The 288,358-nt window shown below is 40.6% G+C and overlaps 1 protein-coding gene across 3 annotated transcripts; it reads right to left on the minus strand.

Moving 5' to 3' along the window:
• Positions 1-15,978: 15,978 nt before the first annotated feature.
• PHF21B (PHD finger protein 21B) lies at positions 15,979-187,695 on the minus strand (the record flags this gene model as incomplete). 3 transcript variants are annotated; one of them, XM_084306018.1, is made up of 15 exons in its annotated part: positions 15,979-16,203; positions 18,576-18,679; positions 19,632-19,707; positions 21,123-21,281; positions 22,693-22,715; positions 26,300-26,354; positions 29,247-29,323; positions 34,074-34,125; positions 39,367-39,489; positions 41,712-42,062; positions 55,403-55,495; positions 78,646-78,966; positions 186,591-186,656; positions 186,940-186,972; positions 187,642-187,695. In XM_084306018.1, the coding sequence occupies 15 exons, from the start codon at positions 187,693-187,695 to the stop codon at positions 15,979-15,981; spliced, it is 1,812 nt and encodes a 603-aa protein (XP_084162144.1). The 3 variants fall into 3 exon arrangements, with proteins under 3 accessions (XP_084162144.1, XP_084162145.1, XP_084162146.1); XM_084306019.1 differs by lacking the exon at positions 78,646-78,966; XM_084306020.1 differs by lacking the exons at positions 78,646-78,966; positions 186,940-186,972.
• Positions 187,696-288,358: the final 100,663 nt, after the last annotated feature.

Below are 288,358 nucleotides of genomic sequence, written 5' to 3' on the forward strand. Positions count from 1 at the left end.
TTAAGTGTTTTGTTTTATACAGAAAGGTGTGTGCAGTTGTGGCATGTCAGGCTTGCTGCTGCTGTGAAGTATTTCCTGGATAATATGAGCTGTGCAGACAGCTAGCTAGTTATGCTTGCAGATTTCTAACTTATGCAGTTAATCACTGTACCTACACATGCAAAATGTGTGGAAGGTCCTTTTTATTGTAAGTTTAAATGAAGAACAATAATCTTACATTTTTACTCTTGGTACTTGTAACCTTTATCAGTGGAACATTAGTGAGTGCATAATAGATAATATAGAATAACTTTGAGAAAAGTACTCCTTATGTTTGGGCTGCATGCCTTTGCAGTTTAAGTTGATGGAAATTTGTTCTTCAGATTGATTTCTCTAAAAAGCAGTAACAGCAATAAGTTGGATAATATACCTAATGTCATTATTATACATCAAAAGTCTGTTATTAGACTCAATGTGAATAATTAGCCAACATAAAGGGAGATTTTTCAGTGTTTCCCTTCTAACTATGCCATTGATATTGCTCGTATTTGATGAACTCTAAACCACTACTCTTTCATTGTTTAACACTGATTAGTGTGGGTTGGTGTAATGAAATTATTGGTGTAACGAATTTTTGCTTGCAAAGCAAAAGAAAATGGTTAAAAATAAAAGGTAAGCAGTATTTGCCCTAATGTTCACATCTTCCTGCTTCTACAGAACTACGGAAACAGACTTCAATAGAACTACTTGCCTCTAGAGGACAATTTAGACATCCCCTCCTCTGCAAACAAAAGCTGCTTTTTATCCTGAAGGTTCTAACTAGTTGATGACTTGTACTTCTCACCTTTCTCTCAGCAGTTATGAATTGCCTCCCTATGTAATGGGTGCAATAAAATCTTATTGCAGTGGGTAAAGATGATTTGTTTTTTTCAGCAATTTAGGGAAATAACCAAACATTCTGAGGGCTGTCATGCTGGATGTGCCAGGCCTTCATTTGCCCAGTAGGTGTCATCTATAGCATTAGGCAATGATTTGAAATTTGAAAAATACAGAGGCTTTAGAGCAAGATCCGTTAGGACCAACTTTCCACATCATAGTCATGTGTTTTTGGTAGTTCGTCCAGTGTCTTAAGGACAATTTTTTGGCTTTTGAATATTTATGAGTAAGAACCACATATGACTCCTATTTAAATATAAAATTATGCATAGTACAAAGAGAATAATTAATATTTATTCATGATTGTTGCATTTCAGCAAAAGGAGGTTGCAAAGGACACAACTGTCTAGGTTTTGTATTGCAGTTAATATTGGTTTTGTCTGAGTTATCAGTAACAGCACCATAGCTTGTGTTATGGAAAATACACGGTTCTGCTCAGTGCTGTTCAGTGATTTGGCATAGCATGGTTCTGTGAATCAGCAGCGTGTTCTTAACATAGGAGGAATGTGGCTTCAAGCCCGTGGCTGAGGCTGGGAATCAACAAAACCTGAATATTTTTCCACTTTCTGACCTTGGTAAAAATACATATGTATAACTTTTAGTCTTGCCGTCTGTAAAATGAGGTAGCACTTGGCATTAGAAAAGTGCTTTGAGATTAAATGCTGATAAGCAGTATAAAATGATTGTTTTCCATTTCCTTTGTGCTCTTCCAAAAATCTAGCGGTATTAAATGGCATTTTAAATGTAGTAGTCTTAAGGCTACACTGCATAATGGGAATGTGATTACTGGATGGTTTTAAGGTACCAGATCCCAATGGGGTGAAATCCCTAGTTCGTGGAAGCCAGCTTTGCTTGCTGGGGGGAGATGGGTCTACCTCACTTTGAGAAACACTCCGTAGCCAGTAACTTAGGCTCAGGCGAGGATCTCAGTGAAGTAGTAATTTATTCGCGATTACAAGGGCGGGCATCCCACAAGCAGGAGCGTACCTACTAGTCACACAGTACTGTTTATATACTTTATTTCTCAATGACCAGGAGCAGGAGAGCACGCCTACTAGTTCCAAAACACAGTTTATATACTTCTTTGATGACAGGACCCTCCCCTGTTTTCCCAGTGAGTGGGTAATCCAGGTTCACAATCTATCTGATGCTTCACAGACAATGCATGGCCTTCAGTTGCTGGCCTGTTAAACTTCAAATTTCTTTTGACTGTTTTACTGCTTGAAGTGGTAATGTTTCTTCACTTACCTGACTTGACACCGTGATTTTCACCTAATTGTTCTAAGGAGTCTGGTTGCATTTTACAAGGTTGCCTGCTAAGTTTTCTTATCACTGCAAGCATATCTCATTACCACATTTCTTACCCTTAAACGATGTAACTCTGCAAAAACATTTATATTCCCACACTCACAGACATAGTTCTCCAACTCATCCTAGGTTGGGAAAGAGCAGGGATTGCAAAAAATGAACATCCCCTCAGCTAGTTTGCCTGGCTGTAGACACACCACGTGCTAATTAGAAGCAGTCACTCCTTGGTATTGGTCACATGCCAAACTGTAGGTCTTTCTTTGAGTGCTTTGTAAGCTACCATTTCCCAGCAATTTATAACACTCATTTACTGAATGAAGAGCAAAGTGGCGTTTTCTTCTTTCGAGGTGGCTTCTTTCTTTAAAGAACAGGTAACATCTGTTATCCCTTGGTGTGGATAATTTGTTGCCATGTAAGAAAAATAGAGGCTGTGGTTCTGGTTGCCACTAGCGCTGGTGGGGGCAGAATGGGGCACGGGGATGGTGCGCTCCTGCTCCCCATCACCTTCCTGCCTCTCCAATTGGCAGCAACAAGAAGCACCAAGTGTGGCTGTGACTTCTACCCCAGTCTTTCCTTGCCAATTTGTTCATCACAGGTAAGGAACTTCCCCAAATCAATTCACACCTCAGTAGCCAAACCCTCCTGATGAGATCCCAGCTGTAACCTCTCTAACCACCCCCCCCAACCCTAAAGGAGCTGGCAAAATCCTACATCTGCCACAGAAGCCCCCGATCTCTGTCCTGAGTGCCAGATTTAACTATGACACTAAATCTGCTCTCATGAATTATTCAGAAGGGTTTGGAGTGAAATTCATGTTAGAGAAATATATGTTTCAAATTTCCTGACTTTAAGAGGAGTCCTGGAGGTGTCCCCTGCAGTTACTTTGATAACAGTTTCTCTTTACAAATGATAATTGCACAATTCGAGCTTTTGTACAGTGTGGCCTTGTGAACTCTTCTCTCATATCAAAGAACAATTTTCAGATCATTTCCATAGCAAAAAGAAAGTGCTTATGGAGATAATCTGTTGGAAACACACATGCTAGATTTCAGTTTAAAACAATAAAATGCAGTCATGGAATGAGAAATCAAGTGTTGCCTAGCTGACAATATACAGAGAATAAATTGCCTAAGTATTCTAGTTTACTGAGCTGTTAGGAGTTGAAAATTGGTCCCAAGATTAGTCTGATTATCAGGATGCTTCTAGCAACAAGCACTGAAGGGGGAAAGGAGTACTTTTCTACCCTGAATCTATGAAAAAATGTAGGAGGGTTGAATAATATGTCATTAACCAAGGGGGGTCTTTACAGTTCTTACAAAAAACTTCCATGTATTAATATCACTTACCTGTGAGCAGACGACCTGCATGTGCATGCTGTACTCCTTAAGCATCACAGAATCTCTCAGAGCCTTGCAAACTTTAATATTGTTATAAATGAGGTCTCAACTCAATCTGAATTTTGTAATATTTATAAAACAAATATTTCTATTAGGTACAAAAGGCAAGAAAACAGTGCTGGATGTGGGGGGAGTCTGCGCTCCACCAACACGCACACATGAACATCAAACATTCTAAATATACAGAACATTGCTTTACATACTAAATGCAAGCATGCCTATATATAAATACAATCAGAAAAGGTAACAAACAATCCTTTAAGTTCCATGACTTAACAGTTTCCATTTTCCACTCCTTTTCTAGATTACATACAAGTCTCCATTTTCCATTCCCTTTGAACAATATGTCTCGCTTTAAGTTGTCAAGCAACTCGGTCTTCAGGCCTTATGTATCCCGTTCTTCCTAGATTGAAGAAAAGCATATCCATCTCCTTTTCAAGGCCAATAGGCCTGGATCAAAAGGCATGTCCAGGTCAACGGGGCATAACAGCAAAAGCCTGCTGACAACAGTCTGTGCTTCATGCTTGTCACATTTTGGGTTGGGGAGGTTTTGGACTGAACATGCTCTGTACAGTTAGTTCAACCATAATGCATTAAATCCTTTGTTCGTTTCGTGTTTAAACGCAATCCGTAGACTGAGTGTGCAGATCAGTGTATGTGTATGTCCATCACAGCAGACAGACAAAGCTGCTCTGCTACAGTCTGCTGTTGCCAAATATTAGGACTTACTGCATGCCAAGTATGAGTGGGCTGACATATTCAGTGCGTCAAGGTCTTCATAAACCCATCTTGAATCACTTCTCCTTTAATCTGGCCAGCAGGGTGTCCCAAAGCTGAAGAGCAGGAGGGGGGGAGCCACCTAGAATATGTCCCAAAACATGTCCGACACATTGTTAGACACCAGCACTTGCATACTGGGTGCTTTTCACTTGCTTCTGTGCACTTGGGCATCGCTCAGTGCAAATCAACTGCTGATTTGGTTTCTGTGAGTAAATGGTCATCACTTTCAGAGGCAATTCTCCTGGACCTTCCCAGCAGTGAACTTATCCATCAGCCTGTTATAAATGAGGTCTCAACTCAATCTGAATTTTGTAATATTTATAAAACAAATATTTCTATTAGGTATAAAATGCAAGTAAACAGCGCTGGGTGTGCGGGGAGTCTACGCTCCACCAACACGCACACACGAACATCAAACATTCTAAATATACAGAACATTGCTTTACATACTAAATGCAAGCATGCCTATATATGCTTACAATCAGGAAAGGTAACAAACAATCCTTTAAGTTCCATGACTTAACAGTCTCCATTTTCCATTCCCTTTGAACAATATGTCTCGCTTTAAGTTGTCAAGCCAACTCGGTGTTCAGGCCTTACGTATCCCGTTCTTCCCAGATCAAAGAAAAGCATATCCATCTCCTCTTCAAGGCCAATAGGCCTGGGTCAAAAGGCATGTTCAGGTCAACAGGGGGCGTAACAGCAAAAACCTTCGATGGCTGTGGCAGCAGAGGGGCCCTTGGCGATGGCATAGCAGTTGGATCAGTAAAGGAGCCCACGGCTCCCTCACTATCTGGCAAGCCACACATTTGTGATTGTGGCTCCATAGGGCTCTTAAAGGCCTCAGAGATTGCTCGCCAGGTGCCAAGCAATCCCACTGCAACCTTGTCGTTTTTAGTTGCAGAGTCCCACACCTTGACCTCAGTTTGGTCCCATATTTCAGGATCATAACCTGTCTGATTGTTAATAAGGAGAATAAGCTGTAAGGTTACCAGGACAGTCTTTGTTCCTAAGGACGTATGATTCCCCATAACGCAGAACTGCTTACCAGCAAGAGGCAGTTGTGTGCACAGGTCTGCTTCTTTCAGCTTGAGCTTCTCTCCAGCTCCAGTGTGCCTATTTCCAGTGACTTTCTGTACAAGCTTCTCTGAGCAGTTTGCTGAGTTTGGCCGAACCTATCTTCATGAGGCAATCAAAATGCCTGTTCCCGTCCTGGTCTCCATTCTGCCAGCCTGTTCCCCTTCACTTCTTTTTCCTGCTTGTTTATTGATGTAACTTCATCGTGTTGCCTTTTTTATCTTGAGGGGAGGCTCCCCTCTTATACCCTTCTCTCCACAGCAGTTCTTTTCAAAACAACTTTTCATTGGTCAAACAACTTTGAATGTAACAACAGCAAACACCCAGAAACATCCATGCCTTAACGGCTGGAGAATAAGAGAACCATCTGGAGAACAAGAAACCGGAGACTGCATGGAGTCTCCTGAATCACCCTTCTTTGTTCCCTCTAAACTCTTTTATATTCCTGATGGCCTCGTCGTTAAGAGTCTAATGTTATCTCAACCACGGGGCTTTCCAACCCCCATGGCCACATTCCCAAATCTCCCCCTTCTTTATTAATATCAACCATTTTCTCGACACAAATTACCACTCCATATATAACAAGCCTGTTGGAAGTGTTATATATGGAGTGGTAATTTGTGTCGAGAAAATGGTTGATATTAATAAAGAAGGGGGAGATTTGGGAATGTGGCAGTGGGGGTCGGAAAGCCTCATGGTTGGTGATAACGTCACACTCTTTAACGATGAGGTCATCAGGAATGTAAAGAGTTTAGAGGAAATAAAGAAGGGTGATTGAGGCGACGCCCTGCCATCTGGGATTGCTTGCTTTCCCCTCTGTTAAGGCGCGGAAGTTGCGGGTGGGGGGCTGCTGGTTAGAACTGTTAACATTTATTGTTTAGTGTGGTTTCAAGTGTTAATGAAACGTGGGAAAAGCAATCACGTTTTGTTGCTTTCAGGTTTTGTTGCTTTCAGGAACCTTGTGGTGGGCAGAGCATGTGCAGAAGAAGAGGAAGACAGTCAAAGCAGCTCCTGCAGTCTGGAACATGGTGATGGGGAAGCCTTTCACCCACAAAGACCACCACAAAGAGAATTATAATATGAAGCGGGGATAGGATATCCATATGTATAGGAGTACTCAGGTTTCTTGTAAATATGTAACAGCAATGTCCTATATATATTTGGAAAGTTCGACGGTTGCGTGTGCGTGTTGGTAGAGCATAGACTCCCCGTGCGCGCCCAGCGCTGTTTACTTGCCTTTTATAAATATTCTTTTATGTTACTAAATTCAGAGTTGAGACTTCATTTATAACAGAAGGGAAGCAGGCCCCACTGAAAACACAGGGTAACAGCACAGGAAGCTGCTTTGGACAGGCACCATCTGGTGAATACCCACCAAATGATGAGGGAAATGTTGCCTTGCCACTGCGGCTGGCTGGCGGTCTCCGCCTGAGCTGTGCCAGATGCGCTCCCCTGAACACCCTACTGATGGCCTTTACCACAGTCATCACCAACATCCTCCTCATGAGGCAAGCCTCAGTCTTTAAACCAGGTATTTTGTCTGTACCTAATCCCATTTAATCCTTTCCTTGTATGTTGCGAGCAAGGCTGACTGATAAGCTGATATCAGCACATTAGTACATTTCATTCCCATGTCCTCCCTCGACCAGGACTTTGACAAGCATTTTTATTTGCTGAAGATTTTCTCCTTCATGTTGTACAGAGAGAAGCTAAAAAGATGACTGGAATACCAAGAAATCATATAGTAAAGAGAGTCACTTATTAAAAAATTAGTTATTAAAAAAATTGAATTCCCTTTGTGTCTGTTTTTTTCTCTAGCTGTACTATTAGGAGCAATCAAAGCTGACTATCATTAGTTTAATTCAGAGTGACTTCAGAATGCTGCTCTAATGCTGATCAGTGCCTGATGGTTGGGCCTTTCTCCACAGCACGATGTCTGTGAGTGCTGCAGCTGGCCAGACCTCACCAGGCTGCTGCAAAGCCCTGAGATGTTCTCTACAGGGAGGTTAGGGGAGGGATGGAGGAAAAGCAGTCTTTGAGCATGCCTATTTGTGGTGTAATTACCTGGAGTAACTAGGAAAATAAAATTAACATTCACATTTTAAAGAAAATGTACAGCATTGAAGAGGCTTTCAGGGTAGGGCATAGCTACATTACCTGAGCATTCCCTAGGCTTCCAACCTTAGATGCTATCGCGCTGGGGAAACCTGGTGTGCTAGCTCTAAGGAATAGTATGGAGCATAGAGTGGAGTGGAGACACCATGGCGAGGCTCTGTAACCAGGTGGGGACTCAATTGTTCTTGTGCACACTGAGACCGATAAGCTGCACTTCTTGCTACCCTGAGCCAAGGACTTGTCATGTTTTGACAAATGCTGTACCCTAGTGTACTTTTGCTCATTATAATATCATTATAATACCAAAACACACCTCCATCCCAAAAGCTACCCGCCTCCAAGGTACCTCTCACTGAGCATGCACTCTGAATTTCTCAGAGCCTATTACTTTAAACGGAGACAGGAGAACTTTTCACCAATCATAACTAAGATATGCTTGACTAGAGTCACTCAAGCTCCACCTAAAAGATAGAAAATAATATAAATTGGCCTAAGAGAGAGGGGATGTTAGGGAAGATACCACCATCAGGGGAGATACCATCCCGAGGAAATACAACATCCTTAGGACCTCCTGACTCCTGGGACCAGTCGATGGGCTGAGCCTCTCTTCCCCCCCCATTGGGACGCCTTTGGGTGAGATTTGAACACTTGGTTATAAATCTTTCTAGAGTCTTTGATCCTTTTAACGCGTTAATTTCTAGGCTGCGCACCTGTCACACCTGTAACACCTGTGTATTTCATGCATGCTAGCTTGCTTTTGCAGACAGCCACTATCGCCGGCAATCCAAAGAACCTATGTACCTGTTGCTGTAATAAATCACACTTGATTGCATTGCTATAGCTCTCATTAAGTGCAACTAGGGTAAGGGTGGTTATTGGTGAATCCGTGACTGTGATAGGTCAGTGTTCTGAATCCAACCAGACCCCTAACGGTTGATGCATTAATGGTGAATCTGACTGGACCCCTAACGGTTAATGCATTATTGGTGAAATCTGTGATTGTGATAGTTCAGTACCCAGAATGCGACTGGGCCCATAACGGTTAATCAGCTACACCCCTTAACGCAACACTATTTCTTTGTCTTTTCTTTCTCCAAGCATACTCAGTTGAAAGGAATTTCATTTCATTTCATTTCATTTCATTTCATTTCATTTCATGCTTCATTTATTTTAATTTTAAAGATAGGCACAAGACCTGAGAGTCTGAGCCCTTGGAGGCTCAGCCATTACCAGTGCCACAGGCTCTGCCATCATCCCTGCCACCAGCCTCTCACTTTGTGCTTTCACACAGCAGCAAAGAAACCCAAGAGGAAAGGGCTGCAAAACTGCTACACATCAAGTGGTTCAAATAGGCAGAGCACTGTGGGGACAGAGTTGGAGCTACTATTAAACAGAAAGATTTCAATCCAATGTAGTCTTCATGTGCTGGTCATTGCCCATCAAAAACTTTCTCTGCAGCCTTATTTTGGAAGTATAGAGCCTGGGGCTCAAGGAATTAAGCCAGCTGAATTATATTTTATTTCCTCAGTACTTGACTTATGTCCTCAGGCTTGGCTCAGTCCTTGTTCCTGCTGACCACACTACTCTGTGGATGCCACCTCAAACCCTAAGGAACGTGCTTAAGCAAGTGAATTTATCTTGAAGGGCGGTGTAATGGTGATGGTTTGTGGACAGCAAATCCTCCATTTCGGCAGGTCTGCAGGTGGACACTTGGATCTCCAGTGTTGGTAGCTTTCCCTGGTTTAATGATACGACCCCCAAAGTCAGATCCCTACAGACCGAAGTCCTGCACAGGGCAGACTGCAGAGGTGATGATAATCACCAATACTAATCCCATCCTACAGCCTTCCCCAGCAGTCCAAGTGGAGAGCAGTGGAGGAGCTCAGTTACAGAACCTGAAAAGTTGCCCCTGCCCAAAACATAGCCTGGAAGGGAGGGCTTGTGCTCCAACAGAGAAATAAACATTTATGTTACTTGGAATAGTTCATCTCAAGGGTACGCAGAGACCCAGTGGCATTTGTACAGGGATTTATTTGTATTTACAGTTCTACAGCACTGTAACAGGGACAGAAATGTTTACCCGGATCTGCTGTGCTGTTAAATTCCAGCGTGAGGGGGTTCACCACAGAGAACTGCTATTTCTGCACTGGGAGGTCTCTGTTTTTTTTCAGGCAGATTTGTGGAATAAATACAAATCAGAGATCACTGAGTCAATGCCCCTGGCAACAGTGGCATCTGCCTGTCTTTGATAAGGATTTTTTAGTGGGAGCAAAGTATGTAGAGTGAAATTAAAAGCTCCGCTTTGTCTTTTTGTCTCACCATTATTTCATGTCTGCGTGCACGGCGGGGGGCGGAGGAAGGGGGGGAGGGGGGTCCAAAACATGGATGGATGCTCAGCACCATGGGTACTCAGCACCCTTGCCCCGCTGGGTGCTGTCTTGGCCAGGCATGAGGCAGGCAGCTTGGCGGAGGGGGGTCAAGTTTAGGCTTCACTGCTTGGACATGTACTAATGCCTCCACTTTGAATGCTGGTGGGCGTCGAACAGGCCTTTGTGCTCTGGGTCTGCAGATGGTGCTTGCCTTGTGGATAATTAAATACTTTTTATTTTTAGTTACCCCCACCCCCCACCCCCCAAAGGAAGAAAAAAAAAAAGGAAAAGATTTGTCTTAACATTTGTCAGCTATTAAAAAAGTGAGGGGTAGGGAGGGACCCTCAGCTATCAAGTCTGTGTTTCTAAGGGCCTGGCAGCCTGACACCTTTGAGAGCAATGCCTCTGCCTTGCACTGACTGTGGAGAGTGGAGGCACTGCCCCGAGGCTGCCTGTAACAAAACCAGAGCCTGTTCAGCAGCCACAGACCTTCACAGTGGCTCCCTTTCCCCTGCTCTCACTGCCCTGCTCCCCAGCTCACTGTGCTGGCACATCAGCCTGAGCTCAGCACGGCCATCCAAATGAGCTTCCTCACCCAGGGGGTGGTCAGGCACTGGGACAGGCTCCCCAGGGCAGTGGTCACAGCACTGAGCCTGATGGAGTTCCAGAAGCATTTGGACAATGCTCTCAGACATAGGGTCTTTTGGGTGGTCCTGTGTGGAGCCAGGAGTTGGACTCCATGATCTTCATGGGTTCCTTCTAACTCAGGATATTCTGTGATTCCATGACTGGAACAACATTATTTTGACCATGCTGCAGGGGTTCTGACCTGTCAGATGTTTACTCCCATTGCAAGATACCTCCCAAGCCACAATGAAGTTTGATATTTAGGGTTTTCTGGCAAGTTTGCAGCTAAAAATGAGGTGCCACAAACCTCCTCCATGTTCTAGGAGTGGTGATATTGTATAAACTCACTTTAGGGTAGAATAAATCTTGTGGTTAAAAATGAATGAGAACAAAATAGACATCTTGTTATCTGTCGACTTTCTGTTATGTTGAAGCATCTTGTTAATTGAAACATCTCGTTATCTGTCGATCCTCAGTTAGGCTGAAACTTGAGATAACTTGAGCCAACTCGGCATTCCTGCAGCTTGGAAAACAACTGATTCAGCCAACTTGGCATTCTTTAGCAAAAGGTGAAAAGCACATCATGCGGAAGACCAACAGTCTTCCTCCCAAAGACCACTGCCCATGTCCCAAAGACCCCGGCCCACAATTCTTGGGAGGCTTTGCGCAAGCACAAGGACTGATAAGCTAATTAGCATAAGAAGCAAGAGTAGGTGGGTTTAGGTAATGAATATGTATAGGCATTAATAGAACATTCATTGTTTTGCTGTATAAATATGAGATAGTTTGTTACTTTGAACATGCACATTAGGTGGAAGGATCCCCCGTGCATCCAGCACTGACAATGAAGGATACTTCGTCACTTAGAAATTTTGGCTTCAGTCTTTGAATCAGTGGGACCCAGGAGTGATGCCGTGACGGCCTAGGTGGCACCCATAAATGAAGCCTGCTATGTGTGGGGGACATGTTCAGTTTATTTTTTGCAGTTGTGAAGCAATCAAGGAAGAGGAGAAGAAAGTAATGTGTAGTCAGTGGCTCATCACAGTTTTTTATGTGGCAATTTCAAACCATGAGACAATTATTAAGAGTTGTGCAAATGCACTTTAAACGACATATTATCCAAACCAGAACTCCATTTTTCTCAATTTGCTGCTTCGTGCACTTATTTCTGTTATAAATGAGGTCTCAACTCAATCTGAATTTTGTAATATTTATAAAACAAATATTTTTAAAAGGTATAAAAGGCAAGTAAACAGCGCTGGGTGTGCGGGGAGTCTATGCTCCACCAACATGCACACACGAACATCAAACATTCTAAATATAAAGAACATAGCTTTACATACTAAACACAAGTACATGTATGCCTATATATACGTACAATACAGAAAGGTAACAAACAATCCTTTAAGTTCAATGACTTAACAGTCTCCATTTTCCACTCCTTTTCTTGATTACATACAAGTCTCCATTTTCCATTCCCTTTGAACAATATGTCTCGCTTTAAGTTGTCAAGCCAACTCGGTGTTCAGGCCTTACGTATCCCGTTCTTCCCAGATCGAAGAAAAGCATATCCATCTCCTTTTCAAGTCCAATAGGCCTGGGTCAAAAGGCAAGTCCAGGTCAGCAGGGGGTGTAACAGCAAAAACCTTCGATGGCTGTAGCAGCAGAGGGGCCATGGCGCAGCAGTCGGATCAATAAAGGAGCCCACAGCTCCCTCACTGTCTGGCAAGCCACACATTTGTGATTGTGGCTCCATAGGGCTCTTAAAGGCCTCAGAGATTGCTCGCCAGGTGCCAAGCAATCCCACTGCAACCTTGTCGTTTTTAGTTGCAGAGTCCCACACCTTTCTCGACACAAATTACCATTCCATATATAACATCCTCAAGTAGCAGAGGATTGGAGGGAGTGGGAAGCCTAGCTGCAGCGCAGGCAAGGAGGCAGTTCTCAATCCCTCTTGCTAACTACAGCCTGAAATTAAATTGTGACACAGTGCCAGCAAGTGAAAACAAGGTGTGTGTGGGGGGGGGGGGGGGGGGAGGAGTGGAGGAGAACACACCTAGAAGCAACAGCCAAGCAAAAAATCCTCTCTTCTCTGGAAAACAAAAAAAAAGCAAATAAAATAAAATAAACAACAAAAACCTGCCCAATAGGTGCAAGCGTTATTGCTGTGTCTCCTGCTCTGCATAAGTATTTGTGGTAGGTTTCATAGGGCTTTAACATTGGCATGCTCTATTTTGTTTGTTTGTTTTGATTCGAAGATCGAAGCTGAAATTCGTTTAAGTGGTATATTCTTTATTGCAGCGCTGGATGCACGGGGGATCTCTCCACCTATCGTGCATACCCAAAGCGGAAAGCAGTCTTGAATTTATACAATCAAACTATCAATATACTACAAGCGCCTATACATATTCATTACCTATCCCCGCCTTCCCTCGCTTCTCATGCTAATTAGCCTTTTGGCACCTTGCGCCTGCGTAGAGCCTCCCAAGAATCATGGGCAGGGGTCTTTGGGACGTGGGCAGGGGTCTCTGGGAGGAAGACCCCGAGTCTTCCTCACAGTGTACTTTTCACCTTTCGTCAGGAATCTGCTGAGTTGGCATGTTTCTTAATTGCAAGAGCTGGTTGTTGCTAATTCTTCCGTTTGTTGTATCTTTATAATGAATTCCAGTGTCCAGTTTTGAGATTTATAGTCCTTACATTTGTTTCTCTGTCCATCTGCCGCTTCCTTATCATGAGTTCCAGTGTCTTGTTTCGAGATACACAGTCCTTGTCTGGGGATTGTCCTTGCCTCCCCAATGCCTCCCTAGTACCTCCTTAATATTGTCCTTGTCTCCCCAATGTCTCCTTAATCAGTTTGTTTGTTTGTTTGTTTGTTTGTTTTTATTGAAGTTGTGCCCTTCCACCTGCCAGAAACCAGATAGCTTCTGCAAAGGACCTAACCTCTCATTCTTTAATTGCTACATTTATACAGTGATTTATAAACAGTTTGGCAGACTGGGCCTACTGCTCTCGTCCCAGCATTGGACCAATGCCTGAATGCACAGGTCTAAATGCAAAGCCTGCAAGGCTGCCAGCACATCTGCAGCAGCAGCAACTGCATCTCTCAGCCCGCGGCAAGTCTCCTTCCAGTAACCTGCCATGAGCAAGAACCCAAAAATTTTAAGATGGTGTTGGAGAAATAGGTGCTGGTTGCTTGCCCTCGCCTCTGCAGAAACTGGCCAGGAAAGGCTCACAGTAGTCCTGACCAAGGCAAACTGCACCCCTTCAGCAATGAATGGCATGACAACTGTTAAATTGTCAATCGAGTTTAATGCATCATAAAGAAGTAAAACTACATTGGCATATATAAGACAAACACTTTTTTTTTTTTCTATGCACACTATCCACTGGACAGTCCCCTTTTCAAAATAACTACTTTTAACAGTCCAAGACACTTCTTCAGAAATTCTTCACATATTCAACTTTCCACGCTTTTCTTTTTTTTTCTTTTAATTTGTCTGAGAAGGAAAAAAGAAAGTTAAACCTGAAAACATTTACATTGCAAGCCACATTAGAATGCATAATTGGCATACAATAACCAATGTATAACAATTGTGTTTTATTTAGTTCACTTTGTTCATCAATAAAAGAATATAAAAATCTTGTTCAACCGAGTGTTGTGTATTAAAATAGATTTGTATAGTACTGCACAGTTTCTCCCGGAGTTGTGAAAATGGTTGAAGGGACCATGTGCTGCCTAGTGATGGGCAACAGAACAAACCAGTCCCCCACTTGTTTTTTTTTTTTTTTTTTTTTTTTTTTTTTTTTTTTTAAATAAAAAAGAGAGAGAGAGTGAGATTCGGCACCATGTGATAATGCTAACGTGAGAGACTAGCTTCATGCTCTGGTGGCTTCTCACTTCCCTTAAGTATCTGTTGTGCTAATTGATGAAGAACTCAAATGACAGAGACAATCATATCTGGTGGGGGTGACACTGAGAAAAAACGGGGTGCCCGTCACTCACTTCCCAGGCTGGCAGTGGGGCTGTGGGAATGGTGGGTGGCCTGCAGGGGGCCGGTGGACCCTGACAGGATCAGGAAGACTAGCTAGTGAAACAAGCAGGCGTGCAAGGGTTTTCTCAGGCTAATGCCAAATGCTTCCCAAATGTGCTAAAAGCCAACAGAATCTTAAAAAGAAATTGTTTCCAAAAAAAACCTGAAAAAAGTAACCCCCCAAAACAGCCTACAAACCCTTACGATCTGCCGCTGCCTGTCACTCCCCAAGAACTCTTGATATTATCCAGTAACAACCCCTTGAGGCATTTTTTTTTCCTCTACCATTTCAGCAGATATTTCTGCAAGCAAAAAGGAAAAAACAACAATAATAATAAAAAAAATACATACGATACCAAAAGTTACATACTTTTAACAATAAAAATGCAGTACAAAAATGTAAAGTTAACTTTTTGGCATATTATCTGTACTGTCAGTAAACAAAAAACAGATTTTTTTTTTCTTAAAAAAAATAAACTAACAAAAAAGAAAACCCCCAAAATAACCTCTTTAAAAAACCAAACCCAACCTGCCAAGGATATCCACTATTAAGGTTTATGCTAAATCTTGCACAAAAACTCCATGAGAAAAATACACCAATAGCAAAATAAGTAAAAAGGACCTGCAAAAAAGTAAGGAGTTTTACAGTCACACTTTTTTAAATACTTAGGAACGCATATACAGAAGCATCAGCATGAAAATACTTCAATATTTTACTAGAAACGCTAACTTCATACAGTTTCTTTATTTAAATATCTGCAATTCTCAACTCTAATAATACTGGAAAAAAATGACCTTTTGTTTTGAAGGCTCTGTGAGTGTCCATTCTGGTCAAAACAGCCCCAGCTCCTGCTCGCCCGAGTCAATGGAGCCAACTTTGTTCCTTTGATAAGAATCCATGTCAAGTCCTAAGTAGCTTGGTTTCTTTTGATATCACCAGTCTCCCTCCCGCAGCTTTCAGCCCAACTACGTCCCCACTAGCTCACTAACTCTTTGCGTTTTAAATTTTCCCCTTCAAGCAGAACTGCAAAACTGCCTGTCTCCCCACAAAAAGGATATTCCACTTTCTATCGGCTGTACTCTTCCTGTTCATCCTCAGTCATAAATACATTAAGGCCAACATAACAAAAAAATCTCATCAGCACTGAAGGTCTCGGCAAACACATAACCACATCCTGCTCCCTGTGAAGCAGCCGCCACAGTGGCCTACAAACTGGACCTTGCTTGTTCCTTGAGAGTTCTTACGTGTACAAAACCCCAGATTGTTCCTTCTCTCCTTTGTCTCAGTTTAATCTCTCCTTTGCGCATGGGTGTAAAGTTTCTCTTCCCCCTTCCTTGTCTCTGGTGCAGCCGGCTCTGTCAGTTGTTGCCCTGTGACTGCTGCAAGGCTTTGTGCATGGCAGCAGAGGCAGAGGAGGGTTTGATCCAGGGGACGGTGAGCAGGGAGGAGGTGGTGGTGGTTGTCATGGTAACCTGAATCATCTGCTCATTTTGGATCAGTCTAATGAGGGTTTTGAGACGTTCCAGTGATGACTGAGTCCCTTTCTGCTGGGCCAACAGGCTGGTTTTTAGCTCTAAGCATTTCTGTCAAAGAGAAGGGGAGAGAGAAGGGAAGACTGAGAATACATTCAAATCGGTGTCAAACATCTCTCCAAACATCCTTTTGTGTCTCGAGTGCACATCCTTCTTGAAGTATATTCTCCTCTGGGGATAGCAAAAGCATGGCTTAACGAATGGAGCAAAAACGGTGTCACATCCACTGCAGCAGCTAAGGTAACAACACTCTTCCACGTCCAAATGCATGCAGAGGGTGTTTCTGACCTTGTCCTGTATGCAGAAATGCCTTCTGCACTCCAGACAGGTTGTCAGCCTGGGACTGTAATAGCTGTATTACTGGAAAGCCACAAAGCCACCAGTGAGGTCTCTCAATCTCGCCCAATGGCACTGACAAAGATTTGAGGGATAAACCTCACCATGGTGCATTTTGTGCCTGCGACAGATTTTATGGAATTGGTACTGTGAAAGTAAGCTGTTCTCTCTAAACATGGTATCAATAAATTTCTGGTGGAAAACTTAGAATCTAAGAATCTTATCTATCTTATCTATTATATTATCTTATATGTTATCTATCTTATCTATTAGATTAGAATCTTAGAATCTAATCTATTATACCACAACAGTCACAAGAAAACCTTTTTATTGTGGGGTGGCCAAACTGCACCCCACCATCACTTGAAATGTTTCACACAAACTTACATGAAAATGAGCATGAGAGCAGGAGCCAAACAAAAGCATCCCAAATCTCCCTCTTCTCCAAGAGGAGATGAGGAAGAATCACTAAATCTCCCTCCTCTCCCCAACTGCTGCAGCTACCATCCCATCCACTGAACACCGGCTGGCCCATGAGGGACTATGTCATGTACCAAAAACCAGAGCCTGCCTGCTAGATGGAAGGGGATGGTGGCCTCTCTATCACCTGACACCTCCCAGTTTCTTTCTCCTGTTGGTCTCAGAGTTCTGGCAAAACTGGTGACTTGTCCACAGATTGGTCCCCTTTGGCTACAGTGGGGTGGGGGAGTCTCCAGCTCTGGAGAAGTGGCAAGAGCTCAGCTGAAAGTCAAGTTGTTCAAAAAGACACTGTGTGGAGCTGCTCAGAGATTGGTGTACACAGGTGAAATGTCAGGTGAAAGATAAATCACATTCTGTCTGTACCAAATAATACCATTTTACCTGGGGGGTATATGCAAGTTCTCTCTTTAATTTAAATCTCTTTTAAGGAAAATATCAGAAATGAAACTGCTGTGTGCTGGAACACCTTCAATTGCTTTTCTCCTTTCAAGTGGACATATCTCCAATAAATGTAACCATTGTCTGATATTACCATTTAAAAAAGACTGTCTCCCTCTAAAAGATCCTGATTCTGCTTAGGTAGAAAACTTATGCTTTTGACAATAGTGACATATAAATGATAGCTGAATGCATCCCCACATGCCTTTAATTTCATGAACACCTCATGCTACTGTACCCTCTGAAGCATTGGAGATATTCCATACATCAGAGTCACTTCTTCATACATGTTTATTTCCATTTGTGGTGGTGGTGACTATACACAGTTACAGGGAATATTCCCCACTGTGATGCCTTTTAATAAATCAATACTTTTCCTTCTTTATTTTAAATGCAATAAATATTTTAGTATGCCTCCTCTGGATAATTGCAGTGGTAAAGCAAGTAGTGACCAGTTACTCCTGCAGCTGCCACTTTGATTTTACCAGGGTAAGAAAGTTTCAAATATTTATTGAGCCTGCCATGCAAACTAACAGCTACCGCTTAAGAGTGGGCCTGAGGTGAGCTAGCCCCAGATAAGCTCCTTCCTCCATGGAGGACAGGGATTGATTATAGCTTTGATTTCAGCCCACTCATTATTGCCAGAGACTGGTCCTCATAGCACAGTATGCATGGAGACATCTCCAGCAAACAGAGTTGTGAATCCGTTTTCACTCATGGAGAGGTTGTAACACCATTTATCCTCTAAGACAAATAAGGATGGCTATTTCTACCCCATCTCAGGAATTCTGGAGCTGATGGACAAGCAGCTACCAATGGAACACATGCTTGTGACTGATCTTTCACCTGGAGAATGGAAATGCCTTAATGTCACTGGATAGATCAGAGCTGTGTAAGGCACTACGAGGAAGGCAGGCACAGTTACTTTGTGTTTTTATGTGTGCAACAGGACTTCAGTCACCAGTGATTTCTCCTCCTCAGGCTGCCCAAGCAGTTTGCTTTTGTGTATAAAGCAAGTCCACATGTTTTTCCTCACACAGAAGTGTATGCATGCTTCAACATCTAGCTTTGGAGCATAAACATTTTTCTAGCCATGAAATACCAGTTTTTCAAGCATAAATTCTTTATAAACATCTCTGTGGGAGACTGTCCCCAGTAAGCAGTCCTACCTTTACTGCATTGTTGAGAAGTCGATCTTTTTCTTCTAACTGTCTATGCTCACTCTTCAGCTCACTGCTTCTCTTTAATAACTTCTGTTTCTCTTGTTCTTTGACTATGGAACAATAACAGTAAGGATGCAAAAGTTAAGAAAAGGCCATATACCAAAACTGTGTGCTTGACACCACAAAGCAGAAGCATGTGTTTTGAAAGGTGAGCTTAAGGTCTCAGAAGCCTTTTGTCAGCAAGTACAGATGGCTAAATCTGGAGTTTCTGTTTGCATGTCAACAACTAGCATGCAGGACAACCCAAAAGCTATCATGCACCTTTAAGATGAACTAGAAACAGCCCTTGGACCACATGTGACCCTGGAAGTCTTCAAGAAAGAGGTGTAGGGTATTTAAGAACTGGTCAGCTACCTGGTTCAGGTTCAGTGACCCTGGGTGAAAAGCACAGATCAAAACAATGCCATACTTCTGAAAAGCTCCTTACAAATACACTCTAATGCCAAACAGCCAAACAGCCCATTGTAAAAGTGCAACAGGGAGCAAAACAAGAGTAATGGCCAATGTATAATAATACACCATCTGATGCTAATGACTGTGATACCAAATAATAACAAAACAATTATAGACTGGTATTACTGTAGTACATGAGATACTAATCTGGCATCATGCTACAGACCCAACTGTACAGCTCTGCTTAGCCTGACCGTGTCTCTCTGCCTCCTAGCCTGACATGATTCTGCCTCAAAATCAAAATCCCATTTTTAGCCCTGTTCCCAGGAAGGCACCACTTCCATTATAGCCTCCTCCACTGAGTGAAATTCCTCTGAGATCAATCTCAGATTCCTCAAAGAGCAAAGATGGAGAAGGAGCAGAGAGAGAGAAGGGAAGAGAAAGTCACCTACTGTTCTCAGACATAGCCTCTTATGGCCCTTTGATTAATACTGCCACGATAACTGGTAGCATTACAACACTACTTTAGTATCAGTGCCACGAAGGATTCAAATGGTATCGCCCATCACGAGCAGAGAATCGCTTCTCAAAAGCTGCGTCAATCCCTACCTGTTTTATGAGTAACATAGGAGTGAACAATAGCCAGAGTTCCAGTCCATGGCACATTGTCATCTTTCTTTAACACCTATAAGCCCAGGAAACAACAGAAAGTTAGGACCTCACAAAGGCACACATTAATGTTTTTCTTCCTCCAGCCTCACAGCTCTGCAAGACCTGTCTCTAGGGTCCCTGTCTCAGAATTCACAAGCTGAGAAGTAATGAGATAATAATTCGAGTAGCACCCTCCACTGGGGATCACTCCTTTTCACATCCTTGTACCTACCAAACAGTGCTAAAGGGGGTTGCAAAGCCTCTGCTTTGTGTTGTCACGACGAGAAGACACTCTTCAGCCCTTGACAAGCAGACCTCCACACTGGTGGAGTATACAGGAGCATTGTGGATGGTCCACAGGAAAACATGACTTTGCAGACCTAATCCTAGGCTGCTCTCCTCTCTATAACTATGTGCTAGAATTTCCCTTTGACATTTTCAAAGGAACGTAACAGTGATTTCAGTGCTAAACACAAAGAACTCTAAGGCACAAAATCTAACCCTCCACTCTACAGTTAAGTGACACTGCGCTGTTTTAGTAATTGTTTTACTGTTCCTGCAATCAGCATTATTCACAGCAACTAAACAAATTAGCATTTCTGACATAGCTATGATCAATAACTATCATGTAATAAATATGATTTAAAGAAGATGAAGCACACTCCTTACAGTTTTCAGATCTACTGGTGAAGTGTCTGCTTCTGACACTGTGTACTCATACATAATGTTTACATTACTTGTTTTGCAATCTACATGCTGGTGACTTTCTTGTAAAGAAGAGAAACAAAGGAAATGGAGAGACACTTTCAATCTTTTTCCAGGACAAACCTCAGCAGATATGATTACGGTGAAGAGATAATAAAAATACCAGAAATAAATGCTGCAAACTTTATTAAAACCTCCTCAGTAGTAGCTAATATGGTCCCCTAAGCTGTGACCATAGTTTAGTTTAATTTAGTGGTACACAGATTAAAGGTTTTTCCTATTTTCTCTTCTCAGTGTGCTATGCTACGAAGCTGGTGAAGGGCCTGGAACACAAGTCCTGTAAGAAGCAGCTGAGAGAACTGGGATTGTTTAGTATGGAGAAGAGGAGGCTCAGGGCAGACTTTATTGCTACCTACAACTACCTGAAAGGAAGGTGTGGGGAGCTGGGAGTCGGCCTCTTCTCACAGGTAATTAGTGATAGGACCAGAGGGAATGGCCTCAGGTTGTGCCTGGGGATATTTAGGTTGGAAATTAGGAGACATTTCTTCTCAGAAAGAGTAGTCAGGCATTGGAACAGGTTGCCCAGGGAGGTGGTAGAGTCACTGTCCCTGGGTATGTTCAAGGAAAGGTTGGACCTGGTGCGTAGGGACATGGTTTAGTAGGTGACATTGTTGGTAGCATGATGATATTGGAGGTCTCTTCCAACCTTAATGATTCTATGATTCTATGTCCCATGTAGCTTACCTTCTGTTGGCACTTTGGACAGACCCAAACCCCCTTGGGGGCAGTTTTGAGGGGTGGGTCCAAGCAGTTGAGGTGATATGCCCTGGGACATGTGCCACAGGGCTGCAAGTTAACGCCACGCTTGCAAGCAGTGCAGTGTTCATCGTGGTGGATCTCATTCTGCAAGAGAGGAGAAAGAATGGCTTGGGTCAATTCAACTCATTGAGCACTTCTCCCTAGGCAGCACTCACAGCCACTGTTCCAGCAGCTAGGCTCATTCAAACACAAAATCTACGTGTCAGAAGCACCCTGGCAGCTGTAGAAGGCAACAGATATAACGGTGTATGACAGCAACAAATACAAATAAACAAGACAGAAGTGAGTTCCCTAAATTGATATAGATAGAAAAATAAAAATCAACTAATCAAACACAGGAAGGAGTCAACTAAATAGCCAGTTTGTGATGTTAGAATTATTTCATTTGTTCTTGATAAAATGTCACTCTGACACATGTATCAACATGGGCAGCTCTACTTTAAAGCGTGGGTAAAAGCCAATATGTGGATTACTTGTTCTCCAAGTCCAAGGCTGAAGGAAGCAAGCAAGCAAAAGTTTCTGGGGAAAAAGCAGTTCCATGTTTTATGCCTCAAAGAGCAGTTAAGAATACAGTGTGCTCGAGTATAGCTTTTCCCTACGTACCCTCCTTTTGTGAACTCCTCTAGAGGGCTCGGCTCCTCTGTCCCTCTGTTCTCCCTTTTGCTAATTGTTTTCTGTTCAGACTCTAACAAACTATCTCCAACAAGACTGATTAATACTTTGTCTGAAGCAATCTATAACATGAACTAAGACTCATCAACAAAGTTACAATGTAATGTAGTAAATAGCTATGCTAATCTGATGGCAATGCTAATTACTCTTTGTATAATTAAGTGCATTTTAACAGAGACCGATTTTGAAACTTTTATGGTTTGTGAAACATTACAAAGAAAATCTAAATTTTCCTAATATTTTTCCAGCAAGGAGAATAATAATGTTGTATCTTTGTTAATTCCAAACATATATTTTCACTTTTAGGGTTATTAATTATAATGTTTCATGATAATTTTAGTCAGGTTTACATCTTGAATTTGAAATCAGTCCTGTCAAAACCAAATCAAACCAACAAACAAAAAACCCAACTCTCCAAATATTACTGTTTAAAAATTATCTACTCTAAATTTTTAAATGCAAACTAAAGAGATTTAATACATATAACCTATAATGGTCATTCATTTTTCTTAAAATATTCATTAAAAAAAAAAACACAACAAAACAAAACAAAATATCTGGAATAGCACTTTCTCATTTAGGGGATTCTACAAAGGGATTAAACTCAAGCTGTGTATATGCAAGCCCTTAAGATTCTGCCTCTGAAATTGTAACTCTGAGGTGCAAAGATTTACATAAATGAGAAATATTTCCCGAAAGTAGTATGAAAGGCAAAGAGAATACTGCAATTCTGTAGTAGAGACTACAATAATCAGAAGAAAGATCTGAACTACACAGTGATGAAAAAAGACACTGGTAAATACACAAATTTTGCTACACATACCTTCCAGAATGGATCCTCATTTGCTAGCATGTGAAAGAAGGGTAGAGAACAGATTAGTGGGAAATATATCGCTGCAATGAATGCTAGTTCTCAGCTATGGGAGAGATTTTAGTCAAGCTGTGAGGTGGGACATTGTCAAAATTAATGCGATAAATTCTTTTCTTTGGGCAGAAAAGAATGCAATTACAAACAGGAGAATGAGCAGCAGCAAGTATTTCTCAAATTGAGATTTTAAAATTTACATTGCAGGAATCCAGCACCCAAAGATCTGATAATATGAGAAGCACAGATACTATTTTCAGTTTTCAAAATGTTTACTGTGGAGCTCTTCTCTGTGTGTCACTGGTCTGAAAGTCTTTCTTAAGGACTTCAGCTTGCTGAGTGTTTAACAATCTGGCCCTGAACCAGCAAGGCACTTAAGCAAGTGCTTAACTTGGAGTACAAAAGTGGTACCACTGACTTACTGTTAAATACGCTTAAATGTTCAGCTGATTCATGGCCAAAGTGTTCAGCTACTTGTGGGAGAGTTCTGTGTTATCATCAGCTCTTTATCATCAAGCTTCTCCCACCCAAAATGCTACTGTTTTCCGACCTTCTGATGAACTGAGCTCTGGTGATTGCATTCACAGCTTGATAGGAACAAGAAGCACCAGAGCTCTCTGGAAAACAGGCCAAGCCTTTCATAAAAATATTTGTGACATTGATCACACTTTGATCCAAAAATAAAAATGGAGAAAATGTTAACAGCTTTATGGAAACTGCACAGTAGCTTGTGATTTTTGCTGCTGACTCATAAGAGACAGGTACATGCTGTTCCAGTGACAAACAGCTGATGGAGAGGCCTTTCTTTGGATTGGATTGGTGACAAATAAACTCATATTTCTGTCCTTAGCTCCTTTGGTTCCCTCCCTGACCACAACTGGGAATACAGCTGTCCCAGTGTGAGCCCAGCAACCTGTGAGTTGCACACATAGAATATGCAGACACAGAGACACCATGCTCACACACATGTGAAAAGAGGAACATAGCAAAGGAACAGCTTCACCTAAGTTGGACCAAAGGCCCAAGGTCCTTTGCTAAGAGCATCTAACTCTGCTGCTCAGGCAGAGTACAAGAACTGGACAAGCACAGCATAATTTTTTAAATAAATTATTTTTTTTTTTCAAAAATTAATTTTCATAAATCACTATTATTATTTTTTAAATACTCCAGAAGTATCTTCCCAAATGCTAGCAGTCTGTAGTTTATGGGTTTCCCTAACCTGGAGTTTGCATCTTCATCTTTACATTTAACAGACTTAGATAGATTTTTCTTCCATAGATTTACCTGCCTTTCCCAACAATTGTAGCTTCCTTTGGCATTCAGTTCCATAAATAACCACAGACTTATAAAATCTGCAGATGTCACTACATACACAAATACACACAGAGAGATCCATGGGTATATGACACCACGATTACTCAGGGGGCATAAATGTTATTCAGATAAACAGAGGCTTGATAATTTAAGAGTCTTTTCTACAAATGATGTATGTCAGGGGATGTGCCCTCATTTCAGGTAAGACATTTTCAGATAAATGAATCCTGTTTAATTGACATTTTGCTGAAAATTTACAAGAAATGTTCTCTTCTGTATTTCTGGAAATTACAGTTGTTTCTTGTACTTCATAGAGGTATTTTTAGTTTGTTTATTTCTCTTTTCAGCTCAGTTTTATTGTAAAGTTCTAGACATTTTAAAGTATGTCAAACTATGCTTTCTAGTTAAAATTAAACCAAAGATGGATTTTTTAAAGGAGTGTTTTATAGCAGAAGGGGCAGACAGCTATGCACTAAAGGCAGACAGCTACACCTCTGTTATTTCAAGCTGTCTGGGACTGCATCTGCCTTTGGTCAGAGCTTACATCACATTGTGCATAACGGTGCCCAGTGCATGTAAGTAATTACAACCTCCAGAGGTGGGGGGTCTGCTCTAAGGAAGTTCAGCGTAAGATTGACAGAATCTGCAGAACCCCAGCACAGATTCTGGAAACTGGACGAACCAAAGATACAGGAACCAAATAGGAATTAACAATTAAGGAGAGAGTGCAGTGGCTTCCAAGCAGCTCAGTGACAGGCACATTGCTGGAACTATGTACCCTGCCTCCTTCCTTGCAAATCAAATGGTAAACGTGGATGAAAGAAGGTCAGAGATGTCAAATCCTAACTTAAAAGAAATCTATGAAGGGGCTAGAAGCATGGCTTGCAAACATTGCCATTCCCTCCAGATATGTGTTTACCAGGGAAAAACAAGTGGTATGATAAGACAAATAAAAATTATAATTTTAATTTTCAGGCTAAAACTGAGCTGAGAGTAACATTCTTTGAACTAGAGCTTACACGAGGATGGGCTCCTGCTAAGAGGCATGTCGTCATAGCTGTTTACCGTGTAATAACCTCTCCTGTCCTCTGACACCACATGCACTTGAGGCATATGGTAAGTAGGCCAATTGTCTGCATCTAGCACATGAAGTTTTGAAAGTAGAGAAGCACCGTCACATTTAAGATGGCGATCCTGTGGTGCAGGAATGCAAGGCAAGGCCAGAAAGGTGACTAACACTAAACATGACATTTGACAGGCATACCAAACAACCACTGAAAAACTGTCAAAACTTCAAGACTTAATTGAAATTATTCCTATAAATACTCCTAAAATGGAAATAATATTTGAATCTGAAAAACGCCTGCCTTCCCTTACTTTTAATGCACAACAACAGAGCCCAAGTTAAGAAGGCAGCACAAGGGCAAGGATATAATCACACTTCTCTATTTTTCTTCTCTTCTGAAATGCAACTAAAGTTTCTTGCATTGTCTCTTAAATTCCTACATGGGCCTCATCTAAAGAATTAAATTGCACTTAGTGTTGTCCTTGTTTCATCTCCCACTTCTCAACCCTTTGCCTTCTCTAAATGTTGCACATTTTTCCATGAATGCGCTCTTCTCATGAGCTATTCATCATCTTCACCAAATGGATCCTCTGAGCTGTTCTTTCTCAATGCTTTTACCATGAAATTTTCATTTTCTGAAGTTCTTATAAATACAAGGTTGGAAGGCGTCTTCAAGGCCATCAAATCTAGTTTTATGTCTCCAGCTCTTGGACTGAGAAAAACTGTGGTTTTCAGCAGTTGTTTTTAAAGCAAAAGATGTGGTATATTTCTAGCCCTTGAGGATGGACAACAGCTTCTTAAAGTTGACAAGAAGAGGCAAACGAAAAGTCCAGAATATAATTTTTTTAGAGCCCAATTTTTCAACACGTTTTTAAGTAGTTGGAGTTGGCAATACTCTCTTCTTGAATCAGTCCTCTAACTTCATTCTGCTTACAATACTAGAGATCAGATTTGCCATTGATTGCAAAGTCTTTGGATCAGTTTCTATACAGTCCTGACCTTTAGCTTTATCCTTTACCCATTTTTGCAAGTAAACCATCTATTTTCACTCCACACTAAAAAGCGCAGGAATCTTACACAGAGCAATGCCCTATGGCATGCTAGTAGTAATTCCTATGAAATCCTGCTATTAAATATTTAATGTGTCATCAGAGCAATAGTATATTCACTTAAAAATATGCTTACCTCTTGTTGAAAGGAACAAGGGATTATTCAAATAATTTGAGGCAAGGCGTTTCCGCTGCAAGGAAAAAGAAACCATAGCATCATTGAAAGGTGTTCTAGTTGTCTCTTACTGTTCCATATGGCTATACTTTCTATGAGCTTCCTTCATACATAACCAAGTATCCAGAAGCTCGTTCAGTGACTTAGATTATTCATTACTTACCCTTAAGATAGCTATATAAACAGTTGCATTATTTACCTTTCTAACAAGTTCTTCACAAAGCAGTTTTACATGCATTAGATTTTATTAACAAGAGAGAAATACAAATTGCATTTTATTGACTGAATTTCAGTATACGTTCCAGGCAACTGCAACAGTAACTCCAAACCTAGCAGATAACATCCATAAATGAAAAATTGCATAATAAATTGTTTCTGTGAAATGACATCTTTATTTGCATATACAGAAATAGAGATGGATTTCCCACCTGCAGAAAAACATCACTATCCACCGTGACACTTGCCCACAGTTAGTAGAACCATATTTCCTTTGTAAGCTACGCATTAGGACCCAAGTCAAGTATTTCTCTTTCAGAAGTTAATGTATATGACCTCTAGAAGCTTGCAGTCATGTCAATCTGCTGTGGTTATTAAAGACCTTCAAACTTGCAAACACAGTCCACTGGAAACCTGACTGAGATGTTTAACTAACTGTAATGCAGTCCATCAGCAGCTTAGAAGATGGTAAAAGCTGTTGGTCAATAGCTACCTGGGCTTCATTAACAGTCAACATAACCCTTAAAGGCTCCTCTAAGCCATCATCGTACAGCAGGACTGGAAACAGTACCATTTTCCTCCATTAGATGTTAAGTCTATGCTTGGAGGAAAAGTAGATTTTTTTGTGGCTAATAAATAATTTTTTCTGTGATGAGTAAACCGTTCTTTTCTAAACAGGTGCATGGCAGTTTGTTAAGGAATTTTGAATTGATGTTTCTTTGTTCAAAATATATCCAGTTAGAAACTTAACCCTTTCCTACGCTGAAGGACAACAACAAAGAAGCTACCAAGAGTGGGAAAATAGAATGGTATCTCAGAAACATTTTTAGAAAAAAAAAGCTGTGAAAATGAAAAGCACACCATTCGATTGAAGACATAAGACTGTGATCACATTTTTGTAATCAAGGAAGGTAACATCACCACTACAGATGCTGAGCTCCTGCAGTTTTGAGGGGCATTGGCAAATAAAAAGTCTAATTTATATGCAGTTTCAACTTAAACAATCATGAATTAAAGAGCATTCTGTAGACTAACCGTAAACTAAACTGCACCAGAATGCCTAAAATGCCTCAAAATACCTCAATTCACTGATTAGCAAATCGATCTGAGCAGCTAATTGATCAGTGAAAAAACATCTGCCTCCATTTTACTTGAACAGCATTCCCCATGGTCAGTACTTAATGACAGTTCCTAATGAGGACACAGCTGATCAGCCATAGGACTCTTTTACAGACATTTCTTTCTCTGTGCCGTCCTTCACTTCATGATATGCTTTTGAGAACAGATATAATAAGGAGTATGAACTAGGGGTGCAGCAGACCTCCTTCATCACCCCCTCCATCTCTGCTCCAAGATAACTGAGTTTCTCATGAACATTGATTAGACTACAGTCACAAAACTTGATTGTAAGTTATTTTAATAAACTCATCAGGACAAAAAGGCCTAAGAGAAGACACTGCAAATGTAACGGTAGCAAGCCTAAGGTTCCTACTGTGTTAAACACTGGGTATATGAACATAAGTATTTGCTCTGAAGAGGTTGCTGGAGAAAAACCGAGTCCTGAAGAATTCAAGTGCCCAGAGAGGGAGCATAAAAATCATATTTCAAAAAAAAAAAAAAAAAAGAACAACCAAGTTATCACTGATAGCTTTCTTCTTAGCCTCATCTGTCTGCTGTCTGCTAACACAGACATTTGCAAAAATTTTGGTATTCCAAAATTTCATCACTGATACCTACGTAAAGAAAACTTACTTTATCTAGGCTTAAGGAACCCAGAACATGGAGTAATCTTGCTTAAATGGAAAGCTGGCTGCAAATCAGTTTAATTTCTGCAGAAAGTTCAAATAGTAACCCCAAATTGTGGTAAAATGTTAAAGATGGAATTTTAACATGCTAAATAAATAGAAACTTAATAAAAACACATTTTTAGAACAAGTTAAGTCTATTTACATGCTGACTTTATACCAGGTTTGCAATGCAATATTTTGTAGGGCCTAATTTTGCTATTGCCATAGATGTAACAGCATACACATAACAGATGATAGAGATCATGCAGATCCATTTTATTTTTAATTACGCATTATTTTACTTATTATGCAGGCTTTCTTACCCTCTGCACAGTACACTGATTCTTAAACCAGTATGTTCCTTTTATGAATGTCTATAATAAAAAAAAAAAACACTAAGTGAAGTTCTCTGAAGATAGGAATAGGAAAAGAGGAATGGCCATGCAAGTCTGAAGATAATGCAGCACTTCTATTCTTCAGGTCTAACCTAATGGGATCATGTGTATAGGTAAAAGAGTAATTAGATCCCACATTAATTTAGTCCTCTCAGCCGTTACTAAAACTATCATGAGTGCTAGTTTGAAGTAAGTGATGTTGTGGGGTGAAAACCTGTCGCTTAGCTACTGAAAGACGTTTAGATGTAGAGCTTAGGGAAATGGTTTAGTGGGGACTGTTAGCGTTAGGTCAGAGGTTGGACTCGATGATCTTGAGGTCTCTTCCAACCTAGAAAATTCTGTGATTCTGTGATTAAATATTTTTTTTTCTTTTCCACATCAATATATCTTTACAACTGAATACATGGCTCTGCATTCATATATACTTTTGTAATAAGAAGTACTTAAACCTTTTATTGGCATGAAATAGCACTGTGGTAAAAAAAAAAAAAAAAGTGAATTATCAAGTACCTCGGTTTCCAAGAGTCCACTGTAGGCTGGATTCGCTGTGCTTCTTCTCTTCCTTTCCTGACGCTTGCTCTGGATTTCTGTAACCATGGAAAAAAGCATGAATTGTATGTTTCTCATTCATCAGGGAAAAATGTAGCTCTAACTTCTTAATCAAGATGCTCTTACCCTCAACCTCTTAAGCTCTGTGTTCAGGTTCAGTTTCTAAAGTGTTAATTGGGTTGCATCAGCATTAATATCAATGCTGACATTAATAAGATTTTCCTTGTAAGACTCACAACACAGGCATGTTTTTATTTTTCCCTTCCTCCATGGTGGACTTCTGCTGTCCTACAAGATTTTTATGATGATCCCTTCAGACACACATATAACAAGCATCAAGAAAGAGCTTTCAAAATGCTATCAATGACTGCTATTAACAAAAATTAAGCATACAAAGCAGTTAAGCCTTGAAACCCATATCAGATGAAAGTATAGAGATCCTTTTAAGTTTCACTTATATTACTTTTTCTCTGCAGAGGGTAGATTCAGCTCTAACTAGGGCACTATGACTTATTCATCCAAAATAACACGGCTTCATGATCATAAACTTGCAAAGTATTTTTGTGAGCTGTACATATAACTGTGCCACTTGAAAGAGCAGTGCAAAAATAAGCTCATTGAATTGCTGGCCTGTTTGGGAAAGGGGGAAGAACAGGAGAACTCCCTTCAACTAAATGGTAACACCTATCGAAGATGGCACTTACTCGGGACTGCATTTAGCAAAAAATAAGTCATGTGAAATCTTCTGGATACACACACAGAAAAAATGAGCAAATTCCTGGCCCACTGAAATCTGCAGATTTAATGCCACTTTTATCTGAACTAGGATTTCATTTCCATCACACGGAATTTTTCCAGCTCTTTATGTCTGTTCAGAATGGTGAGATTATTATAAGCGTGTATTTTACAGTCTACTTTTTATTCCAATAATAAGGTAAGAGCAGACATGCTTTAGCAAGGAGAGCCCCCCAGCATCCATCCCATGACGTGAAGTGTGTGCAGCTGGGCTGATGCTTGTTCCCCAAGTGAATATTTTATGGCAACGTTCACACTCTGCAGTGATAAACTACAGAACTCTTTTTAGTCTAAATGCCCCTCCCATGGTTGTGATACCTCCACTCTTTTTGTTCTGAGTAAATTTCTCAGAAGGAGCAGAACTGGCAGGAACACTAGCCTGTCAGCCCATCAGAGGACCAGGAGCACACCCAACAGAAACTCATGACACCATCTGGTTCTTCAGAAAGTCTAGCATCTTTTGCCAATGTGTGAGACCCATCCCAGAAGGTCCTCCGGGCCAGAAAATGGTCTCAAGGATATTGAGCACTATCTCCCATTTGCAATCCAACAGTAAGATACAGTCCAGCTTTCAGGATGTCTACAATACACGGGAATTGGATTCCTGGCACACAGTTCTGGCTTCCAGACACCCTTTCCAAATTGAAGTTGATCACTTCTCCACAGAGTAAAAAGGGCAGTGTGCCACAGTATGTGGTTTGAGTATTGCTGGTCACGTCCTGAACACGGTGTCCGTAGGGACAAGGCCAACACTCTGCATGGATTTTGTACAGCCCTGAGTTCCCAGATACTGATTTGAAACTTCTCATTCACAAAGCACTGTTGGCTAAGCCGCCACTCTTGCAATGGTGGATGTAGCAGACAGAAACTGGATAGACAAGAAAAACAGAGGAGCAACTACTTGTGTATTCTGGCTGGGTTTTCCCACTGGCATGGGAACATGTCACCTCTCACACTCAGGTGTCTCTCCTAAGGCAGTTCAAAGAGTACAGGCAGGTCTGATTCACAGCCTGACATGAGACAGACATATGCTGCCATGCAACTCCTGGAGCTGTGCAGCATCTCAGTATGAAGAAACGTGCTATCTGGGACTGCACTGAGATGTGCAATAAACCCCATTTCTGAAACCACTGCCAGCATGTCGTTAACATCCTTGGTGCCATGAAACCTCCAAACAGGAAGCCATTGTATGGGTAACACTTCTGCTCCACCACTGAAGTATTCCCTACAGTGTGCTCTTCTAGCTATGAAGAAATTGCCATCCTGGAGCTTCCAAACCCTTTGGCAGCCTATGAAGGTAATCTGGCAACTGCAGCAGGATGAGCACTACATGTGGATCCAACAGCCTGCCACAGAGCCACGGGAAGGACGATTGTTCTCCATATCAGTTCTTACAAAAGGAATGTGCTCCTGGCCAGAAGTGCCAGAGACATCACAAAAGAAGAACCTATGTGCCTTGATGCTGGCAAAGAAATGGAGGAAGTGGAGCTGTGCTGACTTTTGACTTTGGTCTCAACAGCATGAGCAGGAGCCATGGTTTCTGCAGCCAGCAGTGGTAACCCAAGCTACAGGGTCAGTGCATCCAGGGGCTGCAGCATCTCAGCACTCACAGCAGCACAGGGAAGAAGCTGGAGACAGACTGACTGCCCAGACAGACTTACTCCTTTTCAGAGGTTGTCACAAGGATGCAAGATTGGGACTTTCCACTGGTCTGGGAAAAGAAACAAAGGATTTGACACAGCAGAGCTTTCTGTATGTTGGGGAGCATAACTGCGCTGACTATCTTCACAAGAAGCCTGTGATGGATCTATAGTTCTCTGCCCTTTTGGGTCCCAGGTTTAAGAGAGAATTTCTTTAAGACATGCTCTCACCAAGGCAACAGAAATATTTGATGGAGCCTGACTCACACATGTGGTAGAGACCTGGAATACAGCTTTGGAAGAGGCATCACTGTGGTGCAGAAATAAAATCTGGCTGGGGGGAAAAGCAATTGCAGTGAAAATAGATGGAAAAAGAGATGGAGAAATGAACTAAAATAGCACTAGATGTACTCCACCTTATGCAGCCATCAGGGAGGGAAGGCACAATGTCAGCACTTCACTTATGGAAACTGTGAAAAAAAATATCCATGCTTCTGATAAAAGGAGTATGTACATCCAAGAGTGCATCAGTAAATAATCACAACCAGCTAGACCAGAGGCATAGACTGGTACACTATCTTTGTTACTTGTCACTTCTGCTAAAAAGTATTGAGAGTGTTTTCTCTTTCTTTTTCCAAACAGGGCTTAAAAAAGTAAAAATAAGTAATTTGGTTTAACTTATTAAAGCATTCCAATAAGATAAATGGAAATACTTGATTTTATTTTCTTTAGCTAAGAAGTTTGTGTCTAGAAAGACATGAACTAAAGACTTCTTTTAAATATTCTGTTTTCAATCTAGATTTTTTTTACACAATGGCAATGATAAAAAACATTCTTATAGCCTAGAGAAAAAGATTATGTCACAACCACAAGCTACATCACAGAATTATTTAGTTTACTAATTTAAAAAATAGAACCAAAACAGAAAAGAAAAAAAACACAACTAAATGGTAATACATTTGATAGAGACTAATAATCTTGAAGATCGCTTTATGTTGGAGGTAAAGCTTCAATAAACTAATGTATGTATAATGTAACACTCTGTATGGTCATTCTATGAGGCCTGTAATGACAGTTTATCTTTAGCGCACTCTGTATCCTGCAGAATGTCAGTGGAAGGGGCCCTGAAGAACAGAGCTCTTTTCCCAGTAAGGTGAAAGATCCTCCTCTAGAAGTTAGCTGGAAAGGCTGCTGGTCTGATAGAGAAATCCATGCAGAAGCGGATCACAGTCCCTCACCACAGAATAAGCAAATAAAATGAAGAAATGCAATAATGCTGTGGATTAATGATACTGAGTGAATAAGCTTTTAATGCCTGAATCCTGATACAGTTTAATTCTAAAAAATGTAAAACTGAGGAATACATTAGAAGTACTAAAATAAACTGAACTGCATAATGACCACTCCTTCCTGATAAACAGCAATGGCTGATAACTGTAAATATGACACAGCACTAAAATAATAACCATTAGCATGTGAAAGCTATAAGGGTATTTTTGGCAGTTGCAATCACCAACACTCATGAAGAAATACCCTTTCCATAGTAAATACCTCTTGGTGGGAGCTGTTTATTTCAAGGTAGTAGGAATATAAAAAGTGAATTTGTCTGAAAGAATTGATTCTACAGGATTAGTATTATAGCAGTTAGGTTCAAAATGTGCATCTCTGCACTCACTGTATAACAGAATAGAGTAGTACTTGGTGTTCATGAACATAAGCATTAAATCCACACAAACAATTTATTAGTTCCAATAAAATCCAAGGGCAAAGAATTATTCAAAATGAAGTTCTCTCTGCTGTAAGCATAATTTGCACTTCAGCCTAATTTCAAATGTTGTCTTATTTTCTTTAGAAAAAAGAAAACAAGAACCAGTCATCATTTGCACTTTTGGGATTATAAATCTTCTCCTGAAATTGCTATAGCTTTTTAATTTCCATTTCAATCCATTACCTTTAAGGGACTAAAAAGTCCGATGGCTTAAAGTTTCTCTAAACTGCTTTCAAATTCTCAGTCACTGGGACATTAAATGTTTTTCTAAAATGCAGATTTAAAGAAGAGAGAGGGAAAAAAAAAAAAAAAGCAACAAAACACCAGAAAAACTGCTGCATATATTGCAGAGACTTTATAATTAAGATGCTATTTTCTTCAGAATTCACAGCCTCTCTTAAAAACAAGGAACAGAAGCACAAGAAAACTTATTAAAAAGAAATCAAGCTGTAAATAACTTGGACTCTTGAGTCAGCAAGATATCTAAGAATGTGGCGAACTCTAAAGCAGTTCCATTTGGCTGTGGAGCAGCAGAGAGAAAAGATTTCACTCAAAACCTGAGCTGTAGAACATATGCCATCTTACCTTCCAAATGTTCTGTTGTAACCAGTCCTAATGCTACCATGAAGGCAATTTTCTATGGAAAGAAATAAACACACATTAGATTTTCTACTACAACAATTCTGGTAGAAGTAAATAATCTGGCATTGACAGAATAAACCCAATAAGGTCTTTCAGAAATGTCTATTGCTTGAATGCATAGAAATATGAAGAACTAATTGAAGATTTGCTTCAGATATGCCTGGTCAGTCATGCCCTACTTGTAGGACTACATAAACTTTAACAGTTCAGAGTCTTATAAAGCCAATGATGTATGATTATTAATTGTATATAATGCATGACCAAAATTTCATATTGCTAGTTGCTTTGTTACTCCATTCTTTAGAAAAGCAATTGTGTATTATTATTACTGTCTGGCACTGTTTTTATTGGATACAAGCAAGCTATATGGAGAAGATACAACACACTTGCACTGAACTTTTCAACTTTTGAAATCTCCCCCCCTCCCCCCCCAAAAAAAAGAATAATTCAGAAATTGTTTGTCCCAAGTTACAGAAAGAATATCACATGCATGAACTGTGAAGGGGTCCACTGATCCCTTATCTTGCCTCAATGGGAAAGCTAACAAACATCTCCCACTGATAGTGGTGAACTCATTTTACAGCGAGGAATGTGATCTAAAAAAATTACTCAGAATTCTTGGTACACTGTGCACACGCAAACCACATTTGCATACTAACAAAACTTTGAAATATGCCTATGCAGTTATAGGGCAATTACTAGCGCAGATTCTACATTTTCTGTCAGAGATTTTTCATTCGGAATTTTTTTCCAATGAAATTTCTTGCAAGAAAAATTTTTTGCTGAAGATTCCTTTTTTTTTTTTTTTCCCTTAAATGGAAAACTGAAATTGTGTTGTGTAGTTCGAAGCCCAAACTGAACCAAACTACTTGGTTTTGCATCACATCTATGGTACTGTGGGGTCTCCTCTCTCTGCTGTGCTGAACAACCTCATTGGATCGTGCTAATTTCAGAATTGGATTATGCTTCACAAGGTGCAATTCCACAGAAGAGATAATCTGGCTAGAAAAAACAAGCTATTAGGAATCTAGCAAGCAAAACTCACAATCCAACTGTGATAATGCACACAAAGACCATTGGAACATGTAATTGTCATGCTCACCCAAAATAAAATGTGTAGATTTAGGTTGTACTAAAATTGAGTGTGTAAGTGGTAGATGGTCAAAATATTCTGTTTCAGAGAAGTGTCAGGACAACATATTTCAACACTTCCAAGTCAAAATTAGTTTGACCTTCTTGTTTGTGAAAAACCTGATGATTCAACTTTTCATTTCAGCCCATTGTAAAATCAGCTACTAAGTTATTGAAAGTACCATTTCCTTTGCAATTCTGACTTCCACATAGTGAAACTCTGAAAGTAAACACATCCTCATTTTATAGATGAAAAGATCTAGCTAAGGGGTAGGTACTTCACAAATCAGAGAGTCAGGATTGGATATCCTTATTCTTCTTACATTTGTGAAAATATCTACGTCAAAGAGGTGAACTAACAAAGTCGTAAGATAGGAATATTGTCATTCCATGATCTCCTAGGGTGTAATTCTTCCTGTAGATTAAAAAATGGTCACGTAGAATCTCATCACTGGCAATTTAGATAACATTCATGCTATATTTCTGCCTTCCATAACTGTGGTAATGACATGCACATGTACATACGCACATCAGACCTTGATTTCATTAATGCTCACTCCTTACATGTCTAAAACACCAGCTGGGCATGGTGGGGGTTCCACACGTGAAGGGAAAGATGAATATTTGATCAGAGACCCACTGTGTAGATCTGAGAAGAAAATTTGTCAATTGAGTAGAATTACAAGCTTCACTTCACCCCAACTAGAAGTAACTTTATGGCAGGATGTCTCTGCTCTGAGCAGAAGTCATAGCAACATTTAGATAAAGTGCAAATGGTTAATGTGTGATTGTGCGATTTTCCAGTTGGAACACAGATTGCCTATATTACTCAAAATATTGCCTATATTACCTAAAGATTAGACTGTAAAGGGAGCATACATTTTCTGACATCTAAACTAAAATTATTTCAGTACTGGCATGGTTGATAAATTTCCTCTCTTTATACTAAATTTATTTGAATACATATCTAATTAAATGTAATGACAGCATACGTGCTTATGAAGAGCTTTCATAAATTGACTTGATAATTATCTCACTATTAAAGACAGGAAGGTTTTATAGGTATTTGAAATATGGTTTCTCTTTAAAAATCCCAATAGAAGCTGTATTCTTTTTAACAAGCACGTTATATTAACAGCATATTTGTTTTCATGGGTTTTGCTGTTTCACACTCTTGCAGCTCATTGGATTCCACTCAAAATACTAATTCCACTGCAAAGCTTTACTGTCAAGCATCCCAGAGAAATGGCAATGCAATGTTGTTTCTGCTCTGTGCAGGAATCCGCAAAATTGATTCTTTGATTTCTCCATCTTTGCAATGCAGGCTCAACTCTAGCATTTAGTCCACAATAGCAACGTGTCTCTCTTCTCAGTTCTTAAGTAGGATTAAAATCACTGTTAGCTAAATAACCAGCATTTCTGGCAGTTATTTTTTATTTTAAGTAAAAGAATGTTAGAATATGCATGAAAATGCTGCCAGCAATGTAAAATTTTAGTAATACACAAGCTGAAGTGCAAAAAGTTTTGTGCAATTCTAACTGCTTCTTCTATGCTGAACTCAGATACTTTTAAGTAAAACAAAACAAACCAACCAACCAACCAAAAACAACTAAAAAGCATACTGATGACAAAAATAAAAAACAAAACAAACAAAAAACAACAAAAACAGACATTTGCTCCACAGAGGGATCACTCCCTTGTGTAATTTCTTAATTTCTTTGCAGAAATCATTCTGGTGGGAGAGGCGGCAATTACTAGACGGGCGGCAATTTAGTTTGGCAGTTAATGGCCTCCATCCTCACCAGCACCTGGCTTAGTGAAGGGTACAGGAGACCATTCTGCCAGTCACTCCTCAGCCTCCGGGTGACAACACTCACACAGCTCACGTCCCAGGAGAAGGCTCTGACCACTGGACCTGGACATCCTGGCTGACTGGCTCCCTCCATCCCTTCTGGGAAAGCCACTCCATAGCCACTCATCCAGGACTAACAGCTGCAAAATGCAGGCACAGCGAGATTTTCTATAGTCTAAGGATACTTGGGAAAGAAGAAATCTTAGGTTTATGCAAAAGGAATACATATTTCAGGGCTGTTGTGTCCAGAGCTAGCTTTCCAGCTTCCCAAAAGAACAACCAAGCCAGAAACTAAAGACAACCAGCAGGTTCTCAGTCTTTTGTGTTTGTTCAGATATGCTTAGAAACTGCAGGCAGAACTCCTGGCTACTGCTAGGTCTGGTTATTTCTGGTTTATTTATTTTTAATTTTACATTTAATATGTTAAATCCCAGTCTGTCATGACTGACATTTATGTAGAGATACACTCAAGTTCATGCCTCAGTTTTGTGCTTTGAAGATAAATAAAGGTGTGGAAAGAAGTGCCTAGATTGCTTATTTTCTTTAAAAAATTAAATCATCTGTTAAACAGCTATGAATGCTTTTAGAAATGTGTGGTATGTCTTTTCACGAAGCAAAACAAAGATTTTTACAAAACCATTTCTTTTTGTAATTACATGTTCTACTTATGTCAATACATGTGTTTACACTAATTATGTTGTTAGTTCTAATTACACTAATTGCATAAATACATGATAATCAACTAAAGTTTACTTTCAAAGAACAAAAGAAATTAACTTTAGACTTACATATTTATGGCTGTGAAACAAATATATGAAAAGTCACACTTAAGGGCATAGCTTCAGCATCCTACACAGAAAATTGTGTTTGCCAAGACATCCTGTATACATGGTAGGAACAATGTTCTTGGTTACAAAAAAAGACAGTCAGAGGAGCCAAAGGCACCAGGATATACTAGTTAGCTAGTTATACTAGTATACTAGTTATTTAATGGAAAGCTCATTAAATTTAAGAATGCTGTACCACAATTTGTCCCCAGTTGCACAGTCTCTTTCTTTGCATTCCTCTGGAAGATTTTTGCTCAGTATTCTTTTGTGGGGAATAAATTATGGTCAAAGAAAAATTGATTTTTTTTTTTCTAGCATTTTCTTTTTAAGCAGGATCTACTAGCCTTTCTACCCCCTAAGTGTTGGACAATAAATAATCTTTTGGAAATAGTTTCTTAATGAAAACAGATGCAGTCCCATCATTCAGTGGCAACGAAGATTCACACAAGGGTCAGATTTTAAACTCAGGGGTTTCATATGCACATTTCTGCAGGGCTTTTGCATAAACCTGTGATATTCTATGTTAAAAGCCACAATATTTATCCCCTAACACTGTTCCAACTTTTGTCTTCAAATGTCACAAGGAGTGACATTGCCCACATAACATTAAAAATTTATATTGTGATAGTTCTCTTAAACTTACAGCACCAAGGATGCTTTCTTGCTCTAAACTTATTAGAATAATAAGGTTAAGATTTCACATTATATGAACATTTCCGCACTATAAGTAAGTGCAGTTTGTATAATTTTTCAAATTGCCTCAAAAGTATGTACAAGCTAATTTGAATACAACTAGTCAAAACCCAAACACCTGTTAAACATAGATTCTATTTCTACAAAGTCGTCTGATTTGTATTTTCAGTTTACATAGTAAATATTGTTCATGAAAGAGATCTAATCTTATTACTTGCTTTCTACTCTCTTCCTCAATTTGAATGATTTTAATGTGTTTCAGGCTAGAAAGAATCTGTGTACATGTGGGAATGTGGGATAACGCACACAGCAAATGCAAGGAACTATATTGTTACACACAATCTAGAGATTGCAAGATTCATTACCAAGAAGATGAAAATGTAAAAGCCCATCTTACAAAAGAATTGTTAATTCAACCTCAAATAAAGCCTGTAAATCCGGTGTTACATATTCGATAGCATAAAAGAAAATATTTTCAGCTTTTATATACCTTTCACAAGGCCTGGATTTTTACGATGCCTACAATTCTTACATTTTGCAACACTGGGAGGTTTGAAAGATGCAAACCAAATTTGTCAGAACAACTCACAGGGGCAGAACATACCTTTTGCAGTGAACCATAAGCACAAATTCAGTAATTATGTATGCACACTGAAAAAAAATTAGTAATGGCCCCTAAAGCTTAATCATACTGTAGTTCAATTATTAAACTCATAATTGTTTAAAAAATCACCTCTGGATTTTCTTCCTTTTTTTTTTTGGTAGCAGGGCATCCCTGAGCTGGCTCTTCAGGAAGTTTCTTTGTCTCCACTTTACTTTCTGTCTGAGTTTGGACTTGAGGCTGAATAATGATAACCTAAAAGACAACATACAAATAAAAGAACAGAATTCACTATATAAAACTGGAATTTTCTGCCTGAAAATGTGATTCTTCATTGTAGTGTAAGTTGATACCTATACAGGCAACAAATACAAGTCACAAGCCACAGAGTCACAAGCCACAAGTCACAAGCCACAATTCACAAAAATATTAAAAACTGGATACCTAGCTTAGGCCTCTAAACATTCTGAAAACAAATTTTTATAGATGCATCATAAACCAGCAGCATCCTAAGGGAGCCATTTGATCAGCATCTCTGAAAATTAGGACACTTTCTATTTAGAGGGCTCCTGAAGCTGATTCAGCGGCCTAACTTTGGTGTTCATGATGTCAGTGACTTTAAGATGTTTCCCTTGATTTTATTTCACAGAGACATAGAATAGAACTACTACACGTTCAAAACAAGAGTCTTATCTCAGTTATTCCAGTGTTATTACAGAGTAAGTACATGTGGATTGGAAAGAAGATGCTCCTTAGGAATATTAATGGGACAGATCAGAGTTCAGTCCTCAGCATTTATGGTTATAAGCAGTGGATATCCATTTTTGCATAAACAAAATAAAATATATGTTTTAAATTAAATTTTAATTCTGGTTAGAACCTTAGCTATAGGAATTACTACACAGATCTCTTAGGCGTGCACGTGTTTGTATGTACATCTGCTACTATTTGAATTACCACATAAAGATTTACAAGTTTCAGATAACATTACCTCAAAAGCTATTAAATTAGAAGGAATGAGAGACAATTTCTAACCACGGAACTATACATGACTTTACACCCATAATCAAAGCTTCATAAAAGATACAGAAGAGCTTCCCAAGGTCACCTTCTTGATGAAGGTTATTGGGTTTGAACACTGAGCCTCTTCCATCTATTTCACTGCTAACCTTCAAAAAATTTATTTAATTGTTATAATTTATCTCCACGCAGTCACTCTAGAAGACTCAAGAGCATAAAAAGGTATATTTATTTTTTTTTAACCAGTAGCCAGTTAAAGTAAGAAAAATAAATTCTGTTAGAAGAGTGTAGAAGGGATGCTTACTTTTATTTACCTCACAAACCATCCTATATCCTGTATTCTTTCTTAGCACTGTATGGGAACCTGTGCTGCCAACAAAATCCGGGGTAGGAGTACCTAGCAATAAATTACAATGAATGTCCGCTGAGTACATTGGCAGACTTTATTGAATCTGTTTCTAGTACATGAGTGGAAAAGTTCTTATATTTCAAAGCTAAAAAGACACACAAAGTGGAAACAAGAAATTTGTAACTTGATTTTTTCCTACTGATCTGCTGATCAGTTTTGAAACCCGGAGCTCTCATTTCATTTGCCCATGGAAAAGGGAATTCCTGATTATTTGATACACTCCCCTGGGATCAGTTGATATAACTGGTATCTCTGTATAATTGAAGAGGGAGTCCATGGGGAATTTGAGCCTGTACAGAATTCAGGGATATTGTTAGTAAGAAATGGTTTAAGTAAAGAGAAGATTGTATTGTTCTATTAACATCAGGCTACACAATGATACATCTAAAATCAAGGCATGTACACAGACAAATGTCTACTGGTGTCCATGTGTCCCCTTAAGGATTTTTCCACTGCTTTCTGATTATTTCCTTCAAAAGGAACCACAAGCACCACTCTGTCAGCGCTTTGCACTCCCAGAGGAACCACCAGTACACGAGAGATAAGGACATACTGGAAAGTGTCCAACAAAGGGCTTCCAAGATGCTGAAGAGACTGGAGCATTTCTCCTATGAAAAGAGGCTGAGAGAGCTGAGACTGTTCAGCCTGGAGAAGAGGAAGCTCAGGGGGGATCTTATCAATGTCTGTAAATACCTTTTTACAGAGTGCAAAGAGGACAGAGCCAGGCTCTTTTCACTAGTGCCCAAACTGGAAGACATGAGGCTCCCTCTTAACATCAGGAAGCCCTTCCATGCTGTTTGGGTGACGGAGCACTGGCACAGGTTGCCCAGAGAGGTTGTGGAGTCTCCTCCTTGGAGAACTTCAGAAGCTACCAGGATGTGGTCCCGGGCAGCCTGCTTTGGGTGGCCCTGCTGGATGGAATTTTCCAGATGGCCTCTAGAGGGTCCTTCCAGCCTCAGTTCTTCTGTGATTGCATGACCATTCTGCTCACATCTGTGCCATAATTCCTGAGTTTGGCAGATGAAACACAGCAGGAAGCAGAACTTACCTTGCTGTCGGCACTGATGAGGAGTGGTTGCACTTTGACACTGTCGTTGACCATAGAGACGGTAGTGCTGGTGCTGATAGGAGTTGCATTGTTGGGGGAGGTGGAGATGATGGCGTACGCCACACCGGCACTGCTCAGCGGTGACGAGAGAGGGGTAGGCTCGGTGATGCTTTGCGACTGGCTGTTAGGTGTCTGTACATGGCTGACGGTGTTGTTGGCAGTGGGGAGGGCAGGGCTGGGGTTTTTGATGCTGACGACAGTACCCTTTTGGAAGGTAGGAGGCTGCTTGGATGGTTGGTCTCTGCACGGGGAAATAGGGAGGCTGTCTGGAATCAGGGTCTTTGGCCTAACCTGCAAAAAGGGTTAGATGTTATGAGGCATAATCCAACACTCTAGTGCAAAAACACTGCATATATGCAGTCTAGCCATAGAGCCTCCAGTTGTATTAACTACACAACAGGAGCGCCTAGAAAAATGCAGTGTAGCAACTTGAAGTAGACAGCCATTCATTCACTTGTAGATGTATTCCCAGCACTCCTCACCTGAGTCATTTTGTAGTCCCTAACTCATTGCAATGCTAAACAAGAAGGGAGAAAAAAGTCAATTCCTCACTTTTATTAGCACACTTCCATACACATGCTATTCAAGCCACATTCAGTTCTCAGTAGGCATGTTTAAGTCAAAGCCTTTTCCAAAGAATGGAAAACCCAGATGCAATAATTTCCTGTTCTGAAGGACACAACACTCTTGCTATGGATTAAGGAGTGGGAACTGAATCATTAAGGGAGTCGTGGGAAAGCATTTACAGGAACATTAAGTGTATGCACATTGTTTGTACTGGTGGATCAGTGAATGAAGCTCCTTATATTCTTAAGACAAGCCATGTTCAATGGACACAACCACTCCGCTCAACAACAACAGAGAGAAAGAGAGGGAAAAAAAGACACACAGAAACATACAGCTTAGTATTTTGTGCTGTAAGGAAAAAGCTGCTGTGCGGCTGTGGGTGAGTAAAGAAGGCACTTCTCCATGGATGGATGGGGAAATCGTTTGCCAACATCTGTGAAGACTGAGGCTTTACATAGAGCCATGAATGATAGCTGAAAACAATTGTCTCCAGCTAATGTGATGTGTTTCCAGTGGGGTAATTAATGTCACCCTGTCAACATGGCTCTGACTTAACAATGTGTTAAGTACAGTTCCAGAATTGAAAATAAATAATTTAAACTGCTTCACAAGAAGTTAACTTCACTCCTAGCTTATTCGTTAACATGGCCACATAAAACAGCCGGCTCCCTCTGTGCTTATTTCATCCTGTCACTTCTCGCACCTTCCATACTGTGAAACAAAATGACAAGCTGCAGCAGACAGGCGGTGGAAACAGCTGCCTGTGCTGCTGTGCGTCAGCCAGCAAGAGCCCTTCCAGTGATGCTGCCTCCAATCTCCAGCCTAAGTAAGCCATTTAATGAAAAGGCAGGGATTCACTGATGTAGGGAAAATCATCTCTCAAGGCTGGCTGTCGTCCTCTGTCATATCAAGGGGGAGCTGTACCCATTTCTCCTTGTAGAGAATATGAAGCATGGCAGCACATGTATCTCAACTCTTTCTATTCCAGTAGCACAGTGCTCAGTTGCCACTTGGCTCCTAAAACTGATGAATAGTATAAACATGCATTAGAAGCACAGTCCTGGCTAGGAGCACATAAACTACAAGTAATCAAGGTAGATGTAAAGTGAAAGAGCAAACAGAGGCAGACAGGAGGCTTTGCCTAAAGTACAGCGGCAGATGAGTGACAAAGCTGGGAAGCTGTTGTGTTTGGCTCACAACTTCAAATTAACACCAAAAAGTCTTGTGGACTCAGTGCAAAATGACTCAAAGCTACACTAACCAAGAACTAACCATGTTCAAGATATTCTGACAGTAAATGATTTTTTTTTGCTCTTTTTCCTCCATCTCATGAGTTCCACCCCACATATTTTATGTAAGGGTTATTTGGTTTTATTATTGAAGATATTAGACTAATACTCTGGCCAAGATATTTAAGAAGGTAGTCTATGTTTAGCTTCATATTCAAAATTAATTAATGGTCTTATTTTATTTTCAAAAGCAGTGCAAAGATGTTTGGTTTAGAACCATCCTAGCCCAGGCATTTTGCAAAACTAAGGCTTCTAACATGAACAACAGCCAGTGAAATAGCAGTCGTGAAGCAGAGACAGACTCTTAAAGCATTCATGTCTACATCAGAGTCAGTTATACAAGCAGATATTGTAATATCTATTTTTATATTTTCATAATAGTATTCTTTTTCCTCCTGTGTTATACCTTATATAATTCTTTCATATGTAAGCCTTTAACAAGTTGCTCATGCCACGTGCTCAGAGATACATGTACATTCACAGAAATAGTGTTGTTACTCAGAAAAAGTCTGAGACGCTTGGCAAAATACAGTTAAAATGCACTCTCATGGCCAAAAATAAAAATAAAAACAAAAAATTATAAGCTGTTTGGTAAACATCTAAATGATGGATCTCTCCTTAAAACAATTTTCTTGTAAATTGGTATAACATCAGTTACCAACAGAAATACTGTAAACATGGAAAGAGATAAGTCCATATATATATACAGGGAGAAAGATAAATAAATAGTAGCTCAGATCAAAGATTCAATATAACAGTCACTGAGCTCTTTAAAAAAAAATCAAGTCTGACAAAAAGTCATCTCTGTAGTTTTTCTAGCCAAAAGCTGTCATGCAGTCTACCCAGATCTGCTGTATCTGTCACTCTCACTTGCATGTTTGTGTTTAATCAAAAGCCTAATTAAAACTAAATGCAAATATATATTCTAGCTACATAGTTATCTTTTCTACACCATTATCTATATATGTATTGATTGTCAGGTGTAATACTTCAATGAATTCTATACACGCTCTTTACACAATTATATCAATTCTGCAAGTTGTGGATGAATGCATATGACTGTGCTATATAATAAGCTATTCCTGCACAATTAAACAGATGTAATTTTCCAAAGTAACATATTCCCTATAAAGCACTACCTATTGAAGTATTTGATCTGATTTAGCACACATGAACATAAGCTGGAGATTTTCTGCCACCTTGTGATATGAAGGAGGTATAGCGGTCTTCATTGTCCTGCAAATTCCCTAAGTTCATTTAACGTTGTGAAAGTAGATTTATTACAGAATAATAAAAAGGGTTGACTACAGAAAAGTTTCAGGTGCTCCTAGCATGAGTTAAAGCTAAAATAAGTGAAAATAATATTTATATCCTCAGCCCATAGGCATGCATACAAAAAAGAAAAGCACAGAAAGCCCTTCCCCTCTGCAGTGCTCTAACACCTGTGAATTGAAACACTAGGCATAAGTATTTAAAAAGTAGCTAGGCTAACATTTAGTAGAGTTTCACATTTAAAAACTAACCTGCTATAGTACTCTGTGAGAATAAATGGTGCTATCTGGGAAGAAAAAAAAATGAAGGAAAGAGCTAACAAATTCCTTTCCCACACTGCAAAGCTGTAGCTTAAATTTGGGAGACAGAAGGGAGACAGAAGCACCAGTAGAAATCTGACACCTGACAATCAGCAATGAACTGTATTTTACATGCAAGCTAAGAAAGAAGCCTTTTCTACTGAAAGTAGCATAGGTTGGATAGCACCAGTCCTTATTACAAGAGGCACAAATACAAGGTGCATAAGTTTGTAAAAGGAGAAAAAAAAGAGGAAGTAACACACAGCATGTGTGTCACAAAGAGAAAACCACAACTGTTTCTCCTGTAGCTCAACCCTCCTTTCCCCAGATATCTTTAATTTAACTTCTGACAGCTGTCAAAACAGAATGTGATACTACCAGGGCTATAAATGTATGGGAAGAGAGGGCTGTTGCTTGAATGTAATGATTTCACAAAAGCCACGTTGTTCTCAAATGTGCTCAATAACCACAATAACAGAAACATTTGATTTTAGGCTGCAATATTCAGACACCCATGGTACTTCCCAAATAGCCTGCAGGTGAGTACAGTGTTTGAGAAGATATTCCCAGACTTGAGAATTCACAAGGTGGCTGTCTACTTTTCAGGTAGGGAAATAACATGGAGCCTGATCCTGTGACATGTACAGGGTGCACTTTTGTTCAGCAACCTCTAATTTCATATATTTTAAAGAGTTTAAGATCAGAAGGGCATCAGCTCCTGTGACTAACGTGACTTCTTGTACACACTATATCATTAAACTCCATCCAGATGTCCCTGTGTGAAGCCCAAAGGCTTCCATTATACCAAAACATCATTCCAGCTCTCAAGAGCACAAATTGTTGAATACCTCAGAGGTGCATGAATGGTTGAGTGGCAGAGGTTGGAGAGCCTGATATGTCACCATTGACAAAAGCAACTGATCACAGGCAATCTATTTCCTGAGCTATGTTCCATCAGGTAAGCCACTCATGTGCTGTAGTGAAGAAAAAGATAAGATAAAGAAGACAAACCCTTACAAAATAAGCCCTCAAGATCCAACCCAAACAAGTATGGGGGAGAAGGAGAAGAGAACAAAGACACATGATTCCTCCCATCTCTGTGGGCAATGATATACAGTCCTAAAGGACAGGATTTAATTAGAATAGCTAACTCAGTGCAGATCTGCAGGTGCTATGAGAATTCTGGCAAATGTGTTCTCCTTACGGCCCAGTGAGAAAGGGAAGATGACAAAAAAAAGTACTTCAACTACAAAACCGAACGGGATTATTGTGATCCTTCAGCTCACAAACCAGCCGTAGTACTTCCCCTAGAAACCAAAGGCTGATTTTAACAGAAAATACAAAGAACTTCTTAATGATGAATTCATCATCAGCCCAATAAACTGTTTTAATATTTCATTACACTCGTAACTGGCACTTTATTGCAAGGTTGAAATTGCTTAAGTTCAGCTTCCAGTCCTGGATCTTGTTATAGCTTTGTCAGCAGCACTGAAAAGTCCTCCCCCTCCCCATAACAGATATCAGCTGGATCGTGCTCAGCATCAATCAGCCCTTCATACTGGCAGGGCCGATCTGTATGAGAGTAAATTTTTCATTTCAACGCAATATCACATTGCCTTTGAGAGAAAGACCATTATTCACACTTTATTTTCACTTCACCCTTATACTTGGACCTTAAAAACAAAAACTCAAAATGGATTTGGCACAATTCATATGTCACAGTGGCAAAGTGCTGGGAGCAGCAGACAGAGCTTTCATTCTTGAAAAGCTTTAGAGGATCACACAGAAAACATTAGCAATGGCTGATAAAATGAGTGCAATGTGGTGTAATTATATCCTTCACCAGAATGAACAGATGCACACTGACTTCAGTAAGGCTGTGTCTATTTATGCCAGCTGAAGGCTAACTCTGTCTTTTTTTTAGATCACTAAAAATCAGGGAAAAGAAAAAATTCTTCATAACTTCACAACAGTGAAACACCCTAAAATACAGTATGCCCAGTAGACATGAATATGAGCATTTCCACCTTGCTTGATTTTGGGTTCCCTTCCTTATAAGCTCCTGTTGTCTTTGGCTTACTCTGAGAGCACAGACAAATTAAACACAGTTTATTTTCTTGCCACAGCACGTAGATTAAAAAACACAAGTGACTACGGATCCATATATGTTTTTTTCCTTCCCTTTGATGGAGCTACACAAAAGAGAAGTTTCTCTTCAGTGTGTACCACAAGGAAATGCCATGTAAGATGACCCAGTTCAGCGAGTCTTGTCTCCACATAACATCAGCCTCCCCTTATCATCTGCCGCTGTCCCTGAAATATGAGCTTGGAAAGCCACAGAAGAATTATATGAAATTCAGAACAAAAGCCAAGAAAGTTTACTATCCCACATTTCCAATCCTTGCTGCTCTGGACTGGGTGAGCTAGGAAGAAATCTTAATCTTCACTGAAATCAACAGCAAATTTTAACAGGCTTCAGTATGACCAGAACCACAGCTAGCACCTCAGAATGAACACCGGTCTCTCATTTTACATGCTGTGCAAAGTAAATACCACAAAATCACTCTGTGATATTTTGACATATATTCAAATCACATGCACTAGATTGGATGTTTTCCTCTGGACTGTATACCTACCATATTTTAGTACCTCAATTTGTTAGTCATGGTCAGCCAACTTTAGTGACAAGGTGATACCCAGATATAATAACCCCTTTACATTTTTTAAGACAACAAAGGTATTTCATAGAGTTTTATTTCTCCTTCAGCCTTGCTTGATACCAGAAACAGAAGTTTTGCTCAGATAAATGTTCATGCTGGAATCTGCCAACTCTGCTTTCTGCGGATGTTGGCAGAAGGCAGTCAGGAGGGAGTTCTTTATTAAAAACATTATCAGTATTTTGAACACAAAACTGTATTTTCAGAGGAACTTTACTGACTTTTGGTAATGAAACATACATCTCTCCTCAGTTATACTTCCTGTATTTTCTGGTTTGGCATCGCTGCTATCGAGTTGGTGATTCATTAAGTAGCTTTTTTCCATTTACAAAGGCGAAAACTACCATTAAATCAGCAAATTAAAATCAATATTATTTAAAACAAAAAACAAACAAACTAACAAAAAAACACAACAACAACAAAAACCAAACCACACAGGGGTTGAAGTTGACAAGGATTTCTGTTTTTTTTGTTCTGCACAATGATTCTGTCCTTGAATATGCAGTTATGTGTCTCTGAGGAAAGAATTTAATCCTCATTGTTTAGGATTACAATACAAATATAAAAGTTAGACTGTGATTTAACACAACAGTCAATAACTTCTATTTCTACTCTCCTCAGTATTTCAAGCCAGCTTGCTTCTCTCTCAGATACTCATCTATGATTAACTTGCTTCAATTTAAATACAAAGTGTCTATGAAGCCTTTAGGCACAACGAACATCTGTCTGCTCTCTTTCTATCCTTACACATCTATAGGTGGGCTCTGGACCAACCCACACAACCAGGCTTTCCTTGGGCCTGTGAGATATGTTGATCTGATTCGTGTCAGTATGGAACAGTGCTAGGGCCGCATGGTATGATGAATGTGACCTTCTGTCTTACATACTCTTGTATAACCACAAGTCTAAGAAAAACAGAATGGTTAATGTATATAGTTCTTGTACCTTGCAAAGGAATGTTTTAACAATTCGTGTCAATAGAGAGCAGTTCTGTCTGTCTCTGGGTCCTGCACTGGCAATTTAATTCTTCCACAGATGTGGTTTCTTCCCTTTCCTCCCAGTGTCCCAGTCTCCCCCTCATTATAGTCAATTTATCAAATCTTCAGAAATATTCCTCAAATCCATGAGCCTACTTGCTTTTGTTATACCGAACTCTTATTCCTAACAGTTACAGCCTTTTTGCCTTCTTTGTGGTTGATTTAGCACTGCTATAGATGTGACTGGAGTGTCCCTGTGAATGGCCTGTGAGGAATGTTTTAACAACATCATGAAGTGTCAATAGAGAGCTATTTGTATTTGTATGTTCTTTCTTTGAAGTCTCTGATGTCTGGGGGTTTCAGAACAACTGCTAACAACTAGTAACTGTTATGACTTCTGAATGGGACACTATGCAAACCCCTGATATCTGGCCAGGTGGCCAGGAGATTAAGGAGAAGAAAGAAGCTGAAGGATGGCTAGAAGACAAATCTTGCAGGGAACTCTGTGTAAGCTTTTGACATGCTGCCAGGGAGTACAAAGGGGAAGGACAAGAAAAAAAACCTGAGAGGAAGACTACAAGCCTTCAGCATGAAAGACCCCCAGAGACCCCCAGGGGGACCACCGGAGACTGATGTGCATGCTCCAGTAGGAGGGTTTGGATCCCGGAAGCTAATTATAATAACCCGTGTTTTTATTAGAAGTAGTAATGAATATGTATCAGCCTACGAGCATAAAAATCATCTGCTTGATGTAACTGGCGTGCATCTAGGTGGAGTGGAGACTCCCGACGCACCCAGCGCTGTTTGCTTACCTCTATTCTTTTAATAAATTTTAAACTTTGATTATAATCCTATTTTGGGACTGAGCGATTTATAACAGGCCCAAATTCTGCTGTCACTTTAAAGACCAGGATGTCACTGTTTCATGCTGTCCATCATGCTAAGAGCTTTTTGTGATTCTGGACAACAATAATGGCACATTATAATAATTTGACCAGCCATGACTAGTGAAAACCAAAAAGTTTAAATGATGACATAACTCTGCTCAGGGTTTAAGGAGCTGAGACTGGATGAAGCATCACTAGTCCTTATGTATCGTGTCACCATTATCCACAATGACAAAAACAGGTTCTGTTTGCTGGCAGCCTGAACCAGATGAAAGCACACAAAAAGTTCAGATATCAAGAGGTGAAAGTGAAGGTTTTAGGGACATGAAGTGGTGCAGTGACTTCTTCCAAGCTTCTGCTGAGGTACGGCAGATTGGGAAAACCTTTCTTTCAGGCTGTTGTGTGACCAGAGTCCTACTGTAGGTTTATACAACTGACAATGAGGTTCAGAGAGGCAGCACAGTCCAGACCCAAACCATCCATCTGATCATGGATGCAAATGGTGTCAGTGGAGAAAGGGGACACTTCTCACCCTCCTGATACTCTGCAAAACAGCATTTGATTTGGAGAAACACAAGACTTTACCTGGGGAAAAAGGTAGAGTGTCAAGTGTTAAAACAACTTGAATTTTTCCTGTATGTTGTATAGTTTAGGCTCCTACTTGCAGACTATCATGGAGATGAGTCTTTCCAGATCTTTTACAAAATGTTCATGACACTGACTAGATCTGAAAGACTCAAGAATCAGCAGTCCCGGTTCTTCTTCACCACCACCATGGATAAGTTCTCTAATTAAGAACAGAAACTCAAAAAGGCAGAGAAGATGGAGGCATTGTGAAGAGTTTGCATCTGGGTGCAGACCTCTTTCCTACACACATACATTCAGCTTCTTCCATACTGCTGAAGTCTAGATTTCTTGTCAGTGCCAACTGCCAGCATATCACCATCCTCAAGGAACACTTCTTATCACACTGCCTTATTCATACCTTCATCTGTCTTGGTGCACATGTAAAATACGTAGCATGGAGCACTCTGGATGCTCCAGCAAACCATGCCTCTATCAGCAACACAGGCTACCCATCAAACCTATCCACTAGTGAGTAACCAAGATTCCCACAGATTTTCCAACAAAAGTGACATGTTTTCATCGTGAGGGTGGTCAAGCACTGGAACAGGCTTCCTAGAGAGGTGGTTGATGCCTCAGGCCTGTCCGTGTTCAAGAGGCATTTGGGTAATGCCCTCAATAATATGCTTTAACTTTTGGTTAGCCCTGAAGCAGTCAGGCACTTGCAGTTGCTGATCTTTGAAGGTCCCTTGCAACTGAACTGAACTGTTCTGTTTTGTTCTATCCAATAGTCAAAGCTTCCCTTCAAAGGGAGTCTCTACAGCCAGACTAATGCTCATATAAGGAGGCATCTCAACCTTCTTCTCTAAGAGTTGAGGACACAAACCTCATCACTTTCAACAAAAAACATTTTCTTTGTTATCGTCCTCTGACAGAAATACACAGTGGCATGTAATTAATAGTAACATGCTTATTTAAAATAAACAAACTGATAAAAAGAAGTCCTAACCAGAACCCTCAGCTGCACATGCTTCTTCCCAAAGGGAAAGGATGAGAGAAGAAATAGCTTACAACAGATGTTAATCTTTCTGCTTGATACATTACTGAAAGGCATTCCAAATACAGTGATGAGCACAGTATAAAAGCTTATATAGAATAAAACAGATTAACAACTATATTTATTAAGGGCTACATTTTCAACCAGGCCCCTGCAAACCTTTCCTTTGAAAAAGCAATTTTGTTTCTATGTTTTCTGCATGCATACAGTCAATGAATATTAAATACTGCTGGAAAACCCTTTGCTTAGTTATATGCCATGCTGATTAAGTTACCTTGAATTGGATTATGCCTCCTCCTCCACTAGCATTCCAATACATCCCCCTGGAAGTGCAGAGGGTTGTATGCCAGAAAGGTGAATGACATCCCTTAGGGGATTATAGTCCTTTTCTCCTGTGACATCGTAATAACAACTTCACCCAATTCGATTATTCCATACCCAAAAAAAAATAAAATACTAATCTCTCTCTTGCACAATCCAGTTTAACTTTTTATACAGACATGCATATCTGCTAGCTTCTTTTCTAGTTTCACAGAAGGCTGACTCACATTTAGTGATATGATTTTTTTTTTTTTCATTTTTTAATACCTATGCACAGTCTTAACACATTACACTTAAAAATGTTTTAGACTTAGGACACACACAGAGGTTCTGACACAGACCAGTCTGATACGACACTTCTCCTGCAGTACACAGTGTCATTGCAGAGCTTGGGTTCTGGCTATAGGAGTTACTTTCCTTTTAAGAAATCTTCCAGAAGTCCTGTCACTGAGGAGGCCAGGAGCTGGTTTTGGTACACATGTGAGGAGAAGCAGCAGCTGTCAGTGGGACTGTGCTGATGGTAACTATGACAAGAAATGTTATAAATCCGAATATGCACTTAGGTTTGGGGAACATCTAAAGACCACAGCCTCTGACAGGTTTCACACTGTACCTGTGATGAATAAACGTGGCAACAAAGCAGTCCTTGCCCCAAAGCAGCCTGAAGTGATCAAATTCAGACCCTACTGAACAACGCATATTAAATTCACTTCAGAAGATAAAAAAATAAGCAGCTCTTGGCAGTAGAACTGGCTAGGGGCTACTGAAAAACACGCATGTTTTATGTAAAGCAGCTGTGTATACCTGTTTCTGTTCACTGCTAATCTATGTGATAATTCCACCATGGCCTTCTGCTGTGCAGCTCTGTGCTATTCCAGTCAGGAATGCCATCAACAAAGCAATCTCAAGCCCTGCCTTCAACCAAGACTGGAAAAATAGGTCAGAGAAATAGCATAATAATCTGATCTAACTACTAGTCAAATCTTCAGTATCTCTTCATCAATTTGAATGAAAATTGGATTGGGCCCAAATTACTTACAACAAAATGGGAGGCTTATTTTAATGTCTTTGCTGCTTTATTTAAAGTGTCCCACTGGAAGAACTTAAATTAAGATTTCTCACGTGCCTTCAGGTAGCCTACAGTGTGAGTGACATTTTTATGTAAAATGGTTCAAAATAAACAGATTGTCTGTACCACAGCTGGAAACTGGAGCCCTAGCCTGACATGGGGCCACCCCTCCTTACAGCTGACAGGTGCAAAATAGAGGAATAGCTCAAGAGTAAGAATGCATCATCCATATGTTTGAGTAAAGGACCTCCACAATTTGGTTCTGAGAGTGCAGCAGAGTCTACAGTTTCATAATGTCTCAGCCAACTGGAAACTTCAAAGGCCAATATAAGATGAAAAAGATGATCTGGAATTAAAATCCCGAATGTCACGGGTCACAGCAGAAATGCTATTTATTTGAGGAAAACAAAAATAAATTAAAATTCTGGAGAAAAGTTTTTTAAAAAAAGGAAAAATGTCCACCAAAGAGTCTTGTTCCAGTAAATAATGAATGCCTAAAGAAATATTATTTGTACTGCACAATGAACTTGTAATTGATGTTTATTTGTTCTCCATTTAGTAGCAGTTCTGCACTAAGTGACAGGATTTTTCTGCCATTTGAGAATGTGCAGATTTTGAATCTTCATCCCCTATATGGAGGAGCTCCTGAGGGTCATACGATAAACCCATTCAAATGAACAAAACAAATGACAAGTATCCGTACAAATGTGGAAAATGAGAAAGCTGTATGTATTGTTTTACGTAAGTACAGTTAAGTGCCTCAGTTTATTTATGTGATGATTTTCTGCTTGACTGTAAAATCATATCAAAATGTAAACTTGACCTCTTTTAAGCATCAAGCAGAAAGTTTTGATGGGGAAACAATATGGAAATGTTAAATTTCTCTGCAAGCTTCAGGAGGGAGAGGAACATATAGACCGTGACAAACTGCAGAGAAAGACACAGCCTGTAAATGGGGCAAGGCAGTTGCCAAAGAAGGTGGTCTGGTGCTGTAAAAAGTCAGAAAATGCTCAGAACGTAAGAAGTTCTCCTGGTACTGTGGTCTTCTTTGTAGCTGCATACTTCTGTTTTAGTTTTGACAGCAGTAAGATTGCTTCGTAGTTATTTCCAATGCTATCTGTATGAAGTAGAAAACTATGGCCCAGGGCTGCTGTAAAAGCACTGGTATTTCATCAATATTAAGTATGATTGCATAAACTGACCTGAAATTAAAGACTGTGCTAGGATACAAGTGAAAAGTGACATACAAACACAAATACTGCCATGAGCTCAACAGCAAGGTAGAAGGAATCTGTGTTATTTTCAAAAAGTTCAGGAAATCAGCTTCTTCCACTTTTTTTCAATTCTTCAAAATGTAATTAACACCAAAGGAAAATTTTTCTTCTTACTAACAAAAGCATAGAACACTGATGCTTCTCTAAGTGCAACATTTGCAATGTCATCATCATTGCTAAAACATAACCTTAATGATAATTTAAGCCCCTGTTACAGGTCTTTCCACTGCTCTTGAACCTCATCTATTTTCAGAAGCAATCTGCTAATCTTTGACACCCCAAAACGGCAAAAAATCAATGTGTCATTATGCTGAAAGAACAACTGAAAAGCAAAGTCTCAAACTTGATAAGGAAACTATGACCTTCCTTTACGTTCAGAACTTTGTTTTCCACAAATGTAATTTCAAGAGAGAATTTAAGAACTTTATCTTGGAAATACTCCTTCCTCCAGGCAGATTTAGCTCATAGATCTGCTACTAGATTCTGCACTAAGAAAACATTAGGAAAAAAAAAAATACAGGAGCAATAGGAAGACCCAACATTGACTTCAGAGATAGATCAATGTTCATATAAGAAAAATAGACCTCTCAGGGCCACACAGGGAAAATAGATTTATACTTAATAATCACAAGCCTGAAAAGAAAATCATAGAACTGCAATAAAACACATGTTGAAAATGACATTTAAATTTTTTGAGAAAGAAGGTTGAAATGGGGAACAAAGTATATAGTAGTGGAAACTGTGCTGGATATTCAGAAAAGAAAACTCAGGTCTCAATCTGTGGGCATAACTTGCCTTTCATTCCTACCCAGCCAATCCTGCCTCAGTCTGGCATCTGGGTTGGTTGGGCCAAACACTATACTGGGATAGGCACAGAGAAAGCAAGTAAGTTAGTAAAAGAATAAAAGAATGCATGTGTCTAAATCTTGAACACAAAGGTTAATACCTCTACCTCTTTTTTAACTATACATTTGCAGATTTTTGCAGTAGTGATTTCTGATTCATTTTATAAAGCATAAATTTAGAACCTGAGGTTTGCTTTTTTTTTTTTTTAATGGCTAAAACAGTATGTTTCCAAAAGAAAACTGATTTTTCTTTTCTTCATAAATTGGAGAAAATCACAGTTCTGCTGTTCAACTCACCGGTGAGCTGCCCAGTAATATACGGGATCAAATAAGTTAGTCTTTGTTCAGCCAAATGAGTGTGCTGACCTACACAGGCCTGGGGATCAGAGAGGAACAGAGCAGAATACATACAAAATGACATTAAAAAACAAAACAAAACAAACAAACAAAAAAAAAAAAAAAAAAAAAAAAAACTTGGAACTGTATTTTGTACCTGAGGTAGCACTGCTGGTCCTTGTCCTGCCAACCTCTGCAAGGAGCTGACCTGAGGAACCTTAATGGGCACTGCAGTGATAGTTCCCAAAGTCTGTTGGAAGAAAAACAGTTGAAAATGGTTTAAAACAATGGCACAACTTTCCCAGGTAAACTTTGCCCTACCCAGCAATTCCTTTTCCAGCTCTTTGTGTCTTCCTTTGACTTGTGGCAGAAGGATATACCATGGCAGTCCACTTGGAGCTCTCTTACCCCTTGTAAGAGACACTCTTCCTTCTCTTTAACTATCTCCTCAAAGCACTGTTCATTAAAGCCTGCTTTCTCCTCACCACAGGTCCTAATTGTGAGTGCAAAGGATATGCCTCATTATTGTGAAGTTTTCTTGGAACACGTGGCAAACACAACTGTGCAGCCATGGCTGAAGGCTGTCTAGGCACCTGCATATTTTCAAAAGAGAAAGGTGAAATGCACCACAGTGAGACTTCAAAAAGTGCACTGGTAAGATGATGCATTTCATGGTAGCCAGGGTCATAAGTGAAGTTCACTGTGTCTTAGTAAATAGTAAATACTGAATTATTGAAGCTGAAAGATACTTACAAATCTACTGTAGCACACTATAACAAAACATTCAGCAAAGATAGCACCCATTTGGGCCAACACAACAGCTATTATCATCCACCTTCATTTTCTCTACTCTCTTTTCTCTCTGTTGCATAACAATTTTACTCAAAGCTTATTTAAGAGATCTGAGGTAGCTCCTTCTATGAGCAAATACATTGCTGTCTTCTACATACAGCTTACTTTGTAGGCAGAGAAGCGATATCTATTAACCGAGTATTGTCTTTATCCCTTATGAATTCAGAAAGACGCCAAAAGAGTAAACAAAATATGCTTTTGCAATACATTCAAGAACATATTACTTCCCCACCCCTAAAAATTGGTGTCTGCTCAGCCCCTATTCTTTGCTGACTTCTCATCCATCTATAGTGGTACAGATATCTATAGATGTACATTTATGAATTCTATTATAGGTGGTCTGAATGGCACATCTTTTTCAAGCCTCACCCACAGATGTTCCTAAAATACTGAATCTGAGATGTTGTAAATAACTTGTACTTCATTTTCTCCAACAAAAAGGACAGATAGTTTACAATTTTAAGATGGGGACCTAGGTATAAAGAATATTACAAACTTTTCCTTTTTACCCTCTTTCATTCACTCAACCCCAAGTAAAGTTCCTATTTTGGTTAACTGGCCAGTATTCTTAAGACAAAATTTAACAACTTCTATCTAATGTTTGTTAATTGCTATTGGGACGACACAGCAATATAAGCAAGCAGATGACTGTCATTACAAGAGCAAGAGACACTTAGTCACTGATCAAAAACTTATTAGGCTGCTAGAAATGGCTAATAAGGAAAGAAAAACAGGTTCAAGTGAATTTTTCTGAATTTAGCTTTCCTCAGAACAAAGGTATTGGATCACAGACAGTAAACATAAAGTATGCTAATGTTATCGCAATCTGATCATGGAATTTATCAATAAAAGTGAAACTATAGCATAGCCAGTTCAAGCAAAATGAGACTGTACCAGGTTTGTGCTGATATGTTATTCTCAGACTTCAGCATCAGAGTTGTAAAATAGCCTGTTTCATTTTAACTATAGTGTTTGTTAAGAATACCGCGTATTTTCATGCTGAATGTTTTTGATGTACCTGTCCTACTGATTTACTTTCCTACTGATTTCACATTTTCAACACTGCCACTCCTCTCATCTGGTTATGTGATGTGATATATTCAGGAAAGTTTAAAATTTGCCAGAGTTAACCACCAAGGAGAGTTGCACAGCTATACAGTTGTACAGTTATAAACATGCAAGTCATTTTTTTTTCTGAGTGGATTTTTTTTCTGAGTGGATTTCTGAGTGGATTTTCTTGTGGATTATCAGTACCCTGGATTATCTATGGAAAAACATACTCCATTAATACTGTATTGAGCCAGAGAGGGGAAAACAAACAAACAAACACAGCATTTCTATCTGAGGACACAAAAACACACAAGATTTACCTTCCTGCATAAGTGAGGATACTGGCAGCAGAGTGAGGTAGAGGGAGTGTTTCCACTGCAGTTATCACTATAGGGTGACACAAGGGATAACAAATATGGGGAGGATACTAAAACTGTCTGAATTAACGACTTCTTTGTCCTCTCTACCATATCATGGTCTCATACATTGGGAAGGACAACATGATGAATTCCTGCAGTCCGGATGGAAGGAGAACCTGAGCTGCCACCTGCTGCTATCACCACTTACTAGATGTATCACCACCCCCTGCTTTATACTAGCATGAGCTAATTAATTCAGCCCAGTTATTTTGCTTTTTAAGGTCAATATCAAAAGGAATTTCCCAACCCATGCTAGAGGATCTAGAAGTTTATTGCACAGTATGATCTACATTTTCCCTCAATTCCAGCAGTGTTTATGAATAGAACAAGTTTTCTTTGGTAATGCAATGAGTCCAAGCCAAGTTTTCTCTGCAAACTCCAAAACTTCTCTTGGGCAGCACATATATCTCTACTGCAAGCTAAAACACAAAGTTCTTCCATCTGGAAGGTTGTGCTTAAAGTGTGGCTGCAACTCTCATTGTTTTTATACATGCTACCACGGGCCTTGGAAAAGCACATTCAGATATTCATATTCCTACAGATATGACTGGATTTGCAAGGATTTTCAGACTGGCAGACAGAATACCATGCATCCAAATCAGAAGTGCTGACACTGAGTGAAATTGGGAATTGACTATAAAGATATGAATCCATTTGCTTGGAAGACAAGATGTGGTTATCAGTTGGTAGGATGCAAAAAAATTCCATGTCTGAGTAACAAATCTGTACTACTTCAGATATCAATCACGAGAAAACTAAACTAAACTAAACTAAACTAAGCTAAACTAAACTAAAATAATAAATCTGTCTGGAATACAATGCCTCTATCCTGTGAGAAAGGAGCACATCTCAGCTGCTGGATGCATTGCTGTGCCAATTCTGCTATGTTTAAAAACACACAGCAACGGAATCAAAAGGAATGTGAATGGGAAGAAACAAGAAATGCCATAAAACTACTCTGCACTCTTCTCTTGGCTTCACTTGAAAACAAAGGCAGGATGTATTGTCTGTGGGTATCGGAGGAATGAACTATCATTAACTCTGTCACCTGCATTTTCAAAAAAAATTTCCCTATTTATTTTCCTGAAGTAGGAGTTCTGCAGCCATCTCAAGACAGAAAAAACAAATTACAGCATTCTCGGGTTATGAAATTTTCAGTGACAAAGATACAGCCTATTGCTTGCAAATGCTGTTACAGTAAGGACCTGTTATTTAATATTCAAACAATGTCAGTACAAAAATCATATGGCCAAGAGAAAATTCAAAATTTTAACCTCACATTAATAATAGCACTATAGTATGGTCAGACAGAAAGCTATCTAAGAATCTACTTTAATTTTCACCCTTCGCATTGGTTAGTTATTTTTTCTCAGCATGGGCAATAAATAGATCAAGATGTATTAGAAAAATTCAACAACAGAAATCTCTCAACTTTTCCTGCAACACATTTCATCTTTATCTCAAGGTACTTCACCTAGGCCAATCTCCATTTTAGTGATGAAAAAACTAACATTTGGGGCAAAATAACATTGTCAGGGCTAACCTGTTGTACAGGTGGAAAAGCCAGACTTCCTTTTTCCAGTTTCTCATCCCTATGGTTGATTAATATCATCTCATCTGTCAGTGCACAATCACATTTGAGTCCCCTATTTTTTAGGTCAGTGACAACTATGTTGGTGAGCCTGGTGGATCAAACACTTGTCACTCTCTAATTCCACACTAACATTTTAATCCATGTGGTGCTTTTTTTTTTTTCTTTTACCTCTCCTTCCTTTTTTCCAGTTTGTCCAAAGAGCAAGCTGGTGTACATTCTTACAAACCTTTAATTAAGAAGCTGAAAAGACATTTTTCTGGCAATGCCTGACCTTTAAGCACTTTGTATGAATTTATCGATACCAGCAGAAACAATAATTTAAAAGGTTATTTTATGAGTGCTGAATAGTTTATGGCAGCACTTTTGTCAAGATAAATGAGTTTCTTATTACTACATTTACAGCTCTGAGCATTTTAATAAAAAAGGTCCATAAAAGTCAAAGATAACTTCAAACCTCTCCTCTATCTAAGTCTACCTGGGCTTTTCTGGTGACCCTCTGAAACACCTACAATGTGGAAGGAGCACAGAAATGTGTAGTGATGGGGGCAAGTTAAGAGCCAAATTTATGTTGACCTCAAGAATTCTTTTGATTTTATAAGACAGATTTATTATCTTTAATACTATGACGAGTTTTCAAATAAAAACAAACTTGTCAGATATGTGTCTCACTGTCTAATTTACCAAACTTTACATCCAGCAGCACTTATTACAGGTAAGCATCTGGGAGCTTGTGACCCCTAGGCCAACTCCTACCACAAGCACCAGCCCCTGTCTTGGACTGGAAGAGGAACCTCAACCATGCCATCACCCTCTGTAAGAGTTAATGGCTAATGAACGTGTATGGCCACAACACAAACCACTTCTAAACTTCTGTCTTTAGTGACCTATACAGGGTGCACGGCTACCTGGAATGCCAGAGGCACCTTTTTTGCTTGAGCAATCTGCAGGAGCCCATGGAGAGGAATCAGAGCAGGCCCATTGTGTAGTGACCTGCAGTCTCAGTTCTTGGGTAGATGTTTAACCAGTAGCATGCTCTGAAGGATCACAATTGAATTGCAAAAACATGTGAAGAGAAGCAAATGAAACACTCTTTATAAATGGGCAGTTTACTAAGATTATTATTATTATTATAATTAACAATATTGTTAATTTTGTTATTATTAATAATAATCATAATAATAACAACGAGAACATTCTTTAAAAGAAAAGTAACCCCAAAGTCCCAAGACAGGAGTATACACTTGCATTAAAAGCCAAAAAACAGTTCATCCTGTGTTATCAAAAGAAAAAGAAAAAAATTAGAAGATACTGCCAGGTAAAGCCAAAACTAAATTCACTTCTTGACTTCAATTCTTCTATTAATGCCCAATAGCATTGTGGCTATTTGTTGTATCTTCTCCTCTGATGTTTCTTCTGCATTAAATCAACACTGTTCCTAGATCAAGGCACTCAAAGAGAACTGAGGGACAGAAGTGTGTAGGGACAGTGGCAAATGGAAGACATAAAAAGTGAAACAAAGCATGATATGGTCAGAGCATAAGAATTCAAAGGATGAAGGCTAGAGATGGTTAGATGATAAAAAAATGCTGAGCCAGAAAAAGGGATGAGATTTGCATTGTTGGTGATCAGACTGAGGGCCATACTTCAGTTGTCTACTCTTTGTTACAGTGTTATTAGTTAACTCCTGAGTTATTAAATTCATGGCTTGGATACCTTTTGATTTTAATCAACTTCTGCATCTCAGTCCAGAGTATGCAAGGCATATATCTCGTTTTTATTGAAACCTATTTACATTTTACTCAGTTTGGTTAACTATATTTTTATTTATGTATTTATATATTTATGTCTGACTATGTCTTACTAGTTTAGCTTTGAATTATAAATTTCTTTCCCTCCTCGTTGGGATGCACTTACAAAAGCCTGTTCCTACAATTCATTATCCATCTAAACTCATTGTTGAGCCTGGGTACAGGAGGAATTTTGGTTTAGATCACAAATGTACAACTGTCAGGGGACACAACTCTCTTCCCATTCCAGAATTATACCAGACCAGACAAAACCACTGAAGTCAATCCCTGAAGAGAATCAGACTTGGGGAGCAGCAGAAGGTTAAATAGCCACATAGTTTCAAAAGCCTGCCACTACAGCATGTTACCAAAATAAATACTTAACTCAGGAACATATGGGTTTGTTGTAGTTTAGCAGAAGAGTTCAATTATTTGAGTTCAACTGACACTGCGTTGCTGTATTATTTACAAACTATTTTATATTGACATCAATACTGCAGCACAAATATAGTGTTCTTACAATATATTACAAAAATACTAATCTTTTTTTTTTTTTTTTTTAAGTACACATCCATCTCTTTAAGATCTAGTTCTTCCTGTTGCAAATAATATACCTAAGCTGTTAAAAAATGTTTTTGTCTGTTATGTGTTCAATATTGGCAACAACAGTTTTACAGAATGGATTTTTAATGTGGTAGTGACAGGGGAACAGATTGCTATGGCAACAGCAAAGATGAAAATTCTTAACCTGAATGGATCATCACTGAAGTAATTGCAGGTTTTTTTACTCATTCTACGTCCATTTTACAACTTGAATGCTGCATTCAACCTTGAGCTTGCTTTATATAAATGCAAAGCACTATATGCAACCTCCAAGTTCATTTGACTTAAAACTTGCTGCACCTTAGCTCAATAATCCCACATAGTTACCATTCTCTAGATAACCTAAATATCTCAATGCTATTATTTTTCCATATAGTCATCCAGTAAATGCACTGTGCACTTGGATGTAACTTTGAGGCTCCTGCAAGACATGCACATACATATTTTTAATTTCCTTCTGGACTAAATTGCTATGAAAAGCTATGGACATTTTTCCTCATTTTCAAAGTATGGTGAAATCACTGTACATGGTATTTCTAATAATCTGGTAGAATAATGGCATATTTTAGTTTCACACTTGGATTGTATCCCAAAGAGAGTGCACTTCAGGCACATATTTTGTGTAAACAGTAATTTAGCTGGGATTTCACAGAAATTTCTATTCCAGCTTTTAAAAGTGCTTATTTCCCCCACTTCCTTTCTTTCCACTCAGAATTCATTAATCACATTCTTGTGTGCACATTTATTATTGTTATGAAGTAGACAAATAGAGACGTAACAAGACCCATTGCTTTTTTAAAGTACCAGGTTTTTTTGAAACCTTTCTTTCTCTGGGCTCCAACAGTATCATTTAAACCACCCCCCATTACAGCCAAATAACAATTCAACCTATGCCAGACGCTTTTGCACTGTAACTGTGCTACTGCTCCCACTGCCTGTTGCATGGCCCAGCAGGAGGGTAGCAGCAAGCAAGCAGCAAGAGGCAAGGCACCATCTTAAATCCCAAACCTGCTCTGAATGTGACGGTGTGACCCAGTTCTTCCTTGCTGCTGCATTATTTGTGCTTGTCGTCAAGGAATCCCACAGGTGGTATAGAAGCTCACAAGGGTATCAGAGGGGAATAAGAATAAGCAGAGATAAAACAAAGAGTTTTCTGCTTTTACCACAGCTCTCAGACTTTTCAGAGCACTACCTCTACTTTTTGCCACTTGCACATTCCCATCTGGGCATCAGAAATACAGACTCAGTTTAGCCACACTGTGGACAAGTATTTTGCCAAAGGAAAGATGCTGAATGAAGTTCAAGGGCTTCCCTGCTTCAGAAGCCCCACTGCTTACTTCCAAGATGGTAGAGAGCCATGCCAAATACCTCTTCTTAAACACAGCTTCCATCACATTATTTCCTGGTTAGTATCTTGTTTTAAGGCACCGTTATTGTTATCAAAGGAAACACTCAGGATTAGATCAGTCTAACTTCTTTAAAAAAATAAAAAGTTCAGCAATGCAAACTGTTTTAGCATGAACATACCTGTTCTGTGATTTTAAGCTTTATTCAGCAATCATATTCAATTAATTAAGTCTCCACCTCCTGCACAAATGAGTATAGTCTCACCAAGTTGCAGCAACACTGCTCAGCAGCTGTGATCACGCCTATAGTCTCTTGCTCAGCTTATTCATAATAGATTTGCTGTTTAACTACTGAACTGTTCCAGGTTGATGATGTTTTTAATGACTAATGTCTTCAAATTACTTGTTCTCTGTTCACAGCCTGTGAAAATATTTCTGAGTATGGGGAAAAATGTATGTACAGCATGTCGCACAAAGCAGAGTCTTGCCTCTCTCAAGAGAATTCAAGCAGGTGCAAAATCTTCAACAGCAGCCTGGCACCTGCTAAGGCACTGCTGCTCTGTCCCAGGGCATGAAGGTTAGAGCATGGGAAGAGAAGGTGGTGCAAGGAAAAATTATGGAAAAAATGAATGCCACTCCTTACAGATTGAGGAATCCTCACACACCAGAATGGCCCATGCGGCTACTGAAAAACAAAGACTACCTTCCATCCACATTGTTCCACATCATTCCACCCAAGCACCCAAAGGGCTCAGAGCTGCTTTTGTAGTTCTGGCTGTGAGTTTTTATTATGCATTCTTCAGTTGCTCTGAAAACATGAGGGGAGTGACAGCTTGAGATGATCTAATTGCTCACTGCCACACAGGCCCTTTTGTCAGACCCTGAGCTAAGGTAATTCAGCTTTCGAACCACGATAAAGAAAGTTTTCTGCTCACTGAATTAGTTAAGGAAAGTGTCCAACAAGCACCAGAATAAAGACAAGGGGAAAAGCAACGTTTCCTAGCTGGGGGGAGGAAGGGGAAGCACAAAACACAAAGGCAAAAGCACAGAAAAATGGCTTGATGGTTCCAACCTTTCTGGAGAAACCAAGCTCTTAGAGCAGCTCAGCCATAATGACTATAACATTGTTACTGAAGGTAACGTCCTTGAGCACAGAACTTGGGGAAGGAACATGGTTTTGCCCAAATTCCACACAAGGTGTGTATAAATATGACTGATCTTAATGTTTTACTGTTAATACAGTTAGCTAGAAGAAAGAAAGCAATAACTTTCCCAAGAAATGTTAATTTGATTGTGCAAAACATTCCATAAGCTTGCAGTATTTATTTTTAGGCAGGCCACTCAGCAATATTGAGCCACCTGCCCATCATCAAAACCCAGTGGGAAATACTGTTGTAGTACACCACAGCTGAATTACCCACCGCTATTGAATTCTCAACTTTGCTATTCAACAGTTCTAGGATTGCAGCTGTTCAAAATCATTGTAGATGGCGTTATTTAGGTGCCTTCTTCTAATTAAAAGGAAATAATGCAGAATAGAGCAGCACCTTATTTAGTTTTGGAGGGTGATAAACTCTATAGAATTCACTTTAAAATGTAGTTGATCATTTGATGATCTGAACAGAAAAGCTGAACTTTTCTGTTGATTTGTACAGATAGTAATAGGATTTGGCAAATATATATGTATATAAATAAATACATCTAGATACATATATACACACTGTGTACAAGAATACACACACACTTCAGAATACATCATCATGTATTACACATAATATTTTTTCCAGAGTTATAAATATACTAAAATGAACACTAGTATTTTCCCACAATGACAGAGCCAGAAAAATCTGAGAGTTAGTAAACAGAAAAACTCCTCTACTTCCTGAGGTTCAGCATTTATGTTAGTGCTAGCAAAACTAGCCTTCTAAATGCTAAAATCAGTAAATTCTCCTTTGTTTGACTGCCTAGAAATTATACCTGTGCCTCGAGTGCAGAAATCACAAGTCAAAAACTAGAAAAAAAATCAAACCACAGCTCTAGCCTACTGTGTAGCTGTGTGACTTTTTCTGGCTCCTGCTTAAGAGGTTTTGTCCTGCTAGTCCCAGATAAACCTGGATACTGGGCCGTTTTCCACAGTCCTAGTAGGTGTGAGTTTCAGAAAAAGCCCCAGTGTGCTTGTGTCCAACCTCACTCCAAGTGAAGAGTTAAAAACTACCTTCTCATTCCTCCTCTTAGCTGTTGTCAAGCCTTAAAGACATTAAAATCTTAATGCACTTTAAGTTTAACAAGTACTATTATCAAGATACCTGAAGGTTCACTTCTTGGCAAGCCTGGAAGCAAGGTGTCAGCATCCTAGTGTCTAGAACTGAATCCACAAACACATGAAGGTGTTGTGACATACACTGTCCACCTGCTAGGGCCCTTACTGTAGTTCTTTAGTAGGAACCCACGTGTCTCGGAGCAGGTATGCAAAGAGTATGAAGAGACACCTTAGGAAGAAATCTGCAAATCGGCACCCTGGGTCAGAAGCTGCCTAGATAGACTTGTTCAATACTGGTGTTTTACTACTTACTCCAGGTCTTGTTGGTACTTTGCTCTGAAAGAGACCTGCTTCAGAGCAACTTGGATTCATCTCCTGAGAGCCCACCTGGGGGGAAAACCTGTGTTTAAGCAGTTTCATTCACAACAAACTCCCAGAAAGCAGTGCTTTCCTTTCTTCTTCCTTCCTGTCTTTTCCTTCAGCCAATTTCATGGGAGCTGAAGTACCTGCTTGACAGAAGGAAGATTTCAGTTCTCACATTGGCCAGGACTTAGTCTCTAGTAACCAATTTAACTGTCAGAACATACTTGGAAGCTAGACTCTTCCAATCTTTTCTGCTAAATTAGTCAGTGAGATAAGAAAGAACATGGTCTTGTGGCTCAATGGTCTGAGAACCCTTGGGGGAAGAAAGGACCAATAATTCTAATCAATGCTTTGAACATCTTGCTGTTTAACCCTTTTTGACTTGACAAGAGTTCTTGCACTGCACCAACACTTTGGCATACAGGGAAATTGACAAGTAGGAATACAGGCAGTTACAGATTTCACCTGTGTCAAGACTTGAAAACTACTGAACAAATAGTTTGGGACTCTAAGTTTTGAACTCAAGACAGTTAGGTTCACTTCAGCACTGAAGTACTTTCAAAGGTCTACTCTAAATCTCTTTTGCTAGAAATTAAAGACATATGGAAAAAATACATCCTGTTTTCAGTTTACATCCGTTGCCAGTTTGGCAGCAGAGCAATGTATTCGTAAGGCATAACCACAAATCTCTATGAGCACTAACTTGGTCCCAGTGAAGGTCTGTACATGTATCCATGCAGAGATCATTGCAGAGATCAGAACTTCACTCCATGGTCATTCCCAGAACTAAAAGAGGAAATACTTTTTTTTTTTTTTTTTTTTTTTTAAACTGGAGATTGGAGTTTTAAACTCACAGTAACTATCAGGGAGATGTACAGAGAACTTTACTACCTGAAACGTTTTTAATTTTTTAGACTAACTGGCTGTTACTCAGCCAGGGTCATTTATAGTATGCTGTTGACCCCAAAAGCAAAACACTGATAAAAAATGCTACATGGGTTTTCAGTTATATTCTACTTGTAGACATGAAAGTTCTGTGTAGTCTACATCCTGATGCTATAAATTGAAAAACGTGAAAATTAGGATGAATGGGTCACAAAGATGTTTTTTTCTTTTAATGGTTAGTTTCTTCTCAAAGACAATGTAGTAATCATTAACGACATATTAAGCCAATCTTATTGCTATTAGGAAAATGGTTAGAAATGTTATCTTGCAGACAGTAATAAAACTTCCCGAGTAATTGCTGCTCCAAGTCTAGCAACATACTAGACTTCACTGGAGACATTCCAAATTCACATATTTGAAAACACTTACAGAATCATACTTTGCTCTTGAGAAGACTTACGAACTGAAACTTATTAAAAGCATGTCTTGAGCAAAGACTCTACATATCAAGACATAGGTTGTTTCTGGTCCTGTGTAATAATTTCTAAATGCAGAAACAGTTTTTGGCCTCTGTCTAGGAACCTGTTTGATCTCATATTCCCCAAGACCTGAGAACAAAGTGTAAACACTGAACATCGTAGGGTGGTTCAAAGCCACTTACTCTTGTTTTGAAGCCCACAGTAAGAACACAGATACAGTAGAAACCTGAATCTTCTTATCTGCTTTTTCTTATTAGGAAGGTTGGACTTTTCCAGCAATATCCAATGCAGTGTCCAATTTCCCATATAACAAGAAATATTAAGAAGTGATACAAGTTGATAGAACATTGATTATTGGCTGTATATTTTGAAAAGACAAGGGCGGGGGAAAATGAGTATAGTAATATTTCACTCTGAAGTTAACACTGTGAAATCTGCAAATAGTGGGATTTTATTAGAGCAACTGCAAATTAATTACCACATACATTCTTCTACTATCATACCCTGTAGCATCCCTGGCAAATTTCTCTGAGATTCTCGCTACTGTTAGGCTAAAACAGTTGCTTTTTGGAATGTTTTAACATACTCATTCCTGAAAGAGAAATGCATATTACATTAATCAAATAAGGCTGTCTAGTGTGTTCATTTTGTACACATAAGGACAGTAAATATGCAGGTAAGATCCTTAAATCCTCCTTGCCACTTCAGCAAACTGCAGGAAATACAATGTTACTTATATCTTATCAAAGTTGTCAGGTACTTCCTAATATTACCTATTCAATCAGTAAAAAATCAAACTTATCTCTAATGCAGCCAAGTCTCATTGAAGCAGTGAGGGATACAACAATCAAATTGTTTGTATTATCACAATCAATCACTATATGTGCAGACTTGATGACAGTCACTGAACTAGGGTCTTAATAAAATCATACTGAAGTTTACAATAAGGACCTCACTGAGGTTGTCCTCGTTAACTAAATGTCTTGTATAAAAACAATGGGGACATGTTTTTGCTTTCACTGGCCAAATCTCCAAGGGCAATATTTGGACAAAAAATCAGAAAGATTAAGATCGAGCACAGAAAAACAGGTAAATACAAACTCTGTTACAAGCACAGGATTAATCCTACTGAAAACGTGAATTACACACATGGAAAACTTAAATTCAGGGTTATGCTCACCTACAGGAAAAAATCTGAAGTTACTGTTTTGAAGCCTGATTGTAAGAGCAACAAAAATAAACTTGGTTTCTCTTACCTTGCCTGGTACCTGGCCTATTTCAAAAGGGTCTACATTTCAATTTTCATACTGATAAAAATCCAAGTCCAATGCCAGTCTTTCTACTCAGAGGGCAAAAACATGACACAAGTCTACAGCGTACCTCCTGCATAACAATTATCTGCACTGAAGCAAGATCAACCCTAAGACTGATTTAAAATCAGTCAAAGAAGAAACAGGCTCACGATAAATGAAAGTTAGTAGCTAGTCTTTTCCCACACATACACATATATGAGTATCAAAAACACACTATATAGTTGTTAACAGCCATCCGCCAACACTCTGTCCTTGTCACTGATGGAAATGGAAATATATCTGTCCTGCCATATTCTCTATTCTCTAAATTTAGAGATGAAAAACTTTGGTTAAATTTGGATCAGGTCACTCTCTGACTCACATTATCCTGCAAGGTAGCAATCCTTCACACGTCATACAAAATGGCCTCTGAATGTTTTGTGTAATTTCACTGCACATAGTCAAAGAATTCAAAAACATATTGTTAAACAACAGGAAACCCATACAAATAATTCTGATATAAAAAGCAGAACAGTGCTTATGTGTTTAAATATGCATTCAGGGAGCAAGGTCTTCAGCTAGAGTAAACTCACATAACTCCATTACTTTGAGCACACCTCTGCAGCTTCCTAAACAGTGAGGGTCTGGCCTTCCATACAGAAATACCTCCACAGACAGGTTTGTGTTTTTTCTTCTTCTCTCTCTCTTACATATACAAATGCTTTTAATTGCTTATTGTGTTGCAATTTAACTTGTTTTTTTTTTTGTTTGTTTGTTTGTTTGTTTTATAAAATGGCTGTGATGTGAAGAAAGGATAAAAACTAAACTCTAACTTCAATAAGTGCTAATAAATATTAATAAAACATAAGCATCATTTTTATTGCAATGTGAAACCAATTTATTATCCACAGACGAAATCAAATTGCTGCCTTTATTACTGCTAGGAATGACTTCTAAGATATTTCTATTTACTACTTGAGTATTTGTCAGCACTCTGTATTTACAGCATCTACTCTCAGTCTCTCTCTGTGTCTCTGCTAGTTATACATAAAATAATTTAAGAACAGCGTTTTCTGATACAGTTTTCCAATTAATTTAAATATAGACTCAGATACACATTATGAGATTAGTAGCAGACCTATTGCCAAATCCCGATACAGCTATAACAGCAGCAGGAAATCTTATCATGCTTGTATTTGCAATATAGACATTGAAAGAAGATAAATACAGAGTTTACAGTCTGGTACCAAACCCTGAAATTCCTGCAAATCATTCAACTACCCCACAAACTCCATCGATAATGAAAAAAAAAACACCTCTTGATGATAAATAGAACTAAGACGTTTGGCTAGATTCCAAAGCCTTTCATTTCCTAAAGTGGTGCCTTTTATTAAAGTAGCAGTACACGTAGAATAAGTGGATGTTTTTATTCATCCTGTAATTTAGAAAACCTAAGAGATGATTTTCCCACCCTCAAAGTTGATCATCTTTCATTATTACAAACTGCACTTCAAGTTTGAATCACACATCCCTCACATTTTCTATCCATCCCTTTGCATTCTTGTTCCCCCGTTTTAAATAGAACTAACTTGAAAATTCTGACATTTTCAAGAATGCTTGCCTGGTAATTTCCGTGAGGCATAGACAGCCTCCAATTACAACAAAATAGCTCTAGTGCATTACCATTTATAGAGCATTCTTTGGTTTTCTGAAGTGAATCAAAGCTCTCTGTGTGAGCTACTCTGATTAGCATCAAAATAGTAATGTGCTAGAAACTCTTAGCATTAGAACAAGAGACTCCAAACTTTGTTTATGTGTATGATATATAAGAATGTATAAAAACATCACAGGAACTTCCATAAGAGGATTACCTATATATTCCTACACATGAAGACTTTCTGTATTAGGAAGTTAAAATAGCTCCCAAGGAAAGGTGTGAAATTCAAGTGCATTTCCCTCCTTTCACCTGGTCACTTCTGGATTCTCTATACACCAGCCAATTAATTAAAATGAACTGTCCATAAGGACCTGAAAGATATACAAACAAGCTGAGAGCTCAGTCATTCTTCTGCAGGATCAGGAATCAAAATGAAAGTCCCTTTAGTTGCCTCCTTCTGCTCACGTTCTTCAGTAGGCACTCTTCCCAGACACTTGCAGGAGGGAAATCTATTCCATCAACACTAGAGCAGCATATCCAGATCTACATCTCTGGTCACATGAACCTGCAGAGGGTCATTAAGTGACATGAACGTAGCAGAGGACAGAACCACAGGACAGTCTCCAAAACTGGGACTTTGTGTTGTTTCCTGGTACAACCCACAGCGTGCTGTTTGTCCGTCCCCACAGAAACAAAATGGGAAGGGTTGCTCCTACGTTCTTAAAATCATCAGGCAGTCAGTGCAAGTCCATTTTTGCTCATCCTTTCCTGCTGAATACTCCACTGCTTTCACTAGAAATATTTGGCTGTGTAAGGAATACCACATTGGGCATAATGAAGTTTTATTCAGCTGTTGATAGTCTTTATTCAGCCTTTGATACCAGTTGGTGTTTGACCCTATTGTAGGCCAAATGAAAACACAGATTGAGAAAAGAAGAAATCCATGTACTTTAGATGTATTGACCACATGCATATGTCTGGGATATTTAAAAGGAAGCCATTTATAATCAGGAAGCATAAGTGCTTATTCTGAATCTGACATTTAAATATTCCATCAACAGCAACCAGCATTGCAAAATTGTTTAATTAACCTGAAAGGATGTAATTTTATGCTGTTTAGCAAGAAATACAAATTTTAAAGTGCTTTTATGCAGTATATATCAGAGCAGTAAGGCCGAATTCTGCTCTTAAGCTACCCCCATTTAAATATGGAGTAAATTCATATACCTCTCTTAATAAATCTGCAGCTAAAATCACAGAATCACAGAATTTTCTAGGTTGGAAGAGACCTCAAGGTCATCGAGTCCAACCTCTGACCTAACGCTAACAGCCCTCCACTAAACCATATCCCTAAGCTCTACATCTAAACGTCTTTTGAAGACTTCCAGGGATGGTGACTCCACCACTTCCCTGGGCAGCCTGTTCCAGTGCCTCACAACCCTTTCAGTGAAGAAGTTCTTCCTAACATCTAACCTAAAACTCCCCTGGCTCAACTTAAGCCCATTCCCCCTCGTCCTGTCAGCAGGCACGTGGGAGAACAGGCCAACCCCCACCTCGCTACAGCCTCCCTTGAGGTACTTAAAAAGAGTGATAAGGTCACCCCTGAGCCTCCTCTTCTCCAGGCTGAACAAGCCCAGCTCCCTCAGCCGCTCCTCGTAGGACTTGTTCTCCAGGCCCCTCACCAGCTTCGTCGCCCTTCTCTGCACCCGCTCAAGCACCTCGATGTCCTTCTTGTAGCGAGGGGCCCAAAACTGAACACAGTACTCGAGGTGCGGCCTCACCAGAGCTGAGTACAGGGGGAAAGGTGCAAATGCAGGCAGAATATATCACACACTCCCTGTAATCCATTTCCTTAAATTACCATGCTCTTTACGACATTCTAGTTGTAGAGTTAAAAGTCAGTAAAGCCTCAGGAACTGAATGGATCACTGGATGGTGTGTGGGGCTTTGAATCATTGGGGTTCTCCCTCCCCTTGTCTTTTTTTTTTTTTTTTTAAATTTAATTTGGCTGAGATACCTCTCCTTTTCTACATTTACAAATACATCCTGAACATAACAAGCCTTAAAGCTGTCAAAGTATGATCTAAGAGACTGAATACATTATATTAAACCCTTTGAGGTCCCATACTAAAGCAATCCAATGTCTTTGTGCTATTCATATTTGCAGTGTGTCTGACTGTCTGACAGCCTTAGAGGTGTGGTCCAATGGACTAAACACAGGACTGTGATGGATGAACGTGTACTCTCTCCTATGGTATGACCCCAGAAGTAACTTCATCTCTCTGTGCTTCAACTCCCCCATAAAATTTGTCTTACCTCCTCACATTGTGTGCTCCTTAGCAGACATACTCTCCAACAGATATGCTTTCAGTATCTACCATGGAGACCAAACAGAAAGGCTAACTGAGTGGTTAACAGGCTCCTAAGACTGCTTCAGCTCTCTCCTTATTCAGGGTGTCTGTGTGTCCGCAGGCAAGACCCTTGGGCCCAGGTATGGCAAGCAAAATTGCCAGTGGGATTTAGGGCAGGGAATACTTCAGAGAACCTAGATCCCTATCACAACCTCAGCAAAGCCCATGATGCAAAATTTCCTGTCCATCCTGCTGTTCTTCACAGCAGCTCGAGTAGGATCCCAGAGACGGATTTTAATCCTTAGGTTCCTCTAGCTCTGTCTAATTGTACCAGACATCAGAATTCCTCTGTCTACAGTAACTCTGCTTTATGAACCTGTGTCCGCAGGGCATGATGACATGGGCAGCACCACAACGTCACCCTTGGGCTTGCCTGTTTAAAATGCCACAGGCTTTTTGTGTAGTTCACTCATGCACTGTTAGTCACATTAGCTCATGCTGAAGACCAAGCAGCAGGTCAAGAAGTCAGTATGAAGCAGATGGTTATAGACCCACAGCAAGAACTGAAAAGGGTCGTGGCATGCTCCAAGGGCACATGGGACAGATTTTGTTCCCATAGATGTTGTGTGTAACATGAATATATCTAAGGGCATTCTTGAAATGACCAGAAAGTCCAGTAGTGTGGATGCCAACACATTGATTCTGCCAAAGGCAGCCCTTGGGAGTTTCCTCTGAAGCAGCATAAATGGATCCTTTATTTCTCAGTTTTCCAATGGTGAAATGTGGAATAATAGCACTTTAGTCATAGTAACTCCATATTGGGAGGATAAATTAACTATTGGCTTGTACATAGAAATTGTGGTAACATGGATCATAGAAGAAAGCTATATATAGCCACATAACCAATACAGATAAATGTAGCTATAAATAAACCCCTAAGTACTACTGCAATACAAATAATAAATAACAGGCAAAAAGACTTAGTCATACACGCAGGTGGATTTCCAATTATGGAAGAAGCACTTTTACAGAAAGCAGAGTGGAGCACATTAAGTGGGATGGAGAAGAGAAAGGTAATAAATCATGCTACAAATAAATTATTCTGAAAAATGGCCATCACAGGCAAAGGTATGTTCTTACATTTTTGGAATGCAGTTTTTGTAGTAAATTGAATAAACAGACAGCTAAGAAGTATATATGAGCATCCTCCGATGTGTATAAAAGCCACTTTTTTGTGGAAAAAAAATGGATACCCATGTAGGTTGCTCGATCTAAACAAGGATACAAGTATTTCTTTGAGCAATGGAGTTAATGAAGCATTTGTGGAGAACAGTTTACTATCTTGCCAAGAATTTATAGCCCTATAAATCCTCATACTGTATTTTACTTTGAAATAACCTCCCTGTATAAAGCCCCAAGATGCAACAGCACATGTGCATGAGGAGGCTTGCCAAACTTTCTTTCAGCTGATTCAGGGAATACACGCATCAGAAGGAAAGAATGGAGAGGAGCAGAAGGCAGACTTTGTGTAGTCAATTTTGGAGTCCTAATGGACAGGGAGTCAGTGCCATGCAAAGATCTTTTCTCATAGCCTCATAGAGTAACAGGGAACAGAGCACCACACCCAGATGATGGATAAAGGCCAGCTCTTTTATTACCAGTATCCTAATGTTCCTGCATCTGATACCCGCTTCACATTTTGGAAGCCTTCAGGAGTTGCCGTAGGTGAGCAGTGCCCAGACAGCAGATGACAGGTAAATACAGAGACCTCTGTCTCTGATGACAAAGCCAGGGCCAGGTCCAGCAGTGCTCTTGCTTCAGGGTTACGGGTAAGCTTAAACCCAGCAATGCTGTGCTGCCCAGAGATAGCTAAGCTGGCTGCAAACAACCTGTCTGGAACTACAGTGGTGCAGCTGCCAGAGAGGCAAAGGGTGCGTTGAGCAGTACCCAGCATGATGCTTCCAGGACATTGACTGCCTCTGCAGAGCCACTCTGTGCACTTCTGTGAGCTTCTGCGGAGCAGCTCTGTGTTTCCACACCTTTGCGCTTCACAGCCCAGTGCAGATATGCCCTCCCAGTGCTTTTTTCTTTCATTACAGCTCCCATAAAGCAGCCAAGAGGGCTGACAGCTGTATCCCTCCTCTTTGCTGGTTCTCCTGATAGCTGACTGATCCAACCATCCTTTGAAAAGCCGATAGGTTTTCTGCTTTTCCCAGAACTAGGTTCTGGGATGCCTGCTGGCCCTCAGTTTTGCTATTTGGAAGAGAATGAGGAGGTAGCAGAGGGGCATTTTCTTTACCCACTGCATTGTTCCAGCACAGCAGATGGGACTTTGTCCTTCAGCAAAGCAACCTTGGATCCTGCTGATCTGATTTGCTGTTAGGAAACAGCAAATACCACGTAAATACGATTATAGTCAAAACATAATTTGAGAGGTTATAGTAAAATTTGTTATAGTAAGAGTACTTTGTAGGTGCAAGCATACTGCTATCTTATAACTATCCAGCAGTTCTAGGGCATTCCCTATAAAAGCAATAGTTATACTCTGAAGGCAAAGCAACTTCTAGCATGTATACAGCATATGCCAGCAAAATTCAGTTTATGCCAGCAAAACTCAGCTTTTGCCAACATAACTTGTTCCAGGTCAGACAAATGAAACTCTAAGCTTTGTTTCTCAGAGCTGGAGAAAGGGCTATACTCATGACATCCCTGCACGTAGACTTTCATCAGTGTAGCTCCATCAGTCATATCTTCATACACTGTATTGACACTGAAAGGCTGCCAAGGAAATGCATAGACCTAGCACTAGTTTCTCGAGCTCACGATTTCTGATGCTTACAGATTTAAATCATGGTTAATACCACAATGTTTCCTGTTTCTAATAAAAGATGTGATAATATCTAAACAATCCTCTGGTATCCATTATGCACATAGTTGTTTAGATACTTTTTTCAATGCAGATATGGCTTCTATTATAGCCAACGATGTTTCAAAATCACTTTAAAAATCTGCTTGGTAAACAACAGCCTAAAATGAAAGTGCTGACATACAGCTGCCCAAGTAAAAATTCTGTAAGAACCTTATATTTAACCCTATCTATACTTAAAAGTTCTGTATTTAAATTATAGTGTTTGATGCCCTATTTTTTTCCACTGAATTTAATTTAGCATTTCATTCTTCCTGCTAGATACCACTTGAGATGACCGTATGCACATGCTGATCCCCTTAAATGCTTTTGAGCAGAAACTACTGTGTCTAGATGTGGTCTACCTTGACTTCAGCAAGGCTTTTGACACCGTCTCCCACAGCATTCTCCTCAAGAAACTGGCTGCTCTTGACTTGGACTGGCGCACGCTTCGTTGGGTTAGAAACTGGCTGGATAGCCGGGCCCAAAGAGTCGTGGTGAATGGAGCCAAGTCCAGTTGGAGGCCAGTCACTAGTGGTGTTCCCCAGGGCTCGGTGCTGGGGCCGGTCCTCTTTAATATCTTCATCGATGATCTGGACGAGAACATTGAGTGCACACTCAGTAAGTTTGCTGATGACACCAAGCTAAACGCTTGTGTCGATCTGCTCGAGGGTAGGAAGGCTCTGCAGGAGGATCTGGATAGGCTGCACCAATGGGCTGAGGTGAACTGCATGAAGTTTAACAAGGCCAAGTGCCGGGTCCTCCACCTGGGATGCAATAACCCCAAGCAGAGCTACAGGCTGGGAGATCAGTGGTTGGAGAGCTGCCTGGCAGAGAAGGACCTGGGAGTGATGGTTGATAGTCGGCTGAATATGAGCAAGCAGTGTGCTCAGGCGGCCAAGAAGGCCAACAGCATCCTGGCTTGTATCAGAAACAGTGTGACCAGCAGGGCTAGGGAGGTGATCGTCCCCCTGTACTCGGCTCTGGTGAGGCCGCACCTCGAGTACTGTGTTCAGTTTTGGGCCCCTCGCTACAAGAAGGACATCAAGGTGCTTGAGCGGGTCCAGAGAAGGGCGACGAAGCTGGTGAGGGGCCTGGAGAACAAGTTCCTACGAGGAGCGGCTGAGGGAGCTGGGCTTGTTCAGCCTGGAGAAAAGGAGGCTCAGGGGCGACCTTATTGCTCTCTACAGATACCTTAAAGGAGGCTGTAGAGAGGTGGGGGTTGGTCTGTTCTGCCACGTGCCTGCTGACAGGACGAGGGGGAATGGGCTTAAGTTGCGCCAGGGGAGTTTTAGGTTAGATGTTAGGAAGAACTTCTTTACCGAAAGGGTTGTTAGGCATTGGAACAGGCTGCCCAGGGAAGTGGTGGAGTCACCATCCCTGGAAGTCTTTAAAAGACGTTTAGATGTAGAGCTTAGGGATATGGTTTAGTGGGGACTGTTAGTGTTAGGTCAGAGGTTGGACTCGATGATTTTGAGGTCTCTTCCAACCTAGAAATTCTGTGATTCTGTGATACTGTTCAGAAACTCATAACATTACATTTCATGCCCTTTCCCTTGCCCTCACTTTGCAGATGCAGAGGAATAGGCTATACGACACCAGTAATCTCATTTACTACTATCAGTTTGCCACCTTAACCCAGTTTGCAGAAGGCCATCATTATCCTCCATCTCACAAACTTCATACATTTTCGCTGGAAAAAAAATAATTCTGAGCCATAACAATACTGCCAAAAAAAAAAGGAAATGCTTATTAATAAATGTCAACAGTGGAACAAGTTCCCTCTAAAATTGCAGTGCTAGTAGCTAAGGTGTTACTGCTATTGATCTGTAATCACTGCTCCGGGAACAATCAAGAATACTGAACATGAAGCAAGAACACTTTTTTTTTTTTCATTTGACCAGAAGAAGAAACCTTGCAAAATAAATTTAATTTGGGTAGAAGAGTGATAATTAACATGCAATACAGCACTAAACTTCCCAACAGCTTAGGGCCAGAGGTCAGCTTGCATTTTTATACATTTACAATTCAATATTTCTAACTGTTTTTATCCATGCTTGCTGACTATTCTCAAAAAGATTAAACTCCTATAGTCCTCTGCTTCAGAAATGTGCCATTGCTCAGCTTTTTATTCCATAATTTACTAACATAATGAGAGATACTAAATCACAAAATTACAGTTCTTGAAAACTTGTGAATGTGAAGACCTTACTAAAAAAAACACTGGACTTCTTCTTCCAGCAAAATAAAGGCAAACTCCACGTGCTGGACAATATTCCCACGCTATTTTGATGACAGCAAACTTCTGCTTAAAATGAAACTGTTCTTTGCAAAAAAAAAAAAAAAGTCCTAGTACTGGGGCAATACTGCAGCTGCACCTGGGCTTTATTGCTGTGAGGTACAATATGCTGCTAAACACAGCACGTCTGGGGAAGTGGATGGTGGAAGTGGGACCTGTTTGCCCTTTTGAAAAGGTAAATGGGAAGCACCAAGGGTAATTCAGCAGCAGGATGGCTTACCAGGTCAGAAAGTCTTTCCTTTAACAACTTACCCAAATTTCAAGTTTGCAGCCAACTGTCCTAGTCTGTACTGTTCCCCAGCACCTGCGACTGCTATTTCATAACTCAGGCTAACTAGGCTAAACAGCGTTTCAAACTTCTTCTTCCACTGCTTAGATTCTTTTATTCCTATAGCAGGTAACAGTGACAGTAAAAGACAGTCACAAAATGATAGACTGTTGAAACACTGAAACTTTTATCATTCATGTGATTATCATTTATATTGTTATTTTCCAGAATTCTAGGAAGTATCCACTGGAACAGCTTCAAGTATCCTTTCAATAAAGCACAAACACCTTCAATGAAGGAAACTATCCAGCGTGAATACAGAGGAGAGATCCCAAGTCGAATTCCCCATGCAGCTACCTCAATGTAAGCAAGGACATCATTAAGGACAGTGATGCTTCGGCAGGGACAAGACCACTTGGTTCCCCAGGTGGCTGGGTGTGCTTTCCCTGTTGATAGTGAATGAAAAATGGGATGGCCATTCGCTCACTCCAGCGTTTCGGACAGGGGGCTAACTGAGCACCCCGAAGCCTTAAGCCTGTAACATGAGGTGCACTTACAGACATGTTCAGTCAGTTTGCCCTAATTCCTGCTATCCTCTTCCTTCCCCATCTCCAGACTCACACCCTGAGCTGGTGCACACACCAGGTACACCACCACAGCCTCTAGTGCTGAATGGAGGCGAGAGATTTTGCTCCGAGTTGGACACCCGAACCTTTCAGACTCAGAATCACGCTCCGACTTCACAAGCTTCGCTCCCCACCTCCCAAGCCCCTCGGGCTGCAGCACCCCCTTCCCCACTGGGGCCATGCCCTGCCCCTCAGGCCTCCCCCCTCCCCCAGCCACCCTGGGACTCCCCCACGTCCCCGTGGGCCAACCCCTGCCCGTCTCCCGGAGGCCCCTCCCCGCCGCCGGGGCCCTCCCGCCCACAGCCCGCGGCGGCGGAGCACCCCCCCCCCGCCTGCTCCCGACCCCGGTCCCGCCCGCCCTTACCTGTGCCCGGGAGCCGAACTCGGGCGGGCGGCGAGCGGTCGCCAGCCGGGCCGGGGTCTGCAGGTTGATGGGGGAGCTCTGGGGGGGCTCCACGCCGCCCAGCCCGCCGTTGAGGTGCGCTGTCACCATCGCGATAGGCGCCTTGGCCGGCACGACGGAGATGGCCAGGTTCTGCGCGGGGCTGCCGCCGGGGCTCCCGCCGCCGGGTGCCTTGAGGAGCGCCGGGACGACGCCGCCGCCTCCGCCGCCGCCAGGCTTGGCGCTGCCGCTGGCGCCGCTGCCCACCAGCAGAGCCGCGGGGCGGCTCCGCACCGCCAGCTTCTGCCGGGGGAGAGGAGAGAGAGAGAGAGGGGCCATCGTCACCGGGACGAGGAAGGACCGGGGCCCCGCCGCCCGCCCGGCGGTGTCCGAGGGCGGCTGCCGCAGGGTGGCGAGAGGGGGAGGCCGGGCCAGGGCTCGTGGAGCAGAGCCCTCCGGCTGAGTTCCTCTTGGGCTCACCCCAAACGCCGCCCGAGCCCTTTCTCGACTCCCCTTAAACTCTCCCTCTTCTTCACAGCTCTGCTTTCAGGTTGCTCCAGAGTGGTTCCTCTCGTTTGTAACACCAACACACTTGTTACCATCTAGGTAGGGTATCTCCTCTAAGCACTGTTTGAGATTTGTACAGCCACTGTGAAGCTGCCGTCTGGTGTCTGCTACTGCTGCTGTCTGGTACTTAATCCTGCAAAGGTTTCTGCCCGTGTTTAACTTTATTCACAGCGTGGTCCTGAATTGGCTTTAGTGAAATTGCATCTACTGTGTAACCTTCCAGGAAGGTTCCACATTTGTAGGTCTGCTGCTGTACTAGCAAAGCTATTAAGAGTCTTGTCTACTTGATTAAAATACTGCATATATGTGTATGTGTGTGTGTATAAACACACAAGTGTGCTTAGTTCTTTTAAGAACGAAGACTGAAAACTGTTCTGGGCATAAGCAGAAGCTGTGTAGTACAAAACAGATGTTTAAGGAAATACCTACCTTCTTCCCTTTAAACCTGCTATATACTTTGAAGCTATAAAGCCTTAGTGGTCAAACATGTTTGCTCTAGGGACCGTAGGTTTTGTGTTTGTATGAAATTAAAAGCATGCATTTTATTAGAGATAGCTGCTTCATTTTTATATAAAGAAACGTGTGTTGTTTTTTTTCAATACATCAACATTATTCTAGTAACTGTGACTTCATAGAAATTGTTTTAAGCTTTGTTTGGTTTTGTTTCATGCTTTTTTTTTTCTCCATTAACCTAACAGTCATCCCAGGAACCAGTGGCAATGCTTTCCGTGTCATCTTTTAAAGAAGAAGGGAGAATCTTTACTCTCAGCACAAAAATACATCTGTCTGTCAGTTTTAAAGTACTTTAGTGAAGGTTAACAGCTCAAGTGCATTTAATGTGTGTGCAGAAAGTTACTTATGACTAAATTCTGTAAAACTTGCATTTATCTTTTCCACTGGTGCTCCTTGCACTATCTCAGTGTCCTGGTAGTATGTTGTTCCAGATGCAAAACTACTGCATGCAGGACAGCTGAACACTGCCTCTTCCCAACTCTACTGAAAACTTCCTTGCATGGTGGCTTACAGCACAGTACAAAGCTTTCAGATTAAGATTTCAGCTTTGTGGTTATGTCTTTGTTTTATGTCACGTGAACACCGCTAAAAGCTTACAGATGGCATGAAAACACTGTACTCTGTTACAGGGATGTAAATCCATTACTTAGAGTCCAGTGGAGTTAGTCCAGGAGTGAAATCCTAGCTCTGTTGCAGACAACCAGAGTTTTACTGCTGACACCAGTAGCCCTGTGACTTCTTTTTCGTGCGGCTAAGACCACTCTGCCCCTGAGGAGCCCATGTATTATTAAAATATATTTTAATGTTTGTCCCCCAAAAAGCAAACACATAGGTTACTAAATGAATGAACAACTTATGACAAATATTTGGTCTTACTGCACTGATTGCATATTTTCACTTAAATAAAACTTTTAATATGTAATCTCCTAATGGCATTAATACAGCTTTGCCTTTTTTTTCTCAGGCAACAGAAAACATCAAAGCAAACAAATCTCCAAGATCCCAAAAGATACACAATATGTGGCAGATCAGTGGTACAGGCAAGTAAATAAGTAGGAGTAGATTATTACTTTCCTGACAGAATTTAATAGCTAGTAATTGCTTTTTCTCTTGTTCCAAGGGGGGAAAATATCCTGAGAAGTACAAAAGCAGAAATTCCGCAAACAAACAAACAAAATCACTACTCAAACAACCATCTGTCTATTTTCTGCCGTTCTCCCTACGTACATTAACAATGAGTTAGTTTTGTGACTCTTTGCACATGATACGTGTTAGTGTTTTGTCAATAAATTGAAAAAAATGTCTACATGTATTTATGGAACAAAAAAAATATTAAAGGAAGTAAGTGCTACTGCTTGCTTCAAAGTCTAATTTGACATAAACATTAAACACTCAACGTTGACTGTTCACCTCCTAGTGGAAAGCTTATGTTTTGATTTTGGTTCTTGACCTTTTGGAAGAAAATACAAAAAATACATGAATTCTGTCCCTGGGCTTGAAAGGACCAATCCACCCATGCCAGCTACTTCCACAGGAATCAATGGTATACGAATTCTATTTAAATAACTGCAAATTGTAGAAATCGAATATGAAAGCATACACAACAGATCAGGTGTTCCAGGTAAGCTTCCAAAAAGGAGTTACAGAAACTAGGGAAACAAGAGATATGGAATCTCTTCTGTGTCTCAGTTAATAACTTTCTGGAAAAAAAAAACTTCAAAAATGTCCCCCTTAATCAGATTATGCTAGTAAGAGAAGAGAGAGAATGCCCTTTTTCTTTGTAATGATCACTTTTACTTACAGAATCATAGAATGGCCTGGGTTGAAACTGACCTTAAAGATCATCTAGTTTCTACCCTCCTGCTCTGGGAGGGTTGCCAACCACTAGAGCAGGCTGCCCAGAGCCACATCCAGCCTGGCCTTGAACGCCTCCAGGGATGGGGCATCCACAACCTCTCTGGACAACCTGTTCCAATGCCTCACCTCCCTGTGAGTGAAAAGCTTTCTCCAAATTTCTAACCCAAATCCCCCCTGTTTTAGTTTAAAACCATTCCCTCTTGACCTATCACTATTGTCCTATCACTATCAACACATATAAACAGGCGTTCACCCTCCTGTTTATATGCTCCCTTCAAGTACTGGAAGGCCGCAATGAGGTTTCCCTGGAGCCTTCTCTTCTCCAAGCTAAACAAGTCCAATTCCCTCAACCTTTCTTCATAGGAGAGGTGCTCCAGCCCTCTGATCATCTTAGTGGCCCTACTCTGGACCTGTTCCAAGAGCTCCATGTCCTTCTTATGCTGGGGGTCCCAGGCCTGCACGCAATACTCCAGGTAGAGGTCTCACAAGAGCAGAGTAGAGGGGGACAATCACCTCCCTTGATCTGCTGGACACCCCTTTTTTGATGCAGCCCAGGACATATTTCTGGACTGCAAGTGCGCACTGCTGGCTCACATCCAGCCAGCTTATTTTCCAAGTCCTTCTCCGCAGGGCTGCTTTCAAGTTCTTCTCCCAGTCTATATAAATACCTGGGATTGTCCCAGCCCAAGTGGAACACCTTGCACTTGGCCTTGTTGAAACTGATCAGGTTCTCATGGGCCCACTTCTCCAGGTTGTCCAGGTCTCTCTGGATTGCATCCCTTTCCTCTATTGTATTGACAGCACTGCTCAGCTTGGTGTCATCTGAAAACTTGCTGACAGTGCACTCAATTCCATCGTCTATGTCACTCATAAAGATGTTGAAGCGCACCGGTCCCAAGACTGACCCCTGAGGGACACCACTTGTGACCGGCCTCCACCCAGATGACCACAACCCTTTGGCTGCAACCAGACAACCAATTCTTTATCCACCTAACAGTCCATCCTTCAAATCCATACCTTTCCAAATTAGAGAGAAGAATGTGGTGAGGGACCATGTCAAAGACTTTGCTTAAGTCCAGGCAGATGATATATCCATCACCCTTCCTTTGTCCACCAATGCCATCACTCCATCATAGAAGGCCACCAGATTGGTTAGGCAAGATCTGCCTTTGGTGAAGCCGTGCTGGCTGTCTCGGATCACCTCTTTATCTCATGCATGCCTTAACATGACTTCCAGGAGGATCTGCTCCATGATCTTCCGAGGCACAGAGGTGAGGCTCACCGGCCTGTAGTTCCCCAGGTCTTCCTTTCTCCCTTTCTTAAAAATGGGAGTAATGTGTGTCTTTTTCCAGTCTCCATGGACTTCACCTGACAGCCATGATTTTTCAAACATGATGGAGAGCAGCTCGGCAACCACATCAGCCATTGCTCTCCACACCCTTGGATGTATACCGTCTGGCCCCACGGACTTATACACATCCGGTTTCCTTAGGCAGTGCCAGACTTGTTCCACAGTCACACTGGGTTGGAATCTGCTCATCTCACCGTCTCCTTGAGGTTCAGGGTCCTGACAGACATAGGAAACTTGATCACCAGTGAAGACTGAGGCAAAGCACTTATTGAGTACCTCAGCTTTTTCCATGTCTGATGAAGTCAGTTCTCCCATCTCGTTTATCAGAGGGGGAACACTCTCCTTGGCCTGCCTCTTCCTGCCTATGTATCTGTAGAACTCCTTCTTGTTATTCTTCACATCCCTTGCCAAGTTCAGCTCCATCTGTGCCTTGGCTTTCCTGATCCCATCTCTACACATCCAGACGACACCCCTGTATTCCTTCCAGGCTACACAACCCTGCTTCCACTTCTCATACACTTCCCTCTTTTCCATCAGTTTTAGCTGCAGATCCTTGCTCAGCTGTGCCAGTCACCCACCTCCTTTGCTCGATTTCTTCTGCTGGAGGATGGAGTGCTCTTGCGCTCTCAGAAGGGCATCCTTAAAGAGCTGCTAGCTCTGTTCCACTAATATGCCCTTAAGGACAGTTTATCAGGGGAAACCAGCCAGTAATTCCTTAAGCAGCTGGAATTTTGCTCTCCTGAAGTTCAGGGTCCTGACTCTGCTTTTTGCCAGACCCATATTCCTCAGGATCACAAACTCCACCAGGGCATGGTCACTACAGCCCAGACAGCCTCCACTCTTAACCTCTCTAATGCTCTCCCACATCGGTGAGCATCAGGTCTAGTATGGCTTCACCTTGGGTTGGTCCATCTATTACCTGGACCAGAAAGTTATCCTCAACAGACTCCAGGAATCTCCTGGATTGCCTGGAATCCGCTGTGCCACTACCCCAGCAGATGAGCTGGGTAGTTGAAATCCCCCATCAGGACAAGTGCTTGTGAGCATGACAGTTCTTACAGCTGAAGCAAGACCTCATCAACAGACTCCCCCTGATCAGGTGGCCTGTAGCAGACCCCAACCACTACATGTCCTTTACCAGACCAATCCTTGATTTTCACCCACAAGCTCTCAACCTGGTCATGGCTGTTTCTCAGGTGCAGCTCTTCAAAATCTATCCACTTCCTAACATAGAGGGCAACTCCTCCTCCCCTCCTTCCTCGCCTATCCCTTCTGAACAGTTTGTAGCCATCAACAACCATACTCCAGTCATGGGAATCATCCCACCAGTTTTCTGTGATAGCAACTACATCATACATGTAGTTCCCTACTGGTGGCCTCCAGCTCCTCCTGTTTGTTACCCATACGGCGTGCACTAGTGTAAATGCACCTCAGCTGGGCCACCTTTTGGGAGGGAGAAGCCCTAATACCCTCTTGACGATACTCAGGTGTTTCCATGGTTACCAACCTCTCATCAACCCTTGTGTCCTTCCTGCAAAATGTTATGTCACCCTCATCCTTCACCAAGACACAAGACTGCAAGGTCTTGCTAGCACATTCCTCACCCACAAGAACTGGCATGTTACATTCAGGCTCCTTTATAGTGTTCCCGTTTCCACCCCCACCCCCCTTCATACCTACTTTAAAGCTCAATGAGCCCTGCCAACTCCCATCCTAAAATCCCTTTCTGCTGGAGGAAAAAGCTATTCCTGTCTGTTGTCAGCAGGCCTGGTCTCATGTAAATTGACTCAAGGTCAAAAAAACAAAACCCTGCCAGTGACACCAGGCTTGGAGCCAATTATTAACCCACTGGCTCATCATGTCCAGTCCCTCCTTATTTCCTATAACTGGAAGGATAGAGGAGAACATGACTTGTGCTCCTGAACCCTTGACCAGTTTTCCCAAGGCTCTGAAGTCCTTCTTCAGAGCCTTTAGGGGAATTCTTCCTATTTCATTGCTGCCTACTTGAAACAACAAAAGAGGATAATAGTCCAAGGGCCATACTAGCGAAGGAAGTTTCTTTCTTACATCTTTAACCCAGGACTCTGGGAGGCAGCAGACCTCCCTTTGTAGCAGGTCTGTTCTGCATATCGGGCCCTCCGCTCCCTTCAGCAGTGAGTCACCAATGACAATGATCCGTCTTTTTACTGAGGAGGTTTTATAACCCCATACTTCATACCCCCATGAGGGCATTGAAGGCATCAAAGTGCTGGCAGACACAAAGATTATGAGATGAGAGGTTAAAAAAATCCTCAACAAAACCTACATCTGCTGTATTCTATTTCTGCCAGTTTAATTAAAAGAATAATCATAGTTTTTAAAGAGTGAAAATCTTCATTTTGAGAATCAGGGAGCATAACATATTCTCTGATACTTTTGGAATGATGAATAATAAGAAACTAAACATGCCTTGGACACTGCAATGGAAAACATGCTGATATAATGGAAGAGAAAAAAGAAAGGAAGAAAGGAAGAAAGGAAGAGAAAGAAAGAAAGAGAGAAAGAAAGAAAGAAAAAGAAAGAAAGAAAAAGAAAGAAAGAAAGAAAGAAAGAAAGAAAGAAAGAAAAAGAAAGAAAGAAAGAAAGAAAGAAAGAAAGAAAGAAAGAAAGAAAGAAAGAAAGAAAGAAAGAAAGAAAGAAAGAAAGAAAGAAAGAAAGAAAGAAAGAAGGAAAGAAAGAAGGAAAGAAAGAAAGAAAGAACTATTGGCTCTAAATGCTGGAAAGCAGGTCGCTGTTTCTTATCCACAGCATAACAGTCCTCACAATACACCAATTTTGAAGCAGCGCCTTTTCAATAGCAACACAACTTTCATTTTCACTGCAGGATGCCACAGGCAAACTAGAGTTTGAAATATGTATGCCAGTCACATGCAAACACACCACAATGTGCTGGAAAGCTGCCGCTTGTTTATGATTTCCTATCTTGTATGTGGCACAATCTCAACTATTCAAAACAGAGCTAATATTTTTTCTATATGTATCAAAATAGTCTTGGCCCTTCTATTTCTTTTCCCACGTAAGCCCCCTCCCCTCCTTTCCTCTGCAGGCTTACAGGTGAGAAGCCAGCTTCTGCCTCTCCCATCACAAAACGGAGACCTTTCTGCTCAGGGGATAAAGAAATGCAAAAAGCCATGGGAGAGAGGGGCTGAAGACACTTGTGGTGTCGTGATACCCACCCTGAGCAGCACAATGCATGGCTGCACATTCTATAGCCGGGCTCCACACTGGCAGCACCGCTGCTTCTAGCGTGAGGTTGCAATTTCTTCATTTTTCCTCTGCTGCAGTTTCCATTGCTTCTTCAAATCCATACCAAGCTGATGCCGACTTTATTTTGCACATACATCTCAAATAAGAAGAATCTGGTCACGTTCTTCAATGGGGAAAGACCCTGCTATTGGCTACTCTTCCCTGCGGCAGGGATTTAAAACAGATGCGTGCCTCCCAACAAATCCTCATGTTTTCCTAGTAAAATATGAGACATTCAAGAAGGACCTAAAAAGCATTGTCCATCACATTTATATTTTAACACCTGTACTGGAGATAGAGACTTCAGTCCATTAATCTTTCGAGAATGATACTCTCCTGACAAAGCAGTTTCTCTGTGAAAATTTTCAATTGTTTTCACAGCAAGATCAATTCTTTTCCTTAGCAGCCCTGTGGCGGAGAGAAAATATCTAGCATAACCCCAAGAGTTTATTTAGCTTGCAGAAGAACAGCAATCTACTTTCAAACCAAAATGATGGCTTATCAATTAATAATTTGTCACTAAACATTTGTCACTAATCTGAAGCCCTGCATGGAAAACAACTGAACAGACTCCTCCAGCAAGGCAGGCCATGACCTCTGTTAATTTACTCAATTGTCACAATAAAAGTTACTTGAACAATGGAAATAATATTCTGAGAGTGACAACACACAAATAAACTGCAGACAGGCCACCAGCCATGGCACTTCAGTATGGTGTTGTAGGGTTTTGTTGCAGTCCTATGAATTTCCATGAGCTTATCATACATGTCCAAGCTGCTGCTTACATGCACCCCTTGATGCTGCCTCATCTGGGTTTTAATTCACTGCATGACTACTTTGAACACTGAAGCAGAAATGAGCGGAGTTTAGGCTGAGTGTGCATATACACACATATGTGGGTACCGAAAGGAGCCTAGGGAATGTTCATGGAGGAGCAGGGCCCCGTGGCCTGTGTTTTGTCTCCGGGCTCCCACAGAAAAATGCTTCTCATTGCATACAGCCCTGAGCAAGAGGTTGCCGGTGCCCAACGACAGGAGAACATAGTGTGCTTCAGTGCAACCAAGACTGGGGACACTTGAGTGGAAAAGTTTCACATGCACGTTCGTGAAACATAGCATTTTGATGTAAACTGCTCAAGTGGTGCAGCTGCAGAGTGGGGGAAGGAGGAGAAGAAGGAGGAGTAGAAGGAGGAGGAGGAGAAGAAGGAGGAGCATTTATAAGGAAGCCCAGGGTAGTTGCTCCCACCAGTTTCCTCCCCATAACCCATCAGAACCATCAGAAAATATTTTTAATGAAACCTTCCTCCTCTTCCTCCCCCTCCTGCTCCTCAGCCTGGTGCTATGTGGAGTGGCGTGGAGCCCCCTTGGCTGCTCCTCTACCATTACCTAAGAAAGCCCATTCAAAAAAAAATTTAAAAAGCTATAGATGAGGAAGTAGTGACTTGCTGACTATGTGGAACTCGGGTGTTACTTTTGGGCAGGAGGATTCCAAAAACTACCTGAGGCAGGTATGTGAGTCACTCATACTCATGGGCAGCACTGCGCTGCATGGGGATTGACTTTTGGGCAAGCAGTGCTGAGTGGAACATGGAGGCAGAGAGGTTTTGATTAAGGAGGTATTGGGGAGGCATTGGGGAGGCAAGGACAATCCCCAGACATGGACTGTATATCTCGAAACAAGACACTGAAACTCATGATAAGGAAGTGGCAGACGGACAGAGAAACAAACGTAAGGACTATAAATCTCAAAACTGGACATTGGAATTCATTATAAAGATACAACAAACGGAAGAATTGGCAACAACCAGCTCTCGCAATTAAGAAACATGCCAATTCAGCAGATTCCTGACCAAAGGTGAAAAGTACACTGTGAGGAAGACTCGGGGTCTTCCTCCCAGAGACCCCTGCCCACGTCCCAAAGACCCCTGCCCACAATTCTTGGAAGGCTCTACGCAGGCGCAAGGTGCCAAAAGGCTAATTAGCATGAGAAGCGAGGGAAGGCGGGGATAGGTAATGCATATGTATAGGTGCTTGTAGAATATTGATAGATTGATTGTATAAATTCAAGACTGCTTTTTGCTTTGGGTATGCACGATAGGTGGAGAGATCCCCCGTGCATCCAGCGCTGCAATAAAGAATATACCACTTAAAGGAATTTCGGCTTCGATCTTTGAATCAGTTTACATGTGCTGAAGTACAATCACAGTATTATTGTTTTAAAGTTTCTTTTGTCTGATGGTCTGTTGCTTTCTTCTCTTTTTTTTTTTTTTTTTTTTTTTTTCTTTGGACAGCTTGCTGCCTGTCATCAGAAGAATGTATTCATTTTTCTCTATCAGATCCCAGTTAATTAGCCATCGCTGCAGCAGGCGCAAGGAATTAAATTCAAAGTGAAACTCATTCTAATCAAAACTGCAGCAAACTGGGGGTTTTGTTTGACTTTAACCTGAAAGTCAGTTATTGTACCACTGATGCACATACCACATTACCAGCTGAGTGCTTTCAGCATCCCTCTATCAGTGTGAAATATTTAATCGGTGCAAGGATCCAATCAGTGCAGCAGAGGGGAATCTAGTGTGTGCATTAATTTACTTTCAGCTGAAAAGCAGTAAAGCAGGTCAGAAACATATAACCTTCTCCCTTCCCCCCTCCTCCTTACCCTCCCAAACAAATGCACAGCACATCACGAGAGTTTTGGCGGTGGGGGAGGGAATGAAAGCCACCCCGGATGAATTCAGATTGGAGAGTCAGACAATAAATTACCCGTCTTGCCAAAGAACAACAAGCACTGCTGGGAACATAAGAGAGGAACAGCCCCCTCCCTAACATAACCTCAAAAATCCCCTTGCAAATTAATTACATTAGGTAATTGTTTTTTAATCTTTGACTCTTTCTAAGCTAAAAAGATGGCTGAATGATTAGTCCTTCTGTGTATGATGTTAATTAGAAAGAAAGCAAATGCCAGGAAATAATGAATCAATTTTTCTATTAAGGTGCAATGGCTCTGGGTTTTCTGACCAGGCATGTTCTCCAGAAATGGCTTCCATTAATATTATTAGTATTAAAAACCTCATTTAGAAGCATTACCAAGCTCTTTTACACATCAGCAATTCTATATATTGCAGAAGCATATTGTAGCTAAACAAAAACTTTTCCCACCATCAAATTTACAACCTATTCTCAGAAGACCAGCAGGGTGCTTATCTCCATGAAACCCAGCAAGACTATCTATACGCGATTTTCTTTCACAAGGGACCATTCACAATGTAAACGTGGCATGAACAAAACTTGCACACCCTTACCAACTGAACTGCCATGCAGAAACGCAACAACAGGCAACAACTGAAGTTGCACAAAAAAGCTCACCCCGGCTCACCAGGCTGATGTCGCCAAAACTCTGGGGGTGGCTGCTCTCCTGGGCAAGGCAGGAATGAAGAATTAGCAGATTTATGTTAAGGGAGAAATTTCAAGAGTGGTAAATACCCTAATAATGGAAACAGTGGGCTTATAGAAGCACATACTCACTCAAGTGCAATTATCCTTTAATTTCTGAAGCCATTAAACAGCTTGCTGATGAAAAAACATAACAAAACAAAACAAAACAAAAAAACCACCACATTTTCAACTGTATAGCTGACTGGCAATCCACTCGTCAAAGCTCTGAATTATCCGCTTAGTGACTTGTAAACAGCAGTTTTTAACTAACAAGGAGGAGGGGAGAAAGAGGACGATATTTAATGAGAAAAGTCAGATTCATATGGTAGAACATTCTGGAAGTGCCCGTGTGTCCTGAAGGAGAGGAGGAGGGGGAGCTGGATTTTTTATTTTTTTTTTTAGTAACCTCACAAATAATCCCTCCTCCTTTCTCTCTCTCAAACCATGTCAATGATCAAGGAAATGAGAACAAGGCGCTTGATTCACAGCTGACTCTCTCTTCTTGTTACATCAGATCAAGAAGGAGCAGTGTAACAGGGGGGCTGATTTCTGCAGGGGAAACAAATCTACAAGCTGGCATTTTGTCTCCTACTCCTATTAATTAGCCCACTTTTCTGTCAGGAAAAGAGCTTTTAAAACTTGCAATAGAGTTACCTATATACACAAGTGTGCCCACTCATGTACACATATATAGGAAATTTAATATTATGCATGTGGGATAAACCTCTCCTGAAAAATCCTCAAGGAAAGAGTGGCTTGTTTCAGATTTTATTTGATGGATGGATCTCCGTTCTTTCCCTTAATCCCAAGAAAAACTGCACAGTACACCACTAATAGTGAGATACAGTCCCTGCTAAACCCCCCGTTAATGATAGCCTTTGGATGGGCTTCATTGTGTTTGGGATTGGGTCCACAGGAGTGAGGCTGCAGCTCAGCCTACAGAGCTATGAAACGCTAATTTTAAATTCAAACTTACAACAAAGAAAAACTTGGGCTTGATCTCACTTTGAATAAACCAGAAAGCATGCAGGCATCCTCTTGGCAGGTCACACGGAGATTTAAATGGCTCCCTGCTGTGTAATGCGGGTTCTCCACTAGCCCCAAAGCTGGAATCCTACTTGCCATTAGCAGCTCAAAATTCACATCCTTTTGCTGTTGCCAGTTCAAGTTTCCCATGATTTGCCATGTCCCAAGCATTCACAAGGACTGCATTCTTCTGGTGTATTTAATGATAAAAGAGAAGAAAAGAGAGGAGAGGAGAGGAGAGGAGAGGAGAGGAGAGGAGAGGAGAGGAGAGGAGAGGAGAGGAGAGGAGAGGAGAGAAAAAAGAAAAAGACGACACAAACACACACAAAAACAAGTCTCCCCAAACATATATACAAAAAACAAAACCAGAGTGTACACAATATAAACACTAATGTGCTTCTAATTTAAGTTTTGAAAAAACAAAGGCAGAGTGATTAAAGGCCAGGAGCATGCCCCTCAGCATATGGAGCCACTGTAAATGCCCTAGTACAAGTTGAATGTTCCCATTGTGTGAAAGACTCATTCATTACAGCTACAAGATGTAGTGCAGCCATTTGCATTTTTAGAGGGGCATCTTGTCATTTTTAGATAAATCATGGGATCCAGACCCTTTTAAATAGCATCAAAGCCCACATTTCTTGATATCCTACCTCCCTTTGTTTTGGTACTCTACTTCACTGTTTTCTTTTCCTCTGTATGAATGTCATTAAACTTTGCATTCTAGTATGTCTCCAGACCCATACATGAACTCAGGGGCTTCTGGTTTTTGCTTAAACATATGTGTGACTTCCTATGATCAAGCAAAGCAAAAAGAGATGCAACGGCATGCAATCAGAAAAACAAAACAAATAAACAATAAATAAGAGTAATTTATTATATCCAGTTCCAAATCTGCTGCCTCCTGATTCACGCTCCCTTCCTGCATCCTCCTTCCCCTGCCTTCCTACCCCAGATCTAGTAATCATTTCTTTGATTCCTCCCTCTTCACCCCATCTTAAAATTAAATTTGCAAATGCACATTTTCCTTGGTGTGGCAGAAAGAACTGGCAATACTATTAACTAAGCTAAATCCTTTTTTCATTTTTTTTTTTTTTAATTTTTGTTTTTCCCAGATAATACAGAATCTTCCTGAAATGAACAAATGTAACTGTGAACAGATACAGACTTCCCATGGGATCAAACCATCAGTTCCTCGGTATACATATAAAGCAGAAAGAAGTTAAATGGTTGCATTTCCCCCCAGGGGAAGGCAGAGCATCAGTTGTGAAATATTCCCATCAGAAATTCTAGATAAGTTACAAAGAAAAAAAATCCCTGCCTCCTCTCCAGAACTCGTATAGAAATTTCCCCAGGACTTCTGCGTATGCACATTTCATCCTGACAAGCATCAGCTTTTAGTATTACTGCATTACTTGGGAGTGATTACTGTTTTCCAGTGGCAGGCATATTTGCATGTTGCTCATGAAAATGCTTGGAGCAACCTTTTAATTTTCCAACGCCCCAAAGTATAGCTTTGGTGAAAGTAAACAAAGCACGCCCACAAAAAAGCCCAAACTGAGTGCCTCCATTTAGGTGCCTCAACCCAAACCCAGCCACTTGTGCCCACACGGGGAGCTGCCAGCTGGCACTGAAGCAAAGTGAGTGTTGGTTTGTGGCTTAGGCTGAGCTCAAGATTTTGGTGCAAAACCTGAAGTTCGGAGGACAGGGGAGGAGGACAGCATTATGAACAGTTTTTTTTGGAAAGCATGGGGACTAACAGAGCTGTCGTTCCACCAGTTTTTATATTAGCACCTCCTGCTAATGAAGAGCCCATATGTCCTGGCAGCACGTCGAGCAGTATCCTTCCCCTCTAGCCTCTGGCTGGACCTGCATCTACTTCTGGTTAAGCACAACAGAACTGAAATCTAATTGGAGGCATCCCCTGAGATTTAGATAAATCCTTTTGCCTCAGCTTCCCCACTTGATAATATATAATTCTCATAAAGATGCTGTGAAAGTTAACTGGCTAGCATCTATTAAATACTGTCTGTTCACTACTAAAGGTAAATTAAACCATATGATCTCATTTTAATCCAACTGGATAATGGCTGCCATATCAAAGGTAGTGCAGTATCACACTGTATATCTTGTCTACTGATATTTTCTAATGTCAACCCAAGGAATCCTTGTGGAGATGAAGTTGAGTCCTCACAGGTCCAAGTATTTTTCTGTGTGTGTGCAGGCCTGGCCACACGCTGAACTAAGTGGAAGGCACAAAGTTCATTGTCTTTTCCTTTCCACAAGATGCACAAAAAGCAATCAATAGATCCAGAAATGCAGCAAAGCCCAGCACCAGAGACAACAAACATGCAACTGATAGCTAGTAACAAGAGGTGCTGCAAGTCTGAGGAAGAAGGTGCTCAAGGAAGCTGGAAAGAATGGAAGGAGACGTACAGGGACCATGTTAATCACAGTAGAGCTCTCTGAGCTCAGTCTGTCAATGGACAAAAAAGGTTAAAGTGGCAAGTCTGAGAGATTTTGCTCCTGCACTGTAAGATAAAATAACTTATTATAAAATATTATGTGGAATGCAAACAACGGGAACTGTGCCAGGTGCTTTGCAGGTGTAAATTGGAAGGATGAGTTGACAGGTGTAAATTGGAAGGATGCATTGACAATGGATTTCCACTGTCAAGGCTACTTCGTGATACACCTTAACAATGACAGCCTTTCTCTGTCCTTTCCCAGGATCTCTGAGCACCCCAACATCATTCATTGAAACCCCTTTGACCCAAGAAAACATCTTCAGAGGTGGCAGCTCAGAGTACACCCATGGAAAGAAGCTGCAGGAGTTAAAACTGAGGCCAGAGAGACATGGTTACTTGACATAACAAGTCAAAGTCAGAAATTGTACCTTGACATCACAAACCCCAAACTTTGGTCATCCAGACAGCGCCCTCACTCCACTCTTCCTTCATATTTGCTTTAGTTGCACCACTTCATTTGTCATGTCAAGGTACTTTTCAAAACCTGGACAAATGGCTATCACCTGATCAAATATACTCCCTTATAGAAGTAGAGGGTACTGGAAATCAGGAACTCCAAGCTCTCTCTCATGTGTCCAGACCACTGTACAATTTGCTACTTTTTAAATGGGGAACATACAATGATCTAGCTCCTCTAGTGACATGGCTGTTTTAGGCAGATTTAAAAAACAAAACAAAACAAAAATTATTTTCCGCTTAATCTCCCTAGTCTGACAAAGAATGCTGTGAAAGTACATTCATATGAAAAATCAAAAACAAACTTTTACAGTTTGAGAACCACAAATAATACCACTTGTCTAGATACAGGTAATTGATCAGTCATAATAGGAGGGGGATGCAGCATATAACATTTTTCTTTTAATGAGACTTCAGAGAATGCATAAAACAACAACAACAATCTATTTAGAATGACTGAATTGTACAAATATATTAGCAGAAGTAGGAAATATTGGGCAAATTTAAGAAACAAGGCAATGATATGCTTTCACTCTAACTAAATGGAAATTCAAATGATAAGATAAGGGAAAGAAAAGTATATGGAAGCAGTGTTGGCAAAGAATATTAAAAAGAGACAAAGGATCTGCTAATGAAGGACTGTGTAGATCTTAAAATGAAACTAAGACTCTTCACAACCATTATTTCAGAGGCCAAAGAGAGAGTAACAAGCAATAAATAATGCAGATCATGCCAATGGCAGTAAATAAAATAGAACTTAGAGGAGAGAATGAGAAAGAACAGGCTGGGCCCACTTCAAAACAACAATAGGAAATGAACACAATGGATAAGGAGAAAGCAAGGACACACTATACTGTAACTCTGCATTTACCTCCACAAATAAAGATGGAGATGATTACATAGCACATAGATAAAACAGAAATTATCTGGAAAATGTAGATGCTAGTCTGCAGTGGTGACTATCTGAACTAGTTTTTAAACTACTCTCATGAACAGAATCAAGAGAAAGACAGACATTTTGTATGTTGATTTTTTGCTGTGATAGTGGCAAGCACTTAGATGCTTCAGCCACAAGGGCTATATAGGGAGCTACACAGAGTGACACAGATCTGTGTGTATACTTAGAAAGTATTCAAGGGCACAAAAGAAAGGCTAGAAGAGAATAAGAGAAGCTTCAACAAACTTTTTCACAACTTTGTTATATTTAAGAATACGAATAAACAACGCCCTCTTGGCCTTATTTCCCATTGTGTGCTATGGAGTGCAAAACATCATAGCCACTTATTACAGACTCTACCTCAATCAGTCACTCAGATCCTTTGCCTGAAACATTTATCATAGCTGATAGCTTTTCTTCTGATAAAAGCTATTGTGCAAAGAAGCTGAACACAAAAAATCACAGGATGGCCAGTAAAAGATTGCATGCTCTGCTCTCTAGTTCTGCAGTGCCTCCACTTTTTCTTTTCTTTTCTTTTCTTTTCTTTTCTTTTCTTTTCTTTTCTTTTCTTTTCTTTTCTTTTCTTTTCTTTTCTTTTCTTTTCTTTTCTTTTCTTTTCTTTTCTTTTCTTTTCTTTTCTTTTCTTTTCTTTTTTCTTTTCTTTTCTTTTCTTTTCTTTTCTTTTCTTTTCTTTTCTTTTCTTTTCTTTTCTTTTCTTTTCTTTTCTTTTCTTTTCTTTTCTTTTCTTTTCTTTTCTTTTCTCTTCTCTTCTCCTCTCCTCTCCTCTCCTCTCCTCTCCTCTCCTCTCCTCTCCTCTCCTCTCCTCTCCTCTCCTCTCCTCTCCTCTCCTCTCCTCTCCTCTCCTCTCCTCTCCTCTCCTCTCCTCTCCTCTCCTCTCCTCTCCTCTCCTCTCCTCTCCTCTCCTCTCCTCTCCTCTCCTCTCCTCTCCTCTCCTCTCCTCTCCTCTCCTCTCCTCTCCTCTCCTCTCCTCTCCTCTCCTCTCCTCTCTTCTTTTCGCATTTCCATTTGGGCTATTGTCTTCTTCTGGAAGAGTGGAGCATGTTACATCTTGTCAGAGTAGAAGGCAATGATTAGGACATGCCGTGGAGTACTGTGGCATGTTTGTGATGCAGCCTCTAGAGATCAAAGTTCAAATATAGGCCAGACCATAAGTGGGAAATAAAACAGTAGGCCTTGTTCTAGTTCCCATGCTCCAAAACAATCTTGGGTGTAACCCTCTGTCCTGGGACAAGATTTGCTGGCAGTTGTATGAATTGCAAATATGTGATGTAGAAAAAGAATGGGGCAAATACGGTACAAAATGAAGATTTGCTCATTCCACTGGATTCTAGCTGAGCAGGTGGTGAGGATGTTAACAATACTCAATGTGGTAGAAATACTTCTCAGCTCAGCTTCTCTACTGATACCGTGACTGCATCCAGCCTTGCATTATTTTATTCCTGCTTTCACCTCTGCTTTTATTCGTTTATTTTCTAAACTAAAGCCTCTCAGGGAACTGTGGAAAAATAAAATAAAGCCCTATAATGATGACATTCTCCAGGAGGTAAGTGTTTTACCCAACACTGTACTCCAATATAGACTGGCAGTACTTCCAAAGAAAGCTATCTCCTGGCTTCTTCATCCTCCTCCTGTGCTGCCCCCTTTACATGACTGCATCAGCATTTAGCTAGCTGTGCAAAAGAGCAGGAACTCCTACTAATTAAAGCTAGTCTGGCAAAGAAATAATGTAAGTTTTAACTCAGACCAGTTACCCACCTCAGCTAACACCCTAGCTGGAAGAACAACAGGGCCAGCACCACAGGAGGAGCCAAGCAGGAGGGAAAAACACTCTTTCAGAAAGAGGGCTGGTGTGGCATTTGGGTAGCTATGGGCATTGGTAACCTCACAATTGACTGTGAGGAAAGTGGAAAATATAAAAGAAGGGATTAAAGAATAAAAGAAAAAAACAGAGTACGCAGAATTGCTCATTAAGACAAAGCATCTTGGCTAAAGGTACCAAGTAAAAAGCCACAGTGCCTTTCACCACTAGGCCAACAAGTTGCTTCCAGCAGTAATCAATGCTCACTTTCTTCAGCTAGGTGTTTAGCAGCCCGTGTGGAAACAGTCCAGTTTCCAGCAGACAGCTGCCTACAACATAACCAGTAATAATAAGCAGACTCAGCAGAGAGGCTAAGGACTGCATGGACACAGTGAGTAAATTACCCTCTCAACCCTTAGAGGATTATAGATCTCTGTCAAGTCATTCAGATCTAAAATTTGACCCGTCTTAAAGCATTTATAGCTTGCTAGGGAATACATTCCATATCCTCAACAGCCATTTCAAAGAAAATAAATCTCTTGATTATAAAAATGCATTTAATAATTCTACTAACAATTTCCTTCTGCAACCAACTTTTACCAAAAAAAGATTATGTACTCCTAATTCACATTTCAGCTTAATATTTACTAACATCCCCGTTAGTAAGCCCTAACAAATACCACCCTGAGACTTATGCTGACATGAGAAATCAAAACCACAAGAACTAGAGCCATCAAAAAACCAATTCAACAGAAATGAGTAAAAAAATCATCCAAATGGAAAGGGAGAGAGCAGACAAGGAAAGACCTGTTTTCAAGAAATAGGACTTCAAGTGAAAGATATTCAAACCTAAGAATTTTTGACAGTAGTCTTTCCAGGAACCAAAAGCAAGATATGCTGGAATGCAGCGCTGTGCAAGGCTAAAGGGAAACACATTTGATTTTTTAACCAAAAAGTTAACCAAAGTTAAAGGAAGAAGTAATTACAGCTTCAGTGATACTTTCTTAATGCGAAGATGCACGAAGTGGCAAGACACAAAGATTGCTGAATTCAGCAGTGGCTAATCCTATAGAGGGGAAAAGCAATCTGTAAATGGAAACTTTTCAAAGCTGGAAAGAAAAGTGAAGCTCCTGTGTATTTTAGTGGTAAGCACGACTGAATCTCCTCCTATCTATTATTTCAGTATTATCCATTAACATCACTGCACTTAAGAGCTTATCAGCATTTCCTTTCAAAAACTCAAATGATAAAGTTTATTAGTTGATTGCTTATCTGGGGAGGGCATGTGTCCTGGTTTTAGTTAGGACAGAGTTAATTTTCTTCCTAGTAGCTGGTAGAATGCCGTGTTTTGGCTTAGGATGAGAAGAGAGCTGATAACACCCCAATGTTTTAATTGTTGCAGAGCAGTGCTTACACCAGGCCAAGGATGTTTCAGTTTCTTGCTCTGTCCTGCCAGCGGGCAGGCTGGGGGTGCAGTAAGAGCTGGGAGGGGACAGACCCAGAACAGTGGACCCAAACTGGCCAAAGGGGTATTCCATCCCATATGGCGTCATGCTAAACAATATATAGGGGTGGCTAGTCGGGGGAAGGAGGGACAGACTGCTCGGGGTTAGGCTGGGCATCAGTCAGCAGGTGGTGAGCAATTGCATTGTGCATCACTTGTTTGTACTCATTATTATTAGTAGTACTATTATCATCATCATTGTTATTATTATTATTAGTTATTATAATTTTCCTGTCTTAATAAACCGTCTTTATCTCAACTCACAGGCTTCACTTTCCCATTTCTCTCCCCCATCCCAGAGAGGGAGGGGGGAGGGTAAGCGAACGGCTGTGTGGTGTTTAGCTGCTGGCTGGGTTAAACCACAACAGTCCTGATGAACAAAAGATGGCACACATGTTGGAATAGGACACATACATTCATATTGGGCCAAGGAGATGGAAACAGTGCCTCAGAAGTTGTGATTCCTACTCATCTTCCAAGATGTATGTCTCTGCAGTTCCCTCTTCACTGATCATGGTAACTGCAGATTCAATACTGCCACACCTCCAGCTCATAGTGCTGCTAGACTACAGAGACAGAGGAAACTTCTGCTTTAGTTTATATGCTCACTGAGCTTTATTTTTCTCTCGTTCAGTGGTGTAAAACCCATCAGCTTCAGAAGAATTAGGCCTGGTTTGTAAGAGCAGAAAGAAATCAAATTGAATGTATTTAAAGGCATGTAAATACATGAACAATTCTACTCCTTTCTCTCTGGTCACTGTTTTATAAAGGGCAGGCAGACTAGCTCCCTGAGTGTCCCTCCACTACCAATTGTGAGAACTAGCTTGAACATGTAGCAAAGCAGGAGGCTCCTCAATCATTTCAAGGGAACCCCACAGCCCCACTGTGAGCTGAGACCCATACTCCCTAGTGTGTATTAGACCCTGGGAACATCCTGCTAGTGCCTTTGCATGGAAGGAGACAAGGGAAAAATCATCCCACCTGATAGGTGACCTGATGGATTCTCCACTGACATCGGGCGTGTGGGCTTTTACATTTATTATCCTTATTAGGTGCTGAAAGTTGGAGAATTCAAGCCCCAAAACTAATGTTCAGCCATGCAGACACAACGTTCTTTATCTTGGGGGTTGTGCTCATATAAAATTGGGATGTCTCAATGGGGATTCAGCCTTAGGAAATCTGTGCCAAAAACACAAATTAGATGAAAGCAAGAGAATTTATGTACTGACCTCAAGGACAGGTGATTTAGGTATGTACATTGCCTGTCTGGGTGTTCAGGACCCATGATGGTGCATAACGCATCTGCTGACACAAAATCTCCTGCCACCTCTGATCTGGATCTTCTGTCACCATGCTCCTGCAGCAATAATCTCCCCCACACACAGATGGGCTGCTGACCACACAGCATTCCCCACGATGGGGACAAAATTGCCTCTGAGGCTTGGCAACCTTACTTTCCACTTGTCTGAGGCTGCCAGTTAGATGTCTCTGCTTTAGGGCAAAATGGCTCCTCAGATGTGTTCCCTTTGGGATGCAGGCAACATGTATGTGCCTTTCTGGCATGGAAGCCTTCCTAGCTTGGAAAGTTCTGGCTTTCCTTGAGAAGCTGCAATGTTAATGTGAGAATGAATTTGGCTAGGAGGAAGGTTGACACAGTCAAGGTTGCCCATGCTGAGCAATGAAGCTTGGTTGTGAACTTACTGATAAGGATTTTTACAACTATGCAGGAGGCGGAGCAAAACAATCTGGACAAACTCAGTGTCCTGGCAAAGAGCACAAGGACAAGACATAATCAAGCAAAGGATGGCTTGTGGCAACATAAATCTACTCTCACATCATCGTGACTAAACTATAATTAGATACCTTTTTTTTTTTTTTTTAATTACATGTGATTCTTTCGAAGAGCTGCTGATGTGAGAGTAGATTTACAATTCTACAAAGAAGTATTGTTAAACTGACTTTTTAACCCTTTTCATGTTGATGTAAGTAAAAATTCTCACAATACCTGTTTTCTTTCAACTGACTGATAAAGAATAGGACAGATACTGTAAGGTTTGAGCCTGGTACATTAAGAAAAGACAAGTGAGTTTTACTCTGCATTGCATTATATTACAATATCAAGAGGCATGTAAAAATACATTTTTTCGTGAGAAAGAAAAGCATTTCAAGAGTAATAACAAACTTTTCACAGCAGTCTGCAGAAGAGGGAATGCTTTTAATTGTTGCCTGCCAGCACACCTGATTTCCAAAACAGGAGACAACAGGAAGCTACAAGAACAATTTTATTTTCTTTGGCTTCTCACTGTGTTTCTCACTCTGAAAACATGTGGACAAGAGTGAATGGAGGTTGCACACCTTCATTAGCACCTTGAGAATGTGTTGTTTCTGAAAAGCAGTCATATTTACCTTGGAGACTAGCCCAAGCATTCCAAAACTCTTTCCATTTTTCCTGGAAGTTTCGTCCAATGAAAGAGCATTTACAATGACTGCTAGAAGAAGCCTGACAGATGTGTAGAACATTACCTACATGCTCATTGTCCATCAGTGCCTTAAGCCATGGGATGTGAGAGAGGTTCTAACTCCAAAAACCTTAACTAGACGTGTACAGGAATGCATATCTTCCAGAAAACCTGTTGAAGGGACAGAAGTTGTTGGTACAGGTGTACACCAAAACTCCTCTGGACCAACACTAGCTCCTATCTCACAGGCTATTTCATTCTGCTGGCTATCACACAGTGGTCTGGACATGACTATATGCACAGCAAAATGTTTAAGGAAACTTTAGGACTATGTAAATATTTGATCACATAGCACCAACCAGAAAACCTAACTCTGAAATTCTTGCTTGAAGCTTACAATTTCTTCCCAGAAGCCAATCCGAAAACAAAGTTAAACCTCAATTTAAGGATTTTGAGTAACAGCATCTACTACTTTATGAGGTTAAGGACTTTCACTGTTAAAAAAATCCTCATCTTATTTCAAGCTTTAGCTTCTGGCTACTTACGCCTTTTTTCTCAGCTACATAGAAGAGCTGTCTGCTAACCCAGAAGTTCTTTTCCCAGAAGAGAGTGATGATGATTCCATTTTTCTTCATAAGAACACCCATACCCACAGAGGGCACTGAAGTGGGATAGAAGGAAAGGGGGCATTTTGACTGTTTCAGCCTAGGCCTGGGCCAAATTAGCTCTTTGTACTCCTGGGAAATGAAATGCTTGCTCTACCAGTCCCTGAATCCAGTTCAATGCTAGGAAAAACAATGAACAGGGCATGAGGACTCACCAGCAAGTTGTCTTTGGAATATTGCACATGAATGCCAAATTCTCTTGATTCAAGTCAGGAGATTTTCCCAGGAAATGGCTGCTTCACATAAAATTAACCCATTATATTAGCTAATGGTGTGTAAATAAAATTCATTTCAGTTACACTAAATCTATATTCAATGAACAGTTATTCATAATAACTGAGTCAAAGGGAAGCTTGCCTGTGGCACTGTGTTAAAAACTTTCAGTAAGACGCATTGCTCTTTGGTAAAATAGCTTTGCAAACCCTTTTATCATTGAATTTGCTTTCAAACCTATGAATATAATAATAATAACTAGGAGCAAATTAAAAGAATATAAGCACATCATCCAGGTACCTGTAACATGCATGATATGCAGACCTTGAAGATTTAACAACACACTTATGGACCAATGCTAGAATTAAATGAATTCCCATTCAGGCAAAGACCCTGTAGCAGTAGTAGTACAGCTGAAGGGAAGATGGTTGCCTTGTTTCTGTAGGTTTTCTGTACTTCTATCAGACATAGCAAAGCAGGCTGAGAGGGCAGAAGCATGTGGTATTCATGTGCAATGCAGCATACAATCCAGCTTTTTGCCTAGCTGTCAGCCGTTCGCATTCTGGCAACATACCTTTTTTAAGCCCCCAAATACCCCAATCCCAACAAAGAACAAATACCAGTTTCTGTGAAGCTACAGCAGAGAAACGAGTAGCTAAAAAAAAAAAAAGAAAAAAAAAGGCCAACTTCAAAGTTGTTGAATTTGGTGCTTGGGCTTTGAAAAACCTGTCATTTTGGAGGAAGGGTGGGAGGCTGCTCTTTCCCCCTCCTTTTCATTAACCATCTCTTCAGAACCTGAGAGAGCTACTGCTCTCATTATACATTCCTCCTTCTGGAAATAAATACTTGTGTGGGTTGTCACATTAGTCAGTAGATAGATGTCAAAAACAAATTACAGCCTGGCAAGAAGCCAAACGTGTGTGTGTTGTAATGGAGTATCTGCTATTAAGAAGGTGATTGGTTCTGTGTGGCAGAGGGTGGCGTCTTTCCCATGATCAGAGAAGCCTCTTAATGAGGAACTTTCTAAAGAAGGAACAGAGAATCACGATCTTGTTTCATACTTTCCCCACAAGGAGGTATTACACAAACTCCCCATATGGCTCATCTCTACACATAGAGAAATCATACTCCTTCAATGCTTCTTCCAGCTCTGTGAAGTCAAAAACAAGCTAAGCAGTCCCACAGCTCACTTCAGTCTTTAAATAAACTGAGGCTCTCCAAAGGGACTGGAACCAAAAATTCATTTGTCCTTTCAAGGTCCAGAGACTCTCTTGCTATCTCACACACACATATATACATAGCCTCCTGTTTTACAGGCTTAAATCAGTTCTGCTGTCAGTTATGATGAGCTACCCCACTGATATTCTTTCACAAAAATAAAAAGATTTAAAAAGCATACCCAGTGTCCAATTCTAACTCTACACCACTTTTGATCTGAGAGATCAGCATCCTGGATTATTACCAAACTGGTTCTGCATGAATAAAATGTGCTTCACTGCGTATTTCTCCCTCCACTTTTTGCATTTGTATAGATACAAGCTAGGCAAGAAGTTCAGCAAATAGTCAAAACTCTGCACTAACCTTGGAGGATTGCTTTTGTGAACCTAAAGGCAGAGGAGACAAAGTTCTGTAATTAGATTGTTTGATGTGAATGTTTCAAAGAATAAATACAGTTATTTCACAGAATCACAGAATCACAGAATCACAGAACTGTAGGGGCTGGAAGGGACCTCGAAAGATCATTGGGTCCAATCCCCCTGCCAAAGCAGGTTCCTTAGAGCAGGTTGCTCAGGTAGGTGTTCACATGGGCCTTAAATATCTCCAGAGACGGAAACTCCACAACCTCTCTGGGCAGCCTGTTCCAGTGCTCTGTCACCCTCACCGTGAAGAGGTTCTTTCTCATGTTGGTGCGGAACTTCCTGTGCTCTATCTTGTGGCCATTACCCCTTTTCCTGTCCCTGCAAACCACTGAAAAGAGGTTGGCCAAATCCTTCAGTCTCCCACACCTCAGGTAGCTATTTTTGATGAGATCATTTGATCTCATTGATCAAATTGATGAGATCCCCTCTCAATCCTCGTTTCTCCAGGCTGAACAGACCCAGGTCTCTCAGCCTTTCTTCATAAGAAAGATGATCCAGGCCCCATATCATCTTTGTGGCCCTCCGCTGGACTCTTTCCAGAAGATCCCTGTCTTTCTTGTACCAGGGAGCCCAGAACTGGACACAGTACTCCAGGTGAGGCCTGACCAGGGCAGAGTGGAGGGGGAGAATCACGTCCCTTGACCTGCTGGCCACGCTCCTTTTCATGCACACCAGGATCCCATTGGCCCTCTTGGCCACCAGGGCACACTGCTGTTTCATGGCCAACCTGTTGTCCACCAGGACCCCCAGGTCCTTCTCCTCAGTGCTCCTCTCCAGCAGGTCATCCCCCAGCCTGTACTGATACGTCTGGTTGTTCCTTCCCAGGTGCAGGACTCTACACTTGCTCTTGTTAAACCTAATTTGGTTTCTTTCTGACTATCTCTCCAGCTGGTCCAGGTCTCTGTGAATGAAAGCACAGCCTTCTGGCGTGTCAGCCACTCCTCCCATCTTTGTATCATCAGTATACTTGCTGAGGGCAGACACTATTCCCTCATCGAGGTCATCGATGAAGATGTTGAACAAGACCGGACCCAGCACTGACCTCTGGGGAACACCGCTAGTCACAGGTCTCCAGCCAGACTCTGCACTGCCCATCACCACCCTCTGAGCTTGGCCAGTCAGCCAGTTCTCAACCCACCTTACTGTCCACTCATCTATCCCACACCTTCTCAGCTTTGCTATCAAAATGTCCTGGGAGACAGTATTGAAAGCCTTGCTAAAGTCAAAGTAGATGACACCCACTGCTCTCCCCACATCTACCCAGCTGGTGATGCCATCACAGAAGGCAACAAGGTTGGTTGAGCACGACTTCCGCTTGGTGAATCCATGCTGACTACTCCTTACAACATTCTTCTCTTCCAATTGCTTGGAGATGGCATCCAGAACAAGCTGTTCCAACACCTTTCCAGGGACAGAGGTGAGACTGACTGGCCTGTAGTTTCCCGGATTCTCCTTCTTGCCCTTCTTGAAGACCAGAGTGACATTGGCTATCCTCCAATCTTAAGGCACCTCTCCTGTTCTCCAGGACCTGTCAAAGATGATAGAGAGTGCCAACTCCTTTAGCACACGTGGATGCATCCCATCGGGACCCATGGATTTCTGTGTGTTGAGCCCACTCAGACGATCCCAAAGCACTCTTTCATCAAACAGGGGGGCGCCCTCCATTTCCCAGATCCTTTCTCCTCCCTCCAGGATCGAGGAATTGTGGGGGGGAGTCCTTGAAGCAAAGACCAAAGCAAAGAAAGCATTCGGTATCTCCGCCTTCTTGGTGTCTCCTTTTACCAGGACACCCCCCTCATTCAGCAAGGGACCCACATTAACCCTAGTCTTCCTTTTACTGTTTACATACTTTAAAAAACAAACAAAACAAACAAACAAACAAACAAAAAAACTGCTTGTTATCCTTTACCTCTTTTGCAAGCCTCATCTCTAGGTGGCCTTTAGCCTTCCTTGTCGCGTTCCTGCAGGTCCTGACAACACTTCTATACTCCTCCCAAGATGACAGGCCCTTTTTCCACATTTAATAGACCTTCCTCTTCCTTTTGATCTTTTCAATGAGCTCCTTGCTCATCCATGCAGGTTTCCTGCCCCCCTTCCCCGATTTCCTACTCTTAGGGATGCACCAATCCTGAGCTTGGAAGAAGTGCTGTTTAAATGTAGCCTAGCTCTCACAAGCACCCTTGCCTTCTAGCAGCCTAGCCCATGAGATACCCCCAACCAGGTCCCAGAAGAGGTCAAAGTTGGCTCTCCAAAAGTCCAGGGTAGCAATCCTACTCCACCATCTCATGATCGCTGCATCCCAAGCTGCCCCCAATCTTCACATCCCTAACAAGCCCATCAATACCATTTTAGGTATTCCTGGAACAGTTTGAAGCTCAGCTGTTATTATGCCATAACTTCGCATCACTGTGCTAAAGTAACTGTGGAATTGTAGTGGAAACTAGAGTGTAGGGTCTACAACTGTGTCATTCCTCACCATAGAGAGATGAGAGGATGAGAAAGAAACCCACAGCCTTCCTTCCATTTTACCAGATATTGTTCCATTGGCTGCATCTCCAGTTTGAGACACCTTTACATGCTGCAGTGTAAAGATGGCACAAGATTTCTAAGAGGACTCCACCTGACATTACTTATCACTGTTTAAATATTTCTGAACTGTTTCTAGTAGTGAATGCAAATGAACACATTTAACAAACAAGCAAACACTGTGTCACTTAATTTAGATCCAGAATATTGACAGAACTCACATGTTCAGATATTGTAACACCAACAAATCACGAAAGGGATTTTAAAATATGAGACTTGAAAAGCAATAAATGATTGCTTCTAATCACTCATTCTGTAGGAGAGATGCCAGGCTTTCATGAGTAATCACTAGAAATCTAATTGTTCATACAAATTAGAATTTACACAGTCACATGACTCCAAAAGCTAGGACTTCAAAAATAAAGTCAAGTGTGACAGACAGTATTGCCACCACAGTTGGCAATGCTTCATTTATATGCTGTATACTCAAACTGGACAATGAAACTAAATTTCCCAGCAGCGTTTTACCTGATGCTGCTGTTCAAAACCTGTATTTCAGTCCTTACTAATTCTTGGTGAGTCATAACCTTTTCAGGCTTCTGGATTTCACCCTTCTAACATTCTAACATAAATGGACTGGGACTTCAATTACTGCAAGTGGTGACAGTGACTAATGTTTCTGTGGATCATCAGTAACCACATCCACATTTGAAGGATAATGCATGAGTGTTAAGGACTACGTATGGTTTATAACTGTCAAAATTCAGGTGACTGTAGTAAACTGAAGCCAATTTGGACTCCCTACTCAATACTCATACACTGTTCACAGTTGTAGAGACTACACCTGGCAATGTTTGTCGGTTTATGACATCTCTGCAAGGACACCATGTCCTGGATTAACAGAGAGAGGATCTTGAATTCCAAAGTTCCAAGGGCTTTCATGATGCTGAGCCCAAGTTTTCTTACAGTGCTTAAAACACAGAATTAACTAATAGTGCTATTATAAAATACTAATATTATGTGATAAAAACAAACAAACAAACAAACAAACAGTTTCTTACAAGACAACCACACAGCATTGCAATGTTTGTCTTACCAGCAACTCAGAATAACATAGAAGTATGTTTATTTGTGGAATTTTTGTTTGTTTGAGATGTCATATGTCCATATTTTATTCTTTATAGAGTTTTGCTAGTTGCAGAAAAACTCAGAAAGAACACAAAACAGTTTTAAAAACTCCTCTCATGAACTATTACAAACAAACAAAAATGCTAGCTAATGGCCAGTACAAGGAACTTACAACCACCAAATCAGAAAGCATTGGTTTTGTTATTGATCCTTTATTTTTCAGCTATTAGAAGACCTAGCTCCTACAGTCCATTGCTAGCCCATGTATACAAAAATGTACGTTTGATAAGTACCCTGGAAAGCATCCATGTAGGTCTTACTGTCTTAATGATTAGCCTCTATTGAAATATTTTAACTCTCAGGGCTGTCTCACAATATACAGAATCTCAGAATCACAGAATTTCTAGGTTGGAAGAGACCTCAAGATCATCGAGTCCAACCTCTGACCTAACACTAACAGTCCCCACTAAACCATATCCCTAAGCTCTACATCTGAACATCTTTTAAAGACTTCCAGGGATGGCGACTCCACCACTTCCCTGGGCAGCCTGTTCCAATGTCTAACAACCCTTTCAGTAAAGAAGTTCTTCCTAACATCCAACCTAAAACTCCCCTGGCGCAACTTAAGCCCATTCCCCCTCGTCCTGTCAGCAGGCACGTGGCAGAACAGACCAACCCCCACCTCGCTACAGCCTCCTTTAAGGTATCTATAAAGAGCAATAAGGTCGCCCCTGAGCCTCCTTTTCTCCAGGCTGAACAAGCCCAGCTCCCTCAGCCGCTCCTCGTAGGACTTGTTCTCCAGGCCCCTCACCAGCTTCGTCACCCTTCTCTGGACCCGCTCAAGCACCTCGATGTCCTTCTTGTAGCGAGGGGCCCAAAACTCAACACAGTACTCAAGGTGCGGCCTCACCAGAGCTGAGTACAGGGGGACAATCACCTCCCTAGCCCTGCTGGTCACACAGTTTCTTATACAAGCCAGGATGCTGTTGGCCTTCTTGGCCACCTGAGCACACTGCTTGCTCACATTCAGCCGACTATCAACCATCACTCCCAGGTCCTTCTCTGCCAGGCAGCTCTCCAACCACTCATCTCCCAGCCTGTAGCTCTGCTTGGGGTTATTGCGCCCCAGGTGGAGGACCCGGCACTTGGCCTTGTTAAACTTCATGCAGTTCACCTCAGCCCATCGGTGCAGCCTATCCAGATCCTCCTGCAGAGTCTTCCTACCCTCAAGCAGATCGACACACGCACCTAACTTGGTGTCATCTGCAAACTGAGGGTGCACTCAATGCCCTCGTCCAGATCATCGATGAAGATATTAAAGAGGACCGGCCCCAGCACCGAGCCCTGGGGGACGCCACTAGTGACTGCCCTCCAACTGGACTTGACTCCATTCACCACGACTCTTTGGGCCCGGCTATCCAGCCAGTTTCTAACCCAACGAAGCGTGCGCCAGTCCAAGCCAAGAGCAGCCAGTTTCTTGAGGAGAATGCTGTGGGAGACGGTGTCAAAAGCCTTGCTGAAGTCAAGGTAGACCACATCCACAGCCTTTCCCTCATCCACCCAGCGCGTCACTTTGTCGTAGAAGGAGATCAGGTTCGTCAAGCAGGATCTGTCTTTCATAAACCCATGCTGACTGGGCCTGATTGCCTGCTTGCCCTGCAAGTGCTGCGTGATGACTCTCAAGAGAATCTGCTCCATGAGCTTCCCTGGCACTGAGGTCAAACTGACAGGCCTGTAGTTTCCCGGGTCTGCCCTCCGGCCCTTCTTGTAGATGGGCGTCACGTTTGCTAGCCGCCAGTCAACTGGGACCTCCCCCGATAGCCAGGACTACTGATAAATGATGGTAAGCGGCTTGGCCAGCTCCTCTGCCAGTTCTCAGTACCCTTGGGTGGATCCCATCTGGCCCCATCGACTTGTGCACTTTCAAGTGCTGTACCAGGTCACCAACCAGTTCTTTGTGGATAGTGAGGGCACTATACTTTGCGCACAAATCCAGACCACATCAGAAATACATGTATGAGCACTGTCTTTCAGGGAGCTGCAAGTCACAGTACAGCATCCTAGTTTTGGGGTGGTTTTTTGTTTGTTGGTTGGTTGGTGGGGGTGGGACATATATATATATTTTTACAAGAGTAGTTAACTTTGCTTACAGTGCTCTTGTAACGATCTTCATGCCCTCCTTTTTGTCCTCACTAAAACCATTTCAAAGACTCTAGACTAAACTTGTCAATATGCTCCTTATGTTATGTGGCTATACTAGTGACTTCCAGCACCATGTTATCCTCTCAAAGGACCAGACCTGCAGGACTCTTTTTCTGGGTGTCACTACTTTCAGACATCAGAGACAACCCCTGGGAATGACATGCTCCCATGTCTGAACATAACATAAGATTTGGGAATCTGGAATACAATGAATTAATTAAGATCTCTCACAAAATCATATTTTAAAAGGTATATGGATACTGGAATTGATTAATTATACTTTGGGCTCTATATTCTGCCTCTCATATTTCTATGAATCAAAAATAACATCAGCTTCTGAACAATAAAATCAGGGAAAGTATCTGCACAACTTCTGTTGGGAACACTCCAAGCACTGTTTTAAAGGGAACAGCTTCTATGCTGAATTTCTGTCTTGGTGCATAAGATCCAGGCTTTATCAGAATGCTGAATCAGTTAACAAATAGCACATGGTGCTTTTGTTTTGGGTGACAGGTTCTCAACACTTTTTAGAAAAAGCTGGACAAGTGTATGTAAAATAAATTAAAGCAAAATGGATATTTTAAATTATTGTGTCTCTTTTGTGGATTGACTCTATAGAAATGCTGCTCACAAAATGAAATTATTTGTCAGGCTTCCAACTGTGGTCCTAATTCTGAAAACTTGGCAGGGAAGACCAGACATCATGAAAAGCATCTCACATGACTAAATATGTCAAATGAGGACACAGAGTGGAATTGGAAAATAATAAGCTCAGTGAGACCAACCTAGAGGTGTGTCTTTATCTTTGAGGGTTTATCCATTTAATAGGAGAATTGGCTGTATGGTTATCTTTCAAAGCACAGAGCCATGGCTTTGCTCAAGGGAGCTGTGTTTTAGCAGATATTCCAGAGAATCCTGATATGCCCCTGTTTCATGCCTGTGCACATCTGAGGTGCTTTTTTTCGTTTGATTGCCTTCTCCTTTCACTGAGGCCATCTTGGCATGTTAATAAATATGGGCATGATGAGGTTTTTTTTGAGCTTTTTTCTTCTTTTAGCAAACCACTCAGTTTCTAACTTTCTAAATTTCATATTATCTAGTGGGTACTCTGGCTGGTTCTTAAAGTTGCCTCCTAGAAGAAAAAAACACAGACCCCAGCTTGTGGGTATTTCAATGTAAAAAAAAAAAAAAAAAAAAAAAAAAAGTTCCTCCTTATTGAAAAAGTATTAAAGGGAAAACCAACCTAAAAGAAGCTCAAGAAAAGTCTTTAGACCATTTCTATTCCAAATGTAAGTTTTGCAAGAAGGAAGAAAGAGAAAATATATTCTTTTTAGTGTGCAACAGTAAGCAATCTAAGACCTCTCTGTTTTTCTCTTTTTCCATTTTTCTACTGTGCTTTTCTTCTCAATAGTAATCTCCGTCTTCTTTTTCCCAAGGAACCTTGAGTCCCTCTCACTTCCTCCAAGTTCTCTCAATTTGACCCTGGTGGTTTTTTTGTTTGTTTGTTTTGTTTTGTTTCTTTTTTTTCTTTTTTCTTGTTTTCTCCTGAATTAGAAAACCAATTGAAGGGGATGTTCTTCTGTAATCATTTTCATTCTCTGTATGTTAGAGGAACACAAACTAAGGACATTACAGATTGAAGAAGCAAGTCCTGAAATTCTGCACCCTGAGCACTGCATACTGTTCTGATCCTATCATCACAAAAGGTTACTGTTAGGATGGGAAAAATTTCAGAGATCAATAAGGTACTTGAAACAGCTTCACATCAAGAATAGAGGTAAGGAATATTTTTTTTTTTTGTGCAAAGAATGACTAACATTATGATTCCTGTTTGGAAAGGAGCTGACAGTTTGGAAAAGAGCTGAGTATCATAAAGATTTAGTGAATCTTGAGTGGCTTGGAGAAGGTATGCAAAGATGCATCATTTGTGTCTCACCCAGTACAGGTTGTCAAATGAAACCTGTGGGACCCAGCTTCAGAATGGAAGGGCCTTGTGAAAGGACACTGGCTGCCGAAAGCTAACAGGGGATTAGAGAAAACTAGACATGTTCATGGTAAAGAAAGACACTGAGAATATCTAAATACATGAAGACTACATTTGGCTTAGAAAACCTACGATTAAACAGTTGGTGGTTTGGGAGTCTTAGAGAAAGCATCCCATATGCATGTCTTGCTCTTCTGTTTGTCCCTACATGTTCACTTCCGGCTGCTAATGCAGAAAGGAAGCTCAGCTGGATGGACGTCCAGTCTGATTCAGTGCAATCACTGCTGTGTTCTCGTAATAGTAATCAGGCCTTTGTTTTTTAACTTGATTTTGTGGATGGATGATACATAATTGAGAAAAACTCAACTTTATTTGCAAAAAGCAGGATGGTGTTGATGTTCTATTGTTTAAGAACATTGTTTTTGTTTGTTTGTTTGTTTTTTCTAATGCAAACTGATTTTGAATCAATGAGAGCTAGTAAGTACAGGACTTCAAGGTGCCAATTACTCTTAATCATTTTATAAGGATAAAAATGTGGATATTTAAAAGACATAAGAAAGAAGAAGAGTTAAATCTTTGATGATGATGAGAAAGAAAAATCAAAAATAGTTTAGAAGTCAATGGAACAAGAGCTATAATATTCAGAAAGGCTTATTTCTGATTAAGGTCAATCTGAAAAAAAAAGTATATTTTTATGTTTTTGTTTGTTTTTTTAAGGAAAACCTTTTTCTAATTAATTGAATTCCTTATGGGGAAAAAGATCATCTTTCCCTTTCACCCAAATGCTAGGTAATCTGTATTTTATCTCGGTGGTTATTGTGCTGCTTTCAGCCTAACCTCAGTGAGCAGGACTGAAGAAAACAGCAAAATAGTCTGGCAGGAGAGTGAACCATTCTCCAAGTTTGTGCTATCTATCTGAGTTGAGAGTGGGAAAGTAACTGTAAGCTGGCAAAAGTTTTGAGGAGTTTTTGAGGCTGACTGGGTTCACTGTTTTCTCTCCTACTAGTTTGTTGTTTCTTCTGTTTCTGATAGAAACTGAAGTCAAGAACACAGTGGACTGTCCATAGTCTTTGAACAGAAATAACCTGATTATCTTTTCCATACTATATAGCAGGCAGGTGTCAAATCACTTCCTCATGTAAATTGTGGTTAAGTGACACAGAGGAGGTGGGGGGGGAACTTTTGTAACTACACATTAAACGGTAACATTTTCTGCACCAGTCCTACCTTTCAATACTTTTTTTTTTTTTTTTTTTTTTGTAATGTGTGAAAGCAACATTCAGCTTTGATCAAATGCCAATGAGATTGTCAAGAAGCCAACAGCCCCCACTGCTTCTGCACACGACATTTAAACAAATTAAATCAAGCTCAGGGAAGACTGAAATGTTTGACTTGGGCTGAATTGGGAGGTTGTAATCAATTAAAGCACTAGCTATGTCTTATATCTTGCGACTGGACCCTGTGCTGCTTCTGCTGAAGTCAGAATTTCATCAATAACTGCAATCAGATGGGAACTTTACCAGCTCCATCTGCATTTTTTTCTCCCAAAGAGTGATACACATGAACATTGAAGAAACATTAGACAGGGGTACATTTATTCTGTCACCGGGGTGGTTAAAATTGCAGTACTTCAGGGTTAGATCTTACTCCATTAAAAAGTTAAGAAATACATGTATGTTCATATTAGGTTTGGACTACTATTACAATGCACAGGGAAACATGAAACAGCAAAGGTATATTATCCCTAGAGTGCTGGCTTGTAGTTATTCTCAAAGTCGCTTGTTTTTAGGCAATGCAATTATTAACAAGCATGCTAAGAAGTGACAAGTTAGCAGCATCTGCTGTGCTCATCCTACACAGCCTAATGCAACACATCAAATTTCTCTTGACACATTACTGAAAGAAACATCAATATATACCTGTGAGGTAAAATGACTTTCAAAAAGTGAAGGAATAGAAACTCAAGGAAAAGTGCGAAAATGTGCATTGTATTTCTCATAACATCTCTATAGGACACAAAAGTCTTGTCTACATGTGTAACCATTCGTCTTAGCTGTTGTAATTTAAATTTACATTCTAACTTACACAAATGTAAACAGGCTGAAACACTGTAACAGACATAAAATAATGAAAGCAAGGAGATAAATGCATACACAGACACATAGATATGAGAATATACATATTTATATATATATGTTGTATATATGTGCATGCATATATATACATATTCATGTGTATGCAAAAATGAACCACTTAACTGATGTGTACTTGGATAGGGATTACTTCTTTACTATGTTGAGTACTTCTTATTATATTTTGTTAAAAGAAAATTGTAGAATGGAACCTGACACATTAAGTATCATTTCAGTAATTAAGTAATAACTGCATCAGCTGCTTAGTAGATGTTTCCTGACTTTGTCTTTGACTGATCTTGTGATACTAATTAAGTATTATTAATTAAAACTCAAAACTTGCTCTTCAAATACAAGTGTTTTTTGTTGTTGTTGTTGTTGTTTTTCTAGTTTAATCTTCTAGAAATTAAAAGTTTGGATTTGTGCAGGAAACCAGTGAGATTCATAAAAGAAATGTTTCATATTTTTATAATATTTTTCCTCCAAATGATCACATAAAAACAATAAATAACAACAAAAAAAATCAGCAGAGGGTAGAATAACTTTTGACATTTCTCTTTGTCAAATTTTTCTAAAAGGCTTAACATATATGTTATTTCTGACTCAGATTTTATATTGCATTTTGAAAACGGACTAGATATTTGTATTTTAATAACATTCCATTCCAGGAAAACAACAGGCATAAAAATAGGCAATGCAATGCATTATCCTTCTCAATCTTCCCTCAAATACTACTGTCAGTGTAACATATAAAAAGTATTTGATTTTAAAAATGACAGAGTGTATCTCTGGCCTTTTAAATCTCTCCTTGGCCATACATCCATATAAATTTAGCAAGGATAGGGGATAAGGGGGGAACTGCCTCCAAATGTCATGCCAAGAGAAATGCCAAATTCATATATGACAGCATTACAAAAGAAGATGCTGTATAGCAGTGGTAGTGACACACAAACCAAGCATCCTTGCAATCCTTCACTCCTTGCCCTTCTCCTTCAATATTCAGCCATTATTTTAAGCAAAGCCCCTTAAAAAAGAAGGAGCTTGTTTCTCAGTCCACACTGAACCTTTGTTGAGCCATGAATCCAACCACATCAGCGGCTCCAAACAACACTCAGAAAGATATTTGTAGCAGGAGTTATGCACACACACGACTCCCAGTTAAGTGGTACTAAACATTCTGTTCTCCTCCAATCCTGTATTTTTAGAAAGAACAGCACATTATACTGGAAATATGTAGTAAGTTGAAAATAAGCTTCAGACTTTTAGTTAAGATGTACCAAGAAAAAAAAATATCTTTCCCTGATAAATATAGTTCAAAATTACTTTTACAGTATGAGCTGTACTGAAAGAACCTCCACTGTTTTTCCACCACAAGAATAAATTGATTGGGCATTTTCTCCAGGGAGACCTATAGTAACACTGGCTGCTGCTTCCATTCTTTTCAAGTATTACATAGAAATGCCATCCAGGAACTTTCCTAAAGCTTTGTGTGAAAAAATAAATAAATAAAACATGCTGCTGTGTTACAGGTATAAAATGAGAATTTGGTAATCAATATGTTGATTAAAAGGATTCTTGAAGATTTTTTTATTTTGTTAAAACCTGTAGGCTCAAATCTGTTCCTCCTGCTCTGGAGACCAAGAATTTCTTTGTGTGTTACTCACATTTATTCAAAGCCCTTGTTCTATGAACATGTGCATCTACTCAAATGCAGTGCTTTTTTTTTGCAAATGATGCCATCTAAATACTACAGTTTTCTGTCTCACGTAGGCAAAAATGTAATTTTTAAATTTATTTTTCCATGCAGAATGTCTTTCTGTTCCACTTTCCATGACCCAGATTATACTCACACTATTTTAAATTTTACCATACAACCTCCTACTGGGGAAGCATGCACTAAAACTGAAAATTGTTCTACATTTCAAGTGTGTTGTGTTCCTCCAAGGATGCTATCAGAGATTATTTTAACACTCTCACTTTATACCTTTCATCTTCTCTTTGACACCAAGCAATCCAAAAAAATATACAAGGTGGGGAAAATACTTACTCAGTAGTAAATGATCCAAAGCAAAGAATGGGAAAAAACAACAACAACAACAACAAAAACACACTGCTGATTCTGGATCAAGATTCATTCATGCAAGTAAAGCAACAGTAGATTGATTATTTTTAGCCTCTTGGCACATTTACAGTTAAATTGCTTAATTTGAAATGGAATCAATAATTTTAATTAGGTCAATTACAGTATTAAAATGATCTAGGGTGAAAGTGAAGCCAGGATATATCCTAGTAAAGAATTTTGGATATGTTCTAGTACAGTTTTCAGATCAATATACAATGTTTATGCAAATAAAGAAATAGAAACATAGGAAATGTTGGGTCCCAGGGACCTTACGCAGTTATCTCTCTGCACTTTTGCTCAGAGCCAGGCTCAAATGCACTCAAGTATATCTAGACATTCCCCCACAGATGTTTGTCTAACCTAGCTAGAGAGGGATTGATTCTACAAGTTGAATTTAAATGACTGACACTTTTTAATGCTCATTAAAACAAATCTGCTACCTTTTTCACCTCAGCTTCTGAACTAGTATTCCTATTTTCCCATGTTTTAGGAAAGACGTGTTTTTTTGAAGTGATCTTCTGCAGCAGCCTTTTTTAATTGCTGTAACTTAAGAAGCCCTTGATTTCTAAATGCTGAGATATACAGAAGCATTTGCTGTGCATGATGATGCAGGAGACTGTGCCTGTGCAGATCTCTGGTGTACGTCGTGAGATTGCTGTGTCACTGAGTGCCTCAGCCTGTCATATCCTGACAGCATTTCTCCATGCACTATTCAGCCTGCAGACAAGAAATGGCTGCTGCTTCTTGGTGGCTCCAACTCAAATGGTATCACTTAGGACAAAGGGGTGGCCAAAGACTGAGAAAAACAGTCTGGCCATATCTGCAGGGGAATGACTAAAAGGGGTGGAGTGGGGGTTGCCTGTAGCCTTCTCGTTAAAAAGAATGCCAATGTAGAAGCTGGAGCTCAAAAAAAAAAACAAAAAAAAAAAACAGCCTTAAAATCATAAGTACCACGAGTCTGTTGAGGAGCAAAGTCATGCTTCCTAATACAGAGAAAAGAGCAGGTATGGGTGAAGAAAAGAAAAAAAAAGGAAAAGAAGGAAGGAAGGAAGGAAGGAAGGAAGGAAGGAAGGAAGGAAGGAAGGAAGGAAGGAAGGAAGGAAGGAAGGAAGGAAGGAAGGAAGGAAGGAGGGAGGGAGAAACAGGACTTAACTGGGGGGAAAAAATGTAAGAGTTCATAATTTTTTCAAACTCTATATATTACTAGTGCTAGTTAAAGCATGATTGCTTTTGTAATCCTCACAAAATTGATGTTTACTGCTTTATACAATGACAAATTCCCTAAGGAAAATTGTAAACACGGTGTTCAATGCCCACAAATCTCCTGGAGACATGGATAGGAAATGTATGCACTCAGCACTGAAGACAATCAAAACATACTTGTCTAATGGTGGTGACATTTACCAGTGAGCTGTGAAAAAATGGGTATTCATCTGTACCTACTGAAAACTTTTCTCTGCCCTGTCTGGCTTTTTTCAGGGCTTCAGCACTTTGAGCACTGTTTACAAGGATGTGTAACTGTACTCCACAAACACAGAATTCAGAGGTTCTGCTTCCTTTACAGTTGCAGAGGAGAGCAGGTACAAGTTGCACTTAGTGGCCCCACTCTACACTGTACTCACTGATGCCTTGCACTCTGTGTCTGCATCACAAGAACTCAAAACGAAGATCACCTTAGGGCTTCATCCCAGGGATAGCCTGATGGTGAAACACTTGCCTTGACATAATTATTTTAACACCATACAGATTACAATCTGAATGCCTAAATTCTGCTTCTGAGTTCCTACCTAAAATTACTTGACTGCAGAATTCCTAATGACAAGTATTACCATTTCTAATCTTCTGATGCTCTGCCTGCTGTATCTGCATCCAAGCCATCACATTACAAGGTCCTCTATTGTCTTGCTGCATTCTTCTCAGGCCTTCAAATGTTAATAAACCAGAATAATGAAAAAGGAGGACAGTAGTAGGTCTGAGTAGGATGATAATACATTTTAATTTTAAATTTAGGGCTTTCTAGTAATGGGGGACAACTGAAAGCTAATGTAGGGTTAGCATAGGCAGACATCAGGAAAAATCTGAGATTTCCTGATCTCACTGTAAACTGAACTGAAGTAAGCAGAGAAGGAAATAAAGGTGAAGATCACTGAAAGACTTGGATTAAATATAGGCACTAAAGTGAAACAAAATAAATAAAACATATGCCAAGAAGAAAGTCAAGGGGCAAAGAAAACTGACACAGACATAGCCAACCACATTCTTCTGTGGTAAATAATGTCTCTAGCAGAAGTGGCATCACATGGGCCAGGGGGCCTCAGGACAAGTAGCAGTAGGGACAGCTATGGCTATCGGACTGGAACTTCAAACTCCCTGTCCTTGAGCTTCTAGTCTCCAAAGTTGTCTGCATACCACCCAGGACAAACAGAATTCAGTGTATGGGCTCTCCCAAGCCCAACAGATGATCAAGTGATGAGGAACAGAAAGCATTTTGGAATCTGTGAAAATAAAGCTTTTATGGTATGAATCCAAATATGAAAATGCAGTAAGGAAAGGCAACAGAATTCTGGTACAAATTGATAGAGTATAACTGCAGGGGGAATATTAATGTTATTACACTGTTAATCCCTGGCTCCATTTGTCATAGTGAATTGTTAATGTTCTTCCTAAAACAAACAGGTCAGTCCATTTTTCTCCTTTTTACCTTGGCAAGCTCCTTTCATTAAATCTCAACATCCCTTCTGAAATAAGCCACACCATGACAAGTGTTTAAATCTGTAAAAGCTGAAAATCTTTACAGTGTGGAAGAGGAGCAGCAGAAAATTATAGATCACATGAATAAAGTACAGCTGGCCAGGGGAGAAAAAAAAAAGTTTAATTTGTGTATGCTGGGGTTGTGGATTTGGAGTGCCAAAATTATTAAGGTCAGAACGCTGCACTGAGTAGCAGGCATAACAGTTTCTCAGTGTACAGCCATGAACCTGACTGTACACAGTACTGATCAAAGTCAGCTTTGAAAGGACATGTAACAATGAGATCATCCTTCAGAGACGAAAAGAAGAGATTTTGTGGAAAGGAACCGGCCAAATCCTCTATCATCAACCAGAGAGAGATGTCTGTTCCCTTTGATGGGGCCTGCTGTAACAAGGAGGAAACTATCAGCTCCTGTGGTGACTCTGCATTGCAGTAGGCTGATGTGAACAATACTGCCACTTTCACCTCCACCTGTAGCACTTGAGGTAAAGCAGTCACCTCTGGGGACAGGAAACACTGGATCAAAACATGGCTATATCCACTTTCCTGACCCCACCTCAGTCCCCGCTGAAATGGTTGCTAATGCTGGAACTGCACGTTCATCACTAAAGCAGCTTTACACATGTCAGACCTAGGGCCTCATCCTTAGTCTAACCATGGCTGCCAGTGAGTGGTTGGTTTTATGAACCACTCGTCTTGTAACCGACAACCCGAGATAGAAAGCTCAACCCAGAAGACTATAAAAATGACCATTGCTGAAATCAGGAGGAGGAAGACTGGAAAAAAAAATGTTACAGTCTGTGTAATTTAATTTGTTCTCACACATCCTGTAATATATGATTACTGAATGATGCCATGGGAAAGGAAAAGGTAAGGTCATTTTGGTTTGCTTTAATTGCACATCTCCACAATTACATAAAGCTATAGTTATTCTTTGAGATGACCTTGGATTTCTGCTGATTTTACTGGGTTTGTTTTCTAAGACCTACATACTGTAGTGATTTTTACTTTAAGATTACTTACACATGCTTTCAAGGTTTAAACCACTTTACTATTCCCATTTGTCATTACAACAATAATAGAGGGAGAAAATGTATGCTTCAAAAATCTTGGTAAAAAATAGTGAATACGTTCAAATTCCATCTTCCTTATTTTCTAACTAATAATAATGATAAAATCTACTGGTGTCCCTCCTGTCCCATATCTCATTTCTTTCCTCTGCTTGTGAGATGTAACATTATCACAGATGTATAATATAACATATACCAGCTCATGCAAAGAAAAAAGTACACAGCAGTTGTAAATCATCCTTCACAAACAACACTAACAAATCATCTTCCAAATGAGCTTGATTTTCACCGGCAGTTTGATTGCCTATTATCCTAGGTGGATTTTTGTTTGTTGTCCACCAGTTGTTATTCCAGTGTCACATGGATGCCACTGTTCAACATTTAAACTGCATTGTCTTCCCCTGATATATTCCTCTTCCTTCTCTTTCCTATTTCATATCAGTCTTTGTTCTGTGTGTGCGGAGGGGCCGGGCATGCTGAAACCCAGTGGGACATGACTGGAGGCAATAAGGATGTCAGTAAAGCAGCAGGGTTCTGTGTAGTAAAGTCTGTTGCAAAGTCTATTGCTTACACAGGTGCCACGTAGATTGGCTCAGAGAATTCCTCTCTCTCATCCTAAAGAAACGTCCCTGAAAACTGAGCCACCTGGCTCAGAGGCAGCTCCCAAAACTCACGCATGGCCTCTTCAAGCTGAATTCTCCTATGCTTTGCTCTCTTACTGAAAAGAGGCTTGAAATGCAATGTAACACTCACTCCCTTCCAACAGTTTTCAGACCTCTCTGAGCATGGACAGAGGGAAGTAAAGGAACCCTCTGTATAAAAGAAACATCTTTTCTAAGTGCCCAGTTTAACTAACAATAATTATAATATCATTATGTGGCCTTAAAACCTTAATGAAAAACAACAGAGCTTTTCCAGTATGTGTACCCCTTGAAATTTGCCAGTGCACATGTTAATACCAGGACAATAAATTTAAGTATAGCAATAATGTGATTGTTTTCCCCAGACCTTCTGAGCCTTTTGTTACTTCTCCTAGACCCCTTAGGTCATGCTGAAAACCATTGATCTGGTTATAACCTTTTCCTCAGGGAAGCGGAAGCACCAGTCACAATAAAGCACTAGTAATAAACAAAGTCCTAATGAGGCCAATTTTTTTCTGGGATCCCAAAGAATTTCTCAAACACTGATGAATTGCATCTCACCTCATCCTTTATAAAACATCCAGATATTATTATGATTACTACTTTTATAGAGGAGACAGATAACTAGCCTTAGGATTATAAACAGAGAGAATCTATAGGGTGACATGTATTTCCTAGATACTCCTGAATAGGTTCTGAATAGCTACCAAGACCAAACAGAACTAAGGATGCTTGGCACTGTGTGGCTGTACACAGTCTTTTTCAGCGTAGTAAAAAGAGCTGGGTCAGGAACTGAGCCAAGACTCTGCTGCGAAGTTGATCTGTAAGAAATACATGATGTAGAAAAAGGATCTGTAAAACTCATATCCAGTGAAAAACATTACTGAACTCAGGACAGCTCACAAGACTGTTTTACTCATCCTCTCTGATTTGGGACTTATAAAACTCTTAAAATCTCAGGTGGGGAAAACTCTGCCGGTGTATCAAAGGATCTTAACAAAAGCAAAGGAGCAAAAGAAATTTGAAAGCCCTCTTTTCTGTCTGTTTTACAAGTTATTTACACATTGTCCAGAAAGGATCTTTAAACATCTGTGCTTTCTCTGCACTAAAGTGAGAACAGTAATACAAGTGAAAGCTGATTTTTCTGTTATATGAAATTAGAGCTGACTTCAGACTCTAGTTGGAGATACAAATGTATGAATTACAACAGCCCCATTCTCATTCACATGCTTAACAACACAGCTTTTATTAACATCGCTAGAAACACAAATGAGCTTGGAGAAGGAGAGTGTTTTCTACAACCAGTATAAGGTCATGTAAATCAGGTGCCTTTAATAACTACAAACAAAGCAATACCAGTGGAGGATCTTTTACTTTCTATGTTTGAAATTATGGCTCAAATAATACCTACAACACCATTTTAAAAAAGTAAAGCATCTTACCTAATTTTAAGATTATTATTTCTACTTGCTCCTTGCTGCCTAAAAAGTGTAGCTACATTGCCCTGAATGCCTTGAGAACTTCCAAAGCTGCATTCACTTCTTCACATCCCTATTGAAAGCCATAGGAAAACATACAGCCTTCTTTGTCTCTCATCACCAGATTTTCAAAACTCACATACTTGAATTTCTGCTAGTTAAATCAGAATATCTAATAAAAACTGTGTTAGCAACCATAAACCCAGCGTGCATTGGGAGGGGAGAAGAGAAGGCTAGCTTGTCGGCAGCTGGCACTTTTATTATGAGGCATTTAAAAAGCCTGACAGCTAATGCACTTTACTAAGACACTGCAAACTACGTACCTTCAGAAGAAATTATAATAGATAATGAGGTTTGGGTTTGCTTGTACTTTATATTCCCTGCTTTCCAGGGAGATGGATGCAGCATTCTATGTATGCTCTCTGTGCAATATGAATTCGGATGGTAGCTGACAGGGATAGATTTGGAAGTAAGATTTATCTCAAAGTATGTTTCCATGCTTACACACTCAGCATCATTTTTCATATCCACCTTTAGCCATTATTCCTCCTTGGCAGTAGAAGTCAGGTTCTTAATTATGTGAAATTTTTCATTGTAATGAAAGAAAACATAAAGATCCTTGTGAACACACTCACATTTGTAACTTATTTACAATGTATTTTCAGAGTTCCAATAATTCATGGTGCTAAAGGTGGAAGACTCCACACACTAGCTGCAGTATTAATGCTTTGAAAAATTATTAGCCAAACCAGAAATTTTATTAGTCAGCTTTTCATGTTAGATGTGCACTGCTGGGATTTCACAATACCAATCTTTACTTCTTGTTGTGACAATTTTTCTAACTAACCCAAGATAGTATTGTACTAGATGATGATTTACTCATTCTATTAAGCCCTGACACTAAATACATTTTATGCTAAATTAGTTCTTTCTTAAAAAGAAAGACTTTTCTCCTGCTAGAGGGAAGAAAAAAAAAAAAAAAGAAAAAAAAAGATGGATGGATGGAAGGAAGGAGGGAAGGAGGGAAGGAGGGAAGGAAGGAAGGAAGGAAGGAAGGAAGGAAGGAAGGAAGGAAGGAAGGAAGGAAGGAAGGAAGGAAGGAAGGAAGGAAGGAAGGAAGGAAGGAAGGAAGGAAGGAAGGAAGGAAGGAAGGAAGGAAGAGAAAGAAAAAAAGAGAATCCCTCTCTAATTAAGAGACAAAAGTAAACCTCTGCAAGATCTGAAAGATAAACTTATTAATTGTCACCCTTTTCATGAAAGAAATACTTTACTTGCATGGAACAAAATTGTGATTACAAGCTGTTTTTGAGGACAAACTCATAACAGTATCTATGCATATTTAAGTTTGCCTGCCAAACAGCATGTTTCAGAAGAGTCTTCGTACCTCTTTTCCATTTGTTTTTCTGTTTTGAATGTAAAACAGAGCAGTATTTGTTAGCTGTGCTTTCAGGAAGGCCACAGGAAATTAGGTATCACACTCTTGACTCTTGTGCTCTACAATGAGTGGCAACAGGAGACAAAGCCATAGCTTAATTAGTAAACCCCCAGACAAACCAACTGGGACTCTAACACCAGCCTGAGGGCTATGCTGCAAAAGCTGTGATTTTTGTCTACAGTAAACCTTGTTTCAAGTATTACAATAAACCAAGAGCCTAACATACTGAAAGCGGAGTAAAGCTCAGCTATGGTGTCAATGACAGGTGGAATTTTGTACACAGTCTCACAAGGGCTACACAAGGACAAGGGCTTTAGTAAATATGGATCTAATAGAAAAACTATTTCAGAACACTGTTCTTTTTTAAACGAAGAACTTCTGACCACCATTGAGAACTTTTTTTGGTCTGAATCACCCTACTCATAAATGTTGATCATCCTATTGCATCCAGGTCCATTTGTGGTAACTAAATACACATTCTCTGATGAAATCAGTGAAAATCATAGCCATATGTAAGTTATTTTCCTAAGTGACAGCGCTTATTGCCTACTCCCATTAATTATATTATTTTCATGACCAAAATACTACTGGCTTCTATTTCAGACTACTAGCACATAGAATCACATTTTTTCTTATCAAAGAAAACATGGATTGATATCCTTCTTAATCTAGAAAGAACATAGAGAACACCACAAAGTGTCTGGTAAGGTATTAATCTTCCTATCATACTAGGGTTTGGAAAGAAGGCTCTCATAGTCTATTGTATATTTTTGACTTTTGAGTGATGGCTACCCAACAATAGATGTCTGACCCTGCTCTTCTTTGGTTGCTGATGTAAAACACTGCTATCAGGCTGCTTATATAATGATTTTATTTGAATACTTAAATTCTGAAGATCTAAAGACTCACTTCCCCTTCAGGATATTTTGGCATAAGTACCTCAACAATCGAGCACGAGAGACACAGATCTATTTGTTTTTACTGGATCAGATTCACACAAAATCAGCTATACTGTCAGGGAACAGAATCATGTTATCACCATATAAGGGTACTTGGTGCTTTCTAGGGTGCCTTGATAGTCTCTCAATCTGGAATAAATCCATATAACTCCACTGAAAGGGTAGTTTATACCTGCCAGTGCCTGGTGGCAGTACTGTCTTTTGACCAAGCATCTCTTAGAAACTTGTCGCCTTTAATTCTTGCCTCTGGTTCTGGTTTATATTCACAATCATGAACATTTTATAATGCATTCTGATTAGATAAACTGATACTTTGAGCAATTTATGATGAATCTAAGGTCTAGCTTACACACATTGAAATTACACTGATTTAACTAAATCGGTTTCTAAATCAATTTAGTTAAATTGGAGCAGCTCCCAAGCGAGGACATATAAATTGGTTTAAGAATAGCTAATATTGTGCTAGCTTAATTCAGTTTTAAGAATGTCTGCACAAGAGGGCTGCAATGATTTTATTAAATTGGTTTAGAAACCAATTGATTTCAACCAGTACTGTTTGGGTATAGGCCAGGACACACAGACCAGTGCAAACCGTAAAATGTAACATTAATTGTCAATATTTTTGCTCCCAGGAACTAAAAAAGGAATTAGTCAGAATAAAGTTTCAACTTAATTTGTTAATGAACAGCACACATGCCAGACTAAAGCCAACAATGTTTTCTTTACATGACACTTTTCCTCTTGGCAGCTTATATGCCATTGGTAATTAAAAGTCACATTTTGTTACATTACAGCCAAAGTGTGAAAAGGTTAAAATATAAATATATTTAAACTTCTTAGGGCTCCTTGTGATTGTTGTTAATTTTTACTTATATTGCAGCACAGATGAAAAAAAGCCTTTGCTTTCCATTTATGGCCTTATTCACCTCCATAAATAAATAAATAAATAAATAAAATTGGGTTTTGGATAAACTAATTCCTGAAGAATGTAATATTTATTTCAACAGATCGGTTAAGAGATTAGTTCTGTATTTTAAATATAAAACCTACAGATCAGTTAATGCTGTGGTTATAAAAGATTCAGGTGATTCCTGTTCCATTGTAATTGTCTACAATCAGTTAAAGGCACCTGAGCAGCGGTTGAATATGTATGCAACTTAAACAGTATTCTGACAATTCCAGTGATAATTCCAAGGCAAAAGGGAGAACTAAAGTTTCCTGACATGAGGACAGTTCCCTTAGTAGCAGTGACCTGAGTTTGAAGAGAGGTCAAACACCTTTTGATCTGGAGGATATCAGAAAAAGTCAGATCAGAAATCCCTTCAATTCTCTTTCAGTAGCAAGGCTGCAATCCTTATGTCACCTAAGAAAAAGAAGACATTGCTGTGAGACTGCCTCGTGTTCCACAGGCCTTAAAATCATTTAACACTAGGCAACTGGAAGTGAGGGAAGAGACTCTAATTTTGTACCTCTTTCCTTATGGTATACAGGAAGCCACTAAATGGTGATGATCACGGGCCATTGAAGTGTAAATGTCACTTGAATAGCCTGGACAGATGGGCCTTTTCATGGAGGTTAGACTATGCCTGTATGTCCTGGGGAGAGAAGCAGACAAGACTTCTGTGCATGTATGGTAGCACATGTAACATCTTTGGCTTTTCAGATTCATAGATACAAGGTCTTGTTCCTTGCTCAGGATGCTTGCACCTCTTGCAGGTACTTTTCTTGATCACTGCATTTAGAAAATGCAAGGATTTATTGACAAGCTGTAAGAGGGTCTCAGAAATGAATAGCTGTTCACATCAGTTATGATATTCCCCCTCTCCATCCCGCCAGCCTCCCCCTAGCCCACACACACACACACTCTTTAACAAGACTCCTTCCAATGCAAGCTAGGTCTTGGGGCAGCTCCCCTCCATCCTGCACACCCCCAGCACTAATGCCGGTAGTAATGCTGCAGCCTTGCCGCTGCCATGTGGCTCAGATGCTTGCCCTGGCTGTCTCTCTGCCTCTCAAGGATCTATTCAGAATCTGATTAATTACTTAATGTTTGCAAGCACTTAGAAGATGAAAAGAACTGCAATATCAGTGGTAAGTACCATGATTAATTACTCTCCTGGCTTCCCTCTCCTTGAACTAGGTGTTCAACAGACTCTTAATCCCAAAAAGCAATGTTCCCACTTTTCCCCCCAAAAAAGCTACTGTAGTTGCTTCATCCTCATTCCCTAGCAGACCAGCCTGCAATCCACACCTGAAACCCCACGGTCACAGAAAGTTCTGGATGACTGCCATGCTGACTTTAGCCCACTTGTGAAAAGAAATGGAAACTTAGAATTTGAAGCTAATTACTTATTCTGTTTACTAAATGTGGGTAATTACACTTTCTCCAAATTTCAGCCTTAATCTGATGTTTTCCAAACATAAGTTTAAAGAGAGAGATTGTCCTTTGCAAGACGAACACTTTCCTCCAGGCTGTAAATGAGACCATCCTTGACCCAACTCAGGTTTGAGCTTCCCAGGTAGCCTGGCATAGCCAGCAGTCCTCTCAGGTGTAATTGCAAATCTTCTGATAGCTAACAAATGAGTGGAAAAATGTCAAATTTGATTTTTTTTTTTTTAAAGAGAAAACAATAACAAAACATTCCTAGCCACAGAGCAGACAGACACAGGTGCCAGCATTAGCAATAAGGGAAAGAAATACTGTTTTCATATTATAAGGTGCTGACTGCTACACAGCTTAACTGTAAGCATAAGATGTGATTAACTGCAAACAGGTAGGATTGCTCTTGCTGAGCTCAATTATAAGAAAGAACTGATGGATATACAAAGAAGTTTGGTATGACTGCACATGTAATGCACATGCAACTTGCCTCGAGGCAAAAGCCTTACCTATTTGAGCCATAAATCATTCCCCTGACAACACACTTAGAGCCGGGGGTGTGGAAATATTCTAAAGACAACTCTGGACTGCCTCTAAGATGTTTCACAATTAAAGTTCAGCAAGAGTTTCAGCCTATAATACTCCAGAACAACCTCGTCCAAATCCAATGGAAAGACATGTTCCCAATGAATTTTTAAATAAATCTATTAAAACTGCCTGCTGGAGGAGGGGAGTATCTGTTCCATTACATTCAACTGTCTTTTAAGTAGCTTCATGCAACATATACGAAATTTAGAGTTTCATCTGCATGAGGGCAAGGAGAATGCATGCATTTAAAGGACTTTTTTGTTTGATTGTGACTGAAGTGCAATACCTTAACGATGAGCACTTGTGGATTTGTTGTTGAGAGTTGCATCTGTCTTTGGTACATGGGGGCAGAAGTCCATCTACCAGAATGTGTTTGGTAAATCTCTTTGGAGGCTGCCATTTTGTGAGCAAGAATATATACATCCTCCTGGGTGACCCCTCCCTAAAACCATTTGTATAACCTGCCAGCTGTACCTTTTTCTGACTCTTCCTCCAATTATCCTTTAGGAGAGTGGAAAGGGGGAGTAAACCCTGTACACACATGTGCATATGCATGCATAGCCATGAGGACGATGAGAGGGACAAGAAGACATCCCCCTGACAGTGCAGACTGGCATTCTTCTGGTGAAGTCAGCAAATTGCATCTTCCACTGGGGGTCTGCTGCAGCAGCAATGCAACCTGCAGTCTGCTTTTTTTTTCCCCGTATACATCCTCTTTCCCTTTCTATCACTCCGTCCAGAGCTGCCCAGTCTGGAAATCCATCCCCTGGGCAGAAGAAGGGGAAGGGGAAGGGGACAGGGGACAGGGGAAGGGGGAGGGGAAGGGGACAAGGGACAGGGGAAGGGGACAGAGAAAGGGGACAGGGGAAGGGAAGAAATCCCAATGAACAACTGTCCCAGAAAGAACTGCTGCAAAATTCTGCTCTTAATTACATGAATATTAAATGATTCTCTGGAAGATACTATAAGAACAATTCTTTTTGAACACTTCAATGAGCATGGCTTTCCTTTTCCCACTTCAGAGTGCTCTTTATTAACTTCTGAAATGTTTTAATTGTTTCTAATGTTTCTTCTAAGAGGAACTTCTTGTAGTGGGGTAAAATCATTTGGTTGTTTTTTTTCGTGAGCAATTCTCAATGGAAATACTCATCATTATAAGTCTGACCTTACATTTAAAGAGCTGTGAGGAAAAAAAGCATAATTAATTAGTCACATTATTTTTCCTCCAGCATATTTTAAAAATTTAGCAACCAGCAAAGGAAGGAGATGAGGTCTGATCCTGCAGCCTTTTCACACAATGGTTGCTGCACTGTTGCCTCTGGGAATGCACATCGGGACAGCAGAATCAGGCCTTTAAGCATAAACCAGGCAAAAGTAAGGCCTGCAGATAAGAACAGATCAGGCCTCCTGCCATAGTATCCTGAGCATCCTCATTCCACATTAAAGTCCATGGGAACAAAAGGAGTTGCAAGGGTACTTTATTGAAAATCATCAGCATTTTATGACACATGGATGTACCTTAGCAAGTTGTAGCCCTCCTAAAAATGCAGGGTACTGATTCTTCACCTCATACACCAGTGCTATGCCTGTGCAATTCTAGTGACTCTAATTGTGTGCTATATCAGCTTACTCTAGTGTAACAGACATGAGAAGGAAGTTCTGACTATCTAATCCACAAGCAACTGTACTTCAAGTACCTCTTTATTTGCATTTCTACCCTGAGGCATCATTCATCACGACTACTATTCAGCACATAGGATTTTAGAGTTCTATGCTCATTCTAGTAACAACCTCTCCCGAAACAGAATAAAAACAGCATTTTGTGATAGGAACAGTGTATGAGATTTTGATCTGAGCTTCAAGATTCAGTTGTGTTTGCTCACTCCTAGTTCACACATACTGAAATATTTTCTGTGCTTCAAAAAATCGTTAGTTTAGAGATCTCCAACTATCATTTCACATTGCATTCTCACTATTACATAGGTAGAAAAGCAACTTTATGGCAGTCTAGCTCATGCAATTGGAGAATAATTATTCAAATCTAGACCAAAAGTCTATCCTGATTACAGGTCTGTCCAGTGGGCAGAATCCTCACCGGAAATCTGGATTAAGTGCTATCGCTTTTTTGAAACTTAAGGCACACCTCTCTGCTTCACTTTCCTAAGTGTAAAATGGAGGCAATGCAACCCTCTTTCTCCACCTTTTACCAGCTTCATCTAAATTGTCAGATGATGAATCCTTTCAGCCTGAGCTTGGTCTAGTGCTCACCTATCCTCTTCAAGACTACCATTCCATCTACCCTCTCCCTACAGACTGCCATTCCAGAGTTTGTGATAAAAGGTACATAGGTACCTCTGATGGTTTCAATGCAAAGTCTAGGCTTAGATCAAACCTGGTTTTTATCATTAGTTGAAGTGAAATTTTGTACTTAATGTCCAGCAGGCTAAGGGGAATTCACACAATCTAAACCATTCCAGATGGCAGTACTTTCAACTCTATTTTGGTGAGAAACCACTCCAAAGCAGTAACAGCATTGCATCCTGTCCTGCTACAGATTGCCTTTCTATGGCTTGTGGATTTGAGATCTCATGTATCTTTAGAGGTTACTCCATTGAAAATGGTATTACTGACAACTCGCACTTCCAACAGAACAGGTATTCTTTCTGTCCTGGAAACCGTTAAAAATTTTTTTTCAACTTTTCTACTACCAGTGAAGATTTTCTGGTTTTGGACCACCTTATAAAATTAAAAATAAATTATTAAAAAAAAAAAAAAAAAAAGAAAAAAGGCAAAAAGCTTTTCAACACGAAGAGAAAAAAAGAAAATAACTTATGATAGCATCTTAAAATGTAAACGAATTTAAAACAACCAACCAGTTCAGAGTCTCTGGTTTCAACTATTATCAAGAAAAGAAGATTGATAATAACAACAACAAAAAAATATTGTAATTATCTATTTTTCTGTTCTCTCTCTAGTGAGCTTGTCTTATATTTTTTCTTGACACTAGCAGCTTTACTCACAATTTTGAATAAACACACATTTGTTGTTTGAGATTTATATCTAGCTGATTATCAAAGTGCAAAGAATTGTTACGAACTTAAAAAAAAATCCGTTCACTCTGAGAAACAGGAAAACAAGTCTTCAGATGGTGTTAATCAGCATAATTCCACTCACTCAAAAGGAATTACATAATTTATACCAGCTCAGGATGTGGTTCACTATTTTAAATTAGGATCTTGGTTTATTTAATGTGTTTTTGCAGAGCTCTGAAACTCCAAAGCCAGTCTGTCCTAACTTTTATCTGTTTACAGATAAGCATGTTTGCTTAAAACAGCTTCAACTGCCACAGTTAAAATCTTAAAACTTGCTTGGGTCTAAAGTTATTACTTTCTGCCAGGAATGTCTGAAAGGAATTGGAATATTAATCTCCTTAAATAGGTCTCCTGGGAATATATCAGTGTTTTTCCTCGATAGGATTCTTTCTGTGGAATTTGATAATCCCTGGCATTTTCAGCATTTCACACAAAGCATTATTCTTAAGGAATGTCTTGTTACACAATCATCTTTAAAATGTTCAGAAAGGACTGAGAACTGGTTCTACCTTTACCCCGAAGACAAATTGTTTATAATTCCTTCTTTAACAGAGATAAAGACAGAATTTGTAAAAGAGCTATTTAGGGAAAGTCTACCAATATCTTGTATTAACTGTGCATACTCAGCCTTTAAAAAAAAAAAAAAAAAAAAAGGCTCTAGTACCTTGCTTTTCTGCTCACAGATTGTTTTGTGTGCTTGGTTCAACCGCAACATTTATAACATACCAGAGCTCCTTCCAAACGTGCAGCTGACCATCCTATTGCTGGAAACATAAAATCTTTTCTCTCCCATAAAGTCTTAGTTCTAATAGTCCACAAGTCAGAAAAGGGTCTGCGTTCAAAGAGCTCAAGGTCAGCATGGATTACTTAGTCTTACTTTCTATCTCCTAAGCAGACATCAAGTACCACTGGGGAATTCCCATACCTGCTCAATAACTTCTGATTGAGTCACTAATTCCATAACAGTTGGTCCAAATTAAAGGTCTACTGATTGTACCAGCAACCCACAACTACTCTGGAAACCATATACCTGAAAACTGTTTTCAGCCTGAAAACAACTAGAAGTCTGGAAACAACAGTATTTGCTGAAGCCTCAAAATGTTCGTATTTCATCATCATGGTATGTGATTCAATAAGGTATGGAAAACACTGAGAACTAGTGCAATTTTTAGAAAGATTTTCAGAGTCAAGAACAGTGTTCAAAGATGTAAATGCTTTATCCTGCAATCATATATCCCCCCAAAAATAAGTCTTTGCTCACTGAAAAGCAGAAGCTGGAATTTTTCCATGATATGGCCCTTGGAGCATTCTGTGTAGAGGTTCTTATGTATTTCCAGATATTCTCTTGTTTCTCAACAATGGTCATTTAAAAGTAGCTGTACCCATGTACTGAACGTTTTTTTTATCACTTTCAGCAATCGCCATATTTCAGCCTAATGACAAAACTCACCATTCCCACTTTATGCAAATTAAGACAGTAAATGTGTTTCATTGTGTTCTAATTGTATGATAAGTTCACTTTTTTATGCTTTTTTCATCTTCACTTTCATTTCCTTTTAGCTGATCTAATTAATTAATTAATCAGCTCTCTTGAAATATAATCCAGCCATAGTGTATTTCATTTAATGCAATTAAAAACCCTGAATGTTTTCTGGAGGGAATATTTCTCAAATGGAGTAGGTCTTCCCTCTGGGAGCTGCCAAACAATTTAGAGCAATGTAATCCAGAGAAGACCGTTCTCACTGATGAGGAATTTTGTTCATTGATACTTTTCTCATACAGAAGCTAATTTCTGGGCAAGACAAAGGACAAAATTCTGAAATCTTTACTCGGTGACTGAGTAACTGTACTGGGTCTGGCTGGAATGTTAACTTTCCCGGCAGCAGCCCATACAGTGCCGTACTCTGTACTTGTAGCTGGAACAGCAGTGTTATCACACCAGTGTTGTGTCTACTGCTGAGCAGCAGTGGCACAGCATTGGGCCTTTCTCTAACCCTCCTAGGGGGTGGGCAAAAAGTGAGGAGAGAAACATCACTAGGGCAGCTGACCTAAACCAATCAAAGGGATATTCCATACCATGTGCTGTCACACTCAGCAATAAAAGGTGGAAACAGGAAGAAGAGGGAAGGGGTGGGCTCTTGTTGAAAAAAATGTCGGTCCTCCTCTCGAACACCGGCTACGTGCGTTGAGGCCTTGCTTCAAGGACGTGGTCAATCATTGCTCATTTGTGGGAAGCAGAGAGTAATTTCTTTCCTCTGCACTTCCATATAGCCTTCATTTATTTTGTTTGTTTGTTTTCCTCCCTTCTTTTTATTTTTCCTTTTCCCCTCCCTTTTCCCCTTTCCCTTTTTATTTCTCCTTAGTTAAATTGTTTAGTTCATGGTAGTCTTTATTTAATTATTATTATTATTTCCCTTTAATTAAATTATCCTTATCTCAACCCGTGAGTTGTTCTTTGCTTTACTTCTCCCCCTCCTCATCTAAAGGAGGGGGAGTGAGAGAGCGGTTGTGGGGTTTAGCTGCCCAGCACGGTAAAACCACCACAGTAACTCATTCATGGAACTCATTCCCCATAGACCTTGGTACTGTTGTTTCCTTCTTAATTTACACACAAAAAAATTCAAAAGGAGTTTAGTGCTGTGCACCTGAAATGCCACTGATTTTAATGGAACATGAGGGCAATTGGCTTGCCATGAGATCCAAGCGTTTTTTCTTTTTAAATGAGACAGCAGTCCCCAGGAGACAGCAAAGCTTTCTGTTAAAGAGGTGTGGGTTCTAATAGAGTTGGCTAAGCAGTAAGCAGAAAGTATCTCTGAAAAGGAAAAAGAGAAGATACTCTATGTGTGCCTGAGTTGCATAACACTATCCCAGGCAAAACACAGCAGGCCACATTACTTTCCATGATAAGCTTGCTGAAGGCAACGTCATTGATGAGAGCTGTATCTGGCTCCTGGGCACAGTTGTCCACTGACAGAGCACAGGCTCTCCAAAGAGCACCAATTCTCTCTGCTAGCTCATACAAACAGTTCTGCTGGAAATAGAATGGGGTTGGAGCTCTTGTAGACAGAGCACTGAAGTTACCAAATCCTGCCATGTTAAAAGGGATGTGAATGCTGCCACAACAGCTGTTCCTAGCAGCTTTGTTACAAATTTATGAAGTCCTGACACAGAAACCCAAGATGAAGTCAACTCCCTTACTCTTTCAAGTGCATATTTTTCTCATTATTCAACACTTAACAGGGATGACAGCCAAGATTAAATAGTCACTCATCTTCTGTGCCGTTATAGTTCCTGCATGATTGCTTCAAATTAAATCTAACAGTCAATGAAATAGTCAATATTTAATTTACTCATTGCAGGTGGCGATTTAGCTCCAGTTACAGTATCATTTAATGACAGAAATACAGGCATTTATCAATTTTTATGAGTCTTCAGTAGATATGGTGTTCCTTTATTAGGCAAAATGTCCATACAGCTTTAGGACATATGTCACTCTTTATGAGTGTGGATTTTGAACACTAAGGCCTTGTTCATTTTGCCTGCTTTACTGGGCACTCAGTGCCAGTGAAGAGGCAAAAGGGTGCTGTGGTGAGTCTCCAGGGGCCTGGTAAGCTCATCGTGACAGCACCTACACTTCAGTTCTTCTAAGAGTGCCCATTGACTAGCTAGCGGCGCACAACAGTTGGCATTAGAAGAACCCGATATACCAATGACAACCACGGGCAATCAGGGTTAATTTCTACTCTTTTGACCTTGCTGGCTTAGTTACATAAAAGCCATTACAGAAGTAGGGGGAGTCCAACCAGACACATTTTCGTGACGTTCATTACTGACTTTTTGACCACTTAAGAGTTCATCAACTGAAGACAGATAATTTTCGCCCTGCTTTCCAAGAGGAGAAAACAAGCAGCGATGTTATTACACCCTTTTAATGAACATGCTACAACCCTTTTGCTTTTTTGTTAGCACTATTTTGGGTGTACTAAAATGTTCACTTCAGCTCCCTGATGAGACACACTTTATGATGAAACCCTTTCCCCCCGAAAAATTGGATGACTCCATGCATCTCTTACTGCATCATACAAAACCTCATCATAACCACCACAGACAGTTTAGTGTTTCCCTAAAGGTCAGAAATTAGAAAAACAAGGCACACCTGGGCTGAGTATTCATCCTTCTCTCTTCCCCTCTCTTGCTGAGAGGGCACAGAGGGCCAAGTTTGCCTTAATGCCCACACATCTCAAAGGAGTATTTGCTTGTATAAAGACCCATATTCAACTCACACGGGGGATGAGCTAGGAGGTTTTTGTAGGAGAAGAGGAGGCCAGCAAGCACCAGCAGAAAGCCAGTACAGAGCATCAGCAGACAAGCAGAAAGACTTCTCCCTCTAAAAAGCTCCTCTGTCCTGTGGGACCTAGACAGATTTGTAGGGGGCTGCCTGAGGATGGCCTCTATCACCCCCAGTCCCCTGTGAATTTCTGCCTGTGGAAAAATACAGCTGAGATTTTCCAGCATGGCCTTGCACAGAGTCCCTTCTGCACTATGAAAAGTGGCTGCACATAATTACTCCCCATGCACAGGCTCAGCTGCAGGAGCATGCCCATGAAGGGGCTCTGCACATCCCTTGCTCCTTGCTGGCTTGAAGGGAGAAATCCTCTGCTCACAGCAGCCACTCACAGGCAGGGCTTCCCAAACTGAGATGCTAGCACATAAAAAGTTGTCCTCTGTATCTGCCTGCAAAGCAAGAAACAGCTCAGCCCTAAGATAACATTGCAACCTGTGTAATTAAACAGTTGATAAAGAAAGTTGCAGGAAATATGCCTTTGTTTCCTCTAACTGATTTAGTGAAAAATCTGCTTTGGGATTAATTTGGGCAACAATCTGCTTTGCTAATCATGTGTTTGCATATACTTGTTTGGAATTCCATGTGTTGTGTATGTCATTAAGGAGTGCACAGTTTTGCTTTTTACTTTCCTTCCTGTTAATGTGCAAAGATCTAGTTGAGAAACGGGAACATTTCACAAATTTCAAAAAAAATTTCAAAAAAAATGTATCTGAATTTTTCCCTATTTTCCATCATAAACACTTCGATTGGTTGGTCCTGGCATAAGCATTTGCACAAAACAAAAAAAAGTTCTGATTTTCATTTAGAATTTTTTCTTTTAAATTTTTTGAACCAGACCAAAAGTATTTATTATCTTTATTAAATTGACATAACAGAATAATGAGCTTGATACTGCGAAGATTTTTATGCTTCACAAAGCCAGGATATTTTAATAGTTTTTATGGTGCATTGAATTTCCAGGTCTAAACACAGACTGATTATCATGGGGAGTGGGGGGAAGGGGAGCATGCACTGAAAAAGGGAGAAAAGGATTTTTGTAGCCATATGCTCATTCTCGTAAAGCTGCACAGTCAATTAATGAGTTGAATAATTTCATATTTGTAGCTGTTTGAAAACAAATTTGTGCCCACAGCCAAAGAGCCTTCCTTTCACCTGGAGAACAATTTTTATTTATCTGAACTTTGAATGCAAGTCCCCACAAACTGTGGCTGCGTTGTTTATATTTATACATGTGTTAATGATCCCATGCAAAAACTACACCACTAACAATGGAGAGCCAGATTGTATCTTTGCCCCAAGCACTGTGGGTAACTCTGCCTCCTCAGTATCAGAAGAGAATCAAATCTCTGCCTCCCCTTTGCTCCAAGGGATAGTAATTTGCTGCTGATCTACAGCAGCAGTAAATTACAATGCACTAACCCCACTCAGCAGTACTCACTGATACCCTTGGGTGACCAAGCAAAACCTTCTCCCACTCCTTCTCCATCATCTTATCAAGGACATGGGAAGAGACAGGAGGAGGTGCACTGCACCTGTGTGGCCGAGTAGAAGCACTACTCTAGGGATTTATAGGTCAAGTGATGATTTAGCAAGGGTTTCCTCCACATTTACCACACATGCATTTGCAGCCTGACCTCATGCTGGCCTATGGGCTGATTGAGTGTTTACATTCACTTTATCTCAGGCCCAGTTCTGTTGCCTCAAAATGCTTCATGATGTCCCTCAGCTTTCCAAAATGGTCCTGCTGGCAAACAAATGCTGCAGCAAGTCCACGAATGGTGAAAAGAAGTGTAGGAGAAGGAAGAATGGTTGGGCAAGAGAGTGCTTTAAGGATAGTATCTAGGCATTGACCATAATTTATCGGCCAGCTCTCCCAAACTTTTAGCTACAAATAACAAGAGCCTCACCATGAGGAAAAGAAGGTAGACATGGCATGCTCTTGCATGCAAAAAGCAGGAGGGCTGGGGAAGCCACAGCAGCAGCAAACCTGTTCACCTGGTGACTGGCTCTGTGACTTGCGTGGATCAGTCATCCATGTGACTGCTTCCTCAGCTCTCAACCCTCTCAGTTAGCTTCACTACCACGCTGCCAGCCATGGCTCCACCACTGTCACAGTACCTCAATGGCAGCTTGGGGCTCATTTGAAGAGCCCAAGTGCAGTAAAAACGGCCCCTGACCATCTGACAGGGCTACTGAGACTGCAGACCTAAAGGTCAACCATTCAGAAACCCTTCACAAGTCTGAGGCATGTTTTCAAAGGTGCTTCAAATGCTGGGAACCAAGCTGTTCAGAAAATCCAGCTATCATCTTCCAGTGAGAGCTTCGGGTATTGAGCACTCTGGAAAACCTGGCTGTAAATCCGCAGTCCACTCCTTTTGCTTCACTAATTGGCTGTGGGGTTTAATTTCTTCATCTCACTTTCTCCCCTCAAGTGTAATACTATAATGAAGGCAGCTGATAGGGGTTCATGTTTCTGAGCCCAGCTAGATATGCTGCCTGTGGTGATTCACATGTAGCAATATATTCTGAGCTATCCAATGGGCCCCTGGCCTTCAATATAAATATGCCTCAAAATTTATGTCAAGTCCAAGTAAGCAAATGATTACTCAAATTTCAAATAAAGACATTGCTGAGGACCATTTCAGAGACATTAGAAATAGACCACTTTTGGCTCATGAAGTCCCTGAGCCACAAATTGTGGGAGGTTGAATGAAGTATCCCTGTTTGCTTGCCCTGCTCTTCCCTGTACCTGTTATTGACCACTCCCCTAACAGAGATGGGATACTGGCCTAAATGGACCTTTGATTTAACCTTGTAAGCCACCCTATAAGTTCTTATGGATATTTTTGTTATTAAGAAGCCATTATCAGTAAGAAGTGAGCCCTGAAAAATGTCACTGTTTCAATTTACCATAGACAGAATACAAAATATCAGGTAGGTACATGACAAACCTTAACACTGGGTTTCCATTTGACTAGTGCCAGGAAGAATATCTAACCTTCATTCCCCAGTATTTCCTAGTATTTCCAGAGCCAGAATGATTGCAGATATGTTCTTGTACTCTGGAAATTACATTTTACAAGGAGTTTATTTCTCCAAACATCACTGGCAAAAATAGCAAGCTGGATCCAGTAAATTGCTGTGGCTGTGACTGCAATTTGAAAATAAAAATCTTCAACTTATGTTTTCTCTCTAAGTTACTTCCATTTCAGGGAAGCCTGCAGAATAGACAACATAGATAATTCTAAGTTCTTTCAGGGATTTTAGAAACTTTTATTCTCTCCAAAAGAATCTGACCCCTACACTGCTTTCAGAGAAATAATAACCTGGACTGTGAGGGTACAAGCTAGTATGAGGTTGGAGATCAAACTCTAAAAGGTATTTAGGTGCTTATACTCCCTTTGATTTCAATGTGAGTTAAAAGCTATCATATGTCTAAAAACCTGGGCTTATAACCTATATAAAAAGCAATGCTGTCAGCTTCAAGCATTCAGAAACTTAGGACCTAGTTCCATTTCCAAACATATAGGAACAGAAATGAGCTTTAAAATTATAAGAAGTAAGCAAAATAATATAGGTAGGCTCCTTTAAATCAACAAGTTTTCAAGTTTCTCTCAACCATCAGGTGAGCTAACAACTTTTCTGTTTTTAGAATGAAATGTTAACATTTGCTAACAAAAGCTGTCAATCTGAAAAGTGTTCACCACTGTGATACCTATGATAAAACCATGAGGGCTGCCAGTGATGTAAGCCTCAAAGAGTCACAAGGTTCTCATTTAGGACATCAGGCTGAGTTTGAAGCTGAGTTTGAAGCCACTTCACCTGGGTGAAGTCACAAGCAGTAAAAAATGTGTTTTATCTCACCTTAATCCCCATCTGTCAACACCTCCAAATCACATAACATAGTGGGACAACAAGCAGTGTCTCTCCAATGGACTGCTGGAATTGCAATAACAGCACCTCTGCACTCACATCAGCCAGAACAGAAGGACACTTGCTAGGCAACTGTCCAAAGTAAATGTGGCTTTTGCCAACATTTCAGTTCACCAAACAGCAGAGCTTACAACTGAAAAAATAGAAAAGCAAGATCAAAAAACAAAACAAAACAAAAAAACAAATGTGAAGGTGTTGTTGGCATCTGTAAACTATAGGCATAAAAGTCACTGGCGAAATACAGGAAATGTTTGTATTGAAGTCAATACTTTGGGTGTGCACTGAAAGGATCAAAGGAGCATCACTGCCAAGTCACCAAAGCAGCTGATCGCGAGCTTGTGCTGCCCCTCTTTATAACAGACCAACTCTGCCACCCAACAAGGGGACGGGGAGAGGCACGGGGGAGCTACCCCATTGCTAGCAAATATGAGCCAAAACTTCTCCAAATGAATCTTAGGTGATCAGTGAACCATGGTGGAATTTGTTCTATTTCTAGTCCTGCCAAAAACTCATATTAGAGATGAACACTCCTGGAATTGACCCTGAAAACCCAGAGAGAAGAAAAAGCTGATTCCACTCTCAGCCACCCCAGTCTCTTGCACATGCCATTACATCTCATTGGGCTCCCCAGTAATTCTTCATCTCATGCCAATAGGGTACAGGGTAATAATTGCACAAGAGTGTCTCTGAAAGCTAGCCAGTAAATTCAGACCAAAAGAGTGCCTAAACTCAGTGTGATTAAACCAACACAATAAATTCTAATGACCAAGTAGCTTGGACCAATATTTACCAGTGCATGCTGTTGAGTTGATCAGAATACAGAACTCTTTGTGCATGGAAGAGATAGTCTGTTATCACACCGCAGCTTGTCTTTCACACCACATGCACCACTTACTACGCAACTGAAGCACAGCTTAGCAATTTTATAATTTTATTCAGCCGGTCTGCCACAAAAACTCAATTTAAAAGCTGCATTATTGTAACTTGTGGATATGGATCCCATTAACTAGCTCCTTGTCACTTCATATAAGCACCATTTCTTCACATTTAAGGTACAATTATAGTAGGAGCTTCTTTTTCTGACTAAATTTTTTCTACCTGCTTTGCTGTACTTTTCCTGTCCCTCTGGCATTTTAAGCCAGGAGGTACATTTTTAGAAGGCTGTTTGTTCACTGCAGAGCGCATCCTTGCTTAACAGGAAGGGAAGCAGGGAGGAATCTCTTCAGGTACCATGGAAGGGGTTTAAAGACACTTTGTTGCTCTCCAAGTTTCTCCATTCCCCAATTACACAGAGTGAATGCTATATAGAAAAATCAAAAACTGGCATTTTCAGGTCCTCAGTTCTGGGCAGATAATTCTATATCATCAGTATGTGAAACATGAACCTCTTTTAGCATGAGGTAGCCTTCTTGAGTGAGCAGGGTATTTATATCCCACTAATCACCATGCCATCCTGGTTCCTTCACTCCCCTATCTCCTTCTCACCTCCCTGGTCTTTTTTCGTAGGAGCTGAAGCTCGACTCCACACTCGACACAGCACCGTTGTCAAAGCTCTGCCAGCCCTTCCATCCCAAACCCTATTTTTTTTTCTCTCTTTTTTAATCTGGGGCTTCTCTTTCCGCTGATTCAAAAACAGATTGCTCTGAGCTGAAAACATGGGAAGCGACATCATTCCTGTAGTATTTTCACCCACCAATTATTACCTTATTTTGCACTCTGAAAAAATGTACTTTGACATGGTTCCAGCTCATAAGGACACTCAGCAAGGTAGACTCTGGCCATGTTTATAGTCTTTATACCATGGCCTTTGCAATTTCCAGCTGGGCCAGTGGCCTGAAGGCTGCTTGAATTTGCACCACAGCTTTGAAAGCCAGGGAGAAGCAGAATGCTAAAGTGACCTACATTTCTCTTCACAATTTCTTAGCTTGACAGAAAACCAGCCAGTCTCAAGGCAGAATCTCAAAATACTTTGGCTTTATTCTGTGCTCTCAGACAAACACAGTGCCAAGTGGGGAAGAACAACAAACATGGTGCTCTTGTAAGCGGTGGCCAAGAGGTGTCAGGCGGCTTGCAGAGGCTAGAACAGGGCAGCATTTCAGTTCTGCACTGTGTGTATCTGTCAGCACCTGTCCCTATGCCACTACTCCCAGAAAAGCAGCAGTGCCAGATCCCCACACAAAACCATTCCACATCTCCCTTCTATTTCCAGGGATTTCCCAGGCTCCTGGGGGTTTTGTGTGAGGGGCAAGGCTCAGTACTAAATGGGACGTAGTCCCTAACAGGATGCTGTCAGCTCTTTTACAGGATTTGTAGCAAACTAAAAATAGCAGAGTAACACAATTATTTCTTTGTATTATAAGATTACATTTTTAAAAATAGATGCTGTTAGCTGAAAGCTGCGTGGAATGCCTCATTTATCCTAATACAGTGTCTAGGATAACAAAGCCAATAAGAACTCAATTTTATATCAATAATATCCACTCTTCCTACTGTTTGCTTCTATTTCAATCAGCTTAGGCACTAACAGATCAATTTCCAGATATAGACAGATTGTCATGATGCTGTTGGCCACTGGAACACGCCACCAAAGCCATGTGAAGAAATGTCAATCCTGGCAGTTAATGAAATTTCGGTTCCAGGTTAGTAAAACTGAGATATAAGAAAAAGGGCCAAAAAAGCCTTGACACTGAACACTTGTTTATTTCAAAAGAATTGGAGTAATATCTACCCATAATATATCATTCGTGCTCATTTCTCATGAAGATTTATAGTCCCCAAGAAGGAATTCTAACATTGCTGACCTGACTTCTCTCCCCAGGACTTGGTCTTCATTGGTAAAATTACTGTTGTCAACAAGACTTTCCTTAATTTAAAGAAGATTGAAACCAGGAATATACCTCAAATTACGATCCTAAAGCACTGCTTAAGTAATGAAGAGGTCATGTATGGTGTGTGGCAAAAGAAAAAAGAAGACAAAGTCAATTTCTAATTGTTGAATTTCATGAAATCATGCTGGTATGTGGTTCATATTGCTAATGGTAGTGAAGATCTCCTGAAACATCTGTACTGAGTTTTGGTAAATTACTTTGAGAAGAGATGTTGAAAGTTAGAAAGAGATCAGAAATCACAAAGTTATTCACAAGAATACAGATGGATTTTTATATGTCACAGCATCACAATCAACATGCCAACATGTTTACCTGATTTGTAACACAAGCAAATCTACAACTTTAAAGTTGCCAATGTGACTGTGTCTCTTGACCAAAACACCTACTAGAAGCAGCAAAACATTAATGTTTTGAGAGAGAAGAAAATGCAGAAAAGAACTAACAACAATGATCTACTGTTCTAAAGAACCCCTTCCTTTTCATTTCTTTGATCTCTCTACAAATATAAACCAGTGTTTTCAATGCTTGGGTCCCCGTTTTAACAAACAATAAACTGAATGATGCAGCCAAAGCCATATATGACTTCATGCTGAAGACAATGGGAATGCCTTCACTGGGAATCAGATGAAAAGCCACAGTGAAAAAGCCACAAGGCTGCAAGGAGGAACCCTAGAGTCCTGGTTCCCACCCCTGTGTTCTACTTATTAGACAGTATTTTCCATTATTATTTGTGAACAAAGGATTTAAAGTACTCAGGCTGCAGATCAACAGGCACATACCCTCATTTGAGTGGAGGGTAAAATCACTTCACAGTAAAATGTTAAGCAGCTGAAACTCAAAGCAGGTTAGATCTCTCTCAACCTGATCATATGTTTCCTTGGCTTTCAGAATATAATTTTTATATGGGAGGACTAAGGTCAAGTAATATTCCGCAGAATCAAATTTGCAAAGCTCATCTAGGTTATCTAGCCAAAGGTGGTCTTTCTAAAGCTGGTCAAGTGGGCTTCTAAGTGATCTTCATCACCCCAGGAACTCCTGGGATACCATATCTCAAGTTGCTTGCAAAGTTCCTTAGATTCTACAAGAAATCCTGCATCAGCTGACCATCATGATAGAGTATCAAGGACTATAGTGTATCTGCTCAAGTTCTTCCATTGCCAGCCAATGTGTAATTCACTGCAAACCTAACAACGATATTTATTAGGGATACATGTACATAGTTGCCTTACCCCCTGCAATTATTTTATCAAGTGTCTCATGTTGAAAACAAAATAAAAAATAATTTTGTTTCATAAACTTATTTCACTCAATTGCCATCAGTATATAGGATTAAGTATCTCACTCAAAAGAAGAAAAAAAAAAAGACACTATAGTACTTTCTAAAACAACCTTCCAGTATCCCATGCACTAAAAGACAATGTTTAAGCATAAATATTCCTTTTTGCAAAGCAAGAACTGCTTTGAACTCTTTGCTGCAGTTAATTGATACATTTTGGCATGTCAGAGAATCAGGGAAAGGAAAAAAAAATAAAATAAAAATGTACAATCAGCCTGAAATTCTAACAAAGGTCTAAGAAAACCTTTTCTCCTTGTGCATCCTGTGTTTATTCTTTCCACACTGGTCCTGAAAACAAAAGACCAATTTTCAAGGCAAAGGGCACCTAGGGGGACTTTATACACATGGCATTTATCTTCTTAAAGTCCTCTTTCACAACTTTAAACCAATGGGTGATGTTAATTAAGCTGTACAAAAACCCCTCTGAATCTATTCTGCTCATTAAAGAACCACAACAAGAAACCACTGGTATGTTCCACTGATCTTTACGAATGTACACAAAAAGGCTGGAAGTCTCAGTACAAAGTTTCCTGAGACTATCACATGTTCCCCACGTAAAATAATCAGGGATGGAGCTTCAGTTATCGGGGAATTCCCATTTTGGAAGCTAATAAGATGCAGTGTTGGGCTGCTAGAGGAACATGCAGCAGTAATCACACTAAAGAACTGATATGGAGGCAAATATATTGCCTTGCCATTGTGTCTACCCAGTTCTACCCTAGCCTGTCTCTACAATAAGACAGTTTACAAAAGGAAAGCTCTCTTTTAATCAGCTTAATGCAGCAGGCAGTTAATAGGTTGCATAAAAGCATTGCTCTTTAAAACTTTAAAAAAAAAAAAAAAAAAAAGTTGCAGATTCCTTTCGCCTAGCTTTTAATTAAAAGGAGAGATGAGTTCTTAGATGGGAATGAAGCAGGCCTGTGGGGACATGCTCAGGACCCAGATGATGCTTAGATGATGCTTTCCATGCACTGAGATTGAGGATGGACTGTGACCACTGGGGTGCTGCTGCACTGCTACAGCTTCTGCTTCAAGTGGTCGTCAAAGCAAGTTCAGGCACAGTTCATCATTATTATTTCATCAATTAAATGTGCTATGCTCAGCTGGCAGGCAGTGAAGTAGGTTGTCACAGATGCATCCAAATCCAGGTCAAAGGGGGTTTTGTTCTTCCAAAAAAAAAATATATATATATATACACATATATAAGTCCACTGCAGAATGAGATATTCCATACTAATCAAAACAGAAATGGTGGAAATAAATAAATAAATAAATAAATAAATCTTAAGATCTAGAAGAAGTTGACCAAAGGGAAAAAATAGCATACTTTTGTCTCTCTTGATATCCACTGGAAACACTTTATCTTCTTGGGTTCAAAGAAACTTTCATTAGGCAAAAATTCAATACTCAGTGCTACTTCTGCAAAAATGCCTTTGCTGCAAAAGACACAGAAGAAATCCTAGGCATTTGAGGATTTTTTTTCTTCCCCAGAAGTCTTTTTGTTTGGTTTGAATGCCAGAGACAAATGAAGGATACTTCCCAATCACTGGAATGCCCTCTAACCCTCGTTGCAACCCAGAGCCTCTGCTACAGGCAGCTTTGCTCTCCTGAGGCACTGGTAGAGGTGCAGTGACCTCAACAGACCTGAACCACACAGGTTTTCTTGCCCTCTGAAACAGCCAACTGCAAAACTCCTTTACGAGCCATGTCACTACAACTGAAGATAAACTCAGGCACTGCTGCTATTTTTTTTAAGCACACCCTTCTTTTACTCCAAAACCAATTTTCATATAACCTTCGTCTTACAGATTTGTGAGTGGTGAGCAGTGCTGGCCTTTGAAATCTAGTAGCTTTGGAGCTGTTTAATGTTAGTTTAGTGTCTGTTCCTACAGACTGACAGTGATTATTTGAGGCACCAGATGGATCACAGAGACTTTTTAAATGAGTTATGCATATTTTGTGCCTCAGTTCTGTTAGCTCATGTCGTGGATATTCTCACTTGTTTGCAGTCACTATATGCATGGCTTTATATAACATTGATGGTAGGGGTGGATGACAAATATGTTTTCTTTTCAGAGGTTATCTGCTGACAAACAACTACCATTAATTCTGGTTCTCCATCTAAGACATAATGATTTATCCCCCATCTCCTTCAGAAATTTATATTGGAAAGCATTTCAGAAGAGGAAGGGCTGTACCCTTCCTTGAAGGGCAGCCAATGAGCTAAGATCCCAAGCAGGAGGAGCAGTGCACAGCCAGCATCGCTCAACAAAATAACCAAAAGACTGATACAAAACCAGCAATAAACAAAAAGCTACAGATATTCAAGGAATGTTGGGAGCTGCAATCTCTGAAAAACAGGGATGCTTCTATATACAGTTTACAAGCCCATCCCTAATTTTCTTGATCTCCTGAGAGAAGCTACAAGCTCCCATTATCTCTGGAGATATTGCAGACCCTCTCTCCACTCCAGCTTAGCCTTCTAGCTTTCATTTGTTCCTACAGCTCTGACCACAACGGGACCAAGAAACACTTTCAAAAACTATCTGAACACACACCCCCTGTATTTCAGCACCATTTTGAGCCATGAGTCAGGAGAAGCAGGCACTCAAGGGTGCCTGGCAGACAGTGTGTTTTCCAGCAACACTCCAGCATCTGGCTCTGCCACCTCTTGCCCCAAACAGCTGACCAGCCAAGCCTGACCCTGACTAACATGCTGCATCTGTGTCGTGGTTTAACCTGGCTGGCAGCTAAACACCACGCAGCCGTTCGCTCACCCTCCCCCCTCCCTCTCTGGGACGGGGGAGAGAAATGGAAAGTGAAGCCTGTGAGTTGTGATAAAGACAGTTTAATAAGACAGGAAAATAATAATAACAATAACAATAACAATAACAATAATAATAATACAATGATGATAATAGTACTACTAATAATAATGTGTACAAACAAGTGATGCACAATGCAATTGCTCACCACCCGCTGACCGATGCCCAGCCTAACCCCGAGCAGTCCGGCGCCCCTCCCCCAGCTAGCCACCCCTATATGTTGTTTAGCATGACGTCAGATGGTATGGAATACCCCTTTGGCTAGTTTGGGTCACCTGTCCTGGGTCTGTCCCCTCCCAGCTCTTATTGCACCCCCAGCCTGCCCGTTGGCAGGACAGAGCAAGAAGCTGAGATGTCCTTGGCTTAGTATAAGCACTGCTCTGCAACAATTAAAACATCGGGGTGTTATCAGCACTCTTCTCATCCTAAGCCAAAACACAGCATTCTACCAGCTACTAGGAAGAAAATTAACTCTGTTCTAACTGAAACCAGGGCAATCTGGCACAGATGATGCTGGAGCAGGATACTGACCACTGCACACTGCTGCACTTGACTGTGGTGTCCAGTCTGCTTGAAGGAGAAGTGAAACAAGAGGTAAATTCTGTGAGACCTTTCTCTAAGCAAGAGACGCAACAGGTCTGACCATAAGATGTGAGTCAAAAAACTCTGGAATCAATAGAATTGGCCTCTCCAAGCCTTGCATCTAACCCATCTGGTGCAACACCTCTTTTAAACTACTACTAATGTGTTTTAAAATGTATTAATGAACACTGTGCTCAGGAAAAGTTTGTGATGTTAAGCTCTCTGCTTAAAACGCACTTTCAACTAAGCTCACACAGCTAGAACTTGTAGTACACTCTAACTACTATAACCCCAGTGGAAAGATGGTGTGATAAAAAGTCATGCAGCAGAATTTACCAGTCAGTGTTCTCATGACAAGCTACTGCTCCTTGACAAAAAGATTAATGAATATCTAAGGCTTTTCTGGAGTTTCAGTATTGGTATTTTCAGGGCTGCAAAAACATTTTTCTTAATGTATAATTCATTTCATTATTCATGTGAAATATATCACACTTGTCTAGAAGTCATTTCTTTATAAATGTAGCTCATTGCATTATTTCAGGTCACACTAATACTGTGTGCTAATTTTTATTAAAAATGTAGGTAACTTAGGCTGCAGGATCTTGGGAGTGGAACTATCATTTTTGTTCTGCATTTTTGTATAGGTTCCAAGGATCTTGAGCTGTGACTGAGATTCATAGGAGTTGCCATGATACTCATGAAATAGTAAGAAGAAAGCAACAGGTTTGTAATCACATTATTTGTGTTAAAATTTCACAGCTAATAGTATTAGATCTCTTTTGTACATTTTAGAAAGATATATGGCATGAAATCAGGTCATCCTTTCTCAGACCTGAAGTGACAGCACAAACACAAATATAAACAAAGGACAAAAGTCCTCCCGTGTTTTGAAACAAATCAGATTAATCAAAAATAGCGTTAAAAAAAAATAGTAATCATAAGTAATCATAGCTGTACGGTTAATGCCGGACACTGCTTGAATGTAGACTTAAGAACACCTGTGTGGCTACATATTCCAATTCCATATTAAAACATGCTTGGTACACTTTTAAATTTTAATCTGTTAACTTTACTTCTGTGCATGCATAATACCTATTTCTGGGATAATTATAACAACTCTGCAATGTTTTAAGTATTTTGACATATGCAGAAGATAACAGCATATTTTAACTTGAACTGCAAAATACTAAGAACATCAATCTGTGTGAACACACTGAACTTCATAACGTTTTAATAGACATCCACAACCTTTAGCATTAGTTAAGTAGCTGTACACATGCACTCAAGATAGTAAAAGACTACTAGAAGTATATCTTGTCAGTGTTTCATTTCAATTTACCCTATAAAAAGGGTATATCTGCTGGTTCAGAGTTCAGCTGCTCCTTGTTTTTCATATTTCACAACAAAATATGCAAATGAGAGTCTCAAATCAGAATACTGTCTTGTGACAAATTGTCCAAAGCCCTCACGTATTCTTTTTTAACACAAATGGATTTCTAGTGCCCATTAATTTTGCAAAAGTAAAACTAAATTGAAACTCAATTTAAAAAAGAGCTATTCCAATCTTTTAGAAGAAGCATACATTTAATACATATGGAAATTGCAGTACTGTATATTAAAACACAGAAGAACTGGAATTAAAATACACATTAAATATTCAACAAAATGGCTTCAAAGAAGCAACTCCTGTCTCCTGGATGAGAGCACAGAGGTAACTATGTTTAGTTAGGGACTTTTGTGGGCTTCCTGGGCAAATAATGGGCCCTAATCTCAGTTATTCACAATGAAAAGAAGCCAATGTCATAAAATAGCATTAAAGGCACATTATCTGCCAAATCAGCCTGCTGCAAATGTGATTATTATTTGTAGAACATCAGCTTTAACAAGAAACCCATTTGAAATCACCGGATTTTTTTTATTAGTGTTTGTTCTGTCATAAATCAGTTACTTGTGATTCCTGCATCTCTCTTGTTCCTAATAGCATCAGAGAGGCTGCTGTCATGGAGCAGACATGGGTGGTACAATATCTGGCAAATAGCTTGGGTGCTTCACAAGGCTCTCCTAATGTACGGGGAGAGCCTTCCTGCCCATGGCCAGTGAGCTTTCCTGAAGATGGGTCAAATTAAAGACTAATTTGGAAGTGCCTGTTATTTACCAGTGTAGTCTCTTGGATATCAAATAGATGAAAAAGACACTTTCCCTTTTTCTTTTTTCTTTTTTTTTTTTTTTCTCTTTAATAATTCAGGAGTATTCGGTTAGCAGTCTTTCATATACTTATATAAATATACATCTTTGTTGTTGTTATTTAAATGTTTCCAGGAATACACTAACTTCTTTTTTTTTTTTTTTTTTTTCCCAGAGAATTCTCTCTACATCATTACTGGTCAGGAATGGAAGCAGAAACTTGAGAAGACATATCTTCAGTTAGATCTCACTTGTCTCTTCTGATGCAGACTTGTTACATGCAATAAATATGTGAAAGATGCAAGCCTTGTGTGGGCTGCCATGCAAAAGCTATACATAATAACAGAAGTTTACCCACTATGCCTTTATTTTGGGTGTAAGATTAACACAGATTACAAACCCTGAGTATTATAAACTACCAAGCACGTACCCTTTCAAGATCAAGCACACAAATAGGTTTATGGTATCTGGCTCACACTGCAGTGACAGTCCAACCCCAGCTTCCCCCAACCCATCTCCCCCCAACACTATATGACCCCTCCCTCCCTTTCCTAGAACTGCAGTCACTCTTCTGACCAGCACACATGAATGCTGTATACCTTCCAAAGATGAAGATCCTAAAATTCATTGCTTCTGCAGATCATGCCCATCCTCACCCCATGCTGTGGGCAAAAACTGAATGCAACAGCATAACTACTACAATATTTCAGCAATGGAAACATTTTATTTTCATCCCTTTCCAAAATCCCAAGGACCAGCAGACCCTGCTATACACTAAATGTTTTCAAGTATAGCAGGGATCAAGTTTTTACAGCCATGCACAAAAAAAAGAAAATCCTGAAAAGAGGGGCATTCACATACAGGCATTCTTGGTCACAGCAGTGGAAGCACATAGTGATTACCCTGCATTGACATTAAACATTCTGGAAGCTGACAAAGAACACAAAACCTACAAGGACAACTCTGACTGGCCTAAACCCAGGGGGAATGGGACTTTGAGAAGTGGGGGGCTGTTGGCTCAGGTTTTCTGAATGACATCCAGTGCAAGGGCACCCAAGTACTGACCCTGCCAACAAATCCTGGCACCTTGCCTACATTCATCTGACAGCAGACGTGTCCCAGGCCTTACCAACCCAACTGTGGTGTGGGGTCCCGTGAATTCCCAGAACAGAAGCCAGTCTTCATGGCTGCACTTTGGAAAAAGACACAGGGTCTGGGATGGCTGCTGCTATTCTTCTGGTACATTATCATCTTAGCCAAAACAGAGTCTACACATAAAATGCTGCCATCACGTGATAGCATGCCTTTAACTCCCTCCTCTTTGCAGCTAGTATTGTTTAAAAAGTTGGATGGAGGCCAGGAACCTTCTTTCTGTTAGCAAGTAAAACCAGCATCTATTGGGACCCGATATCGTGCATCAGGAGTGGATTATTTTAACAAATAAAACTTACATAGAAACAGATTTCTAACAGCTAAGATAACCAAGGTCTTAGTGCTGTCTTACAACAGATCAAACTCTGAAAGAAGTTTCGAGGACTTCATATAATATCCTCAAGCACAGCTAGAGCATGTACACTTTGCATGTGTTACACACACACAAATGGAAAGGGACAGTCTCTGAGAAAGCTGTAGGAAAACAAGCACAAGTGCACCACTCAGTAATGACACCAGGGTTACTGTCACTTTAACAAGCTTCTACCATAATGCTATTATCATTCAAAGCTCCTTATCATGCCAAGTGCAAATATTATGACTAGCTGAACATCTAGAGCAATCATTGCCGTAACTGTGTACGTATATTTGTATTTAATATTGAGGGCTGTTGCTGTCACCAGGCTATAAAAACCAAACTGGCATTAACATCAGCACTGAGGATTTGCATAACGCTGACAAGGATAAAGACTGGCATAATGCTTGATGTGAACTACACGCCTGCTTCTCACTGCAGCACTCAGCAAATGGCTGACCAACACAGGCCAAGATTAGAGGTTTTCTCAGTAGATGCCAGCTTGACAGCCAACTGAATAAAAAGGGGCACAGCAAACAAGCACTGTTCAAAATGGGGAGCCCCAGATACAAAGCTAGAAATGATCTTGTGGCTCCCTAACTCGGTAACCAAGCAGAATCTGAGTTTAAAGTCTGACATGTAGCCAACAGTAGCCTTCTCATGGTGCTCCTTTGGGTGGGAGGTGTGCCAGTGCTGGGATGCTTCAAGGATGGGTGTCTCCTAGATCAGGTCTGCTAAAGCTGCCAGGGAGGACCTGGGATGCTGCATGCTGGCACCAGCCAGATGCTCAGTGATGAAGGACAGGTTCCTATTTTCCAAAAATGATCAACCCACTTGATTTAGGTGGGTTTTCATAGAACAAAAGCTTCTGAGCTGCATCTTCACCATGGTCCACAGAAGCTGCTTAACCCTGTGTGAGAGACATTACCCTGGGACTTGAGACAAATGTGCTGTGCTCACCTCCGCCACAGAGCTTCAGATCCCAGAGTGGTCATGGGTTCCCACTGACAAGAGTCGGGGAAAGTGCTGGGCATTCTTGAAAATCTCTCCATTCATCTCTCAGTGCCTTAGCATAAAAACCAGTAACATCTTTCTGCCTGGGTGACCACAAAGTTCAGACATCACAGAAAGGGATAAGAGGCACTGTGACTGCAGTGACCTCTCACTCTTACAACCACTTCTTTAATTAAAGTAGTGTAAAACTGTCTTAAACATACAAGGTCTTGTATTGTTGATCAAATAAGTACTGTCAAATTTATAAGTGTCAAACTTATGTCTAAGTAATATTTACTGCTTTATACTAGAAGCCCCTGTTATTAACCAAGCTCTGGTCACAAATTAGGTGGATTTTGCATCTTCTTATTCTTACAGAGCAGACAGAGCAGAATGTCCTCTGAATTATTTTATAGTAGGATTACAGAACAATATACCCACATAGAAACCATGGATGTGTGATTGCCATTGCAACAACTACCATTATCAACAACTTCCATCTTGTGGAACTCACTCTCCAGAAGGAAATGTGCACACAATAAGGCAGGAAGATTTAAACTGAAGAGGAAGGAGCATAAGCGCTGCAGCACAGGGTGTCAAAAAGGGAATACAGGCTCTATGACACAGAAACACACATTGTTTTGGCTGGATTGTTTATATCTTGCTTTTGACTGGCACTAAATTCATCAGTACGAAAGTACAAAATTGAGAGCCCTCAACAGTGGCACTAATTCATTTTTTTAAGTGATGTTATATCCTAAATCAGATTTTGCAAATTGTTACTCGCATCACTTTTGCTGGTACCAAACAAACAGGGTGATTCATAACAATGACACTAATCAAATTCTGAAAAGCCAAGTGACCCCCTGCTCTTGCTTGATAACTGGGAAACAGTGTGAAAGAAGGCAGGAGGCTGGAAGATTAAAGTTAAAGAGGTTCAGGAGGAAACTGAAGCCAGCAATGCTTTATGTAGCTACAATATGCTGGGAAAGCAAGCTAGCAGGTTTGTTGTCCTAGAAAAGGAGAAGGAATTTGCAAAAGTTTCCAGTGCACAACTTCCAAAAAACACCAGGTGTAAAATATAAGAACACAGCTATATTTTGCAGTTTTTAAAATACACTCAAGTCTTTTGGATATGCACATGGATGCTTTCAGTGCTAAAACAAAAGTATATAATTTCTAATGAGTTTGGGTTCATAGTCCTGAGCATAGCAGTATCTAGCTCTAGAAAATAATCACCAGTATAATATTCCTGATCTGTGAACAGCAGCAAATGTCTGCTACTGGCATGTAACTTCAGACACTTCTAGATTTTTAATGTTTTGTGAACAGATAGACAAGCCTACACTCAATCTTCTCATCCAATCTTTTAATACAGCTGCACACAGCCACCATAATGCACCTGGTTGCATTGGCTTCTGTCTGTTCACTCAGTCTGTGGTATCACCCAGTGTGACCTAGTGTAGGACACTGTGCATAAATGGTGGTAGGATGTGGAAGAGGAAGAAAAATGGTTCTTTTAAGTACCAGGCATGGTTCCATTCCCTGCAGAAGGACAGTTTAAATCACGGTTTCCTAACTACAACAATAATTGAAATTTAACATGGCAAGTATTGTATAGCGAACACTGCCAAGTATGTTTTATATAAAGATTAGATGTAGTAAGACACTTGTCATATATTCTGCGACTGCCAAATTATTTTTAAAAACAGATTCATTGAGGGTGACCAGCTGTATAAAAGACTATATGACCTGTAACACTGTAGTTAAACAAAATCAGCTTCAAAAAATAGTGAAATTACTTTATCAATTATGGCTGCAAATGATAACTATCTCTGTTACAAATGAACTACACTAGCAAAGGAAAAAAAAAAACATTCCCTGTATTTTTTTAAGTAAGCTTTATTCTATATTCAACAGCAGTTTGCATCTAGATGGGTTCAGAGTTTTGCTGTTGATTAATTGTCTCAGGCACTAGCTATCTGGAGTTGCTACACTCATATCCATTTACCTTCTCTTGGCAAATGACTCCAGAAGCATCAGTGAGGATGCTGTATAAAGCTTTTACATTTTAAAATTATGCATTTTAACTAAATTGAGGCCTCTATTTTTAAGGACAATTCTATGAAGAGATTCTATGAGTCAGTTCCAAAGACTTAGAAATTTGCAGTGACTCTAAGCTTTATACTTATGCTGAGATTACATACATATACATGTACACACATATATATATATGTATACACGCACAGGCATGTACACACACACAAATTAATATATGTAATAAAGCTACAATCCAGATCCAACTTCAGACTTTGAATAAGATACTGTCATGAGTGCTAGAGGGGCTGCCATTTGGCCAAGTAGCTAAGAAAAGATATAATTATGAAGTTGGACTTCGAGCTGATTTGGTTTCTCCAAACTTTCTACCAGCTTTTTGAATGGAGTACTGCAGACCATGGCAGGCCATTAACGGAAAGTTCTGATCAATGCAAGAATACAAGTAATGATTTGTTGTTGTTGTTGTTGTTTGTTTGTTTTAATTTTAAGTAATTTGGCATAAGGCTGTCTCTAATTTCAAACTTTAGGGATGTTCTAATCTCTTATTTCTTTTTCAGTAATGAAAATATGCGCTGTTATATCTTAGAGCTTTCAAAGAAACAGTTGCCAGTGTTGATTGCTACAAATGTACACTGTCAGCATGACACCATTATCACCTCTTCTTAAATTAATATCAGATAGTTTACTCTGTCTCAAGCATATATCCTGAGACAATCAGTTTAATGGTCTATGCAGGTGCACTGCCAAAATCAGGACAGATACAATCAGACAGACAGAAGGTTATCTTATGTCTTTTCTAATGTCTCATTTTAAGTTACCTTTAAGTCTGCAAATCCATTTTTTCCATATTTTAAGCTCCTCATAACAAGATTTACATAACCTACCCTTCTTCTCCTTCATTTTAACTTCCTGTTTTGGTTGATCAATAAACCTGTCACCTTCTACATTTCCAGTAAAGGAAATTTTCTATGGGCTGCTGTCCTGACATTGTACTTTACATGCTAATACTCCAAGGAAACCATGCACTCACAGATGGCTTTCAACTCATTATATAGACCAGCTAACTCTAAGCATGTAAGACTCAAACTGGAGAAGAGTATTCTGTTTGCAGTGGGAACATGCAGGAAAGCTCATATCCTATTTAAAGATACACTGTGCAGTTCCTGTTCACTACAGCTGCAAAGCCACATGAGCATAATTATTTCAATGAAGTCTCTTCTGCTGACTAGGTGCATACCACAGAGACAGTGCAGCTGTTAGAAATAAGGTCCAGATCCATAAACATATCTATAAGCTGCTGACTTAAAGGGGCTATTAGCTGCAAAATGCCTCTTCGGATCTGCATACAAGTCAGGAAGCTCTTCCCACCTCTGCCACCAACTCCTCACATGACCTTGGTCACATCACTTAGCCTCATCCTTTACCTCACCCACCTGTGAAGAGAGGAAAGGGGGACAAGCATTCTCTACAACAAGGGCTTTGGGAGTTTGGTATTAATTTGTACTTATTAATTGCTTAGAGAGCTAAGGAAGAAACAGAAATCTAAAAATGAAGTCTTTTTATTAGAGGGAGTTAGTTGGAAGATGGGTGGGACAACTTCTGTAATCCTGAAGGAAGGCTCCCAGCTGTGGAAGCGCACACAGAGGGAGGCAGTGATTGCAGGAGGGAGGGCTGTGGCAGAGTTGCCATCAGACTTGCAACTAGTCAGCCTCCTTCTTTCATTCTTGCCTTTTGCAAACTCTGCCACTCCCTGTTTCTCATGTACTCCCCAGATTTATTTCATTTCACACTTTGTGTAGTTCTTCCAGCCTCTGTGATTGTTTTCTCCTTGAACAAGATCAGAGCTGGTGCTCTGCCACTGCCACTGCAAGCTCTGGGCTCAGTCCTGCCCGGTGCTGAGCTCCCCTGTGAAATGCCCCATGGCCACAGAAGTTGGAAAGCACCAAGGATGTTCAGAGCTTTGCAGAAGTGCTGGATCCCACCATCAGAGAACAAACTCAGCAAACAAGTCTCTCCTAACATTTCCTGATGACATAGGTTAGCTGACACTTTCTTACCTGCTGTGCAGTTCTCCTCATTTTACTCTGCAACCTAACAACTGACCTGGAGAATTGTATGAGGTACAAGTCACTCAGCATGATCTCAGGGACATCACAATACAAAATAATCCTACAGCATAGGATTCTGGGCTGCTGAGCACAGCAGTCACAAGGGATAGGTGATCTGCCAAATGAAAAAAAAAAAAATACAGCCTTATTGGTACAGAACACAAATATCTCATCTCTAGAATGACAAAGCAGTGCCTACATACTATTTTTTCTAATTATTATTTGACTCATGACTTTGCTTGGATGGAAATATGCACACATTTCTGAAAGACTTGATAGGCATGAAGAGACTGGTCATGCAGTATTAGTGACCAAGACATTTCTAACAGAGCTATCTGTCCAGAAATCTAATATTTTTCATGGACCATTCCAGAATTGGAATTTTTGGCTTTTGCTATCTACAATAACAGTAAGTAAACGTGTTACATATTTAAAGAATCCTTTTTGCTGTGACCTACCATGTCTACCAACTGACAGAAGTGCTTTGTGGAGGCTGCAATCCCCTGTTTTGAGACAAACAAAACATAACAATACATAAGATATACAATAACAAAAGATATGTGTCTAGGAGAAGCCCCAACACATTTGGCTTGCACAAATTCATATTTCTAGCTTATCTGTCCCCAAACAGCTCACAGATGGTGCACAGGTCTGTATTAATATATATCATAATTCAGTTTATTCTGGATGACTGATAATGGGATTATTGCTCACACACCAAATGGAAGACATCCAAAATTGTATCAGTTCATTCCTAAGGAACAGAATGATTGTCATAGCCTAATATGTTTATCATCATGAGGTTGAACCAGTGGGGTTAGGTCTATATAGTGCCTGGAAATTAGTGAACATGATTGTGTCACAGGATTCATAGTCAATGTTTAATACAGCAACTGTCTACAGAAAAGGACACCCAACGAGAAAAGTGACTCTCTTTGGAATGGTATCTGTAATTTACAGGATTGTTTAATAATCCTTTAACTAACAAAGCAGTGAATAAAAATAATAAATAATAAAATAATAAAAATAATAAAAAGTGGTTTATAGACATATAAATGGTAGCTCCTGAATACTCCCTCTCCTCCCTGCTTCTACTCAATCTGAAAATGGCAATTTGGTTTCCACATTTCTCTGCACAGGTGGGCCTGAGCAAGCCAACTGAATAAGTCATTTCCTCCCTGTGGGATAGTGTCCTTCAGAGGGTTTTACTGCAGCTAATCCAACCCTGAGAAGCATCTGTTTTCTAGTAATCCTGACAACACCAGCCATCCCCACTGTGTTTTACAGAGACCAAGGGCTGAATGATCAGGGAAGCCAGATTCACCTCTCACTGCAAGTATCTGATATAAAATCTTCTGCAGTCAAAGGAGACACTAGTGGTATTTAATGGGTTTGGGATCAGACTTTAAGGACAGGGCTGGTCGGCAGGAGCAGGGACAATCAGCTGGGCTGTAACCATTTCCATGGAAAACAAGAGGCCTTCTCTAGGGCTATCAAGCATCAACATAAAAAGACACACTACTAATGCGTATTTTAGCAGTTTAAATTTTACTTTAAAAGGAGTATTTGTATTTGCAAAGCCACAAATTACAGTAGCTGCACCAGAGACTTCGTTAGCAAACAATGACATGACAAAAATATCACCAGAAGGAGAACTAAGAACCACCACAAGGATAAAGCACCCTCCTATTTCAACACTGTACCACAGAAAAACATCTGTCTAACAGTATTGCAGTCTGAAGTAATCAGTGCAACTAATTATCACTAATTGTAATATAGTTTCTGTCTTGCTGCTAATACATTTAGACTTGCTAATCAAATCAAACCATTCCACCTTGCCGTGCTGCTTTCAAATAAACATTTCAGCAAGGATAAAAAATGAAGCTTTTTGTTGTTGTTGTTGTTGTTATGGCTGTCTGGAGAGGCCAATGGCTTTTTTCATTTATTTCACAAGGCGACAAAAGTAGTAGAAAATGCCATAAGGAAGACTATTTGGTACTGTGAACGTTTCAGTTTAAGAGGCAAAGCAGGTGAGCAGACGTGCGCATAGCACTGCCCCGCCTGGCAGACTCATGCAGCCACCGCAGCTTTTGTCTACAAAGAAGGGAGGGGAATGGCACAGATCACTTGCAGCCGAGGTGCAGGTGAGCAGCACCTTTTGAGAATGTCCACCCATGGACTCTGCTAGGGAGTTATTGAGAAACACCTGATTTCAGTGGTAGAAGGAGCTAGTTGAAAGATAGAAAAGTGTTGTAGGCAAACCGTTAAACTAGACATAGAAACCCTGGATTTTCAGTTTTCAGCTCTGCTGCAAACTTTCTAGTGCAACCCTGACTGCCTTGCTAAATACCTCTGTGTCTCAGTGGCCTCTCTGTGGAAGTGGAATTGTCTAAACTCAGAATTCTTCAGATAGCAAATTCTCTCCACTGTGTGCCTGTGCCTAGGTTGACACAGAGATGTCTTTATCAGACTTCTGGAAGCTCTTTCAATAAAAATAATTAAATAGTGGTTTCCAGAAATGAAACTACATTTGCAAATACATGATTCTTCACCCTGAATATATATATATATATATATATATATATATATATATTGGAACTTCTTTCTTTGAAAATGGCACCATGCTATACATTTTTAATAAGTGACCATACTACCAGGGATTTCAATGCATACTAGGCGTGCACGATCTGGAAAGGAGTTTCAGACAGGTAAATAATTCCAGAATACTTACACTATTGAACTGAAATCAGCTCTACTACCCCACTTACAGACATGCACAACATATAGCACAAATTGCCACAGACGCACGCTTACCCTGAAGTAAGGTGGGAGCTTATTCCCCAAAGTGCTGTTACTGCCCTTAGAAATCTTAAATGTTTCTGAAAAGTCAGACTCTCAAACTCCTTCCTGTTTTTTTAGAGGATAGTCTCCCTGAGACTAAGTCCAACTGCTTCCATGTATGAAGCCAAGAGCTTTCTGAGGGAAAAACAACAGCAAACTTCTTGTATTGTGTCACAACAAAAAAAAATGTTCCCGAAATGCTGTCATTAGTATTTATGCACTCATTTAACTCCTGCTGCAAAATGTTAGCCACTATTTTTATAAATGCAAATGCAGAAAAGACCATAGTTATTGTAACAATGGGACTACATTTGAATATTTAGCAGCTCCTTAAAAAGCAATAACTAAATTAACTTGCAGCTAACATTAGTTGCCAATTTAGCATTAACGTCTGACATTCCTAACAAAGAAGAAAGAAAACAACTAAATATTTTATACTGAATAGTGCCTCAGATTTTAATTAATTTTTAGTCTTTGAACTTTGCAAACAGCTACTTGTAGCAGAGTTTAGAGAGGCCATTTAAAAATGTGATGTTGATCTAGAATGCATTTTCACAAAAGGCAACTCATTAGGAGTAAATATTCATAAATGCTAAGTTTTCCACATACGAGAAGATGCACCTGAAGGCTACTGAAGCTAAAAGTAATCAGAGAAGGGGGGTTAAAATCATAACAAGATGATCAAAATTAGCTGAATATACCTGAATATTTTTAATAAAATACAGATTTTAAAAAATGTAATCTGAGTATAGACATTAAAAAAAACTGACCTGGTTAAGAAGAATCCAGAGTTCTTAAAAATCAGACACTGTATCTATTGTCCCCTATATTTTTAAAGCAAAGTAATATTTTGGAATGTGAAACTTCTGAGAAAGTGTGGCTCAACCTGCAAGAGTCAGTGGCACTCCACTAAACACAAGTCATGCAGACCATATTCCAGAAATTACCTGGCAAGCTGTAGACCCATTCTGTAATGTGCTTAACTACCCTTCACAGGAGATACTATACATCCTCAGCTCCTTCCTGTTCAACAAGAATGTGAGCCATGCAGCATCTTCCTGATGTTTGACAACAACAAGATAAAACATGTAGCAGTAGACAGATGTGACTATTACTATTATTAATACACTATTGATATTGTATATGCATATAGCTATCTATATACTATTTATATATAAACACTATTGATGCCTCATCCCTGGAACTGCTCAAGGTTAGGTGGGATGGCGCTTTGAGCAACCTGGTCTAGTGGAAGGTGTCCCAGCCCATGGTGGGGTGTTGGACTAGATTGTCTTCAGAATCCCTTCCAACCCAAATCATTCAATGACACTATGATCCTGCACTTCAAAACACTTAAAGTCCAGCACTCAGACGCAGTATCCACTTGAAGAGGTACAGGGAAGGGAAGGAATCATCTAAAAGGCAGGATTCATGTCAAACAGTTTAATTGCATTGCACAACCTTCCAACTGTACTTATCTGTTGGTCCCAACTAGGAAGTGAAAAAAATCAGTTTCTCATGCTATCACCACACAGAGTATGATTTGAAGGAAACTGAAGCTAAGAGAAGTACTAGGATGTCTGATCAGTGCCTACAGAAAAGCTTCATCCCCAAACTACAGAAGCAATGTCACCAGAACCTCCATCTAGCCATAAAGTTCTTGCTTCCAGCCTACTAAAATCAAATAAAATCTTTGAACCAAGCCACAAAACTAATATTACACTTCAGCAACCCACCTATCTTCCAGACAATGCATGCTTTTTACACAGACTCTGCATCTCAACACCACCTAACTGTGCATTGTTAAGTTTAGTAGGGAACCCTTTCAACAACATAAATCCCAGAAAGAAGTCAAACTTTCTCTGGTGCAGGATCCATCAGGAATGAATTTAACACATGGTATGTTATAGAACTGGAGCTGTTCTGGCTTTGGGCAGGAACCCGTACTGTGGATGTGAGTTCACAGATGAGTGAGTTCAAAGAAACTGTGTGAGAAGGAAAGAGAGCATGCGCAGTACATATCTGTCAGCTCTTCCAGATTTTTAGCTGCAACTCTGGTACCAAGAGACACCCATGGATTTTGCATGACTTGTTGAAGGTCTATGCAACTGGTGATTACCATGTTGATTACATCAATGTATACATGAAAAGAATTATTTCTAGGAGGCAGAATATGGATAATATTCCTCATTTGAATTTTCTGTGATTAGGCATGTAAAAATTGAAGCATAATTTACTATTAGTTGCTAACATGGTTATAAACAGCATTTAGTTAACTGCTACAGAACATTTTGTGAAAGAAAACAATCAAATGGAAAGATTTTATATGCTAGATCTATGGGGATTAATCCACTGTGTGGCACTCTGTAAACCTACCAGTAATAACACCAGGCATGTCACGTTTCTCAGACACAAAATGTTGCCATCGCATTATATGTGACTTTTTTTTTTTTTTGAGAGGGGATGGTGTATTAAGGTTAGTTTGGGCTGAGCTGGCTCATCACCTAACTGCAGGAGCATCATGCCAGGGCAAGGTAAAAGTTGGGAACATCCTCACTTAAAATAGCACCTAAAAATATAACTGCTTCTAATAATAACTGTCACAGCTGAAGAAAAAATAAACCATAGAATTATAGAATGGCTTGGGTTGGAAGGGACCTTAAAAGATCACTTAGTTCCAACCCCCACCCCCTAGATCACGTTGCCCACAGCCCCATCCAGCCTGGCCTTGAATACTTCCAGGGATGGGGCATCCACAGCTTCTCTGGGCATTCTATCTTGCCACTGGTTTCAGTAACAGCAAGAACTGTAATCATCATGAAAACAGTGTTTGTCTTAGGGCTTCTAGAACAAATGAAATGAACTGTATGAAACTCCTAGTCTCATTTGGCCCTTTCCAGACACGTGAGTATATGAAGAGCTCTTGACAATATATTGGCCCAAATTAGTCCACCAGGCTTTTGGTTCTCCCCTAAAATCTTTTGTCAGAACTACTGACAGAAATAAATCAGTGCACAAGTGTGGTTGTACCATACTGAAGGAAAGAAGAATTTTGGTTTTTGTTTTGTATTTTACAGACAAGGAGTTCTCACTTTCTCTGGGATATCTGTGTTGTACAGCTTTGAATTTAGATATTTGTTTATCTTTGAAATCAGATATTTATATGACCATCGCAAAATTACAGCTTACATGTATGAAAATAACATTTATATATAAATGTATATGCATGGCAATTGGACTAGTCAGCATTCAGCTGTGCAGCAATATTTAAAGTATTTATTCTGCAAGTACTACAATGATTATTTGAAAAAAAAGAGTGATCTACTGCTTCCATTTTAGAAACAGGAAAGAAGGATCAGGTCCCTCAAGGGACCTACTAAATTCCACACAAGAATAAAACACCAAAATAAGAAACTGAACTTATCTCTCCAAAGACCAAAGGCAACAAGCCAGCCACTAGAATCTTATTTCCAAGTCACGTCAAATGTGGGGCCTTTCTTTACTTTCTTATTCCTCCCTTTCTTTGTCACTGTCACAATTAAATTAAACTTAAACCTAGATATCAAATGGTCAGCTGCTCTGTTGCCCTTACTCAGAATTAGTTGCTAGACAGAGGACTAGGATAGTAAGCTATGAAGAACAGATGGTGTTTTAGACCTTTATCTGCAGCACATTGCACCTGTGCCTTAATTTTGGCTAGTATATCACTTTGGCTGTAAATAGCAACATTAAAGCAAAGTCCTACACTTTCCAGAAGACATTGCTTCATTCATGAGGGTCTTAGAGTGGCTTCTTCTGAGAAGCAAAGCAAGACAGGACCTCCACTTAGGAGTAAAACAGGGTGCTTGGCCCAGTCAGTGCAAGGAGTTTCCTATATTGTCTCTGTTCCTTTTTAAAATTTTACTGCCATGTGCAAATTCCAATTTCAAAATTCAAAATGCATTTTCAGTGGCACACTCTGAAGGCAACAACATCTGTGCAGAACAAAAGCCAAACTCTGCTTACTGAGAGGGAGCAGAAACACATCCAGCAACTCCTAGAGCAGGTGTCCTGGACAAAGAGTTGTCCCACGAGATTCTCAGCCCTCCCTGGGACAGCAAAATGCCATTGATGCCTACTGAAATAACCAGGAAAGCAGAAACATTGTTCACTACTGCTGAAAGGGGTGCTAAGATTCTTCTTACAACTTATTAAATAGGAGAGAACAACAAACAACCTTAACAACTTGACACCTTTCAGCTCAAGAAGTCTACCACTCCTACTGAATGGCAGATGAGACTTAGATAATACTGAGAAGAATCTACTGTGAAATTTCAGGGGAAAAAAAAAAAAAAGGTTAAAGATATAAGGCCATTAAGTTATCAACAAGCTCCATGAAATCATGGAACTTTGCATTTGGCCTAACTGAAGGTAAGGCACCAAGGGCACTAGAAAATCTGTAAGAAGTGGAAATGAGTCCATGCTGTATGCCAGGGACCTTTCAATTGACTGTGAAATGGCTTTGGATCAAAAGCAAAATGGCTTTTGGCCCATTCTCTACTGGTAACTCTAACACTTACTAAATCAGGAGAGGGAAGAAAAGCGTCTTAAAGGTAATTGGGGAAAAAAAAAAAAGTCTCTTTTGAACATGTTCCTTGGCCAGTTCCTACAAATTTAGTGAATTTTAATGAGCATTGGTCCTACAGTCTATTGTCCCTTCTCAACAAGAAAACTCCAGGGGCTGCTAGACTAAAGCTGAAGGAAGTTCGCTGATTAAGAACTTGGGGCTAGGGACCAGAGGTACTCCTGTGATCAGACTCTTCTGGGATAACTTACACATGGGATCATAGTTACAGATAGGTTTCAGCAAAAGCTCTTTCTGCAGAAGCACTTTGTCTGCTTCAGCTGAAGTCAACAGTAAAACTATTGACTTCAGCAAGAGATAGTACAGGCCATTGTTGAGAGCTTTTGAAAATCCAATGCTACATCATTAAGCTACACACACACACACAAAAAAAAAAAAAAAAAAAAGGCAGATCTATTGAGCAAGAAAAGTTGAGCTGTACACACTGACACTTCTCAGAACAGAACTGTTCTTAACTGTACTACTTCTTACCCCATAAGGAATCCACCAAAGAGCATACTGGAGAGGCAATGCACCTATGAATACAGAACTGTATTTAAAATCCTAGTCCATGTATTCCTTAAAAACTTCTGACAGTAATCCTGTAATATTAGCTTTATATATACACAGTGTTTCCTACCCTCACTGTGTTTAGCATAATTTCAGTTTGAAAACTACATTTTGTTACATCATCCAAAGACTCTTTATACTTGGAAGCATCCCATCTGCAAAGTGATTCACATGGTACTGCAGAGATATAAAATTCCAGAATGATCCAACACAATGTTTACCTCTGACTAGTAACTAATCCAACTGAGACAGAAACAAAACAAAACAAAACCGTACAAACCATGACGCAATCCTTTCTTCAGCTCTTTCAGATTGTGAAAATACATGGACAGCTTTTCTAACCTGTCAACCACCAGGGAGTTTCAGCATCTTTTATAGATGTTCCAAGACCCCAGTTAAGATGAGATTTTCTAAAGAAGTTTGGAATAATTATTCAATACCTAAAGGCTGGGGTAAACGATGTAAAGAAATCACTGCCTCTTTATACTTCTGCATGCACACAGATTATTCATGAAGTAAACGCAAATGAAAAACCAAACAATACACATCTGAAATGTAGAGTGCTTATATATATATGACTGCCTCAGAATACATACCAGTTACCTCAGGAAATGAAAGACAGCATCTCAGGAGAGATAGAAAGAAGAGGTGTGAGTGCATTTATCCAACAGTTCTGTTAAAATCCCACCTTTACTCATACTGAGCCAAGTTACCCATTGGTGTAAATGTACTGATTTCAGGAAGTTTTAAACCAGCAGAAAATACAAGCCATCCCCAAGATGTTCAAATGTTCCATTTGCAGAAACAAGCACATGGGATGACAGAGCAAATCACGAGTACCCTTTAAGTACTGCGGTGATTCTAAAAGCAGTTTCATGTTACAGCGATCCATCAACTTCTGCGGAGTTACACATGGTGTACATCAGAATCAGAGGCTGTCTGGAGTTCTCCACCTCAAGAATTCATACAGGACCAAGTCATGGAGGTAAACTCAACCTGCCCTTAAAAGGAAGCACTAGTCTCTGGATGTGATGGGCAACAATATACAAGTATGTATTCTCAACCTTAGCCACACAGGTTTTCTATGCATTTTACAATGCAGTGATTATCAGCCACAGCAACTCAGACATTCTCACAGGCTGAAACAATCATGTTAGAGGAGTTTTTTCTATCTGGCTTCTTCTTCTGTCCAAATTCATACCTGTACTAGTTAACTTTTAACCAAGAATTTGTGTAGTTCTTTATAATTTTTTAGTTCTTTGCAGTTTTAGAAGGCTAGAGAAATATTATATTTTAGTAGTCCATGATCTCAACAAACTGCTGAACTGAAAACTCCTTTGCATTAAACAGGCAAAAACCCATAAAATAAAGAGCTTCATCTGTGAGAAAGCAAACTTAGGGTCCAGTAAAATGTAGGCAATCCTTTTCTTCCTATATATGATCAAAGGAAAAATTTCGTCTTTCAAATGTGCCCACATGCATTACTGCCTCTTAGTAGCCTCTCTGTCTGAGCTTTTCAAACACTGAAAAATAACATAAGCATTTATCTGCTGGCTCAGTTCATTAAAATCAAATTAACAGCAGATTGTTCCTTCACATCACACACAGCTCCTCTTCTGTTCTTTTCTTCCTCCCAGGGGAGAATCCAAATACACTTCTGTCTCTGTTTGTAAAAAGCAGATTATTATTTGCACTGGTCAGGCTACGGTGACTCTAAGAGCCAAGGCTCCACCAGTTCTCCTCCCACTGGATGACAGCTGGGTTCCCTATGTGGAGAGGGGCAGCATGAGGTGTGGAAGCTTCTTGCCCTCCTCCAGTGAAAACACTGGGAGGCTGTGCAGAGCCCATCAATGTTGCAGAATCCCACAAAAATACCTTTTAAAAATACACTCCGACTTTTCCTAACATTAGGATTGCTTTTAAGATGAAACAAATACTGTACTTTTACACCCTGAGCCCCTAAAGCTAGCAGGCACTGGCACTTCAGTCAAGATGGTAAGCTACTATCTTACTACCCCGTGCTCCTCACACCGTGTTTTCTGGGAGCTGTGGGGAGTGAATGGGAAGTGAGTGAGATAAAGGTTGTATCAGGGTTGACTGACAGGTTCCTGAGGACATACAAAAAGGTTTATGTCAAAATTTTTTAGAGAAGGTGCCATGTCTATCCATTACCATCAATACCTTTTTTTGTTAAGCTGACCTCACTGCGTTTGTTGCACCACAATTACATCATTTTCTTTCTTTTCACTTCCTCCTTCCCTTTTCTGTGCCATTTAAACTCAGAAAAGGATAGGCTGGACTTCACTGCTATCCCTTACTGGTAGAAAGAAGAAATAAGGATTAAAATACTGCACATTCCTGCTTTTCTTTATGATAGTGTTAAACACCCTGCCCAAGATTATTAAAAGCAGTTTCACAAGCTCACTCATTCACTTTCAAGCATGCATCTGTACAAACCATGCCATCTTCTGGTGCTTCCTGGCAGCAAAAAAGAAATACCAGTGTTAGAATTTACACTCACCCTCATCTCTGAGTCTGTAGAGCGCCCTCTGTTTACCCTTCTGTTTCTAAGTGAAACATTGAACTTTGGAAAAACGTTTCAGGGCTTCCAGGTACCAAAATCACAGTGAAAAATAAAGTGCCAGCAACATTCTGACTCTGTGAGAATACCAAGTATGTCCTGCAAACTGTCAGCAACCTCTGTTTTGGAAAAACAACAACAACAAAACACTGTGCACTCAGGTTATTATAAAAGACACTCCAATGACCAGAAGAGAAAATAATTTTGAAATCAGTTTCTTAATATGACAAAAGCATCTGCACATCAGGAAGTTTATGATAACTGGAACTGACTTCCCATATGCAGTAAATAAAAACTGGCTAACACTTTGAGTTACCCTTTCATCTCTTAACATTTTTTCTGTGTCCTGCAGAAATATTTCCAAACATTACAGCTTATAAACAAATGCAATGTGCTTTCTTCCCCTGCAGCCAGCCAAGCCTCTGCAGCACCTCTGCATGTCACAGATTCCTCTTGCTTTTAACAGTAGTTCTTTGCTTTCACTTTCTCTGTTTGAAAGTTGTTCCAGAGCCTCATTTTTCTCATCAGTTCTTTGAGGGTAACACAAGTCCCAACCTTTATTTCTACAGTAAGTGCAGTAAGAGGCCCACTGTACAATTTACCTTTACATACCATGCATCTCACAAAGTTTTAAAGAAACATTTGTTATGCACTGAACACACTAGTATGCCCTCATCTCTTAGCATACACAGTTCTCCATCTAACTGAGAGATGTAGTCATATGTTTCTCTGCAGACTCATTACTGCAGAGGAGTGTCACGACATTGAAAAACATCCTGACAGGATGAAATCATGACTACGTACCAGGCAAGAATTGTATAAGGTCACCCACTCCCACCCCTACCTGTGGTGTCTGAGCACCTGCTGGGAGCAGAGTGGTCAGATACATTATGGCACAACCTAGATACTGTTCAGTTTGTGTGAAACCTAAACCAATCTATATAGTCGCCAATCTGACAGGAGGAAGCACCATTGGCATTTTGATCCCCTTCAGGCTGCTTGCACAGCTCCTAGGAACACTAAAAGTCTTCATCAGTAAAGTTTTTGGACAAAGAATGCTAAGCTGGGTAACTAATACTGGGCAACTAGCCCTCTGCTCCCTTGTTGTATAAAAGCCACTATTATTTGACATTAAAGAAATCTAGGCACTAGTATGCTTTCTTCCACTTATGTTATTTGCTTACTTTTCTACAGCAAGCAAAATGTTAAAGGCAAACCAAGTCAAAGAAGTTTTAACTGTGTATATGAATCACATTATTTTTTCTGGGTCTCATGTTCTGGACAATGCTACGAGCATTAGGAAACTGACAAGAAAGGAAATATTCCTTACTAAAAAAGTGAATTGGTGGTATTTCTTCAAGAAATACAAGGAGTTCCAAAGTCTTCTGCTAATGAGGTGAGACTCCTCAAATGGGGGCGGACCCCCTGCCTTGTCCCCGTCGGGCAGAGGGAGGGGATCTGGGAGCTGAGGAGGAATGGAAACAGGTCCCTGCTCGACATCGCAGGCGATGCCCTCCCCTTCCGGCCCCACCTTCCAACAGGTTTGAGGCCCTAGAGATTGAGAGGCCGGTGTGTGAGGAAGAGGTAGCAAATGTTCCCAGGAGGATGCCTGGGGCGAGGAGGTCAACTCCGCGCCTCAGGACTGCCTCCACTAAGAAAGACAGGAGGGTTATTGTTGTTGGTGACTCGATTCTTAGGGGAACAGAGGGCCCTATTTGTCGGCCTGACCCTACCCGTAGGGAAGTCTGCTGTCTCCCTGGGGCCAGGGTCAGGGACGTTGCCAGGAAGCTTCCTAACCTGGTACGCCCCTCTGACTATTACCCCCTTTTGATAGTCCAGGCGGGCAGTGATAACATCGAAGAGAGAAGCCTCAAGGCTATCAAAAGGGACTTTATGGGACTGGGTCGGTTAGTGGATGGAGCGGGAGTGCAGGTGGTGTTTTCATCCATCCCTACGGTGGCAGGGAGGGGTTCAGAGAGGACACGGAAAGCCCACCTGTTAAACATGTGGCTCCGGGACTGGTGCCAACGCAGAAATCTTGGGTTTTTTGATCATGGGGCACTTTACTCAGCACCTGGCCTGATGGCCGCAGACGGGTCCCTATCTTTTAGGGGAAAAAGGATCCTGGGCCAGGAGCTGGCAGGGCGCATTGAGAGGGCTTTAAACTAGGTAGGAAGGGGGATGGGGCTGAGGCTAGGATTGTTGGGGCTGTGCTAGGGGGAACAATGGCAAGGCCGGAGGATAAGGCAATGGCCCAGCTGAAGTGCATCTACACCAATGCACGCAGCATGGGTAACAAACAGGAGGAGCTGGAAGCCATCGTGTGGCAGGCAGGCTACGACTTGGTTGCCATCACGGAGACGTGGTGGGACCAGTCTCATGACTGGAGTGCTGCAATGCCTGGCAATAAGCTCTATAGAAGGGACAGGCAGCATAGAAGGGGTGGTGGTGTGGCTCTCTATATTAGAGAGTCTTTCGAGGTTGTAGAACTCGAGGTTGGGAATGACAAGGTCGAGTCCCTTTGGGTTAGGATCGGCAGGGACAACAAGGCTAGTGTCCTGGTCGGGGTCTGCTATAGACCGCCGAACCAGGATGAGGAGACGGATGAGGAATTCTACAGGCAGCTGACAGAGGTTGCAAAATCGTCAGCTCTTGTACTCGTGGGGGACTTCAACTTCCCTGACATATCCTGGAAGCACAACACAGCCCTGAGAAAGCAGTCTAGGAGGTTTCTGGAGAGCGTGGAAGATAGCTTCCTGACGCAGCTGGTTAGTGAACCTACCAGGGGTGGTGCCCCACTAGACCTTCTCTTCACAAACAGAGAAGGACTGGTGGAGGACGTGATTGTCGGGAGCTGTCTTGGGCAGAGTGACCACGCAATGGTGGAGTTCACTATTCTTGGCGAGGCCAGGAAGGGGACCAGTAAAACCGCTGTATTGGACTTTCGGAGGGCTGACTTTGAGCTGCTCAGGACACTGGTTGGTGGAGTCCCTTGGGAGGCGGTTCTGAAGGGCAGAGGAGTCCAGGAAGGCTGGGCGCTCTTCAAGAGGGAAGTCTTAATGGCGCAGGAACGGTCTGTCCCCATGTGCCCAAAGACGAGCTGGCGGGGAAGAAGACCGGCCTGGCTCAACAGAGAATTGTGGCTTGAGCTTAGGAGAAAAAAGAGGGTTTATAATCTTTGGAAAAGTGGGCAGGCCACTAGGGAGGACTTTAAGGATGTAGCGAGGCTGTGCAGGGACAAAATTAGGAAGGCCAAAGCTCATCTGGAGCTCAATCTGGCTACTGCCGTTAAAGATAACAAAAAATGTTTCTATAAATACATCAACACAAAAAGGAGGACTAAGGAGAATCTCCATCCTTTACTGGATGCGGGGGGAAACTTAGATACAAGAGATGAGAAAAGGCGGAGGTGCTCAATGCCTTCTTTGCCTCAGTCTTTAGCGGCAATACCGGATGTTCTCTGGATACTCAGTACCCTGAGCTGGTGGAAGGGGATGGGGAGCAGGATGTGGCCCTCATTATCCATGAAGAACTGGTTGGTGACCTGCTACGGCACTTAGATGTGCACAAGTCGATGGGGCCGGATGGGATCCACCCAAGGGTACTGAGGGAACTGGCAGAGGAGCTGGCCAAGCCACTATCCATCATTTATCAGCAGTCCTGGCTATCGGGGGAGGTCCCAATCAACTGGCGGCTAGCAAACGTGACGCCCATCTACAAGAAGGGCCGGAGGGCAGACCCGGGAAACTACAGGCCTGTCAGTTTGACCTCAGTGCCAGGAAAGCTCATGGAGCAGATCCTCCTGAGAGTCATCATGCAGCACTTGCAGGGGAAGCAGGCGATCAGGCCCAGTCAGCATGGCTTTATGAAAGGCAGGTCATGCCTGACGAACCTGATCTCCTTCTATGACAAAGTGACGCGCTGGGTGAATGAGGGAAAGGCTGTGGATGTGGTCTACCTCGACTTCAGCAAGGCTTTTGACACCGTCTCCCACAGCATTCTCCTCAAGAAACTGGCTGCTCTTGGCTTGGACTGGCGCACGCTTCGTTGGGTTAGAAACTGGCTGGATAGCCGGGCCCAAAGAGTCGTGGTGAATGGAGTCAAGTCCAGTTGGAGGGCAGTCACTAGTGGCGTTCCCCAGGGCTCGGTGCTGGGGCCGGTCCTCTTTAATATCTTCATCGATGATCTGGACGAGGGCATCGAGTGCACCCTCAGTAAGTTCGCAGATGACACCAAGTTAGGTGCGTGTGTCGATCTGCTTGAGGGTAGGAAAGCTCTGCAGGAGGATCTGGATAGGCTGCACCGATGGGCTGAGGTCAACTGCATGAAGTTCAACAAGGCCAAGTGCCGGGTCCTGCACCTGGGGCGCAATAACCCCAAGCAGAGCTACAGGCTGGGAGAGGAATGGTTGGAGAGCTGCCAGGCAGAGAAGGACCTGGGAGTGATGGTGGATAGTCGGCTGAATATGAGCCAACAGTGCGCTCAGGTGGCCAAGAAGGCCAACGGCATCCTGGCTTGTATCAGGAACAGTGTGACCAGCAGGGCTAGGGAGGTGATTGTCCCCCTGTACTCAGCTCTGGTGAGGCCGCACCTCGAGTACTGTGTTCAGTTTTGGGCCCCTCGCTACAAGAAGGACATTGAGGTGCTTGAGCGGGTGCAGAGAAGGGCGACGAAGTTGGTGAGGGGCCTGGAGAACAAGTCCTACGAGGAGCGGCTGAGGGAGCTGGGCTTGTTCAGCCTGGAGAAGAGGAGGCTCAGGGGCGACCTTATCGCTCTCTATGGGTACCTCAAGGGAGGCTGTAGCGAGGTGGGGGTTGGCCTGTTCTCCCACGTGCCTGGTGACAGGACGAGGGGGAATGGGCTTAAGTTGAGCCAGGGGAGTTTTAGGTTAGATGTTAGGAAGAACTTCTTCACTGAAAGGGTTGTGAGGCACTGGAACAGGCTGCCCAGGGAAGTGGTGGAGTCACCATCCCTGGAAGTCTTCAAAAGACGTTTAGATGTAGAGCTTAGGGAAATGGTTTAGTGGGGACTGTTAGCGTTAGGTCAGAGGTTGGACTCGATGATCTTGAGGTCTCTTCCAACCTAGAAAATTCTGTGATTCTGTGATTCTGTGATTCTGTTATACCCAAGTAAGGTAACAAAATTCACATTTGCTAACTGCCATTAACATAGGTAAATTGCTTGCAGACTGCAGCCCTAAATACTATTATACCATGGAAGAGACTTTCTCCTTGAGGAACAGTGTTCCTTGCCAGAGTAAGGTATAGGCTTCATGTCTAAAATTAAATAAATGAAAGTTTTAAGTAGGATTTCAGAATTCCATTAGATCTGAAATGGTCCAGAGCTCAGAGATGTAAAACACTTGTAGCCCTCAAAATAGTGTGGAAAAGATAACAGGAGTTGATTCTTCATTCCATTTCCCTCTATCATGAAGAATACAGAGGAACAGAGTTGATACATCCATGCTCACAAGGATGTCAGCTGTTTTCTTCTCTCCTCTCCATTCATGCCCTGTGATATCATTATCAATAAAGACAGAAGAGCTGGAGTTGAGTGATGCTGTGTTGAGTGAGGAACCCATCAGAAAGGAATACATACTGAGGAAATCCACATTAATTATCATTTCCAAATCAAGAACTCACTTTGGAAGCAGACCACCCAGTGCTCAACCCTTCTTGTGCTTCAGTTTGCATTATAAAGCTACCTTGGAGCAGACCAAGTGAGACCAAGAGCAGACTTTTGGATTAAAATAATTGAAAAGTACTCTTCCAGAGCACACTTAATGTGTAACAGACATTCACTCCCTGGGCCCAGACCAGAGCTAGCTTGACCCCAAGTATGTGTATAGTGCAGACAACAGGTTCACAGCACCAACTGTTCTGCTTTCCAGATCTTCCATTGCACTGCTCTGCTTGCTACTGTGGACATAGCTATTTTCCTCCTACAAACCCCAAGAAGCTAAAGAAAAGGATCATATCGCAAGAGTGCAGCTCATGTTTCAACATAAAAATCACTCAGAGTGAAGGAGCAAGAAAGGTAGGAAGCCAGTTGGGAGCCAATACAATTACCAGCAACTAGCAGAAATTCAGTTTTCACTATACGATTACTCACAATACTAGAGAGCATTCTGAATATCCACAGTAGAAATAGATTGTCTTAGTCACGCCAAGGGATAGCACCAGATGGGAACATTTCTCAAGACAACACTGATATACATGTATATTCTTAACTGCCCAATGAAAGCCCAGGATAACTTTGTTTTAGTTTAGGTAAGTAAACCTACAGAAAACAAGAGTTTTGCTAGATCAGCTTTTTATTATCTCTTGGTACATAGGTAAGGTAAGAAACCTGACTCATCCAATCTGGGAATTAAGAATAAGTATAAATAAAATGACTTATCTTTATATTACCACTCTGAACAGAGACATCGTAACTGTAACTAGAGGGTTAATCAAACATTTTAGCATGGACATCCAAATACAGAAAGGCTAATAATGACACTACAGTAAAGAAAATCAATCCAATCTCCACTTATAGCTGGTAATTAGGAGAAGATGAAGTGTATCAGTCTTAAGAAACAAAAACACACAGCATTTTGGCAATTTCAGCCACTGCTGATTTGAGTGAGATTAAAAGTTAACTCACTACACATTTCCTGGGTATGTATTCAGTAAAATTTTGTTCCATGCAAATCAACTTCGTGCAAATAGAGTAAAACTGAAATGTGTGCATAGGAATACCAGTCCCCATCTTAACTCCCCACCTAACATCAACCTTGCAGAACAGAATTCCTGCCTCTTATCATTAGCTAATTTGTCATAAAATGTTAGCTTCTGTTTCTTCCAGGAAAAGAGAAAACATGAGAAGACAAAACTCTGCTCTGAGCTATGCCAGCTAGAGGTATGCATACAGTCACAAACTGCACACAATCTCCTCAGCCTCCCCTTTGCTGGGAACTGGGAAAGGTAATCATCCACTTAAACTTTTACCTGTTGTCCTACTCAATTCTGTGTCCCAGTACTTGGGCCTCCCTGCTTTGTTCACAAAGAACCCATGAGCTTAAACTTTACTGTATTGACTCTGGACATCACCTCTTACTCCTGTTTCTCAAGCTCTTTGGTTGTTTTGATGTGTATGCAGCATGAAAACCTCTCCTGCCAGGTGGAGACGAATCTTTCTCCTTAATAAGAAGGTCCCAAAGTCCTTGAGTTTGGCAGAATCTGGCCTTGAAACATAAATGCGTGTGTCTATTTCTCCCTCTAAGTCATTGTCACTAAAACAAAAGAAAACAAAATATTTTGGATGTCTAAACTAGGGATAGATCTCTCAGAATAAGATAGAATGTGCTTGTAAAGCAACCAAATAATTTTTGTATAAGACTGATTCATTGTACATTCAGCATATCAAACCAAATTCCCACACAAGTCCAGTACTTTAATGCTAACTTCAAGCCTTTCTAAGCTGCTAATAGTGTAATGATTTTGGATAAATTGTTTCAAACTGATGGATCCTTGACCTGGGAAGGTAAAATTTCTTCAGTGGGTCATAACCCAACAGACTAAGAGCTCTAAGCACTTTTGTGTCAAGAATCTGCATCTTAATAAACCTCAGGTCATGTATTTGTCCAATCTGGTGGGAATTATGCATTTTAAAAACATTTTAACTGTGTATTTATGTGATAGTTTGCAACAGCCCAGAAGCTAGCTGATGAATACACAAGCGCTTGATGATTGCAAGATCTCTTTTAAACAATACTGAATTGTTAAGTAAATATGTAGCATTTGGAATTATGTATTATTTGGAATTTCTTCTGGAAGAACAACATTATTAAGGCTATTTTTTTTACAGGAATAATAAAAGTAGAACCAAAAGCTGAAGATTTAGCCACAGTTTTTACACAGTCATTTGAGAAACTCTAACTAGCAAATTAACAGTGACTTTGGTGGAAACTAGCTTAAAGAAAGAGTAAGAACATTAGGGATTAAGTCATACTTTGTATCAGTGGTTGGTCAATTTATGAGTTGTTTGTTTAATGAAGTTGTTTGCTTTTTTTTTAATAAAGAGTAGTTTGGGTGTGGTGGGGGAAGTTATGTCCACATGGTTCAGATGCTCAGCAACTATCAAGAGCTACAGATCAGCTGAATGCAACAAAACTACAGGATCTTAATCTAGCTGCTGAAACAGTGATAACTTTTCTACTTTTTTTTTTTTTTTTTTTTTAATAATAATAACTGTGAAGCAAAATGGGAGCCTATCAGAAATGGTAATTATGGACAAAGCATTTGCTCACTGCTTTGTGCTCAGTTAACACTAGTACAACTAAAAGATGTCATACAGTAGAAAAACCTTTAGAAGATATATTAGTGGATTTCAGTCCAGCTTTCAGGACATTGGACCATCTTACAAAATCCATCATTATCATCTGACAGAACTCAGTTTAATAAGTGTCAATTTCCAAGAATAACAAGGGACTGAAATGAAAAACAAAACAAAAACAAACAAACAAACAAAAAAAAACCTCAACTTTAAGAAAATAACTATACATGTTATATTCTACAAAACAACAAACTTTTTTTTATAGGATAACAGATCTACAACTGTAGATGTAGTGGATTATCTCAGACAGCCTGAGACAGAAAAATTCAAACTTGCTTGTTCTGTATTTGTAACATACTTGGCAAAGACACTCAAAGATGAGCTTGGGGAAAGTTTATTCTGTCACTGGCTAAACTTCAGTGACTGTTGCCTTCAACTTATTACTCACTATTTGCATTACCTTATTGTCTGGGAATCCTGGAAAATCAAGGAAAAACAGCTGATGTGATCTTTTTGGACTTCAGCAAAGCTTTTGACACAGTTTCCCATAGGATCCTACTGGACAAAATGTCCAGCATACAGCTAAACAAAAATATCATACGATGGGTGAGCAATTGGCTGATGGGCAGGGCTCTAAGGGTTGTGGTAAATGGGGCCATATCTGTCTGGCAGACGGTCACTAGTGGGGTCCCCCCAAGGCTCCATGTTACAGCCAGTCCTCTTCAATGTTTTCATAAACGATTTGGATGTAGGACTAGAAGGTGTTTTGAGCAAATTAGCTGACAACACCAAAGTTGGAGGAGTTGTGGACTCTGTTGAGGGTGGAAAGGGCTTGCAGAGAGATCTGGACAGATTGGAGAGCTGGGCAATCACCAACCACATGAAGTTTAACAAAGGCAAGTTCCGGGTCCTGCACCTGGGACAGGGCAACTTACTGTTGCCCTGAGCTTAGGAAATGTGGAGGAAAAATATTTTCACCACATGCTTTAATGGGTATGTTTTTAGAATTTGTTTCCCAATACTGAAGTACAGGGCAACTTTTGTACTTACAGACTCAGTGACAAGACACTGGAGAGCAGCCCCACAGAGAGGGATCTGGGGGTTCTGGTTGACAGCAAGCTGAATACGAGCCAGCAGTGTGCCCTGGCAGCCAGGAGGGCCAACAGAATCCTGGGGTGCATCAAGCACGGCATCGTTAGTTGGTCGAGGGAAGGGATTGTCCTGCTCTACTCTGCACTGGTGCGGCCTCACCTCGAGTACTGCATGCAGTTCTGGGCACCACGGTACAAAAAGGACGTGAAACTGTTGGAGAGTGTCCAGATGAGGGTGACGAAGATGGTGAAAGGCCTAGAGGGGAAGACGTATGAGGAGAGGCTGAGGTCACTAGGCCTGTTCAGCCTGGAGAAGAGGAGTCTGAGGGGAGACCTCATCATGGTCTACAGCTTCCTCACGAGGGGAAGTGGAGGGGCAGGTGCCAATTTATTCTCTTTACTGACCACTGATGGGACCCGTGGGAGTGGTGTCAAACTGTGATAGGGGAAGTTCAGGATAGACATTAGGTCTGGAACAGGCTCCCCAGGGAAGCAGTCATGGCACCAAGCCTGTCACAGTTTAAGAAGTGTTTGGACTGTCCACTTAGTCATATAGTCTGAAATTTTAGGTAGACCTGTGTGGTACCAGGAGTTGGACTCGATGATCCTTATGGGTCCCTTCCAACTTGGGATATTCTATGATTCTATTCTATGATTCTATGAAAAGAATCTCATTAAGCCAATCACTGAATATACACAGGACAAAGAGAGAACCAGATCCAAAGAGCTTACAGTTAAGTACCTTTAGAAGAAAGACTTTAGTTACGTAAATGCAATGGGAAGAAAGGAGAAAATAAACCACTACAGCTATTTTTTTTTTCAACCAAGAGGCCTGAAATCCCAAGCTTAAACCCAAATCTAGTCTCATTAATAAAAATGATATTCCTAAATGTAACAGAAATGTGAGTTCACTCTGAAGACCTCATAAGCTCTCTGACATAAAACTCCTGAATGCTCAGAAAATCAGAATTGCAGCTGAGAATAGTGACTGACATTCAAACTTTATTCTTAAATCAGGTCTTCGGACTTTCTTCCACCTACCTAAGGCATGCATTAAATCTAAGTGTTGGCCTAGATTCCAACCTGAGTTCCATCAGTTTTATGAATTTACACTCAAGCCTCAACATCACCACACAGGAGTTGCTGATGACTGCCTTCTTTAATCATCACTGCTAGTCCTCTGTGTGTGTATGTTGGCGCATACTTGTGGGGGAGAGAAAGGATGAATCTCCAGTGTCGAAAAATCAGCTGAATGCTGCACTCCCACACTGAGTTTGGCATACTAAAATCACAGGCTTTTCACAACCCTCAGTTATATTATTCATGCAGAATGCACTCAGCTTTCTATTGTTCCTGCTTTCATTGTTTATAAATGAGTTGTTGCTTCATCTGGGGATGGAAGTTCCTTTAAGTTTCTTTTAGTGAAAGTACTTCTGTAACAAGGTGCAATGCTATTACTCAGAGAGTTAAAGAAGTCTCTGGAAATGTTAGTGTTTCTGGAAAACAGCATTTTCTTTCTTTATTGATACAAAAATGAACAACTCAAGCTGGATGTTTTGCTTTGGCCAATCAAGACACAAGTTCCTAATTGTTTCCTAAATGTTTCAGAACACAATTAAATGCTTCATTTTGTTCCTTGTTAATGCACTATTTGCAGAAGAACTTTCTAAATGTGTTAAGTCCCTTGGTTTTCCACCTCACTTAAACATTCCCAGCATTAACACACACACACACCCTGGAACACAGACTTCAAATGTTGTGTGTGCTGTAAGTACTATTTCTCCTGACAGGACATGAAATATGCCAGAAACTGCTACTCCCTTCTGTTATGGCCAATACAGCTGCAGAAAAGCATATAACACATTTGTCTAGCAATATTGCGAATTTCATGATTTAGCTTGTTCAACAGTTCATGCTGTCATCATTAATCGTGGTGATTGTGCAAGATTCTGATGCATTCCCCAGATTAGAGTTTTTTTTTCAATCCAATCTAAGTTAATAAAGAGTGGGATGAATTGTGAAAGAAAAAAGCAAGTTAATCACATGGCAACATAAATGCTTTTGGTTTCAGAGGACATCCTACCAGTTTACGTCTAATATTACAGTTTTTTAAAGGTAGTTAGGAATGTCTTTTATTTCTCCTTTTACAGTACACTTTGTTTTTAAGTTTAGAGGACTTCTTTTATGCATCTTGATACGGCTGAACTATTGCAATTCCGAAGATACAGGCAAACTATCACCTGACATACTGAAAACAAAAAACTAGAGCCAAATCCATCTATATTCCGTAGTGAAAATAAACTTCTGTTTTGAAATAAGGATTTAAGAAATTTAATGGTTTGTCAGTTAATGCAAATACATTTAACTACTATTAAGCATAGAAACAATTCCATCTCTTTCAAAAATCTTCACCTGTCTACTTGCAAATACCAAAGGACTTCATGAAATGGATGTCTCCTGACTTTTTAATATCAACCCCCAACATGCTACTTGTTAAAAGAAGTTTAATGAAACCTTCCCCAAGAGCAGTATCTTTAAGGCAACAAGCTTACCCCTGTTCTGTGGGTTCACCTAATGCTCTGGACTGCCCTTCTCCTCCCTCACCTTTTCTCACACCTGCTTTTCTTTCTCTGACCAGTTTCTGATTTTTATCACAGCAAAGCGAACTGTGGGTAACTCCAGCGAACTCCAGGGAAATATATTTCTGGATTTACGTCTGCCTAGCCTGCACAAAATGCAAATTGAGCTGAATGCTATTTAGTTTGCTCATAAGAAGTATTTTTCCCTTTAATTTATGAGGAAAAAAGAAGTCTAGGTTCTATTGCTCATATATATCTTCAGTAGTATCTCATTCTTCAGCAGACCCTACTGAAAAGAGCTACTCACAGTATTTTTCAGTCAAAACATGCAAGTAGAACTCAGTCTGCAATTAGTAAGGTAAGGGAAAAAAAAAGTATTTCTTTCAACAAAGAAACTCTCAACTCTTTCAGGTCATTTGAAAGAGAGACAGAAGTGCACTATTTTAATTGGTTTTAAAACAAGTTATTTTTTTGATATATTTGCATTTTAAGTGCAATGTTTTGACTAAGAAGGAAGAAAAAAAAAAGCTTGCAAATGTTCTTGTCACTACTATATTCCAATTAGCTTTCAAAGAGGAAAAGGTGATAGATTAAAACAGCTCCATGTAACAGTGAAGAGTAAATAACCTATAAATCTGGAAACTAGTTTGTGTGTACGAGGACTAGCACTGGACAGAACACTTACTAGCAAAAAAAAGCACATTGAAATGAGCTTGGTTTGTTTTTAATTTAAATCCATGCCTATTCAAAACAGTCATATCTGAATTTCTAAGACCAAGCAAAATCACTATGCATTTACCATGCTTTTTCATCAACTAACAAAACAGAACAGATACAAATGAACCAACCAAGGATTTTGAGTGAGCTACCAGTGCTAGAAAAACCAGTCTGCACATTCCAGTTGAGTCACCGCAGAGGAGTAGGGAAAAAAAAAAAAAAAGGGAAAAAAAGGGGGGGAAATAAATTACTGTGTGCAACTGTGCAACTACATCTGCAAACTGATTCTCTCGCACTGGTATGTAATAAAATGTGTTGCTAAGATACAAGCTGCTACAGAAGTTCATTAAAGGACACTTTAAACAAAGCTGACAGACTCTTTTCCCTTTAAAGGCTGCATATTTGGTTCTATCCCTTGTGTTTACAATTAGATCCTCTATATGAGAGATTGTGCTCCATTCAAGCCCACTCAGCAAAGAATGTTAATAAAATAATGTAAATAAGACACTGGCTAAGTTTGTATATATTTATGGGCTACAGAGCTGCTGATAAAAATACATCTGGATTCCACTTGTATTTTTAAACAAGAAATAAAGCTTTACAAAATACCTATTCTCCAAGCTGGAGAGCAGAAATGTTAGCTTCTGTATCCAGCACTCTAACCTAACTTTTAGAATAGACAGCAAAGAAAACTGGCTTCTTGCCTGAAGTTTGGAGTTTCTGAGATGTTTCTTGTGTAAGCTTTTACGTGCAAGACTTTGTTATCTACAGTGAAATACAGGCCAAGATTGTTTATGTATTTCACCTGGCAATCTATCTTTTTTCATCTGTATTTCAGTTCCTAGATATGTGTTAATGATTTGCAGAATCTCCTTCATCTTAATATATTAATGACACAGTCAGATCTATTTTGCCACAGTTTGTATCCAAGAAATATATTCTATCAAAGAGGTCTTTATCTGACCTTATATAAGATAGTTTTAGTGTCTGTAGTAACATTTTCATGATAGGTGTATTTTGGCTTTTGTTTTGGGAGAAGAATGGGCAAGGCATACTTTGCATTCATTCACTGTGGTGAAATTATATCTTTAGAAATAATTCCAGCATTTATCTGTTCAGTACTTAATAACATATGAGATGCATAAATCAGAGATGAGAGTTAGTATCAGTGATTATATAGGAAATGTTACTTGTCACTTTGTAACCTGCATCTCATATAAAATTATGTATCACAGTCCTCAATATGTATATATTTTTAATTATATTTTCAGGCTCATTTACATGCGCATATTGGCTTTCTGCCTGAATGATATCAAAGAGAAAGACCTTATGCTCACACCCAACCAATACACACAAACACATTTAGACACAGAGACTCTCTAGTCTGTGCATTTCTGAGAATGGAATCTTCTCTCATCTTTTTCATTCTTAGAAAAGCTTCAGTTCACCAATAAATCTTTAGACAGTCTTAGCTGATTCAGAGCACTTTAGAAAAATGTAAAATTACAGAAGCTGTGGGTTAATCTCTGCTGTGTGTCAAAAGTATCAACGATTCTCACTTGAGTCACGTTAATCAAAATATAATATACATTTTTACTTTCTGTAACCTCATAAGATTTGTCATCAATAGCTGAGTTTGCTCAGAAAGGCTATGCCATTCCTTCTCTCTGGTTAAGAAGTAAGCTATATCACAAAGTACCTACACGATCAAGTTAAATCAACATGGTAAGGTATAGATTTAACTTCTGTTTCAAGACCTATTATACCCTTCTCTTGATGAAATGTAAGCAACCAGACAAATTTCCAGACGAACATACTGTTGCCGCAGCCTCAACACCCAAGCTCTTAAGGCTGAATTCCAATTCTGAAAATAAGACTGCCTTGCAACACCTCAAATTAACACCACCCATCATATCTACAGATTTCCCAGATACTTATTGTTTTGATTCTCCCAAAGCCACATGTAGGGCTATTTCTCTGGTTTACTTTCCTTCAGTCAGATGGGTTGTTCTGTAGTTTAAACTCAGGCATACACTTAACTCCTCCATGGCTTAAAAAAAGAAAACGTCCTCATATTTTTTCAATTGTCACTGTATATTAACCAGAAGGGTCTGCCTGTACTTGTGCAAAAAAGCCCTGTAATATATATTAGATTTCGATAGATGCTTACTATTGACAGTTGCAGGTTGTAGCTAAAACTAAGCCACATCAGCAATTTCATGACACTCTGGAAATTGCTACTACATAACAATAAGTAGCTGATTCAAAGAGAGAGAGAGAAGGGGAGAGGGAGAGAGCATATTTAAGGAAGTACATTTTGGCTCAAGAAAAATATTTCCAAATAACAAAGTAGCACCACCTTAAGTGAATAATTTAAAAAAAAAATAATAAATAAATAAATAAAATACACATACATTTATATAGATGCACATAAGGGAAGTGTGGTTGATTTAACCACAAGGACTGGATAGACCAAATATAATTCTGCTAGGTTGAAATAACTGACTACTTTACTTTAATGGCAGAAAGATAAATTTGCATTTCAATTAGTCCAATTCTTTTTTTTTGTTTGTTTGTTTTTCTTTGTTCTTATTTTAAACTTGCAGCCTATTTTTGGTACTTCCCTTACCTCCAACTACTATGCATGTACAAACTGCCCTCTTTGACATCGTGATCACACATATACCATTTACCATGGCCTTGTCTTATTGATTTGCAAACTTCTACCCTTTAATTCTATTGATGAGAAATTGTGTTAATGCTTCAGATTTTGTTTTGGGGGGCTGAGGGGAGAGGGAGGTATCATTTTATAATCAAGTAAAAAAAAATACTGCATATTTTATCTTTGATCACAAAGAGAAAGGCATAGAGGCAAAACTTAAAAGTAACTCTGTATTAACCTGCCTTTATACGCCTTCATGCTTTCAACTTGAAAATCAAATCTGGAATGAGATGAAAAGGGATTTTCTCTACTTGAACATACCAGAAGTGTTTAGAGTGATGCAGTATCCTACTGGAAATGTGATTTAAAATCACAATTCAAAAACCCTTCTCTAACACCATGATATGGAAAGGAGACATTTAGAGCCATATTCTACTTTTCTTCTACAAGCAGAATGAGTCTGTGGGCTAGATCCTGGAATGAATTGATCTGATACAAGCATCTAACATGATAATGCAATTCCGAATCAGCTGCACATATGGCACGAACCAATTGAAAATTTGTCCCATTAAACCAGAGCTCTAGACAAAGACTCCTGTGAAAGCATAGCTTTTAACTGTCCAAGTGTCTACTAGGAAATTAAAGCAAATTCTAACTCCTAGAAAGAGTTCCTACACAGAACTAAAGTTTCTTTGAAAGGGTCTGCCTACTAAAGTATTGTATACATCTGAACAAATACCTGTTTGCTGCAAGTATAAATTAGGTATTTTACACTGTGTAACAGGTAGAATGTTCTGTTAGTGTAAAACCAGAAGTGAAATAAAAAGGTATTGTTGCCATAATCCCTTTTTTTTTTTTTCTTCTGAATAGACAAAACCATTGTAATGAAAAAAATGCTAAATCACAGGGATAATCATCATAGCCAGCTCCTCTAATGAGGCATCATGGGATTACTGGAGTTATTATAAAAGTCATCTTATTGAAGAAATTCAAAGTTAATTGAAATCAATTGTACTGTTCTGACAGCAGGTGTTTTAAGTGGCAAAAATATCAAAGTGAACTTTTTAAAATGGTTAAAATGAAAGTAATGCTCACTTTTCAACTCTTAGCCTTGCCAAGTGATATACTGTACAACTACAGAACATCATACAGTCAAAGAAAATTGCTAGAACAAAATAGCATTTCACATGCCAGTCAAGCAGCTACCAAACAAAAGGTGGTTCTAACCCCTCCAGTACACATTTTCATTACAGATGTGTAATTTCCATGAATCTTAGATGGACTAGGCAGAAAGCCACAAGGATACATACATGTATTTCCATTGTGGTTCACCTCTATGAAAATGGTCTTTATTACCCTTTTTCTCAACATAGTATTACTGAAAAAACAAAAACAAAAACAAAAAAAACAAAAAAAAAAAAACAAAAAAAACAAAACAAAAAAAAAAAAAAAAACAGAAAGCTGGGCTTGCCACTATGCAAACTGTATTCCCAAGTTTCTCCTCCAAAGAGCTGAAGGTAAATTCTCTCCTAGTTTTGTCACTTCTTCAACAGATGGCAAAGCAACTAATAAATTGTTGCTTTCAGCAAAAAAAAAGATGAGGAACAGAAGCTTTCTGAATTACAGTCCCGAACTAATCATTACTTTGATCCAGTAAGTTCATTTGACTCTTCAGTCATACAGGTTTCCCAGCAAAGTCAGTGGGACCTCAACATGCAGAGGAACTGTAAGGTCAAGCCCAGATTTAATACCTGTTGTCTTTATGTTTAAAGACTTGTGATTGAAAAGTTTAATATTTCACCTTGGGGCTCATTGCCCTGTCTCCCTCAACTTCGGCAAGTACTTGGTAAGGCCCTTTGAACCAAATTCTGCTGGGATGAACATAAGTAGATACAATTCATGCCACAGTAAATGGGAGTGCTGTGTGTGCCATGTGATGGAGTTTCACATTAGGTTCAACTTGATTTGGAAATGCCTTTCAGGTTTTATCTCAGTTTTCACTGATGCTATTTGATTTCAACAATTCTGAAAGTACCAAACAGTATGAAATACTGAGCTTTGGCAAATGTCAATAATTTTCCCTTTAATGTGTGTAAACAATGTTGCCATTTCCAGGCACAGCACATCCCGAATTTCAACAAACCAAAAAAACACCTCCTCCTTTTCCCCAAAACAAAGACACGACATGAGTAAAATCAGACATCTTGAGCTAGATCCTTTCCAACAAGTCATACAAGAACTGTATTTGAGTTTTAAGAAGCCTAACACTTTCCACAAACAGGCTTTACTGGTGATCACCATAGGCAAAATACAGTCAGTGATTTAATTTCAGACATACTACCCAAAAATACAAGCCAGCAATAGCAAAGGTTGGGGGAGTCTGCCTGAAACTAATGTTGATTTTCTGCATAGATAGTAAATTATGGTAAAGAAATGAGGTAGTGCACAAGTGAATGGCATATACATAATGTCTTTCAGGAAGACATATTTTTATTACTGCGCTCCAGGACAGGCTGTCTGAATTCAGAGTTCATCAGAGTCGAAAATATAGTAGCCCACACATGCTCATTGTTAATTTTTAAGACCTGGCTCGCCATCTAATATTTATGTCAGTAACAATTAATTTCTGACTGGAGGTGAAAGGTTTCTTTATTTGTTTATCTTCATCTATTAATTAATAAGAGACAACTTTCTAAAATGAAAAGACCCTTAAAGACTCTTTAAGGACATAAAGCAAGAAACACATGTAGCAGACACCTCTGGTGTGCTTTTAAGACCAACACTGGCTCTTTCTTATGATAGTTCTTTTATTTACATATAAATGCTTGTTGCTTGACAATTTAGATAAAAATGTTACTGCTGCTCTGCATGTGCTGTAGATTGAAGGTGTAAAACCACTGGACCAACTAATGGAGTCTTCACACATCATATCTTGTTAAAGAAGAGGTAACCCACTCTCAAATGCTATTACAATTCATCAAAACTATAGTATATGAAGGATGGACTCTGAACAAAAGTCTAACTTCTGTCTTTCTGAGTAAGATGCCGAGTTAAGTATTAACTTAGGCTGCACCACTTTGGTAATGAAAATAATGGCTCCATACTGCTTATTTGAAAAGACTGAGAAAATAGGAAAACTATATAAACTATATTCCATACTATATAAATTATATTCCATACTATATAGTTTATTCCATAAACTATATTCCATACTATATAAACTATATTCCATACTATTTCCAACAAGAAAAGGAAGTACCAATGACTAGCCAGGGATCTTTAATTAGGCTGCAACTTAAAAGACAACTGTGCACGTAAGTCTCCCTTATACATTTACCTCATATGCCAAAAGTTGATTTTCTCATTCGATTCTTTCTGGTTTTATTTGTAATTTTAAATGAAAAGAAATATTGCCACAAATTCTAACAGCTACAATGGAAAACTGAGGAGTGGCGGTACTGAAAGGTAACACTCCCCCCTGCTATTTTTCTACCAGATGTGTTATTCATTTTACTACCTGCTTCATCATCCACACATGCATTTTAATTGAAATGTAATTTCAGCATCTTTTGTATTCAGTGCATGCACAATCAAAGATATGTTTTAGTGCATTATGAATCAGTTGCGCCTAAAGAAATTGGGCATGAATGTGGGTGGGGGGAAAAACATATGTAAAAACAACTTCCCTACTTACACAGCCTTCTTAAGGTTACTTCTGTGTTTTGGTGTATCCAAAAAAGGGAGAGCCTGAAACCAGTAAACAGCTGCAGTATTAGTCAAACTATTGTCTCAGCAGCTTTCACTGCACCTCAACAGACCCTCAAGAGCTTTTAAGCCAGTACCTCACTTTTAAGCCAGTACCCAAGGAGCAACTGCTAATTACCACCTGGTCTGTAAAGTTGCATGATGGTTTTGTGATTTGGTCAAAGGCTAAGACCTCCAAACTCATTTCACTTGTGACCCAAGAAAGATTCTAGTTTAGACCTCCAGAGGTGGCAGTCTAGAGCAAGAGGACAGTACATCACCAGCTAGACTCTCATTAAAAACCTCCAGATTCTTTTACTTAAGAGCTAGACTCTTTATTTATAAGCCCTTGTTGCACAAGATGTTGAAATCAGTAAAATATATCTAAAAAACTTTTTTTTTTTTTTTTTCCTAACCATAGCAGGTTTCCTGCTAGGCCAAATCTGGTGTGTTTACAGGATGTTGGTATTTTATGTTTAATTACTCCATAGTTTATTGATTTATTTATAAGATTATGAGAAGGGCAAGTCATAAATATATGACAATTGTTTACTAGGTAGTTTGGATTATGCATAAATAGATTGTCTAAGCTTAGCACAAACCTCTTTCACCAAGCTGAATCAGAACATTCAAACTGTATTTTCAAATGTGTCTCTTTGCCTTATCTAAATTCCAGCATGACACATAATAAATAGCTTCTCATTTACTATCATCATAAAAATTTAAACAGCCTTGAAATAGTTGCTACAATACAGGGGAAAATGATCAAATATATGTTCTAAATACCCACTTAGAACAGTAAAACTATTTCCATCTTGAAGAAAGAAAACATAAAGATGCATTGTTGGAGTAAAAGCTGTTACCTTGTTTAGAAAAAAAATCTTATACTCAGTATAGTAGTACTAGAGTCAATAACTTGCTGTTTTACACCACAAAAAAAAAAAAAAAAAAAAAAAAACTGACAGCCCTTAGCTATCATGTAGTGTCAGATTTGCTTTTAAGAAGAAAGTATCTGATTTGATTCTATACAGTGATTAAACATCTTTGTGCTCTGCTGAGTAGGGTATTCTATCCCCTCCCCCCTCCAAAAATGGCATCAAAGCAATCAAAATGGTAATGTTCAGCATGAATGGGGCCCCATCCCCCACCTTCAAACTCTGCAGACTTTTCTCCATGTTAGAAGAAACCAACACCCCTTCCTCACAAAATGGAAGCTTCCACTACCAAATTGAGAGTGCTGACAAATTCTGATTACAATAAACCGGGAGGAAAAGGGTGGCACATAATCACCGTCACCTATGGACACAGACTATATATATGCATGGATCACTTTTCAACTTTAAGCAAAACTCCAGGAGAAAAAGAGGAAAAAAAAAGAAAAGAAAAAGAAAAAAGAGAGAGAGAGAGAGAGAGAGAAAGGAAACAGGAAAGAAATAAAAGAAATGAAAAAGGAAAGAAGGAAAGAAGGAAAATGGGAAAGCCAGAGGGGGGACCCACGAGTGCTCCCCGCCCTGCCCCGGCCCCGCGGGCGCTGTCCGTGACCGTGGTGCTGAAGCGGCCACCGCGTTCCGCAGGAACTGCGCTGCCGGGGGGTGGGGGGTGGAGGGGAAGGGGAGTGTGAGAGATGGGGAGGTTGTGAAAGATAGGGGGGGTTGTGAGAGATGGAGGGAGTCGTGAGAGTAGAGAGTGGGTGAGAGCAAAGAGGGGATGGAGAGGGAAAGTTCAGTCCTGGGGAGGGGGGTTTCATGCAAACAGATCTGTCTCCGGCTTTGTCAGCCACCCTTCGCGGAGTGGAAGTCCTGCAAGTGGGGACAGGGGCCTTTGGCTGGGGTTTTTGGGGTGGGGGGCGGATAGTTCGGCAGAGAGCGAGATCCCCCCCCCCGCTGCTGTCCGCGGTGCTGAAACGCCCCACGCCGCTCCCCGCCCGCGAGTGGGGGCGCCCCCCTGGAAAGCCAGGGGACGGGAAAGTTTGGGGAGGGTCTGAGAGGTGGGAGAGAGAGAGGGAGAGGGAGGGGGGAGAGGTTTCTGGGTTGTTTTGTTCCCCTCCTCCGATTATTTAATTCCTCTCACCTCCCGCCCCCCCCTTCCAGTGGCTGAAACTGAAACAGGTTAAGCTCTTTTTATTTATTTATTTATTTTTATTTTTTTTTTTTGGGGGGGGGAGAGAGTGAAAGTGCCTAAGTGAACTCGAATCAAAAGCTAACACGTCAGATCAGACCAAGGGAAGAGAAAGGCAACTGGGGAGGAAAAAAAAAATGAAGTAGAAAAGAATTAAAATAAAGTGATCAATAAAAAATAGTTCTGTAATCAAACACAGAAATGGCTCCAAACTGTGCTCCAGCCTCCCCGTTCCCAACTCTTGCTTTGCACATTACACAGAAGTAGCCCAAGATAGGAGAATTATCCATATTCCTAAAACATGTCGACCAACTCAAAATGGACGCCTCTTTTTTTTTTTTTTTTTTTTTTTTTTTTTTTTACGTTTTAACTACTGCTTATCTTTCTACAACAAGTAGTGCTAAAATCATTCTTTCCCCCAGCAAGACATCCAAGAATCCAACCTCATTATGAAAACATGCATTTTCTTACTTTACGCTTAGGAAAACGGATGTTATATTCTCTGCTGTCGGTATTTTTCAGCTAACACAGACACTTTTCGGATGTTTAGAAAGTGCATTGTAAAAACAAGAAGAAAAACCAAACACGACTTAGTCGATATGTTCCTTACTTGTTTCTCATTAAGAGCTGCTATTCTTGATTGCCTTTCATGGATTTGTTTCTTAAGATCCCCGTTCTGCAAAAACGGCAATAAGATGCATATTAAAGGCAAAGTGTAAACTAACCCCTGTAATGAATAAACTTCCGATCTAGAAATTGTTCAAAGGCAAAACCGTTCCACCAAAGCCGTACGAAAGCATGCACACACAAAACACCCTCTTTAGTAAGAAAGCTCAGTGCAGACTACAAAATGAGATCTCTTACTGATAAAGTTTCTCATCCTGCTGTCCCAGCACAACTGCACTTATTACAGCAGGGATAAAATACTGAAGAAGAGAAAAAAAAGGATCTGCATTTACCTGTGGATCTTGCTTCATCTGTGCAACTAGTTTCTATTAAAAAAAATAATAATAATAATTAAAAAAAAATAAAATAAAATAAAATAAAATCACCCCCCAAAAAGGAGGAATTAGAAACTGTTTCAAGTTTAATGGATTTTTTTAAATGTATGTATGTGTGCGGACGGGGGAGGGAGGGGGGTAAGGAACAAAGAGGCAAGTAAACACTGCGAGTCAGTTTCAAGCAAAGCTCATAAATATTCAAGTCTCGTCCTAATCTCTCCAACACACACGCACACACACGCACGCTCAAACACACGCTCTCGCACACTCACTCCCGCAACCCCGACCAACAACTCCGGCTCTCCCCAGCACAGCCAGAGACACACACACACATAACAAGAGAAAGAAAGCAAGGAAAGCCAAGACAAAACTCGAGCCAACAATCCGAAAAACTACTTTGGCGGAGTGCTCGCCGTTGCCACGGGGGGCCGAGTGGGGGTGGCCCCCCAAGCCTCGCCACCGCCCCGCGACCCCGCCGCCCCCCCGGCCCCTCGCAGGACCCCGCGGCAAGCGGCAGCCGCTGCTGGGGAGCGTGAGCTGCCTCCTCCTCCTCCTCTCCCTCTGGAGAAGCGCCGGGGAGAACGAAAACGCTTTTTTTTAACTTTATTTAATTTAATTTAATTTAATTTCATTTCATTTCATTTTTATTTTTATTTTTACCTGGTGACATTGGATTTCCACTTTTAACGCCTCTTGCAAGCTGTGTAGCTCCATTCCTGCAACTTGCCGGGCACTTTTCCTGCCACTTTCAGATCCGAGGGTTTTTTGTTTGTTTGTTTAGTTTGGTTGTTTGTTTGGTTTGGATTTGTTGTTGTTGGTTTGAATTGTTTGGATGGCTGGTTTTTTTTGCTCCCTTTCTTTTCGCTTTTTTGTTGTTGTTGTTGGTTTGTTTTTGTAATATTTTTTTTGCTTTTTTTTTTTTTTTTCCTTTTGGCAACCGGGCAGCCACCCCTCCCTCTAAAAAATAAAAATAAAAAAAATAAATAAAAGAAGCAAAAAAAAAGACCAGGAAAAAAAAAAAAAAAAGGAAAGAAAAGGATCGGCGATAGTGATGATAAATTAAAAAAAAAAAAAAAGGCGCCCCCGAGAGCGGCGGGGACCAACTCCTCGGCGTGCCCAGCAAGTTGGCCGCCTCTTTGCTGGGGACACAGACTCATCACTCACTTTCCGCCAAACTGGGACTGGGGGGGCCCCTCCCCCGCCGCCCCCGCCCGCGTCCCCCCCCCTCAGTCCCCGCCCCGCCCCCTTGCCCCCCCCCTTTCCTCCACCCCGCTCCTTCCCCCGCCAATGGGACCGGGCGGAGAAGGGGGCCGGGAGGGACTATATTTCCTCGCAGCGCGCGCGCACGGCTGCGCCTTGATTTCACTTTGCCGGGGGGAAAAAAAGTTGTGCGGAAGCTCGCCGGGCGGCGCGGAGGTGCCCGGATGGAGACGGGGGGGAAGGAGGAGGGAGGGGGGGGGCGGGCGGCGCTGCCGGCCAGCGCATGCGCACTGCCCGCCCCGACTCGGTTGTGGTGGGCGAGGGAACAACGGAGCGCAGCCACAGGGCGGTCGGGGGAGGGGCGGAGTGCATCCCGTTACACCCCGCTGCCTCACACATCCCCCACCAGTTCACCTGAGGGGAGCTGCTGTGGGGCAGGGAGGTCTTAACTGTCTCCCTAACACAGTTTCCCAGTGGGGGGCTGCAGGTCTGCACCAAAACCCATTGTGAGCCAGGAGTTGGATGGGGTAGGGGCTGCTCAGCACCACAGCCTGTGTTCAGTGACCACATAATCAACACTTCAAACCAGCATGGAAGAGTTGATGTACACTTGTGGGACTTCATCCAGTTGAATCAAACCAGGCCATCAGTACCAAACACACGTGCCAACAACACACCCAGCACCCTAAACGTAGTCTGCATCACCTGCAGTCAGAACCACATCACCTCCACATCACTCCTGTACCACCAAAGTGTGACCCACCTTCAGGAAATCCCAACAGCACCTGATCCAGCTGACAATTTAAGTGTGTTTTAGGGCAGCAGCACAGATTTATACCCAGTCAGTGCTTGGCTGTGTAGCTGCAGTATTTTTGATGCAGTAATAGAGTTAGATTTACTGTCTTGTTGACGCATGGCTGGAGTGGGGTTGGAAACCAAAAGTAGTGCTCAGAATAATTTTACTGATGACACTCAAAATTGAGGGCACATCTTAGCATGCTGGTTGATGACAGAGTGCTGGAGACAAGAACCTTAATGTGCAGATGCTCCCATTCCTGCAGTAATTGCACACTGACATCTTACTTAAACAGCACTGAAACATGAAGTTTAAACTCATCCTAAATGATTAGTCAGTAGTTAAAACACCACTGTGCTCCACATGTGCTTGGATGCACAGTGGTGTGGAATTTTTGGATGGAATTTTCATAACTAATTAAATTCATCTCAAAACTAATTAAAGACACCAATACACACCAAAACCAACCTAGGTCAAATATACTGTAATTAGAGCTGTTTTGAGATATAACATGCTGGGAATCCAAAATTTGTACCCAACTTTCAGTGAACTCTTCAAATATATTCTGTCCAAACATGATGTAACTTTTTACATTTAAGTCATAAGAAAAATTATGGTGAGATATTCTCAGCCTGGCAAATTTAGAAGTAAAGACTAAATTAAATTTTATTTTTCTATTAACCTTAAGATTGAACAAATTATTTTAAAAGACCCATCTTAAAGTTAGCAATGTAATAGTAGTGGCTGATGGTCTACCTTACTGTAATGGTAATGGGCCTCATTTTTAGTATTTGTTTAGGGTTTGCATACATCTTGAACAGGTAAAATCAAGGAGCTAGTTTCATTCTTATTATGGTGATAATTTTTAAGGCAGTTTATTTTCTGTAATCAGTGTATCTGCTCTCTGGATTGAAAATATTGGAGGGGGTGTTTAATTTCCATTCAGTGAAAATGGCTTATCTGCGAAAAAGATTTTTAAAAAACAAACTCTGCGCACACAAGTAAGGACAAGTAGGTCAATCACAGAAACTGACAAATAAGATCTTTTAATATAAAATCAATGCCACTTCTCATGCCTTCTGTACAAAAGTATTTTGTAGTGCTATGTCCAAAAAAATCAAGGCTAAATAAAAGTAAGGTAAATAAATACCAGATCAGATTTGATGTCAGATATTTAAGGAGCAGGCTAGGCTTCTAAATGGTTATGGGATTCTACTCATAAATTTAAAGTGACTCTACACAAGCTAATTAAGCATTTGAACCAACTTTTGAAAAAGGGAAGCTTGAAGGTTTTTGTAAATTTGGAACTTTAACTTTGTAATATCTTTGTAAACTCTGCTTATATCAGTGCAAAACTTCTGTGAATTGAGAATCAGGCCATCAACTAAAATTGAATAAACTAGGCAGATATGATTTATTTATGTATTAATTGTTAATTCATTGACATTCTGCTGGTTGATTTGTTTTAATGCATTTTTCATTGGTAGAGCAAAGAGACTTTTTCTCAACACTATAAAATATTTGCTTGTTCATCAGAATAAAAATAGCAATTACTGTTAGAAGCCTAACTTCTCACAAAGAAGTGTACAATTTCAAGAAGTGTACTATGTTACGTTATTAGCTCAAAGAGGCAAGGGTTATTGTGTTGTCCTCCCCACATCAGTGAGATGCCAGGATGAAAATTTTAGAAATTTGTTTCAATCTGCTTGCCATTCAAAATTGGTTTATATTTCTACAATGCTATGATGGGTCACAAATTTTAATATAAATATAAATTTTAAATTATAAAGCATAATGCAGTACTTTGTTTTTCATTTATTGATACTGCTTATATTGTTTCCTAGTGAAGTCGTGTAAAATACATTAATCTATCAAATTCATTTACGCAATAATGTTATGCAGTCACCTATAAAAATGTTAACAGCTTTCTGCAATTTACTTGGAGATTGTGGTGGCAGAAGTCATCCTACTTGCTTCATGGATATGAGAGCTCAGTGAGCTTCCCTTCCACCTCTGCATCTGCATAAGGGACACTCCAATTTAGCTGGAGAATGCAAAGGGAATAAGAGATCAAGCAGACTGGCTGACAGTGTGGCAGAGAGATCTACTTAAGCATGGAAATTCACAAGGTCAGAGTTAACCAGAAAACAAATAAACAACAAAACCAAAACAACAACAACAACAACAAAAAGCCAGGCTATATGAAGTATAGCATGTCATGTGATTAAACGCATTTTAAAACACATTTTTCATTCATCCCTGGAAAGGCTGTCCTTGCTCATACAAGTTTTGGAACTTAGGAAGTCCTCCAGAAGAAACTGTACCCTTCCTTTCTCCTCACAGTGGAGATCACATTCAGATCCTGGATAGGGGCTTTCACATTTTAAAGTACCCACGCAATCCCGGGGTACAGGTATGTCTTCTGCAGTGAAATACAAATGTTACCACTCTGTTGCTAAAAGTTTTGTTGGCTTCCGTATTATTATTTTTTTCTGACAAATAAGGGCAAAGAGGGCAATTTTACAAATACATCTATTTATTAAAAGTTTTATGCATGTGAATCAATTTAATAGGCCTTGCTAATAAAGTTACTTATGTGCAAAAGTGTTTCAAAATCAGACCATTTTCCTACAAAAAGTTACTGCAGAAATGTGTGGACAGATTGGATTGTGTTTGGGAGATCCTATTCTGCCTGATAGGATTACCAGAATATGAACAGCACTGTATCAATAGAAGATGAATAAATGACACTCTCTGTAACAATATTTCCTGCAGACAGAGACCTGGGAACAATTGTTGTCCCCAGAACTCAAAACAACCAAAAGTTCTTGCTTCTTCTATATCTAATATCTAATTACAGGTAGACCTGTAGCAAACACCTAGAAGTCGAATCTCACACTTCAAATACTCATGTAAGGTAGGTGATAATGTTCCTCCACCTGTTCCAGGTACTATCACTGCTTCAGGAGAAGACTTGCAAAGCTACAGAGGAGAACAAGACACCTAATTGCTTCTGGTAATGTTTTATGTCTATTACAATTAACTTAGAAAATCCACCTTCCTCATTCCTTTGTGTAATATGCTTCTTCTCCTTCCTTCAGAGTGGTACAAAGATGTGGAGGAATAAAGTGCTGAACAGCGATTTGTAAAGTCAATCAATGGCTTTATTGCAAATTCCATGCACTTCAAATTCCTCTTCCCAAACTAGCATTGAAAAGTGTCTGAATATAATAAGATCATGGGTAGCCAAACAGGAAGGGAGCAGCTGCTCAACACGGGGTGCCCTGGAAAAGTACTTTGTTCAAGTCAGTACTAACTTTCCTGCAAGAGCAAGGGCTCTTTATACAAGTGGGAGAAGACAGTGGTAATAAACCACTGGAACTAGCCAGGTAAGAAAAAAGTAAAATAAAGAGTGGAACTTGAAGGCACATTGAAGGACTTAAGGTTGGCTGATCTATCCAAGACATGTAATTTGTCCTGTATTTTCTGAACGCCTTCATTCTACAATCTGTTCCTTCCCCTTTCAAGATCATCTCTCCAGCTTAACTAAGAAGATGCTTTAGAGAACTGGAAGCATTCTATGGAAGTAACATTTTCCTCATCACAAATTCATCTTAACTGGGGATTAGAGACAATGTTTGTCTCAATGAGACTGAGAAAAGAAAAACTCTCAGTAGAGGCAGAATGAATGAGGAAATTAATGATTTCCCTCCAATTATAAGAGTGAAGGTACACAAAGAACAAGGAAATGCCAGTGTCTAGGATTTGCTGGAGGCTGCAACATTCAAATGAAGAAACCATCCCCCAGGTTCATTTCCAAGTCCTTGGCCTCCTCACCATCTCATTACCTGGGAGTGCCCACCTCCCAACAGTTCCTTCACCACAGCTGCAAATCATCCATAATTTCTAAGTTCATATGTTACTCCTTACATGCAATTTCAAGAGGAATTGTGTCCTTTCCCTCCCTTTACTTGAGTAAAATCAGTGCCACAGAGTAGAATTTACTTTCCTTTGATCTCTTCTGCATCATGCACCTGAAAGCTGAGAGGACCCCAACTATTAGTAATGCATTACTAGACAAGAACAACATCAGAAAACATTTAAATCCCTTTGGAGATTCAGTGTGGGTTAAAAAGAGCTTACCCTACCTACCATGACGAAGACTATGGTTGAACTTTGCAACCTCTACTTAACTGGAATTCCTCAAGCTATTATTCCCACTGTGCAACTTCCTTCCTCATCTTCTTCTTTTTTGTTTTGCTTTGTTTTCTCCCCATCACCCTTTCAATTCCCTCGTTGCTCAACTCACATAACTTTATCCAGTCTGATCCTGCTTCCTCTGATGGTTCTGGAAGTACAATGCTACAGCAACATCAGGTGCCTGCAGATGAAGCAACTATTTAAGATTCTTCAGCATGTCTCCAACAGTGGTCTGACATCTAGTGATCTTTTGTCAATACAGAAAAATCCGTTCACCTACTTCCTTCCCTGTCTCCTGCCAGAAAATCTTTGACTCCAAATAACATTTGTTCCTCTAAAGGTTGAAGGAAAGAGAAGCAGCAAATCAACATCTTGACAGATATCTCATTCTGCCATTTATGACTTTGTAATATTGTCATTTATGAACTATATGATGAAATGGGGAGTATTAAATTTGGAGATAATCTCAGCTTTGGAGGGCAATGTGTGTATTAAAGGGTAGGATTAGAGCTTAGAATGATTGTGACAAATTGGAGAAACACTCTGAAAAAGTAATCTGTGATTCCATGTGAACAAGTGTGAGGGATTAAATTTAGGTAGATGCAATCAACTTTACAAACACAGAAGTAGGAACTAACTACTGAGATAGTAGTTCTGCAGGAAAGGGTTTGGGGCTTATAATGGATCAAAAGCTGAGTAAGAGTCAGAAACTTCAAGTTGTTGTAAAAAGGACTTAGATTCTTGAGCAGGAGTGAAGTCATTACGGTAAATGAGATGATCCCTGTGCTCTACTCACCAGTGACAAAGCCTTAGCTGAACAACTATGTCCAGTTTGGAGTACCACACTTCAAGAAATGTGGCTGAACTGGAGAGAAAGCAGAGGACACAAGAACAATTAGAGGTCTGCATAATATTTTATCTACAAGGAAGGAATTCTTTAGGAGCTTGGAGTTACTTAAACTAACAGGAGGACTGAAGAGAGACATGGTAACAGTTTTCAGAGACCTAAAAGACGAAGGAATTACTGGTTGTCATCCGAGGGGGGAGAACAGGAAGGGTTGAATTTACATGGCTGTAAGAGAGAGTCAGACTAAACATTAGGAAAAACATACCTAAAGTTGAAAGTACACATGCTGGTACACATTCCCTTTGGAGACACTGTTATTGGAGATCTCTAAGAAGAGGTCCAAGAGAAGAGGATAGACAAATGACTTTTTGAGACCTTTTCCAGACCAGTATACTGTTATTGCTCTGATAACGCAGCTGATACATCATATCAGTATACCCTAAACTGTATCTACTACCAGCTCTCCTTCCTCACAAGATTCCTCCTATTGATACTCAGTTGTCCTGTCTTATATTTCATCCACTAAGTGATTCTTATTCCCAGTTAGCTGATGGCAATAAGCATTACTCTGTGCCTTGCAATCCCAGACATGAGGACAGACTGGGAGAATAACTCATTGAGAACAGCCCTGCAGAGAGGACTTGGGTGTTCTGGTGGACCAAAAGTTTGGCATGAGCCAGCAGTGTGCACTTGCAGTCCAGAAGGCCAACTGCACCCTGGGCTGCAGCAACAGAGGGGGGAAAACAGCAGCAGGTCAAGGTAGGGGATTGTCCGCCTCTACTCTGCCTTGTGAGACTCCACTTGGAGTGCCGCAGCCAGCTCTGGTGCCCCCAGCATCAGAAGGATGTGGGACTGTTGGAGCAGGTCCAGAGCAGGGCCATGAGGTTGATCAAAGGGCTGGAGCACCTCTCCTACAAAGAAAGGCTGAGAGCGCTGGGGCTGTTCAGCCTACAGAAGAGAAGGCTCCAGGGTGACCTCACTGTGGCTTTTCAGTACTTAAAGGGGACATAAATAAATGAACAGCAACTCTTTACTCAATCAGGTAATGACAGGACAAGGGGGAATGATTTAAACTAAAAGAGGGGAAATTTAAATCAGATGTTAGGAGGAAATTCTTCACTCAGAGGGTGGTGAGGCACTGAAACATGTTGCACAGAGAAGCTGTGAATGCCCCATCCCAGGAGGAGTTAAAGACCAGGTTGGATGAGGCCATGGGCTACCCAGTCTCTTCCAGCCCAAGTCATTCTATGATTCATTCTATGATTCTCCTTGCTTTAGTGAGGAGATTCAGGATTTGCATCATGGAATTTTTCTGTCATGCTACATTCATTCATATCAGCTACACTCCATGTTCTGGAACATAGATTCCCTCAACACAGAGGCTTAAGGGTCCAGAAAGACAGATTCATAAATATATTTACACCTCTGACCTGGATACCAGGCACCTTTAAAAATCTGAAAGCATTGATTTGTTTGATTTCAAAGGGTGTTAGGTGCCTGTATGCTTTTAAAATATGACATTTCCCTTGAGAAATGATCTCTTCTGGTAGTCTCAAGTCCATTGCTTGCAATTAAATGGTTTCCTTTCCATTATCATCTCTAAGCATTCTCCAGTTATAACACTCTCCTTTGTTCTCCTGTTGTGTTATAAGCACATTCATTTTCTTCCTTTCATCCCATGCTTCCATCTCTCTCTTCTATTTCCCCCAGTTTGTCCCATCTGTCCCATTTTAGCCTCCTATTTGGAGCACAGTATCAGACCTACCGAGCAGACTGAATCTCAAGATAGAACTAAATTCTGTTTCATGTGCAGGTGACTCTTACTGACTTCTGTAAAAAAAGGCTGATTATACCTACAGAAAAGATTTGGCCCCTAAATGCAATATGCCATCAGTTTTTAATGCACTGGACAGGGGAATACATGACACTGTAACGCAACAACTGTGCTTTTGATTTCAGTTCAGTCCTTGGGAAGTCCTTCCCTGTGCTGTCACACCCTCATGTAAAGGCAATTCTGAAAATTGCAGACATTCTGATGCAAGAGAAATCTATTAAAAATAAACTTTTGGCACATTTGCAATTCTCAGCAGCACTGTCCCAATGCTGTTTTTGTTAGTTAGTTTGTTTTTAATGAAAAACTACTATATCAATAAGTGTAACATAGAACTTCAGGTAAGAAAGATAAACAATACATTTCCTCTCTCTTTTGTCTGGAGTGATCATGAAAAGTTGACAAGGTCAGATGCTCATCCATCCAAAATCACAGGCTAATTACACACTCCTTATCTGGGGGCAAAGAGGTAAAGTCAAAACCATTCTTTACCCAATCCTTTTTATCCTACATACCAAACTTACTTTTTGTATGCTGCTTTTCGTAATATGGCATACTTTACAGTGCTTGGTAAAGTAAATGCTTTTTGGAAGCATGATTCCCCATTGGGAATTTGGTGTTCATTTTCACTGTGAAGAGATCGATCTTTTCTCACTCAACTCTCTTTGTTTAGATAGAACAACAGTTTTAATATAACTAAATAAACTTTTACAGTCATGTTTATGATCATACAAAGTATGAAAACCCCATACAAACCTATGAAAACCCCAGCCCTATTACTGTCCCTGTATTATAAAGCAAACTCTGCAGAAAAGTGGCTAAAGTCCAAGTAGTCCCAGACATTTGGGAAAAGCTATTCAAGAAAATGCTCTTTCTGGAAAAGGTTTCCACTATCTCAAGGAAATGTACAGTGTAATCAGTGCAGAAAGAAGACCTAGCATCTTTCTCAGAGGAGGAGATGTGCCCAGGCTGAACTTCTGAAACAAGTCCTGAGGGTGTTACACACCCCTGATTTACTCCTGTAGTGTCAGTGCAAAGTATAATCGCTGTCTGTGAGATTTAAATCAATAAGGTGTGATTTTAAAAAGCTCTCATATTGGGCTAGCATCACTAACTTTGAACTGAAGGGTAAAATTCAAATGAGGTATAATAATGCTAGTGCTGAGCACTTCTGAAAACCCCTCTCATGACTTTGAGGCTGAAGAAATACTTTAAAAATTTGATCAGGGAATTCTGGATCCTATTGGAAAGAGTACTTTTTATTTTCTTCTTTTTTCTTTTGTTTGTGTGGGGTCAAGTCGCTTTGAGACGTATCAAATTATACACCTGTAAGTAAAGTGTAGTCAAATTCTCTATTTTTTTTTTTGTTGTTGTTGTTTGGTTGGTTGGTTTGGTTAGTTTGGTTTTTATTTATTTATTTATTTTTAAACTTAGGCCACAGGCATAATAACCAGGACATATAGATAGTAAAGCAGAAAATTGTGTCAAAGTTTAAAGGATTTAGAAAAGGAACTTACCTTCTCCAAGTGACTTAGTCACTTGGACTTACGATGATCCATTCTTTTCAAGATATGTGCATTTACATTTGAGTCCCATTGACCTTGAGTGAGATTTGGGCTCCTAATTTTCTTTGAGAAAATAATCCTGCCTCTGCTGAATATCTCTTATTCCAAGAAGTTTCATATTAATGAAGAAATCAACAAGCTATTGAAGTCCATCTGAAATTCTCACTTTTAGTTGATCTGTCTCCTTCCCCAGGAATGAGGAGTCCATACCTTCCAGCATCACTCTCCAGAGTGAGCCTTGACCTCTTTTTCAGACAGGGGGTAATGAGCCAACTGTTTCTACTAAATGCTTTCTGAACAGGTTCATCTCCCATTAGCACATGGGAAAACTTGGGCAGCTTGATACTTAAGCCTGGCTGAAAATTACGGTAATACAAAAAATACATGTATGTCTCACACTATGCCTGAGGTTTCCCAGGCTGCCAAGGAGAATTTAAGGCCTATTTCCTTAAACCTATTTCCTAAATCCTGGAGTTATGAATTTAAATCTCTTGGAAAGCTTGGAAAATCCTTTATTTAAGCTTTCTAGTAGGGAAAGATAGGAGAGAATAACCAAGTATCAGCCCAAACCTACTAATGCTTCAACCACATTGTTATAGCAGAGGTGTCTGTGCCACTAGCGTCTTCACTCTACCAAACAAGTCACCTCTCACGGGGAAAATTTTGTGTTTGTCCTAACACTCAGGCCTGACTCGGGCAGAGGCCACAGACTTTCTGATCTCTGTCTTCTTCTCATGGTCAGTATGGAAAAAGCACTCTGACAACCTGTCATCTTGGCTCCATCCCAATTGATTTTGCTGCCTGATGCCACGTTTTGTTCTCACACAAAGTGCCTGCAAATGTATTCTCTAGGTTTTGTTCCCCTGAGTGCTGACACTTTTACTTCAGATGAAAATATTAAATTAATTTTTGTGGTAGAATGCAACAGGGCTTTGTAGTGCCATGAAAAGACAGTGACCTAGCAGGGAGCAAGAGTAGTATTACAACAATACCTTCACCTCTCTTTGGCTCTGTGCAAAAGTCCCCAGCAGTACTGAGAAACGTTTTCATGGGACAGTCAAATTTCTGCTGAATATAGGATGAAAAGATGAAGAAACCCATTTTACTGTATTCAGCACACTCCTGCACATATAAGCCCTGCTTAACATCTCTGCTGAACAGAGCCTTAGGGCAGAAAATATATCGAACTCCCATAGTGGAGTACTAGTAATGGCTTTTTAAAACTGTATCAATTTGTATCATTAGCAAAGCACGAATATTTAATCTGGGTTTAATTACTGGAGCCTCCTAGATATTGTATTTCATTTTCACTCTTCCACCCCACCCCCTCTTTCAATTTTGATGTTGCTGCTGTTGTCCTGCACTTCCAGCCTTGCTCTGATTTGCAAGGCTGATCCAGTCACCAGAATCCTTTTATCACTCCTCTTTGAAAAAAGAATTGAATTTCTTTTGTACATTGGGATGAATTTGTAAATAACACTCGTTCAACAAATTTTGCTCCAAGGATCACTCTGGGAATATACTCAGATCAGTATCACCCCTGTTAATATCACTTGAAAGTAATGCTGCACAGCACCACTGTGAGGCTGTGGGAATATCATTTTCAAAATAGGGGGTCTGAGAAAGCCAAATGAGAAGTGTTTACCAACAGGATATTGTACACACAGTCCATGCACTCACTCTCAGAAACAGGGGATACTAATTATCTCCTAGTCTTGCAGCAGCGCGCACATAGACTTCCCAGTGCTAGAAGCTGTACATGCTCAACTTAAAAAAATATATATATATTTTATGACAGAAAGACCCCATGTCCAATGCAATTATTGGCCATCATGTCTTATTTTCCATGTAATCACAGGGAAAACCTCCAAAGAATATTAAAATGTATAGTCTGCATCCTCATTTTTTTCTCTTTAAATAAACACACTGAAGTTCTTTAAATAGTCCTCTCTGCACTAAGCATAAGCGCAACAAAAGATTTGCAAAGGCTGCAAAACACAACAGAGCACCAGAAAAAAATAGATTAAACCCTGGCGTGTAAGAGTCTTTATCTCCTGACCACCAATGTTCTGCTAGGGTATTCAAATGCTCTCACCTCATTCAAAGGCTGATAAAACAATAGGCTTTTAAAAGTCCCCAGGGCTGTCAAAATAAAGCAGGGCGTGTTTATACGCCAGGTATATACACATTGCTCATTTTGCTTTCCCCATTGAGCATAGAAAGACTTTAAGAGCCTTTGCAGGTCTCAGGCATATCCTCCTGTGGGAGGATATTGTCTCCCAGCCAGGACCATGCGACACATATAAGAACAAACAGATTGAATTAAACACCGGCTGAAAGTTGATGCAGATCTCTGAGCTGCAATTCACCCAAGTTGGCCCAAAAGCCCTGAGTGTGCTGATTTTTCCCAGTCTAGATGCTTTCCCTTTCTTATTCTGGTCTAAATGTCAGCCTCCCTGGCTTTGTCCCAGTTAATACTCGGTGAGTTGTATAAAGATGTCAAGTAATTCACAGTACTACATTTGTAATGCCTGTTTGACTTTGTTTATGTCTCTGCAGAAACTTTTTTTCCCCCATTTTGCCTATGCTTGTAAGACTAGCATTTGACTTGCTTTTTAAAATGTCCTTTATTCTGGACTTAAATCCACTTCTGGTCCTTTTACTTACCGAGAAATAAAATAAAATAAAATAAAATAAAATAAAATAAAATAAAATAAAATAAAATAAAATAAAATAAATAAATAAATAGAGCCTAGCCCAGGCACATGACAAAACCAGAATCAGAAAGTGAGCAAAAAGAAGCCCAAATTTACTTTGAGAACATCTCATGATTTTTTTATTCAGCCTCATGATTAGGTAGGAACAGGCTGACTCACGACATTTGAGTGCCCTGGCTCAGCAGTACTGACTGCTTTTGCTGTCAGAACGCCTGTGTACATCCTCTGCTCCCTACGCTCCTTCTTCACACCCTCAGCTGATTTGCATTGCTGGGCAGATACATGATTGCAAAAAAAGAGAAAAATAATACGGAGCAAAAGAACATAAGAGGAGAGGTCTTTCGTGTAATGGCTGCCTTCTGTTCCTGTAGGCTTTCCTTCAAAATCCCAGACATAAAACTACACCATAGAAAAGCATCATGAAAATAAAGCACATCTTACTGAAAGGGCTAGCACTGTGACTTTCTGTCAGATGAGCTGATCTTACTCGCTGATGGCTGTCAATGGAACTTGTACAGCAGAGAGCAGTGAAAGTAGTATGGGGCTAGCAGGTCCCTGCCAGCCCTCAGGGGAGCAGACTCAAGCCTTTCTCTTAGCTCCAGTGGGAGTGGAGTTGAGGCCAAGGTGGAGCCAGTTACAAGAGCAATGAAGAAACAGAGAGGTTTCTTTCATATAGTTTCTCCTGCTATCTTAAAAAGACAAAATAGATTCTGTAGTCAGAAAGCAAAATACGTTTAAATAACGTCAACCCTGTAAAATATATTCCTTACTTTCCCTCATCGATTAACCCCTTTAGGACTACTTTGTAGCCATCAAGTTAAACACAGAAATGAGTATTGCTGGGAACCAAATTTTCCCTCACTTGATTCTCTAGGAATGGAAATGAACCTGTTGAACTCTACTTCTCCCTTCCATTTCTCAACTTGTATTGATTTGCTGTAGTGTCAGCGATACAATGCTTTGTGTTAATCTTTTTTTTCTTAATTATCTTTATGCTAGGCTCTAAAACACATGACTTACCTTTCTGAATGCATTCCACGCTCATCTGCTGTGAAGTGATAGGAAAATAAAAAATGTATATGTCACTAACAATATGTTTGTATCTATCTAATGTAAAACATCCTCAGTTATTGGCTATAATATTATACATAAAATATGACCAGGAACGCAGCAGTAATCAAAAGGAGAATAGCAACCAGCTATCTAGCTTCAGGTTTGACCATCTGTTTTACAGTATGAAATACCATCCATTTTGAGACACAATCCTGCAACTCACATGAATAAATCTTGACACATGAGATTAGAACCACTGAAATCAATGAATTCCTTTATTCAGCCTTAGCACGCATTGACTTCAATGAGGCTTGCCTAAGGACATGCAGGGTTTGTTCCAGTGGTCTAGCTTGTTTGAGTGAGAACTGCAAGACTGGGTTTGCATTGCCTTTCATGAAAACAGTAGTCCTGATCCTTCTGAAAGCTAAAAGATCTTTGTTTTCAAAGCCAGATCTTGGCTCGTTACACCAACAAGGCAATAATATTACCTTTTTAACTGCACAATTACAGGAAATATTAATAAAGTAATAGCAGAACAAGCAAGAAATTCAGCAAGAAAGGGGTAAGAAGAATAACGTTTTCATTAGCCACATATTGAAAGGGAAAAATTTATGTTTGCATCCAACCTTAACACCTTAGAAACATCATATTCCCATTGAGCTCAAGAACAATTAGGTGACTGTAAATATGGGATGGATGTCTTGACAATATGAAGCTACGTAGAAAGAAGAGCTTCAGAAAAGATATTTGTGGCAAGAGAGTTAAACAGGAGGCCAACAAGGAATTGTGTAGGCCAGGTTGACCTAACTCCTGCAATACAGAAGGCTGCAGTGGAGAAACTATACTCAGTTCCACACCCAACTTTAGGAAATCTGAGAATTATCTAATCAGCAAATGGTGTAGAAAATATAACCTTAGACATAATCTGAAGGCACTTGAATATCTGAACATCTAGCAAATGTGAACAAATGTTCTTGACCTGGCTTTAATCCATAGTTTCTATAGCAGAGCTGGAGAAGCCCTCAAATTTGTCCTACAAAGGGGGTATAGTTAATTCTAACCTCAAGATGGAATCAAAAATGCAGTTTAAAGGCTTGCTGTTAAGCAAACATCCTACCAGAGCTTCATCACTTCTAGATGATGAGACTGTGACTCATACTACAGCTCAGCCACAGGAATCTGAGCAAATCCACCATTACCACCACACACACAAAACACACAGGAGCTTGGAGATCAAACAGAAAATAATAAGCTCAGATATTTCTGCACTTAGTGCAGGTGGAAAGGTGAGGATGGGCAGAATAGACAGAACCTGCCACCATCCCTCCACCACTCAGTGGATTGGGCAAGGAGGGATTTGGAAAAGGTAGGAGGTAGCAACATGGTTTTGGGGAAAACTAGCAGCAAATTACTTTTTCTTAGGAATAAAGTGGAAATGGGGAGAAGAAGAGATTCCAAGGGGACTTACTGAGACTTACTGCCTCCTTACCACCTTTTAACCAGGTCAGTCACAAATCTGGTTCAAGACTATGTTTGTTATGATAATAATGTAATAAATATAACAACTACCTAATCCCTGCACAGTTGATATAAAAATACTACCTTGATATTGACTTTAATTTTAGTGAAAATAATGCTGTTTGTTAATACATTTTAACAATTCTCTATAAGGTTGAAGTCTAGACATCAGAGACAAAAGTGAAGGTATAATGGAGTGAAACACATTTGACTGTTACCTTTGTGCATGCTGCTACAATACAAAAGTGAACAGAAAACACTAATGTGAAAACCATAGATTTAAAACCACTCCCTCTGGAATCATTTATGGGCTATCAGCAGCACAGGCAATTATTTTCTGAATGTATATATGGAAAGATCTTTAAAATAAAATAATCATGACAAGGTATGCTAGGGTCAAGGACAAAATACACTGATGAAAACTACAGCTGAACAAGAATATTTTTTTTCTGCCAAACCAGCCAGAGAAGTTAATCTTTCGAGTTTACCATTTAGAATAAAATTCAATCTCATGTATACTGACATTATATTTGTCTTTTGTCGCACAGACCATTGTTGTACAATGGATATGTGGTATTTAAATATCTATATATCTTATATGTCTACACACATGCACATTCATATGTGATATCTATGCACACTCACAAAATAGGCATGCACCCACATGCTTACATGTAAGGTTTACTACTAAGTTGTGCTTTAGTCATTGAAATCTGGCTGCTAACACATGTACACACCACAGCACACAACTGTGCAAGTTGAATCAGCTCCCCAAGGAGCAGAGGCTTGGCTAACAGAATCCTTAGTTCATTATAATCACTGCTTTCAACCTCTCATTATAGAGAAACTCTATCACCAGGATTCTTTAGAAACCCGAGGCCAATGACTCTTCATTTAAACTAGCATCACTTAGCTGAAGTCAAAGGTATAACCAACAGGGCAGTGTTTATAGGAAAACCACTTAAATCCACCAATTTTTAACTTTTTTTTTTTTTTTTTTTTTTTTGTAAAGCCTTCATAAGGTTTCAGCTTCCGCTAAGTCTCTGTTAGTACTAACCACTCTCAAACCAATAGGTTCAACATTAATTAAACAGACCTCATTCTCTCCAGTGTGAAAATACAGGGACTAAATATAAATCTGTTACAAAATATGTATTCTGTTTATACATATTTACATAGACCTCAGATCCGAATATATGCAGTACCAGAAGGCTAAAGCCATCTGATGCAGAAGATCAGTAAAAAAATCTGCAGGGGCTCTAAAGCGGCCAGAAAATGAGTATTTTTTCTGGTGACAAACAACATGATGCAAGACATATATGGGCTTTAGTTTGTCAAGGGGAAATAGTTGCATAAGCTATTTATCTGGAGTGACCAGACAAATCTTCATCCCTGCACACAAAGGAGAGAGTATTGCCCCTCCTCCGTATGTTTATTAACATTTCCAAGGTTAGGGGTACCTTCTTGTTACTCCAGTATTTAACCATTTTGGCTTCCTTTTATCTTCCCACCCCCATTTTAAAACTTGACTCTGGAGTTTCATTTTGGAGGCAGTAAAGTCCCCCTCATTTTCAGTCCTGTCTCTCGCAGCCCTGCTCCTTTAGCATGCTTAATGCACACGATGTGTCAGCAAAGTGAAAGTGTTTTTTGTTGGTTATTCTCCCCCCCACCCCCCACACCCAGTCCACCTCCCCCTTACCGAGAAGGATTGCGATGGGGAGGGAATATGAAAGCTGGAAAAGCTTGCTGGGAAACGTAATCTAGCCTCAGCTGCCTTGGAACAAAAGAGCGCAAAGCTCTGTGCATCCCCGCAGCCCCCGCACAGGGTCCATGATCTGGGGATCTGGCCCAGGAGACCATGAAGAACAGGAAGCGAGGGCGAGCCCACAGAAGAGCTCATTCCTTTCGGTCACATTGGCTGTGTTGCTCTTGGGTTTGGGCCAAATTCACAGAAAAAGCCTCACGTGAGGATGGGATGCTATGGCTGGGACAGGGAAGGGGACACGCCGCTGCTCCCTGGACTAGGGCTTCAGTAGCAGGAGTTGCTGTTTCCAATGCTTCATATGTGCACCTGGCAGTGTGGGGATGCCTAACAGGAAAATTTTCACACTGCTTTTTCTTCGTATTGAAGACATATTTAATTTTAATAGGAGCAGGACAAATTCTCTCTTGGATTTGGTTTCATTGTTATGCCTCCAACTTCGCATCTCAACAGGAAAACAAAACTTTCTTCTTAGCTTTAACACATTCGTTTAAATAGTCATTCATGTTTCTAAGTGAAAAATGTAGTGGATCTTCCCACTTACTGTTGGTATTTTTAATCCACACCTAGTTGCATGATCACACCCTATACCACCACTACACCACTCACCATCTTTATTTCTGTATTTATGTTGTAGCTAGAGAAAAAAAAAAAAAAATCTTCCTTTCAGCCTCATGGGCAATCAACTGTGGGGGTAGAAAATGCAAATTCTTGGAAGCCCTCTGGGATTTATTTATTTATTTATTTTAAAGGAAATCAGGTGTTCAGCCTCTTGTATTTAATGGAGAGGGGCATTCGCTCTTGACAACGCAAAGGCTTTTGCTAATGTGTAAACGGGGGTTTCCCTGGCAATTTTATTTTATATACCGTGATTGTAGTGCATACAAGGCAATAGCCCAATAGCCCAGATCTCTTTCTCTTGCTTTCTCTTTTGTCTTGGCAATTACTTGAAGTTTGATCTCCCCATGTCCTCCTCTCTCTCTCCCCCTCCTCTCCCCCCCTCTCCCCCCCTCTCTCCCCCCCCCGTTAACCTTGGATCCATAGTTTCTGCTGATGACTCTGCTCCTTTCCTCCAGCACATCAGCTGTTACTTTTCATTTCATGGCTCACTGGTGAAACTCTTGAACTCTTTTCTCTTTACATGTCCAACCTGTTTTCTTTCCCTAGATGCTTTTGACTTTTCTCAAGGTCTCATCCTTTATTGCACAACAGCCGTGCTCATTCACTACAGGCACGGATGTTCCATGTGCGCTGTGGCGAGACGAAGGGAGGGTGCAGGATGTGCTGGGCAGTGGGGAGAGTGGCTGGACTCTGCCTCTTGCCTTGTTTTGGGCAGTGAGAAAGGAGGGAGCTCATGGCTGCAGCTTGCCAGGACGGGGGCTTTGTCCTAAAAACAGGGCTGGCAGAGTGTGGCCAAGTTAATCCCTCCATTTACAATACCAGCATCGCAGACCTGGGCTTGCCCAGGACTGCTGTAACTCAAAGCAAGCAGAGAAAGGAACGCTCCACCCCTCCAGGCCCGCAGGAATAATTTTACACCCCCCTCTCCATCCTTCAATCTGGCATGGATTGGCTGGCTAAACATTGCACTGCCATAAGATCCCTGCTATTTGCACGCCTGGCAATGCTGCTCCAACCATAAAGGTGTTAGCAGCAGTATGGTGGTGTTTTTTCTATTCCCCCCACACACCCTTTTTTTTCCCCTTCTTGTGTGCGCGTGTATCTTTTAATAACCAAAGCAGCAAAGAGCAGAGACTACATGAAAGGACTGATCAGCAGGCATTCGTGGTAGCTGTGTCAGGTGGGGGAAGGGAGACATCTGCCTGATTTAGTGACTGTCTGGGGAAAACATGCTCTGACTGGGGAAAGGGGCTCTTTGGAGGAAGGTGAAGAGAGGAAAGGTTAAGGAAGAAGCATCTGCCAAGATGAGCAGGCAGCCCTGGAAAAACATCTCTGCCTTGTGCTCCCTGAGAGGGAGCTGCACAAGCCCCTCCCCCTTGGGCACAGTTTTTGGGGATCTGGAAGTTCATGCTGTTGCAGAGGCCCCAGATATCTGGCTTGGAAGAAGTCATCAGAACTGCCACCAACTTCGTTACAGGGCCCTGATACCACCAGCCTGGCTCTGGGCATCTCCACACCCCAAAAGGACAGGTACTGGGTCCTACCTCTGGTCCTCAGTTCAGGACAGCCCTGATCACATGAGAATTAAAAACATTATAGTTGTTATATATGGAGTGGTAATTCGTGTCGAGAAAATGGTTGATATTAATAAAGAAGGGGGAGATTTGGGAATGTGGCCATGGGGGTTGGAAAGCCCTGGGGTTGAGATAACATTAGACTCTTAACAATGAAGTCATCAGGAATGTAAAAGAGTTTAGAGGGAACAAAGAAGGGTGATTCAGGAGACTCCATGCAGTCTCCAGTTTCTTGTTCTCCAGATGGTCTCTTGTTCTCCAGCCATTAAGGCATGGAAGTTTCTGGGTGTTTGCTGTTGTTGTTACATTCAAAGTTGTTTGACCAATGAAAAGTTGTTTTAAAAACGACTGATGTGGGGAGAAGGGTATAAGTCGGGAGCCTGCCCTCAAGATAAAAAAGGAAGGCAACATGATGTGATGAAGTTATGATCAATAAAGAAGCAGGAAAAAGGAGTGAAGAGGAACAGGCTAGCAGAACGGAGATCAGGATGGGAACAGGCACTTTGATTGCCTCATGAAGATAGGTTCGGCCAGACTCAGCAAACTGCTCAGAGAAGCTTGTACTGAAAGTCACTGGAAATAGGTGCACTGGAGCTGAGAAGAAGCTCGAGCTGAGAGAAGCGGACCCGCGCACACAACTGCCCCTCGCTGGTAAGCAGTTCTGCATTATGGGGAATCATACGTCCTTAGGAACAAAGACTGTCCTGGTAACCTTACAGCTTATTCTCCTTATTAACAATCAGACAGTTTATGATCCTGAAATATGGGACCAAATTGAGGTCAAGGTGTGGGACTCTGCAACTAAAAACAACAAGGTTGCAGTAGGATTGCTTGGCACCTGGCAAGCAGTCTCTGAGGCCTTAAAGAGCCATGTGGGACCACAGTCAGAAGCATGTGGCTTGCCAGATAGTGAGGGAGCTGTGGGCTCATTTAGTGATCCAACTGGTACGCCCTGGGCCCCTCTGCTGTTACAGCCATTGAAGGCATTTGCTGTTCCGCCCCCGGGTGACCTGGATGTGCCTTTTGACCCAGGCCCTATTGGCCTTGAAAAGGAGATGGGTATGTTTTTCTTCAATCTGGGAAGTACGGGATACATATGGCCTGAAGACCGAGTTGCTTAACAACTTAAAGCGAGACATATTGTTCAAAAGGAATGGAAAATGGAGGCTGTTAAGTCATGGAACTTAAAGGATTGTTTGTTCTTTCCTGATTGTACGTATGTATAGGCATACTTGGGTTTAGTATGTAAAGCAATGTTCTGTATGTTTAGAATGTTTGATGTTCGTGTGTGTGTGTTGGTGGAGTGTAGACTCCCCGCACACCCAGCGCTGTTTACTTGCCTTTTATACCTAATAGAAATATTTGTTTTATAAATATTACAAAATTCAGATTGAGTTGAGACCTCAGTTATAACAATAGCCAAAATTAGATTAACATTGTTTGGTTTCTCCTCACACGCTCTGAAAAAACTGCCTCTTTCAATGGGTACTGAAAAAAAAAAAAAAAGTATTTTCCATATTTTCCTGTTAAACAGTTTCTTTTCTTCTGTCTCCCAGCCAGCTCTAGTGACTCGGTGTCACTTGGAGATGCAGACCCAAGCCATGGCCTGTCAACGTACCGCAGTCACCATATTGCCTTCAACCACAGGCTTCAGTCAGGAGAAATCTGCAGGAAGCACTGAGCACACAACTGGAAAATTGTCTTTCTGTGGGGAAAAAGGATATTGCAGTGGGTCAATAGTGCTCCCAACATGGGCTGGGAGTGCCAAGCCCTGCCACCTTTCCTGCTTCCATTCACATATCCCTGTTCTCCTCCAACACCAAGAGCGGCCCTTCCGGTTACATGATCATCCAGTTCAGAGAGCTGATCCAACAACTACCCTCTCAGCAAAATAAGTAAATTGCTTTTTCAATGCAGATTTTCCTTTCCCCATGTTCTTATTCCTTTAAAGTACCTATCAGCACTAGCCATGGAAAGGTCATCACCTGGGGAGCCATCAGCTACATGAAGAAACCATCTGCTGCATTGAAGACGACACCTTCCTTGCTAACTTTAAAGAAATCTTAATCTCATTTTTTCCTTTTATCCAGATATGTAAAGTAGCTCATTTCCACATGCCAAAGTGCTGTTAAGTGTCGTATGTATTAACAACCTACAGTATTTCATTATGCTTATTCTAATTCTGTACCACCTTTAAGGTACAGCTGTACTTTGGTGACAAAAATAAGAATTTCTGAACACAGTGTTCAGCACACATGGCTACAGTGTTCCAAATGGTGATGGCAAGTGCAACCCTTCAGCAGAAACATATGATAAGAAAAACAGACTTATCATGTTTATAAATTAGTGTTAAGAAAGAACTAACAAGCTTGAATCCACGTGTCAGCTGGGTCCAAATAAAGAGTGTCTGACATTTTTAAAAGGGGCAGAAAACCATCTTTCAACTAGTAGACCCACCCTCTGCATGCTGTGGAAATAAGTGTGTGTATGATAGATCTAATAATAGGTAGCTGTCATGGTGATGGGTGCCCAGAATAACTAGTATACCCCCTCTGTCTCTCTGCTTTCCTCTCTATCTCCCTCTGGTTTACTCTATATGTCCCCAGCCTCTCCTCACTGAACACAGTGGGATTCGGGGCAGACCGAGGATTACCTCATCTGGCACCATTTTCACAGACAGATCCTAAAGGGTGACATACCACCACCAGGTTTAGACTACCAAAACAAATTGGGCATGAGCTGTCTGTGCGGAAAAAAATCACACTGGCACAGCGGCTGAAGAAAATCTCAGAGCTGCTCAGCTTCATGCACGCAAAACTGATGGAGACCAGGTCAGGCTGACCAGCCCATCCTCTGAGAAGCAGGAAAGAGTACAGCACAGAGAATCTGAGAAAATGTGCTGTGGAAATAGGAGTGTGAAAACAGAAAAAATATATCATCTAATCTGGAAGTCCTAAGGAAATGCCTTTCCCTGTGTGAAGGCAAACTTCAATGTAATCTTTGCATTTTCCTACAAAATCACCCAACTCCTATTTCTCTCTCTCTCTTTTTTAAGGACATCAGTATTTTTCAGTCATAAAAGAGTCTTTGTAATGTACTCATTTTGTGAGGCCTTTTGTTACCTCCATATAATTCTCCCAGACAATTATTATCAGCCATTGTTACACAATCCAGTTAAAGTACTTCTTTTGCGCCTCTGTCTCTTCCTCCTTCTACAAAATGAAATGTTTGAATGAAGAGTTATATTCCTCAAGATAATGAACTCTCCAGAAGGAAGGTAATGGAAAGTACATATCAATTAACAACACTGAATTATGATATGGTATTTATATCACACTGAGAGATGAGGAAGAGAAAAAAATTGGTTTGTTTTCTCTGGCAAAGGCCTTCTTATTTAAAATAAAAAATAAAAACCGAACCCATAAACAAACATGCCTCTTCTACTCAGCTTCTCTGCACAAATAAATAAGCATAAACATTTAGTGTCTGTTGATGACTTGCTAGGCAATACGGTGTTACTGGCCATAGACAAGTGAGAAATTTTCAAATCTAGAAGTCTCATAATATCCCACCAAAGACATTTTACTTTGCTTTCTGCATCATTGGAATGGACAGTAGAATTACAAATGCTTTGCCATGCCTACCTTTGAGGCAACGCTGTCCCGTGTGGGTAGACTTGTAGGGGCCGAAGAGGTGTGCTATCTTGGTGTTTGGCCACTGCTCCACACAAAGGCAGGCCTGGTCCAAGACTAGCTCCAGGAGCAGCTCAGCACAGTCAGGTGCAAGCACAGACTTTTTCAAACTACACTAATTTTATACACTAGCTTTTATCACCCCACATTTCCCAGGCATCCCAGAAAGTTAGTTGCACTGCTATTGGCAAAACATCTCTCTCTTCTTTCTCTAAGAAGACCAGTCCTTCCATGGAGTATTTGAAGGAAGTTCCACCTCTACTTAAAAAGAGACTTCAGACAATGCAACCATTAACTTCCAGAAAGTTAGACCAGGTTGGTGCTTGAAAGCCTTGTCCATATCACAGACCACACTGCTCTGAAAACATAATTGTGCTGCTTGTGCTCCCTGGAGCAGTTACAGCATCCTGCCATGGGACAGCAGCTACAAACGCAGCAGTAGTTTTGCCAGGGCTGTGGTGGCAGTAGGCCTGACGCATAAAACAGCCTGACATAAATGTGAGTAAATTCACTTTCACTTAGTAGACTAAAAAGCTTCCAGAAGAGGTCTTCAGAACCCAAAGTTGTCGAGTTCCAGGCTGTTTTAGGGTTGCAATTTTAGTAGCCATGAACTCTTACTAGCTCTTTCGGTCTGCAGAATTTTTGAACACAGAGAACTTTGCTACTAGAGTTGTCTCAGTTTGTAACACCTTCAAGTGTTTTCATTAAAGTTTGGCTTTTTTCACTAAGATCTAAGCAGTCAACTTTGTTAAAGAACAACTCTATCAAGAAAAGTTTTTAAAAGCTTTAATTTCTTTCAAATTTAAACTCAGCAATTTCTTAACCAGTAGAAATTTCAAGGTACTGGAAAAGCTCGTGTGCCAAACCTGCCATGTTTTCTTGACTTATACTAATTATTCTGAACAAAGATTTATATCTAGTTTATATTCTCATGGTCACAACAACGATGCAACTCTACCATGGACCTAACCCTTCTTATGTTCACAAAACAGGTAGCTATTTGTAGCTATACTTTAAAAACTGACATGGTTTCAATCTGGCTTAAACTCTAATTGAAGCCTTGTCTGTGCAGTGGGAACCAGATACTATTTTTTATTACACCAGGCAAATTCATTGATGAGACTCCAGATTCAAACCAGCATGAAAGAAATACTCTGGTTTGTTTGAATGCCATAATTACAGTCTTTCTGGCTGAGGATGATCCTGATGAGCATAGCTGCTAAAGACATCAATCTAAATATAAACTAGTTCCACATGACTATATGGCAGATGTCAATTTGCTATTTAAACCCTGCTCTCCTGTGACTTGTAAAGAATAAGTGATCAGAGGAAGAGGGAAACTCCAAGATCTTACCCATTTAATAATATGCAAGGTTAAATCTCCTTGAAAAAGTTGCTAAAATTCAGTAACAGTAATTGAATGACATGGGGAACACACATCTGAAGACCAGAGTGGAATTATGAATTGAGTCACTAGTGAAATGACTTTGATCGTGTCATCTCCACCTCAAAAGCATATTTGCCCTTCAAATAAAGGAAGAACAGGATCACATGCAACTATGTCCCCTTGGCTTTGGTGTGGACCCGCTGACAGCACTGCTACTTAAAAGAGGAGCTTAATCTCTCCTGTGGCATGGCAGCATGGCTCAAATACAGTAGAGACTGTAGAGATCATGTACCACAGTACTGGGCCAGAAGTGAAAGCAGGGACAGAAATTAGCATGGACCCTTCCTGTTTTTAGCTGGTGTAGTCACTGCTTTTATCTCCAAGATACACTGCAACATATAGGTTTATATTAAAAATAAGTCTAATAGTAAATGAACAGTAGGTTAAATACTGAAGAAGAAGCGACCCTAAATCTGATGTAATATAATAGAATATGTCAGAGATTTTTTAATCTATATGCCTTTTAACCTGAATTCCTAAAGACAAGAAACAGTAAGTAAAACAGATACTAAGGCAAATCACAAAGGCTGTTATTGATCACCTTGATTCCCCCCAACTTTTTTTTTTTTTTTCTTTTTTTTTAAGGAAATACAACACATTGGTTTGCTGTAGAGTAAATTTTGCACTGCCCTATCTTTCACTCAAATATATTAATCTCAAAGGGGCACTAGTCCAGCAGAATTTTTTAGAGTGATAGATCCCAAATCAGACCTGGCAAGAGGAGTGGAAGAAAGGATGCTATGGAAACCCCTTGGCAGAGAGAGAGGAAAAAGAAATGTTCTCTTCCTGAGCAGGAAAAATTTCTGCAGGAGTTGTTTTGCATCTAGCAGTCATGCTGGCCCTCTGTATACACGGCAAGAGGTGATGCTCTAGAGCTGCTAGCAGAACAACTCCTATTTCAAAGGAAACAAAGGATCTCTATAGTTTTTCTTCATTTATTTGTTTTTTAATATAGGGAAAAGTCTAATCTGGTAGAAAAGCAAAATTTTCAGTCTAGTATTCATGTGGAGTTATAGGCTAGATTTTGGTAGCATCTAGTAATCTACTTGAGATGCCCAGCTACAGAGTGTACAAGAACATGATGAGATGAACAGGCCCATGAAATTCAGACTCCAAGGAGGCAAGGAGGAGCAGGTGAAACAGAATCAGGAGGGAAGCAAATAGTTTAAAGTCAAGCAATAAATGATCGAAATGAGGCTAGAGGCCAAGACCTAGGATACAATGCACCTAACCTTAGGCATGAATCTAAAAATTTGCCAACTATTTTGATTACCTTCAAAGGGATCCTCAGTCAGTTTAAGCAGCTCACAGAGGAATCTGAAGTTAGGTGGAGCAAGTCTCAAGAAAAATCTTCCATCTCCTAGGCTTTCAACTTATCTAGTACATCCTAGACTACTGTATCTGCAGCTTGTCTATAAGCACAGCAAATGCAGAGTGAAATATTTACAATCACAGTTTAAGGTTTGTAGAGATTTTTGATGAGGACAGCTGATAGGCAGATGTACAAAAAGGAGATTCCAAATTTGCTAAGAGTCTGCTCTTAACATTTCTTCATGCTTATGAAAAGTTGAAGGGATTGAGGAAACTTATCCTTTGGTTACAAAAATCCATGTATGTATGCCCTACTACCTATTCTAAAATATGTCAAGAACCCTTAATACAATGCATGATTGCCAATCCTGCCTACAGTAAGTATAGCATATCAATTTCCTAGGCAATATCCTCATGAAAAGATGTCCCTTTGTCAAATGAAATCACTGTTTAGTTCTTCCCTACAAAAGACCTTGGTATTCACAGTGCCTGGAGAGATGGATGTACAGCCCTGGGATAACACTTTCCCCAGTTTCATCCCAGTGGGCATGGGTTGCTGAGCCAAGAAAACGTGCCTGAGAGCAACATCTGGGTATCTTCATGGTCAGTCAAAACCCCTTGCCTTTTTCATACAAGTAATCATGTTGCCTTCATGGAGTAATCACAAGGGTTTATTCAGTGATGTCTGATTTGCCCCTGACACTGTTGGAAAAGAAAGAAAAAGGACTTTCTGCTGGCTGCTGGTCTCCAGAGGAAGAGAAAATGTATGATGATATCGTGGAAATATTTCAGTTTACATCTAACAGGAATTCGAACAGAATGTATCTCATTGTATCGGATAAACTAATAAGCTATAGAGATCATTGACATGTGTTGTTTATTCTGTATGTATTTTTAAAATTTATTTTTACCAGCCAATAAAACAGTCCCTCCTATGAAGAAACTGCTTGATTTTTTTTTTTTTTAATTGATTACTCTATCTTCTAAACATTTTCCAGCACTGATGTAAAATTACTGTTTCTATTCTGGTATAAGGTATTTTCATTACTACTGCATAGTGTTACAACCTTAATTTTCCTTATATTCCACTGCATCACACCAAAGACTTGATCAGTTGCATGAATGTCAAAGCAAATATTGTCTTTGTGCTTAACTCAGCTTTATTTCAAAGTTGTTTTCTCTGACATACCTTGGGACCACAAATTTTAACAATGGACAAGCTTTAAGTTATTGGACAAACAAACAAACAAACAAACAAAAATAGAACTGAAACCATATTTTGGGTGCCAAACTAAATATTTAGCTCTTGTCCTATTTGTATTTAAAATGCACTTAAAAGCATTTTAAAAATGAATTATTACTATGCCAAATATAGCAATTTCAATAGTTAAAAAAGAGACAGATTTCTTGCTATTTCAGCCCAAACCCTACTTTTCAATGAGTAAACTCTGTGTTTGAAAATTTCACTAGTGCTACTGCTGAGAGATCTTCTATAAAATACCATTTTTCTATGCAAGCACTTCACCTCATTCATAATCAAAGGAACACTGGCCTGAGCTGTCAGTCAAATTTAAAAGGGCCATTTGTGATAATATTAGAGACACCACATGGGAAGATTTTGTCATTCTGGTAACAAAGGCCTTGAAGCATAACTTTGACTTAAGAATGGGTACTTTCAGGATTGAAATTGGGATACACATTCTCTTAGATGCATTTATCACAAATGCTTTGTTTCAGGTAGGATAATCTTAGCTTCTATTTCTGTAACTAAATCAAAATTATAAGGTCCTCCAACAATTCGTGCTGTTTGCTTGTCTGCTTTCTAAAGGGTATTTTCGTAGGGCTTTCAGCACAGAAAACCTAAGGAAGATTTAAAAGCATTTGCACTGAGCACACTGGTCATTATTCCCAAATTGCTTACACAGTTATTTAAGTACTAAATGCCAACTGTCAACATGAAAATTGCCTAAACAGATTTACATAGCCCCCCTTCTTAGTGTTTACAAACTTGCATTGCTCCATAACCCCCATACCTTTTTTTTGTTTTTTTTTTTTTTTTTGTTTTTGTTTTTTGTTTTTTGTTTTTTTTTTTTTTTTTTTTTTGCTGGGATAGTTTGCAGTCTGGGTGTACTGAAGTGACAGAAAAAATTAGAGGTTGGAGGGGAGATTAGTGAGATTGCAAAGACCCATTATCTAGCAAATATCTCATACGGACTGTTTTTTCTGCCCGATGCTCTGGTAGACCCAGGAATAAGGAGGCTTCAGTCATCAGCAGCAGGGAGAGAAGATTTCCAACAGCCTCAAAAGTTGGGGACCTTAAAAATGTCTGAAATTGGGGGTTCCTAAAATGCCTGTCAGGAGAAGCCACCTGAGTCCCCAGGTGAAATCCACAGGGGTGGTGGTGGGGTGGTGGTGATCCTGTGCCACCTCAGGGGGATGTGCAGCACACATGGGGACTCCTCACAAAACTGAACAAGAGGATCTGGGATTGTTGCAAACAAAAACATCCAACAATCAGACAGCATCCACAGGAACAAAGGGAAGGGCCCCATCCTGCTCTTGTGCACTCTGTTGTCAAAATTCCTGTCAGTGTCAACTGGGAACAACACTGGACTCAAAGGAGAAGAGTGACTCAGAGCACTCGCTACATCATGAAAACATTTTCCCTATCAGCGGTTTCACAGCCCATTTGCTTTGCCTATTGTGGTGGGTGTTTTTTTTTTTTTTTTTTTTTTTTTTTTCCATCTTCTTCTCTTTCATGTAATTTTTGTAGTTTTTCCTACTTCAGCTGAATAGTATGAAGCGCTGAGGTTGCATTTTTTGTTGCTTGCAAAACAGTTTAAAATATTGCAGGGCAGGAGCCAATCGGAGCAGAGGGGTTACAACCACCAGTCAAATAAGAGAGATTCATATATTTTCCATCTCATTAAAGAAACAGCAAATCCCTGTGCTCTGGCTGTCTATTAAATGTACCAGAGCAACAGGCTCTTTCGGAGAGCTACTCAAATTAAGTACAGAGCTACATGCGAGTAAAAGCAACCAACCTCAACTCCTTCAGGAGCATCCTTGTCTCTGGAAGAGCCACAGTAACTCCAGTTTGGTGCAATAGTTGTTGCTCTTTGTTGTATATGGAGTGGTAATTCATGTCGAGAAAATGGTTGATATTAATAAAGAAGGGGGAGATGTGGGAGTGTGGCCATGGAGGTCAGAAAGCCCCGTGGTTAATGATAACATTAGACTCTTAACGATGGAGTCATCAGGAATGTAAAAGAGTTTAGAGGGAACAAAGAAGGGTGATTCAGGAGACTCCATGCAGTCTCCGGTTTCTTGTTCTCCAGCCATTAAGGCATGGAAGTTTCTGGGTGTTTGCTGTTGTTGTTACATTCAAAGTTGTTTGACCAATGAAAAGTTGTTTTGAAAAGAACTGCTGTGGAGAGAAGGGTATAAGTCGGGAGCCTGCCCTCAAGATAAAAAAGGAAGGCAACATGATGTGATGAAGTTATGATCAATAAAGAAGCAGGAAAAAGGAGTGAAGAGGAACAGGCTAGCAGAACGGAGATCAGGATGGGAACAGGCACTTTGATTGCCTCATGAAGATAGGTTCGGCCAAACTCAGCAAACTGCTCAGAGAAGCTCGTACAGAAAGTCGCTGGAAATGGGCACACTGGAGCTGAGAAGAAGCTCGAGCTGAGAGAAGCGGACCCGCGCACACAACTGCCCCTCGCTGGTAAGCAGTTCTGCATTATGGGGAATCATACGTCCTTAGGAACAAAGACTGTCCTGGTAACCTTACAGCTTATTCTCCTTATTAACAATCAGACAGTTTATGATCCTGAAATATGGGACCAAATTGAGGTCAAGGTGTGGGACTCTGCAACTAAAAACAACAAGGTTGCAGTAGGATTGCTTGGCACCTGGCAAGCAGTCTCTGAGGCCTTAAAGAGCCATGTGGGACCACAGTCAGAAGCATGTGGCTTGCCAGATAGTGAGGGAGCTGTGGGCTCATTTAGTGATCCAACTGCTATGCCATAGGCCCCTCTGCTGCTACAGCCATCGAAGGCTTTTGCTGTTCCGCCCCCGGGTGACCTGGATGTGCCTTTTGACCCAGGCCCTATTGGCCTTGAAAAGGAGATGGGTATGTTTTTCTTCAATCTGGGAAGTACGGGATACATATGGCCTGAAGACCGAGTTGCTTAACAACTTAAAGCGAGACATATTGTTCACAAGACTAGCCCTGGAATTATGGAAAATGGTGACTGTTGTTTGTAATCAGGAAAATGGAGGCTGTTAAGTCATGGAACTTAAAGGAATGTTTGTTACCTTTTCTGATTGTACATATGTATAGGCATACTCGGGTTTAGTATGTAAAAGCAATGTTCTATATATTTTGAATGTTTGATGTTCGTGTGTGCGTGTTGGTGGAGCATAGACTCCCTGCACACACAGCGCTGTTTACTTGCCTTTTATAGCTTTTATACTTTTTATAAATATTTCTTTTATAAATATTACTAAATTAAGATTGAGATGAGACTTCACTGATAACATCTTGCCTCTCCATTTTCTTTCTTCTTTTTGCATAGGAACTGTACATCTGGCTGCCCTGTTCCTCCAAGCACCTTTACACGGCAGTGGCAGCACTGCCACCTTTCAGTCTCCTTGAAGAGTGGAGAAGTGACACATCACCTGAAGTGCTCTGCCCTTACAGATGGCCCTCACGCTACTGTCTTCCAGTTACACTATAGGTAACTGCCAATTAACCTATTAATTCATTTTACAAATACAGAATAATTTCTTCACCTTCCCGTACTGCTGGAAAGCATATAGTGAAGTTGCACAAGAATCTTGACGACAACTTTTGGTCATAAAAAGTCAGCCACCAAAATCAAAGTTTTTCACAGCAACACATGAGTTGCAATGAAAGAAAAAGCCTTCTCCATTCTACAAGAAAACTTTTGTAGGGAAGGGAGGTCTGACAGCCTGGCAGGCACCTGAGGGTTGAAGGAGCAGCAGACCACACTCCAGCCTCCCTTTCCCCAGACAATACTCCAGCTAGTGGGATGTTGTAGGGAAACATCATTTGTTCTCCTTGCCTTTGTCATCTTTTTCTGCTTCCCTAAGCTATGAGGGGACAGGAGACTGTCTTTGGGCAAACTGAAAGCTCAGACACTGTTTAAACAAGAATCAATAGGTAAGACCAGAAAAGCCAGAAGACTGCCAGAAAGAAAAAAATGAACCAAACCAAACAATAAAACTCAACCCTGGGAGTAAACAGAGGGAGAGGGAAAATCTTTTGAGACACACCTGACTAGGAGAGGACTTGGAGCTGTGACTGAGGGTGTGGGTGGCTCATAACCTCCTATTGTTCCTGTTGTACTCAGGGAAAATTGGACAAGGCCACAATGTTATGTAATGTCACTTTTAGCGTATAATCTTACTACTTGGCGCAATTTCACTGATGGGGGAACACAACACAAGTCTTCAAATATATTATAGTGTACACCACAGTCAAAGTGCTCTCAAAAACAAGATCCCAAAGTACATCTTTAGTTTTGTTTACAGTGGACTTTTTCTTCTGCACAGCTCTTTAGGACATCTATTACTAGTTATTTCTATTATTAGAACTAAAGTAATCCAATAGAACACATGTGTGCCATGTATTGTACAAACACACCATGAAGTCAGTCTTCCCTTAAGAAAGCTCACATTTGTTTAAAGCCATATTCTCCACACTTAGAGTGTTCTTTGAATTGGAGATTTTTTGGAAAAAAAAAGTCCTCCAAAACAATCTAAAAACATTTTCACTGAAGACATCCAGGCCCACAAACTCCATGCTTGCTTCCAAAACAGCAGTATTGTCTATATAGTACTACCAGACTCCACACAGGGCTGCCACCACTGCACTATTGCTGTGCAACCCCCCGAAAATAACACCAATCTCCATCCTGCCCTGCAGAACATATTTTTCTACCCCTCTGTTGGTCTGGTTCATGCACCAGCCTCCTCCAGAGGCACATGAGAGAGCAAATAATAATCTTTTTAAACTCCCATTTAGAGCCACCTAAGTGTACTTCTGCTACAGGAACAAAATTTGCCACCCCAGTCATTACAGAGATGCATGCTTTTTTCCTCATGGACAGTGATGGCAAAGCTCACCATCAATGCTTTGGCAGAGCATATCCCAGGGGCACACTCAGATGGTTTGGTTGGGCTTCTAGTGTGGCACAGTGGGGTCCTGGCAGATGTTGGGCCATGTGTGGGAATGGCTCATCTGTCCTCCTGTCCCCCTCCAGCACAGTGACTTCAGTGAAGGGACAACAGGATCTGCCCCCAGAAAGTTTGCACTGTCTGGACATTGGGGAGGTAGAGGAATCCCCTCCTGAAGCATTGCTCCCTCAGCCTTTCCTATCCCATGATATCCTCTTCTTTTACTCTGCTTTCTCTCTGTATGTAGCCCAGAGCCACCCTCAAAATCATTGGCATTATAAGAAACCACCCACAGTTCAATACGTCCCTGTAATACTGCAAAGCCCTTCACTACAGTGATAATGTAGTCCGCTATAGTGGACTTCTCTTCATTAACTTCCTCTGTGTGTTCCCTGAATGCCTTTTATTTCCCCTGTTATTTCTCTCTAGCTTTTTTTTTTTTTTTTTTTCCTTACCCCATCACATCATACCCCATCACTATTTCTGTGTTCCAGGACTTCTGTACAGTTCAAAAATTGCCTACACGTAATCCGTTTAGGTGAAGTATTTTTAAGGTGCTAAAATAATTTATTAGAAATGTAGGGGAAAATAATCAAGATAAGTTTACCAGCTGCTCAGGCTTCTCATCCTTCCAAATAATTTCTAGTTAAAATATATAAATACACTTGGCAGGAAATTTTCCTTTTAAAAAACTAATAGCATTTGGTAGCTTGAAAGTGTCTTTCTACAGCAAATGAAGAGCAAGTGCACATATGCAATGAAATGTTTTTTTGTAAGAATTATTTTTGTACCTAAGGAGATATTTACAGGAGGGATTCTGTGGTCTGAAACCACTTATAAGCTATAGTTAATATGTATTTTTGTGCATGTGTGGAGAGTACTTGCAAATATCAACAGATAATTTGGATACAGTGGAATTTTTTCAGTGACATTATTCACTGTTTCTTCTTCACACGCACACACACACACACACGCGCAAATCATTAAAGAGTTTTCAAACTTGTCATTAGAATTGCTGTCGCTAGGAGCTGAGTGGAGCCAGTATTCTTGCCCAGGTTTGTTTGGTCTGGCTGAGATGACATACATCTGCGTTGGGCTTGTCTAGTGCAGACAGGGTACTGCAATGGCTGGCCAACTTGAAGAAAGTCATTGTACGTTGTTTCCCTATGTTTAGTATGAGCAATATGTTCCCTTTTGTGATCTACTGGTGAGGAAGGCAACGTAGGAGATGATGTGTTCTGATTACTGTGAGACGTTGGCATTGCAATAAATTTTCCCCACCACCTGGAGTTTTGCCTTCCCCCCCCCCCCCCCGATTATACAATGCTACTCAGCCTCTCAGCAGAAATTCACAACCAGCCTGAGCTTTCCCCACAAAGGCAACAGTAGAAGCCTCTCATCACCCATAGTGCAGCTCCATTATGATTTGTTCCCTGTAGGTATTTGTGCATGCCCTGCTTCTTCCCTAACCACTGTGCACAGGGGACAAGGCATTTTGTCCTTGGGGTGGTCTCCCCATGACCTTCAGCCTAGGTAATGGATCTTCTTCAGCTTTTCCCCAAATACACCTTCTTTGACTCTGTGAATGGCTGCTATGGACACCAAAAACATCTTGTCTTTTATCCCTTTTGATTCTGGTTCAGGCTGCTTGAATATTATGTGTCACTCTTGAGACAGCCACTGCAGAGAGTCACAAGAATCCCAGTTCAAAAAGGGAGGTTGTTTCACACACAAATGATGTTAGCTTAATATTGCAATATAGTCTTTGGCCTTAGAGCTTGGGCCAGACTGTCCCATTTGATTGCCACTTTTAGGGGCTTCTGTTTTTAGTAGCTGCCTCAACAGGCTACAAGAATCACACCTTTTGCTTGGTAAGCTCCATCTCCTCCCTGAAGACCTGACATTGCCAAGAGCAAGCAGAGTGTCCTGAAGTCTGGCTGGTGAGGCCAGGCCAGCAGTTCAGAGCTGACTTTGTCCCCCTGCCCCTCAGGGGCTGAGAACTATGAAGATAAGAACCGTCTTTGAAACACATTTCTGCTTTTGATAAGACCCAGCGCGGTGCTTGCACTAGGAGAATAGTCTAGCTCAGCTCACATGAAGAAATTGCCATCAATAGGTTTGTATTTATGCTGTGTCTGGCACAGTATTGACTTTCCTAAGTAAGCATGTTTTAGAGATATTTAATAAAGCACAGAGGACTTTTTAAGTATAAGCATTACAGCTAAACACTATGTGTAGGATCTGCCCTGTGTATAGAGCTGCTCTCATGGCCTATAAACTATATTCTGTTCGACCTCCATTTTGAGGGCTCTACTGGCTTGCGTCTCTTCCAGCTGTTGGACAGGGATGATTTCCCCCTCTACACTGAGTTCCTTTACAATGGGGCAATAATGACCTGCTGCTCTGAAAACCTGAATGCATAGAGCTCAACCCAAAATGCAGAAGGGCAAAACTCAACATGATGCAAGCAGACACCATCCACAGAAGCACCATGTGTTTGGAGGAAAGCTTGTGCCCCTTGAACCCAGATGAAACACCACATTGGAGCCAGGGGTTAGACAGGGCAGAAGGTATGCTCGCCCAGAGCTGCTGTTTTCACTGATTTTGCCCCATGGGTGAGGAGCAGGAAGGCAACAGCATTCAGTGGCAGATGAGAGGAGCCTAGGGAACAAAACCCAGGACTGAAGGCAGCAGGGAGAGAGGAGGGGGGGAGGGAGGGAGGGACAGGGGAGCAGCGAAGTCATTGCAGGCACAAGCACGTATCACTGGCACCTCAGCTCCTCGCACTGCCAGTGAAACCTTAATTTAGCACAAGGTTTGTTTTGCCCCTGCAAGAGTTCATTTAACTTCTCTTACCTGATTTTGGAGAGGAACTGGCTTCTCACAGAGTGAGAATGCCTTTGCAATATTGCAGACTCCTAACTCAGCCTGTCACACTGCTTTTTCCATTAACATAGACCCCTTTTTAATAAGCCCTGCAATCCTCATCCTGCAATCTCTGTGCAGCAAAAACACCCACTGATACCTCTAGGATATTGAAGCCATATGGGATCCCTTATTGACCCAAATACATGACACGGATGAACAAACACTCCCATTCATTTAGAATTTGTATGGTACATGTAAATACAACTATCACACACTAGGTTTTTGAAATAACACCTCAATAGCTCTGAAAAAGTCAGCTTGCATTTTTTTTCCCTAGTTCATTATGGCCCCAATACTGCCAAGACAAGCAGGTACTTTATTTTAAGTCATTATTCATGCATTATTTTAATTCGTTTGACCTCAATGAGACTATTCACATACGTAAAGTTATGCACAAGCTTAAATCTTCGCAGAATCAGGATTTGTGGGCTTAATCTAAATCCTACTGAAGATTTCAGTTGGTTTTGGATCAGGCCCCTTTCCCTGCCAGCAACAGAGTTGCATTTCTAGCAAAATATGTCATGCCTGAAATGGAAGCCTGGCCCAGGGACTCAACTAACCTGGAGTCGGTTTCTTCTGCAGACCTCAGACAAGACACTTGGGGAATTTTGCTCACACTACAAAATGTTGTTAAGATCCTGCAGCTAACAGAGAGCAGGAGCTTACCCTACCACAGCTGTAGCCTGTTCATTTCTACCTATCTCTCAGCAGTCAGCCATGGAGTATGTTCCCCGTTTTCCCCATTGCAGGGCCAGCAAGCTCTTGTCTCTCCATGTGTTCCAATGTAGATGTACTTTAGGCACCATGCAGCAAAATGAGTATGCTATTACTTTTCCTTTTGGGAAACTGGATGCATTAAAACCATGAATGAATGCAACAGGCATAAGCAGATTTGGAGTGGGAGTAGTCAAGCAGCGTATCATGGTCCTAAGTCGTTATCTATAGGAACATCTGAGTTTATTCCTTTGTCCAAACACTTCTGCAAGGCCATGCAGAACTATATAGATAAGTGGCAGATGTTCATATGTTTTCCTTATTCTTTAAAATTCTTAACAGTAAGAATTGTGAAATTCAAGAACATTAATTATGCAATCCAATCACCACTGAGCTTCATTCTCCTACCATTCAAGTGCTGTCTAGTGGAAGATTATAGACACCCTACCCCTGTTTTCCCCAATGCCAACTAACTATATTATAGCTGCAGTAGCAAAGTCGCAGCTGTAGGACTTTGGGTGCAATTATACCAGCCACCTCCATCTTCCCCAGGCTGTCGTGGGAACCCTTGGGTAGGTGGGTCTTCTGCCCTTGGGCTCACCAGGATAGCACCCTGACTTAAAATCAAGAAAACTCTGCCAATAGGGTCCACCACAAGTCCAAAAGTCATCATTCTTCCTGACCTCATAAGACATACACCAACTTCTACCACAAAGCTGACCAAAACACAAATTTCAGAGGTAGTTGAGAAGACATGATAGTGGCTCTCTGACGGAGTCACAAAACATCCCTGTATAGTCCACAGCCACTTTGAGCGTGCCTTCTGCTCCCATGGCAATGCATTAGCCTCAGCCTCTGATGGCTTGCATCCTCCAAGAGTGAGGAATTCCCAGCAGCCAAGCCCTCATGTCCACACAGCCCTGCACCAGTGATATGACATAGCTGCAGTATGGGGTCCATGTGTGAATTACTCAAGAGCTTGAGATCCACAGGATGGACACCATGCCTGCACTAGTGCCCCTCGTCTGCACCTGAAACACAGAAGTGCAAATCATCCTGAACTGGAATAAGCAACAAATAACCATGCTGGACTGCCAGATGTGGCTCAATTCAAAAGCATGGGAAACCACAACAAATTACCTGAAATTATCTGTAACAGTCTTTGGAGGTTTCCTTAACTTGGAAAAGTCCCCATTGACTTCAGTGAAAAATCTACCAAAATAAGATATGTTTAGGACATAATTTAAAGTTTTCAGAAGTCAATACAAGAGATGTAATTTATTTTAATAGATTTGGATCAGGTCCTAGAAACCACAGAGAAAGATTCTTTAAGAGTATAGAATTAGAAGGTAAGAGTCTACTTTAAAATACTTAGGAGGATATTGACATCTCTTCAGAAATTCCTTATTTTTCCCATAAAGCAGGCTGACTTTCACCAGCAGTGAAGGCAATAAGGTTTTATAGAAACCACACTGCATCTTTATGTTCTCAAATGTTCAAATCTTTACAAACACACACACACACAAAAAAAAAAAAAAAAAAAAAAAGACTTAAAAAAAAAAGACCTTTACAGTCAAGTGTTACAGGCATGGCCCTCATCCTACAGTTGAATTTTGGGTGTGCTTATTTATTTTTATTTTTTATTTTTTGAGAGAAAAATCACTGCATTTTTAAATATTGAGGTATTAATTTTTTTCTTAAAAAAAAAAAAATCTGGTGACTTTTCTCCCTCTTGTTCCTACAAAAATATAATATTGAATGGATGGCATTCATGGGATCACAAAGGAGATAATGTTGTTTTGAGACAAGGAAATGTAAAGATTCTTCTCACTTATTAAAACATGCAAAAGATCCAGCATTATAGAAAAACGCACACTGAAGTATACACAGATGGCTCAGAAGACTTCATACATTTATATTAAAAGACTTCAATAACATTAAGCACTTTGTACAAATCTAAATTTTGATTGCATGAGTTCTTCAAAAGGGACCATTGTCCACAAAATAAGTTGTTGACCTGTAATAGGGTCTTTATTGCTGCTGGATCACTTATGCCAAGCCATCTTTAAAGGGTCTCTACTGTATAATCCCATTAGTTAAAGACTTAACATCTCATTTCTTAAAGTGTCTTCATGCTTTAACTCCTTTTAAGCATTATGAAAAATCCCTCTGCTTATTAAAGCATCAACTTAAAATAAACAGTTATGCTGAAAATGGGAAGAAAAGTGGCCAGCTGGCTGTTAGCGTTATTTGTTTTACACAGTATTAGTGAAGAGAAGGGAGGATCGTCTAGATAGTCCATTCTATTCCAGCTGAAAGTGATCCTTTCTGACCAGATATTCTCCGTGTTTTTCGTTTGCTTGTTTGTTTTGAAGAACACAAACAAGAAAACAAACAAACAAACAAACAAAAAAAAAAAAACACAGCAGAAAATGGAAGAAAATGTTTAGTCTTTTCTGAAAGTAAGTGCAATTCTATTACTTGCTGCTGGGGCACATGCCACTCTCTCCCTTTCACTGTAGCTTTGTGTCTGAAGTCAACTACAGTCTTTTGAGGTGTGATATTGCAAACTCCAAATGTACCAAGATTCATTAGCCAGATCCCTAGAATGCCTGTAAACTGTTTACCAGTGAGAGGATAAAAACAGGGGAAAAACAAACAAACAAACAAACACATTTTTGAACATTGTCATAAGCAAGAGTTTGGGCTAACTTTCCATTATGTACTAGAATTTTCTTATTGACAAAAGATTAATTTACAACAGGCACCTTGTTGATTTGGCAGCCAAAAATCCTACTTTTTTTTTTTTTTTTTTTTTAAATTTTATTAGCTTTAGGTTCCTCAGGCTTTATTTTTTTTTTAAACTGGAATTAAAATGGCTTGTAAGTTACCGAGGCATACTTCTGAACCTCCCCTTACACCCCCCCCCCCAAAAAAAAAAAAAAAAAAAAATTTTGGAAAAGGTGACAAATGTAGCCCTGTATCTCCTACCTACATTGGAGGTGGGTTCTAATAGCAGAATTGTATTTGTGGCTAAAACCACAATACACACACTATGAAGACATTTTTAGAACCTGTGCAACTAGTTTCATGCACTGAAATAGTTATTTGGTCTTTTGTCTTCCTTCTGAAAGGATACACAGAAGAACCCCTATGGGACTTGCCTACTCTGCTCCATTTACTTGCTGACATTGACTATTCATCTCTACCCATGTTAAAATACTCAATATGCACATTCACTTCATCAGCTGTCCTGATGTTCTTTGTGCTACCTTGCAGTACAACCTTCCTACAACTCTGAGCATCCAAATGGGATCGCACAGAGGTGTTGGGTTGGGGCCAACGCAGAGGAGAAATAAAACTGAGCACTCAGTCTTACACTACCAAAATGTCACTGTTGTTTTGCCTGGGTGTGGACTACAAAATTAATTTATATTCACTTACTCTTTACAAAAACAACCTGTTTAATTCAATAACAGCCATGGAAATCAAAAACATACTGTGGCTGCATGAAAATCGCTGTCTTGATGAATGCCTTGGGAATTGGTTAAGGGGTCCCCAGAGCTTGCACAGACTACCAGCTTCTGCACAAACCGAAATCTCTTCCAAACCGATTGCAGAGGGGAACTCTTAACACACTCATCACTTGGATGGATGTAGTTTTGGAAGTTAAAGATATACTCAAATACATAAATGCAGAATGGTACAGGGAATATTTTAGTTATTCTTTGCAGGGCAAGGAAATAAAAGGAAATAAAAATCTTCAGGCGTGGGCATAAAAGGAGCACACACAACCCATGTTGCATGCAGTCACACCACATTTTTCTAAAACTGTGCATTTTTGTCACTCTGTGTTACCTGGTGGTTGTTTTCCTGCTAGATACATCCCTCCATTGTGGATTACCTTCAGAAGGTATACCTTCTGAAAAGTTTTTAGTGCCACCTCTGCTAGAAGTGAATGTGAAGTTCTCAAAATGTCATTTTAAGGGTTAAATTTTAAAGGATAAATCAGGCAATAAACAAAGGCCTCAGAAAGGCCTTATTGCAAATAATCATGGTTTTTGTTCATTTACTGTACTATAGAACACAGGGTTCTATAGATTAGGTTAGGTTCTATAGGTTCTATAGTGTCTCAAGGTTAATACAAAATATTGTAGTGTTTTTGTTGTTGTTGTTGTTTGTGTTTTTTTTTTTTTTTTTCCCCCCCAGGGGAAGTGTGAAAAACTGCATATGGTGATCAAATGAAAACCACTGTCCAAACTTAATGGTTTTCAAATTTTAAAATTATATGTAAATGTCAAACCAAAAACATTCGAGTTTTTAAGACTTTATTTTTCTTTTTTTTATTTTTTGACAATGAAGCAATTTAATAAATCCAAAGTATTTTGGTGAAATGTGCCAGTAAGAATAGTTACTCTGCTGTCATGTTTACGTCCCAGGCACAGCTGGGGTCATCATAGTATTCCCATTCAGCACAGGCTTCCATGCTTTATTCAATTTCACTTTATTCGCTTCATTTCTAGCAACACTTTCCCAGATCAGCCTCAACCTTTGAGGTTTTCTGCTGTTCTTGGGTACAAAGATTTTGTCATGGGAAACCTAACTTCCACTGCTGAGGTGAGTTACTCCACTTCCCTTGTTCTACCTAATAGGGAGTAGCCCCCTCCTTTCTCCCTCCACCTCTGCTCAGAGGGTGCAGCCACAGCCCTGTAAGCACATAACATCCCAAAGCATGTATGAAACCTCCTCAATGACCGACAAAAGTTTTGATGAGATCCCTGCAATGCTCGGTGTTATGGAGAGATTAAAAAAAAGCTCACAGTGACCACTAGATGGCTTATTCTGGTAAACGTAGCCCTGGTGTGCAGGAGGACTTTTTCCTCTTTTGTGCACTCCCCCCAACCCCCTTATGGTTTCACTCTTAACATGAAAAAAGCTCCGAATTTTAACCACAGTGTCACTATAAGCTGTCACCTTTAAGTTTCAGAGCAATCTCCTCTCTGCTGCCTTACTGCAGTGAGGTGAATACAACTGAAAGCCTCACAGGTGTTTCCTTCCAAAAATCTTCCAGTCAGACCAGAAATGCTCCACACTCTCCTGGCAGCCAGACAGCTGATACAGTGACAACCTGGAGGTTCAAACGGGTCATATTGCAATGGCATTTAATACTTCTTCTCCCAAATCCCCCACTCAGCTTTACTTCCCTTTCACGTAACCAGGCTGTAAAATTAGATGAGACAAATTACAGCCATGTGGCTATAATTATCAGACCTTAGCAAAACAACAGATAAGAAGGGCATTTCATTTTATGATTTTAGTATGTATAAACAAACAAACAAACAAACAAACAAAAAAACAACAAACACAGATAACAGTTCATGCTGTGAAAAACACCACAGGAAATGCACAGGCAACAACCTGATATTCCTAGAGCAGCTTTATCTGTCCCTGTGCTCTCAAAAGTGGCAACCACACTTCATACCACAACTGGCTGTGTTGTGGTCTCACAGTTCTTCTCAGCAGTCAAAACATTTGCCTGTGTCATGATCACCTTTTGCCTTGATTAATACCATTTCATTTACTCTGATGTCTGTTCTGATTTGCTTTTGGCTCAGCCAAACTGCGGCTGTCAGTTACAGTCTTCTCAGGTCCAAGAGAAGAGAGAGGAAAAAATGGATGCGTCTTCTGCACCAAACATGTCGCTGGTGTTAGTGTCGGCAGTGAATATAATATTTTATATAAATTAAATGTGTATCTAAAATTTTAGAAAAATGACTATCATAACACAATGCTGAAGACAGGTAAGAATTTTAAACACAGAAGGTGAAGGATTACAATACTGTTAACACCATGCCTACTATAGATATTTATTCAATCTTTGTTTTGAAGAAAAAAACCCATGTTTTTAAAAAATATTTTTTTTAAAGATAGAAAAGAACAATTTGTTTTTGCAAGTAGACAGAAAGCTCAAAGACTCTGATCTAAAGTACTTTTCTTCATGCAACATTTTAATAAATGTTCCTCAGTTCCACGTAGTTTTGTGGAACTTTATGTTGGCTGAGTTGGCCCAGGTAACTCAGCTGAGCTACACATCCTCCTGAAGTTAGGTGGAGCTGCTGGACCTGTGCAATCTTTGTTTTCTACAGGCAAGCACTTTTGGTTATATACGAGCTATTAACTACATACCATAAGAGCAGAGAAGTGACCCAAAATGGAGAAGGAAGTGACAGAAGATAAGAAAATTGCTTACCACTGACTGTTTCTTTGCATCAATCCTATTGGAGAGAATGAGTCTTTACAAGGCTGACTCCTGCTGCTCCTACTCCTGTTTTCCATAGCCTGATGCTCCACCCTCACTTAATTACAGACATTTCAGAGAAGTGACAGTTTATGCCTGCTAAACCTTGGTCTGGTAGAATTATTACATGAGAAGATACAGCAAGTCTGGAGGACAAGTCTGCGCTGGCATAAAATAAATGTGCAATGAACAACTTGGGAAAGTTCCAGTCAATAAATCCCCACTACCAGACAGCATCCATACGGGTATTCTCAGTACATTAATGGTTATGAGTACCTGAAGCTACCAGCAGATATCAGAGCATCTACGGCCTTAACATTGTAGGTTGTTTCCTTGAGAAATTTGCTGAACTCATGTATTGGGGTGGAAACAAGGTTATAGGTCTTATTATGAAACTATAAAAAGTCACTACAGGAGCACTGTGGCAAGTAGTATGGAGAAGAAAAGATCCAACATAAATAAGAACAGGTAAATATCTTAGAGTGCAGTTCTGGATACTTTTCTGTCAGTGATACTTGTTTAAGTTGTCCCAGTGCCTATTCAAGAGCATCTGCCAGATGTACATTTAATATCTGTAGGCAAAGACAACAGGATCTGAATGACACAAGTGAAAAACAGGCACAGCAAACCAGACCAAAAGGTTACTCCAACATTTATTGAGAGAATCAACACACTTCCTCTGTACAAAACCACTTGTTACAGTTATTTTGTTTGATACATTCCTTTGCTGCCCAAGGATTAAAGCAGGGAAATCTTTAGTCTCTAACAACGTATTTAACATTTACTTCTGACTATCCTGATTTTCAAGAAGGCTGTTTCCAGCTCGCACTTCCCAGTGTTCTTTGGTGCCTCTTGTTCTTGCAGCCACCCCGCTGAGCAGGCTGAAGTAGGTATCCAGGCTTCATCCGGCCGTTAGAATTGCTGGCATCTGCTCTGTAGTGTGCAGTTTTTCAATATGATAATAAGCAATTAACCAGGCATTTATGAACATGGAGAATGGAAGATTTGTATGTAGCACAAGATTTTCTGCTGAATGTACCAATAAATACTGTAGGGATAATAATAGGCCAGGTACCCAAATCTCCAAGTGCTTCAAGCATGCTGCAAAAGGAAGAGGTCATTGAGTGCAGTAAATTATCTGCTGCTATTTGATTGCCTAGCAGTTAACATGAAGTACAACGAAGCTTATTCACCTATTAAGCTTATATAAATATTACAGTTCTTAGACTAGCTTCCTTTCATGTCTCAGATACAAAGTTTACACACAAAAGCTTCATTATATATTGTAAAAACAAGAGAAAACAAAGCAAACCAAAAACATTATTCCGTTAGATACACTCACAGTATTTAATTAGAGATAAGCAGGACCAGCCAAGCTTGTTTCATGATGTTTCTCAGTCTGCAACAACTTTGCATTCCCAGTTTCCCACATTTGACAAAGAAAGAAATGAAGGGCTGAAGTTTCCAAGGTCAAGGCTCTCTAAGTTGGTTAACCAATACATTTTTTTTTTTTTAAAGCAAGCATTCTTATGCACTGCAGTCCCACATTAGCCTGATGCATCTAGGAAGGTGAGGTCCTTAAGTGTACATAAGAAACAACCTATTTGTCTCCCAGGGACTCCCCCCCCCCCAAAAATAAAAAAAAAGGAAAGTCCTTTTCTATGTGCCATCTCCACTATTCTAAACTACTTTTGATTTGTGGAAACAAAAACTAGATGCAGAATTGCTCCTACTCACTGCTCTCCCCCCCTCACTAGTGTTGCAAGGCCTTTATTTTCACTCCCACCATAACACTGAACACTGGAGCTCATGCTTTTCCTTACCTCCTGTAAGTTTTTTCCAGACTTTTACCCATGGAGGAATAAGGGTGATCCCCAAGACCTTGTCTTCAGCCTAGTGTTTGTGCTTGAATAAAAACATGTTGTCTAAATGAATCCTTAACATTCACTGGCCTAGAGGGACACAGGTGCCCTCTGGATTTTCTACTGCTGTTCCAGTGCTTTTGCCACATGAAAGTCTCATCAGGAAGGATTTTATACTTTCTTCTCATCACTAGAAAAAACAAGCAATAGCAGTGGACCAACTGCCAGCCCCCGCAGACAACTGCAGACAACTGCAACTTTTATTAATCAAATTTGTATTTAACAAGAACAACATTAGAGTTATTCATTGTTCTGGGTTTGGCATAAGATTTGGATTTCTGTCAATTACATTCCAATCTATGAAATTTGATTCTTCATAAATGGATTCTTCACTAATTTTAATAATTTTTCCCTCCTCTGGAATTCACCATAATCTAACCAGCCTATAACCTGACTGCGTGTAGGCATCAAAGTGTTAGTAGCAGGGTTGGCCTCTATGAGAAGATACCAGGACCAGCCCCATGCTGGACACAGATGTTTCCAGCTGGCTCTGCAGCAGGACACAGCTGAAGTCATCAGCAAAGCCAGTGGCACCTTTGTGAAATTGTAATTAAGAAAGGACAGGAAATGCCACAGGGAGAGAGGAGGTAAAAACAGAGTTTGAAATGGAGGGAACACAAAGGTAGGAGGAAGAAGGTCACAGCTGAGCAGGTATTTCCAAAAGGACTGCAGCCCATGGAGGACTATCAGAGAGCAGAGGAACAGAGTGAAGGGGAAGGACACAGAAACTGCTGTGTACTCACTGCAGATCCCCCTCACATCCCTTGCCACCACTCATTGCCTCACTGAAGGAACTGAGTGCAGCCTCCAGAAATAAGGCAGGAAGAGAGGAGGCTGAACTGAAACTGAGCTTAGGAAATGTGGAGGAAAAATATTTTCACCACATGGTTTAATGGGTATGTTTTTAGAATTTGTTACCCAATACCCAAATCAGTTACATATTAAATGGTAATAAAGTAGCTTAATTCCCCTGCAAATTGTCTGCTTCGCCCATGATGATAACTAGTAAGCAACAACCTTGTCTTTATCTCAACCCACAAGCTTTCTTGATCCTGTTCATCCCATTTTCTTCCCCCGTCCTGCTGAGGCAGCAGGGGAGTGTGCAATGGCCAAGTGAGAGTTTGCCTGCTTGCCAGAGCCAACCCACTACCTTTTGCTTCCCTCATCTCTTTTTTCTTTTTAATTATTTAAAAGAATTAACATACTATGCTCACTTTCCTATTCCCCTGCAGTTTCTCTGGTGCTCAAGACCTATTGAAAACTAGTCAGTTGAGGTGTTACTTCCAAATTCTTGGCAAAAGGTGTTTCCATTAAAATTTTTATCTCCAGCAGAAAACTGAAGGATGAGAACAGCTGATACAGATTTACTTCTCATGTGCTTATATCAGCACTTCTTACCCCAACAGAAGGGCAGCACACTTCCACCTGAATCTTCAAAACTTGTCTAAAATCACTGAGGTTGATGTAAAGACTTTGGTTCATTTTAGGTGTATTTAGATACTAGCATATCTCCAGGCCTGCCCATTCCTGGGGCTTTTCACATGTACTGACAATAGCACAAACCAGTATGGGTATGAGCACTTCTTCTGTCTAGTAGAGAACGGGAAGTTTTCATAATACTAAATAATACATGGATACATATACACACTGAACGTAGGAGTTAGTAAGTTTCTTCTAATGTCAGAATAGATTTGGCTGTGTTATGCAATGTTCATGCCTCTAGTGAAAAAATTGTCCTAAGAGCTTATGAAATCCTCCATTACCATGAATGCAGCCAAGAAATATTAACACGCCAAACATCAATTTAACTTTAATTTCCCATAGGATTCTACTGGACAAAATGTCCAGCATACAGCTAAACAAAACCTGATCCGATGGGTAAGCAATTGGCTGATGGGCAGGGCTCTGAGGGTTGTGGTAAATGGGGGCACATCAGGCTGGCGGATGGTCACCAGTGGGGTCCCCCAAGACCAGTCCTCTTCAATGTTTTCATAAACGATTTGGATGTAGGACTAGAAGGTGTTTTGAGCAAATTAGCTGACAACACCAAAGTTGGAGGAGTTGTGGACTCTGTTGAGGGTGGAAAGGGCTTGCAGAGAGATCTGGACAGATTGGAGAGCTGGGCAATCACCAACCACATGAAGTTTAACAAAGGCAAGTTCCGGGTCCTGCACCTGGGACAGGGCAACTTACTGTTGCCCTGAGCTTAGGAAATGTGGAGGAAAAATATTTTCACCACATGCTTTAATGGGTATGTTTTTAGAATTTGTTTCCCAATACTGAAGTACAGGGCAACTTTTGTACTTACAGACTCAGTGACGAGACACTGGAGAGCAGCCCCACAGAGAGGGATCTGGGGGTTCTGGTTGACAGCAAGCTGAATATGAGCCAGCAGTGTGCCCTGGCAGCCAGGAGGGCCAACAGAATCCTGGGGTGCATCAAGCACAGCATTGCTAGTTTGTTGAGGGAAGGGATTGTCCCGCTCTACTCTGCACTGGTGCGGCCTCACCTCGAGTACTGCATGCAGTTCTGGGCACCACAGTACAAAAAGGACGTGAAACTGTTGGAGAGTGTCCAGATGAGGGCGACAAAGATGGTGAAAGGCCTAGAGGGGAAGACGTATGAGGAGAGGCTAAGGGCACTGGGCCTGTTCAGCCTGGAAAAAGGGAGTCTGAGGGGGGACCTCATCATGGTCTACAGCTTCCTCGCAAGGAGGAGTGGAGGGGCAGGCACCGATCTATTCTCTTTAGTGACCAGTGATGGGACCCATGGGAATGGTGTCCAGCTGTGACAGGGGAGGTTCAGGCTACACATTAGGAAGATGTTCTTCACTGAGAAGGTTGTCGCACAGGGAAGTAGTCACTGCACCAAGCCTGTTGGAGTTAAAGAAGCGTTTGGAATGTGCACTTAGTCGCATGGTCTGAAATTTTGGGCAGACCAATGTGGTGCCAGGAGCTGGACTCGATGATCCTTATGATCACTGATGATCCTTCCAACTCAGGATATTCTATGATTCTACGATTCTATGATTCTATGAACTGAAGGAAAGCATGCTTCAGTGGATCTACGATTTAAGGTGCAGATATTAAATAACACTAACACAAGGTAATAAAAGATTTTAATATCACACCAGTAAACACAAAACCTCCAGTCACAGAACTCCAATGAAGGGAACTATTATTGATTTATAAATTAAATAAATATTAATTATATTATTATATTATATATTAATTATAAATAAATTAAATAAGTATTATTGATTTATAAAAAGATTTTACCGTATAAAAAATGGAGCAGCCACCAAAAGAAAGTGCTGAGACTGCAGCTCTGGCTGCTGTCAGGAGAACATCAAAGTGGAAGGCACCCTCCAGTCCTAGACTGTGGTGCCTACAAGAGTGTTATTACAGAATGGAAGTATTGCAAATGGAGTAAAAAATGAGTAACTGTTCTGCAACAAAAATTGTGTAACTGCTGGGTGAAATATTTTAAATTTACTCGATAGGAGCATGAGACCTAGCGCATGATCATCTGCCAGACAGGACAATAGACAAAAGAACAGGAGGTAATTATTAAACATTGTCAGGCTGGGAGCAGAGCTGATGACACAGGCAGACTCTTCCAGTCACTGAATTATTATTAAAAGCAATGTGAATATTTTTTTAACTGCAATTAAATTCAAATGCTTTATATCTGCTTTTTTTTGAAACAAAACTGTTTTAATTTCTCCCATAATTATTTTGAGTTAGTGTGTATTTGTAATGAAGATCCCAACATGAAGAAAAAACTCTCCTTTTAAAAATAGATGCATACTGTTTAAGTGATTTTGACATTACGGGGGAACATGAAGAAGTTGATCTTTTAAACAACTTGAAGGGCTGACTTCTTCCCTGTCTTTAGGTCATATCACAGCACTGATTTTAAACCAGAAATCAATTGCAAATTTCAGAAAAAAATCAGTGCCATGATATGGTTTGTGAATTGTTGTCTTCTCAGAAAGTTGGTGAACTACTTCAAGTCTATAAACTCACCCTTTTTCCAGGGATTTTATTCTATTAACTGATGTGTTATCTTGTTAATTTAACTCAGAATCCTGCTCAGTTTCCTCTATAGCTGCTTCACAAAGGCTCATCTGTTCATGCTGCACATCTTTTCTGCCATGGTACTTCTTGTTTACCTCACTCCTATATGGGACCTAAGCCAGGTCCATCATTAGTATCCCTGACTACCTCCAGCCAGAGAGATGCTTGTTAACAGGGTGCAACATCTGAGGCCACAACCACCAAACAGTTGGGACATACTTGGAGGGCAAAAGGAGCCTTGTTGGTTGAAAAAAAATCTTAAAACCAACTTTATATCCCAGACTGAATCGTGTTTTCAAGTATGTCCTAAAAGCAAAGCATTAAAGATGAGATTGCTGTTGCTTTTCATTACCCGTAAGAGTTTATTCCTGTAAAAAATTTATTTGAAATATGACTTTAGCATTTTGATGGTTATAGCCCCAGCTGCTGGAGACATCTGAATAAGTATTCCCAGATTTTATATCCTAGCTGAAGTTCATTTTCCTATACCATTGTGATAGTACAGAAAAGCCTGAAAACGAGATCCACAGCTTAAAACTTGAGCCAAAAAGGCAGAATTTAACAATAAAATCAACACAGTATGTGTTGTCGATGGAAGGAAGACACAGACGCTCAATATGAGTGAACAGTGAACTTCAACTTTAATGGATAACTCAGTCGCCTTTTATCTAGTTCGAACATAATCAACTCATACATATTGCAAAAACTAAGCTCAGGATTGGCTAACATTTCCTGCTCTTTTCAGGTAGTTCCTCCTTCTTTTAGCCACCATCCAGCCTTAGGGACTTTCCCCATCGCTCAAGGGCATCGTGTCCTTGATCCTGATTGGCTCTCAGCCAGCTGCGTACGTGCCAGACTCATGTGAGTTGAGTAAGGTACTTCACTAGCCCATTGCCTCCTAACTGCCCAACATCCACATGTCCTATTTCACTTAACCATTCCTCCACAAGTATGAACTAATTATTTCATTTCACATGCTTTCAGAAATTTGATTGTTTCTGATTTAAGAGTACTACATGTAAGTCACATAAAAATTGGTAGGAACATCACTTTTTATCACTTTATTGGGAGGCATACAGCAAAAATAATCATTCACCACTTATATAGCATTTTGAGACACTTTGTACTGTAGAAATGTAATACCTAGTTTAGACCAGCTCTTCTATATTGCAATTCTCATTTATTCTATGTGTACCCTTGTACTACTCAACTGAAAAAAAAAAAAAGACAACTGTAAACACAAGTTTTTCCTCATTTTTAATGCCCTACTGCTTTACCAGTACAGCAAACTAACTTGAGTATCCCATCTCACCACTCTCAAAAGGTTTAGAGTAGATGTGAAGAGTTCCACATCCACCAGCTTTTCAAGCTATAAGTTTATTTCCAAAGGAAAATCAGAGTAATTGTTTTAATGTAATACCTGCAGAAGTTGTGACCTGGGTGCTGGGAAAAGTATCTTTATACCTCCTGTCACCCTGGCTGAACTTCCTGCTGCAAGGAGTTTGAGCTAGGATTTTCACACTCCTGGCATGGTAAGAGGCACTGTTTAAGAATCTGTAGTATAATCACAGTATTTAAATACAGCCACTTGGTGATGTGCTCCTGAGCATGTATGCATGGTATAATTTAATTTGCTTAAATAGCTATCAGCATAGGTTGATCTTATGTGCATGATCATATAGGACATGCTGGTGATTTTCATCATAAGCCCATAGTGCAAGTATGCACTTAAACTCCAGCTGGGCTTTTACATCCCCTTCTGAGGTGCATTCCTGCATTTCTGTCATGTTTGACAACTGAGCTATCTGGTTTAAAGATAACATATGCATGACTACCTATAGTGCAGCAGCCTCTTTGACCTCTACATAGCAGCACTCTAATCATTTTTAAAGTTATAAGTAGCAGCAAAATAAGTACAAATTTAAATATAAAGCATAGCTAACTCTAGAGTTGCTCAGCAGATCATCTCCAACTGCTGTATAGTAACAACACAAACCTGTGCACTAAGAACATGGCTGTCTTAATTCTCTAAAGGAAGCTCCTAATGACATACAGAAATAGCTCATGAATGTAGCCCAGGTGTCTAGCATGCCAGCAGCAAGAAGCAAGTAGAGATAGCTTAATAAGTTACTCTGTGGGCTCTGAGAAACAATCATAATCAGCTTGTTTTGAATAACATTTGGAGATGACTGGAGCATTACAGGAGGACTCACACAAGCACACTTCATGTAACTGACTTTTCTGACAAATGGAATGCGCTCAGGTATGAGAGGGGAATTATTAAGGCTCACTGGATATTTAAGATGAGACACATCTAGCTTTCTACTCCGAGCATCAATGTAACTGCACGGTCTCTTCCAATGGAGAAATTTCTCCTCAATCCTTCTCTGATATGCCAACCACAGAGGGGGTTCTGATCTCCTTTGTCTCCAGCAGTTTAACTTAATTCCATTGATGTCTCAGAGTTTATCAACTACCACTCTGATCCAATCACCTGGATGAGTGATTGGAGCGGAGTCATCTAATTTATACCAGGAGTGGGAACAAAGCACAAGGTAGATGCTTGCTGAGTCCTTGCTACACAGAAGCCATTTTGCTCGTGCAAAGGAGAGTTCCACAGCCATTCAGATTCAGGGTCATCTGGTTCAGGATTGGACTAACTTCTCAATCCACATTTGTTGTCAATAATCTTTTTTCCTAATGTTTTGTAACAAGAATTAAGAGCAGTGACCGATGAACAAGTCCATCAACTAGGAGTAGGTACCATGGTTATCAGGCAAGATTCTGGACCCCAGCACTCAAAGGAAAACCTGAAAGTTGAAGAACAAGCTCTCACATTGCCACAGGTTCAGCAAATACCTCATAAGCTGCCCTGCCCCGTCCCTCCCTGCAACACACAGAGATGTGACCCAATACAGACTATTAGCAGTTTCCTAATTTAATAACTCAGGAAGGTTACACCTAGAGTCTTCTCATGAGCCACTTGAGCTCAGTCCCAAGAAGTAAGAAGCAGCAGTCTCACAAGGGAGACAGCTACAATTCCCTGCTACAATTCACAGCTACAATTCTCACTGCTGCTAGAATAGCAAAGAGATAACCAGAGTGTGATTTTTGAAGATGAGAGCTGCACATTTCATTCAGTAGAGCACCACTGTAAAAGTGAACTACATGCAAAACCCCTTTCCCGTGGAGTCTGCTGAGAGTCCCGCACACTGCCTTTACAGGAGGGTGATGAGAAGCATCATCACCAGGACCAGGGTAAACAGCATAAGGTTGATTTTACTTCACTAACTGGCTACACTTCTATTACACTTAAAAAAAAAAAAAAAAAAACACAAAACAAGTCTGATCACAGCAGCTGTGCAAACACAACTGCCTGACCCTTTATACAGATGTGCAAAGAGACATGAAAAACCTAATTGCCACCCAAGTCTCCAACTTCATTATCCCCAACTTTCATAAAAATCTTCTGTCCCAAACACTCTGATGTTTCCTTTACCACTTTTTCAGCAGTCAGATAAACATCTTGAACTCAAAACTAATCTTATCTCCTGCCTGAGCTCTCCTATTCTGCTTTGGGTTCAACACTGAACTCAAGTAAGGATGCAAATTGAAATCAGGAAACATGAAACTAAGTGCTTGTCCACTGGAGTTCATGAGAAATAACAGTTCTCATAGGACTTGTTCAGGAAGCAGGGCATGGTTAGAACATAATAACAATTTTCTGACACTATAGCATCCTTCATGAAAACACATACTTTCCTGGGGAAAAAAAAAAAAAAAAGTGTTTAAAGTAATAAAAGTGAACAAGAATTGTTTCCAAAATTTAAGGCTGGTTTAAAGAACATGTTAAAAACAAAAACAAAAACAAAAACAAACAAACAAACAAACAAACAACAACAAAAACAGAAAAGCAAACATGTCATTGAAACTAATAGGAAGATCTTGAATAATGACCCTTGGAAGATGTTAGAACAATCTTGATAGAAGCTTGCAAGGATCGAGCAAGAGCTGGAAGGTGTCTGAAAGAAGAGCTTTGAGAAAGTCAAACAGCATTTGTGTTTATGACATTTACCTAGCCTGCAACTCTTCCTTGTTACTTGAATCAAGAAACTCTCCCAAACAGTACTGTTTTGCATTTCTCTAATTAGCTTTGCAAAATTTAGTGATTAAAAATAGCAAAATCAGAAAGTTGATTTATCCTTGCTTGTGCCTTCCAAGTCAGCAGAAAATAATCCTATTCTAGCCCTTCAAATGTGTGCCATGTGAGTCAGTAACAAAGCAGCAAAACATGTCTATTTACAGCTTCTCCAAATGTGTATCAGCATGCCACAGCCATGGGAAGCTGAGGGAAATTCAAAGCATAATGAAGAGAGAAACATGCAACAGAAACATCATTTTACTTGCACTAGTAGGTCCTTATTCAGTCCTAGAAGTAAATTCCTCGTCCTCAAATCCAATCTGAAAAACAATTGGCTTGACAGCTGGAGCTGCAAATACAAAAATACATGCAAAATGGCAAGTCAAGCACATGTGAAAACTCAGCCAATGCTTCTTTCTATAGAAGGGCCACCTCTCCATGTATAGATCACCACCTAAACTTTAGGCCATCAGTTACTTGCCACCCTGGGAGTGGGACTGGTCAGGGAACCTAGCTCTGGATGAGAAATGAGACTGGCTGATAGCATCCAGAATGGAAGTACATCCAGCAGGTTGGGCATCCCCAGCAGGACTGAGAGTGAGGCTGGTGGGGACACCTCCTCAGCTCATGTTTCATGGTTTGTTTGTTTTTGTTTTTTTTTTTTTTTTTATAATGCTCAAGAAAATGAGTTTTATTTTCCCTTCAACCATCACTCATTTGTGTAAGCCACCTGTTCCACTGTTCCACTTGTTTAATTGTAAAATAAGCTCAATAGCACCATAAGCTTCCTAACAGGCCCTGATTTGAAATATCTTCAAGTTCTAGTGTAACTATGATTGTATTTGTGCCATTCTTGTTGCAAGAGCCCTTGCCCTAAACTGGATTTAAATTGCTGAATTCATTTGTTGCAGGAAACCAAGAATACATGTATCATGCTGTAGCAGCCACTGGCTACTATTGGCTACTTCAGCTCCTACTAGCTGCAGACCACGCCCTATTACTCCAGGCATGTGTCCTAACAGAGCGCATTTTTCACACCCCAAAGCATGTCCACACAGTTCCCCTTGCTAGCTGTGATCCTACAAGGAAATGGAAGTTAACGCCTATTCTGGTAACCTTTCCTACTCCTGTTATTCAGGAGATAATTGCTATCCTACTTTACAGGTCAAACAGAACACTTAAGCTTATAACATTAAGGACAGGGCTCCCATTTTCTCTATTAGGGAACAGGTCTTCAACTTCTATCTTTGATTCAGTTCCTATCTTTGACTTCCACAAAACACTTGATCTGCCTGTAGAAATGACTTTTCCTGCCAGCAGTAGTACCTCAGAAGTAGTTGCTAACATACCTCTCCCCACCCCCACCATTTCAATGCCATGCACATTTGCCCTTGTACATATAGGTGCTGTTCTGGAAGAGCAAAACACAACTCTGATTAAAGAGGTTTCTGCTTCTTCCATCCCCTTTCCCTTCCCAAGTTTCCAAGAGTTGCTCATGCTAATCACCACAGAGATCTGTTAGTCTCTACAACTTTATTTTAAGATTCATGCTTTTGGAGGTCATTTGACTCATTTATACATCCACAGGGATGGCCCGATTTGCTCAGCTCAGCTTCATAGCCCTCACTTACAGCTGGGCTGCATTATTGGCTTTGATGAGCTCATGAAAAGAGACAAAGCAAAAACTGTATAACACTGTGTGTGTGCACGTGTCTGTGTGTGTGTGTGTGAGAGAGAGAGAGAGAGAGAGAGAGAGAAGCTTCTGTTGGAATGAATCAGAAAGAGCTGACTGCGGCCTGCCGTTCCTGCCCTGGATTTGTTATGATTTAATGTCCCAAATTTTTGTCTGTGTTTCTCTTCAAGGCCACTACCACCTTATGGCCACAGGAAGGTGCTTCAGTGGAAGTTATACATGTACATGTATTGGTGCACCCTAATATTCATGAAGCAGAGAGCACAATAGCACATTTTCCAAAGTACTCAAACCCTTCACAAGAAACATCTTCATGTCAAATATTTTGGAAAGCATCAAAATGGAGATTTCAAATAACCCTAAAACAAGCCAGTGTGAACAGTAGTGTACATATGCTTGTGATAATCACATTATCATTATCAGTCAAATTAATTTGATTAAGCAGCAAGGCTAAGAAAACAGTATAAAGAATTACTTTTCTGCAAATATTCTTATTAAATGTTATAAGAATCATGTCCTAGGATCATATCATAGAAATAAAAAAGCACTAAGAAACAGAAAGAGAGGAAAATGACATTTTCTGATTTTGAAAGACTTTGCTTTAAAATGTAATGTCAATGCCAAGCCAGGGATGGGCAGAAACCACATTCATTTCAAGTCAGAATTAAGAGTGTACCAGCAAGTGTCACTTTTGAAGTTATTCATTTGTGTCCCATAGGATTAGAGAGTTCCCACTGCTATATCATAGAGCCTTATGCTTTTAACATGTTCATACATTATAGACCTCAGCACTGCAAAACAGTTACTCTTCTAGTTTTAAAAGCTGGAAACTGAGGCACAAAGGCAAAACTCTGTTTGGCATTGCCAGGGCTAAGCATTCTAGGTAGATTACTGAAGCACTGCTTTTCCCAGGCAGCTGTTACCTTGTATATTGGAAAAATCATGGATCTGGAACCAGGCGTGTGACAAGGGGCCAGGACAACCAATAAAGCTGAACAATGTGGACCCCTATGCAAAATCCAACCAGGGAATCACAACTGATGGAGAAACTTCCTGGGAGGTACACTTTATTGCTGCATAAATAAAAAAGTTTTTATCCAAGTTCTGACTCATTTTGTGAAATTCCTAACGGTCTGTAGCAGTTCCAAAAATACATGGAAGGAAGGTGACAAAGGTGACAAAAACCGTACATACCCACCTCTACAGAGGTGGATGGAATTTTAATTCAGGAAAGACTGGCTGAATCCAAGCTAGCAAAGGTGGACAATATCACCTGTGAACAATGTCATCTGTTACTGGCTAGGTAATGTCTACCAAAACAGAACTCCCACCTCAACACATAACACCAGTGCTAGTATTTAACATTAAACAAGTTTCAGGGGAATTTTGCACACAATTTTCATTTTGCACTACTTCTCACATTTCAATTCTATGTGGAATAAGGAGAAGAAACAGGAACATACCAATACCAAAACTAGAGGTAGAAAGGATCACATGTTCTCAGATTTCTAGAGCAGCTAATAGGCTCTAAACATGCATGCGATTAAGCAAAACATCGAGGATTTTGGATGTCTATTCATCTTGATGCAGTTTCATGGATACAATTAGAAGATAAAAAATAGAAACACTTCACATTTGCATTTACAGGGAGTTAACAATTATGTTATGGATAACATCAGTTTGTCAGCATGTAGTAAATGGATTGCTTGTCTTTGTGATTACTATTTTAACACAGGTTTCTCAGGTCGTCAACAACGTGCTTAGAGCATCATCTGCCTATTTATCATCTACTAATCCCTTACAATCAGTCAATCAATGAAATTTTAAGAGAAATCCTACTTCAGTAGACAACCCATTGCCACCCATTATCCTTACAGCCTTTCCAGGTACTCAACACCACTGTTTATAAACAGTGGCAATTGAGGGAGAGCTTTTAGTCTAACTAGTACCTTTACTCATGAAGTACCTCAGGCCTTCTGTCTGAGAGAATATTGCCAATTATGGTGTGAATCTTTGAAACAAACCCACCAAACTGATATTTCCTTGTCATCTGACTGGATTGTTTCAGAAAAATATCCAAAGAAACCTTAATGTCCACCAAAGAAAGTATGTTCTTGTTGGTGTATTTTAATCCTAAAGAGAATTTGACACAGATAATTTCTGACAATGGTTTGTAATCTCACAATGAAGAAGTCTGAAGAGGCTTCTGGAGGAAAGAATGCATTAAGTAACCAGAGACTTTCCATTTACCATCCTACACTCTTTGCTGATGCAAACCTCACACAGCTTTTACTTTTGCCTGTACTGTTGAACAGACTGGAATCTCTCTTTATTAACCGAGCTTTAACTAATACTCATACAGAGGTGACAGTCTACAACTTTTCATTGCACAAATGTTCATGATTTTTTTTGGCTCTTTTGTTGTATTTTTTGAGCTGTGGTCATTGCATTTTTGTTCTTCTCCTGGAAACTATCATCCTGGTCACTGTTTTTTTTGTTTTGTTTTGTTTTGTTTTTTTAATTATGTGTCTGATTGTGAAGTGTGTCACGGAGTTAAGTGTTTCTGGAGTCTCTGCTAAGAAAAAACCTCTGTGATGGTATTTACCAAATGCACGTGTGCTCTGGTGGATTCAATGAGCTTCTAGGCTCCTGCTGCCCTTGCCTGACTGTAATGATGATGCAGCCTCTGCTATCATGATGTTGGCTTGACCTTCTCTCACCCACATAGGCTCCATGGAAAACAGAGCCACAAGTGCAGTTTTTATTCAAAAACATGGCCGTAATGTAAGGACTGAGCAACAACATAATTCTCTTTCTAATTACTGCAATTGAGTACTTGGAAGTGCCAGTGGAGTACTACACCCTAGGTTAAAAAATAAAACAAAACAAAAATAATAAATAAATAAATAAACAAACAAAACAAACAAACAAACAGGTTGTGGTTTCTATTCTGAACTAGAATCGACTTTTCTGGTTTTCTACAGGAGTCCCATCAATCTTACATTTGTGTTTGTTCTCCCATACTCATCAGCGATTATATTTTTTTCTTTGCCAGCAGAAAAAGCTGCTTCTGCCTCAGACAAGTCTGTAATTTAGGGATTTCTGCAGATATGGAGAATCAAATATATATTTACAATGAACAGGTTTAATACCATTGGTTTGAATCAGCGAAGTTTTTCTTCAAGTTTTGGTAGAAAGTGTGGGATTTCAAAAGCAGCCCTGATCACAGCATGTCATCTTCCTGGTCTTGAGTGGCTCACTTGTTCATCCTGGCAGCTGGTCCTGGTTCTCATCTCTTCTGCATGCCCCATGAGAAACACCGCCACTTACAAACACACGTCCATGTATATGTAAGTTTATATATACGCACACACATACTTATATATACATATATATGTAGGAGACTGAGGAGCACAGCAACTGCTAGCAAGAAGGAAGGATTTAAGACCTTCAAAAGGACTCTTCAAAATGTGCTCCTTGGGGCCAAAGGTTCTCCCTCCCTTATTTAATGGCTTAGAAAATTTCTGCATGCGTGCCCAGGAGTGGTTCTTCAAAACCAAACGAGATCTCTGCTGAACAAAGCCATCAAGACCATGCGATGGGAATGAGAGATGGAAAGCATTCCTCAGCTCTGAAGAAGCGCAACATAAATTGAGTGTGAGGCAGGTTGCACTCTGCTGCTGAGAGCACTTATGAGGCTCTGTGACATGAAAATGCAAGTTGTGGGCAGACGTAGTGTCCACAGGACAAGAGAAGAGTTCCTTCACACCTGGCAGGCACGTTTTTTAAACTGTCCACATAGTGTTGCTCTGCATTCATAACTTATTAAGAACTTCTTTCTGCATCTTTTGCTACCAGTGCTGAAAGAATGTACTTACCCAACTTCATTTCCTGTCTTCCTTTGCTTGCAACTGAAGTGCAAGCCAGTGTGGATTGACTGCAGCTATCTGTCAGTGAACTGGAAAAATGTAGTTATGCAAATGGCCCTGCATAGTAGCCAGATAACATGAGACCTTTGAAAGACATGAGAGGAATGTGTGATCCAAACATTCTGTGTTATTATTTGCTCTTAATTACACATTGCCTTCTAACAGCTGTTTGGCAAGCAGCACTTGTTGTTTGAATGTTGCTGAAATACAGGGTCTTTTAGCTATTACAATGCCATCACTTTACCCTAATTACACTTATTACCAAGGACCAGAACTTGACCTGGGCTATATGCCATGGCCGTGCAGAGAAGCACCTTTGGACTAGTGGTTTCTCTAATATTATTCCAGGATACATCCTTTCTTATTTGCATCACAAAGACTGTAAAGTACTTATACATGAATCCTCTAAATCCTTTATAATGCATCACATCAAACAGCCCATTTAGTAGTGACTCCCTGGTATAAAGTAGCACAACACACTGAAGTTGCTATGCTGAATTGTGTCAAAAGATTGGCTTTTTTAGTTCCTCCATAATCCTACAGATAGAAACAGCACATTGTAGCAGCTCAGATGCTGTTCCAGTGTGGCATGACAAATGTTACTGCAGAACTATTTTGATGGTGAGTCACCATGCAAGACAATGAATTAAGACAAATATTGATGTGTCACTAGGTTTTCTCTCTCTCTCTTTTTTTTTTTTTTTCCTTTCCTTTTTTTTTTTTTCTCTCTCTCTATTTTAAATCACCATGGTGGAGAAAGGAAATAAAGCAAGTGGGAGCAAAGCACAAAGTACAGTTCTGAAGCAGCTGACCCATCATTAACCAAAAAATTAGATGCTTTAAAACTCTAACTTGCATCAAGCAAAGGAAGAACATTTCCCATCGAGGCTCCCTCTCCTCTAATCCTGTTGCTCCAAAGCTTTGCTCTGATGCAGCATCTACTCCAGGTTAGCATAGCAAATTGAAAGTAGTACAGCAGCTTGAACCTAGGTCTCCTCACCACCATCAAGACAGACCTTTGACATTGTTTTGGAATACTCTATGCACATAACCTATAAGACTTGGACAAAGGGGATGTTTCTGGTTAAGACTGGGGTTCAGGTGCTCTGGGCTCAGCTCCCATTTCTGTCACTGGAGTTGGCCTCTTCCAAGGCAATGTCTGGACAGGAAGTGTGCTTTTATTTGGTATCTAGAAAAACTGCGTTAAGAGCAGAAACATGGCACTCCATCCAAGGAATAAAGGGACAACAAAGTGGAAGCAGTGCATCTAGACAAAAACCTTGTTACCTGCAGAAAAGTGTCAGGATAAAATCTTTGCTCCCTTCACAGGAAATTCACATTTTCATTTATGTAGATTATTACAGTTCAAATTGGTTATGTAACTGGCAAACAAATTCACATATTAAGACCCAATTCACATGTAGGCACAAAAATAGAGCTGGCTTATTGAATTCACTTTTTCTAGAAGTGTATCATTTATGCAGATGTCAGTGTTTTGTATGCAGCTCCTAGCAGCAAGGAGAATAAACTGATGTCCTGAACCTTACCCAGTTTAAATGAGAATGGAGCTACTCTGGTTTACTTTGTGTATCTGTCTGAAGAGATTTGTGTTTCAGACTAAACCCAAGATAGTTGTACAGGTGTACAAAGATAGTTGTACAGGTGTACAACTATCTACAAAGGGAAAGTAGAAAAACAGGAGTGACTGTGACACACACATTATACCAATAACTAATGCTTCATATCCAGTTTCTGTTCTGCTTCTCTGCTTCTTCTGCTTTTCTTCAGCAGAAGGTGATCATTGCCTGTTTGTGGCTAGTACAGTGAAATCTGTGCCAAGTGAAAGCAATTGAATTATATTTGTTGGCATGCAAATACAGCCTACTATTGCTTAAGTGGCTTCAAAAAACATAGTCCTACTATTAATTAATATGTGTTATAAAGTGAGATAAAAGCCATATGCAGAGAACTTTCCACTTATTACATATCAAATGCATTACTGGCACACAAATCTGATGCCTGATGCCCACAGTTAGGTTTCCAGATGCCTTCCAAAGATAAGTGATCAGCTGTTGAGTCCACTTTCAGCACAAAGAAATGGAGTCAAGCCATTTAAAAAGAAGCACTTTAGCAGTGGGCTAAGCATGTGCACATAGTAAATAGCTCAGCTGGCAGGCAGTCATCTGGCTGATGTTTTTGAAGACCTCACTGGAAACACAAGACCTGTACAGATTTGGGATCAAAGCCCCTTTAGAAAGAGTACCTACCTGGACAAGGAGGGAAGAAAGTGTTGTTTTGGCAGCTGTCAAAGAGTCATACAGTGACACAGTATTGCTCTTGCTTGAATAGCAGTAGGGGGCCATAGTGGCTGAGTGGTGTGGTGGTTCTTGTGTTGCTGATCTACAGGCAAAATTAAAGCATCAAATGGAAGGCCTGAATGTTTGTTTTGGTGGTGTTTTTTTTTGTTTGTTTGGTTGGTTCATTTTTTCCTCACATAGGACTCCCCCTATGTGACAAAAAGAACCCAAACCATTCAGGTCTTCCATTCCAAGGCTGGACTTTCCCAAGCAGTTAACTTTCTATAGCATTTGCAGGTGTTTTTGAACTTGAGAGCGACATACTTGTCCTCACCAATGGGCAAAATGAAATATAAAAGATGTTGTTGGTTCAAGATAACCTATGCTGCTGCACAGAGAAACAAGAGCTGATGATCTTGTCCATCACATGAAGACACAGACATCCTCTGCACACATGGCATCCAAATTTCACTTAATTTTACTGCATTATCTCATGCACACCAAATTTTTCAAGTCATTCCAAATATCATCCAGAATGAAAGTGTGAGAAGCGCAAAGCTAGGTTTTTATTATTTATTTTTTTTTTTTTTTGTAGGAGTGCTTTTTCCCCCCACAGGTGTGAGCCCAACTCTCACTGTTTTTATGCAGTCTCCTGAAAAAGCCTCTTGTCTTGCTGTGTAGGAGGATTTCCTTTCTGATAGCTAATAACTGCTGTTCTGTCTACAGAAGGGTTATAAATGCTTATTACACAAATACAGTGAATGTTACCTTGAGACTTCAGCGTGTATGTGAAATCTGTTTATTTACTAACTGAATAGCTATTAATATTGTTGCATCTGTAGGGTGTCCTCTTTTCAGTTCAGCATTGAATTTGTTCTGAGATAAATAGAGGATTTCTGTTTCTTTTGTTGTCAGCTTGGTACTAAATCCACTTCCTATGAATGTTAGTATTTCATGTTTTTCCTTTCATTTGTGGTGATTACTTTATTGTGTACTTATGTCTTGCCTTAAACATCTTTCTAGATAACATTCTCTAGCAATATGTCTGTCCTTTAGCAGCTGAGACATTTTTGCCATGATGAGATGCACATCCAAAGTGCAGCTGGGCTTTGTATTTGTTAGAAAAAGAGTTGATAAAAATGATGAATTAAAAATATATAAAGCCACAAAATCTATAAAATAAAGATAAAAGAGCTAAGCTATGGATCTGCATTTTCTTCTCAACATATGAATCTTCTCAATGAAATCTCTAGCTGATTCTACCAAATCATTTTCTTACTTCAAGATATCTGACGATAGTGGCTTGATAGTAGGAAAAACATTTCCTTCTGTCCCATAATTAATCACATGACTCTTTAAAATCAAATGATGTTTCAGGGACTCCACACTTGTGAGTCTAATTTCCTTGGTAGCTGTCCTTAATCTCATTGCAGTGCCTGTGCCAACATCATATTCACGGTATTCAGTAAAGAGACAGGTCTCCAGTCTGATGTCTTCTTTCTCTCCTCTCTTGTAAATCAGTGTGATTAACTTGTCTTGGTTCATCGATCCTGTCAGCTCACTTTTCCACAATGCACTGTTATAAACTTCCAGCAGCTTCTTCCCTGAAACATCCGCAAGATTCCAATAAAACTCCCCAGGAAGCCCACTGCTCTGTGACTTCTCCCTGGCTCTAATGCAAGTTAGAGGCTTGGATGTTTTCTGCAGGCCAGAATGCAATCAGCTTACTCACTGCATAATATCCTACACTGTTAGTAATACCCAGTGAGCCCAATGGGGCTGTTCATGAAGCATCGTGTTGCTCTGGAAATGAAAGGGTGTTATGGTTCAGCCCCATCCCTGATCCACCATAAACCCCATGGCATAAAGTCCACATTTCCCAGGATGCGGGGCTAGAGCTTGGTTATCCAAACAGGTTATTTGTAGATACAGTTCTCTCTGTGAGAATGTTCGCTTGTACCAAGTTTCTTACATACAAGAAAGTTTACAAAATTTGGCATTTTTTTAGTCAACTGCTAACTACTGAAAATCAGTACTGCTTTTCCAACTCATAGAATCATAGAATGGCTTGGGTCAGAAGGGACATTAAAGACCACCTAATTCCAACCCCTCTGCCATGCACAGGGACACCACCCACTAGATCAGATTGCTCAGGGCCTCATATAGCCTGAACTTGAATACCTCCACTTGTTCCAACAATACTAATCCCAGGACAAACCCCCGAGGGACACCACTCATCACTGTCCTCCACTGGACTCCACAGCCCTCTCTTCCCTTTCTTCAAAGTATTGACATTTTTACTGTAATTTCAGTAAGACTCACTTCAATTCACTTGTAATCAAGTGAATTTCTATACAGAGACACACAAATCTTCCAACTGTTGAAATTAATGGCAAAATTATTGTTGACTTCAGCAGTACCCGATAAACTGTTTAGAGTAGTAGCTTGGTAAAAAGAATAACTAGGTTTGATGATAGCTCTGATTAATGCTTACAGTTTTGTGTCATATATTTTAAATGTTCATCTTCTATTAATCATTAACTTTATTTTTAATGTTGTGTTCTTTCATTCCCAGGTGTATCAAGAGCCCCTGTTGGCATTTGGGAACATGAAGGATGTAGTGCCTTCCTCAGAGGCTAGAGGATGTCCCTTGGAGATGTTCACAGAGGAAATCTAACAAGCTAAAAGGGCTTAAAAAGAAGATTAGAAATCATTATGGCATGTCAGAAGTTACTAAATTAGAGAAAATTAAGTGCGATCAGGGCCCGTCTAGGGGAAATGTGAAGAGTACTTAGGAGAAGGAGTGTCAGCCTTGTCTATGTTTGCTGACATTGGGAAGACTGAAACCTTGGGACTGCTCTAGGACATACCCATCCTGGAGTTTTGCTGGACCAAGATTAAGTTCTGCAACAGAACATCTCCCTGAGTTCACACATGCAAAAAGGAAAGAGAATTAGAAAAGACAGCTGGATGGAATTGAGCTCCATGGAAAGACAAGTGAGAACCATGGTGCTCTGGCTGCAGGATGGCTGGGAAATGAATCCAGAGTGGAGGGAGGATGGCACGTTTTTGCTCCTCATCCAGAGCCAGAGCAGGACTTCTGCATCCCTCCTCTGTTGAGACCTTTTGTGCGTTTCTGGGAAAAGCAGCCCCCTGAGGTGGCTTTTAGCCTTTGAGGGGTAAATACAAATTATCAGCTAATCACCCTAAACCTTGAGGATGGATGGTCTAATCTCCAATGATCTTGTTTAACGTGGAAATGCCATAAGCACCTGAAGCCTGCAGTGCATACATCCTTGATGAATTTTGGCTCCAGCAAGGTATGATGAATCATTTTGTACTTTTTTAAGCAGATCTGCAAGGCAGCAATAATGTTTCCATTTCAAGTGGTCATCACAGTACCAAGTAAATATCTTATCAGTGTTTTACAAACCAGACTCCACAATGGTATATATATTAACAGTGTTAGGAGTGCAATTATTAATTTTTCATATGCTCTTGAAGTGTAATTAATAAAGCCCTGCTTCTTTTCAAACCACAGCAGGCATAGTTTCATGCTATAGAACAAGTTTCATGCACTGGAAAGGAGGAGGCCAGCTGCTGGGGGATACCCTCCACTTCCAGATCGTGCAATATAGGTGGTGAATAGTGTCAAAATGAACCCTTGGCTGCAGACCACCAGACAGTAAATTTGGTGCAGGGATAAAGTTGATCCATTGCATCTGAGGAAAAAGGGGCTTCTGTGATTGTGTGCCTGCATAAAAGGGTGGAGGTCACTGTGCTGTGTGCTGCTAGCATCAGCCATAGCCTAGAGGAGGGTTGCAGTGTTTTCTTGCCCCATATGGATCCTCAGTACGTGCTACCCCGCATCCCAGTGCTTGGCTGGCAGTGGAGTGAAGGTCAGGCACATGTCTGTGGATTGGAAACCATCCATGTGGTCATTGTCCTGGGTGAAACCCAAACCCAGAAGAGGCTGCTGTGCTTCATGTGTTTGCAAATGTTGCTGGTGGCACAGCCATGCTTCACTTCCTTGAGTGCTCAGCATCTGCTGGAACACCAGGTGGCCCATAAGCCCATGCCAGGTGGCCTAAGAAGCAGATGCTGTGTAGAAAATGGTAAAGATAACAAAAACAATCTCTCAAAAAGGCTAAAATATTTTTTCCTACATCAAGCCTTTCCTAATGCGTTACCCTGTCTTAAAATAAATAATAACAAAGAGGGAGATCAGGAGAGAGAGGGAGAAAATGAAAATGCAAAGAAATTGAAAGTAGATTTAAAACCAGGACATGGAACCAAACACAACACAGGCAGAATAAAGATTGGCTCAAACAACTTTTTAAATCTCTAAGTAAAACCGAACCATTTTGAAAACAGTTTGAACTTCTTCTTGACGTCAGACTGAAGTGGAACTACAACATAGATGACCTAAATCTGACCAGAATAAAGAATGAAGTGATTCAACTTCTAACTAAGATGTTGAAGTGATGTAGATTCAACATCTACACTAAGGTTTTCAGAAACACCTAAGCAGGCTACAGGATTGAAATCTACTGAATTTCCTAAGGATGCAAGTCACAGGATACGAAAAAGCCATTAGGTACTTTTCTCAATTGCGTGATAAACTCCTATTAATCTAAAAAATGCTAATTAAAGCTAGATGTGTAGTGATACCTGAAAATCTGAGCCTGGATGGTTAGAGTTCTTTGCATAAAGTTAAATTTATATATGTGTGTCTATGTTCTGCTTGTCCTCAGCATAAGTGGTCAAATATCTTAAAAAATATAATTGCCAAGTGTTTGCTCTTCTCTAACATTCATTTCCTTCTGTCAGAAAACTAAACTTTTGACTGACAACTGCAGAGAATGGTTATTGTAGCAATTTTCAGCTTTATTTATTTATTTTTTTTTGTCAAAAATTTGCTCATATCTGTTTTCCTTGCAAAATTAAATCCTTTTCTGATCAAGTTTGCTCTTAAATTCTGTACTAGTGACATTCCAGAGAACATTTGCAATATCCTACAGATCTCTGTCCCTCTGTTCATCTACCTATAAAACCATGCTAATAACAATATTTATCTCCCTCGCTCAGGTTTTGTGAAGCTTCATTAAGGAACATTTTTAAAACACTTTGAGATTCTTAAATGAAGACTGGCCAGACAGTATAAAATTCAATTATACTAGAAACTAAAAAACCATGATTTAATCTTTAGCATCTGGGTAAAACACAAATCTAAACCATACATATTATAACTAGAGACCAGAAACAAACAAATAAAGGCAATACAAAAGGTGGAGCCATGAGCACAGTTAATATGATAACTGCTTTCATATAATTTATCTCAAGTAAATTAGTTATGGCTTGTCAAACTGAATCTGTGGCCAGTCCTGTGGATAACAGTAGAGAAGCAAGGCACTAATGCGCATGACTATAAACAGAGTGGCTTTGCTCACCTAGAGGATTTGAGCCCAGCAATCCAGCAACATGCAGCAGATGATGGAGAGTTAGGGAGCAGGAACATGAACTTGTATCTAGGCAACACCAGGAAACATGTATTTGGAAAAATATCCTTTTTCTTTTAATTCTTTAGTGAAAAAGTGAGTTAGTAAGGACACATAATTTGAGGTCTAATTGGCTAAGGGCTATTAAAAACCTCTTCACTCCAATTTATAACATCACTTCTGGGTGACCGCAAAACAGAAAGAGGTAAGAAGACAGCAAAACATACCTGTGCCAAAGAATTTCCAAAGAGGCTATAGTCTGACTGAAGTTTGAGGTTTGTTGCTCTCCTTTGTGTTTTCTTTTCCACAAGGTAAACACGTGATCACAACACATAAAACATTCATTCTGAAGATTTACACCAAGCTCCTATCACTCATGTGTCAGGCAGTGGTTTCAATAATCTTCTGTGAATCCAGCTTTCCATCTTCCAACAGCAATCAAAACTGCCCTGTCTGTGTGACACAATGGTGCTGATCTAGTATCAACTTCTGCTGCTTTGTTGCATTTTGGGGTTAGTATTTTAGCTAAGAGTGAACAGACATCTTTGTAATGGATGCAAAGCCAGCATAAAAGGAGAAAAATCTATGCTCCAAAGTTTTGTATTTTGGTTAATTCAGCATAAAAGCTTGCTCTGTCTGCTGCTGGTGGAATAGCTCAGTGGGCTGATCTCCAGGCTCACAGATCTGGCATTACTGATGGTGGAAGCGCCCGGGTGATGGGCACTCAGGTTAACACAAATCAACTTGCTACCTCACTACCGTCTGCATGGATAAGGCTAACACACATAACAGCATTGTATGGTTTGCTGTGCAGTCTATGGCTTGATTCAGCAGATGCTCATACATTCAAAGGGGGTGGCTGACATCCTTTAAGTTACTCAAATACATAGGAGCCTACACGGTGGGAGAATGGACTCCTCACGGTTTGTCTTTCAGAGATTTCTCTTCTCTAAAAGGTTAGAAGGAGCAGCAGAGGTAGCTTTGCATTTTCTGAAGACCTAGATTTCTTTTAAGAATGACATGGACAGAGGTATGCTTGTCTGATAGGTGGACCTTCCAGTACATCTTGGATATGTACACAAGGGTTCATCAGGTGGCTGAGCAAAACACAATTCAACCTTGCCAAATTTCAGCTGATGTTATGCATCAGATGACATTTATTTCAGCCCTGAAATAGGTTCAATTCAAATATATATATATTTTCCCCTTTGTATCCTTACTTTACATCTCTCTGTTTCCTTCTGAGTGTGTCGGTATTTCTTGAACTTACAAAGAGGAGAGCAGAGGGTTTTTTTAAACGCCTATTGCCTATTCTCAAGGGACGTCAGCTATTTCTGCTTTCAGTCATTCTTGCCTTGAGCCCCATCCAAGACAGAGGAACAGGAGCATCACATAGAGAGCACAGGCCACAGCCGGGCAAAAGGCTTACAGGCGAAGTGATCCTGTGTGATGTGCTATGGTTCAGCTCTTCAGTAAAGAGTTATATGCCTTTGCTTTTACTGAATATTTTATGAACTAGTGATTGTTTTTGCTCTTGTACCCCAGACTGCCGTGTACCAGGTGTATTTTAATGAAAAAGAGTACTTAAGTGGTCATTTCCTGGTGTTCTATCTTTAAAGCATGAATTTTGAGTACAAAAATAAGAAACCACAACATTTCTGATGCAACCTTAACTCTTCCTTATCAAAACACTTATACTAGAGCTTATACACTAGCCTAACCTTCCTGTGTGGGGGGGATATTTTGACTTTTTTGGTCATTCTCCTATTTCTTGGAGGTTATTTATATGACAGAAGGTAGCAAAACTGCTTTTTATTTAACCTTGAAACAGGAAGACTCAAGGACATGTTTGTGATGATCCCTACTACACAGACAAAACCACTCAGTTCTTCCTTTTAGGACAGCAAAACACATTAATAAATCTTTTCCTTCACAGTATCCAGATAGAGATCAGGAAGACAATTCTTCCTCCCAGCCATAACACTGTATGATTGTCTAAATACATAATTGTTTTAGTTTCCTTTTCTGCAAATCCCTATGGCCACAAGACAAAGCCAAAGATATCAGGCTTGAAGCTGATTACAAGTTCTTATTTCAAGAACAATAATCAGCTACCTCACAAAAATCTTAGTGGAACTAGCCGTATAGTCTCTGTTTTTTTATCCATTTCAATGCTAAGCTGTCTGTCTTGTCTTTTACCAATGGGAGGTGATAATGAAATTTCAGTAATAAACAAATAAATAAATATCCAGGATAGTCAGAAACCGCAGGGTTTTGTCCTCATATGAAATGTTGGTGAGAATGAAAACAAGTGCTTCCTCCGTGTTTTCCATGGAAAACTTCAACTTCCCACAAAATGCCAAAGCCTGAAAAACTCCAATTTGAAAAAATGGTCATCTAGAATCAGCTGTCTACTGTCTGCAGTGAGAGAGTGGATAAATCTGCATTAGGTGGAAACATTACCTATAGAAAATCAAACCACAGAGTATCAGCATTAAGGGGACAAGAAAGGCCAGATATCCCACCGCTGTGATGATTGGAATTTCCTTGGTCAGGACCAAAGAAAGCAGCTGGGTCCATGGGATACAGAGACAATCAGACAGAACTATAATGCTTGCAGTACCAGGCTGCTTCATGCAGACCTAATTTAGGTGCCTTTGCTCTCAAGGTACAGTTAATCTAAATAAAGCCATCTTTTGACTTTTCATGGTAGGACTCATCAGAGTTTTAGGAAGGCTGCTATGGTGCAATATACGAATTATAGTTCAGGTGTTCCCATATTGCTGTTTTTTCTCTGTGGGACAGACTCTATATCGCACAGTGTAATGTGGCCAGAGAATCCCACGACACCCATTAGTAAGTAGGTCAACAAGAAAAATGTCTCTTTTTTCCTGCCATAAAGTGTGTTCTACCATGTATATGTTATAGTGCTATAATGAACTCTAAACTGGATAGGGTTAAACTCAACATTCTGCAGAAAAACAGTGGATAATGTTTTTATTTTTAATTTTTAGCCACTCTGGAGTCAGGAGAGCATTTTGCACTCACTTACTGGTCAGTAAGCTGGCCAGAAATTACCAATGATTAAAGATTTGTACTGTAATTAGCAAGTACTGAGATACAGCAAAACACATGTGTGGTGTTTCCATGCTGTGATAGGTACCTAGATAAACTAGAAGCAAGAAGTGTATGGTTCTCCATGCAATCCCATCCCTGGCTCTCAGAACTGTAACCAATTCTGTTCTCTGCAGCCTGCCCCCAGCTTTGCAGCAATTTTTGATTTTTTAACCTTAAGGGGCTTTAATCATTTTACAATGTGTTAAGGAAATTCACTCCTTCCCTGTTGCAGGCTGGAAGAATAAGACACACTGACCCTTTTTGGATGCAGTTACATTTTGATCTTTGCCTAATAAACTGACTCTTTGCTTAAGGGTCATCTGTCCACTTCCAGGTGTCCCTGATTTCTCCTAGGTTATCTGTTCTTAAAGCCAAATGAACCTACAAATCAGTACAACTTTTTATCCTAAATGATGACATGTAACTGTGCTAATAATTTCTTTTTGTCTCATGTCCCCACTTCAACAAGAGTTTTGTCCTTGTAAAAGCAGTAGGCATAAATGAGAGTTTACATTTTCTTTTCTATTTGTGTGTTCTATAACACTGTGGGGTTACTTGATAAGAGACAAAGCTTAAAGATAGATTCACCATTTAATGTTAGGCTTGGATATTTTGGTCACACAGACAAAGAGATGCATCAAACTTAACAGTCACTAAATATATATTTTGCTTTGAATAGTTATTAACACCTAAAATTAAATGAAATCCTACAAATATAAAATAAAACTGGGACCTGGAAGCTGTATTTTTTCTTCTATTGCAGCAGTGAAATGGTTAAGGATTATTTTTTTAAGAATTTTAGAGGCACAATGGAGAAGCATAGAAGCATAAATCTGAAGGTTAAATTTGTATTGGCTTTGCTCCTCCTTCCCATAGGAGCACAGATGGTAAAAACCTTAAAGCTACTCCTGTTATTATCATGGAATAAATGAATTATCAGGTTTCTCCCTCACAATGCTAACTATGGAAGGTGCCTTCCTACTCACATCACGAGCAAGATCATTTAAATGAAGAGCTGCTGTTTGTTTGATCTGAAAAAAAGAAGAAGAAGGAAGGAAGGAAGGAAGGAAGGAAGGAAGGAAGGAAGGAAGGAAGGAAGGAAGGAAGGAAGGAAGGAAGGAAGGAAGGAAGGAAGGAAGGAAGGAAGGAAGGAAGGAAGGAAGGAAGGAAGGAAGGAAGGAAGGAAGGAAGGAAGGAAGGAAGGAGAGGGAGAGGGAAAGAGAGAGGGAGAGGGAGAGGGAGAGGGAGAGGGAGAGGGAGAGAATCTCTAAAAGATCACTCTTTAGACTTGGAGCAATCACTTCCATGCAGTTGCATAAAGCTGCAAAGCCAGCCAAATGAAATTAATGGAGTTACGTTGTTCAGGTGAATTATAGCTTGTGTTGTCAATGATATAGGTAGGAGCTTAAAGAAATGCAATTCTATACAAAGTAAATGGGAGAGTAATCCAAAAAAAAGGTGTTTTTCTTCAGTCAAGTCATATATAGGTCCCTTTTCCCTCTAATTGCCACAGTATATAATTTGGGAAATATTAGTCATTCTTCTTTCAAAAATACAAGTAGGGAAATTACATGGGCATTGAAGCATTCAAATGTAAGTGATATCATTTTAAAAATATCAGAAATACAGTAAGGAGAAAATTAACAGTTGTTCTCTTCAAAAAGGTTCAGCAAAATTATGGAATACTTCCTCTGATTTATGAAGGCAGTCATTTGTGTGGCAGTATGTGTACAAATGAAAGTAAGTTATTGTATGATTGAATAACACAATTAGGTTTTTATTGTTGAGATCTACTGAGCCATTGTCTGCAGCACTGCTGCAGTCCAACCAAACAAGGTCTGGGGGCTGGTACCTGGAGGCATACCCCAAAACCAATAGGACAGGAGAGCAGTCACCCACTGATGATCACCACAGGTGAACTGATGAAGGAAAGCTAAGTTTTTTTAGGACTGTCCTTTGAATCAAACCCTAAAGTAATAGGTTTGTTTTCCTGCACTAGCGCTTTTTCGTTTGTGTGTTTAACATGGCTGGCCAAGGCCAAGGCTGCCTGTGTGTGCCCATGGTCTGTTTTGTTTGACACCAAAGAATCTCTGGCTTGGCAAAATCTTCTCTTTACTTCTTCCAAGTTCTAGAAGCTCCAAAGAGGAGCTCCTAGTGCAGACAGCAAGAGGGGTAAAGCTAGTATTTCCAGTGTTTGTGACCTCAGATAAGTGCTTTTAATGTCACTGGGCCTCATGAAGACTATGCAAAAAGCAGAACGGGTACAGAAAGAGTCTCAGAAACAGTGACTCTTGTTTGCACTTCTTGTTCACATTGCTTTTCTTGCAACTGAATTTGCAGGAAGCTCACAGCATTCCTCTGTTAACGTTCTGCATCCCAGAGCAGTGAGGACACAGCAGCTATTCCCTCACAGAAGCTCCCCTGGTACATGGCTGCTCCTACATCTTTCTGAGATACAAAACCTGCTGGCTGCCAAACTACAGCCACTACACTAACATGCATTGAACACCACATCACTTAATAGCTTTATTGCATAGTGCAACAGAGGAAAAAATGCTTGTTAGAGAGACAGAAAAAAAAATAGCAAGAGGAAGACAGTAGTAGTGCGGAGATCACCTTTTAACCCTGAGGGATAAAAACTCTTAATGGATAAAGAATAATATTGCATCTCTACCCAAGGTGAAATTTTGGCAGTGGATACAAAATAGAGACAGCAGAGCAGTGGCATGGTGGGGAGATAGGAAAGGTAACACAGGAGGGAATGTAGCTCACCCAGGCAGACTTTCCATGGATAGACATGTCAGTTTTCTGGTTTCCCACCTCCACATCCTGCCATGAGCCCTGCTGTAAAGGCACATATAGGCAAAGTGCAGCCAGAAATTGCCAGGCAGGTGACTTGTATGGACATGTGGTGGTTTTACTCGGGTGGGCAACCAAGTTCCATCACGGTCGCTCTCTCACTCGCCCTCCTCAAAGAGGAAGGGGGAGAAAATATGATGAAAAGGGCTCAAGGGTTGAGATAAGGATGGGGAGATTGCTCAACAGGTATTGTGTCAGGCCAAACAGACTCAGAGTAGGGACACAGTAAGATTTATTGCCTATTACTAACAAGTTAGAGAAGTAAGAAACAAAGGAAAAAAAAAATGCCTTCCCCCATTCACCCTCTTCCACCTCCTCCCCAGAATGCAGGGGAATGGGAGAATGGGGGGTTGTGGTCGGTCTATGGCACTTCATCTCTGCCGCTCCTTCTCGGTCACTCTTGTCCCCTGTGCTGTGGGGTCCCTCCGATGGGATGCAGCTCCAGCACGGGGTCTGTTCCGGAAGGGATCCTCCACAGAACGCAGCATCCTTTACAGAATCACAGAATCACAGAATTTCTAGGTTGGAAGAGACCTCAAGATCATCGAGTCCAATCTCTACCTAACGCTAACAATCCCCACTAAACCATATCCCTAAGCTCTACATCTGAACGTCTTTTAAAGACTTCCAGGGATGGTGACTCCACCACTTCCCTGGGCAGCCTGTTCCAGTGTCTAACAACCCTTTCGGTAAAGAAGTTCTTCCTAACATCTAACCTAAAACTCCCCTGGCACAACTTTAGCCCATTCCCCCTCGCCCTGTCACCAGGCACGTGGGAGAACAGGCCAACCCCCACCTCGCTACAGCCTCCTTTAAGGTATCTGTAGAGAGCAATAAGGTCGCCCCTGAGCCTCCTTTTCTCCAGGCTGAACAAGCCCAGCTCCCTCAGCCGCTCCTCATAGGACTTGTTCTCCAGGCCCCTCACCAGCTTCGTCGCCCTTCTCTGGACCCGCTCAAGCACCTCGATGTCCTTCTTGTAGCGAGGGGCCCAAAACTGAGCACAGTACTCGAGGTGCGGCCTCACCAGAGCTGAGTACAGGGGAACGATCACCTCCCTAGCCCTGCTGGTCACACTGTTTCTGATACAAGAAGGCCATTGGCCTTGGCCACCTGAGCACACTGCTGGCTCATATTCAGCCGACTATCCACCATCACTCCCAGGTCCTTCTCTGCCTGGCAGCTCTCCAACCACTCATCTCCCAGCCTGTAGCTCTGCTTGGGGTTATTGCGCCCCAGGTGGAGGACCCGGCACTTGGCCTTGTTAAACTTCATGCAGTTCACCTCAGCCCATCGGTGCAGCCTATCCAGATCTTCCTGCAGAGCCTTCCTACCCTCAAGCAGATCGACACACGCGCATAGCTTGGTGTCATCTGCGAACTTACTGAGGGTGCACTCAATGCCCTCGTCCAGATCATCGATGAAGATATTAAAGAGGACCGGCCCCAGCACTGAGCCCTGGGGAACGCCACTAGTGACTGGCCTCCAACTGGACTTGGCTCCATTCACCATGACTCTTTGGGCCCGGCTATCCAGCCAATTTCTAACCCAACGAAGCCTGCGCCAGTCCAAGTCAAGAGCAGCCAGTTTCTTGAGGAGAATGCTGTGGGAAACAGTGTCAAAAGCCTTGCTGAAGTCAAGGTAGACCACATCCACAGCCTTTCCCTCATCCACCCAGCGCGTCACTTTGTCATAGAAGGAGATCAGGTTCGTCAAGCAGGACCGGCCTTTCATAAACCCATGCTGACTGGGCCTTTAGTGCAGGTCCACCTGCTCTACCATGGATGGTCTCCTCCACAGGCTGCAGCGTGGAACCCTGCTCCACCATGGTACTCCATGGACTGCAGGGGGACAACGTGCTTCACCATGGTCCCCACCACAGACCGCAGGGGAATTTCTGCTCCGGTGCCTGGAGCACCTCTCTCCCTCCTTCACTTGATGCCTGCAAGACTGTTCCTCACTCCTCTCACTCTCCCAGCTGCTGTGAAGTGTTTTTGTTTGTTTGTTTGTTTGTTTGTTTGTTTCCTTTCTTAAATATGCTCTCACAGAGGCACAAACAACATCACTTATTGACTCAGTTCTGGTGAGCAGTGGGGTCCTTACCTAACATGGGGCAGCTTCTAGATTCTTCTCACAGAAGCCACCCCTATGGCACCCTGCTACCAAAATATTGCCACATAAACCCTCTACAGGACAGTAGGTGAACACCAAGCAAAACAGAACATGGAAGAAGGAAGCATGCTTGTCCTAGAAAATGTCCCAAAGTCAACCCGAGGCATGTTTAACAGAGTAGGAGTAGTCAGAGCTTTTAGCTGCACTGGTGTGGGGCTCTTTGAATAGAAACAGCAAGGCAAGGTAGTTCTGCAGCGGCAGCACAGTGGACAATCAGCTCTGGCATTGAACTGTATTGCAAATTATGCATTCAGTAGATATTTGTCCACCTGAGATCCATGGCATAACCTGTTCATGTGGGATATGTGAATAGCCCTTCTCCCATCACCCATGCCTTCAAGGGACAGTCTGTGATGACTAGGATTTCCTTCAAGCTTAATTCTGGGCTCATTATTCAGACACTTTAATAGCAAACTGATTGCTGTTCTTCAGGATCTAATGACATCTTTTTCTCTGAACAGTCAAAAATGAAATTCCCTCTGACCACGACTAATCAGCATGTGAACTGCTATCTTTCATTTCCAAAGACTTGAGAATGAGTTTGCATGGGAGAGTTTTAAGCCAGTACAATCAGGCATAAAAAGAGGGGAAAAACCCACAAGTTCAACCTGAGGACCACAGCATTTTGCACAGAAGCAGTCCATTATGTTGAGTTGGGGAATGAGAATTTTAAATCCTAAAATAATCTGAGAAAAGCAACATGTAGAGGGTAAGTTTTCATTCATTTTCTATTGAATATTAAAAATAAAAATTTTATAACCATAATAATGGCTTGTGGACCAAATTCCAGCTAAATATATTCAGAACAGGTGCTCTCTGAAACAATCTGACCAGAGAAGGTTTTCTACAAAATAAACTGAAGGTTTTCATCAGGAGTGGTCAAGTAACAGGACAAAGAACTATTCAAAGCATACCAAATTTCATGGCAAACATTAAATTATTTTTCCCTGGACAACAGAGGGGGTTTAGTGCTGTAACATTCACTCAACATTACATTTGTCAAATGCTATTTGTCTGGCCCTTTGTTTCACCATGATGTCTTGTCCTGCCTGATTTTACACGTTCTGTTTACTTAGCTTTCTGTGATAAAAGCCTGAAAAGGTATTTGTCAGTGTTCCAGGCAAACATTCTTCACCTGCCTCTCCTACCAGGCTTGCAAAGTTGTGTGTCCCTGACTGGCATTTTTCACTCTTTAGCATCCACTCAAGTACATTCTGGCATCCACAGCATTAATGACAGCTATTATATACAAAATTGCTTTAATTAGTTGTTTGTCTAAATGAAGGAAATATGTAATCTAATAGCATGAGTGCTAGGTTTGGGACTTACATTTTTCAGCAAAATACTGATACCGAATTCTTCTCTGGCCTTGAGACAGTCTTTTCAGTGCTTTGCTTCAAGTTCCCCATCTGTACAGCAGAAACAATACTTATCTCATTGAGGTGTTGCGAACTGAGTTCCCACTCCACCATGCTCACTTATCCCTCCAGATTGATAGCTACAATTTTTAAAAGAGAATGCTCTTATTTAAGGAGGAAAGGGATTTCAGATTAAGGGAAATGATGGCTGAGTCTGAAAGCAAGCTCTCCCTTTAGCTCCTGGCATTGTTGATTTACCCCGGCAGCTTGTAGGCTTTACCTACAATAAAAAAGGGGATGCAAAACCTATGACAAATTATTTCCCTGTCAGGTCTTGGTACAAATTGCAAATATGGCTGGTGCATTTCTCACCCACCAGTGTCCTTACCAGAGAAAAGACAAAGAAGCTGCAGAGTGACCACACTCTGTCCGATTGCTAATCATCAGTGAGCATTTGAACACCCAGAGAAAGCTGCTAGAGGTTTGAACCACCCCACCAATAAGCTTAGTATGTGCATATTAAGCTGATGCACTGGTAGCACCTCCAGAGCAAAGACCATATGTGAATGTTTCATCTCACAAGAGCCTTCATGAATGAGGACCTTTGTATTTTTCAGACTATGGTAACGAGTCTTGGAAAAATTGAATCCTTCTCTTCTTTTACTCTCTGGCCACAATCAGTCTGAAGTTGTATGAGGTCCAAATGTGAGGAGCCTGCCCTCATCTATGTTGGGCTGAACAATTCACTGTATCAAGAACTGAGCTTCTAACTTCTCTCCCTGCCACATAAAGTGATTTCACCTCAAACCCAATGAATCTCCCTACAACTACCTCAAACGAGGTTGTAGTGAGATGGTGATTGGTCTCTTCTCCCATGCTTCAAGAGATAGGATGAGAGGAAATGGCCTCAAGTTGCTCCAAAGGAAGTTTAGGTTGGCTATTAGGAGAAATGTCTTCATTGAAAGTGTTGTGAAGCATTGGAACAGGCTGCGCAGGGAGACAGTTGCGTCATCATCCTTGGAGGTATTCAGAAGATGCGTAAATGTGGTGCTAAGGGATATGGGTTAGTGGTAGACTTGGCAGTGCTACATTAATAGTTGGTCCTGATGATCTTAGAGGTCTTTTCCAACTTAAATAATTTTACAAAAGGCTTGCTCCAGTAGACCATCAGTAGATACCTGTCAGTAGGGATTCATTACTGGCATTCCTCTTTGACGGATACTTTGAAAAATCACTTTGATCCCTCCTTCAATAAATTTGATATGCAGTTTTGATTGAGCAGGGTGTGTGCCTCATTGGCCTATGCATGAGAAGCGAGGTCACTGTAGTTATTCAACCGTTAGTTAGCTAAGCATGTTACTTTTAATCTTTTTCCTTCCCCTACTCCTTAAGTCAAATCTCAAAGAAAGTACAACATCTAAAAGTGCTTAATAATGGTCTTCCATATAATGGATTTTTTTTCTGCCTTGTATTGAATGCATTGACCTCTATTTGCCTCATTCAATAGATCTTGATTTCAGTCTCCAGAGAAATTTGTGTATGCTAATTATGATCACCTTCTTCATTATGGAGACCTTGTTATGACAAACTAAAATGCTGACTTCCAAAGAGAAGAATGAAATCATGCACATGCAGACGTGGGGTTCCCTTTGTCCAAATATACAGTATGGATTTTCAGCAGATGTAAGATAGCCCTAGCTGGAGATATCTGCCTGCAAAGAACCAGCCTCGTATGGCTCTCAGCATTGAGAGCTCATCCACAGGTTTCCCTGCTCCTGAATCTCAAAAAAGACCTGCAGAGACCCAAAGCACTGCAGCTGCTAATGTATGGTTTGCAAAGAGCTGATGTTTGATCCTTCTGTTTGTGTCACGGTAGCACAGTGGGTGGTAGAAAGGGCATCAAAGAGAGAGAGCAAGGAGAGTGCCTCAGGCTTTCATAGTTTGATGAAGTTAGGGTGCACAAGTGTCCACTAGAGCCTTGTACTTCTGTGGGTCTGATGTGCAAGACCATCAGATCCACACAGTCCCGTACATCCAGTTGTTCCTTTCCTTTGCCTGGCCAGAGGCAAAGCCGTCTAGTCCTGATCAAAGTATCCATCACTCAGTTCTTCCAAATGCAAAGCAGAAGTCCCTTTGTTAGGGTCAGGAATAAGCCCTTCTTATCCCTCTGGGGGACTGCCCAACAGAAACTGGAGCAGTAGTTTTCCTAGGAGAACAACTTCAGGCTGCTAGTTTTCCCTGCATGTCATGTACCTGAGCAGCTAGGGTTGACATAGGTTTGGCATCCCACTTCTTTGTGTCCTCTCCATAGTCACGTGGATAAAGCCCCAGGGTACTGTGTGTTGTGCATCCATGGTCTTCTCTCCCTTGAGTAGAAAAATGCTTACTCTTAATAACTGAGATACTGGTCTGTATGAGTAAGGAGGAAGATGTGTTCTTCAAGCTGTTGGACTTGTTGTGACAGTTTCTCCCCAGCTGAGAAGCAGACCCATTGAGGGAGAGAGAGCTTTTCTTCATATTGCTGAAGCTGGCTAGTCATAAAATCCAGTGTTGGTTCCACTCCATCGCTACAGTTCTTCGCTGCCAGCCTGCAGAGTGTTCCTTAAACCATCTGCCATGTGGACTGCTCGCATCGGACTTTTATCTGCATCCTTGGTTCTGCGCTCTCACTCTCCCTCCTCAAAGGTGTGTGGGGGGGAATATGATCGGAAAGAAAAAGGCTCACAGTTTGAGGTAAGGATAATTTAATTAGGGAAATTAAATTTAATTTAGGGAAAAGAAAGTAAAATGAAGTAAAGGCTCTGCAGATGTGAAGAGAGAACAATTATTCTCTACTTCCCTTCAATGAGCAATGTCCAGCTGCATCTTGTGAAGCAGGGGCTCAGTACATGTAGGGGTTGTTGGGAAGACAGCCATTTTGATAATGAGCATTCATCCTCTTCCCCAGCTTTTATTGCTGAATGTGACACCACACGGTATGAGATATCCCTTTGGTCAGCTTAGGTCATCTGCCATGGTGATGTCCCCTCCCCACCCCTTGCCCATCTCCAGCCTGCTGATACCTATACAGTCAGCCCTCTGGTTTAGCTATTGTGTTACATTTGTCAGAGACCTCTTCCCCTTGAGGGTGCTGAATTGTGTTAACCACCATTTGATAGGTGCAAGCCAGGTTCCAGCACAGCGCAGCATGCTGTAACTCTGTGGCATTGCCAGGGTCAGGCCATACATCTTTCCAACATTGTCAGGTTTTCAGGGTTCCACACTTGTTCAGGGATGAAGTTTAAAGCCACCCAAGGAGACCACTGTAACAGGTACCTGACCATACCCTCCCTGACACCTTGCCACTCACCACCGTGCTGCCTTGGGGCAGAATCCTGGTGGTAATCTTATTCTTATCCTTAGTGGGGGGGGGGGGAGGGGGAGGGGATGAAAAACACGTTCCGGAGACCTAGCAATGGGACTATGTTGGTTACCTAAGGATGTTCAAAGTGCTGAAAAGCTGCTGTAATTAGCCCAGAGAGAAAGGAGGAGGTACCATTCCTCATATCCTTCACCACTTGGTTCCTAAAGGAGGGAAAAAAGAGTGTAGCTGTTCATTCTCTCCAGGAAATGGTTCCCAAAATATGGAGATGGTAGCAATGCTGGGCATGAACACTGGACAAGGCTAAGGGCCAGTACTTTACAGCACAGTGAACTGAAGGAAACAAACAGCCTTCAACAAGCTCTCCAATGTGGTACATAGCAAAAGATAGAATATGGCACAGGTCACATCGAACAGGATTGCGGAACAACATTAAGAGCAAACCAAAGCAGGGGCTCAGTACACATAGGGGTTGTTGGGGAAGACAGACATTTTGATAATGAGCCTTGTTCCCCTTCCTCAGCTTTTATTGCTGAGTGTGACACCACGCAGTATGGGATATCCCTTTGGTCAGTTTTGGTGATATCCCCTCCCCGCCCCTCTGGCCCATCCCTAGCCTTCTGGCTTTGGGTTTGGAGGGAGTCTCGGTGCTGTGGGGCACAGCTCAGCGACAGACAAAACACTGGTGCAATATCGGGGCTGTTTGAGCTGCAAGTGACTGCTGTATGGGATGCTGTGGGGGAAGTTAACTCCATCCCAGCCAGACCCAGCACAGGCGATGTCCTGGTTTCAGTTAGAACAGAATTAATTTTCTTCCTAGTAGCCGGTGGAATGCTGTGTTTTGGCTTAGGATGAGAAGAGTGCTGATAACACCCCGATGTTTTAATTGTTGCAGAGCAGTGCTTATACCAAGCCAAGGACATCTCAGCCTTTTGCTCTGTCCTGCCAACAGGCAGGCTGGGGGTGCAGTAAGAGCTGGGAGGGGACAGACCCAGGACAGGTGACCCAAACTAGCCAAAGGGGTATTCCATACCATCTGACGTCATGCTAAACAATATATAGGGGTGGCTAGCCGGGGGGAGGGGGCCGGACTGCTCGGGGTTAGGCTGGGCATCGGTCAGCGGGTGGTGAGCAATTGCATTGTGCATCACTTGTTTGTACATATTATTATTACTTTCCTATTATCACCATTGTATTATTATTATTATTGTTATTGTTATTATTATTTTGTTATTATTATTTTCCTGTCTTATTAAACTGTCTTTATCTCAACTCACGGGCTTCACTTTCCATTTCTCTCCCCCGTCCCAGAGAGGGAGGAGGGAGGGTGAGCGAACGGCTGCGTGGTGTTTAGCTGCCGGCCGGGTTAAACCACGACAGGCATCTATCAGGAACTCTGTGTGTACGTGTTAGATTAGCACTGGCTCTCCTTGTCTTTAATCATGAGGTTCTGGTAATTCAGTTCCGCAGCCAAACTCCTTGTTAATCAGTTCAGTGTTACACAAACGAGTCATAATGAAAACAGTGCTGTAATGATATCTAATAGTGGGAGGCAGCCCGAGATCAGTGTTCCTCTGTGCGGCCTGGGACTATTTCAGGAAGAAGATGGGGATAATGAGCACTGCGGGGTTCTTCCTTCCTCGGGAAATAAGGCATTGACAGCTCTCCTCCAGAGCCTGCTGAATCCCTTGTGGGAGTGGGTGCCCAGACCAGCTGCGCTGATCCCCCAGTGAAACCCCAGGTGTCTTCCAAAGGTTTGTTTCAAGAGTAGAAATGGTGTATGAAATTGTAGAAGGTACTTGTTCAAGGGCCATGGCAGAAGTTGGGAAAACACAACCAAATGTGCCAGCTTCTGGAGAGCAAAGACAACACTCATCTCCGAAGCCTTAGGGAGGTTTGTTTTATCTTTCCTCTTGTGTTTCTGCCTCTGTTTTTGGCAGTCATCAAATGAAGATCAGCCAGGGGTATGTGTCAGGACAAGCTGTGCAGCGCTGGGAAGCGGACTGGGGCTGTGTCCCCATGGTGCGTCCCAGTAAGTACTGCTCCCCAGCATGTTGCTGTGGGGATGCTGTATCACAGTGGTGGGGGCTGGGAGGCACAAGCCATGACCCACACTCCTGTGACAACCACAGAGGTGACAGGAGGGACAGCTCTGTGGCTGCAGATTGTGAGTGGCACAAGCACGTCCAGGCTTTGCACACTCCTCGAGTGCGTGGTGGTGAGCAGCCCAGTGGCCATGCTGCACAGGGAAGGGAAGAGGAGCGGCCATGCCAAGTGTGTGCGGATCGTGCTGCCCACCAGGGACTGGCAGGAGGAACGCGAGTGGGAGTGGAGGGAGGCTATGGCCAAGCATCCCTGCCTGCCAGGGTGGAGGAGCCCCAACGGGGCTTGAGGGGCACCAAGGATGTCTGGCCATCCAGAAGATTTCTGTGGTGGAGGCGGCTCATTGCTTGTGTGTGATTGAGAGGACCCCTACGTGAGGTAGGGTGGCTTGCGTACGGCCAAGGATGCCACCTGTGTGACAAGGCACGGCTTGTGTACTGCCAAGAATGACCCCTGCATGGCCAAGGTTAACCCCAAACCCTCATGTGGTGTGGGATTCTTCTCCTTAGGGTGGAACCTGCAGATGTTTAGGAAAAGATAGATAGGCTTCTTAGTTTGTGAACAAATGTCAGCTGTGTCTCTGGTGATGTGTTGTGGTGGCTCTGTAACCCCCATCACAACTACTGTGCAAAGTACTTGTGTCCAACTTGTGCACAAGCCTTCACGCTGCACCTCACCCATCCACAACATGCTCAGGAGGGCTTCCTGAGGTGAAGCAGTTGAGCTTGAGAAGCTGAAGTTGTGTTCCTGGGCAAAGTGAAGCTGGAAGATTCCTGGCTGCGTTTTTGTTTTATTTTCAGCTTTTCCATAGTATTTGTTTGTTTGGTTTTCCTCACAGCACCTTTCCACAAGGCAAATTATCGCTATGGCCATGTAGCACAGTGCTATGATGCAAGTTCATGCCCAGTGCGAGGGCAGCTCCTGTCCTTCCAGCCCCCAAACCCCAAATTGAAAAGCTGCCCTTTATTGCACCCACCAGTGGCATGCTGCAGCCCTGAAGCTGGGCTCCTGTCCATGGTGCTGAGCCTCTGTAGTTGGTTTACGTGGCAAGGTTTTGGTAGTGTAGGGTCATAGGGGTAGCTTCTGTGTGAAGAATCTAGAAGCTGCCCCATGTTAGGTAAGGGCCCTGTGGCTGACCAGAACCGATTCAATAAGTGATGTTGTTTGTGCCTCTGTGAGAGCATATTTAAGAAAGGAAAACAAACAAACAAAAACATGCTGCTGCACAGCAGCTGGGAGAGTGAGAGGAGTGAGGAACAGTCTTGCAGGCATCAAGGTCAGTGAGGATGGAGGGGGAGAGGTGCTCCAGGCGCCAGAGCAGAAGTCTCCTGCGGCCTGTGGTGAGGACCATGGTGAAGCAGGCTGTCCCCCTGCAGCCCATGGAGTACCATGGTGGAGCAGGGTTCCATGCTGCAGCCTGTGGAGGAGCCCCCAGTGAAGCAGGTGGACCTGCACTGATGGAGGCTGCGGCCTGTGGAGGACCCCCACCAGAGCAGGCCCCATGCTGGAGCTGCAGCCCGTGGAGAAGAGCCTGAGCAGGTGACCTGGCAGGAGCTGCTGCTAGTGAGGGATCCGTGTTGGAGTAGCGTGCTCCTGATGGATGGACTCCGTGGTACGGACCCATATCTGGAGCAGTTTTGAAGAGCTGATGCCTGTGGGAAGACCACGCAGGATCAGTTTGGGGAGGATGGCATCCCATAGGAGAGACCCCACTTTGGAGCAGGGGCAGAGAGCCACTGAGAAGGAGTGGTGGAGATGAAGGTCTATAGATTGACCTCAACCCCCATTTCCCCGTTCCCCTGTGCCACTTGGGGTGGAGGAAGTGGAAGAGGGTGGATGGGGGGAAGGAGTTTTTGCTTTCTATCTTTCTCACTTCTCTAGTTTTTTAGTAATAGGCAATAAATCTTACTGTCCCTACCCTGAGTATGTTTTGCCCATTACAAGAATTATTGAGTGATCTCCCCATCCTTATCTCAACCCTGAGCCCTTTGCATCATATTTTCTTGCCCTTCCCTTTGAGGAGGGGGAGTGAGAAGGTGGCTGTGGTTGAGCTCGGCTGCCCACCTGAGTAAAACCATCACACAAGCAGAAGGCAGAAATGAGAGAGAGACATTCAGCCCTTTGGACGAGGACATGGCACCAAGGAGCTGCATGGGAGAAGGGGACATGCTGCAGGATATCGCAGACACCAGTGGGCTTGTGGAAAATGTGCTTGCATGCATGACTGCAGGCCAGCTCACTCAACCAGCTCCAAGCAGGCTGTGGTGCAGGCAAGAGCCACACAGACATGCTCTAACACCACCCATAGATGTCCACGTGTATATCTATGCCGTGTAAGTTAGGGCTGTGGAGACACTTGGGGTAGCTCTGGGAACACCTGCCTGCTAGCTGTGAGGACTCGGTCAAGACCTCTCTAGATCACCGTAACACCCCTGGCACCTGCACAAGCTCATTCAAATCTCACTTCATTGTACATGGACTGCACTGTGCTTTGCAAAGAGGTACTTTAGGCTACTCCTGAAGAACAGAGAGAATCTAGTTCCTCATGGCAGCAGCCAGCTCCTCTAGACCACAAAAACTTATTTTCCCTTCCTAAGCCTCCCACCCAAATAGCAACTTGCTATTTCAATAAACAAGTGACATGGAGGCCTTATGAGAATAACCTTCCACATTATAAAATGCTGAATATACTACATCCCACTATTGACATGGCCCCATAGGGAAAGAAAACAAACAAAAAAAAACAAAAATACTCAAACCTATCACTAAGGTTTGTTCTGCCATATACACTGGAAGGGCAACCTTAACACTGACATTTCACAACCTTTTTATGCTGTACCTTTCAACTCAGGTGTCATTCTTTCAAATACCATTGTTAGTAAAGGCACAAAAGATGGCAAGTGTCTTATTTGATATAAGTACCCTCTTAGCTTAGCTTCTCTACCTGTTTTCTTCCCTAGAATTATTCCTTCTAGGAACTGACAATGAGTGACAAGCAATAAATAGAGCTTTTTAGGACTCCCACAATTAGCACCGGGCTGGTGAAATCGTGCATGTTACATCTCTTGCCTCTCTCCTGAGGCGCGAGCCTGCCTGGGTGGCACATCCAGAGCCATGAGCAAGCAGAGTATGCTGGGCAGGCACCCATGGGTGGGTGGCAGGGAAGGAGGTGCCTGGGATAACCGCCCTCCAATACTTGATCTTGCCCTACAGTGCAAGTACTGCGGTACTTCACCTATGACAGGGTAAAAATAGATGAGCAGATTGCAATTTTGGGGCCATGGCTGCATAGTTACCTTTAAATACACTCTTAATATTGTGTATTTGGATTATGTCCCATAGCCTTGGTCAGGGTGATGGGACCTACCTGGAACCACACAAGGTCACAAACACTGCTGCTGAGTTTTGGAGTGGACTTGTACTGCAACACAGTGGTATATAACAAGGGCTGTTCCAGAAGTGTCTTGCTGATGAGCTTGGACAGACTGGCTAGTGTCAAGGACCCTCCTTGCCGGCATAGCAACCAGTCCCTAGCAAAGAGGGAAGTCACAGATGCTGGATCAGCTAAGACACATTTACCTAGGAGAACTTTAGCCCCTACCTGCCTTATTTATATTGAATTCAATCATTTCTTTGAAGGAAGAAAATGGTGTTCCTCATATTCCTGTGTGCTGAGGCACTTCCTCAGGTCCAACCTCATGCTATAAGTCACTTGCAGATATTCTTCAGTGTTTATTACAGGAATTACACCTTCTGAATAGATGCACATAAATTCATTTTGGACAAATAAAAGAAAAGCCCTCTCTGTGTAATCCATTTTTTGTTCTGTTTGACTAAGGGATGGCATTTTGTACTAAATTGTTGGCTGTTCTTTTCCTCTGTGCACACACAGCTTTTCCTATAGTGTAACCTTAGCAGTTAATAGGATGCCTCCAACAGAAATGGCTGATCTCCAGCATTTCCAGAGTGTTGAAAAAAGCCTTTATGAAAGAATGAGACACATTGTTCCTTCCTGCCCTAGGTCTGCTAAGTAGCAAAGGTTCGCTGGCAAAGGGGTGCTTGGACATGTGTGATGACTGAGAATAAAACCTTTTGATTAGAAATGCTTGGCTACTGAAATAAATACTACTCATTTATACCTACAGAAACTTGATAATAACTTCCAGTTGGTAGGCTACCTATCTTGGCTTGCAAACTAAAAGAACTGGGGGCAAATTTAGTGTCTGTGAACCACTTAATAACTAAACTAAGAGTGAGCCAGGATTATAGCTAAGGAGAAGGAAGTTGAGAAAAACCTAAATTACAGCAAATTTACCCTTGGCATAATTCAGCTCATAGCTATGTTCAGAAATTATTTTTAGGAAAAAAAAAAGAAAGAAAGAAAAAAAAAATCAGAAATTATTTTTAGAAATATGTAAAAGGAGAATATCATATACCAGATTCAAAGGGGAAGAGAGAAAATTATTTCACCGAATAAGGTAATGGCTGGAGTACTTTCTTTTTCATTGATACTTAATCTTAGAGTTTCTGCTTTAGACAACAACTTTGCAGCCCTCTGTGCTCTGAAACCTGGAGGATACAAAGACACAACTGGGTTTGAAAGATGGAGCTGCTGGATCCATCTGAAAATGAAGCTGCAAAAAAAATCCAAGTGACTCACCTGGGCACCCTTGTGCTGTGGTGTCCTGAACAGCCTGCTTGTGGTGCTCAGGACAGCCTGCATCAGCACACTTTGGGCTGAATCAAGCAGCATGCATTTTACCTCCTAAGGGAGCCATACAGGCAACCAGGGGAGCAACACACCCTTCCCCTGGACAGAGGCAAGAGCTTAAAATTCATAACATCTATATGGGAAAAAAATAATAATAAAAAAAAAAATAAAAAAGGGCAACAAAACCACAGAACAGCCATTCAACAGCCACAAAACAGGGCTTTCCCAGAGGCCCTCTCAGTTCAGTACTTCAGTCCGCATTGGGCAACCGAACTGGGCTCACAAGAAACACCAGCCACAGCAGGTTAGTCCACCAGCCTTCCCCCTCCAATCATAAGTGGGCAGTTGGCAAATCCTCAGGAGCACATCCTCTCCAGCTCCTCTGTCTTGTTTGCACCAAGAGGTGCAAATATGTTTGTGTTTTGCACAAACACACCCTCAGGAGTTCCACTAGCAGCTGGAAGAGATTGTTTCTGGAGTAAAGGTGGCAGATCCATGGGTGGATCACACTTTGCAAACAACATAGCAATTCAAGAGGAAGATCCTCAGCTGTAGAGTTTAGGGCTTTTATGTTTTTGCTTGTATATAGCTCTTCTGCTCTTCTAAAAGCCCACATAAAAACAGATACAAGTGCTGAATTTTTTTATTTCTTACAACCCTGCATTCCCAAGTTTCTGAAACAAATAAAGGGCAAAAAAAAAAGAAGGGAGGCAGGAGTAAAGTGTTGAGAACCAGAAAAAAAAAGGGGGGGAAGTGCAAACAGATGAGCAACTTTAAAAAAATGGCCCCAAACCCAGTTCTCCATACAAGCTGTGACAAAATCCTTAGCCTGGAGATATTGTGGATATGCCACCTACCTGCGTGACCAATGTGTTCTAGCAGTACGCAGCGCTTTGCTAGCCTGCAAATACTTGCATGCTCACACACCAGTTACATTTTATGGCTTGGAAAAAATAGTAATGATGATAAGAGAAATGCCTATAATACAGCAAATTAATATTGCTAGCAAACTGTTCAATATTACCTTTTTTTCCAGCAATGTTATAGGGATTGGAGAGAACCCTAACAAATTATGTGTGGAGTATAAAAATAATAAATTAAATTACAAGTGAAGAGCAACTCAATATTTTGCATGAAAAATCAATTTTCTCTCTCAGCTCTGTTATACAGCAGGCAAAAGAAAGAACCCAGCATATTATCTCCTCAGACTCCAAAGCTGCTGAAGTAGAGACCTTATTGTTATTTTTTTCTAAGCCATTAAAGCTTCTTCCTTTTGTATTGTTTTTTGTTTTGGGTTTCTGCTTTCACCCTCCACTGGATCCATGATACAGTAACTTTATAGGTGGAGCTGATAGCATTGCCTAATTTTATGTCAGTCAATGTTTTATATTGCAAGGCTTGTTTACTCTGCTTATAACTTTGCCAAACTTCAAGCATTATGGGTGAACTTCATCATTCTGGTTATCAGGCTCAGACAGGCTGCAGGGTGTTTGCATTTTTTAATTTCATTTTAGACCAAGAAAATACACTCTTTCTGTAAACAAAATGATGGAAATATAGGTGGCTCTCTCCTGGTAAAAATAAACACATAAACTTAGCACTTCTTTTCTTGAGTAGCATCCTTTCTTATGATTTGTCTCCTGAAATTCATGGGAGACTTCTTGCTTGACATAGCAACATATTTTTTCTGGGGACATTAAATTTTGGAAAAAATTGGCCAAATTGCAAGGCCATTAAAAAATCAGTTTGTATATGCTAAGAAGACACTTTTCAGGCTTCATGGCTTATTTCTTTAGCTATTTTATCCTCACTGAGCTTGATACAGAACAGATTAAGTTGGACCTTCCTTGCAACTGTAACTTTAATTAAAGATGTCAGAAAAGGTGTTTGGAAATAGCCTGGAGCACACCTACTCAGCATGACAGGAAACCCAGCTGGGAGAGGAAACCAGCCAAGGAACAAGGAGGTGGGAGCTTGGGCTCAGGAAGAGCCTGAAACTGGGATGAGGAGTGCAGAAAATAAGACCAGTGAAGGCTGACAACTTAAAATTGTGTGGAGATGCCTCAAAGACAGACTGGGGCAACCAGGTGAACCACAGCCAGGAACAGGAAAGGAAAAAGCATATGACACTGTCTTCTAGGATGGAATGGGACTGAAGAGATCTCACCCACCCTTAAAAATTTAATCCCTGTTTATGATCAGACTGAGTGCCAACATAATGCTAAGCAATAGGATTTTTGTTTTGTTTTAATTTGCTACTAAAATCCTTAGGCAATTTCATAAGTGCATTAAAAGGACATTATTATTGACCTTAATAACATCAGAAAAATGCCCTTGAGTATACAACAGTGACACAGAATTATACTGCCTTCATTTTGCCATTTATTGTGTCTTTATTTGACTTTATAACCCTTACGATGCTCTTTCACAGTCTGTGTGTTTGTTTGTGTGTGCACAGGCAAACATCCAGAGATATTCACCAGTGCCGATTTTATGTGGGTGGGCACAGAAATATCTTCCCTCTGCCTGCCAGTGGAGACAGCAAACAGACTGCATCCCGAATTCCACCACTGGACTCACGCAGTTTAGAGACAAAAAACAAAAGCACTGTGGGTAAAACATCTCCCACAAGACTGGCCCCTTTAGAGCTTCATCCAAAATCCAATTCTGTCTTTGAAAAAGCATCAGTTTATAGCCCTTTCACTAGGATTCATTTCAATTAGATTTGGATCAGGTCATTAGTAATTTTTTACTCAGCCAGGTGGCATTTTTTTTTTAACCAATGCAGATTTCACATTGAGAATATCAGAAAGCCATTGAATTGCCATTGAGGAGGCTGTGCAGGGAAAAAGGACCATGCTGTAAATCAAAACTTATTCAGAGACTTTTTTTCTTTGGATCTTTCACATTCCTGCTGAAGCTTTCATCTCTTCACAAAGGGAGCGGTGTTCCCCATTTTGCTATTGATAGTCAGGAATGAGTTTACCAGTGTGGTCTTGACAGGTTTTATTTTATGGGGAGTTAATGTCTGCTGCTGAAGGCAGTACACAGCTGTAGGTGCATGTTGTTGCTGCTAGTTTTGGAAAGTAATCTTTTAGGGATTGTGTAAACATGATCTTAGTTGAAACAAATATAACTTTTTCTCGGAAGTCAATGGTATGTTAGCCCAGTTGCATAGCATACTGTGTTCATGATACAGTACTTTGGGGAACAGTTGTTACCCAGTTCCTTACCCTGATAAAAATTTGTAAGCTATACAGTCTTTTACTGTCACAAATCCACTACCACAGGATGGATTTTGGTGGAGATCTAGCTCTGTGCTTAGTGGACAATGCAGAAAACACCTGCATGTACTCATCTCCCCCTTCTCTCCACTCAGGTTTTGTGGCAGAAGTAAGATACACATCTTGTCCCAGCACAGTAGCTGCAAAATCTAGAGGAAAAAGATGCTTGGAGGATGCCTTTAGCCTCTGTGTGCAGCAGGGAGAAGCTTGCCCCACAGCAGCAAGGTAACAACACAGCGTGCTGTACTGCCATCTAGCCTATGCACGATGCTGCAGAGAGCACTGCAGATTTAGCTAGAAGGATAATAATGATCGAGACCTGCAATTTTCAACCTGTGGTTGAAAAATCCCTGCAGAGTAAGAGCAACTTCTAAAGGGTCTGTGAAAGGTCACACAGGGAAGAAAGCCTGTTGTCAACACAGTTACATCTGCTAGATAACAGGGTGCACAACTGCTGGAAAATATTTAGGGGACTGCAGTTGGAAAAGGTTGAAAACACAGTTATTTAAACAGATCAAACAATACCTCTGCTTTCACACCAAAACAAAACTCACAAAAGTGCTGTGAAAGAGGACAGCAGTGCACTCACTGTGAGCAAAAGTATCTGCCAGGATAGATAAAGTCAGATGAGTCACTTCTGCAGTATGTGCTGGGCCAGAATCTAATAGCCCATATTTCCTAGTGCCTTTGAGTGCCACACCATCATACTGCATTGGTGTTGCTTCCTGTTTAAAGATATCAGCTGTGGCCTCCTCACTTTCTGGAGATTTTTTATGAGAGTCACAAGGGCAATATAATTCTGTAGGAAACTTGCATACAGCAAGAGAATTTTCTGACCCCATCAGTACTAGTATGTTCTTCATGAAGGCAGGTCTTTCCAGGGTTGCTGTAGCAGGCACTTGTCCTTCAGATTTTGGAAGAAATGCAAGTCGCTAAACCTCTTCAGAAGGCACTGGGATGGCAATGAATGCTGTGTGATAAAAACATAACTACTTTTTTGGAAAGGCAATGTCTGTACTCTGTGCCATCAAACTCTGTATCACCAGTAGGAGCATCTATTCCTGGGTTGTGCCACCTGATACCTGGCAACTCCATGGCTGTGTGAGGGATGTATGTGATGGATGTCGGAGAAGGAGCTGCACAGCCAGCTGAGATGCTGCGCCACCCCAGGGAGAAGGTGAACTTAATGAGGATAGCTTTTATTGCCCAGTTCAAAAGCTGGCTGTGATTTATCTGACTCTGTCAAACCTCTCCAGCAGAGCCCTAGCTGATTCTTAGCTAGGAGTAGTATATTTTCTGTTCTATATTGGGAAGTAATGTATGGAGAGAGAAGTGGGTAAGTGGCTGTGAAGTCAGCATCATGTCTATGCTGCTGTGCAGGTTTGAGGTTCACAGGTACAGTCCTGCCGTTGACACAAGGCCACAGTGAAGCCTTGCCAGAAGATAGGGTTTTTGGAGCCTCCTTCAGTAAAGCTATCCTCAACAACACCATGCTCGGCAGCAGAGATTGAAAATGTCCTTTGGTCACTACAGAACACTTGCAGGCTTAGGACAGCCCAGATAATGATTCACATCCAGGTTTTTGCATACAAAAATAAATAAACAATTAATCATACATTTCTAAAAGTGGCATTTTTATAAGTATCCAAGACAGATGCTTCATCTGTTTCGTAGCAGTGTCATCTAGCTTGTGTAAGTGGGTAGAAATGTCAGAAATTTCCAAACAAAGGTGCTTTAGGACACCTTATTGGACAAAAGTGTCCAATATCAATTGGACATTTCCTCTTCCAACCCCCTCTCTGAGTTTGTATGTATTTGGGTTTAGTTACATTTTTGAGTGTCATTCAGTTGAATTGCAAAGAGAGACACGAATACTTTTACAGTGCTATGCCTAAGCCTTCATTTTGAAAGGGCCACTGTAACTGTCAGTGAAATACCTAGGGAACAGTAAGAGCTTATTGTCAAAATTAAGTGGCCCTTGCCACGGGAGAAATAAAAAAAAATATATATTTTTACCTCTCCAAGCAGACAGATAAGGCTTAATGAACAATCAAAATCCCATATAAACTTAATAAGCCTGAACAGATAATGACAAAGATAAAGATAATCACAATAGAGAAATGTTCTGCTCCCATGGCAAAACCAGACTGGGTGGGATGATCAGGGCACCAGTTCCTGCTGAAGTCAGAAGCAGGGAAGCTTCTCCCTGAAGGATGTTGGGGTCTCGAGGTGCATCATCTCGCAGCTCTGGAAAATTATCAGCTCCTCAGGCATGTCCTGAAACAGAGCAGGTTGTGCTCAGCCAGCTTACAATCTGGTTGTCTGCACTCAACCAGCTCAAAATCCCCCACTTCCACCCACCAACACGAGAACGAGAGTTTACTTGAGTTTACAGTTCAAGTTATAAAACTTCATGTTTCCGACAAATATTTCCTAGAATAATGCCTGGGGCCCTTCCACTTGGCAGTCCTCAGGTGCACACTTCAGTGAAAACAATTCATAGGTCTATGAGAAGAGGAGAAAGAGAGACAAAATCTTTTTAAAACATTTTTTAAGGTGTCAGTACCTAGCTCTTTATTTTATTAATTCCATAACAGACAAAGTGTAAGGTTTAAAGAGTAGACCAATGGTCCATCAAAAACAACCATGCAATAAGACTGCTTCTCTGTTTGCTGCATGGGACTCTTGCCAGCTCCATCATTTTGTTCTTTTTACCGTGTTGCCAGTCATGAGAAGAAATGGTGTTTGTGAGAAAGCTCTTCCTCACTACTGTTAGAGACAAATCTTTTGTGTGAAATTTTACAAATCTTTGGCATAGGAATGTGAATTTCTCACAGAAGTAAACAGTAGTTTGTCACATTGTTTTTCTTATGGCTGAATTTTCTTTGAATGCTGACTATGTATTGGTATAGGTTCCTGAACAGCCATGGCTTGCTCAGCATGAGCATACACACCTCCTTGCCTCCTGTAAGCAGTCTTCCATCATAAAAAACTTCCTCTGGTGAGTCAGCAATGGTTTTGATCAATTTTCATAACCGTTGCCTTTATTGGAGGAACAAAGAAACCATCGAGGGCAGGACCAATGGAAACAAAGATGCAGGGGGGACAGGGCAATGGTGTTTTTCAGAAAAGTCTCCTGGCCCACCCTAGAAAATAGGCCACAGGAGGTTATCTCCCTCAGTAAGTGCTTTCCTCCCATAAAGGGCTAATTAATATCCCAGGCTACTTCTTGATGTAAACACAGCTCAATCCCTACCTTCTACACTCTGTGCTTGTTCATATGCTGCAGTAATAAGACACTGATAGTAAGATTTACAAAGGTGAAAATAGACAAATAAGCAAATTTACTACACGCTTTTTAAATCTTTCCCTGGATATAATATTCAAACTATGAAGTTTCCTTTGTTCTTCTTTACCTCTGGTTGTTACTTGGGTTTTCTGTGTTTAGATCTCTCAAAACTCATGTTTTGCAACTTGATTGCAACACCAACAGAGTAAATTGCTTTTATTAATTCTTTCACTTAAGAAACATATATTCACATTAATTGAAGTGCTGATTACAATCTTAAGTTGTTTTAGAACAAATTCCTAGTAGAATTTCTTTTAATCAATTTAGAACTGTTTTACTTTTTTTGTTAGAAATAAATTTAACTATGAAAACATGAAGTCATTTGCAAATGTTTTACGCTGTTTTGACTGAAGTGTCACTTAACCTGAAAGTTAATTAGTGCCATCTTGGCATTAATGTCATTTTGATTTCCTTCACTCTGAAATATTCTTTCATAATTTGTTGCCACTTTGGTAGGAAACAAATTATTTGCAGAGCTCTAGCTGTAGCCCTTGTAGCATGTGTGAGTCTGTGTGTTAGTCCACAAATGTTCATCTATTCTAGGAACTTGATCTTGGATCAAATCACATAAATTCACACTGCTGAGTACATGACAACTAAAATAATTATATTCTTGCTAACTTTCAAATTAATTTGAAAAACAAAACAAAACAAAACTTTGTTATGTGTTATTGCATTATAGGAAAAGAGTTATCCAGTTCTACCCCAACATTTAGATCCAAATCTCATGATTAACCCATCCAGTAGGATGAAAGATATTAAATGCTGAATAATTTTTATTTGTTTTATGGTCTTCAAACATGACTTTCTTTTGCTATGAAGTTATAAAAAAAAAAAAAAAAAAAAAGATAAGTATATCTTGCATCTAGTGTTTCACAATGAAAAAGGACATTCCCCAAGAGAGCCAAACTAAACCTGTTATAACAGAGGCACAAAACAAACAAAAAAAGCTGCTGAGGAAATGTGCATTTAGGAACATTTGCCAGAAAAATGGTGCATCTTTTGCTTTGTAGGCACCAAAAGCAGAATTCTTCTTCCTAGATTGCAGAGATTGTCTGTCTGATTTGGTGATCTACTGTGAATCCTTTATGGATAGTGGAGAGAAATACAGTTACAGAAAAAAAAAAAAAAAAGCACTACCTTGTAAGAGTCACTGTACTTCAATAATACTGTTTTCTTGTTGTTGACTAGGTGATCAGGTGGTCAGTCCCAATGTATGCCTCTAGGCTGTAGAAAATTTAGATGTCTAAACATGGACAGACAAAGACCATCACAGATGCCTGCATATCACAGCAGGGAAGTTCTAATGCAAACAATCAAACAAGCAGGAATTAAGTCTTCAGACTTAGCAATTTGTCTTAATATCTCCAAATATCATTATCTGAAGACTCTATTATAGAGGAATCTGGCTTCTAGTCAAACGATACACCATCAGACTTATTGTGTCCCATGTTGAGAATTGCTAATTAACACCAGAAATAATTAACAGCAGGTCTTTACAGTCTCAGATATATTAGAACAAAACTTTGTAAGTGTGATATTCATACTAAACTTCTTCAGATTTGAAAAGTTCTGCCCAGTTCTATTTTCCCCTCTCTTGGGTATAGAACAAGCATCTTAAGCTTCAGCAATTGATACAACAGAGTTCAGAGTGTCCTTTAGTACATATGACATCAAACAGAACAGCAGAGTCCTCTGGAAATGAAAGCATTTCTCTAACGCTGGAAGAAATGTTGGGAAACTGAGTGCTTGGAAGTGGAACAAGGGAACTAAAGCTAAAAGAAATGAAATTATCCAAACATGACAGGAAAGGAACATGAGGGATATACACTAAGCTGATGAAAAGCAATACAGAATAGGAACGATAGCTGCTTGTCAAATTTAACTAATCAGTAGGCAAGCATTTGGGTGGAGGTTCTCTAAACAGCAAGTATCTGTAGAAAGAGTATTTGAACTTCACAGCATTGCTGAAATCCCTTCACATTAGCCAAGGTAGTTTGGCACCCCGAGCTGTACAGAGTGAAGAATTTTCAGTGTTAGCACTGAATTTTCTGGCTTTTGTGAGTTCCACTATTACTGTAGATTATTTTTCCCTCCATACATACACGCAGATTATGATTCTACTCACAGAGCTGCAACAAGGGAAGAGCTGACTGGGTGGTCTGGCAGTATTCTGCTATATACTTTGTTCAGCTACTGAATGCATTCATGTTTTTCCCACAGCAGCCCCTGCCTGCAGTAAGAAAAACACACAGATAGTTAAAAAATGCCATCAGAGCAATGAGCTTTGTCTATTGCCTGGGAATGTATGCAAAGTGGAGGGGGATTGTGAGGAACCTAACCATGACTACTGTTTGTGAATAAATATAAATTTAATGTCTGGTTGACCATCTCCTAATTGCTGCTGAATTTTTTATTTTATTTTTTTTCTCTCCATTGAAGCTGACTTTTGAAGCTGGTTCTTCTTGTGCAGCCCACATGGAGCTGGTGCCTGCTAGGAGGCAATTAACAAAAATTAACACAGGTGCTCCACTTGGCTCCCATCCACAGTAGTCAGCAGCGCAGTTCCTTACCCTCAATGCCAACCTAAGAACATTCCTCTGGCAAGGATGTACACTGCTGTGCAACATGATCAAAACTTACAGGAAACAAGATTTTTGTCTGTCTGTTTACTTAAAGCTGAGTTTTCATTGTAGTTACTATCTCTGCATCATGGGTAAGAGTGCTTCGCTTATTGGCCTTGTTGCTGATGATAGTAGTGATCTGAAAAGTAGTTATAGTCATTGTATATTTAGTGTCTTTGGGAGACAGAGATGAAAAAGTAATGATTTATACATGTTTCAGTTCCAGTTAATGCAAGTCAGTCACAGGATAAACAGATTTACTATGCCAGTAATTCTGAGATGAATTGCTAAGGTGAACAAAATGATTTTTGAGTTTAGCAGCATCACTGTCTGTGTTTAGCACTAACACTTCATGCTTATACTATCATTACCCCATTTTAAAGTGGCTTAAGAGATGGACACGTAGATGGAGAAGCTGAAGCAAAGCAAGGCACAGTGACTTCCAAAATCTTTAATGAAATTCACGGAGAAAGCTAGGAATGAAAACCAAGCTTCATGAGCTATAATCCTCTATCTTTTCATAACACCGCCTCACTTTATAGGTCTTCTGTTTTCATCACCTGTTTAGTTTATTGACTTATTTTTCCAATGACCAGTGACCATGTACACAACAACAGTTCACTCCACAGAAGCCCTCGACTCTTTTCTAAGTGCAAGAACTGGAGATCTGGCAACTGCTGAAGAGCTGAACTTCATGACATAGGTAAGGTCATGAAGAAATTGTACTGAATTTATTCTACATATTTAAGTGGTACCTTGTAATACTGACTGAGGTCCCTAGGGTTAACACAAATACCGGGAGTGCTAAAATTACTGTGTTGATTACAATATTTGATTCTTCAAAATGTTACTGCATGGGAACTGAGCACAACTGCTGAAGTGTGTGGGTCTTCTCAGTCACTTGTGCATGCACAAGTCCAAATTTGGCCCCCTCCTACAACAGCATCACCATTCTCTACTTCAGGATACACATTAGCTATGCCAAATCACAATGATAAAAGATGATTAAGAATTAGAATTTGTGTAAGAACTACCATAACTCTGGGAGTAAATTTCCAGCATATGGAATTCCATACAGCATACAAAATCAGATGATGCAGTGGGCACTTCTCAGTTCTCACCTTTATTCCCTAGCTGTATGTAAGCTACAGAATAGAGTTTAATTAAAGCAATGGATATACCAGAAACCACTGGCACAGAACTATGTTCCCACACAGCATAATTGAGGCTGCAAGAAAAACAGCAGGTCACCCTTCAAAAATATTTTAAAATTAAACTGTAGAAAAGTCTGACTTACACTCATTTTGTGAACTTTAAAGACAACTATTTCTATCTCTACACCTACATATGTTCCCACAGAAAATACTGTACTAATTTACAGTAGAAGAACACAGAGGATTATATCCTGAGATTCATACCTTAAAACACAATAAAAGTAGTAATATTCAGAGATATAGAAAGTGCAGAGTGAAAAAGGAGATTCAGGGGGGGTGGTAGTGGTGTATAGATTCACAAAATCCACCAAAATTTTGGCCTGTGAGGAGAGTTTCAGAGCTGTTGCTACAGCTTGAAAGGGTAATAGACAAAGGGGAGTTATGCTCTGTTATAGGAGCAAAGCTGGGTTAACATAAATCAGAATTAAAACTGCTATGTAATTTGATATACAAATATATAACTGATAGGCTTTATTAAAACATTATATTAAATCTAGAAAAAAAAGTATCATAAAAATTAAGTAGGATTTGTCCGTCCTGTCACAGTCTATGTGACACAACATACCCACTGCTCTAAGTTTATTTTTTGGTTACTCTTTGCATCTTTATGTTTTCAGAGAGTAAATTCCAGATTCAGCACATTTAGGTACAAAAAAGGCTTTAAAGAAAGCTTTTTCTAGGATGTCTGCATGCTTACATTCTGAGTAAAGAAATCAGTAGTTTTTCTACCAATATTAGCTGTATTACTCCCTCCAGCCAAACCCATAAACTAAAATCTCTGCAACATTAGAGTTTGTTTTCCCCCCCTTCCCCATCTCTTTTGGGATTCATGGCATTTTATTTGTATTCTTCCCAGGCTTGCCACAGACAGGCTGGAAGGCATTGAGGAAGTCATCTCATAGGGGGCACTTCCAATTTAAAGAATGCAAATAACTCATTTCTTTCATGCACTGCAGTCCAATAACGAAAAGCACATAAAAAAGCAAGTTGTTATAATTAGGACAAGTTCCGTATGCACTGCTGTTAGCTAAAAGAAATCATTCCTATCCCGTCTTTCTGATCCTATTTAAGACCATCTAATGTTCATGCCCTTTTAGTTAAGTTAGTTTCAGAAAGAGAGTGAAGCAGTAGCTTTGGGCTTCTAGTACAAGATTGAAACCCCTACTGTCAAATATCACCAAATGCTGACCTAGTATATATTTACTATCCTCATTAAATCTGCTCAGAAAACCCTAGGGAAAGAATATTGTCCTGGCAAGTTTTTATACTGAAGCAGGTACCCTCTGTATTCTTATGGCTGTTAGAAAGCTGGTATAAGGTGTTCTGGGTAATTTGGGGAAAACAAAGTCATGGGACCACACCTGCTCTGAATCAAAGTGGTACTGCAGGTGATAAAGTCAGACACAGATGTGGCTTTAATTGCTGTAGCACTATGGCCTAATATGCTGCATAGCATAAATTGCGTGAGACTACACCTGTTTTTATATTCCCCATATAACAGGGGCCAATTATAAGGTCTACTGCACACAGCACTCAGGATTTTACTTTAATCTGCTGGTGGGAACCTACAGTTTGTTCAATGTGGCCTTGGCCTACAAGCAGTGCTGAATTAAGAAAGGATCATTGATCATCTCTTTTGATATGTTGCAACCTCTGAGGCAGGTTCCTTAAAGGCAATGACTTTCTCCAGCTCCTACTAAACAGAATTTTTAGCCTTGGGAAGCTCAAACTGAATTGAAGAAGAAGAAGAAGAAAAAAAAAAAAAAAAAAGCAAATAAGTTTCCTAAGTTTTCAGTGTCTAACATGGAAATTTTAAACTCTACTATTTTGTTAATGTTAGTAAAGAAGACCTAGAAGCTCCAACCTGAAATCTTTTGTTGTGCAGCTAATATAAGAGAGGGCAAGCTCACACCCAAAGCCCAACCGCAGTAGAGTCCAACACAGAGAGCAAACACCAGGAAAAATGCTGCCTGCCTCTGCTCGTTGCAAAACTGCTTTCCGTGTAGCCATCTAGTGGAAAGCAACTGGAATGTTCCCATTTAGAAAAAGTAAGGAAAAATAAAAATAAATAAATAAAAAGAGGGGCGGGGGATTATTGCAGGCATTCAAAAGGTCTCACTATAAATATTCAGTAAATCAAAAGGGATAGCTACCTTGCTGACAGTCTTACTAAAATATAATTTGCAGTTGCACAGTAAGAGTTTTATTAATCTGCCTCCTGTCTTTAAGAAAACTTAATAAAGGATTCCCAAAGGTAATGGGTTGACTTCTATCAGCTTAGTTCTAGTTTGATATAACTCTATTCTAATCTAGATGAGTTTATTTCTGATTATGTAAGGGTAAATGAGATGGGAATTGGGCCTGTTAAGTGTATATTTAGCTGCTTCCCTAAGCAATCTATTTTTATTTTTGAAAACCATTGCTTGATTATTTAAGACAGATGCAAACAACTAATGGGAAAACTAACTCACTGCCTGAAGAAACACAGCTTTGTTCTTACTGTTGGTACAGCCACAGGTGACTCTAAAGGACAGGATTTTCACTGAAACTGTGAGCAGGTTTCTACTGTTCAATTCTGTAATACCGTGTGGGAAAATTCCTACCTTTTATATGTGTGAAGCAAATGCTCAAAGCAGTATACCATCTTAGTAAGGAAACTGTGAGGGACAAATAAGATATTTTTTCAGCTACTGTCACAACTATCAAGGAGACAAAGCACAGCCAGGCTGCACACTTTACCAGACAAATCCCTCTGTGTTTCCATCTATTAATAAAAAGAGAATGCAGAACTGCATTACCTTCTCTCCCCTTCCTTCGTCACTCGGATACTTTCATTTTAATTGCCATCCAGGTTCACAAGAAACAGTTACTCTCAACGACTGTGAGACACTTCAGTTAAGGGCAGCAGTGATAAGTGAATGTTAATTCTGGTTCAGACTTCCACTCACTTTTTGGACTAGAGCAATTTACAATCCTATTCCTACTTCAGTTTCTCCAGCTGTAAAACAAGAGAAATGGCATGGTGAAAAACACAAGAGGTTGGGATTCTTTCACTGCAAGATTAATCTCGTCATGAAAGTTTTGATATAACAATGGTGAAGTATACAGATCAAATACTCCATAAGATAAATTCTAACAAGTAATCATCTCTTCCTCTTTTTGCCTAATTTACAAGTGCTGCAAACAGGTTCGCAGCTAGTTCTAGGTTATTCTCATGCATTGATTAAATGACAATAGAATCTGCTTTATTTTTTGCAAAGTGTTTTGAGGATAAAAGACATCAATCAACTGCAAAGTAGCTAGTATTGGATCTATGCAGAGGTGAACAGGAAAGCTGAAATTACCAGCATTACCGGTATTTTCAAATCACAACATTAAATAACCTGATTTTTGAAAAGTATGTTTCTTGTTGATGCCAATAGTACAAGATAATACCCAGTATGAGAAATGTATATGAAGGTTTCACACTAGTAAACAGAGGATTGCACTGAGCTAGACTGCTTTATTTTCAGCTCTGTCTCACTGCACAAAGGGCTGACAGAACTGGACAGACTTAGGTTGTCTGAAGGGCAAGTTACTATCTAGTCTAAGTTAGGAGAGTAGAATTTGTCCTTACATGGTTGGGTTTTATTTACAATTTGAGCTCTTTTTCATCTTTTTCACATAGTCCGGTAATAGAAACAAATAATTATGGGCTCCGAGTTTTAATAGGCTTTTAGTTGCATTTTTCCTAGAGACACAAAAGCTACATTTTTTATTTTTCCAAATTCCCGGGGTTTACTTGCACAATTCCCATTGATATTAATGGGAGTTAAACATCTTAAAAATCCCAGTGCAAACAACAACAACAACAACAACAAAATAGACTCGTAAGTGAATGTCTATAATGAAATGACAAAGAACTGTAGTCGTTGCAAAAGCTAGCAAAGAGTATTCTTCTGTTTAATGCTATAATAAGTGTCCTATTGTCCATTTAGTTCAATTACACTGAATGAGTCTGGTTTTTCCAAAGCCTTTCACTTTGTCACACAGTACAGGGAGCCTGACAGGAATGATGAGCCACTGCTAGCTCTTGGATAGCTATACTGATCTCTCACTATACCTCAGTAAGAAACAGGATCCACTCATTAGCAGAAAGGAAACAGGTATCACAATGACCCCTAGTAGAGCCCTCAAGGTACAAATCTGACAGTGATCCCATTGTCAGCCTCTTATCATAAAAATGTTTTTATTCTCATTCATTAACAAATTTTTAGGGGCACAGACAAGAAAACAAGGAGGAAAAGGATCCCTTCTGTACTGCTCTGAAGAATACTAGACCATGCTGAACAATTTAAGCCAAGAGCTATATACTTTTTGATATGCTTTTTAATTCTCAGAAATTGGTTTTGTTGTTTTTAAGCAACGGTGACTTTTCCTTTTAACAGACAGCCATTTTCAGGAGAAACAAAGCCACAGAATGGGACACAAATACACATTACTTTCAGGTGGAGAAAGTATACAGAGGTTTTTCAAGAGTCAAAGACACAATAATGAGATATTTAATCTTACCCCATCACAAGGATCAGTATTTGAAAATAATAGATGGAAAATAATTGCAGACATCAAAGAGATTTCATAGTATTTTAGCATATGCTATGTATATTTAAACTTGGAGTGTGTAAACAAAATTCTGATCAATCTTTGCCTTTTTACATTTCATTTTTCCAACACGAAATAGCTGTGATTATTGTACAGATAAGTAACTATTTTATCTAGGCAGATAAGCACACAGTGTGTGTAGCTGAGGCCCAGGACTCCAAACTCCATTGTCATGTTTTAGTGATAAAGTGATAGATGGAAATTTTCAGAGAAGACTAGTAACAGAAATATTTTGTATATGTTCCATTAGGTAAATAATCTAGTTTCTTAACTTACTAAAACAAGTATTTATGCAGTGGAGTGTCACTATTCCACTGAAGTCCTTATAATATCTTGGGTAATAACACATTTTAAAAACTGGCTACAAGTTTCTTTTTAACAAGATACAAAATAACAGTAACTTGTAAAGCTTACTGTATGTCTGGTAAATGACAAGTAATGGAAAATTTATATGGCTAAACACACACATACATAAATATATATACATACATAAACACTATATATATTTGAATATAAGTGTACATGCAAGAAACTCATACCTGATGCAGTTATTTTAGTCTATCATAAGCACTGGATTAAAGTGCCAGATAGATCCTTTTCTTTCAGCCATTCTTGATTTGGGGACTGTCAAATCATTGCTTATTTCTATCTATTCAAAATTCCTAAGAGGAATAGCAGTTGGCATCTTGATCCCTTCTGTTCCTGTCTTAGTTTACAGTTTTCCTTCCCAGACACTTAATCCTACTAAGG

Source organism: Netta rufina, assembly GCF_964035555.1.
Source record: "Netta rufina genome assembly, chromosome: 1".
Classification (NCBI taxonomy): domain Eukaryota; kingdom Metazoa; phylum Chordata; class Aves; order Anseriformes; family Anatidae; genus Netta; species Netta rufina.